This window comes from Electrophorus electricus, chromosome 4 (assembly GCF_041902795.1).
Source record: "Electrophorus electricus isolate QZ-2024a chromosome 4, ASM4190279v1, whole genome shotgun sequence".
In the NCBI taxonomy this organism is placed as follows: domain Eukaryota; kingdom Metazoa; phylum Chordata; class Actinopteri; order Gymnotiformes; family Gymnotidae; genus Electrophorus; species Electrophorus electricus.
Window position 1 is genome coordinate 29,245,001 of NC_137500.1, and position 260,797 is coordinate 29,505,797.

The 260,797-nt window shown below is 44.4% G+C and overlaps 6 protein-coding genes and 2 long non-coding RNA genes across 40 annotated transcripts in view; 3 read left to right on the forward strand and 5 right to left on the reverse strand.

Moving 5' to 3' along the window:
* Positions 1–26,652, forward strand: part of hdac4 (histone deacetylase 4) — a 110,898-nt gene extending 84,246 nt beyond the window's left edge. For 10 of the 13 annotated variants that reach the window (XM_035519886.2, XM_081713141.1, XM_081713139.1 and 7 more), the window contains 10 exons: positions 1,765–1,872; positions 2,817–2,872; positions 3,934–4,021; positions 4,556–4,675; positions 5,558–5,655; positions 12,430–12,548; positions 14,078–14,211; positions 21,920–22,004; positions 22,205–22,346; positions 22,509–26,652. In XM_035519886.2, the coding sequence (XP_035375779.1) occupies positions 1,765–1,872; positions 2,817–2,872; positions 3,934–4,021; positions 4,556–4,675; positions 5,558–5,655; positions 12,430–12,548; positions 14,078–14,211; positions 21,920–22,004; positions 22,205–22,346; positions 22,509–22,548 (990 nt within the window). In that variant the 3' untranslated portion in view covers positions 22,549–26,652. Of the gene's footprint in view, positions 1–1,764; positions 1,873–2,816; positions 2,873–3,933; positions 4,022–4,555; positions 4,676–5,557; positions 5,656–5,764; positions 5,805–12,429; positions 12,551–14,077; positions 14,212–21,919; positions 22,005–22,204; positions 22,347–22,508 lie in introns of those variants that run through there. The other 3 variants (XM_081713145.1, XM_081713143.1, XR_014123360.1) reach the window with 3 other exon arrangements.
* Positions 26,653–36,127: 9,475 nt separating this feature from the next.
* Positions 36,128–39,675, reverse strand: twist2. Its single transcript, XM_027009737.3, has 2 exons — positions 38,945–39,675; positions 36,128–36,701 (listed from the first exon to the last, which is right to left on the reverse strand). The coding sequence occupies exon 1, from the start codon at positions 39,457–39,459 to the stop codon at positions 38,974–38,976; it is 486 nt and encodes a 161-aa protein (XP_026865538.2). The 5' UTR covers positions 39,460–39,675; the 3' UTR covers positions 36,128–36,701; positions 38,945–38,973.
* A 34,123-nt stretch (positions 39,676–73,798) lies between these two features.
* asb1 (ankyrin repeat and SOCS box containing 1) lies at positions 73,799–77,237 on the reverse strand. 2 transcript variants are annotated; one of them, XM_035523201.2, is made up of 5 exons: positions 76,766–77,237; positions 76,412–76,556; positions 75,865–76,167; positions 74,809–75,191; positions 73,799–74,529 (listed from the first exon to the last, which is right to left on the reverse strand). In XM_035523201.2, the coding sequence occupies exons 1-5, from the start codon at positions 76,863–76,865 to the stop codon at positions 74,360–74,362; spliced, it is 1,101 nt and encodes a 366-aa protein (XP_035379094.1). In that variant the 5' UTR covers positions 76,866–77,237; the 3' UTR covers positions 73,799–74,359. The 2 variants fall into 2 exon arrangements, with proteins under 2 accessions (XP_035379094.1, XP_026865529.2); XM_027009728.3 differs by having other exon boundaries at positions 76,412–76,553; positions 76,766–77,234.
* A 1,475-nt stretch (positions 77,238–78,712) lies between these two features.
* Positions 78,713–95,515, reverse strand: traf3ip1 (TNF receptor-associated factor 3 interacting protein 1). Of its 10 annotated transcripts, XM_035523555.2 has the most exons (18): positions 95,267–95,515; positions 94,004–94,072; positions 92,537–92,698; positions 91,998–92,126; positions 91,238–91,618; positions 91,068–91,148; positions 90,726–90,749; positions 90,077–90,100; positions 89,885–89,960; positions 89,673–89,693; positions 88,523–88,607; positions 87,939–88,031; positions 87,456–87,591; positions 87,201–87,237; positions 87,006–87,079; positions 81,366–81,589; positions 80,902–80,934; positions 80,241–80,377 (listed from the first exon to the last, which is right to left on the reverse strand). In XM_035523555.2, exons 1-17 carry the CDS (start codon positions 95,387–95,389, stop codon positions 80,931–80,933), a joined length of 1,743 nt encoding a protein of 580 aa, XP_035379448.2. In that variant the 5' UTR covers positions 95,390–95,515; the 3' UTR covers positions 80,241–80,377; positions 80,902–80,930. The 10 variants fall into 10 exon arrangements, with proteins under 10 accessions (XP_026865531.3, XP_026865530.3, XP_081569274.1 ...); XM_027009730.3 differs by lacking the exon at positions 80,902–80,934 and having other exon boundaries at positions 78,713–80,377; positions 87,939–88,028; XM_027009729.3 differs by lacking the exon at positions 80,902–80,934 and having other exon boundaries at positions 78,713–80,377.
* Positions 95,516–96,786: 1,271 nt separating this feature from the next.
* agr1 (anterior gradient 1) lies at positions 96,787–99,687 on the forward strand. The gene is made up of 8 exons (XM_027009736.3): positions 96,787–96,871; positions 97,514–97,612; positions 97,950–98,013; positions 98,132–98,184; positions 98,288–98,361; positions 98,516–98,579; positions 98,800–98,883; positions 99,362–99,687. The coding sequence occupies exons 2-8, from the start codon at positions 97,519–97,521 to the stop codon at positions 99,409–99,411; spliced, it is 483 nt and encodes a 160-aa protein (XP_026865537.1). The 5' UTR covers positions 96,787–96,871; positions 97,514–97,518; the 3' UTR covers positions 99,412–99,687.
* Positions 99,688–106,874: 7,187 nt separating this feature from the next.
* On the reverse strand, positions 106,875–197,880 carry adarb1b (adenosine deaminase RNA specific B1b). Of its 10 annotated transcripts, none has more exons than XM_035520554.2 (11): positions 197,669–197,880; positions 142,753–142,813; positions 122,501–122,575; positions 118,198–119,123; positions 116,233–116,347; positions 115,887–116,055; positions 115,604–115,755; positions 114,693–114,861; positions 112,331–112,512; positions 111,023–111,201; positions 106,875–110,733 (listed from the first exon to the last, which is right to left on the reverse strand). In XM_035520554.2, exons 3-11 carry the CDS (start codon positions 122,526–122,528, stop codon positions 110,557–110,559), a joined length of 2,097 nt encoding a protein of 698 aa, XP_035376447.1. In that variant the 5' UTR covers positions 122,529–122,575; positions 142,753–142,813; positions 197,669–197,880; the 3' UTR covers positions 106,875–110,556. The 10 variants fall into 10 exon arrangements, 9 of the variants coding, with proteins under 9 accessions (XP_035376447.1, XP_081569278.1, XP_035376457.1 ...); XM_081713152.1 differs by having other exon boundaries at positions 119,631–122,575; XM_035520564.2 differs by lacking the exon at positions 197,669–197,880 and adding an exon at positions 142,949–143,085.
* On the forward strand, positions 143,340–163,623 carry LOC118240377 (uncharacterized). Of its 2 annotated transcripts, XR_004775389.2 has the most exons (3): positions 143,340–148,699; positions 149,038–149,187; positions 163,020–163,623. It is a non-coding gene; the product is annotated as an uncharacterized LOC118240377 (long non-coding RNA). The 2 variants fall into 2 exon arrangements; XR_014123361.1 differs by having other exon boundaries at positions 143,340–149,187.
* Positions 197,881–219,870: 21,990 nt separating the features above from the next.
* On the reverse strand, positions 219,871–221,603 carry LOC145657654 (uncharacterized). The gene is made up of 3 exons (XR_014123529.1): positions 221,531–221,603; positions 221,275–221,388; positions 219,871–221,160 (listed from the first exon to the last, which is right to left on the reverse strand). It is a non-coding gene; the product is annotated as an uncharacterized LOC145657654 (long non-coding RNA).
* Positions 221,604–260,797: the final 39,194 nt, after the last annotated feature.

Consider the following 260,797-nt stretch of genomic DNA (forward strand, 5'->3'; position numbering starts at 1 on the left):
ACATCACACACAGATATTGTTGCCTGTGTTTGCTCAAACTACAGATACAATACACATCCCCCTGGCCTTACTTCAAAACACACACTCTCTCCACTTTTCCTTTCTCTCTTATTTGCTCCCTCAACCCAGTTGTACTTTGCTCAAAGGGTTACAGTCCCTCACTCTTTTATTCATTGTTTTGCACTCTGTCATGCGCTCCCTCTCTCTCTCCCTTTGCTCTGCACTGTGTTTTTTCGTTAGCTGTGAGTGCGCCATAGGCTGCTTATGCAGGGCCGTCGTTCTTGGCCCAACGTGAAAAGGCTGCAGTTAGTTTGTGCGTTTTTACCCTTTGCGCGCTCATGCCGTTCAAACTAAACGTACACCTCTGCAGGCACGTCGGAGCAGTGTGAGGCCAGGGAGCCCCACGTGGCTGGAGCAAGGCCTATCCCTGGCGCTCCCTCCCCTGTGCCCGGCGGGACGACGCGCGGTACCCTGCCCAGGCCTCCGCCCGTGCTCCATCAGCAGTGCTTCTTCCCCGGTCCTGGTTCATATTGAGTTTAAGGTTGGGGGGAGGGGTTTGGCAGTGGCCCGGTTAGGGGAGTTTCTCCAGTGGTCAGCAGTAACAGAGAGTGGTTCTGGGAGCACCTGCAGAACCCCCACCCCCCCCAATCTCAGCCGAGTCCTTCCAGCGAGCTCGTCTCCTGGATTTAACTTCAAATGCACATCAATTGCGGCATGTGAATTATAGACATCTGTGTGCAAGCATGTTGTATTTGCTCTTTTTGTGTGTTGGGTGATGTCTCTCTCCGTCCGTGTGTGTGAGAGACTCTGAGACCCAGCCAGGGCAGGCCGAGTAATTGCAGGCTGCAGGGTAGGCGTGTGTTGGAATAACGAGTAGTGACTGATGAATGACTGTTCTCTGTCTCTGTCTACTCTTATCCATCACACACACATGTTCACACACTCCTCCAGCCAGGCTTCACCCTCCGATGTTTACCCTGCATGTCACTGAATAAGTACCCCCTCTTACCTCCTGTGCCCCCTTGTGCCCTATGAGAGGCCCTTTAGGCCATTATTCAAACTTACCACTTACATTATCAAACCTCTTACACACACCATCATACTCACACACACTGTCAAACCTCTCGCATACACCCACATAGTCTCTCACATACTATCAAACCACTTACAAACACCATCATGCTCTCTCACACACACTGCCACTACTTGTGAGAGTGAGAGCTTGATGGTCACATTTTCTGATTTGGCCTAGACAGTTGTTCTTGTAGTCAAATAGACCCCCCCCCCCCCCCCCCCCCCCCCGCCTGCAGGTAGGAGTGTGTAGACTTTTCTCAGCTTGTCAAAGCCCTCATTTGCGTTGTGATGTTGGGCAACCGCATGCCCATAGAGATCCTGTTGTCTTACCCTGTGAAGCAGACCTGCCTGCTATTGTGTGAGGGAATGTTGTGGTCGCTAGTGTTTACTGTGGCATTAGTGCCAGCAAACATCACACAGTCCCACAGTGTCTCTCCCTCCTTCACTGCCTCTGTCTGTCTTGATCTCTCTCTCTCTCTCTCTCTCTCTCTCTCTCTCTCATTCTCTCTCCATTTCTCTTCCTTTGAGTTTCTGGCTCTCAGAAAGGCATAAGGAAGTCTAGTTTGATAAGGTCACATATCTTAACTATAGAATTTTTGAAACAATGTACTGTGCAGGCTCTGAGTGCATGTGTGTTTCACTCTGTGTGTGTGTGTGTGTGTGTGTGTGTGTGTGTGTGTGTGTTAACAGGTGGACAGTGACACTATTTGGAACGAGGTCCACTCGTCCAGCGCGGCTCGCTTGGCTGTCGGCTCCGTGGTGGAGCTGGTGTTTAAGGTGGCGTCTGGAGAGCTGAAGGTAAGACCATCCTCTTTCTCACCTCACACGCACAGCCTCATAGTAGGGGGACTAGAGGAATCCCCTCCTGGCTCCAGTCTGCACTTAGAGCTGTGTCTCATTCTTTCTTTGCTGTGGGTGGTCTGCACTGAAGGGGTGTAGTCAAGGGTGGAGCTCCTACACCACGCACATACACCACACTGCTACCATACCATGTGCACATGCATGCGCACACACACACATACATACACACACACACACACACACACACACACACACACACACACACACACACACATATCTCTCAGCGTAACATCCTCCTCTCTGCCAGTTGCAGGAGCAGCCTTCCACCAGTCCCAGCCTCACACTCTGAACACACCACAGGGAATCACCAGTTCCGCTCCACACCTCCCTTACACTCCCTCCTCTCTCTTTTTCTTTCTCTCTCTCTCATCTCTCTTTCTTTCCCCCCCCCCCCCCCCCCCCACCCAAAATTATATCCTCTGGAGTGAGATAAGAAAACGGCATAGTGCAGCTGCTCCAACATCATTAGGACTGGGGGTGGGGGGGGGGAGCGCGGGTGGAGGAGCACAGGCGTGGTCTCACACCGCCTTCCAGTCCTCCACATTTCCAGCTATCCCAGGGGCGGTGGTCCGAGCTCAGAGAGGGAGTCCTCTCCGTTACGACGCCAGGACCACAGGCAACGCCTGCCGTGTGGCGCCCCACTGACTGACCCTCTTGCCCAGTGTGGGAAAGCGATCAGCACGGTTCCAGTCACGGGGCGCAGAGTGCATGGAACCACGCAGCCTGGTTTCCTGTCCAGCACATGCGCAAAGACACGTGTGGGAATGCCCACTGTGTGCACGGATGGGCTCGTGGGCTAGCCCCCGGGCTGCATAGGATGGTGCAGCTAACGCAGCTGTGTGTGTGTGTGTGTGTGTGTGTGTGTGTGTGTGTGGTTACAGAATGGCTTTGCCGTGGTGCGACCTCCTGGACACCACGCAGAGGAGAGCACACCCATGTAAGCTCCGCCACACACATCCCCGCTATAGAAAAGCACATTACTATGACACTGTACACTGCTCCACCTCAGCCAAAGTGCTGCAGGGGTCGCTGGGGCACTACAATTCTGAGCTAAACCAGCTAGCTACTAGTTCTTATTATCAGCAGCACTAGTGTTTCTGCCCTAGATTTATTTCAGACCAACTGAAGGTTCAAGCTAAATTTTGCTTTTTAGGTACCCTTCATTCAAACAGTCGTTTTAAACGTGTTGCACTCTCTCTCTCTCTCGCTCTCGCTCTCTCTCGCTCTCTCTCTCACACACTCACACTCACTCACACACACACACACACACACACACCTACCTGCCTTGTAATATAAATGAATCCCAGCTCACAAGTAGATATTCTGGCCAAGTGTACAAGGCTCTCTGGCTCACAAGCCTGCCTACAATAGAGAACTTGAGGAGTGGACCGTAAATTGTCTGAAATCCCATGTTGTTTTCTGACTCACACTTGTTTGGTTTAAAGTGTTTTCTGGCTGGCTGTCTCTCTGTCTGTATCATGACTAAAAGCCATCAAATGTGGGATCATTACATTTGGGGGGGGGGTCACTAATTGCTCAGCGTTTATGCTGTGAATACCTGTGCAGTAAGTGATCCGTGTGGCCGCTTCCCTCTCGTAGAGAATCTGCTCCCTACTAAACCAGCCCCATTATATAAAGGTTAAGTGGAGCAATTGTTCCGCACACGCTGTGGAAAAAGGTTAAACAAGACGGTTGTTGCACCGCTGTGGTGAGTTAATGCCAGGCGCAGCCCAGGCGTGCTCTGTGGTTGTGTGTGTGTGTGGGTGTAGCGACGTCTCTCCCCTGTATGGGCTGCGGGCCAGTCTCAAACACAGTTCTCTACTCTGAAGTGAAGCCAGAGCTCTGTGGGTAAAAGTGTGCCATTAGTGAAATGAGAATCCGTCAGACCAGGGGGTCCACTTAGCGCGCGACCCGCCCGCGATCCGCTTCACGTCGCGGCAGCCGGTGCTCCCTCTGTTCCTGTGCTCTCACGCTTCTCTCCTTTCCACGGAACGACAGGGGATTCTGCTATTTCAACTCGGTGGCCATCGCAGCCAAGCTCCTGCAGCAGCGGCTGAACGTCAGCAAGATCCTGATAGTGGATTGGGTGAGTGCTCTCTCGGAGGCATGGCCTTTGCAGGTTCCCTTTAACCTGGATTAAATGGGATTAAAGTGATGATGGCTATAGATTGCATGACATGGGGATTTGAAGCAAGACCTGTGAACGAGGCAGGAAGTAGCAGCAGGACTGCTGGTCACATATTACTGTTGCAATGCATAAAACATATTAAAAGATGAAACAATATTTTAAAGCATCGTTTCATTACCACATAGTGTGCAGAGCCATAGTCCAGCAGGCATCGTCAATGAGTTGGTGATACACACTCGCATTACCCTGAGCTCGGAATACACAACTTTACACAATTTCATTTCGGACGTCCACGCTAGTGACCCAATGCTTCAACATGTAAATGTTTTCTTATAAAGTAAGAAAAGTAAGTTGGTTGAGGTGCTTCCTCCCGTCAGTAATATCACTGTGAGCTATGGCCGTGTGTGGTCTGTGTGCGTGTGCGTTTCTGATGACTGCTAGACAGCAATGAGATAGTAAATGCTAAATTCTGAAACCACTGGCCTCCTCCAGGATGTTCACCATGGCAACGGAACCCAACAGGCCTTCTACAATGACCCCAATGTGCTGTACCTGTCACTGCATCGCTATGACGATGGGAACTTCTTCCCCGGCAGCGGAGCCCCCGATGAGGTCAGAGTCCAGAGTACTGCACTGAGAGGCAGAGTCATGGCATGTCCTTCTCTCTCTGACGCACCCCCCCTCCACACACACACATACACACACACACACACACACACACAGAGGTCGAGCTGAAACCCCAACCCGTTTAAGGCTCCCCCCCCTGCTGGGAGCGTCTATACAAACAGAACCCCTCAGCAGGGTTCTGGAACCCTGACACTGGTTATAAATCACAGAGAGATTTTGTAGATTTTTAAAATTATACCAATATTCTACAGTATTCTTGGGATTCAAAAAGTTTTACATTTTCTAGGACATTTCAGGTTCAGGCTGGACCTGGTTCATGGAATTTAAGACCAGCCTAGTTAATGAAGGGTCTGTCGAGTCAGTTAATAAACTACTGCAACCTTTTTAACAGCCCTGGGTTTGAGCAGCGTCTGTTGCGCAGCTAAATGCGGCCGCTCTTTAGGAGCCGTGTGAGGTGAGGGGTGACAGATCCCTGCAGGCTCCCTGCTCCTGTCCGCCCCGTGCTGACTTTGTGGATGCTGCCCAGCGGGCATGGCGCTGCATGCAGTACTCGGCAGGTCTGCTTTCACGAGCAACCGTACCTGCTTCTGAGAAGTGCCGCGACCGCAGCCCAGCCTGTTCCTTCTGTCCTGTGATTGATCTCCGCGGTTAACGCCCCGTTTGAACTGGTCCCCGCGGGCCACAGTGTTGAGCCACGTCCGCTTGAGAAGGGATTCGCCTTGCCCTGTTTAATTCTTCCTGTCTTCCCATGATTCATTGCAGCAGTGAAGCCTATCACCTTGCCTTTCAGCGCAGGGAGAGGCATAAAACCTGCGGCGGTGCAACCTTCTCACTGGATGTGTGTCTCTCTGTGTGCTTGTATAATAGGTTGGCTCGGGCCCTGGCCTGGGCTTCAATGTCAACATGGCCTTCACTGGTGGCCTGGATCCCCCCATGGGCGACGCGGAGTATCTGGCTGCCTTCAGGTAACCCGCCACCTTGCTGTTGACTGTTCACTGTGTTGCTCCAGCTGAAGGACAGTGCACCTTGACCTTTAACCCCCGGATGCTTGGTTTCCCCTTTCACTGGGAATAGGCAGGAGGCAGAACATGCGACAGCCTGGTAAAGCTTTGAGGTAGGCCACAGCAGGTCACCACTCTCACTCTCAGAGGCAGGAATGGGGCCCAGGGCGCATGGTAGCACAGGCATTAAAGGCCATGTAGCAACCACGGCCACCCGATAGGCCAAGCGAACGTGGGACCACGCCCACCCAACAATCGAAGAGAACGTGGGACCACGCCCACCCAACAATCGAAGAGAACGTGGGACCACGCCCACCCAACAATCCAAGAGAACATGGGACCACGCCCACCCAACAATCGAAGAGAACGTGGGACCACGCCCACCCAACAATCGAAGAGAACGTGGGACCACGCCCACCCAACAATCGAAGAGAACGTGGGACCACGCCCACCCAACAATCGAAGAGAACGTGGGACCACGCCCACCCAACAATCGAAGAGAACGTGGGACCACGCCCACCCAACAATCGAAGAGAACGTGGGACCACGCCCACCCAACAATCCAAGAGAACGCGGGACCACGCCCACCCAACAATCCAAGAGAACGCGGGACCACGCCCACCCAACAATCCAAGAGAACGCGGGACCACGCCCACCCAACAATCCAAGAGAACATGGGACCACCAACCCCACCTGCCCTCTAGCACAGCCCCTCTAGCACTGCTGTTTTCACCAGAATTTCAAGTATCTTGGAGATGGAGGAAAGAAGAAGAAAGCTTTTAAAACAATGTCTCATAACAGTTTGTCTCAGCACTGCTCATCTGTTGGCCAGCCTCTTTTATCTGCGCTCAGGGTCTGATGGGGGCCTTTGAGGCAGAGCCAGTGGGGCTGAGCCCCATCAGACATGGTGTCTGTGTCGAATAATAAACCCTCCACAACCCCGGGGGTAGCAGGCACGTGGCCCATCTGAGCTACTACCCCCCCACCACCACCCCCACCCCCGAGGGCAGCTTTGAAGGCAGAACTCTAATGTGGCCGCAGCGCACGGGCCGTGGAGGACGACTACCAGGCCACGGTAAACCCGGATGATCCGGGCTCGTCCCTCTCTACTGTCCCGGTCCCTGTGGCCCCTTGCAGGAATCCCCCCACGGCCTCCTTTGGCACCAGACCTAGAGATTCCCCAAGGAACTGGGTGTGCTGCTGACCGTGTTGGAGTGACTCAGTCATTGGCGCTTCAGAATGGAGGTGATGCAGACTGGCACTGCGGTGGGATGGCGGGTGGTGCTCAGTAGCCCAATTGACCGAACTGCTGAATGATGCACTCAGACTAGTATCCTGTAAGAGAGAGCTCCGGGCCCCATCCCCATCACTGCACCTCCTAGCCCTGCTCCTCCACTCTCCTCTTTGCTCTTTCCCTGCCTCTGTATATGCGGCAGGTGGTTTTAATGACTAGTACAGGTTGGCTGAAAGAGGACTCTCTCCCTGTAGGTCAAGCGCAGCCTAGGGCTCATCTGTGCCCGCTGGCCACGCTGACCACTGCAGCAGAGCCTCGTGTCCTGGTCTGTACGGAGCCCAAACCGGCTCCCACTACAGAGTAACAACCTGAAACGAGCCAGTTCTGTAATCCCATTAGAACCTCGAATAAGATCCAGAAGGAGGAGATGGGGGCATTCAGGCAGTACAAATCGGTGGAGGAGAGTTATTAGAACCTCCTGTTGGGCCACAGCACCTCCCTGCTGTAGACGTTCTCCCCTCTCCCTGGTTCAGGGCTTGGCACTGCACTCCCTGCAATGTTTAAGTTCCAACCTAAGGAGAGAACTCTCTATCTCTCTCTCACTCTGACCCATCTCGTCATTCGCAGTGCTGCGGCATTCTCAGAGCCCAGAATTATCTCTCCCCGAAGACTGAGAAGGGAGAGCCCAACAGTTCATATATCTCTTCTTTTCTCTGTCTGTCTCTTCCTGCTCTCTCTTGCTCCATCTCCCTCCGTTTTCATCACTTTTCTTCAGCCCTCTCTCTCTCTCTTTCTGCCTGCTTAGTAAATAATGTAGCATCACTGTAATGATAAAGTCTGAATAGCCAAGCACAGACAGATGAGCGGAGATGATGAACCCCGGTCCGCTGTGGTCGAAACGTCAACCATCTCTGTTCCGTTACTGCTGCGCTTCCCTCCGTTGCTCTGCCCCTCCCCCACGCCATGTTCCATGGGCCGCGCGAGGCGACATGCACCCCCGCGGTCAGCACCTTCTCCTCCAGTGCGGCCGGTGCCACGTTGCATTTGCAGGGGATAAGGCCTGCGACGAGGAAAAACGGAGAAAAAAGATAAGAAAATTGGCTCTAATGAAAACCAGAAGCCCAGGAATTCTCGCCATGAACTTGGAAATGGAGAGGAGAATTGAAGTTAATTCAAACCAGCTCTCCGCAATGCCAGATGACGAGGCTTTGAAGTCTTTCTCTCCCCTTCTTTTCCCTTTCGTTCTTTCTGGACTCTCTTTTCGGAGGGGGGACTGGGGGAGAGATTGGAAAAGCCTTTGAGGCTGACAGATAGCCATGCGTAGCGTTAACCCTTCGTGGGTCCTGTTGGTTGTACAAGCTGGGCCCGCCGTTTCCCCAAACCGCTCTCGGCATGACTCATTTTTGGGATTTGGGTGGAATAGCGGGGATGGATTGTTTTTTGACAGCTTGTGGTCGGTGATGCTACTTCCAGGCCTCGCAATTTGTCTCAGTCCGTTGCAGGGGACTCAGGATAGGCCTTTGCTAATTATCGCTCATAAATCCTGGCCAACTGTCTTCCGTGATGCTGGTGTTTCTCTCACTGGAGCGGCTGCTGTTTGGGTTGTCCACGGCAACCGCAAGGCATCGGCCTTGGCCGGGCCTCTGAGACCGATCGCTGGCCGAGGGCTCAGAGAGCACGTCTCACCGGCCGGAACGGGAGGAGGATCTGCACGCTGCTTTGTAGGTGCTGTGTGGAGACAGAAGAGCTCTGCTCGCAGTGTTTGTGTCTTTGAAAGAGAGGGACAAAATGACCTACGTGTGCCTGCGTGTATCACCTCTGTCTGATGTGCCGTCACTGTATACTTCTGTGTTTTTCAACACACGAGCCTTGCCGAACCTGTGCTCCAGAGCCTCTCCCTGTTCTGCAGAAGCTCTACCCCACCAGTGCCCAGGAGAGGGACAGCTGACGACAGCCTTAACCTCCAAACTCTGGCATGAGGCTTCTTGGGCCCTAGGTGAATCTGGAGCAGGCGGTCCAAACCATCTGGTTCTCTGGTTTCTTCCTTGGTTTCATTGTCCCGTATTTGTGCGTTTAGTACTTGTCATCAAACAACTTTGCATGTTGGCGACTTGGACATGCTCCTTAAAAACGCCTGGAGTATTGAGTCGCAGTTATTTGTTTCCATCAGACTAGGTGATTCATAGTTTCAGAGACTCTCTTTCTTAGAAGTTATGCACTTACCCCAGCAGGGCATTGGTGTAGGGGGTGGTTCGTGATTTACCAAGAAGCCGTTGGGAAACTTTATTGAGAGAGACTCTTACTGCAGTGGTGGGGGGTACATTGGGGTGTCCCATGGTTTTCTTAAAAGCTCTTGAGAAATAGAGAAGAATCCACACACTGTAACTGTGTTCCTCTGGCACTGGGACAGCTGACGCGAGCAGTACGTTCTGTACTCTGGTGCAGGCCAGTATCCCAAACACACAGTGGGATACTAACGGTTAGTATTAATCCTGACTCCCAAGCGAGCTGGATAAAACCTGGAAAGGATGTCCACTCTGTGCCTTATGGTTTTTCCTTCCTAGTAGTTCACAGAGGTTAACTGATATCAAACGTACCAGAGCCTATTGGTCCTCATTTGTGGGGTGCAGTAGCTCTTTAAAAAAAAAAAAAAAAGGGCAATACAGACTTCTGTTTCTCTGCTCTTACTTAACATTCCTGTGTGGCACCACGGATGTAAAGCTCAGTGGTCCCCCAGGTTTGTGGTGTGGGACCCTTTCCTACTGTTGCGGGGGCTTCGGAAGCTCCTGAGAAGGCCCTGGCTGGGTGGCGGGTGGGATGGGGAAGGGGCTGACGAGGTGGTCTGACTGTTCAGGGCTGCTCCCTTTGACTTTACGAGCCAAGCTTTCTCTTTATGACCGGGCTTTTCAAGAGGTGAGCTTGGAAAAGAAGCCAGGTGGATCTGAGCAGATACCGACACCAGTGTGTGTGTGTGTGTAATCACGTGAACTCAAAAGGATTTTTGCTAGGTACTCCCATAAGAGGTCTCTCCTCTCCCGATAGACTGTGTGCGCAGTGATCTCACACTTTTCCCTGCTTACTGGGACAAGGGTGGGACCTGTAGGGTCCCCAGGGGGCCGGGCGCCTGCAAGGTGTGAAAACTGCATGTGCTTCCTGAGGGTCTCGGTGGGCTTTTATCTGTGTGGTCTTTCTGTCAGTTGGATTCACTCAGAGATCAGGAACGACGGTGAGCGTTCGCAGCAGCAGTAAAGCCGAGAGAGGGCAGAGACACCAGTCAGGGCTCGTAATTCTCGCTGTCTATAAGCTAATTAGCTCAGGCTCGTATCGATTTCCCTCGGAAGGGGAAATCGACGACGCGAGTGGTTCTGACAGCTGCGGCCCGCCGAGAGCATCAAAGCGTTGGCGCACGCGGGAATTGGGCAGGAGCAGTTGGGGTGGCCCAATGGCAGCCTGTAGGTTGCACAGCAGTAGGTGCAGCAAAGGTGTGGGGGCGGGGCTTTGCCACGGTCAGCCCCTCCACTGATCTGCTGCTGGCAGATCAGGAGCAAGGCATCACCTTTCTGACCACAGGGAGAGGGAGAGCACGACTCAGCACTTTTAAACCCCCCACACTAATGAACACAGCGTCCTCGTTATTAGAAGCTGCGAGTCACAGGCAGCTGTGAGGGTCTGAATGCTTCAGCATATATATGTATTTTTCCATTCTTCCAGCTCTTTCTTGTGTTTAGCCACATTTCACCAGACCACAACATGTAAAAACACGAGTCACTGTTGATTGAGAAAATGTTATTGATGATTCTCAGCTTGTTTTAAACGCTTCCAACACTGAGTATGTGTTGAGCTGTGGTTACACCTAGCACACTTAATCACAGACACTACTGGTGATGAAACTCACTCTCTCTCTCTCTCTCTCTCTCTCGCCACCCCTACTGTTCCTGTATCTCACCTGTATCTCCTATGTGACCAATACCCCAGTAAAACCTTTGTAAAGCCAATATGTATGCCCAGTATCAGTCTCCCCACTCAACTACATTCCAGACATCACTTTTCAAGGAAAATAAATACCTCCCTGGCACCAGGGGGCTGTAAATTCAGGTGTGCCTCTAAGGAGGCGGGTGATGTTAGGGTGTGAGAGCACGAGACACAGCCTGTTATTATGGCAGTGTGGTGGAAAAGAGGGTGGAAAGAATGAGCCTGACTGGGCATCTGCCATCTCAGGAGCTGGTCCCTGGGCCCTGAGCCCACCCACAGCCTGTCCGCAAGTACCATGCACAGCTGGCATGCAACCGGCAGTGCTAGCCACCGGCACTAACACCACACACACACACACACACACACACACACACACACACACACACACACCTCAGCCGACCAGCTCCTGAATAAATCAAATAAACATCAGCAATGCCTGCCTACACAGCTGAACCCCGAGCAGCAGTGAGGGGTGAGACATCCTCGCACGTGTGACAGCCCTGCCCTCATCTGTGCTTAAAGAGCCCGAGGTCTTTATTACGAGACATGGGCGTGAGGCAGCATCGCAGGTGTAAGGTGCGTCACTCCATCAGAATACGCCGAGCTCCAGACTACGGCTCCACCGATGGAGCTTGGCTGCGAGGGCCCTGTCCACATCTTAAGTGAAGCCACGCAAAGCCGGCCTGTAATCCGCCTACACCTCCACTGCAGTGGGACGCCGTCCGGTAGCCTGCTCCCTGGGGGTCGAGCTCCAGCCGCGGGACCGCCAGGCCCAGTTCCTCCCCAGCTGCAGCCAGGCCAGAGGCGCACAGTTCCTTAATGGATCTTAATATAGCTTCTCAGCTGTTAGTCCTGCATGGAGGGTTTTTAGCCATATAGTCCCCACCCACCCAGGCCAGTGTGTATGGCGCTGATGGACTCCGGTGCTGATGACCTTTGCGCGGCTGGACGAGGTCCGTCGCGCGTAACGGTATCAGCCCTCGCATCTGGCCGTGTGTGTGTGTGTGTGTGTGGCCGTCTGTCTCTGTCTGTATTTTCTGCCGCGTGCCTTTTATGAACTGTTATTAAAGTGGTGAGCTGGGGGAGGGCTGATGGGAGGGGTTTAAACCCCCACCCCCACCATGCCGTCTCCAGGGCAGCGCTGCACATCAGAGGAGGGAGTGTGTGCTCCAGCGCTGGGCTGTGAATCGCAGCCTCACCACAAAATGTGCCGTGAAACCCACAGCGCTCCTATGAAGCACGCGTTGAATCTGGGTATGTTGCATGGAGTCCAAGTTACGCCCCCCCCCCCCCTTCTTGGTTTGACGGTGTGCAGGTTTAACAATGTGTTGTAAACTGGGCTCTCTGGACATGGAGCCTTTGTGTGTCTGTGTGAGCCACGACTCCTGCCTGTAGGTCCCTCCACTGAGTCTCTCTGTTGTGGACGGATGGTTCTTAGGTGTTGCCGCGTGTGTGCCTTGAGAGGTCAGTGACACTGTGTTATGTACTGTTGCATGGGTGGACAGCTGAGCTCCTCTGTGTCTGTGCTGCAGGACGGTGGTGATGCCCATCGCTAACGAGTTTGCCCCTGATGTCGTGCTCGTGTCCTCGGGCTTTGACGCCGTGGAGGGCCACCCATCGCCGCTGGGGGGATACAGACTCACGGCCAAGTGTGAGTGCCCTGCGCCCGGATACACTGCCCACACACACACACACACACACACACCAGGGTTGCAGGGTGACATGACTGAACAACCATTTTTGGAACTTTCTCTCTCTCTCCCAGTCTGTGTCTATCTGTCTTCCCCTGTCTGTCTGTCTCTCTCCTGTGTGCATCACCTCCATCTTTCTGTGGCCCGTCTGTGTGGTCAGAGGCAGAAGAGGGAAATCCCACACAGCTCCACTGTTCGGCTCGGCTGAAGCCCGAGGTTTATTTTTCATGTCTCAAGGCTGTTATTCCAGTTGAGTCTGTAACGTCCCAATGCCACAAAAACAAAGAGCCATGGACATGGTGGACAGCTTGTCCTGGCGCTTCAGCTCAGCACACATCCTCTCGCTCACACACAACTCACTGTTTCCTCTGGTACAGCATTTCACTGCCATTCTGAAACTCCGGTTAGAAATTTGAATCAGGGGCCCAACAGGAGCCCCTGGTCCTCCCAGCTGGCCGTGCACTTGTCTCAAAGGGCCCTTTTGAGATTCCCTCTTAACCACCAGAAGCGTCCCAGTTCATGTGCTTGTCACAGCGCCTGAGTGCATTCTCAGTAAAGCTCGGCGTTGATGGTTCCTGCTTGATGTTGATATCAGTCAGATTGGTCTCTTAGTAGCCCAATGGCCTGTGACAAGACCCTCTTCCTTCCAGAAACATGCTTATCTGGACCTCTGCGGACCAGCGCACGCACGCTTAGCTAGATGTTTACGTTAGTGAACACACATTCATGTAGGCCCTCAAGCACATGTGCATACACACACACACACACACACACTCATACAATTATAGTCTCTAAATCTAAGCACAGGAATGTGTACCCAGGTACATAAACAAAATCTCATAGTGCACTGCAGACACCCATGAAAATACATACACTGAAATATGTGCCTAATCAGTGAGCTCATATAAATCTAGAGAGGTTGGAGTTTAGTGTTCGCTTAGTAAATCTTTTGGTCTGTGAGTGCTGGTCAGAACATGCTGTTCTCTGCTGCCCAAGCCAATCATCGGACAGTGCATCTCTCTCTCTCTCTCTCTCTCTCTCTCTCTCTCTCTCTCTCTGTAAGTCTCTGTCTGTCTTTCTCTTTCTCCGTGTCTCTGCTTCTCCATAGTCTCTCTCTCAACCTCCAGCTAAGTGTGTGAATGCGTCCTGAACGCATTAGGCAAATGCCTTACAGCAGTATTGCCTACCAACTGGCCTGAATGGGCTTTAGCGGGGTGAATGTATTCAGACAGAGGTCAGAAGCAGCCTGCAGCCGAACTGCCAAGCCCATGTTTATTACAGTGAAACCTGTCCTGTCCAGTGTGGCAGGGGTCTCCTAAATCCTGGGGGCCTTCTATGGAAAAGAGAAAGTGATGTAATACCCCCCCCCCCCCCCACACACACACACACACACACACACACACATTGCTATGGCTACGATTCCTTTGATGGAGGGTTGCCCAGGAGAGCTCTAACCCCCTACCCGCTCTGCCTTTCTCCCCCCGTGCAGGTTTTGGCTACCTGACCAAGCAGCTGATGGCCCTTGCCGGCGGCCGCGTGGTGCTCGCTCTGGAGGGGGGTCACGACCTAACAGCCATTTGTGATGCGTCTGAAGCATGTGTTTCTGCTTTGCTGGGAAACGAGGTAAGGATGGATGAGGGTGGGAGGGGTGGAGTAGAGGGCGTGGCTGGCGGGGGGGAGGGTGGAGAGTGTATGCACTTTAGTTCTAAACGCCCCTCGAAAAGTCAAGCTTCCTCGACTGCTCATATGTACACGGCACTTTAAGAGTGCATGTGTCTAATTAACAAAGAAACATTATCAGTTTACTTACCCTCAGTCTGAGTTTGGCCACTCATCCCTGTCCCTTTCCCTACCGAGATTCAAAGGGCCACTTGGAGCTTAAAGAAGAAAAATGATCGCTTCACTCAGCCTGCGCCCAGGGAGCGGGGGTTCGTTAATCTCCCTCAGATACAATAGCAAAGCCCAAAGCAGCAACCTGCTTTTCGCTAGCCTGAACCACAAAGAAATGTATGCACTAATCCTACATCTGACTGCGCTGTCGAGAAACGGTCTGGAACGTTGCACTGTGTGACTTTAAAACAATAATGTTCTTAACATCAACACACTAGTTAATGCCCAGTTCTGCCATGCTAGCCAGGGTTTGCATGCAGTCAAACGCGTCTTGGTGCAAGCGAGACCTGAGCGATTTAAAGCTCGAGTTCAGCTCCTGACTCCACCGTCCAGTAAAGGTCGCTCTGTCTCAGTTTATTGACCTCTCTGTCCATCTCTCTCACTCCTTGTTTTGTCCCCAGTGAGTCTCCTCCCAGTCCTCCTCACTGGTCTAAACCGTCGATGGCTTCCCTCACTCTCTCTGCAACCCCCGCGTCCCCCGCCTGCCCAGAGTGGGAGGAGGATGCTGGCACCTGCCCGTCGCTCGGAGCGAGAGAGCGGGCGAGAGAGAGAGCGAGAGAGGGAGAGATGTTGAGAAATGGGTGGTTAATTGCGGGAGCGCGCTCGCCCGAGCCGCAGCCGAGCGAGCTGTCCTCTGTGATTCATGGCACACGGCAGATACCACACAACAAAACACGGGCCTTGTCTTCCTCTGGAGCTAATGGGCCGGAGCGAGTGTGCTTTTGGCTGTGGTGCAGACGAGTTTGCGTGGGTGTGCCATGGCCGTGCAGCCTTCTTCTCTGCTCCGTCACGTGGAAAAGAAAACACTGTTGCAATACCGAGTTTGGTCCAGGCATTTATTGTGCATTTCTGACTTTTGCATGAAACAAAAGCCAGCTTGGTTTCTCCTGCGCGCTGAAAGAAATTCACTGTGCTCTCACGTAGTGTTTATCCGATTAAAACTCCAGCAACGGTGTCTCATGTTGTGTTGGCACGCCACAGTGGTGGGCGGCAGGCCGAAGTTGTAATGGCGGGACCTGCGGTCTCCCTCTACTAATGGCGTCCTGTCCCCAAACGACCAGGTGCCTGAATGCAGGCCTGCTCTGACCAGCCTCCAGGAGCCGATAGAGGCTCCACTACTTCCTCCCCTGGCGGACGATTGGACAGGCCGTGGTCCAGGCTTTGTCTCCCATCTGGAGGCGAGACCGTAAAGACGCCCCTGGAGCCCTTAAAAAACACGCGCGCTGGCTCCGCGCAGCTGGACATGACAAAATCTAAACAGGACAATAAGGCTCCCTGCTGACTCTGGTAGAGGAGCAGCTTGGAATGATGAGAGTGGGGCGGGGCCGAGCAGAGCAAGCCGGGACAGAGTGGGGCGGGGCAGAGCGTGGGAAGGGTGGGGCGGGGCAACCCAGAGGGGTTGAGGGTGGGCAGCCATGCGGCCAACCCTCACCCCAACCACCCATCTCTGAAGGGAAAGCTCCACTGCTTCCAAGCTGTCAAGCAAAGTAGATCTTAACAGCTCTGAACTGGAACGCTGGCTTTAGAGGGGAACTGCACAAACCTCCAGGCTCGCTGCAGTAACCGTAACGGGTGTACCTGCAGCCGGCTGGGAGCCAGGGGAGGGGCAGGTGGTGGTGGTACCCGGCTGGGCCTTCCCTGCGGAACCCCACTGAGCAGTCTGCTGTTGTAGCGGGGAGAGAGCGAGAGGAGAGGTGAAGACAGATATAAGGGGAAGGTGATGGAGGTGGAAGGAGGGGTGTTGAGTGTAAAGAGTAGCACCACCGCTGACCCCAGAAAGCACCGGCGTGGATCCATTTCAGACGCCTGCAGAGAGACGCCAGCATACACACACGTGGAGGAACTCGGAGGGTTATAAGGTGGAGTTAAAAAGGGACCTGTAACTCATTCACTCACACACTCTCTCACTCTCTCTCTCTAGTAGAAGTGTCCCTGTAGCACATCTGAAAGCCGTTAGGCTCACACTTCATGCAGACGGGGTCAGTAACCGAGAGACAGAGATGAAGTAATCAAAGGAAACTGGGAATCATTTGAAGTGGAGAGGAAGCTATTGTCATAAAGCCGCCCGAGAGTCGGATTTCTCCACGCGGCCTCGTGGAGATCAAACACGCTGCTCTCACGAGCACTCAGGTGCCTCTGACTCTGAGCCAACAGTTGGGTGCGCTGGAACTCCGAGCCACCCACACTCCGCGCTACAACGGCAAGTTCAAGGGCGCGCCTCATTAGCCCCGCACGACTGTTTCTTTGCCACGTAAAATAGCGGCGTGCACTGCTCGCCAAATTCAGACACACTTGATCGGTGGATTAACGCCGGCTTTGTTTTGCTTTTTGTTTTCGTGGCCCGGGAGAACTGGCATCTCAGTATCTGGGCAAGCGCAGGTCAACCATGCGTCTGATGACGCGAAGGGTGAATCACATGGGCCACAGAAACGTTCGATAACGGCTCAAATAGGAGAGACCGGGCCTGTAATCAGAAATGTGTCTTATCATGATCTTTACAAAAGCTCGAGTGTAATGGACTAGGAATGTGAGCCAGTGGTTCGTGATGAGGCAGATAGAACTTGAGTGGGAGTGAGTGGTTTTTGTGTGTGTGTGTGTGTGTGTTGAATACTCTCATGGGAGCACAGCTGCATCAGCTAGCCTGAGCTCCAAATGGACGCATTTTGCTCGTACAGTCTCAAGGCCACATATTTTGATCACTCTGTTAAATTGTTCATGTGAGTAATAGAGTTGCAACTCTATTAAATTGTACACTCTATTAAAAATGAAAATCTTTCATTTTTCTTTATAGACACCCATGCTATTTCTGTGTGCTACACTGGAATGAGGAGAGAGGGAGAGTAGCGGGTGGGAGGGAGGGAGGGAGGGGGAGAGAGAGAGAGAGAGAGAGAAACAGTAGGAGGGAGAGAGAGGGTCTGTAACGGGTAGGAGGGAGGGAGAGTAACGGGTAGGCGAGAGAGAGGGGGAGAGAGGGAGAGAAACGGTAGGAGGGAGAGAAAGAGACAGGGAGAGTAACGGGTAGGAGAGAGAGGGGGGGAGAGTAACGGGTAGGAGGGAGGGAGAGTAACGGGTAGGAGAGAGAGGGGGGGAGAGTAATGGGTAGGAGAGAGAGAGAGAGAGGGAGAGTAATGGGTAGGAGAGAGAGAGAGACAGGGGGAGAGAGAGAAAGGGAGAGTAATGGGTAGGAGGGAGAGAGAGAAAGGGAGAGTAATGGGTAGGAGGGAGAGAGGGAGAGTAATGGGTAGGAGAGAGAGAGAGACAGGGGGAGAGAGAGAAAGGGAGAGTAATGGGTAGGAGGGAGAGAGGGAGAGAGAGAGAGGAAGAGTAACGAGAAGGTGGGCTTCCAGCAGTGCCACCTCCTGTGAGACTGTGGTCATCACCTCCTGCCTGTTGCAGAAATGTAGAAATGAGAAATGTTTGATTTGAAGGTAAAGGCAAGAAGGCTGTCCAACATTATTGAAAGAAGGGCCGTCATACCCAACCTCCACTTTTTTCTTCATTTCAAACCTTTTTTGCCGTTTTTTTATTTTATTTAAATGTTTCTTTTTTTAAACAATGACTAAGGCCCTTTCTGGGTGAATACCTCCTGAGTGATGCATGGGCTCCGTTAGTCAACTCTGAACTCATGGCTAAATGGTGAATGTGCACAAACAGATGTTGCTTTCCAAATTGTGGTTTTTAGCAATTATTTGATAAACAACAACCTAATAGGCTAATTGTTGCCAGTCACTGATGAGGTTATCCCTGTGTTTACCTAGCAGTTACTGTAAACACGCATACTTTCATCTATGTCCTCATCTTTTGCGCTGGAGATTTACGCAAACTGTTGCCAAGGTTGCACACACCGTCATACGAGTTCTCATAGTCAGCTGCCCATGTCTGGCATGTTCACCAGTACTGGGACATGGACCGGCACGATAACGTTCCTGATACGGAGACCCAGACCACAGTGTCCCAAATACCATGAAGCATGTTTCTCCCGAGACTCTGCCATACACAAACTAGGACAGAACCCTTTGTCATGCTGCTGGAGACTCTGAAACCGAGCGGCATGGTTTTATGCATAACTGCAGTTCTGTTGCCAGTATAACGATGGCATTTCTCTCGTCGATAAGGAGCAAGAGCTCACGCAAAGCCCTGGCGGCGCGGATGCCAGGGGAGTGCCCATGTCCTGTATCTAGGGAGCGGCTCTGCACGTGCTGACAAGCCCCATTAAAGTTTAAAGCCACTCGGCGGGGCTGTCCGTCATGTTGAGAGACGGCTGGGGCCCCCCTGGGGCAGTTGCCAGGGGTTATCCTCGCAGCAGCGGTTGAGGGGCCGGGCTGCTGCTGGAGAACAGGGACCCGCAGGACAGGGTTGGGGTTTGCGGGTGGAGGCTAGTTTCGAGAGCTGCTTTGGAGTAAGGAATTTCAGACGGAAATTCAGGAGACATCCAGGCTGATTGGAGGCTGGAACGGAGCCATGGGGAAGCCTCACAGCAGGGAGCTGTGAGTGGATGACCAGCTGGCCGCGCGTGCGCACGCACACACACACACACACACACACACACACACACACACACACACACACACACACACACACACTACTGATCACTCCACCACATGGGACTGTGTGCATAGGCACAAGCCATGCCTAGCTGTGAGCTAACGCTGCTCCATATTTCTATGTCTGTGAGAGCTGATCACATGCAGTGGACATGTGCCATGCATTACTATTCGCCACAGCCCCAGAGTGACCAGTGCCGGCGGTTGGTGCTGCGCGGGCGAAGGACTGCCATCTCCGTGCCGGTGTGGGGGCTCCTACTCCTGCCCACCTGCCTTTCAGCCTTCACACTGCACAAGCTGCTAAAAGTGCATGGCTGCAATGCACATATCAAGCAAAACACACGCCAACACACACACACACACACACACACACACACACACTCTTGTTCCTCTGGTTCTTCCCCAGTCTTCACCCTGTTCAGTGGGTGCTGGGGGGAGCAGTGCGTGGGAACTCTGCGTTCCAGCGGGACAGGATGTCTTTGTCCTTCTAAGGGGGCAGGAGGGGTGGAGGGGCTATAGGTGAGGCAGAAAGCCTGTGTTGGAAAAGAAAAATCTCGCCCCATCATAACTACTGTAAGTTGATTACGGCAGTGTTAATGTAAGACCAGGCAACTAGCAAAGTGCTGTTCAGTATCAGTGGTGATAGGCGGCTGGCATACCTGCAGAAGACGCTGGTGTTTGTATCCTTAAGGTATGACCTGCTGTGGGCAGGAGTTTGGACCGCATATTGACTCTTGACAAGTGTTTGAGTTGTATCATGAGCACTTTATCTTGCATGTTAATCCAAATAAAGTATTTAAATGTATGTATGTGTGTGGGTGTGTGTGTGTGTGTGTGAAGGGATTTGAAGGCTCTGTGACGTTTGCCACTGCAGGGCTGGAATGTGTCTTCAGATCAGTTCCCTCTGTGGCCCTGTACTCCAGCGCCGTCACGTCCTTCTGCTGGGTGCTTGAATTAAACCATAAATGTCCAGAAGGAAAGAACTAGTCAGTCTCTCTCTTTCTCTCTCTCTCTCCCTCCTTTTTCTAATGCAGATGGTCTGTGGACGGCTGACAAAGCATGCATGCCTTTCTTCTTCCTCTTTCGTGTTTTCACATTCTAAAGTTTTTGGCCATAATAAAGTGTGTGTGTGGGGGGGGGGGGGTTGTGTGTGGTGTTGAAACAAAGCAGTATGCAGCCTAAGGGAAGTACACTCATTCCACATTAGGAATGCATTATTTGCTCTGCGCTTTGACCGTGCTGGTCCGGCTGGTGCTTCTGGCCCGGCTGGTGCTTCTGGCCCGGGCATCCGCAAACCGCATGAGCCCATGTGCTTTGTGCCAGAGCCTGTGTATATGAATGGATGGCGCGTCACCATTGACTCACATTGTGAATTTTTGAAGCCGAGATGGCCAAAATGATGGCTCTTCTGCGCTTGCGGGGAGCCAGAGAACGCACAGGAGAGACTGTAGGCTGGATGGCATCTCCAAACCCCAGCCACGTTTGTTAATACACATACGCTTTCTTTATGCCAGGAGCAAACACAACAAAAGAACACGTTCTGCAATACATCTAATACTTCACATGATCCATGGCCACCCCTAATCAGTCCACATGTGCTTTCACTTCCATCAACCACGTTCTGGAATGAAACTTCTTTTCTTCATCACAAAAATATCTTAGCAAAATATCAGGCATTTAATGAAAATGAAATAATTAAACTGAAAATTAATAAATAACCTCACATGAAGCAACTTGAATAAATAACCTCACATCTTGACCATAGCTTTCATATTCAGTTCAAGATGAAATATTTAATTATTCTCTTATTTTTGTCAGCTAATTACAGGATAACATTCACATTATTTAATTTAATGAAATGATTTGAACAATATTTTTTAAATCAACCCGAATTAAAGGTTGATGTGTCTTGCTTCAGTGCCATGCCTAGATAGCTAGCTGGTTTTCTAACATTAGGGAAATTTAGGCAAGCAGCTAGCCAGTTACAGAGACAATGGCAAAGAACTTGCACCTGAGGATCTGTTAGAACAATTTACTTCTGAAAAGGTCATTGCTTTACTTCCAAAATGTCAAAGTGACCAAAGTTATTAACACAGTCAAGCTGTAAGTCAAATTAAACATTGTATTGCAGCCAGCCATTAGAGGGAGTCAGACAAGCTTCCCTTTTCTCCTGCTGCTGTTCAGTCAAAGGAATCAGATTACTGCCATGCCAACCACTCCAGATCACGCTGCCAGCCAACCACCACTGTGCAGCTAATCCTGTAAACTAACCACCAGTGCCAGGCTAATGCTGTCAACTAACCACCAGTGCCAGGCTAACCCTGTAAACTAACCACCAGTGCCAGACTAGTCCTGTCAACTAACCACCTGTGCCCAATTAATCGTGTAAAATATCTACCAGCACTACAGCTAACCCTGCCAGTATTCATCCAGCTACCATTGCCCAGCTAATCCTTCAAGAGTACCATCAGTGGTGCAGTTAATGCAGCCAGCACTCCCAGTTCTGCAGCTAATCCTGGAAGATTAATCCACTTCCCCGGTGCTGCAGATAACCACTGACCATTGACATGGCTGCTAACTCCACTTCACCAGCATTGACACTATTTCTTCTGTACAAACAACAGGCCCTTCTACTGTAAATTTGGCTTTCAGTCAGTCACCCAGTACAGTGGGATATGGACCCTGGGGCCTACGGATGCTTTGGGCATTTATGACGGTTTTGAGGGTTTAAGAGAAGTTTGAAATATCACTGAGGCCATGGGAGCATCTGTATCATTTATGGCGACAAGCCTGCTGACTGTGGCTCAGCCCGAGTAGTCCAATGTTTCCCTTGAGTAGCTTCAGAAAGGCTGATGATAGTTTTACAGTGACTCCATTTTGTTTACTCTCATCCACAGCTGGAGCCGCTTCCTGAGGAGGTTCTGCAGCAAAGACCCAATCTCAACGCTGTGCGCTCCATAGAGAAGGTTCTGGAAGCCCACGGTGCGTATGATGTGACCCTGTCTCCATAGTTTCCTGTTCTCACGTGCATATCACTTCAACGTGCCATCCCTTCAGTCCCACATTCTACCAATCTGGCACTATCTGGTCAAGTTCTAAAGTTCTCCGTCATGTTCAGAGAACATGAGAACGTCTTTGACCTTTTGTGTGTGTGTGTGTGTGTGTGTGTGTGTGTGTTGTAGGTAAGTACTGGCGTTGTCTGCAGCGCAGTGGCTCTACGCTGGGCTACTCTCTGATCGAAGCTCAGAAGTGTGAGAGCGAGGAGGCCGAGACTGTGACTGCCATGGCCTCTCTGTCTGTGGCCGCCAAACACATGGGGAAGAGGTAGGCAGTCCTGCTACAGGGAGGGTGGGGCTCTGTGTGTGGGCGGGTGTCTCCGTGTCTCCCCTAAGATCGGAAAACATTTGTTCATTCATATTCATATGGGCTCATGCAATTGGCATGTCCGGCATTGAAATTATTTATTTGTGTGTGTGTGACCCACAGGTCAGAAGAGGAGCCAATGGAGGAGGAGCCACCATTGTAGAAGCGGTCCAGCCATGACCTCGGTGACCTCCTTGGCCTGCTAGCGTCTGTGTCGGCAGCGCAGACCCTCGCTCTGCCCTCACCGTCCGTTTCATTTTCGGCCTCTCCCTGGTCACCGCCTCCGTCCTTGGCGGGCACGGCATTACAGCGCGGCCCGGGCAGCGAAACGGACCGCAGACACCCTCCGCAATCCTCCAAGCACTCCAGTGAAAGACGCCCCCCCCCACCATGCTACTTGAGTGGGGTGCGTCTTGACCAAGCCTGTGCCCAGCCATCCGTGGAGGCCTCTGCTTTCAGGAGGGACCTGGACCTGCGACCCACGTGCAGATCCCAGAGCTGGTGCTTTCGGAATATCAAACTCTTCTTTTCATGGCCACTAACGTCCGCACGGTTCCAGCTGTGGGCTTTTTGTCTGAAATCCATCATGGCTGGGTACTTTTCTACGTCTAATACTTCTCTCTTTATTCAGTTGTTTGCATCTACTTGTTTCACATTTTCTCGAGGGGGGAGGAAAGGTGAATGACGCTGCATCATTCCGAATTGGGAACATTTTTTTGAAAGTGACTTCTGGATGCTGTAGGGAGGGTGGAGAGGAGGGAGCAGGGCGAGGGGAAGCTGGAGAACTCGGCGGATGCTTTGTGTGGACGATAGCTGGTGAAGCAGCCCTTCTGGAGCCCCTCTGACACACCCCAGAGAGAGTTGCCAAGTGCTTGTGCCTTTTTGCATCTTTTTGTTTAGTTTGGGGGGGGGGGGTTATTTTTTTTGTTGTTGTTTGGTTTTCATTTTTCTTTGAAGAGCTGGTGGATTTAATGATGATTTGAGAAGAACATTGCCTTAAACTTGTCGTATAAAGGGAAGGCCGTCGGGGCCCCCCGACCCTCCTCTGTGTTTCTTTGTCCAGCAGTGGTATGGCTGGAGGCCCCATGGCCATGAAGCCCTGTGCATGTTTACCAGGAACGTCCTGCAGATTTCTGTGCGTCACACACATTAGCATCGTTTTATTGTTCTTTTTTTCCTGCTTCAGTTTCTTTTCCCTCTTTTTCTATACTTGCTTTGGACTCTCCGCACTGTCGGTATCTCGCTTTGAAATGACTCGTAAGGTGGTCGTCGGTCGTGCACGGCCAAACCGTCGGAGCAGTTTTCAGTAGAACTCTGCTTGTGCTTTTTTAGAGAGCAAGTGCAGCCTAATGTAGCTACTTGTTCATAGTCTCTGACCAAATCTCCATTCTCACCTCTAGCATGCACTGTTACTGATCAGCTTACCTTGGACCAGTTTGAATGCTGTAGTTGTAGAAGAAAAAAACACTGAAAGCATGAGATCTAACCAGTAGTTCAGTGGCACTAGCTGCAGGCATATAAAATAGGTTAAGATGTTTTTCTTCTTGCTGAATTTTGTGGTTTATAAGAAAAGTTAAATGAGTATTTGTTTTGTTTTGGTTTTTTTTTCCATGTATTTCTCACAGAACATGTTAAGACTTTTTATAGTTCTGAATGTCATAGTGGTCAGATTAAATCACAGATGAGAGTGCTAGCTAATCAACAGAATATCCTTCTCAGTAGATGGTCAGTCTTTTTTTTATTTTATTGGCACCTTTAAAATTGTAGGACAAGGGCTGCAAACCAATTTTAATATCTACCACTGAGCCTTCGAACGTGCCAGCAGGTGAGATTCAGTGCTGGTGTCCAGTTTCATGGTTCTGCCATCAGGCCTCTGCACTAGCGGCAACGCAGCCGAACGTGCTGTGGTGGGGCAGGGCTGGGCTGAGCTGTGGGTGCGGGTGGGTGCGCTCCACAATCCAGGAAGTAATCGGACAACCAGCCTCCACCCAGACAACCACGGCAAAAACCCTGGAGTCTTCAGGGGCACTCTGGCAGTCTGCGTAAGCATGGCTAGCTAAGCGCGTAGGCCTGGAGCAGCGTACCCTGCGTGCCGGACCGTGTGTGCATCTCAATGTTCTGTGTACGTGTATATACACAAGCATGCTCGCAGGTCGTCCTCCTGACCCGACGTTCCATTCCAGTCGTGGACTGGTTCTGATTGTAGATGCTCTTACATGTTTGAAAACCCCCGACTCATGTTCTGCCTCTTGGCAACTGCCTTTGATATTGTTTCTACGAACATTTGATTTTTTTTTTTTCTTCTGTATATTATTATTATTATAAGGCATGTTGTGCTTTTTCTTATGGTCTTATTGTACCAATGCCCTGTACCACATGACTATTCTACATTGCAAGTTTCTTTGATGTCTGCTTTTCTTTTGTATATTTTTTTTTCTTGTCTCAAACTTCATACTTCTTTTGTTGTACTGTTTTTGATTAGTTAGTTGTTTCCCCCTGTTACACTCTGTACAGTTAATGATGTTGATTTACATGCATTAAGCTCTTAAGCCCATAGCCTTTCCCACACTCTCTGGGCTTTGCTGGTTTTCTTGGGAGGGTGAATTTGGTTTCTACTTTGTATAATATTTCCAACAATTGTGTATTTACTATATGTTCTGTTCATAATAGATTTATATATGACAAAATCTATATATAAATATGCCTATATAATAAATATATATATATAAATATATAAATATATATATATATATATATATATATATATATATATATATATATATATATATATATATTATAAAAGATTACAATCATATTTGGAAAGGTAGGGGACTGCGAGGTGATCTGCTCGGATATCCACTCTGGCTGTGCCTGGACTGTAAACTGTTGTGCTCTCTCCTCACGCCTGCTGCTGTTTTCAGGACACAAAGGTAGCACTACACTGTAAAACTCCACAGTCCCACGGCACCTCCCGGCCCAGGAACAGCGAGACGGGCGCACACCTGCTCCGAGATTTTCCTCACAAGAAGGTTCGTCGCATTAGAACAAATGAAATGGATCTGGACATCGTTCACGCTCCGCTTCCGGCGCCTTGCGTCTCATCCTGACTGCTTACACTCCACTAATCAGGAGGCTCTGATTATATTGCCTGTTCGCTTGCAGGAGTAGTTGTCATTAAGCACTTGTTAGCTTTTTAGATTGGCCCTTCTGTTGAGCTCAGTGCTAACAGTGACTGACTTGCTTAGCAGAACTTGCGGGTCACTTTGCAGTAACGCTCTGAGCAGTGGTAGCCGGTTGTTGTTTGGAGTGTGTTTTCTCTTTCATTTTTCTTTCCACAAAGGGATTTCTCTATCTGGTTTATGCATGCAGCATCCGGATAGTCATTTTGTTTAAAAAAGAAGAGTGAGGAAAAATACAGAAAACATTCCTTTTATTTTGATTTTGTCCGTTTATTTTAACATCCATCATTCCGGCCTTTTGGTGCAGGCCTAACGTTTATTTGAAGGCCTGGGTACGTTTCCGTACCGTTCTCATTGTTCCACCGATGCCGTTTTTTGCATGGCTTGTGTGTCGGCATGCCTGTCTGTCCGTGTAACATATTTGCACAACCGATGAGCACTGGAGGAAGAGACTTTTCCAGCGCCGGAGAGCGCTCGGGACATGACTGTGTTCTCTCCTGTTCTGTGGTCGGGAAGCAGAAGGAACCATGCTCCTTGTGTCCGACAGATGTGCTTTTTACTTGTTTAAAAAAAAAGAAAGAGAGAACTAAAACAGTTTCAAAAATTTCAAAACATTTGAATATTTTACAAAAAAACAAAACAAAAACTATCTAGCACTTGACTACAAATTTTATTGTATTTATATAGAACTTTGTTTTAGGTCATCTACACACTGCATATTAGACTGCCTGTGTGATGTGTTTTTATATATATATATATATATAATTTTTTTTTTTTTTCTCCTCTCCGTTGGATGCAGTTTTGGGTTGAGCAGAGTGGAGAGCATCTGGAGTGATCAAAGGGCTTTTTCCAGATGTGTGACAGGTAGATCATCCTTAGCCTGTCAGCCCCTTTACAGCCAGTAACATATCTATGACCACTGTGGCTCAAGAGGCTCTAGCTTTACACATGTAAGAAATGCAGAATATTTTTATCACTTTGTTTTGATTTTGTTTCCATTGTTACAGTAGAACTTTTCCCGGGACCTTTTGCTCTAACGTTTGTCTTTGACGTCAACTATAAAGTATCTTGTTTTGGAAAACCACAAAGTCTTGTTTTTATTTCACCAACTGTAGTATTCATTATTTGATGAAGAATTTTCTTGGATAAAATGCATTTGCAAACGGAGGGCAGGAAAACTCCTAAGTTCCATGATTTGTGGACAAATTAACAGTTTAGAAATGTAGTTGCGTTCATGTAGGTTTGACAATAAGTTTGCAGCTGCGTTAGACCAGCAGCAAAAGCTCCATGAATAAATACTACTAAGTGACTCGTAACAATGCGACCAGTTTGGTTTGACTCTTAGTGCTTTTAAAATGCAAAACTCAATATCCCACTAACCATAAATGCACATTCGAAATCACCGAACTGAACGAATATTTCCTTTGTGTTTTATGAAAACCATAACCATGGTTTGATCAGGCCTTTCATTTCAAGTGCTCCACTGTTCTTAGCCTTTTATTTAAAAGTAGATGCACACACTTAGCAATGTTGACATCTGTATTTAAGTAACAGTAATACATAAGTGAATAGCAGCAGAAAGGGATTTATTTATGTAAACCTATGCTCTGTCCATTGGTTTCCTCGATCTCTCTGTAAATAATGTATTCTACCACAATCCTCTAATGGTCATGATACATGGAGCAGTCTGAGCTGCTCCGTTTAGTGTTCTGGGGGTTGTTTTATAAAGGGATCCTGTCGTGTATTCTAAAATCCAACTACCCAGAGAGCTGTCACTGTGCACATATACAATCATTAATCATTATTAGAGTTTCATTCAAAAATAACTGATCACTAGTCGTAAGTGCGTAGCCCTGCGTAAGACCCATGCTTCAGTATTTTACTACGGTATTTAACTATTTAAATGTTTTGTTCTATTAGAGGGGGTTTCCTTTAGCAGTGCTACCATTTATGCAATTTCCTCAGCATCACTGGTGTACAGGCAATCTGGAGTCCTGTAGTGTGCATTTCACGGTGTTCCGATGGAAGAGTCCTGGGTTGTGGAACCCAGAAGTTCTTGATCCTGGTCCTGGAACCTGCATGCTCTCATGCGCTGGCCAACCATTACTTCGGCAGGACTGGTGGAGAACTCCAGCTGTAAGCCCTGCCTCTTCATACGTTATGTACGCACATCACCCCCTGTGTCATAACAGCTTATTTCATCACAGTCAGCAGGTTCCTCTCCCTTAGCAGAAGGTTTCAGGACTCATCAGTAAACACTAGGCAGCAACTTGTGCTTGGCTTTTATGTCTAAACTGCCCAGTGTGGCTCCTTTTTCAATGGGGTGCTCGTTACTGGTCGATAGCTTTACCACTGCGTGTAAGAGACTTGTAGGCGAAACCTTTTAGTGAAGCCATGGAACTGTAGCCTGTAACAGGCTGCACTGCCTCCTCTGGCCAGTTGAGGGCAACAGAGAGGACTGGACCTTATTGCACTCCCTCCAGGGATTCCCAGCAGTTCTAGGGAAGATGAGGGTCAGCTATCAATGTAAATAAACAGATACTAGCAATTGCAAAGGTCAATAAGAACACAGCAAACAAAACCAGTACCCAAGCTGCTAAGCTGTATTCAAATAAACAAATGCTAGTGCCACTAATTCTTTGTTTTGCGAGCTTACTTTCTAGCCTAGCTCCCAGAGAACAGTAGGCCCACGAGACAAGCTGAGGTGTTTGAATATTCATAAATCTAGCTGCCTGGCTTCTGTAATGGGGAAAGCCAGTGGAGTCAGGTATGTGGGGAGTATAGGCAGACGAACAGACACACAAGGGACAATATTTACTGTCTTAGCAGTCGTCAAAGGAGCAACTCCAAACAACACCCCACAGACAAAGGTGACCTGAAGCTCGGGAATGCACCCACGTTTTCAGGACCCTCAGTAGCCGGGAGTGGCAGCAGGGGCCAGCGAAACTGCCAGAGAGCTCATCAGTAGTTGACTGTTGACCAGGCTGGCTGACCCATGACCCCTGCCCTGCAGCCTGGGGTTAGATAAACTTAGTGTAGACTGTACTTGATTTAATGCACAGAGCCTTTTCTGTGATCACATGCTCTGTCAAGCATCCCTTCCCACAATAAGATCCTGAAAAAAAAAACAAAAAAAAAAACCTTCCCAGTGAGTTGTTTGCCACAATGACAGTGCCGTCTGCGGTCTCCCCACCCCACCCCCCAAATCACTCAAGCTCTCCCGCTGTATGCTTGCTTGCTTTCTTTCTTCTGTACATCCTCCTCTCTGGGCCGCTCAGCCTGTCATTACTGTCTCCTATATTAGAGAAGGGCCTCCTTTTCCCGCATCATTCGAGGCTTAACGCAGCTTTTTAATTGCCAACTCTGAACGGCGGCAGCCGAAGGCAGCTGCATCCCCGCGCCAAATTACAGATCAGACGTTCACGGCTGTTTTGACGGGACACGATGAGAAAGGACTGACTTGTCGGCGAGAGGGCACGCGCACCTCTCGCCGGCTGACATCTCTCTCCACCGCACGCTGCCGCTTCCCCTGGTGCGGCTGCTTTGGCCTCCGCCTCAGCTCAAGGTGGTCACGTAGCTCCCTGCGTGCCATTGTTTGACTGATACTCAGATGTTCCAGACAGCTGCTTGGTCGTTTATCAGAGACCAGCGGTCCTGTAGGCCGCAGGCTGTCTGTCTGCCCTATCGCGGGGCCTGGGCCTCGTGTGCGCTCTGTTTGGAAAGCTGCGTTGCATTTACTTGTCTTGCTGCGTGTTTAGTCTACGGAGCTGCACCCAGCCTGGAGAGCTGCTCGGAGAGCATTTTTGTGTACTGACCCATCACTGTGTGCTCTCAGGTAAAGACTGCTGGCGGAACCTGGTTAGCACAGAGCGTCATGCACGGGGAAAGATGACAGCAGCTGAAACGCAGCCTCTGGGTTCTTGCCCTTCATGTCCCGAGACACTGAATGGTAAATAATTACCCTTCACACAATGCTTTCCACTGTCTGGTCCCACTGTGTATATTAAGAGGGCTGCCAGACTTTGTGTTAGCCGCGAAACACACACACACACACACAGAGGGAGGTGTCCCTGGAGGGATCTGAGCCATATTTTTCGCATTAACTATCCGTATACCTTTCTGAAAGCAATGTACAAATTTAAACCTGCGCCTATTTCTGCATTATACAGGTCACCTGCCACGTTCCTGCGCCACCCCCTCACAGTGAATTTGATTTCCTGCCCCGCCCCCTCAGTGATTTGAATTCCTGCCCCGCCCACTTCACTGCCTCCACTGCTCCCCCAGGCTGTGCTAGCCTTGTGAAACGGGCTTGCTTGTATCTGCATCAGACTTCACATCAGGAACACATTACTGCACACATCTCCACGCAGTGATCTCCTCTGGGCTACTGCCCTGTCCAAAACAACAAACATGGAATCCCTCCAGTGCATATATAGATTATCCTCCAATCGGACCTTCTGCCCTTTTATGTTGAAGAGCTTGTGTTTCCACTGAATAATATTTGCATTTTCAAGGTTCGGTGTGATGAGCAATGCAATGTGTTTTTGTAATCTTTCCCCTCTTACTTCTGAAGTTAAGTAGATTTTTTTGTTGTTGTTGTTGTTGTTTAATACTCTTGATAACTGTCTCAAAAGAGAATAAACTGTCTCTGGTTTACATTACAAAAATATGAACTCCTAAATATCAGCCTAATACAAAAATTGCTAAAGTTAAAAAACCCTGACTGATGAGGCAAAAATGACTTAGTAAGTTTTAATGAAACTAGCATAAATATCTAGCCATTTAACAAAACTGTAACAAGCTAAACGTACTTAATTGGAATTGTCTAGTTTAAGATCAATGTGGTAAACTAGACACTTCAAATTAAATACATTTGGCTTGTTACAGTTTTCTTGCCATCAGTATCCAGTTAGTTAGCTATCGCACAATAGCTACTACCCGGGGTGATTTTTTATTATTATTCTATGAAGCATCATCTCAAGATGGCTGCAGGGATAAAACAGATGGGATCTGACTAAAAGATGAAACCTTTCATGGCTTCACTACATGGGACACTTACAAGCTTACATCTTACACATCAGGCATACAAATTAAGAAATATAAAGGAGATAAATTTTTAAATCAATCTGTAATATCTATAATCTATAATAGTGTTTTCTTTTTTCTCCAAGTTTTACTTTTCTCATTTGGACACGACTCCACTTGTCTTTGCTGTAAGACAATACAGAAGGGCTACTCAGTAGTGTATAGTATAGCAGGCTCATCTTACAGATGAATATTTACACCGTAGACATTAAGTGCATACTAAAATTAGTTATTTTTGATGGAAGAAAAACAAGACTTTTTTCTGGAACAGGAACTTCTGACTTTTCAAATTTGTCATCTTTTTTTGCAATGTATTCCATATGTTCAGTAAAAGCAGATGGATTCCTCCATTCAGTTGTATTCAGTTCAGTTCAATTCTAAAGGCATGATTCCCATATACACACACACACAAGCAGAGGTAAAATGACTACAGAATGAGGGAGACTGAATGTTCCCTCAGCTAGCACAAAGTGGTGTGCTACTGTTTCAACACTACACTTGTTCATTCAGCAAGTTGAGCAGTTAAGCAGCCTGTCAGTTTTCCAGTTCCTGCAAACATAATTTAATTAGTGCCACTACAATGAAATTGAATTTTTGCGTAAAGACGCTTATTGTTTTCCATTTTTGTGGTTTCTAAAGGTTACTCACAGAAAGAACTGGACCGATATGTCTTTTTGATTTCCCTTCTGATGAGCTATAGGAATTGAATCAGCTGTTTCTATTTTTTAGAATGAATAACACTATTTTGTTTTTTCTGTAACATTTTTCTGAATTCCTTAGAGATTTTCTTTATTGTATTTCATTTCTTAAATCTCATTTTGATGGGTATTGTTTATTACAGTTGCTCGCCAGCAGAAGGGTTTTTTTGGAAATATCCAAGCACACAGGAAACCTACTCTCCAGATGGGAAAACACTTCCATGGAATTCTTTCTGAATTCAATTTTATAATGTTCCCTTGTAACAACTGTGACTGTGTTTGATTAAACAAAACGCTGAGGTATAATTGTGCTATGGGTGCTAGAGTTTACTGACTCTCTGTGTGTGTGTTTACGCTCGCATGAGAGAGTTGGCTCTTCTGGTGGCATGCATGAGGTGACCCTATATGACCCCTCTGCTAATGAATGGGGAAAGTGGTGGTGTGTGTGCATGTGTGTGTACCACAGTGTGAGCTCAATGCCTCTATAGACCAGGTTATTACATACCGAACCAGAAAGTTGAAGACTTTTAGGTAGATGCTACAAATAACTGCAAATTCAAATTTATTTGCATAGTGATTTTTACGATGTGTTGTCGTAAAGCAGCTTTACAGGAATCATATAAAAAAATCTGGGTTCAGGGCCCTAATGAGAAATGAGAGGGCCAAAGTGACTGTGGCAATGAAAACTCCCTGGGAGCATTAGGAAGAAACCTAGAGAGGAACCAAAGCTCAGAAGAGGGTCCCATCCTCCTCTGATCTACAGCAGAAACTAATAGCACATAATGAATAATTGCTTTTTCTTTTAATCCACTATAAAACTTCTAGTTTATAAGCCTACAAAAATGACTACCAAATATTTGCCAGAGGTACTCAGATTATTTGGTGAGAACCAACTCAGAGTTCACGCAGTAAACAACTAAACACAGTCTGTAAGGAGCGCCGATGGCGATGGCTCTTCAGGACAGTCTCCATGGCCCCCAGGAATAGGTTTTGATCTCTATTTAGATTAACCAATCAGGTACTGAAGCTTCAGGCTGACCAACCATACTGCACAATTAGATGGGGAAACAAAACAAAACTGTATATTAAGCACAGGTTTTATGGTTAAATTGATGTAGTCTGATGGCTAAAAGTAATTTCCTCTAACCTTGCTAACTTGATCTTGTTTTTTACGTGCCCTACTCTGCTGAGAGTACTTTGTTATAGGTTTGCTATTCTCTGGGCAGTCATCCTCAGGCTTGGACAGGAGCAGTCTGAGATGAAGGGACCGTGAGGCTGTTGGATATTGCAACACGTTGCAGGCTTGGGAAAGCATTTCAGTGCAGTTGTAATTTCCCCTGGCTGGCCTTGTACATGCACGTCTCCACCCACATTTATAGCCAGCCTTACAAACCACTTTAGTGTTCTTAGCCCATTTTGTTGTGCAGTTTAATTCCACCTTTAAGAGCCGGGAGACTCTCTGACAGGGAGGAGGGATGGAGAGAAGGTGAGAAATGTGGAGCTAGGTCCTGGAAACCTGCTTCCCGGGTCAGAAGCAAAGGTCATGTGACTGGCAGGTCAGACTATGGTTTTTGCAAGGGTCACGGAAGGACACGATTCATACTCCAGCTGCTAGAGGAACAGTATGCATGGCAGATACTCATTATGTTAGCCAGCACTTCAGAGATCTTAGGCAAGCTTAGAAACTTTAAGCGTAATGCCTGCTGATCTGGAACCAGTTCTCTCTTGTCAATACAACTTGATTCATGAGCATATGAAAGGCACAGCTGATGTGAGATGAGCCCTCTAAGTCTGGAATGTTTTATACATATGACCTCTGGTCTTCTTGCTCCCTGGGCAGATCCCTGCAACCCACTACCTCATAATTTACTCCTCTCTCCACCACGAGGCTGAAAGCTGGAGGACCCGCAGGTGGTTTTTTTTCTCTTTCCATTAGACACCCTCCATTGAATTCCAGAGTTGTTTACACACAATGTAAGCATTTCATGTCACACACCTGTTTTCTGAAGCAGATGTGATGGACTGCAGAGAAATGGCTTAAACTGGCATTGTGGGAGACTCCCACCTGCCAACTGATACCCTATCAATGTGGTTTTAAGTGGAGCCTCAAAAGTGTGAAGTTACAACACACAAGGCAGATGTGCATCCTGTGACTCTGCACAGTGGACGATGCTGCACACAGCACTGGTAAATCTTCATCTACTAGTGAAGTGTCCAGATAGCGGTTGCTCAAGATGCTTCATACAGTAGCAACGTCTAAGCAGGCACAAAGATCGTAAGGATGCAAACAGGAAATTTCTAAACAAGGCATTCAGAACAACCCTTCTCTGAGAAATGCATATACACGACCTTCTTTATAAAAATGAATATGTATGAGGACCAGTTAACTGCACACTTCATTTGCAGTACAAAAATGGATGAGAATAACATTTCCTAGATGCTTGTGCCACACGTTAAGTAGCCTGCAGTCTAATGTGCTCTCACACACGTTTTTGTGTCTTTTCGCCATCTCACTCGGTCATCTTTCTGAGCTTTCCAGCCAGCTCGCCAGACTGGGGTAGCACACATGGGGTAGCACACGTGGGACGGGACACGTGGGACGGTACATGCCGAGCCACTCACGTGGCTGCCAGAGCTCTTTCAGACCATGACTGGAGTCAGCTCTGTAACGGATCAAGGAAGGAGAGATACGGAATCAGGGGAGAGGGGAAGTCACATCTACAACACCCAGCCACCTTGGTCCTTGCACACTACAGTTTTGGATTTTTGGATCCTATTAGAATTTGAGAGTCACAGTGCCAGAATTCTGTAGGATACATCAGTTGGGATGAAAAATTGGGGGATTTTCTTTTGTTTGTTTTGGTGCTAGAAGGAAATACTCTACACCTGTTTAAAGGGTCCAAAAGAGAGACTCCATAGATGTCATTGTTTTGTATGAAATTAGACCCAACACTGAGACTGCATTTAAGACCTTACACTCCAGGTTTAAATGCAGTCTCCATTAGTGTTACTGAATAATACTCTTTAAGATTAATATCTGAATATTGGACCAAAGAGACTAAAAGATATGCATCCTGAACCTCCAGAGGAACTGGCTTAGAAGACCCCCACACAACTAGCTCTTCTGAACACAGATCTTTTACTCCTAATACATATTCATATTATTACTTATTTTATATGCAGTAAGGCTGTATGTTTAACTCTGGTCCAAAAATAAATGTTGGAGAGAAGACCGGTAAAATTTCATGTCCTCAGCAATCAGAACTTGTTAGGTTCACTTCTTTTTTCCTACAAAAGGTGTAAGAAATGTTAGCAAGGTGCGTCTGACTCTACTACTGTAGTTTCACTTGAAGAAGAAAAAAAACTGCTTCACGCTACCGCACCCTCACACTATTACGTATTCATCGGGTTACAGCGAACATGAATTTTGTAATGCCAGTTTTTTTGGTTGTTTTTTTTTTGGGGGGGGGGGGGGGGGGGGTTGAGCCGCACACGGTGTGAACCTTTACTTTATTCATTTTACTGCAAATTAAAATTTTGTTGCTTTTTCCGTCTGATTTTACGGGAAACATCTGGGGTCTGCGGCGCGCTGTAACCGTGGCCCGGGGCGCGCTTGGCTCGAGCGCAGTTTCTGATCGCTTGGATAATGAGACGTTATCAAACGCGCTGCCGACGGAGGCGCGCGCCTTTTCTCTTCTACAGCGCAAGCATTACCGTCTTTACGTGCTGGTTGCGCGGGGATATTGATTTTTACAGATTTTCACCACTGTCTGTACTCTGACCTGGAAGAAGTTGTTTTTATTTTTCTTGTTTCTTTCTTTTTGGTAAAAGGCACAATTTTGCAACTGTCACAAATGCAAATCCGAAATAATAATAAGCAAGTAAATAAATGCTTCAAACCTGGACCAGCATAACTGTGTGAAGGCAAACACCTAGCGGTAGCGCGCTGTCGCAGGTGCATGGATTAACGCAATGTCTTGTGTAGCGGACGGAACAGCCACTACTGTAGCTTCTTAGCTTCCAGTTCCAAAACCACAGGATGTAATAGAAAACACTTAGATTTCAGGTGTTTCCTATTAGAGGTCTTGTAATCGAAACGTTTCAAATTTTGATCAGACATCCATCTCATTCACCAATGGTCTGAAAAAGTAGAAGTTCTTGAAATGTTTCTAAATACTTTCCTACCACGGCTAAGAATTAGGTATACACAAACATTTCTGGAGACTTTCATCACATATAGTTCGTGAATGCTAGCCTATATAACAAGCCATTTTACTTCTGCAGATTTTTATCGCACAGTGTCTGAGGAAAATTAGGCGTAAACAATTTCATGCTTTGCAAATGAGTTTAGATTTGATGGTAAAAAATAAAAGGTCTGGTGGGGCCACGGAATTTAACAACTAAAAAAAAATAGTTAGTATCTTTAACCGCTGTTATTCTTGCTCCTTTGCTTGTTAAAGAGTTTTCTTCCAGCTTTAGCGAGTTAAATGAGTACTTATTAAGCCGTATAAGCATTTTACACACTAACTGGCTCGGGCTTTCCCCTGCTAATGAACCTGTGCACTTTTATAACGGTTTTTGGTGACGCTGTCTTTCCACTACAGAAAGAGACCTGATTACTCATCAGTGAAAAAAAAAGTTTGCTTTCGCTTAACCACCTACATGGAGCTAAGTAATAATGGAATAAGATAAATCTCACGTGCAGATTTTACAGTGGTCGTTGAATATTCATTCAATGTGAATGAATCATAGTTCTATGAATCTATGAATCATAGTTCACAGTTCAACTTATTTGTTCAAAATGATGTTTAATAAATAAGCACAATGTAATGGACGGAAACTGAGATTGTTGCTTAGAAAAAAATCAAACTAAGGCAATAATCCATGCAGCGTACTTCAAAAATGTATCGCTCTAAATTGCATTGGTCCCTTTAAAAGATGACGAAACTCACAGGTAGCATTATGTACATTACTTTTCGAGATTTTTCGCGAGCGCACGCACACAGACACACACGCATTTATATATAATATAAAACTCTTCTATTTAGAGATTAAAAAAAAGAAATATAGTTTCATTAAAGATAACAGATGGCTTTCTGGTACTATCACCATAACGACATTTAGGAATAACTTGTGAAAACGATTAAATGTATTGATGGACGCAGGAGACGTCGGCTACTTTTTCTTGATCTAGGTATGGTTGAAAAATGAGTTCCTCTCTTCATGTCGTTCTTGATGCACGATAGTACTTCAAGTCCTCGCGTCCGTTGCTGTGAATTACATAACGTCTCTTGAGGTTAACAGGTTCTTCAATAAATCCTTTGGCGTCTTCAAAATTAGTGGAAGTAAACAGTCTGCAGAAAACAAAATTTATAAAATTGGAATCAGATTCAAGAAAACACGGTAGTATGTTAACTTCATATATTTATAACTAATATGATACCAGATCATTCTCAAATCGTAGATCATTAAATTCCGTGTTGCTGTGCATTTTAAGGTGTAAAGTTCATAGTGTTTTCTTGCAGTTAGCATCAGTCATAAAACATTGTATGGGAAGTCATTAATGAATCAATTACTTGACCTTAAGTGGGACCATATGCCAGTACCGGAAAAGGGTTTGGACTTAAACATGTTGCACAAATCCTGCTGTGTAATTACGTCACTGGAAAATAGCAGTGCTTTTAATATAGTCCTTTTGTTTGGGAAACTATTTTCTACGTCTACCTTTTTCTCCGTCTCATTATGCTTATATAAAAACACGAAAAGACCACATTGAATTCAGTATAAACTAGCAAAAGGTTGTGTCTATAGGGCCTAATTATACTTCTTGCTCTTCTGACGCGTACAAAGTTGGTTTGCAGGGTTTATATCATGTCCAAATGCTTTAAATGTTTTTTTGTTTGTTTGTTTGTTTGTTTGTTTTGTGACGCGGTTTTCATGACAATATATAGACATTTTGTTTTTTACCAAAAGTTTGATTACTATCGGCGAAGTGGGCCAGCTTGTGCTATAAATTTTAATTTTGTACACGTCTCGTTTTTGAAGAAAATTAATAATTATTTCTGTCAAGTTCTAATCAGATTAATTACATTGATGGTTGACGTCATTAATACGGGCCCAATTACTCTTACTAGCCAAGTTTAGTGATTATCCTTTAATTAATAAAGTGTAGTATATAATTAATAACAGTTTAGATTTAGAGTTTTCTTGGGTTTCATAATGTGACACATGGCGGCGTCCATGCTGGTGTGGCGAAGCTCTGGGACTGAAAGGTTTCAGAGAGCGACTCAAATATGTTCTGCAAGTTCTCCTGCCAGAATTTCCCGATATATCATGACCTGAAATTCAGCACCTCAAATTTAAAATAATCTGGGTTTTTTTTGTTGTTTTTTTTCCTCCATGAAACTACATGTATAACAATTATTTGAGACTGCGGTGGTCAAACTTCGTCAGTTTGAAGAGTGCAAAAGTGTACCCTTTATAATTGTGTTTGCATTATTTCAGTTAGTGTTGCGGATATTCTCCGCATCAGTATGTAATACTGTAGTCTGCTTTGACACTGGGGACAGATGGATGCTGAACATGCATCAGCTCTGTTTACCTATACGCCTCAGTACGGGGCTCGTCTTCCTCCTTAGCCACACGAAGAGTTCCTCAAGTCTTGCACAGGGCCATGCTTACAGATTATGTAATGGCATAAGAAGCGTTCTAATCACGATTGACATTTTAATCACAGGCTAAGCAAGAAGACGCTTTATATGGTTAATGAAGTTCTATCTTGGACTCTACACCCGCAGTTCTGTGGTGTACAACTAGACGGAAAACGTTCCATTCTGAATAGAAATTACACTTGAGGGACCGCGCATGGCTGTGGTTTCTTTCTCCCAGGATTTTTGTAAGAATAAGAAACTGAGATTCCGATGGTCAAACCTTCACCGTCTTAAATAATCACATAAATGGGCTCTTTTTGAATTCTCATGAGAGTGGAACATACCGGGGAAGAGCAAATGAGAAATAACGTGGAAAGGAGCCAATGCGATACAACTTTGAGCTGAAAAGATAAGCTCAAAATATCAACTTTATCAAGAGTAACATATATATATATATATATATATATATATATATATATATATATATATATATATATATATATATATATATATATATATAAAATGAATGAATAAATAGCCTAATAACATGTCAGTAAACATTTTATAAATAGCAATGTGTTAAATGCAGCGTATCACTGAAAAAGTTTCGCTCTTGTAAGGCTGACAAAGATGAGCTGTACGATTGTAGCCTCTGAAGCATCATCCTAACTGTCCAAACCATTATAGTCCTAGAAATTCTTGTCAAAGGACGTTATTATTATTATTATTATTATTATTATTATTATTATTATTATTATTATTATTAATAGACACACCACTGCACAGCTGTTAGAACCACTGCAGTCGGGTTATAACAGCTGTTTTAAGATTCTGGTATAAACTAAATAAGCTATATGATCACTGATTCCTTACTTCTGCTTCTACTTAAAACCTGGAAAGCAGTGTGAGGTTCATGGTATGTTGAATATTGTGGTCTCGCTACGCACCCGTTGGCATGGCATGGACGTCTCTGCTGCTAGTGGGACGCAGACATCGACCACGCGCCTTCCATTCTCCACACCGAAAAGGCATAACTGAGTCTTTCGTGCGCAACGTAGCTACAGCTCGACATCTTGCTGTCCATCTCGTCGCTTTGCAGCACCTGATAAAGGAAATCAATGTATCTGGATGCGAGTTTGAGCGTCTGTATCTTGCTGAGTTTATCCGACGGTAGCGTGGGGATAATCTTTCGCAAAGACGCGAAGGCTTCGTTGAGCGATTGAGTCCTTTGCCTCTCCCTGACGTTGGCCAGCACCCTCTGGTTCTGCAGCTCCTCATATGACTGAGTACGGCTTGGGCTCGGTTTTTTGCTCCGTTTAACGGAGCCCGGACTGCTGTCCTCGCTGGACTTTTTACTGTGTCTCCTCTTTCTTCCAAACCGTTTCTGTTGTCTGTCCAACTCCTCCTCGCTGGTCACTAGGCTATCCACTGGGGAGACGGGAGAACTTGAACTCTCTTCCATTTCTTTTTTAAAGAAATGCAAGGGTAGAGAAGAAAAAACGTTCTCCACCTTTGAATCCGTGGTTAGAAAGTATATCCGTGTGGACTGACAGGAAGAAAGATTTAAAGTATTTGTGTTTTATCTCCCTCCTCAAAGCGCGTGCTATTCTCTTGCTGTTTGATCTGAAATGCACTACCTTCAAACTAAAGCTTGGCACGGTTTTCGTCTCGCAGGAAGTTTTTTCCAAATTTTTTGGAAACTTTATCCCAGCCGCTGATGCTAAATAGATGAAGTGGGAGGTAACATTGAAATCTGATTGGCTGACTAATAAACAGGCGGGACCAGTTTTAAGTTACACCATATCTTGCAAGGACGTCAGACAAGCAGTCTTTTATGAATGCAATAGATAAATATTTATCAACCTGTGAGTTATATTAAAGCGTGCGACTGTTAATTTTAGGTGGATGTTAATTTCTGCATTTATTAGAATTATCCTTGCTATACGCAAAATAGCAGTGGAGTTAATAATAATAATAATAATAATAATAATAATAATAATAATAATAATAATAATAGAACAACAGCAAGAGAGATGCCACCTATTCAGTTTATTTTCAAACGTAACGTTTTAAAATTACTAGTACTACGCAGTTAATTACAGTAATTTCAGTATTGCAGTAAATTTTATATGATCTCTGATCATTTAACACTATAGATTTAATACATTTAACACCATATGTTACTTTTAACATTTTCGAAAGGTAATTTTGAAACGTTTCTTTCGTGTTATAGTTATTAAGTATAATAAATGTTGCTGCATGAATCTTCGTGAAGATTAAAATATAGCTCCGTTCCCTGTTGTGATTTTAAGTTAAACAGGAAGAAACCTGTTACTGCATGAGATGTTCTCGTGTTTCTGCAGGCCTCCGGTGGGAGTTCATGCGCGTGCGTTTTGTCATGGAACTACCTTCATGTATGAGGTCATGTTTTCTATACGTTTCACAGTGCACGTGACTTTTATTATCGTCCGAATGATCTGCCACCAGAGCTCTCCGTTGTGTCCGTGAGGGTTCGTTAAATGTATATATAGTTTCCTAGATATTTTTGTAATGTTACTTAGAATCAAAATATACTCTTTTAATAATTTCCTATAAAATATAATATTTTAATCATTTTCCTATTTCCTTACGTAATAAGAAACAATCGTCCTATTGGTAAAAACATTTCCTAAATCTTGATTCGACTTCTAATTCTGACACGCAGGTGTAAGTTTTTACAGGTTAAACTCAGTCTTAAAGTCGTACTGTACTCTACTTTATCTACGTGCTCCTTATTTGAATATCACTGAGCCCAGCCAAACAGCAGTATATATGTAAGGTAACCTGAAGATGTCTGTAAATGTACTTAATTTCATAATTGCGGTGCTATGTTTGTGTGCGTCCCTGATCTTGCAGTAAGAGCGCTTTTTAATAGGTTTCTATAAATCAATCTTTTCAACTACGATGAAAGTCTTCTGCCTATTGTTTTTCAGAAAAATGTCCAGGGTTTCACAATAACCCAAACATATGTTCGAGTCGGCCTGTTGTACGCAGATTTTGGCAAGGCCTCACAAGTTTTCCCACTTACGGCCATTTGAATGTGGAGCCTGGACTGTCTCTTTGAATAAGACAACAATAATGCATGTCAGATTTGTTTTACCAGTGTCCATTGCTCCAAAGCAGTCTTGTTCGATGCTTTATATGTGAGTGAAGATTGGTCAGTTTTGTAAGGTTTCAAGCAGAGAAACGTATCTTCTTTTGTTTCCCATCAAATTATGCATATCAACTACACATGTGAATGACGAATAGAATCTATGTTAGAGTAACAAGTTCTAATTATCTATGCGCTATGTTCTGGACATCAGCAGTACCAGAGTGTCATCTTAGGGCTATCTCAAGGTTAAGATCATATTAAGCATAGGAAAGATGCATATAAAAAATGTTGTTGCTACAACATTTTTTGAAAAATCACCTTTCAGTTCTCTGAAAACTGAAAAATTGTATGTGTATCAGATCTTACATAACATTACCTATGGAGTACAAATGATTTTCCAACAATATGTCTAGATTTCTCTTCATTAAAAAGGTGTGTCAGAGAATCACTCTGTTGGTTTAATGTCAAAATTAGTACTAATCTAAGTGAGGGAACTCACCTAAAAATCATCTGTACTACATAAAACTATGTAATCCAGATCACCTCACTCCATGCTATGTTCCAGGCAGCAGTAATAACCTATTGCGGGCAATCTGACATGAAATAGGATTAAATGTAATGTCTTCTTAACCATCAGGTCCCTACTGGGTCATTTCAGGAACTTCAGCAACTTTACTCGAGGCCTTTTAAGTTGTCATAGACATGGCGTTGTGTGTATCACACACTCTGGCTGACATTCAAACTGAGTTTATTTTAGTATGGCCAGTATTCATCCAAAATTTGATTTATATCTTTATTTTATTCGCAGCAGGTGTGTTGAATTTTTTATGCACATAAACCGAATATTGTGACATGGGTTAATTTTTTGTAATTTAGTGCTAATATCCACCCTGAAACCCATCTGTATTTTATCTCTAACTATATTGATTGAATAGGTACTAATGAATAGCTCCTGTCTTTTAGACAGCACTGCAATGCAGAAAGAATTATGTATCAACTGAAGCTAAGCATAATCTCCTCTTTTATCTCTGGTACGAAGGTGAGAGCGAGCGCGAGCCTGTTTCCTCCCAGCCTGTATTCTCCCATCAGCCCCTTTGTTTCCGATAGGCTCCATATGGTTGTTGCGGCTCCTTTGGAACATGAGCATGTGAGTGCGGGTATAATACCATCCACATTTCCTCACAGGCCGTGGTCGGCGTTCTTCTGGTGCTGACTGAACGGACAGGCGGGCTCTGGAGATGACCCGCATCAGATCAAAGATGTGCAATGTCGTATTTTACTCTGCTAAGATGATGCGTTTATATCTCCCTGACACCTCCAAATCAGCTCCACATGGCCTGGAACTCTTTAATAAGCTGAAATCCATTCTACAGAGCCTTGTCATATGCGCTGGCAGAGGGGTTTGTCGGCCGTTTTTAGTCTGCAATAAATACTAAGGAAGGAGTTGAAAATGGCTGCAGGAAGAAAGAGTGAGTGACTGCGTGGCGCTGGCACCTGGCAGTATTTTAATAGGTGTTTCCCTGAACAATCAAAGTTTCAGCTGAACAGATGGAAGTGGGCACCCCTGGTTATGAACGGCATATGGGCACCCCTGGTTTTAGGAGTGAACATGATGAGCAGTAGGACGTGCTTTATGACCGGTGAGCTTTAACAGCACAGATACCACTATGGCCTGCACCAGGTGATCCTAGCCAGATCGGAAGGTCAGCTGTACGTAGTGCGTGTTTTCGCTCACATGTGTTTCGTAGGTCCACATATTCCTGTCTGTGTGCCTCACTAAGCGTGTGCACGCAATATGTGCCTTATATCAAGATGAGCAAGAGATGCTCTGCAGGGAAATAGATGCAGCTGGTTTTCATTGGCATTATTGCTGCTTTGATTAGTACTAGTGCCGTCAGTTTCAACAAGACTGCAGCTGCTGCTACTGCTTGCTCTGTACCAGGCACCTGTGTCAGTACTAAGAAAGCGTGAAGCGATGGCAATATTCACAATTCTTTAAATGTACGGGGAATGTTTGCGCAGTGGCCCAATGCATTACTGGTCCTGTGTTCAGCACTAATATTGCCAGGACTCCCACCTTTCTAGCAAGTAGCTGAGTGTCCACGATTGCTTTGTGCGACTGTGACAGGCCTCAGTGAACTAACAGTGTAAATGTGTTCCAACAAACACCTCTGTTTGCATACATAATGTCTGCATTTGCACCCTTAGCCTCAACACCTATGAGAAAGGCAGGAGTTGTTTAGTGGCGTTGCCCACCAATAATAAACTTTACATAAGGAAATTGCTTTCTTGTTGAACACTGAAGAAAAGCTGTGACACTAGAACTTTTACTTTTTACTTTTCTTGTTTTTCAGATTTAAATCAGATATAATTTTGTAACTTACGTAATTATGTAAAAACCAAAACAAAAGTTTAGTGTGACTTTACCTAAACACAATAAAGTGAGCAGCATAAAGCTCCAGTATGGTTGCTGCTATGAGCAGAAAATTCTGCTTATTAACTTTTTAACATATGTGATTTTTTTCAGTGTACACCAAATCAGTGGTTACTTTATTACAACTATCTAATTGTTAAAAACAAGACATGGCAATGACAAATATGCTAAGACCTGTAAAGCACATTCATAAAACAATTTTGTTAGAAATTAAATGTGTGATATCAACAAAAACATGTTTATTTACATTCAGTTTTGTTATTTTTAAGATACATTCAAAGGGAAGTCATTTTCTTTCTCTCAAATTTTCTGCATTTTTTTTTTCAACCCGGACGACAAGGTGTTTCTGAAATCGCATTAGGGGCCCTTCATAAATGTTTCATTAGGGAGGGAGTAACAGCTTGAAGTATTTAGGTTTGTTTAATACGATGCAGGCTTCACCCTCTCGGCCTGCTGTCAGGGCTGGATCTCGGGGCTTTAGTGGCCTCTCGCCAGGGTGCCAGGGGCCCCAGAATGCTGCTGCTTGCTTTGATTTTAGCTGAGGTGAAGCAAATGGGCCAGAACGCTTCCATCACACACAACAGACTGGGCTCTGACACGCCGGGCATACCATGCTTTCATTATAATAAAATAAATTTGCAAAAACATTGTTCTGTACCAGTGTTGATCATTTACATTTATTTGCATTATAGAGATGTTAATTTTCCAAAGTGATAAAGTGAAATGGAGTAAAATCATAAAAAGAACAATGTCTGATGTTCGTTTCCAGTTGATTTCCTCCAGGAAATCCTCATTTCAAATGCAGCAGGCTGAACACATTAGACACTGAAGAGCTACTCCTCTCCCTTCTCTCTGCAGACCTTACCCTAGCCATATGCATTCCTATTTAGGCACATAGTTAAGAGTTTAATAATTCATTCAAACATTCAGTCTTTTGATTTACTTATCTTTTTGATTGACAGTTAAAAGACATGATGTTGCTGGAGGAATGACGTACAGTGGAATCAAGAGTGGAATCCTGTGAATTTGTACCTGTAGGTTTTTAAGGTAAATTCTATCTTTCGGGCATACTGTGTGGTGTTTCTCTTCTAAGCCCTATTATACATGCTCAGTGACTATTGGATCTGGTTTATCATGACAACTGACCAGAAACACTGTAGCCTCGGACTCATCCTCTTTTTTCCAACTTCCCAGTGCTACTTTCTGTACCTTCTGCCATCATGTAACATTCATCTTTCATTCCTTCTTAAAATCTAATCAGAATTCCGCTTACATTTGAATGGGGAATTATTAGAGCCGTTGAAGAATTTGCTGCCCGTGTCAGCTGCTGACTGGAGCGAGTGTGCAGGCAGCTCCCCGTCATGTCTCATACTCTTTTCTGTGCAAACGCTGGCGTTTAAAGAGAAGTACACTTGTAGTCCTGGTGCCAAGGTTAGCTCCAGGTCTGCAGGGGTGTGAGGGTCCAGGTGGCCAGCCCTACCACTCTGACCTGGGCAAACACAGCCTGTTTACCCGGCTGATTGAGCAGGCGTGGTAGAATAATGGTGCTGTGATTGGTGTAAACACTAGAATGACATTTACAGTAAAGTGTAAACCCAAAATAAAATTTTGTGCCCTGGCAAAGCTATTCCTGGCTTTATGAACGACAACACAAATTTCTTTGTTCCCTAGTTCTGTTCTGGTATGACAGATTTGAGGAATCTTTGAGGACCCAGAAATACCCAGAAATGGGAGAAATCAGTGTGAATAGTTAAATGCTTGCTTGCTTAAATCAGAATTCCCCATTACCTCTTGAATTCCAAAATACATGTCAACAAAGGAAAAAATGGATGTGTCTGTAAGCGATGCAGGAAGAATGCTATGAAAGAAGAATGAGTCACTGTACGCTGCCACCGTTTTCTTTAATTAAAACAGAACAAAAGCACTGCATATTATCAAGATAATTTAAAGTACTATTACATAAGAAAGCTGTGATTTCAGCTTAAAGAACAATAATTATCCTCATAATACTCTATGAAGTCTATCCACTGTACATAGATAATTGGAAACACTACTTTAAGGAGAAAACCACATTCTTCTGTGACATCTATCGGAATGTAGCAGGGCCTTGTAAGTATAATCAGTAATAAGCAAAATATTGTGGGAAAATGTAATACAATTATTTGACGTATTACACATCTGAGAGACAATTAGCCCCCAGAACTCAGTATACTGCTTGGTATGGAAATATGGAAAAACATTCATCAGTGTTCTGCAGGAATGATATTTGTGTGATCTTTGCTCCTGTATCTGTCTTAAATAAATCCCTGAACATACTGAGTTCTGGTTACAGAAAATGATTACAGGCATACACTGTGATTTCCCATCGAGAGTACTGTGTAGTTAAGGCAGTCGCTAGTCTTTTATTCTCATCTTCAAAAATGGATTTGAATTAGATATTAGTCCTGTCTGTAATGACAGTGTGGGACTATAACCTTGAGTGTTATGACATTCCATCCAGTGAAAGCGCTGTGCTCAAATCAGAGACGTGGTTCTGAAGGGTACACAGTAAAGCCCACGCCCTCTCTTGCTTCAGGAGAACTTCCTGCCACTGCTCTTAGCACATTAGTGATGACTCAGGCTCAGATGACAAACCCTACAACAAATGACCTGGGGCTTGCAGCAAAATGTTGATTATAATCCAGTGATAGTTTCCATCTCATTGATGTACCCTGCTGAACACTGATTGGCACGCTCAGATGCTGTTCAGTGCCATTCCACTAAAATATTGTGAAATATTAATTGGACGGTGTTTTTTCACTTCTTGCACCAGACCTGGCCCTCTTTCACAAAATCAGTGGAGCTTTGAGATCATCTTAAATGAGAGAGAGTGTGTTCCATGTAATACTCACTCTGCCATTTAAATAAGATCTTTGTTTTACAACACTTTTGGGAAACCAAGCCCTGATCTTGATAATTCCTTCCTCTACTGCCTGTGAAAACAAACAAAAAACCCCACACAAAACAGCATGTTCCACTAGAGGGAGACAATAGTAATTATGTACTATGGATCAATTATCACTAATTACTGCAATTACAGACAAGTACTCAATTACATTGCCAGTGAACTGCACATTATAATCTTTATACAACAGTTACCCAGCAAATTTTATGTTACACCTTTTCCTCTCACCTCATGTTATGAAAACATCCCTTGTTCCACACACCAGACGTTCCCCGAGTCCCCAGCGAGGAGCAGAGAGCCGGACCTCCACCGTTACCTTGACAGAGGTGTAAATCACACAGACTGCATGTAACACTGACATGGGAGATTTCTCTTGGGCCGCACAACATGTAAGTGGAGAAGCACTCTGGCTGAGTGGTGTAATTGAAGCCTCTGGTAATGGTAATAGCACATCAGGGCTGGTGCTATGCGGCTGTGGCTGGGACCAGGAGAGCCATCGTGAAGCTTCCAGTGCCCCCCTGAGATGGACAGGGGGTCTTTTTAAGCACATCATCAAGGAACAGGTGTCAGCCAAAAGTCTAAATGAAGTCTGCACCAGTCTCTGAAGACCAGGGCTGAAACACTCCCCCCTCCCCTAAAACGTTTGAGGCGGGATGAAGTTAAACAGAGGTGCATATACAGCGTGTAAAACAGCATGAGGTTTTGTAGTCAAGAAAGTAATATCCAGTCAACAGGTGAAGCCAGACAATCACAAAGCACATGAGGCTTGAGAGGACCACGCCTCTGGGTCCACAGGAGGACTGTCCAAGGATCCTTACCCGTAGATGAACCTGAACGTTTAAGCGAGTTGAAACCTTTCAGGTGGACTACATCTCTAATGACCTTTCCATATGATGCAGGGCTCTTGCTTAATTATATCCTCTGAGGGCTATTAACAGCTGAGAAACTGCACCTGCAGAACAGGACAGAGAGGAGTCGTCTCACACATCTCACCTGAAATCCAGGTGGTTTTTAAAAACTTTCCTTACATGCTTTTCTAGAATGCTTGCCATCACAGGAGGAAGCATAGTCATCATATTCATCACATTTTCCATGAATCTGCATGTGACAGAGAGTCATGGGAAAACTCCTTCTCTAGTTCCCTATGTGGAAGTGAGTAAGTTCCAAGAGGCCCCCTGAGTTAGCCATTACCAAAAGGGAAATGGCTAAAACAAGTGCAGTGTGTGAGTGGGGGACCCAAGCTTAGGAGCCACCGGCTGTGCATGCAATGCTCACTGTTTTTTTGAGGCCATGCACGCGCACACACAACTGTAGCAGATGCACATTCACTGTTGTGGTTAAAGATTTTTTTCCCTGTTAAACTGTTTAGAAATAACCTGCATTTATAAAAGGAAACAATGATAATGAAAACATGCCTGGCTGTTTCTTCCATTTGAATCACCGGAACTGACAAAGGAAATAAATTCAGCTATTATGCTGTGCTTAGTATCACCTTTTAAATGTATTTAACGGAAAATAATGGAAAAACATTGAAATGATTGTAAGAGGAATAGCAATAAAAACAAAAAAAAGCTTCTAAATATGACATTAATTTTAATAAATTATCCAAAGAGAAAATAAAAGCAGAAATATATTAAAACTACAGTCAATATTTGCAAAACAGGCCAAAACAATATTCTAAAATGTGTTCTTTATATGCATCAAATTTCCACCTATAGTTTGCACTCATAGTTTGCACTCATATTGAAATACATCCAAAACACATAAACAAGCATCCCAAGATCCTCAGCAGTTTCCTTTTGTCCTGTAAAGACAAGTGGCATGTCTTTACCTTGATAATTCTTGAACCTGGCTTCATTCACCATTAGCACATGACTGAACTGGCAGAGCAAAACACAGAGCCTCATTCTCTTGGCCGCAACAAATTAGAATATAAAAGGTGTGCAGTGTGCCACGTGCTAGGTTGAGGGGTGCTGCGTCGTGAGAAGTCTGCAGATGTCAGTGTGCCATGGTGCCAATCTGCCACCAAGGCCGGGGAGGAGTGGGGAGACAGGGTCTCTCCCCAGAGCCGAGCTAGGCAGTCCCATGAACTAATCCCACTTTACCCAAGAAAGGCGAGCCGTCAGATCTGGAGTTGAAGAAGACAAAAGCAGGACAAACATGAGCCTTTAGATACATTTTAATGAACGCCGAACGAGTCACAGGTTGAGGGCCAACAGAAGGAGCACAAATAAGCCCCCTTCTTCATTCAACCCCTCCTCTCGATGAGAGGCAGCTCTGCAACACAGTTAAGCAAAATACACAGCACCTTATTGAGGCCAGTGAAAGTACATGTGTGTTAGAGCAAAGGGAGCTTTTGAGTGCCAACCTCAAGGACTAGACAGCTGGGAATAAAACATAAACAAAGAGGACTGTTTAACGCTGTCTGTTTAAGTGACAGAAGCCTCATTTAGAGTCAAATGAGCTCCTATGTATTTGCATATTCCCTCTTGTTAAGAAAATGTAATTATGCTAATCTAGAAAAAGTAGCTCATGTGCGCCATGATTTGTCCTGTGCGTTTTCCTCTAATTAGAGCTTTGTTTCATAAAGTAATACATCTTCAATATAACTGTGAACATTGTATGCACAAGAATACATTTATGTTGTTTCCGCAGCTCTGAGTAAATTTAACACATGATTTGGTCTAGTATGATCAATAGTGTTTACTTGTATCAGTCTTTACAGTGTGCAATCACTTTATGAGGTACATCTATTGTAACTTATATGCTTGTATGCTTATATGCTTGTTCCTACAGGCTAACAGTCTTTTGTCTATCAACTCAATGTACTCAGAAGTTAGTTGACTTATGCTAGGGGTAGCCCTGTAACTAATTGTTTTCTATACAATTGTGCCATGTTCCCAGTGGCCTTTAACATGAATTACCATTTTATTTAAGGAGCAGGCTCTGACTCCCAAACTGGGAGATTGGCTCCAGCAGATCCCAAGAACAACATCCAAGATCTCCATCCAGAAGAGTGCAGTCCTGGGAACAGCTAAGATACTACACAGGATCCTCAAGCTGCCAGGTCTCTTGTAGAAGACCCGAGCTTGAAGGGAAAAGACCACCCGAGGGAGGCAGGTGTAGAACTTTGTGTAGAAATTAGTGAGTGTCTTGTATTTGTTTCAGGGTTCCACTTTTCATCGTATCGCCCTGGTCCCCCAGCATCCAATGCAGACCCAGGCCACATCCGAGCTGGTGTGACTGGTTTTTAACTCCCATTGTTAGTGAGGTAGGTGGGATGCGTTAAGGACTTTGCCTGAGGGACCACACTGGAGATGCCTTGGTTAGGATTCGAACCCCCAAACTCCAATAATAATATATAGATTGGTTTATACTGTATCTATTTACAACAGTAGTTGTACCTAATAAAGTGACCGCTCAATGTTTGATTGGTTTTATTATGTTATTTAACCTACCTCTGCAGTAGGTCACCCCGTTCTTTGTTTATTGTGAAGCTATTCTGTTACCTACAACAAAACCGGAAATTCGATCTAACATTTACAAACTAGCTACATACCTATGTGTAGCTATATAATAAAGTTCGACTGTAAATTGCTCCTGACTTTGAAGTTTAAATACATAATAACTATCCAGTAGATACGAGAAGTATCCAAGTCTCTACATTCGAGTCTAATTAATTTTGTTCCGTATCAGTGTACGTCCAGGCACGGTAACTTCACCCCCGTTATTTATCACCTAGAACAGGCAATACTACGTTTAACAGCAGCGTAGCTACACCAGGCCCCGTTATTAACGTCAACTACTACATATATCGTGCAATGGAATTCATGTGCAATCTCACTTAATTCGGCCAATGAATTCTCATTATTTTCAAAAGGCCAAAAAGGTTACGAAAATTGACATTCATATAATAAAGAAGCCTAACGTATCTAGCAATCTACGGTAGTCTATTTATCACTCACCACTTGTATTCCAAATTGCATTAGTTTGATTTTTGTATCCGTTTTTCATACATTCGTCTACGTATGACTTTGGATCACATCCGGACACAAGAATCTCCCTCAGAAGCGCGATGTAAGCAATAGCTAGTCTTAGGGTATCAATCTTGGAAAGTCGTTTTTCGTACGGAAACGTGGGGACATGACAGCGCAGTTCCTCAAACGCAGAGTTGATACTCAACATTCTTTTCCGCTCTCGGATGTTGGCAGCATGGCGCTGCACCTTGTACGGGTGATGCGCTGCTAGGCGACGCTGGCTACGCCTGCTCATCTCCTGGGGCTCCTCCACCAGGGAGCTGTCCGCTTCAGCACCGGCATCCAGCCGAGGGGACTGGGAGTCTAAGTCGGTGAAGGTCAGTTGCTCATCGGGAAACATAGGCTGGCATCCAAAGGAGGACCATGGTGACAACTGCCCTGACACTGCTGTGCAGTCAAAAAAGATAGAATCCAGTTGTGACTGAAACTGGAAATTAGGATCCATTTGGCCCCAGAAAGCGAAGTCATTTGAAGGATCTTGATCAAAATCAAAAAGCACGTCCTCCATTATTCAAACCGCAGTCTCCCTAATTAATGCCAAAAGCCTGTCGATATAATCTTTGTCAGGATTCAGAGTAAGTTGGTTTGATATATCTTGTTTTTCCACGTGACAGGCCGCTGCTTCTGAAGCTCCGTTCTGGTCTCTCCTGACACTAAGCCAAGCGACACTTGCACTAAGCCCCTCCAGTGGATTAAATAGCTCTCGGGTTAGCAGGGCCCACTGCGGGGTGCTTATGACCATTCAACAGGTTGAAAAAGACCTCATTAGGACCGCCTAATATCTCTGTCATTGCTATTTAAAAACATTCAAAAACCGTCGAAAGGAAAACACGTGCACAATTTAAAAGTTCTCTTAAGTTGTTTCCCATACAGTTCAAAGGGTGTGCTAATATTTACAACAAAACACTCGTATTTGCAATAAACAGCTTTCCAAGGTTCTTTTGAGAAGAAATACTTGCCCAGCAATAGAACTCTGGAGACGGAATTCTACACTTACTGGTGCAAGTATAGAAAATATACGCTGAATGGTTATTGAACCGTTTTCATTGCATATTGGTAAACTGTGTGTTATCATATGTTTCCGTGTTTTTTATGTTATGTTTCTTATTTTCTAGGGATAAGATGAATTTTGTAGCCAGGGTTAAAATAATGGAAGACTCTTTAATTGTATACAGCGTTTAACATCATTTCACAGAATTTCAGAATTTTAACAGTATTTCCGGAATTCATTTTACATTTAAACAACGTTTAACATAATTACACAGTATTTATCGGGTTATCAGCATTAAAACAGCCAGAATAGTCGCTTTGTCAAGCAAAGTTCCCTCACGAACTTTGCCTTTCTAGTTCTAATTAAAATTTATTTTCTGTAAAAGTTGAACGACTCAATACAACAAAAACAACAACAATAACCGATATTAGCTTCGTTACCGTACTCCCACTGATATTTGTCATTATCTTTATGTAGCCATATAAAATACCTTCTTTAGATTAAGCTGCAAATCAACTCCCTTATTTACTAAAACTGCTGACATTTTCTGCCATGTGGTTTTAATTGCGATTGTGGGGTACAGCGCTGAAGAGGGCTTCCCTCTTAGGAGTCAAAGCATGCACCGTGGCTTTCGAGAGGATGGGAACAAGGAGCTGGATTTGACTGCATCTGACAATTACTGTGTCTGGAAGTATTCTAACCTATTTCGCCAAGGCGCTCCAAATTCACCACTGTCCCTCCGTTCCCTTCAAAAGCTGTAACAAATATTTAACGAAGTTTTTCAAAGTTTTGAAAATACTCTCATATACAGCTTTCTCTCATAAAGATCAGTTCGCAAATCGTGAGCGCCATGGCCTAAAGCCAGCTAGTGCCTTTATTGGTAGGTCCATAAGGAAGTTAACCTCCATGTTTGAAGAAAATCAGATCGACCACAGCAGAATCCGGAAAAGAGTTAATAGACTAAAAGAACTCTACAAGAATTAAGACTTCTTTAGAAAAACCTGTTTTAGCACACAGTAATTCCGTATAATTATCAAGTCACCAATTTCTATTTTTTAAAACTTTGTTTCAACAAAGTGTTGGGCCTACGACTGACTTTAGAGAATTAAATTTGATTTATTTAGTGCACCATCTTTCTTTTTCATAGTCGGAGGCCTAAAAACACTTACGTGAAAACTACTAAAAATACCACTCAAATATTGCACGTTTGGGAAACGCTAAGCGTTAGACTGCAAACATTAGTGATAATAGCACTGACTACAAACGATCGCCTTTGCTTTTCAAAATACCGTTTAATATCTGATGTAACAAATAAACAAAAACAAACAAAGTACATCATATCTAACCGCCCAAGACAACAGCATCATGTTGCTGAAGAGAAACCTAAGACATTTATTACAATCATTCTAATCAGGCTTGCTTAGTGATCAAATAAAGGATAAGGAATAAAGGCCCTGGCACTGTTCAGAGCTGAAGTGGACAGAAACGAGAGGCTTGTCAGAACCTTCTGCTGCGCACACAAGGGCAGGTCTGGCACAGCTGACGAAACGATCCTCCGACGTAGAGCACTGCTGCCAAATGCAGAGACAGAGTCATTTGTTCCTTAGGAGCGATGCATTTATTTACACGAAGCGAGTTCATGAAGCCATTAAATCCGACTTGCATCTTTTGTAGGCTAGAGGTGTGACCTGAAATGCGAGCTCTGGTTTTAAAAGACAAATCGAACTCGTAATCAAACGCGAGACTGGACTGGCACCTCTCTGCTACCATGAGGCACGTTCGTGAATTGTGTGAAGCACGAGCACATCTGTTGGCAATTAGTCCCTGTTTTTCGCAGTCGCCTAGAGTTTAGCTTTATTCGGTGGGGGGGAAGAAATGAATATAGAATTAAACGCAGTTCTTCTGCACTTAAGTTCTTTTAAATTCATTTTAACCAATAAATATGCAATTGACACTGTAGTTAATATTTTTCAGTGCTACTGATCTCTACATTTGTCAAATAAACCAGTTAAAAGAAATCCAAAATGCTAATCAAGTATAACATGATTAGAGACAGCACTCGAACTAGACTAGTCAGACTAGAAAATACTAAGACAGTATAAGGCACAACACGTTTTAAGCGTTTTGGACAATTATATTCAACCAACACCATCTTTTCGACTTTATATGACATTTAAATGGGGATGTTAAAAGTCTGAACCACAAAAAGTAGGATATCCTCTATCTTCTTGAACGAGGGCTTCTGTTCATGGTTCATTTAAATGTTCATACACATTATTAGATATTCATTCTATCCGTGTTTTAACAGATATACTTGATTCGACTTTAAACTCTCCAAGCTTCAATCAGACGTTTTACGGTGCTAAAGGGTATTACGTAATAATGGTGGGCGGTTGCTCCGGATGGATTACCACTTTCTCCTTGATTACCATGGAGATTACCACATCCCCTTCATCTGTTTTTTTTATCTCTCTAAAAGAGACTGGATAGCATAAAGCAATGAACCAAAGTCGCAAGTCAAGTGATGAGTCAGGTTGCTATTGCAGTGTTTAAAAATGTGTGGCTGCAGCCATTTGGATGTCATGAGTATGATATCATAGAAAGCATACCCCTAAATACAGAGGAGCGTTTCAGAGATGACTTCCGTGCTGTCAGGAGAGGACTGGAGGAGCTAAGTGCCTTTAGAGGGGCAAAGTGTCTGATGGAGTGTCTCCACCTTCCCTCCTGCTATCATGGCCTGAGCGCGCACCCAGAGGCTAGGGGCTTCCTCTGGGAGGAAAGCCATGACACTCTCAACCACATACTCTTCCTCTCATTAAAAGTATGGGACACTTTCCTTTTTTTCCAGCCCTTTCCATCACGCACCCTGCCTGGAAAAAGCATCATGTGCATAAAATCCGCTTGCACAAACAGTCATCCCACGGGGCAGGGCAGGGACATCACGAAAGAGACAGAAAGGTTTGAACCAGTGCCTTCAGCACTAACATACATTATGATGACTTGTGAGCCAGACACACACACACACTCTCTCTCTCTCTCTCTCTCTCTCTCTCTCTCTCTCTCTCTCTCTCTCTCTCTCTCTCTCTCTCTAAGGAATTGGTGTTAATTTTTCTTCCAGATCCCAAATACTTGAGGCAGAGCTGTTGAATGGCCTCATGGTTCAGGAGGTCAAAGCTCTCACGCTCCTGAGTATGTGTAAGGCGAGAGAGCAGCGAGGCCAGGACTGAGACATCTCACCCCTGGGCTGCAGGGGCTTGAAGAGATCCACCATGACACTGAGCCTGTTGACAGCACATATGAGACCTGTTAGGCTGCTCTCCTCTTATCACCCAATGGGATAAAGAGCAATGGGTTTGCTGCCCATTGCATAGGTGTGAGAAGCATGCAGCTATAGCCCAAGGAGTGGGTAGGCTTTCTGGATCACTGAGCAAAGGAGGAAAAAAGGAAATTCTCATGACTCAGAGCCAATAAAATAAATAAATAAATAAATAAATAAATAGATATATAATATATATACTGGCAGGGATGAAATTAGGAAACTCATGTACACTGCCATGGAATGAATGTTATGATTTAAACATCTACTTTTTCAAATATAAACTACTACTACTACTACTACTAATTCAGAAGCACTTTGCTTTCACAGCTCATGAAGGAACTCTGACTGATCTCTCTGCAAACACACTCTCTCTCTCATATATATATATATATATAAAATCAAAATGTATTTATATATATAGGGCTTTTTACATCAGATGTTGTCCTAGTCCAAGCCCCCAGTGAGCAAGCCAAGGGCAACAGTGGCAAGGTAAAACTCGTAAGAACACGAGGGAGAAACCTTGAGAGGAACCAAGACTCAAGGGGGGCTGACAATGGTCATCACAATATATATATATATATATTCAAAAAAGTACACAGAGCTTACAGAGAAACAGGATGTATATATATTTTATGTCCTTTACAGCATATCTGAAAAAAATTATCAAATGATTGTATAAAAATGATCAGTTCATTATAAGCTCATAAATGCTGCAGGTTCCTGAACCGCTATTCATCATTTAAACAGAGACACACTGACTAAACAACAGCATGAGCCTCAGTTTTGTTGTAATGATCAGTGTGTGAGCCCTGAATGAATAAGACCTGTGAGTCATCCTCCACAACCATTAGTACAGTGAGTCAGAAAAAAAGCAGTGCAAACATGGGGGAATACAACCGTTGTAATCCATCTTTGTCAGGCGTTACCCAAAGTCTAGCAATGGTGAAGCTCAGCCACCCGGCTTTTGGGAATGAGCAGCTCGGGAAACACTCTATGAAAAAGCACCAGGATCTGACACATGGCTCCTTTCCACCTGTTTCTTTTTGACATATTCGACATGTTGTTTTCCTCCATATATTAAGGATAAATGAATGTAATTGTGCAGATACAGAAGCACACAACAGCTGGAGAAATGAAATCTATGACATTGTCAGCTCCAGATACCATACACACACATCCCTGCAACTTTACACAGCTCTAGGCACATGGCCACAACATATATATTCATCCAAAATCTAGAGAGACTCCTAAAGCCTTTTATTAAAGATATTACCACTACATTAATTCCACCTCTGAGAGAGAGAGAAGCTGCACCACTTTTTTTAAACTAAAAGATCACATCTGAAAGCAATTTAAAGGCCTGCATGGTTTCCGTGAAAAGGACAATTTGCTGGGTGATGGGGGTGCCAGGGTTGAGGGGTGACGTCCCGGGAGAGTGCCAACCTGCTTCCCTCTCCATGCCCAGGATACAAGCATGCATTTGCATGTAAGGCAGGGACGCACTGAAGCACAAAAAGAAAACATCAGTATAGGCCATGTGCTGGCGTGTGATATTAGTTTGTCTCCATCCGCACAAAAACCGGCCTTTCCTTATTTACAAACCCTAACGGTCTAAACAGGGTAGAAATCATATATTAGAGAACAAAGTGATACGCTGAATCCAGTATATATTCTGACACTCTCCTTCATCTCAGGGCAGAGATTAAAATGCCTAGACAAAAATGTTATCAAGGTTAGGGCTGGTAATTTTACAAAAACACTCCATGTGTTGTAGCTCCATGTGAAATCCTTAAGTGGTCAATGAGAACAAAGCAGGGGCCTCCACAGAAGCCATGTGACCATAATTGCTAATTGCAGAAACCCTGGAGGCTTGGCGAAAAGGTCACAGTCATTGTGGTATCACTTTAATTTCCCATGGAAAGAGAGGGAGAAAAAAAGGCATACTTTAGGCATTACCAAAGAGAGCTGCTGTTGTGTGGCAAGTAACGATATATTCTTATTGCAGGAGAGGTACAAGATCAAAGAAAGTATATGGAGAGGGCAAGGCACAGATAAACACAGTAAAGACTCAAGTAAATTGGTTTCTTTTAGAATTTGAATAATTAGCAATTGACGGAGAATCCATCAGTCACACATGACAGGCTGTCCTCTGGTCCTGAGTGATCCTGAACTGTACATTGCCAGTCCATCTCGTGCTTAATCCCACAGCCTTTGCCTAAGGTGTGTATGTCCTGTTGCTTTTAACCATTGCCAAATGTATTACACTGTAATCCTCCAATCTTCTATTATTTCCCTAAAAAAGGAAACAGAAAAAGAGTAAAAACAAAAGATTATGAGAAACAGATTGCTAAACATAAACACCAATCAGAGAGACGCAGCAACAGGAAATAGGATAAAAGTGCTTCCATGAAGAAAAACATAGGATCAATGACTCATCAAATTTCACGATACAGCAGGCGCAAGCGAGAGACGCAGGTCCGACCCTCTGAGGCCTCTGCGCTGGCCTTCCTCATGCCTGCGGAAGCCCGGCGTTAGGTCCTAGAGGAAAGGGAGCCACACCCACCTGCAGATCTGGTCCCCAACAGTCAGTGCAGCGGCCGCACTCTGTGCTTTATCCTGGCCTATGCCTCTGGCAACCTGCCACAGTGGCTTGTGCTTGGTGGAGCTGCTGCATGATGAAATACAGGTTCAGATCAGTGAAATGCAATTGTTTCTCAGTTGGTTCATCTGATGAAAGGCTCCATGGCATCCAGAAATCACAGCCTGATCGTTTTTTTTCTTGCATTTTCCTCTGGTTACCCTAACAACTTCTTTAATGTTGACAGTTATACGAAGTCCATAATAATTCAAAGACAACAAGTTCTTCAAAAGAGACCACAAATGCAAAGAATACGGTCAGAATTCCTTTAGTAATTGTTTAGAGTCACATATAACATATGACAGCTTACGTGAACACAAAAAATACCAAATAGGAAATGCTTTTGCTAGGATAACTTTTTTCAATAAGCTTTGCAAAATTCTGTCACGGAAAGCAGTGAGAAGAGCTGCATGTAAACATTGTTTCAGACAGACGGAAAGTCCATTCACGCAGAGTCCTTCCACACTCCGAGTCTTGCACAAGGGGACAAATAGCAGGCCAGACTTAGTGACCCTCATCTCCTGTCCTGTCCACTGCTCAGTGAGAGCAAGGCTGGAGAAGGCTACACTGCTCCACAGGGAGTAGAGGGAGACTTGGCAAGCCAACAGCAGAGAGTGTGGATCAGTGGTACTTGGCAGCGGTCCTCTCTTTCGGGGGCAATGAAAAATAATTTCCTCCTGAAAGAGCAGCATGAGGGAGACGTTTTTGGACTGGACACGATGAGCATGAGACATGTGGGAGGAATGCACGCGCCATCGCGAATGTCCAACTTAAATGTCAAAGACAGACGGCCATCCTCGCACACACATGCCACGCCGGTGTTTACCCAACCTTGATTACCATATGAAGAGACTGCTTCCCTCCAGCTTGGGGATCAAAACACCACCAGGGTTATTTGGGGCGATTTACTAACAGCCGATAGATTCAAAAGGAAAACTGTATTCAAGTAAAGTGTGTTTGTGACTTTCAATTTATCTTCTAAATCCACAGTTAAATATTTTAGAATATGATGTAATGTAAATTTGAAATTGGAACAAACATTGTTAATTTTTGTGCGGCAATTTTTCCATGTGCAGCACACTTTTCTGCAGTCGATGACTAATTAGGATGCTCACAAATTTCCACCACCCCCATGCTGCTAAAGGCATCTGCTCCAGACAGACATTTACCTTTATCCCATTCAACTCCCTGCATGGAGACCTGCCTGTCTGCTGCAGACGTACCTGGCATGCGACCTGGCTCATATTGGTCACATCTGAGCAACACTGCATTTTGCCTGCATATATGAGCTGGATCATAGAACACTGGAAAACACACCACCATGGAAAAGTATTTAATATCACTTATACGTCTTTCACCCATGTTCCATCTAGATGGTTCATCTTTATCCTCTGGAAGAATTAAAAAAAATATTACTGCTGTTAATATAATAGCTTTTACTCTGCTGTTAAAATAATTGCTTTTTTTGTTGTTGCTGGAAGGAGACGCCAATGACCCTTGCCAGATCCTGTGCTGAGTGGTGATGCTGACTGCAGGATATTAACGCCTCTTCGGGGAGACAGGCCGTGTCCATCCCTCGAGGCCGCCAGCGGCTGCGTAGAGCCGGGCTACAGCCAGGTCCTCACCCTGGAGCGCCACTCCACGCCGCCCCCCAGTCGTGCGCCCACGAGGCCCGCATAAGGTCACAGACTTCAAAGGCGACTTGAAAGGTGGAGATATCTCCTCGCTACAGTCCCTGGCAGGCTGGCGAGGAAGCGGGGCAATGTGGTTCTTGTTATTTGATAAGCATCCCATATTTTTGGAGGTATTTTAATAGCCGGGAACGATTCCTTTTTCAAGGATGGAAGGCCGTGGAGGGAGACCCTGCACGGCAAGTCCCGCAGGGGTCAGAGTGTGGTTATTACGCAATGCCGCCACTCCATGGGAGACCTGGTTCACGCTCCGCTTTGCCGTGATGCTTGAGCAGATCACATTTTCACTTTACTCGTCCCGCTGGAACTGATTACTCTGGCTCTTCCCGCCATTCCATGTAGAATGTTCCAGAAATGATTCAGTTTGCATTTCACCACCATGAAAAAAAAGTGTGTGTTAGCTCATGCTATGAAGTGTGGCAGACATCTTGAGCCTTCACTTGCCCTTGGAGCAAATTTGACCTGCACAAAGGGATTCCGTTTGAAGGCTGCTATCAAAGAACATCAGTGTCACTGCCACTCTGTGGGAAACTAAACTAGTGCACAGAGAGGCCCATAGCAATGGACAATAGACTTGAGATGTCAGTTTTACACATGAGACTGCTACTTTTCTGTTTATAGCCATGATGCAGGTCAAAAGACCAGCACACAGTATCACTGTTCGCTTTTGTTCCAAAACACACCGCAAACCAAAGATGTACTAGAGAGCTTTTCACCAAAAAAAAAAAAAAAATGGTTTGGATTACTTACCAACATCAAAGTTTGTTTGCTAGATGAGTTATTGACTTATCCCACTGGTATGTCCTTTGTGGTGATTACAAAGGCTTTGTGTGACTTGTGTGACTCCTTTGACTGCTGAAACTGTCATACATGGACTCTTTTGTGTTTTTGGAAGACTCGGAGTGGCTGCACCAGCACAGGAATTGAACCACGGTGCCAGTTTTTATAGACATGCAACTCGTACAAAGTCAAACAAGGGGCTGAGGTTTAACACTACAGAGAATTTAACTCCTATTCTGCAATATGTATTTCTCACCACCCTAATGTGTTACTGCTGAGTGAAGGGTTTGAGGATTCTTTTCTTTTCAGCGGAAAATTAGTCATAATATGGCTCATGTGGAAAAAAGGGGAAATTCTTTGATCTGTTGTGAAATAAATCTAACAAGCAAAACTGCTTGGTTTTTCATTTCTTCCTTTCTTCTCTGCTTTACTAAGAAAATCTGTTGTGAAATGCATAATGTTACATATTGTAAATTGCCTGTAAAACAACAGCACTTGCAGATTACAAGCATCAAGGAGCAATCATGCTGTAAGAATGCACTGTGTGCTAAGAGCCACTTGAGCCAAGCTTTACCCAGAATCCTTTGCCACTGTCTTGTGCTTATAGGAGGGACAGAGACAAAGCTATCAATGGGAGAAGACATAACCCAGGAGTTGGGTGTATTTAAGAGGAATGTGTGTGTATGAGAGGCTGACTGCTCAGCTGTGGGGTTAAATGAAGCAGGTTAAGCGAGTCCCATGTGCTCAGTGACAGATGAGGAGGAGGCAGCTGTGATGAGAGATGTCTTCACAACTGTGACTAGGCTCTGTAGACCAAATGTTCTGCCCAGGCGCACGGGCCTTGGAGGCATTACTGACTTCCTGGCGGCCTGCGCTTCATAATGGTCAAGTGCTCATGCCAACATCTGTCTATGAGAGTCCTCGTCACAGGCGAAAACAGCGCCCCTCCCCAGACGCTTGATAAATAGGGTTATGCCAAAGGCTTCATGCACACCGTGTGCGTCAGAGGGACGGAGGTGTCTGGACGGTCCTGCCGGAGTGCGGTCCTGACACCGGCGGCTCCACGTGCTTGCCTGTGACCCGGGCCGCGAGATTTGTAGTCTGGATGTGGGATCCCTCCCCACCCCGTACTCCTCTTTTCCTTTTATTTGAAAGACTCTTTGCCCAGAAGGAATGGATTTGCAAGGCTGCTTTGATCCCGTCTTTATGATTCTTTTATTTGTTTTAGCCACATCCTTTTCAGAGCCTCGCACACTGAAAGATGCTTTGAATTAGGGCCAGGGGGAACCAGGGCGTCCCATACTCCCACCGCGCATCAGGAGGTAACGTGGTGGGCCGCAGAGAGACCAGTAACTGCTTAACGCTGACAAAACCCTTCAAGAGCTCTATACTCAGATTTCCTTGTTTGGTGCACATCAACAAATCCTTTTTATCTGTCATATTTAATATACATTTTAATGGCTGGTTTACACAGTCTAAAATTAGCTGTAGGCTAAAGAGCATGGAGATCCCACACACCACATTATTCAGGCCAGGATTGGGCCACTATCTGTGAGCTGTTCCTGATGACTCTGATTTGTACATGAGAGAGAGAGACAGAGACAATGGTCCCATCCACAATTAGCATAAAAATGTATCTGGGTACTCACATTGCAGCAGGATCAAATTTAGCAGAGCTGTGGACAAGCATGTGGCCGTGATACGATTGGATGGGACTCTCCTGTCCCTGGACAGAGCGTGTGCTGCTGATGGCTTCTCACAGAGAATGAGAGGCCACTTGGACATACTGTCTGTAAACAAGTGAGGAGTTTCAATTCAGCAAGACACAACATCTGAACAAACATCTGGTGGCAGCGACTGAACTGCAGCATTTCTGTCTTGATCAAGAATCACCAGATCCCCTTGACGGGATCAGAGGAGACAGATATCATCTCAAGCTGTGGATAAATTCACTACCTCCAAGAAAAGAAAAAAAACCTCATTTAACTCTGATTCTCCAGTTTGTGGCAATTATTTGTTTGCTAAAATAAAATCATAAACAAATGGGCATGACTTTTCTGAATCTGTTGGCAGTGATAATTCCGTGAGCACCATTCAACGTACAAGGTGGAGAATCGAGCTGCTTTGTGCTGAGTTGCACCAGCTAAACTCTGTCGGACACATGTCTCCTTCTTATGTTTCCCAACTACCTCATCTGAGGAAGTGGTCTGCCATCAGAGAGCACCGCGACGCCATGTGTGTGCGTGCGTGTGTTTGGTTGAGGGGGAAAACTGTAAACACTCTTAATTTCTCAATGGAAGTGACCTGCTGACAGACACTACAAGACCTAATGAAGTAAATAAACAAAGCGTGTATATAAATAGCCTAGACAAATAAACCTGACTGAGGAACCACGTTTGTCGTAACATCTGCCCAACGTCCCAGGCTCGGCTCTCAGCAGCTGGGCTGCTGGAAACTATGAGGCCAAAAGCATATTTACCTTCCTGCGGAGAGCAAAGCAGGATTTCAGCTCACCTTCTCTCTCCCATTGTTCGGCGCAGTTAGCGGAGCTTGTTGGGTGAATTAGGGCGCGCGCAGCAGTGGGGCGGCAGGCTCAGGGTCTCCCGGAGGCTGACAAGGCGCGGGCATTCGTCAGGCCGGCCTCTCCCGCTTTCATTACTGTGCTTTACGATGCTGTCGGATGCTAAAAAGCAACATGCTGTCCGGTGGTTGCAATGAAAGAGTATGATTTAGACTCAAATCTTCCAACAAGACCCCTGTATGTAGGCGTAATAATGAAATGTGCGAGTATGGGTGTAAATCAAAGTCTGAGGAAGACATGTAATGGAACCAAACATTCAGGGCTACAGGAGGGTGTCCATAGAGTAAAAGAGCACATGCACACTGGAACTCTAGGGACATTTTCCATAGTTGCCTGCAAACTTATGATTTTCAAAGAAACTAAATTATTTCCAGTCCACAGGTGCTGTGCAAAAGAATTTAATCAGATGCTAAAACTGAGTTGGGCAGACTTTATAAGAAGGGCGATATGCATGATTTCTCAGGGAGAGAGTGCTGATATCTGATCAGCTTTTTCTAAAGAGCAGGAGAGCACCGGACCCATCCAGTGCCGGGCTTCTTCTCCTCATCGCCGCTAATGCGTTCAGCAGTATCTGTGTGCACTGGAACCTGCTGACTGCATGTGAAACCGACTATGCCAGAGCAGCGGCCGCCACAGAGCAGGTGCACGGTCCTGCTGCAGACAACAGAAAAGATGCAACCTGATTACTGGTGTATATTAGCACACTGCTGGGGAGAGTACAGGATGTGGGTGAAGGACCAGACCTGAGCCCCATGTGGGATGCATTTGACAGCATAAACACACACAAGCTCCTTGGCAAGGTTCCCACCCATCAAACACTCAGGGTAGAGTAGCAGTGTGTAGCACCCTGTTTCATGCAAAGCCCCCCCTCCACATTGCCTCCTTCGCCTCCTCACCAAGCCCTTTTTATCAGAGAAATATGGCCACCATTACTGTAGGAAGTGCGTAGCGATAAATACGACGTACACTAAGAGCTGAAATGTTTATGCGCCGTGTTAGAGGAGCGTAATTGGACCAGACCTCCTCCTCCTCCTCCTCCTCCGCGCTCAGACAGAAGAAAATACACAAAAGCAATTACCAGCCACTCTGCCTAGGCCAGACACAGGCACACTCACACACACACACGTCCACGTATAAACACCCACGCGCACACCCTCACCGTATGTTCCTGCCTCCTGTTTATCGGAGCAGGTTTGAAGCAAACTAAAATGGAGCATGTTTACGATAGCGGAGATGATTGCTGAGTGCGCCCCGAGCTGCCCTTGACAGCGTCACTGTCAGCGTGCACCTCGGGGGCCTGTACGAACGCAAGCCTGCTTCTCTGTACGAACGCAAGCCTGCCTCTCTGTACGAACGCAAGCCGGCCTCTCTGTACGAACGCAAGCCGGCCTCTCTGTACGAACGCAAGCCGGCCTCTCTGTACGAACGCAAGCCGGCCTCTCTGTACGAACGCAAGCCGGCCTCTCTGTACGAACGCAAGCCTGCCTCTCTGTACGAACGCAAGCCTGCCTCTCTGTACGAACGCAAGCCGGCCTCTCTGTACGAACGCAAGCCGGCCTCTCTGTACGAACGCAAGCCGGCCTCTCTGTACGAACGCAAGCCGGCCTCTCTGTACGAACGCAAGCCGGCCTCTCTGTACGAACGCAAGCCGGCCTCTCTGTACGAACGCAAGCCTGCCTCTCTGTACGAACGCAAGCCGGCCTCTCTGTACGAACGCAAGCCGGCCTCTCTGTACGAACGCAAGCCTGCCTCTCTGTACGAACGCAAGCCGGCCTCTCTGTACGAACGCAAGCCGGCCTCTCTGTACGAACGCAAGCCTGCCTCTCTGCCTCGAGAGCAGGTTACTGTGACAGGGTTGTAAACTGCTTCTTCCCAGTTTACAAAGTGATATGACAACATGAACACTGACCATGGACATTCTGATTAAAAACATTAAGTGAGGACTCTTTTTGTGCTCAGTATTGCTGGCTGTCTTACAGTGTTGTCTGCTTGCATTTGACAGTTTCAGAGCACCCCCACAATGCCGTGTGTGAGAGGGTACAACTATAAAACATATGGAGATGATGTGTAACTGATTGCTGCTCATGTTAGTCAGCTCGAATTAATCACAAGTGAGCAGTCCAATGCAGGCTGGCCATGATGGGTAACGTCCGCAGCTCAGGAGTTATCTTGGACCTCGGGGACTTCTCCGGGCTCAGATCAGCGTTTATCTGCTTCAGCTTTGCCTCTGTGTCTTGCTTTGCGCAGTATCCCAGGCGCAGTATCCCACGCGCAGTATCCCAGGCGCAGTATCCCAGGCTAAGGGGGAAAAAGGAGCGAGAAACAAATAAGACCTGCACTCATTCTGCACTCCCAGAGGAAACTGATCACAGGACGTACTGTCCACTGAACAAATTTTACTACATCCTCAGATCGTTCTTCTGATGCACCATCACTCATTTAGTCTTCAGTGAAGGATCACCACTCTGTCATATACTAGAGTAGATGTTTTTACCTGACTGAGGCTGCAGAGATGGGGCCACATATCAGGACCGGTACACAGTGCATGGTGCAGTCTGTGGGTCACGTGTGAGGTTGTCAGGATTACGTTTGCTTGCTGGATTCAGGTAAAAACATTCAGAGGCAAAATCTTAATTTATAAACCAACATTGTCTTAGAATGTGTTTTGTAAGAACAAACCTGAACATAGGAACAATGAAGAAAAAGCACCTGAGAGAAAACAGGCGTGAGGTTTTAAAATAACCAGCCTTCTCGTTTCAGTTCTCAAACTAGATTCAGTATGAAGGTGGTCTGATGTGGCTCCTCGGACAAGATGACAGAGTGCAAATGAGTTCAGGTTACGTTTGGAGGACCATGCAGCACTGCAGCGATGCTCTCAAAATGCACGGACTGTTTATCCTGTAGATTAAAGCGCGCGGATGTGGTGTTCATGCATAGCGGCGCTGGTGTGCGGGCGAGAAAATGAGAAGCAAGGCGACCTCGGTAAACGGAGGGTCCTGCCTCCTCGACGAGCAAATTACAGAGGCTGTGTCTACTAATGGGTGGATGTCCTCTCAGCTGGAGGGAGGAAGAAATCAGGGACGAAACAGCGGAGGTTTCGAGCCGCCCCGGCACGATGCCCAGCGGCGTCGGCAGGCTGCACGGGTGAGGCCCTGCGCCCATGCGCCACACGTCTCATGTCATTTAAAACCTTACGCTAAGAGACAGATTACAGAATATGTACCCACACTACTGCTGGAGAAATTAATGACTTCCTCAAAACATCCAACAACAACTTCTAAAGCAAAATATCAAAAGCGTGCCACAAACAGTGCTCCAAATGTTTCATGCAATCTCACTGTGCCTTTCATTTCTATACTCTGCTAAGATCTTTTTTCAGAAAGAACAACCATTTACATTTTCCACATTATTTCTTTGACATTTTGTCTATATCTCATATCCAAATGGTAAATATTTGGGACCACCGAGATGGTGATTTTTGTGGGTGTAACTTGCAAAAAACTATCAGAATAATACACATCTAAACGCACATCTGGTGGTAGTGGCCTTTGGAGCAAAAAGATAATTGTGATTTCAGAGGACACACACTTGCTACTGTGCAAAGAAAAAATAGCTCACTTTGCTCTACAAGTAAAATGGCTCCTTCATATGCACAATAAGAGACAGTTTGCCTTGATATAGAGGAGGGTTGCAGTTTGTCTCAGTGGTGTATCACTGTGAAGAATGACATCTGAGATTATAAATCAACAGGCCTCTCCGAGACTTCAGAAACCATTGGAAACCACAAGAGCAATATACTGCAGGATGGAATTCACCGAGGACAGGATCCTCACTCCACTGTCACGCAACGCTGCTGAGATCCACAGAGACTCTGCAGAGCTGTGCAGTCTCCTGGCCTCCTGGTCACGGCAGCAATCAGGGCTCCAAATAAACACTCCCCGTGGTATGAATACAGAGTATCCATACATCTATTAAACACCAGTGTCACTAAATCTGCACTTTTTAAGTGTTCAATGGCATATTAAATAACCTAGAAGCAACTTAGTCATTCTTTTTCTTCAGTTGTCAGCCTCGCAATGCACAAAAGATTTTAATCTAACTTGCTATGCTGACGATGGCCAAAGTTAATTGGAACGAACCCATGATAAATTCACCTCTGTGATCTTTGCAATAACATTAGGACATCAAGTGCAGTGAAGGGAGTATCATGTCCACACCTGCCTGTCACTGTTAATGTCCGGGGGGGGGTCAAGAGAAGCAGACAGGAAATTCATGATCATGACAGAAAGCTGAAGGGGAAGTGTGGTCAGAAGCCTTCAGAATCAGGACCCACTAAACAGGCATGGCAGAGGAACTGTGCTGTGAGCGAGCAGGCCTGATTTGGGCCTCCTCTCTCCTCCCCTGCACTCTGGGAGTATCGGGTTGTGTGCCACATGAGCTGTGTGAGCCTTCCTTTTCATGTGCTGACTCCTCATATATGAATCCCTGCCATCACAGCAGCCCAGTACACCAACTCGCCCCAAGCACTCAGACTCAGGAGAGAACCACTGCACTTCAGGCTCCTTCCTCCTAAATATGCAGTTCAGGAACAAAAAAAAAAAAAAGAAAACGTTTATCAGCTGTCATGCAGGTGGCTTTGGAATGTAACGCTCTAAGCCACATGGCCAAATGGATCTCATAAAAATATGGTGGAGAAGTCATAAGATGAGACTTTTGTGTATGTATTACAGGATGAGCAGCATGCACTAACAGCAGCGAAAGAGGCTGAAGGACACAGTTTCTCGTATTCCTCACAACGTGAGACCAAGCTCCTAACGTCCTTCGTCTCTGAGGGAGAAATGCGAGATGCTATTGGGGGAAGCTGACAAGCGATCCAGGGCCCCTGCCAGGACCATGAGCCTTCTAAATGTCTCTTCCCCCTTCTCCCCTTCATGAGCGATCACTGAGGCTCACTTGGGTCTTCTTATCAGAGGAGGAAACGGTTGATTTGATGTGGCATTGGGCTGCGGATTCGGAGCTGTTCCCACTCTCGGTCTGAGGGGGCCCTCTAGGGGGGTGCGGGGGGTGGGGGCTCAGGGCGTGGGGAGATGCAGTGGGCCCCGGTCCAAACAGGACACCCTGGTTTGTTGCTCTTCCCCGGGTCTCAATTTCAGTTCCCTTTTCAAGGTCACTTGATCTGTATCACAGAACTGCCATCAGTAGACCTTTCTGGAGTCTGCTAATGTACTCTTTCTTACATAATGGTATGATTCAAAAATAATGATTAAAAACAAACAAAAAAAAAAACTATGGTGAGAGAAACCACGGCAGGTTTGCGATTGGTGTGGCGGTGGTGGAAAGGATGCATTGTGTGACTTCATCCAGCATCACTATGAATCACCAGGCCTGTAGGATTCACAAGCCTTTCGGGTAGGCCCTGTCTCCCGGGACGCAAGCCCCTTCTCTAATTTCCATGCCTGCAGGTTTAAGTGTGGGATACTGGGCTTCAGGAAAACACATTTTACTGCATTCCCACAGTGGTTGTGGAATTCTTTTCTTCCACTCTTCAGGATCCACTGCTGATGTTGTCGGATGGTGGTTTTGTCAGCCGAGTGACAATTCCTGTTTAATTTCAGGAGGGAGCCTATACGCCCTCAGACAAGTCTCCTGATAGCTTTGTTCCCTGGCCAAGTGTACGGTCCAGCTCTCAGCTGCTCCCCAGTACTGAGGCTTCACTGAAGTAATTAACCAAAGGTAATTTGACTTAATGAACACTATCAATTACAGATACTCTGTACTTACAGAACTGGAATGATTCTGAGACTGTGGTATTTCAAAGAAAAAGGGGGGAAAAAAATTACAACTTTTTCTGGAAGGGACATAGCAATCATTATTTTTAGTTCTATGAGAGATAAATGTGGAGAAATAAATTTAAAAAGATACTTTTACTGTACCAAACCTCCAGATCAGATAAACTTTCTCCACATCAACAAATTAGCCTTACAGCTTCTCCAGACTACTGCGTATTTCATACTTATAGCTTAATTACTACTCAGTATTTGTTTATTTCCCTAGGTATACTTTTTTTCTGACTCTGGTTTTGAGTGATAGTGATGTGTGATAGTATATGCTGTAAAGTGTAAGTGGTCAGCTTTTAATTCACAGTGACATGAGTGGAGATTTTGGGACACTAATCTGCGATCCTTTGTTCCTGTGTTTGCCGCAGTTCACAACTACCACTGCCTGTGGAAATAGAAGTCACATTAAGCGCAATTTTGGTTTTCCAATTAAAACCAAGCAACGAATTTATAGGTAAACTTCCTCCATTCCATATTTCCCGTTTTTAACTCCTGCTAATGCATCGCATTTCCTTTATGATAAAAGCGGAATTCTGGCACACACACCCTCTTCCAAATACCACGCAATCGTCTGCTAAAAGCACAAAAAAAGCTCTCCACACACAGACACACACCCTGTTGTAATTGATTCTGCATGCGCATGACACACAAAAAAGAAAAAAAAAATACCATTAATTTGTGAATTGCTGGTGTCGGCTAACCCATCCTGTTATACTGACCTGACGCTGCACCAAACATAAAGGCCTGTTTTACTTGGACCGCATGCTAATAGCGTTGGACTTCTTGACAGTGTCCTTCTAACTGGAGACAATTTAAATACTGTGATCTAAATCACAGGTGATTTACAAATAAGAAAATGGGAACGGGGAAATGGTTTGCCCTGTGTCCAAATCCAAACAATGTTTCAACCAAAAGGGGAAGTTTAAAAGCCGTCTAAAAAAGAAAGAAAACAGATAGAGAGAAAGTGAGATCACCATTAGAAAAATATGTTGTAATTAAGGCAGTGAAATTCTAGTGCACGTAATTCAAGTGTGATTTACTCAGAGAGGCAATGAGAGATTAAAATGAACTCCAAACAACATGCAGCTGTTGCCCAATTTCAGTAAAAGTAAAGTAAGGCATTTTATATGTAACACACACATATATGGTCAAATAAATTCTTCAGATGCAGTCTGCTGCATTTCCTACTTAACATACATCATCTGCAGACCTTCCACCTAAAAACCTGTAAGCTCTAACAAACGCATTTATAGGACATGAGCCGAACTGTCAAACCCTATGTGACAGGGATTTTCATCGTAACTAGCTTGGTTTTTTTGTTTGTTTTGTTTCGTTTTTTTGGTGTTGTTTAGATATCTACACCAGAGTCTACTGTCTTTTAGAAAAGCCAACCACACGTAGTGTAGTCTGCAGATGTGAAACTCTAATCCAGCAGTAACAATATATCATCTATATAGAGTGTGATAGGAGTGGAGCTCCTCTCTTGGGCCAGACTCTTTAGGTTCCTCTCTTTGGGTTCTACACTAAATTAAAGCTGTTTTCTACTATAGGTAGGTAGCATTATCCATTTCTTTTTCCAAATTGTCTTTGCTTCAGTATAGAACACAAATAAGTTAGACTTACATTAAATAAGTTGCAGGCTACATGAATTCTGAATATCTCATATTTACTATATCCAATTCTAAATTATATGTAACTTTAAATTTTAATATACATTTTAATTTTAATATACCAATTATTATTCTAATATTCTAATATACCAATTAATTATTTATAAGAATTTTTTATATCAAAATCAACCTTTCCTTATAACATCAAAAAGTTATTTCCTATATTCTAGAAACAGCAACAAAAAGTTAAAAAGTAAACAGCGAGTAACACATATTTTGTGATCCATAGTGATATCTGTCATATCACACACCGCTAGCTTCTCAACCTGACAGTCCTCTTGTCTGAGCTCTGCGGTGATGTCTGAAGCAGATATTTTACTGTAGAGCTGAGTGGACTCCTGGTGGTGAACCCACCCCTGAAGAAAGAAGGCAGTGTATCCAACCTTGCATGGACTAAACCTGGACTAAACCTGGACTAGCCCCACAATATGAGGTGTGTAGTTTTGTTGTTGCTTTGTTTGCATAAACACTTTTATATATATATATACACACCCCTCTTTTCAGAAGCTTGAACAGCTGATGAAGGAGCGCTGTTAAAAATTCTTAATTCAGCAGCTCTGTCCAAAATTCTTAATTCAGCTAGACTGCCAGTTACCCACATCCCATATCCCATTTCAGATAAAATGCAAAATACATCTTGGCAATAAATTGTACTTAAATCAGACTATAGGCAGGATACTGGAACTTCAAAATGTGAGTTCTGCACTCTCCAAAACTTTATGGCTGTAAAATACTTCTAAAAAGAATCAGTCTCTCTTTCTTCTTACTACTTCAGCATCTATAACTACAGTAACTCAGTAAGTTGCACAGTGACTAAAGAAATGGTTTTCATCATACCACACTTTAACTCCAGTAAGGTAGTAAAACCATATAATTAATCGCAGACATTATTAGAGCACATATTTTTCATATAGATATAATATACTGAGGACTTTAATATTTCCATAATATGACTACCCCCTGATCATGTTTGCCACACAATACCTAGGCAATATAACATGAATAATAACTTAAAAATGGGTACTACCAGAAGATTTTATCATACTGAAAAGTGATAATATAACTGGAGAGCCAATAACACTAGAACACCTCATGAATGCTAATAAGGCTTAAAGGCACCTTGGAGGCATTCACACCTGCGTTTCCATGTGGATAATCTCTATCCGGATACCACACAAGACGCATGTACCGGCCAAGTATAAAGGGGGTCTCAGTCGATTCCCAGTCCTGCCCACCTGCCTTAATTTACAATGACAAACCGTCAGTCATTTATTGATGTTCTGATTATTACAACAGACCTGCAAACTGAGCTTTAAAAATCACCTGTTAGCTGCCCTCTGAACGCAACATCAATTCCAGCTAGATAGCTGACCTAGCTGAGATCAGTTGTAGCCAGTTGCTTGTTGACCAATCAAACCATTATCCAAATAGCTAGGCAGAAGCCAGACTAAAGTTACTAAGTTCACTATTTAGTAAGTACTATTCAATTTCTGTCACTTGGGCCTCAAAGCTACAGTATTTTCACCTGCTAAGGACCTTTGCATGAACGACCGTCACTCAAAGTGGTGCTCCTTCATCCAACCCAAACCAGTTTACTTACAAGAAAATAGATATATAGCTATTCATTCAATCCAAAGTTAATGCTACAACTGACGGTTTGCTACAGTGATTAAACCTTTTGTTTAGTATGCATTTATAAATGTATATAAAAATAAATAAAATAAAAAAAATTATTCAATCAAATGCATGTAATGGCTTAAAAAAGTTAATTGAGAAGAAATAAAATGTATAATGAGCAACAGAGCCCCAGATGCAACTCCTCAGAAAAAGTACCCTTTTTAAAACGAAGTATGGACAAGGTGTACGTATTACACACTTAAAGTCAAAGTTCTAGAAGTACAAATTGTGTAGTTTTCCTCTAATAACATGCCAATGTTCATGACCTGAAAAACTAGTATATGGTGACATGTTAAAGCACTTGTGAAATTGAGAAAGCAACAATAGGATCACATTGTTGTGTGTGTTTGTGTGTGTGGGAGTGTGTGTGTTTGTGTGTGTGTTTGTGTGTGTGGGAGTGTGTGTGTTTGTGTGTGTGGGAGTGTGTGTGTTTGTGTGTGTGTTTGTGTGTGTGTTTGTGTGTGTGTTTGTGTGTGTGTGTGTGTGTGTGTGAGTGTGTGTTTGTGTGTGTGTTTGTGTGTGTGTTTGTGTGTGTGTTTGTGTGTGTGTTTGTGTGTGTGTTTGTGTGTGTGTGTGTGAGTGTGTGTTTGTGTGTGTGTTTGTGTGTGTGTTTGTGTGTGTGTTTGTGTGTGTGTGTGTGTGTGTATGTGTGCCTGTGTGTGTGTGTGAGTGTGTGTGTGTGTGAGTGTGTGTTTGTGTGTGTGTTTGTGTGTGTGTTTGTGTGTGTGTTTGTGTGTTTGTGTGTGTGTGTGTGTGTGTATGTGTGCCTGTGTGTGTGTGTGAGTGTGTGTGTGTGTGAGTGTGTGTGTGTGTGTGTGTTTGTGTGTGTGTTTGTGTGTGTGTTTGTGTGTGTGTTTGTGTGTGTGTTTGTGTGTGTGTTTGTGTGTGTGGGAGGCAGAGAAAACGTCTTGACATGAGAAGAGTGCCATCTTTTGGACAGCACTGAGCCACACAGACAATAGCACGCTAACATTAGAACACCCCACCCTTACCCACAAGACCTATTCAAAAGACACCTGCAGGCTGAAAACGCAGAAAAAACAAGCAGCCATTTTGGAGAGGGACCATCGATACCCCCAGTTACCATAAGTTAATAATCACAATGAAACACTGACATTGTGAATCCTCGAAGTGAATTGGCCCGTGTCAGGGCCACTTGGCACAGGCAGAGTGCTCTGGAAGGGGAGTGGTTGGCTTCAGTGGGAAGCGTGACTCCCAGAGCGCACTCTCGGGGTTTGGGGTTGTCACTGGCACTCCTCCAGTTCCACTATTGAGAAGCCACCGGAAAAAGAACACGATTGCTCCGGTTCAAGCATCTCCAGAGCTGACAGTGGAGACGGTGCCTGCGTCTGGGCTGCTTTGATCCCTCTCCCAGTGAAGGGCCTAACAGCAGTATTAGAGCAGCAGCAGACACAGAGAAGGCTGCGGGGGTGAGGACGAGGACGATGAGGACGACGACGATGATGTCTCGAGATCTGACAGCGCATTTGCCGGAGCGCAATCCCACCTCCCCTTCTCTGGCACGAGGGGCTCACTAGTCCACGGCTCTCGGTGTAATGAGGTCCGTCGGCAATTTGCTGGCAGAGCCCAACATTTCCCACGCTTTGCTTTTTCCAGTTTGTGGTTTTTGACAAGATGTGGTTTCACTGTCACAACACTGACATGAAGTACACTTCAAATAAGCTTGAGGGGGAAAAAAAAACATATACCCAGAGTGTAATTATACCCAGAGAGTGGGAAATTTAGTAGCCTATATGACTGGAAACCTCAGAGGATTCCTATATCATGTCTATTTATGTCAGGGAGATCTCAAGACGATATTAACTGAGACACAGTGGTAGAGTTGTCGGCAATAGCTTGTGAACAGTGAATAGGCTCTATAGTAAGTTTGGATTGCTTGCATTTCCTGTACTTGAATGGTAATTAAGCTTATGGCCAAAACTACTTTCATTAGATGGCTGAAACGGATGTATCCAAAAGCTTAACAACAGCTTCTAGAGTCAAAGAGAACAGAGAAGAGCACACCTAAATGTAAATGCAAACATCCACTGTAGGAAAATACAGACAACGAGGGGCAATACAGTTTATTTCAGGCATCTTAGTTTAAATTAAGGCAAAGGCAAAGTTTAAAAATATGTCTAAGCATAATATAAATTCCATAAATGATCATAAATTAAGCTATGATTATTTCTTTTACCTATCACACCACATTGACCATAACAATGAAGAAATATAAAATTTGTTCTTAAATATAAATTACCCATCTACTCAGACTAATCACAGTTTAAGTGATTATAAAGAGTCAATATGATTCTGCAGTGTGACATTCATTTTATACAATATTTTGCTGCAAAGTACACTTGCGTAAAGAAAGCCTGATGTGCACCAACATGCTTGACTCACAGAATGGCATGCCGTGAAAGTGGTAGTGTGTGTCTTCTGAGAGGGTGCACCGAGCACCTCCCCTCCCCTGGGTAAGGAGCAGTGTCAGGAGCAAGACGAAGGCGTGGCAGCAGCGGCTGGCCTCCACAGCTCTCCGCAGAATCGAGGCACCGGTGCATCTCTGCTCCTCTCAGGGGCTCCTCAGCGCAGGTTGAGATCTTCTGTGCTCGTGGACGGCCGCTACCACCTCAGTCGTGAGTCTGCAGCGCTGGTGTGTCAGGCCCACGGATGTCTCCGTGGAGCAGAAAACTCTTGATGGCGTAGGGCAGGGGGAGGCAGGAGATGTGTCCCAGACGGTGCTTGCCCATCACCCGGCGGATGGTGATGCGGCACAGGTGAGTCAGCCGCCTCGGACACCCTGACAGGGAGGCAAGACAACAGCACTGCTCTTTCACACCACCCTGCACAACGGCAAAGCACAGAACTCAATTTGTTTCAAACTGGCCATCATAAAAGTTTTTTGTACTTATTTATAATTTCATGTCTTGTTATTTATTTTGCACACACACACTTGGCTTTTCACAGACTGGATGGTTTCGGTAGCAAGACCAAGAGTAAATCCATGCCTTGGACTCAATTCATTAGTTTAAGACAAGGCTTATACCAGAAGAAATCCCTTTTGGTAAAGGTAACTTACGCCTGGCCTCTTGGTAGATACGCAAGGCCTCGCTGTTGACCCTCACCCTTCCCATGGTATCCGGGTCAGGCTCCGCCCAGGTCACGAGCTTGGGGTCCGCCCCATGCTCCAGCAGCAACCTAACAAAGGCAGGCTCACAGCCATGCCTGAGGACAGCGTCCAGCAGACAGGAAGCCAGGCCCCGGGCCAGTGCCTCGCGGCTCACGGGGCCCGTGTAGTTGTAGTCGGGGTTGGCCCCAGCCTGCAGGAGAAGCCGGAAGCAGTGCAGGTGATGGTAGGCTGCGCTGATGTACAATGGGCACACAACCAGTGTGGAGAGGGTGCGGGCGCTGAACAGGGGCCTCGGGCCCAGTTGGTGGTCCACGTCCACGTCGGCGTTGAACCTAGAGAGAGACACAAGACCCGCTGCAATTATGAACGCTCCAGTTCAGGTGTGCTATTCCTGCAATGTGCCACTGGCACTGTTAAATAAATTTAAATTTGAATGTTTACATTTTCACCATTTTTCTCACCTTCAAAATTTCAGCCCAAACACAGACAGCACTGACAAAACAGACTGACTGGGTATCACAATGTGCTGCACAGATGAACTTACAATTTTGCTCAAAATATCTTTTTTCAGAATATGGCAGGAAGAAATGTGTCTAGCTGGATTGGTGAATGAAAAACTTGTCAGCCACCCTCCAACTCTTTCTCTGACCACAGGACTGGATATCTGTGTGGCAGACAACTCAACGCGGCAACACTACAGTGCCTGATACACACATATCAGTGCAAGTCCACCATCGTGACCTTTCTGCTTTGTTGAGGAAGGTCTTTCTCCAAATACCATCTGGTTAATGTTGGCTCAGTGATCATAAACTGCCCAGAGCAGAGGGGCGGCAGACAAATTGTGCATTGCAGCAGATAGTCTTTGGTTGTACACCTATAAATGTTCCTATAAGGCAGACGTACCTAAAAACGTGGCCAGTAAGCATAGGTACAAATTAGGTGTTTCTAATAATGTCTTTGGTGATTGTGTACGTATGTTTCTCCAGCACAAGGCTACTAGCACACCTGACCAACTCCTGCAGGATGTCCGTCCTGCCCACCCGGGCCGCGTGGTACAAAGGGGTGCTGCGGTGGTGGCGGCTGCCGTTGGGGTCGGCGCCAGCCTCCAACAGGATCCGAACGCAGTCCAGGTGGCCATTAACCACGGCAACGTACAGAGCCGTCTGCCCCTTCACGTCCACAAGGTCCACTTCAGCCCCCTGTGCGATGAGGAAGTCCACACACTCACCGTGGCCGGCCGTGGCAGCGATGCGCAGGGGTGTGCAGGGCAGCCAGCCACAGCACCACACCGATTTTTCATTGATCCGTCTGTAGGGGCAGGAAATTGAAAGCGATATCACGAGCTCATGCACATGCAATAATGTAATTGATGAATGAGTTCTGAACAAAAAAAAATATATATATATAATTTTTGATTACATTATGCAATACTCCAAGAGGAAAAAACCTTGGAGAAGGGCACTACCTTAAGTATAAAAACAATGCCAGAAAAAGGGGTATGTATTAAAGACATGTCTGGCAGTCACTCTGAGATTGGGGACTGAAGGCTCACTGCTTGAAGCTGTCTTCCTGCAGCAGACTCTTGATGGTGTCCAAGTCTCCCACGTAGGCTGCATTGTGGAGACGCATGTCCTCACACTGCTCAAGAGGCTTGTCACAGAACTGCTCCTGCAGCCATTCCTTCAGATTTCGGCCTACTAGACACAGACTCGATGTTATGAACAAATATAAAGCTAGGACACTTAGCTATTTATACTTAGCTATTTACCTAACAGGCTTTTGAAAGATGTACATATGTACATACATCTTCTAGAAGAGAATCGTTTTGTTAAAATCTAATTATAAATGTTATAGCAGCTGTAGCATGCGATCATAACACCACAGCATTTCCAACGAGGGACGATACCTGCGACGGTGAGGCTGGACAAGTCGGAGACCGTGACCAGGGGATAGCTCATGTTGGGTGGCTCATCCTCCCCTTCCACAGTCTCTCCGCCATCAGCCATCTCTGCTCACTTTATCCGTAGAGCAATAGGTTATGTCGTTTTATCACGAACGGTGATAAAATCACGCACAACTGGAAAAAAAAGGTCTAAGTAATATTAATTCAATGAAAGCTTATGTGAGCATTATTTTTAGCCTCGGCGGCACTAGGGATGTTTTGTCTTGTCTTGTCTGCCGAGGAATCTGATTGGCTGACGGCATACTTCCTGCTTTCAGATCGCCTTAAATTAAGGGGGCTCAGCCACAAAACAAGATAGGGAAGAATTCCTATTTTAACTCGGAGTAGGGTTTAATCCGTATATCACCGAGATTATGCTTTAATCAACACTTCTCTAGTGTCGGGGAAATATTACATATACTCTACAAGGCGGTCGTCGCTCTGTGACCAAGCCTCCCCCCCCACACACACACAAACAGACACACAGAGAGAGAGAGAGAGAGAGAGAGAGAGAGAGAGAGAGAGAGAGAGAGAGAGAGAGAGAGAGAGAGAGAGAGAGAGAGAGAGAGAGAGAGAGAGAGAGGTAAATGTGTATATGTACACAACTGAAGAAGAAAAAAAAAAAAAAAACCTATGTAATTTCAGTTTAGGTCCACGAACATGAACAAGCTTCTGGGTCTGTGCCTATTCCACTGTGATGGCAGCAGTCAGAGGCAACACTGCTCTGTTTATCTGTGGTAGGTGACTTGAGTCTGTCATTGTTGGACGTTTATTTCAGAGAGCCACAGAGGCATGCCTTATTGCTGCCTGACGACAGCTGAACCGTGGACACTGGGCCATGGGCTCTAAAAATAAACAGAGTCGGACGGCCCCATGTGTCACTCAGAAAGACTGGTTCATGAGGAACTAGAACACCCAACTCTCCAAACAGTGCTGCAGTGGAAAGAAAGAATACATCAGTCAGCTACTTTGCTCATTCAGTTTAATGCAGATTTCTCTCACATTCTTTATATTGTCAAGACTTTAGAATTTCACAGCTAATTTGTAGTAAAGCTATTCTCTCTCCACCAATTTAACATACAAGCTATCCAACATTAACAGTACTTTCATATAAAAATAGATATTGATGCATCATTAAGGAAACTCTTTCCTACAGTAAAACTAGCTCGCTTTGCCCACTAAAGATTTGATATGGATGGAGTTTGTCCACTATGATGAGGAAGCAGAGCCATTTCCTCTCCAGCTGTGCCAAAAGCTTTTTCACACACTATAGATGTGTGCAGAGCAGCTTGCACTCTAGTCACAGACACAAAGTAGGACAGCAGAGACAAAGGGTCCCAAAGCACGTGCAGGCAGTCATTTAGCACTAGTCTAAATGTTCGCTTAGAGCCCACAGCAGACTCAGGCAGGTGCCCAGGGTTTCAAGGGCCTCAAAATCCCTGCTTGTATAAAATGACCAGGTCAGCCAATTCTCAGTTGATGTTTAAAGGTCCCTACAGCCTTTGCACGTGCTGGACAGAACGGGAATGTAAAGTGTGTGAGGGATGGGGATGTGTGTGCTAGTCTTGTGCAGCTGAATCAAGGGCTGCCAGAAAAATGAAATAAGGCCTCAAGTTAGCCTCTAATATAGGCTTTTAGAGAATTAAAGTGTTTTTGTTATGTCAGATTGGACTGGCCTTCAAAGGCTGGGTGTAGTCAGGCGTGTGACTGCATAGTGCCAGGCACCACCAGGACTTGGTATTAACTAGTCAAAAACACAAACTCTACACATTCGTCATTTCTCCGTAACAGTCCAAAATAATCATTAAAATGCCATACTAATGTTTACTTCACATCAACCAAACAACAAACTTTCACAACACTGGTGATTTTCACATCTGTTTTCACAAAAATGGGACATGTGCATTTAAGTATTTTACTTAAATGTAACCATTTATTTCACTCCACTACAAAATCTATAGCATTTTGTGAACTATGATACAAATAACATATACATAATATACAGCAAAGATGAATATGCTAAAAATAGCTTACAGTGTAAATGGTCTGCTTTTAAAAAACAAACAGGAAACGCTATGCATTTGATACCTGAACATTACTGCATTTTATTTTTGCAGTTTGATATCCAACTGTTCTTCATGTTGTCCATATTTCTAAATAATACTGATATGAAACATTCGTTAATATGCAATAACCATTATATTCAGGTTGAATTTAAAAACTTTAGGAAACATCCATGTACAGTTTGGGTTTTGAACTATGGAAAAATGTGTCTCGTCAGAATTGAAATGTTATCTAAACGCACATGCAGTAGTTTTCTACAATAGAGTGGAATATACAAAAATCAACTTTTGAACATCTTTGTGCATGACCAGCTAAATCTAGAGGGCACAAAGCGTGGTGAATCAGATAGTGAACCTTATTTAGAATCCACTTACAGCTGGGCTGGGTCTGAAGAGCAGTAATTACAATTTTCAATTTTTGGTTATTTATTTTTTGCTTCTACAATGAAACTGTACAGGTTTTTTGTTTACTGTTTTTTTTTTTTTTTCAAATGAAATGTGGTTATAGTTGAAAGAACAACAGACATTGTAACCTTAAAAATATAACAAAATGAGTTTGTCTAAAAAAAAAAAAAAATGTTTTTATACTGTACCATAACAGGCCTTGTTGGTTCCTCCTCATGCACGTCGACGTACAGGAAAATTCTGTCACAGTCTCATGGATCAAAGTGCAGTGGTGCTTGACTAGTGCATCTCCAGCTTTTGGCATGCATACCCCTTACCTGCTGACATCCTGGGCTGGTTCTCCAGGTAAACCCAGGGCACAGCTGAAAACATGATATAATGGAGCACTCTCGCTGACAGTGTGGTTTAGACCAAGACACAAGCTCTGTCCAGAAAGCAGGGCCCTATTGCTTAAGAAAAGCTTTGGAGAGATACCAAGTGACAGTATACAAAGTAATCTGACATATTGCCTAGGACACAATGTTTGGCTAAGTAATTAATTTAGTAAATCACAAGCAAGCCATCAAATCAAAGCCAATTAATGTAGCCTTTTTTATAGAGAACATGGAGGAGAATCAAGAATTTCTCAAAAAATAGTATGCATCAATATTGGGGTGGCCAATCTCGCTTAAGCACAATGTATGAATCTACTGTTGCAGGGCATCAACACAGTGCATGTCTATTTCTGTCTATTTTTTTTCTCTCAAGGAGAGCAACAATCCTGATTAGCCCAGTTAAAACAGACCAGACTCAAGAACAGAAGGCACCTTAAATTGTGGATTTATCCAACCCCCACTAAAAATGTAAATCAGACAACCATCACCAGAGAGCTTCTGTGAGACTGAGGAAGAGTGCTCTCTCCTGTATTGAGTATTACAGGCTTTATTTTACGTATTGCCTCATTCACGTTTGTGAGGAGAAGTTCATGCTGGACACCATCTTATGGATCTTTTCCTCGTTCTTGATGATGTTTGACTTGACGGCACAAATCTTGTCCTGCTGGTCTTTGATAAGTTGGTCCAGTTCAGCTAGCTCCACCTTCAGAGGCTCCACTGCAGTGTCTGTGATCCTGAGAGACACATCAACATGTAACACCACTGTTTTCACAACAAAGGGCTTTCAAGACAGCGTATTCACATGCAATCAGGGATTTAGGACTGCTGCAGAGCTTTCTAACCTAATCTCCATCTACTGTATCTGTAGCATGTGGCAGATTAAATGAGTAATTTCGACACATTTCCCTGTTCTTAGAAAAAATTAGAAAAAAACATTGACTAGGAAAACATTTAAAATGGAAGCAAAAGGGCCAGTATTGAATTTTTTTTATAAAAGTATGGCATAACTAGCTATATAATGGAAATTCAAAACTACAACCATTAAACTCAACAATAAATGTCTTAGGATAAAACAATAAATGCACTAAAATGTCTTAGCAAAGCTGTTCTTATGTAGTTTTGACCAATTTTTGAACAACACAGTAAAAATCAATTCTGGTTACTTAACCTTTCCCTGAAACTTTGGGGTATTCATGCACAATCAAGCGGAACTGTTTACTTTGAGCTGAATACAAGTAGGCTAGCAGTAATGCATTACCACAAATTTTTCTCTCTGGAAAAGTAGTTTCATCTTTGGGGAAGAAAAAAAACAGAATTATGCAGATTTACAGCTCAATTTACAAATACCTTCAGCTGGAGAATTCATGAAGCCATTTTACCATAATATGTTAGTCAAATGTTTATTGGTGGAATTTACCAACTGTCCTTGGACTTTGATTAAAAGTATTTCAGGTCAGAATGTAACGCTGTTAACGTTTTCTGCACATAATCAAACACCAAGCAATAGTACAGAAATTCTCCTTTTGTACCTTTAGAAAAGGGATTCTGTGTTGAAGCAGCTAATTTTATCTTTAAGTAAGTAAGTAAGTAAGTAAGTAAGTAAATAAATAAATAAAAAGCACCCTTTGTTAATATCACCCCTTTGTCTTTACCCCACCAGCACCAGGCCTCGAGCTTTTCTGTGTGTGTGTGTCTCTCTGTGTGATCGTGGCTCCACACTACCTCTGCTCATGCAGCAGGGCCTGTGCATGCTCTTTGTTCTCCCGCCTCCAGGCATGCAGCTCATTCTGCATGGAGTCCATATCCTCCTGGATGTAGTCCATGATCTTGCCCAGGGGCAGAGCACTACGGCACACTGTCTGAATGGATGCGCGCAGGCGCTCAATCTCCCTGGCCACCAGCTCACGGTCCTTCCTCCGGGCTGCCTCCACCAGCGGAGGCCGATCCTGCAGCAAACACAGCGGCGTTGGGGTTGGGGGTAGCAGGTTACAGGGAAAAGTCAGCATGAAGCCCCTGAACCTGCCTTGCAGGAACACACTAGAGGCACGAAGAGCCTGTCACATTTTTCAGATGCACACCTCACAGAAGGGCGCACTTCAAGTGAATTATACAAACGAGGTTAAGAGAATTCTATACCCAACAGTAATGTATTAAAAAAAGAACCAGGGAGAAGTCTGCATTTAGTGGTTTAGGATTTCAAGGCTACAAATGTTTAAGATTTCAAGGCAGGAATTATACAAACCTAGCAATGTATATAAAGATCAAACCAAAGGGCCAAGGGATCCATAATCTGAGTGGTTAGTGAGGGCCTCCTCTGTACGGTATGTGGTTGGGGGGTCGTGCTCTACCCCAGTCACCCCTCTGACTGGCACACACACCAGCCATATATGTTTACTCAGCTGGAGCCACAAGCTGTGTGTGGCACTAGGCCAAACAAGCCTCACTCTTGCTGCCTTCCCGCCCACGCACGCACGCGCGTACACGCACACACACCTCCTCATATGCATTATGGTCTGTAAGGCATGACTTAGACCTAGTTTATTTTAGTAACAGAGTATAGCAGTGAAGTTATTTTACAACAGTATTCGGTAACAACTACTTCACTTTTAGCTCTTTCAAGTTGAACTCCCAGGCCACTTTCTGTCATCCTGGCCAGAAACTGCAAAAACTACCTTCACGGCACTGAACTGAATCAAAGTCAAGCTACATGACACCACAAATTAACTATCAACTTCCTCAGTTTTAAAAAAGCCCACACAAGTGTGAAATACATTGTTCATTGTGTTACATTGTGTGTGAACACAAAACACAACACTGTAGATACTGTGTGTTGAACATAATACCAAGTACACGTGTTTTTATTAAAGACCTCTAAATCATAAAAGTCTGTATCATATATTACGAAAATAAGTTTACTGTTACAGCCTTTAAAAGTTAATTGCAGACATGCTTCAGAAACTGATTATATTCCTTTCCGTGGGAATTTCATAATGTCTGACAAGAAAGGATCAGTTTCTTTATCTTTTATTTCCAGTCTGCGTGCTAAGACTGAACCGTCTGCTGGCCGTCAGCAAGGTGGGTGGCTCCGCTAGCCCCTAAACACCCCTGCTAGACAAACACCCACCAGCACAGCCGGCCCACTGCTGCTGGAGCACGAAGGGCAGGCCTGATTTGGTCTGGTTGGCGTCCTCTTGCGCCTCCCTCCTTTCACGCAAAATCGTAGAAGAAAAAGAAGAAGTGCTTTCTGTCTCTGTGGACATAAATCAATCGTTTATAGGGGCCCCGTCGGGGTCTACAAGCCCTGCATGCTCTTATTCTCCCCCCTTTCCCCTGGACCCAAGAAAAATATTTGTTTTGAGCGAGGCGGCTGAGGGCAGGTTTTCACATTAGCTCAGGCGGTGACGGAAGCAAGTCGGCAGGACTGGTGCAGGACCGACGCAGGCAGCCTGCTGCAGGTGGATTGCCCAGAAGGCGGGTGGCAGACACACTGGTGCCCTCTGCCTCCCGGCCCGCCTCCACAGCACGGCAGGCCAGCAGCGGCTGCAGCCAGGGCAGGGCTGGCACGAAGCCTCATTACTCTGCTATGTGGATTTAAGCCTCCATTTGCAAGCCTAATTTGCTTAATGAGGAAATGCGTGCAAGCTGCGTGATTTATGGAGTGCTGATGAGGAATGAAGGAAAGAGAGGGGAACAGAGCTCTTCAAAGAGCACTCCGACAAGAAAAATGGCCTGCTTTGCATGAAACCTCTCAAAGGCTTGCAAACCTCACAGGGGTAATAAATGAAGGAAGCATCTGTAATAGTCTTTCTGGATATCACAGTACACTGGATCCAAATCCATTACATCATCTACTATTTCTGCAAGCTATACGATGATGTACGAGTTTGGATAAGGGAGCATCAACAGATTAAAAAGTCATACCTAATTTGTCCTGACTTATTGACCAGAGAGATGTAGCACAATATTTATTCATCTTTTCTTCACACAAATAGCACAGACCAATAACTTACTGGCACTGATCCTGGACACCAATAGTATGCCTACCTACCTAAACTACCTGAGAGCAATCCTGCAAGAGTGTCGCAGGCAGAGCCAGTGGTAAAGGGCCCTGCTCGTGTTGTTTATGTTTCTCTTGCCGGTGAGAGACTCCATGGTGGGTCTGTGGGCTTCTGAGGGAAAAGATTAATTGAGCCCTGCTCAGGGGTTTCCTCCATAAGGGAAACACAGGCCCCATCCAAATATATCATAAAAATAGCAGTGTTGCATTGGGGTGAGAAAAAAGAGAAGACAGGGAGTCCTAAGCACAGGATGCAGAGGGGTCAGTCAGTCCCCGTGGGGGACACTCCTGCCCTCAACCCATCAAGGTGAACCAGGAGAACCTCCACAGTGACAAGCACACAACAAAGCTATTGTCTGTCCGGAGGTCCCTCGAGCACTGGGCCACCCACCTAACAGAATATACAAGAGCTGAGGAACAATCAAACATGCCATTATCAGCCAATACATGCATTACCAGGGAGTGGAGAATTCAGATCAAGATCGACTCCGCGAGCCCCACCACATGCCACTGGTAATTATCATCAGTTATGTGACTAGCGGTTCCTCTCTGTGAAGGGAAACACACTTTGAAGAATGCAAGGTATTCATTTCCTATACCTATACCTATACCCACACACACACACACACACACACACACACACACACACACACACACACACACACACACACACACACACACACACACACACACACACACACACACACACACACACACACACACACACGGTAGGTGTTTATGAAGACGCTGGCCTAAAGAGATGACTATTTATTTTTCTGCCTGTCCTGCAGAGAATACATTGGCCTTTCTCCTGTGAGGCACTCACTCAACAGCCATCCATTTGTGTGCCGCAGGGTTTATTTATACGTTGTGAACCTTCATCAGGCCTAATTTGATGGTGTAAAAAAAAAAAAAAAAAAAAAAGAGGAAAAGGAGAAAAAATGCTTATGAAAACGCAGCTGCTGCGAGGGGCCAATTCTGTCTAAATAAAAAGACGCCCTACATGAAGTATTTTATAATAATATACATGCATTCTGGGGGGGGTCACAGGGGTTCAAACCTAAAATACACAGCACATTCTTCTGCCAGACTGGCAGCGCTGAGAGATAGCATAACTGAGATCAGAAATGAACTTCATTTCAGTGAAGTGATATAACCATGTTAAATGCAAAGAACCAGCAACCCTGCTGAGGTGAAATCTACGTGAAATGAGTACTAAACATATAAATGTGATGATGCTGGTGAACCCGTACAGGAAGCCACCGCTTCATGAGTGCGCACTGTATGAATAAAGGAAAAACTGGTCTTTAGCCCCAAATCTAAGAACAGAATGGGGTTTAAAAATAATGAGATCTATCGTGACAAACCGCACAAGCTTATGCATCAAAGTTTTTGTGGTAGACATCCTCAAAGGTTTCAGGGGGGAATGTAGAATGAGCTATAAGAGCCGTAACTCTATACCATGGTGGGGGTAAGGAAACTCAATATTTACGTTTTTAACCTTCAATGTTACAGCAAGATTACAGGAGAGCACTGGCTTTATTGAGCTGAACCCTCACCCCTTTCAAGTCAGGAAGGAAGTCGTTGCAGGTTGTTTTCTGTGTAGCCGACTATGCGAGGGAAGCACAGTGCACTAGTTAACCTGCAGCCCTGTGTAGAGTGCGCCGTGCCCTGAGGGCTTGCATCCAGCTCACGGCCCACATTAATGGCAGCGCAGTCGGAGAACTGATGAGGCAGCATTAAGTGAATTAGGTGAGCGCTCTGTACTGCGCTCAGATTCCATCCCAGAGCCGCCCTGCGTCTGATGGGGGAAATCTGATTTGATTATTTGAGAATGGAGGGAAATCCAGAGTGATTATTTTGAAATGAAGAACACAGAAAGATGAAGGGGTATGGGCAGTGAGCAGGTCCCAAGCCTTCGCAGCATGCCAGCGGGACCAGCTCGTGCCTCTGTGCGTGTGTGCGTGTGTGTGTGTGTGGTTGGGTTTACGTGGCAGTGCTGGAGAGCTGAACAGGGCAGACAGCTCCGGACATTTCAAACCCTCACTCACACACACTCTCACACACAAAATAGAAAAATGGCATGTGCTCCTGTGTGTCAGAGCACGTGGCTAAGGTCGAGCTAAGGTTTGGAGTCGGGGGCTTTCTGCATGAGTGGCACCACCAAACACGGCGTCCATCAGTCCAACAGGCAGGCTCCGACAGCTGGGAGTGGATAGGCGCTCCAGCAAGGTGGACCACCCAGCACAGCATCAGGCTTCGGTGAGCAGGCTGCAGACAAGAGCCGCTCAAAACTGAATCACTGTCTAAATATTGATTATGGGAGCTGTCCCTGGCTCACAGAAAGCCAACTGCAGCAGGCACGAGGAGGGAGGCTGGACAATGCACAGCATCTGAATGGAAATCACACTCCAGCAGTTCTGAAAAATATATCTACTATAAAACATGGAAACATAGGGCCAGTTTATTGTTGCTACATGGGAATGGAGAAAAGAAAACTACATTTATTGCCCGCTTGTGCCTTGGTGGATGACTGGAACACATGGCCTTGACAGAGTTGGTTTCTGTGGAACTGATCTTTATTGATCTTTGAAAATGAGAAATGCTTGCTTGTTATTGAACTTTGGCCAGTGATACAATGAGAACACACTGGTGCAATTAACTCTAATCTTTTCCCCATTGATAGACATTCACAATGTCACAAGGCCATGAGGGACAGGGGACTGAGCAGATTTAAGATTGGAAATGTTAAATATATCCATACTAAAACAAAAATTCACAAACTTCTTTTTTAGACATGCAAGTTTTGCTCAGACATTCCAAGCCAAGATCCTGAGGTTACACAGTTTATCTAAACAACCCACAACTGTTAAATGCCACACTGGAACATACAAAGGGGTGAAATATGGGGTGAAATATCTTAAAATTGTGATCTGTGTAGTCACAGCCTTTAGTTCCTGTTGCGAAAGCTCCACTGAAAAGCGTTCGAGTGCATTTCATACCACAATTACCCTTCTCCAGTCCATTTGCAAATCTGCTTTCTTTAGTACACGAGTGACTCGCTGGTTAAGGCTTTCAAATTAAAAACAGCGGAAACATGTCCCTGAGGTAATGTATTTACTGAAACAAAGTCTCTCTCTCTCCCTTTCTCAATGAACTGATTTTAAAATGCCATTACTCACAACAATAGAATGTTATTGTGATACACAGGTTCTTGATTTGCTGGTACATTGACACTACACTGCCCTCTAGAGGACATGCATGAAGCTGAAGTGAACAACTCGATTAAACACAAACTGGCATACCTGATCTTTTGAATTTAGAGACAAGGGTGATTCAAAGTTCTTCTTGGTTTCTAGGATTTTTTTTACGAGTCCACCTATGACGAGAGGAAAAACAAGAAGTGTGTGTTAAATCTGAGATAAACTGGGAAAACCCATTATTTTATTCAAACCAGTCAATGTCTAGCCAAAGGCTTACATGTGGTTCTTTCAACTTACCATGCTTCTCATCACCATGTAGGTTGACTGAGGGTTCCTACATGAGGAATATGGTGAAAGCAAATCTTAAGCGAGGGTTTTTTCATTAAACATGCCATGGACCAATATGCATAAAGCATCACAAAATAAGAGTGCTATTTTAAGGGAACTGTTTTAGCCATTATCCTAGACAGGTCATTATTTTTACACTGAGGTTGAGGATTAACCATGGGCCATGTTGCGGCCTTCCTGGAGAGAGAGCGAGCAAGCACTCACCATCTCCAGCTCGGACATGTCAGTTGGAGGTGGGGCGGCCTCCTCCACTACAAACTGCCCGTCTTCGTCTTCCTCATCCTCAGAGAGCTTCTTACCCTCCACTATGACAGCAGAAGGAACTTTGGCACTGCCCAGCCTGGAGAAAGACAAGCATTAGGTAAGCAGTGTGTTTAACAATGTTGATAAAGATACTATTGGGGATAAATAAACATTTCTGTTTGCAACAAATTTCTTGTGGTTAGTTGTTAAGTAACAACAAAAGCTAACACTGTATGCCAAATCATTAAAACAATGTAAACATAAGCAAACAATTAAGTCATTTTAATGTACATATTTTATGCCATTTATTACTGGTCTTCAGATCCAATAATATAATTTCAGGAATAGAACAAGTTTCTTCTTCAGTGACTTTTCACATCTGGCACCAGAGCTGCCACTATGCTGTGGTGTGAGCCCTGAGCGTTGCTTTGAGAAAGTTCTCACCTCTCCCCTGGTCCTCCGTCAGTGTGACTCTCCTGCCTCTTCAGCCGAGGAGGAGCTGGCCTCGCGCTGCTGGGCCGTGCTAGCCTTCTGCTGCTTCAGAAACATCACATTTGTCTTACTCCTTTCAACACCACGACCCACAATGTAATTAGCAATACGGTCTGTTTCCCCAGTGCATGTGTGGCTCGGTGGTTGCCATACAATCAGAGAGATGCTGAGATGTAAATAAATGGCAGGGACTCGTGTGCAGAGTGACAGATACATAGTGTGAAACAAAGAGCAGACATGCTGCTCTGAATTGCACTCTGGCAGTCATTTGCAGTGAAAGTAAAGGATCTACATCAGTGTGTTACACTGCCAAGCATTCAAACAAGGTCATGAGTAATTTGGAACTACCAAGGCAACACTATCCTACACACACAAACACCATCTTATTTTTGTTTTTGCCATTACTGAAGAGTAGCAATCTGAGTTTAAAATTAAAACAGATACGAGTGTGAGAGAGGGAAAACAAAAAGCAAACAAGCAAGAAAAAGGAAGTGGCAATGAGTGGTAAAAGTTAGCAGCCAGCGAGACTGGCTGACCTGTGGGATGCATGGGATGGCCAGATGTCTGAAGCATCTCCATTTTCGAGTTGGACATGCTTATCCACTGAAGGGTTATCAGCAGCTGAAACAAATGAACAACATTCAGTACACTCTACAAAAAAATTTAAACTAATGCGGAATCCAAACTAATACAAACTTTTACTCAGTTTCTACCCATCATTCAAGAATACATTATTCAAAAAGTAGACAAATGACTTTTATAATCCTTTATAATCCTTTTCTAAATTTGAAATATATCTAAATGTCCTGATCACACGCACACACAATTTGAACATTATTTTTAAAAATGATTTGATGGTATATATTTCATGCAAATGGTAACATATATTCTCCCAACACACAATGTAATTTGTTGTCAGATTTTCATGACTAATGCCTAATAATGACTCAATTATTAGTATGTCATCAACATCGCTGCTGTGACTGAAGGGATTTTGTTGAAAAATATTTTCCATCTGTTTGTATCCATATTAAATATACTTAGTGAAGTGGTTCAAGGTGAAATTGGTCTCCTCGGTGCTCAAAAGGTGTAGGGACAGACACTGACTTGCTTATGCCACAGGGAGGCACTATTCACCTTAGGACCATATGAGACATGGGTCCAGCCAGAAGGGAAAGAACACCCAGGTGCAGGGGAAAGGAGTACCATGGAGTAGCAATGTTTTTGTCTGACAGCTCTCTCTCCCTCTCTGTGTTGGTTGGCTCCAGTGCACACAAACTGGATTTTGGTTGTTTTTTTTTCCTTTGATGATGTGCCCATACCACGAGGTATAAAATGACACAAAACCTGCTTGAGCTGGCTGACCACGTTCTCATAGCTTGGGCTGACCCTTTCAGGTGACCGTTTCCCTGGACAGGGATTTGGCCTCTCGGTGTCTTAAATCTGGGGGGCGACATCCGTGCTCAAAGACCCTGGATGGTGCCATTTGGTTTATGAGGTTAGGAGTTGTCTGGTCCCAAACAGGACTGGGCTTTTGGACCTTAGCTAGACCTGAAGCTTGAAAAGGAAAGCTTAAGGGGCCAAATACTACAGAGACAAAGCATGTTTGTAGCAGACACTTTTGAAGCTCAACCTAGCTAGAAAGAGTACTTCAGAAGTACAATATTTTGACAAATTTCTACTCACCTCCATCACTATCTGATTCATCTGGAAAAAAGGAGGCACATAGACAAAGACAGAGGGACTGAATTACAGTGCAAACACTGTAAAAACAACCACCCCACATTACGATACTAATTCAGATGCACTGCCTGTGTCTGTCATTACCACATTACACAGTCTCTAATGAAAATGACTGTGTGGTATGGTTTACATTAAGCGTAAAGCTGGCAGGTTACCTTGGGCTCCTGTTTTGGGCCAACGTCGCTGCCCCTTTGCAGATGAAGGCCTTGGTATTCTGGCAGGACTCTCAGGCTGGACACAGATACACAAGGAGTTATTCACTGAATCAATAATGGAAAAGTTGTGGATTATCTCTCAACTCCAGGTTTTATTTTTTTTGCAATAAATGCTTATTTTGTAGTAATTACCTGGTTCTGTGAAGCATCTGCTGGCTATGTGAAAACAAAATAAGCATTTATTGCAATAGGACTCTCTATGACAAATCTAGCCAAAGTATAAATGGATCCAGTGCACTTGTCATTTCCTCAAAGTTCCTCTAACAACTTGTATGTAAGCAAAAACTGCAGTGGCACACTGGCGTAAGGCTGCTAAACAGAAAAGCAGTGTAACCCAGCAAACAAACCCTACAACATACTGAAACAGAATTCCACTCTAAAGAATGTCCATAGTTGCAAAACATGGTTTAAATACCACATTAGCTTTTGCCTCAGGCAACTGGGAGGACCAGCAAGGCATGTAGTTACATGAACATCATACTTTGTTTCAATTTTTTTTTTTTTACCTCCAATGCCTGCAGCTCATCTTGGTCAATAAACAGAGCACATCAAAGAATAGGCAAACAAAGCAACTCAATTTGATGTGCCTGTCTTCATTCTTTGTGTTCAGTGTGAAAGAGAACTAACAGCAGACCTGCACATCTCTATGCACAAACTATCAAGCATCCACCACCGATGCCATCTATTCACAGCTTGATGAATTCTCGAAAAACAGGAAAAACGGTTCTTAAAAGACATTAAGGCAAGCAAGCAGGTGAACATGGAGCTGGTGCTAATGTACCTCTTCTAGCTCATCTCCTTCAGGCTGGAGGACAAAAGACAGAGACGTGAGGAAAGAACAGGCTGACATTCCAGCACAGAGACATATCTCCTACATGGACACCTAATGTGGATACTGAATCCTGGCTACTGTACCTAGCCTACACAGGAGGAGGCCTACGAAACAGGGTTGGATGACAAATATTGATATCATTGTTTTTATTTAATCTCTCAGTGATTGTACCTGCCTCTCATGCAGCAGCAAATCTTAATAATATTTACATTAATATTGAGAGCCCATGGAAAGCTAGCATATAATGGTATACATGGCCACACTGAGGATGAAGAGAGAGGAGAGGCTCACCTCTGCTGGGTTTGCTTTGTGGTGTTTACTGGACTCCTCTAGATGAGGTCTCAGTCTGCTGACCTCCTCTGTTGCTCGGGCCTACAGAAACACAGCACATGGAGGCTGGATGTGCAGAGCCAAGCGGCATTTGTAGGAAGCATATGTTCAAATTGAAAGAGACGACCGACCTTTCTGTCCGTTTTCTCCTTTGGCTTCTCTGCCGTTTCTTTGTGGCGTTCCCGCTCCCGCTCTTTCCGCCTCTCGCGCTCTCTCTCTTTGTCCAGTTCACGCTCTTTGTCTTTATGCAAATCTCGCTCTTTGGTTTTCTCTCTCTCTTTATCACGCTCTCTCCCTTTGTTCCTGTCTCGCTGTTTGTCCCGGTCTCGCTCCCTGTCTCTGGCCTTGTCTTTGTCCCGCTCTCGGTCCTTGGTCCGGTCTTTCTCTCGTGCCTTCTCTGACCTCTCTCCGTCTCCCTGTTGGCCTTTCTCGATCCTCCTGCCCTCAGGGTCTTTATGATCTGGGCCTTTCTGCTCAGTGCCCATACTACTTTCTTTAACCTCTCTCTTCTCCTGCAGAACACCAGCAGAAACAACAAACCTCTCCACATCTCTCTAGGCATCAGCACAGGACAGCAACAGTACAAAACAGACACCCACTCAGTGTTCCCAGGCTCTTACCATATATAAAAGGTGGGTGGGCAAGAAAGGTGTTAAAATGTGACGCGTTTTAAATCAGTGGTATAAATAGTGTTTTCTTGCACTTGGTCCTTGGTCGCAACTGGCTTGCTGTGTTGCTAAAACTGTCAGCTGAACTTAGACATTTACTTCTAAGAACATGCATGCGTGACATTTGTGCATTTTTCTCTCCAAGACAGGCCTAAAAATATTAGTTCCTTCAGGAGAATATTTCACTCTGTCTTATGGAAGTGCCTCTAGATGCATGTCTTACCTCTCTGTCTGGGAGGCGCTCTCGACTCTCTCTGTTCTCCTTGCCCTGGGACCTGGAGGTGCTCGCCTTCCCCTTCCCATCCACTTTGTCCCCAGCTAAAACCTGCCTCACAGCTTCATCACTAGACACCTGCATTAGGGACAAAACACTCAATATGATTACTGTTTAAAATGATTCAACTTCTTTAATGAATAAAGTTTCTACACAGAAAACGTAAAAAAAATACTAATTTACATTTAGCATTAGGAAGCAACCCAAATTTTATATATAAAATAATTTCTGTTCACACAATCCTCAAGCAAGCTGCCTTGAGAAAGCATCTAGCCCTGATCTAACTTCCCTTGACCTCCTGTAATCTCAAGAGATCAATTAGAGTGAGAAGACAAAGACAAATAAGCCAAAGACTCCAAAGGTAAGAGTCATTCCCTGGTCAATTACTGACAACCCTGCAAAATGTTGTCATATAGTAAGGCTCTACAACAACTGCGAGTGAGTAGTTCTGTCCACTGCAGATACAGAACTTTTCGGACATGGCTGACCTTGTTGAGGCAACACTTGGCGATGGCCTGGAGCATCTCGTTGGTCTTCTCTGGTTCATGGCCAGCCACGATTCGTGCAGGTTTAGCAGTCAGGGGCTCACCACTCACCAGCATCACTACATCTATGGCCTTTTGGAGGAATGCAATCTTTGAGTCTTTATCCTACAGAAAACAGGCAAAGAACATCCACATTTTATTACTGGCCTATCACTTACACTTTCTGACTCTGTCTTCATTATGTTATAGTGACCCATCACACACATTGGCTTTATCATCATCAATATTATAAAACATTAGCCTCAGAGATATCTATACAAATTAACAGAAGCTTTAATTATGAATTGCCTGCACTTATTCTCCTGGGTTGAATTTAAATGATTGGTATTTTATGATGCAGTGCAATTGTCCATGTTGCCATTATGAGCTAATTAAAATTCATCCAGCTGGTAATAACCAACCAGACACACATCACAGACAGTAGATGATATTAATCATGATCCATTATTTTGTACAACAGGCGGCAGAGTTCATAGTTCAATAATATTTGACCTGGTTTAATTATAGGACAGTACCCAAAGCAAAAACATCAATTTGAATGTGCCAAGCAACAAAGCATTCTGTCATAGAAACCTGGCTAGTGCACACACATGCATGTGATTATGGAGAGAGAGAGAGGGAGGGGGGGAGGGGGAAGAGTGTAAGAGCATCCATTATGCATGCTCTAGGCATCAAAGGACTTGACTCCTTCCACACGCCACAGTGTTGGAAAAGGAACTGATGCTTGTTTCAGACCTTGTTACCAGCGCTCCCTTAGGGATCTGTGTTCAGCTGGTTAGTGGCACCTGAAACTGGGAGACTGACTTTTCACACCTCTAGCCTGACTGAGTAATAGGCCCATGGCATGCTTATTACATGGAGGACGTCTAAAGTTACACTTAGACAGTTCATCAGCTACAAGGCTCTAACTGCAGTGTGGGCTGCAGAACTTCTGTTGCTGAAGTATCTGTTTCTCAATCAGAAATCACTCAAAGTAGAAATAAGATGATAACCACACACAGTCTGTTCAAGATCTAATCAGCATTTAAGAAAGCTTAGTAAATATGAACAATGTTTTAGGTCTTATTGTTAACCATGTACTGTTGGCCAACTTTGCAGCTGCAGTAATTCTTGACTTTGGCATTAAAATATTAAATATTTATTCAAGAGTGTGGCCATCTAAAATATTCAAAATGCCTTCATCTGATTTGTATTGTTAAGTAACCTCATATCTCAAATAAGATGGCAAAACATCATGGGCTACTGAACCACATGCAATTTTTTCTGCCATAAAGTACCTGATGCATTTCACCAAGAGTTCCATAATCAGGGTAGCTGATAAGTTGAGCTGAATATGTTAAAGCAGACTGTGTAGTGCATCTGGAGCAGTTTCGCATCGTGATGTTGAATGTTTGACAATAAAACACTCACCTTTACATTTTCTGACTTCATCTCTGCTTCACCATAAAGGCCCTTCATGAAGCCTGTAGTGCGAATTACCTAACAGGAGACAAAATATAAAACAGGTTTACTCCAGTTAACCCCCACTGTCTAACAAGTTTAGGATGGGATCAGTTAAAGCAGAGACAGAACACAAAATAATCAGCCCAGTGTAGTTTATCATGACATTGAAGGCATGCATTAAAATTCCAGCATGTATAATATTCAGATAAAAGGTAACTAATGTTCCAGAGTGTAGACAGAATATAGCAGAGGACACAGATCGCTCACGTTACAGTTACATGGGAGAGGCAGAAAGCCATGGCCAACCTACCACAGCCACGGAGGTACACTCTCACAATGTATCAACTTGTCATAACCACGAAGTATTTCATTTTGAATGCATGCTCACCACAATACCTCTTAACGTCTGAGTAGTCGAGACAAGGTATACAGAAGACATTTTGTCCATGAGGTTATGCACATTTTCACTGCTAATATTTCCAAAAACCGTTGATATCGTTTAATTGTTTTGAAAATCTAATCTACCTTGCTGCCATGTCGTCTGATGGCCACCAGTTCCAGTACAAATCTTGGTTAGAAGTGTAGCTAGATAAACTCAATACTGTACTCTGTAAAGACTCGCATAGCCTCATGAGTTTGTTTGCTTAACGATGCTCGGTGAGCTGCCTAGCAACAGAAAGACGCTAGGTAGCAAGCTAGCTAAGATAGCGGTCCAAGTTCCTCAGTCTCAGCAAATCAAAGGTCCACACGAATGCATGAAATACAAATCCCCAAAATTAACACGGTTTTCTTACTGTGAAAGAAATCTAACGTTGACCAACAGCAAGTAAAGGCACACTAGATAGCTAACCTACTACTATAGCTCGCTACACTCGTTAACCGTCATAGCTTGCTAACGTTATATTTATCTTTAACACAGCGAGTGTTCGCATTAGCTAGCTAACGTACTTTACCCGACATTAATCCAAATTCACTAATCCCAATCCTAATTCACTGTTTATCTGGCTAGTACATTTGCTACCCCTGCTAGGTGAACACTTTGGACAGTTCGAGGCAAGCTAGCTGGCTAGTTAGGTACAAGACGTTCCAACTATAAAGACAACGCAGCTAACGCCTTGCTTAGCGTTATGTAGCTGTTTTTTTAAAGAGGTGGGCTAATGCCATGTTGCGTTTGAACGTAGTTCACGAATACTAACCCTAGCGAACTAAAGCTAGTCAGGAACAACTCACCTCACTCAGTATATCGTGCAGGTATCGGAACGGCGGTTTACTGAGCAGTTTTTCTGTCAGAGGGGGTTTCTTTATTACTTTCCCCAGAGTTTCCTGGGTTTTCTTAGCCACGGATGCGTTCATAACAAAATCTTCTTTAATACTTGTCACAAATATATCTCTCTAGAAATTGTAATGGTTGGTAATAATCCAATATTGGTAAGAGTTGCAGTCACTGAGCTGTTTAGTTTCTTTATCAGTAGCGTTCTATCCCACAATGCTCGACTTCACTGTTGTGCGCTTGCGCAAACCCTGCGTGGTTGTCAAGTGCAGTAAATATCCATGGCAACAACTCACAACTGTGAGTTTGCATACTTATGGTCTACGTGATAGACCTGTGAGTTAGCTAACTAGCTATATAATACTATCCTAGTTATGGGGAATGATATTATTACAATATAAAAAGCGTGTAGTGTTATGTTCGCAAATGCCAGATTGATAAAGGATACATGGATTAACAGAGCAGTAGTCTATTGAAGATTACCGTGCTCGACGGTAGGCCTAGCTAAGGTACAGCTCAAGTCAAGCGCCGTAAATTGTAGTGGTTCATTTCAGAAGAGGAAGAACAGCATTGGGATCTACTTGTGTACTTAAGGATATTATAAATGAAGTGTACAGTCGTGGATGTAATGGTATTTTTTAATATGCTGCTCTATGGCCTCCATTGCAGAGGTGACACCATGGCTTATAGCAAGTAGCCAGAGCAATGCCTTTAGTCCACGTGAATGACAGAGCCGTGACAAATGACAGGACCCCCAAGACACAGTCTTTCTTTATTTCTACAGTGTGTGGCTTTTCAATTATTTCCTGCCTGTAAGCCATAAAATATATATTATGGCTTATAGTCTACACACACAAAAAAGCTGATACCCTTTCAAATGTTCTTTCACTGTTATTAATCCTGCTCACATGAAATGATGCTTCCTCATGTTCTTACATGTCATCTGTATACTCTGTGCTGTGAACTTTACAGTAAACTATATAACACCGAAAGTAATTTTCTGTCATTCTTTGCTCTCTTATTGCACTGATGCTGATGTTCAATTGATGTGGACTTGCCCATGGGCAAGGGCTGTCCAAGGTATACACAATGGGAAACTGCTTTTATTTGATCCTAGCAGGTGGAACAAGCTTGAAAGTTATGACATCACTTTTCATAAAGGCAAAACAACCATGACACACACAGGCAACACTTTTTTATTTGTCTATCTTAGATTCTATCACAATTTTAACACTGGGTATTTTTAACCTCCTTACATTAAAGCTGTCACCATTTTTCCCTGACAAAGCAAGTACTGCTAATTAACTGCTTCCCTAATGCTTTTATTTTTATTATTTTTATTATTATTATTATTATTATTGTTGTTGTTGTTGTTGTTGCCATTAATATTATTATTATTATAGTAGAAAATGAATAGATAACCTGTGAATGGGAGGAGAATCTGTGTAGCCATGTGGTTTACTTTCAGCAGACTTGTTTGGTGAGTTTCATCTCTATAAGAACACCTGTATGACAGTCCTTACTGACACATTGCAGAGAGGGTCAACAAATCTGTTTCACTCTTGGTAAGTTTTATTTTTGAAAGGTTACTTTCATGATAATGTGTAGACAATATGTAGCTGTTATTAAAAGGAAGCTATGATGTGCGTAGATTTAGCTCAGCTATTAAGAAAATATGCAATTAGTTGATTTATGCTTAATAGACAATGAATGTCACTACATTGAAATAGTGAATAAATGGATAAACTGGTATGGTAACCTTACAAATGATCTGTAATCTGCTAAAGAAAATAAAAGTCTGCCAATGAGTGCATACTGAATACATCAGATGTATGAGTATAGTGAGTACATACCTGTTAATGAGTATGAATCCCTTAATTATGTATGTATTATGTAAGTCTTCTCAGTGTGTTATTAAAATTAAAACTACCTGTGTCACAAATGTCATTCAACTATGGCCAAATGTCATTCAACACTGCAGCTATGTCCAGAATAAACCAGTTAGTCATGTCAGGCTGCTTCATCAACCTTGGGCTACTCTGTCATTGAGTAATCCTTGGCAAAGCTAGTTTCACAACTTCAGTTCTCTGTGTGAAAGGACATAGGCCTATCTCAGAAAACATTTAATATTGGTTGTTTGTGTGCAAAAAAATATGTCATTAACACATCAACATGAAACTCTTTCACTTTCTGCCCCCTATGCACAGAAATCATGGCTTACTGGTTTCTGTATGGACTACTTTTCCTGTTATCCTGTGATGCTTCCTTGCAAAGAAAAAAGACACCTGTTCAGTCTCTTGCCAGAGGTATTATCTAAAACATAAGAACAATCAATAAAAATCACTTTTGTGTGGAAATAATTTTATCACTTGTCTTGTAAAGTCTGAAGAATTTTAAATTGCATACATTCTAAACCTACAGAACATGTGTGTATGAATGCCACAATGGCTATGTTTATACAAGTATCATACAAATGTTTTGTCTTTCTTATTTACTGAATGTCTAACCTAACACCACTGGAGTGCTCATTGCTCATTTAATTCATAACATGAAAATTTCTGGTGTGGTTCATTCTTAACAAGTATTGATTTGTTTCAGAGTCTGAGTTTGATTTGTTTCAATCAGACTGTTTCTTTATTTTAGGATGGGGAGATGAAATCAGATGGGTGCAGACATATGAAGAGGGACTGTCAAAAATGGAGGAGAGGTATCTGAGCATTCATAATGAAGTGTGATCAAATGAAGCCTTATTGCTGGCCTTCTGCAATAAATTTGTCAATTTCAAAAGGATGGTAAAGGCTGTGTGTTTCACTTCATCACCACAGTAACAAGCCTCTGATGGTCATTCACCACTTAGAAGACTGTCCCCACAGTCAAGGTTTGTTCATTATGGACATTTTCGAATCTGACCCATTTGAACCATCATTTGCTGCCTAGTTGTTTAATACATACTTTTTCTCTACTTTTATTAATATGCTCAGCACTCAGGAAGGTTTTTGCTGAGAACAAAGATATTCAAAGGCTGACCAAAGAATTCATCATGCTCAATTTAGTGGTAACATGCTACATGTCTATTCTACAACAGTGTATTACTCACTATCAATTAAGCATTTGATATAAAACAGGTCAAATCTGCATGAATTACATTGGATTATTTTATGAGTGGTCATTTCCTAGGTTACCTAACTGAACATAAATATTATTTGTAGCATGAAACAGGTGATGACAATCTGGCTCCTGATGGCTATTACGTTCCTAGAATTCTCTTTATTGGTGAGCATCTTCAAAAATTGTTAACTATAATGATTTGTTTATTGAACATTAAAGCCAAACAGAATTCAGATATGAAAACATTCTTCTTCTTCTTCTTCTTCTTCTTCTTCTTCTTATGATTATTATTATTATTATTAATAATAATAATTCATTGTTTTATTATTAACTGTATTATTTTATTCTGCTATTACTTTCAAATGGTAACATTTCTTCTTCTCAGATCCCTCTAAGACTGTACGTGGTGACATCACTGGCAAGTATGCCAACCACATGTACACCTATGAGCCTACGGATATGGACGTCTGTGAGTATCTAATGAGGCATGCTGAGACACTGCTCCCACTCTGCTGCCTAGCACCCAGCCCACGTGTTACATAGCTGTGCGAACTCCTGCAGCAGTCCAGCTCTACCCAGCTGCTTTTAACATGCCCTGCTCAAACAGAGATCTGTCCTGTCTACACAGCCATGCTGACTACAACCTGTCTACTGTTCATATGCTGATATAACCCTCTGCTCTCCTATAGACAAAACAGCCCTGATTCAGACAAATGCTGTTCTATCTGATCAGCTAAAACAACATCCTAACATAAAATTTCAGAATGAATTATATCATAATGAATCAATGATCATCATAATGAATCATTTTTTACTGACAAAATGGAGCTGGTTTTACATAGGTACTTCAAATTCAAATAAGCAACATGAGGAGGGTCATTTATATCTGATTAATCATGATATATGATGATCTCATTATTCATGTCCTCTTTGGTGTTTGTTCATAGTGATGGAGAACATGATAAAAGCCAAGATACTGCTTCATTCGGAGCTGTAGCAAGAACAGCGCCAGCCTCTGCAGACACTGGTCAGCCACTCACTCACGTGGCCAAAATGTCTCAGGAATGTGCATTGGAACAGTTGGGTAGACAGACACACCACTGATAAATCACATGAAAAAAAGCAAATTTCTTTTGTTTAAATGTACACTTTGTGAATACTTGTGTTTTATATTTAAATAAGAAATGTATCTTTCTATCACCCAGAACTAGTCTGCCAAATAAAGTCTGTTCCAAATATAAAAGGGAAAAAAAGTATCAAAACATACGTCAAATGCGTTGCTCTTTCGGTTTGACATGAATACATGGTGAGTACTAGGTGTGTAATACCCATCTTTCACCAATAGAGGACACTGCAACATGCTCCTAGACTTTGAAAGTTCCTTTTAAAGTTCAACTGCTTACAACAGCCTTTTATTTGAAAAATGCACCGTACAAAATGTCCCAGCATTGCAATGGTAAATCAACAGTTAATTCCAATGAAGGAATTGACCACTGCAATCTTTTTCTTTCAGCTGTTCAAATTTTAGTAGTCGTTACTATAATGAAACTATTCCTTCCATTATCGGTCCATTATCTCCTAGGATGCTGGCTATCCATTCAATTGTAAACTTTTGATCATTGCACTGCCATGGAGAACCTTTTGAGTGACAGCGACACCATTTGCAACATCACATTTCTGTATCTGTAGAATGTGTTTTAAATGACTGCTAGGCCTAATATTTCATGATGGCAGTTTTAAAGGATGTAGAGTTTCAAAAAAGGTTAAAACCTTGGCCTTGGGGCCGTGAGTCAGCAGCTACATTTGCTGAGCGAGAAGACTGGCATGTCAAATGTAAAAGCGTAGGGGGGCTCCCCTAAACCTGTCCCCGTCTTCCGCGAGTCGGACTCGTCCCTTCGCTGGCCGGCGTCAGCGCGTAATGGAGCGAAGCGGCACGGTCATCCCTCCGGCTAAGTGAATTAAAGCTACACGCCCGGTTACGGCGCTGACCGACAGCGGCGCTGTGGTCCCGATATCCTCTCATAGGAGTCCAGTCCTACACAGCCCCAGCCGAGTTGTGAACTAACAGTTCACCATCAATATACACGGCAAAAACACGGGTGATTAGATTTTATTACAATAGGAAAAAAAAGAATATATTAACCGTTTTAGCAGTCTTGTTCCGTTCCTAATAAGCATGATTTAATAGAGCTATACACAAAAAGTACAGAAGGCGTACTGAAAAGCTGTAAAAACGTAGTGACTGTACAAGATTTCCTCGGAGAAGGTGTAGATGGGATGCATATTTACACCCTGTGCTGAAGACACACCGCATGCTGATCAGAAAACGGCTCTAGCGGAATGTGTTTTGGAGTATTAATTTCAAATTCGGTTTGAACGAGATGGCAAGTAGAACATTACATTGTCAGAGGAAATTCGCGAATAAAAGCTGTCCAGTCAGAGCATTTCCTTAATGCACGTTTTCAGAGCAACCTGATCAGCGGCTGTGATGGACTGAGCTCCTCTCCCAGAATGCTTTGGCAAAGCGCTCCACATTTCTTGAAGAATGAGCTGTACTCTTAAATAGCCCACTTTCATGGATACAGTACAGACAGGCATTCAGCAAAGAAGTGCTTTTCAAAAACACGCTCACATCAAAACCGGACCAAGGCAAAAGTCATTTTTATTCACCAGAGACTCAATCTATTACAAACACACACGCATACACACATGCACACAATCCTTTCAGACACAAATTTAAAACCAGGGACACTTCTGTATGCCAGTGACATGAGCATATTTTCTCCCCAAGGACATATCCCATTGTGTTTAAAGTGCATTACACACTAGTCATCTGTTTTGGTTTTACTGAGCGATTTTGTGTCCCTGTAGTAGTTTTGAATATCGCAGGTTCACATCTAAAAGTAGTTCACAGTTGATCTCTTTTCCCCGTCCGCACTAGGCACAGGGACGAGATGGAACAGGGCAAAACGGTTGGAGAACTCTACTGGTCCACAAGGCTAACTGGGCCACTATTAATCAAGGTTTGAAATATCAGCGATATTTTGTAAAGAAAGTACAATATGCTGTCCAGGCTATCCACACGGATACATGTTTTGACAGGTCTTTTGAGTTTCTTTTTAATACGGCTTTTGTGACTGAAAAAGTCGCTGCAGTTATAATCCAGCTCGGAGACAACCGTGAAACGCTCTCATTACCTGCAAGTGAAAGCACTGCTGTTTATAAAGGCAGCTAGCAAAAAATGGCAAGATAATGTATCATGGCGCACAAAATGTGCCATTTCTCACCTGTAGATAAAAGGGGAAAATAACCCGAGGCACTGTGGTGTCAGCCACTCATTTAAGAGTCAGAGTTTCTCTTTTGGTTGGAGAGATCTTTGACAAGGACACAGGCCCATTAGTCGTCACTCCAGCCCCCGCGTAGACAATTTAGATATTCAAATATCCCCCCGCTTGGCGGAAACTGTTTGCACTGAAGAGGGGAATTGGTAATGTGTTATTAATCTCCTCCTCTCTGCATTCGCTTCCCACAATACCTTTACCAGCGCAAACCTGTCCATATACCTCACATTTGGTCTGTGGCCTGCAGGACGAAAAGCAGGTGTGCCTTAGGAACAGCAAGGTCAAAATACAAATTCACTCGGATCCTTCCCCAGTATCCCTCGCTCTTTTGCATGAATAGAAACAGGGTGCCCGTTTTTAATTATTCTGTCATCTTCAAAGAGTCCCCTGTCAAAACTAGTTGGCACCCAGAAGTGCCTGAGCTCCAAGATAAATGGTATTCATTTCTGTGACAATGTCTCTCTTTCTACCCCTCACCCCCCTCCTCTCCAGCCTTACCTCCGTGGCTTACCCAGAGGGGAATTACAAAAGCCCACATCAGTCTGGTAGAAGTGTTGGAAGCAGGGCCAATTAATGTGCCGGGCCTCAGAAATGCATTATAATTAGTGGCTGCCTTAAGCAAGCGCACTTGAATTCAAAATGTGCTGAGCAGGAAGTATGTTTCCTCATACACTTCCATGATGATCCCGGTGCTCTCTATCCCAGAACAGAGCCATCGGGGATCACAAAAAGGAAGGAAAATGTGTTATTTACTTGTTGTCACCACTATTGCACCATTTACACCAACTGTCCTGTTTAAAGCACATTTGCCAGTGATGATCTGGGATAAGTGCAGTGTGCCGGGCTCGCTGCCCTTTCCGATTTCGTGCCGCTCCACTCACCACGGCGGAACACGGCACCAAGGTCACCAGAATTGCGCACTAATAAATAGCGGGGAGAGAGAGGGCACTGCGGTGCGCCGCGGGTCCGCCACGCCACTCGCCACATACATCAACTCCACTGAGCAGAAAATTGAAATGGAAATCAGAGCCTTGAATGAGCGTGGATCCCATTGTGCCCAGGACATGGACCTTCGTGATTGATGATTTCTTTTAGGATCACCATTGCCCACTCGCCACTTCATTTTATACCCTTGCTGGACAGGTGAGTTCAAGTCAAACTTTGAATGGGAGTGTGATTCGAGGTGCCTGGACAGAATATGATGACACAAGAGTTGGACCAAGTGGCCCATAGTCAGCACTGAGGATTAAGAAAAAGAGAAAATCCAATAGCTGTGTGCATGATGAGAACAGTGCAGAGCAGTATAATCTAAAATAATAATAATAACAATGACAAAAGGCAATGGAGAGTAAAGTAGTAGATGCACATTTGCACAGATGTTTAACAAGAATATTTAATTCAGTTCTAAAAGAAAGTGAGACCCTCCTCTCCTGGGAATAATTAGCTGAATCAAATTCCAGATACATTTTAGAATCCAAATTTTAAATTCTAAATTTTCACAATGCATACATTTATGCTATTTTTCAAAGATCCTATGGGGTGATGGTAGCAACATTAAGTGAAACATGGCAAAACAATATTGCAAAATTATTGCGACATTAATGTGCAAATCAATACGGCCCTCTTATTTTTTTGGTATTTATGTTACTAAAGCATCTAACAGCCTGAAGGCCTTATTTTCCAAGAACCTTTTTAAGAACTATAAGCCTATTGGGTGTAACGAGTCCCATAGCTTGGCGCTGTCGGTTAGACTAACCACATGTTTACTTGAGTCAATACCGGGTTACTCCTGGGACTAGCATCGGCTAATGGCAAGGCCCCTTCTAAATGTAATAATTTGTCACTCTGTTTGGCCCAGTTCTCCAAGTTTTTCAAGATGGTGGTTGTTAAACCACCCCGAACCACGTCCTGCGCGCTGTGATCTCCCCAGTCACTATCTTTACCAGCATTTGACTTAACTGGCAATGGTATTTTAAGAGATATCCTCAAAACAGTTTTAAGGACCCCCATCCGAAATGTCCTGTTTCTCTGGAAACTCTGTGTACTTTATCTATCTATCATCTATCTATCTATACATGTGAGAGAGAGGGAGTTGTCTTCTCCTGCCTGTACACTGCCTGGTCTGCAGTGTTATGGAGATTTGAACACACAGCGACTACATTCAGCCCTCTATGAATCCCTAGAAAATTGCGCAGGGAGCAGAAGCTTATTTTCCACATGCCTGTGACTAGTATTGGTATGTATCTGGACATTATCATAGATACCATTCTGCCACTACATACTGCAGGGATGCCTGCAGCTGCACAGTTGGGTTAAGTACATAAGCTGTCTTCATGTCAATTCTGCTTCCACCAAATTGGGAAGTATATTGTATATATCAGAATTATGCCATTACTGTATGCTGCTTGGCTATGCAGTTTCTGATTTCTCATCTCTCTGGCTCTCTTACACACACACGAAATACTATATGAAAAATATAGATAGTGCCCTATTCATTTTTTCATGCCCAACAATAAAAATGAAAAGGGTTGACACCACACTAATATTATAATTAGGGAAGATCAGAGCAGTTTTACAAGGCACTATGTGATTAACGAGCAGCTCAGCTGGTTTATTAAATAACCACACAGGAGTTTGTTAGGTATAGGAAACCCTCATACTTTACTAAGTTATAAACATTGTTAAGCATCATCTTTAAAGTTCATGCATTTAGCACTGCAACACCTTCAGGAACTTTACCTGTGCTAATCACACAAGGGAAGTTTGAATCCAGAGAAAGGCTTGGATGAAGAGTCAGTAAAAAGAGGTCCCCCTTACTGCCAACAGACCCCCTGGGCCTAATCTGCTGACACGAACATAACCAGCACAGCCGAATTCTGCGGATCATCACACGAACATGTCCACGAGGAGCTGATGTGGGCCCAGGCTGGTCTTTTCCCTGTGCCTACGCTGTTTGGCGTTGCTCTTTAGTGCAGCGCAAGGCTGTGGAGGCTCGGCACACAGGAGCCAGCCATGATGGATGAGAAAAGGGGCTGAAAATCCCCAGCTCACAGACTCAAGACTGCCACACTGCCTTTCTGTCCTGAGGGCGGGTGAGAGGAAAGCTGTTCCGTGGTGAGAGAGCATGTGTGTGTGCACACACACACACCTCACCAAGGACAAAAGTAAGAAAAAGTATATTAAGAATCTATGAGAAAATAAAAGAGAAAGATTTATAGTCCTGACTCAACCAATACAAATAAAGCCCAAGTTAGGATCTCTGTTTAGAAGTAGAGGCTCTGGAAGAAATGCCATCTGTGATCCTCTTGAGCATATTTTATAACAGCTACTGAGTCCTGGAAGTGATTATAACCTCCATTCTTTCAGATGTATTCTTAAGATCACTCACTGTCCTAAACTAAGACAGCCTCCAGCCACTAGGCATATCTGACCATGGTGGCTTTTGTACACCTGTCAGAACCCTACACTGCGACACTGACACTCTGAGTGTGTGATGGTCCCCCATCACGAAGCATTGCTATCCTGATCCGCAGCATGCAGGCTGGGCTGCAGTGTGGGGTGGGGGACGGCTGGGAAACGGAAGCCAGGCAGGGTCGGCACTGACGGAAGGGTCTTGCTCCCCCACCATCTGCTGAGGAGCGAGGAGCACAATTCCTCTGCCTCAGCTTCATTAGGCAGCTCGCTGAAGGGAGGCGCCGGCTCACCGCCCTGCAGGCTACAGCGGAGAGATGGCTAACGACCAGCCCACTTCATTAGCACCAGCAGACACAAAACGGGGCCTTTTGTGTAGAAGGTGATCCTACATCGCAGCTTTTCGCCTCCCTCTGTTGGTGCGTTCAGAGTGGCGAAGAAGTGCTTATTGCAGCCTTAACTTGTCATGATTAAACGCATAGTTCTGCAACACAACATAAGACGAGAAAAAAAAAAAAGCAAAACAAGAAAAATCTAAAATATAATCACATTAAAAATATTGGTTGAGTCTGGAGCAGAAAGTAGCGTCTACGAGCAGAGAATTGTTGTAAACGCGGTTCCTAACGCATGCCAGTGCATTAACGATCAGCTTAAAAAAAAAAGACAAAAAGTGGGCAGTATAAAAGGCTTACACGGGGTGCAAGGAAGTGCAGCAGAAAGACTCATCGGTCCTTTGGAGTCATTATCCCTATTCTATCCTTCCTTCCTGGTAAGGGCGGAGGAAAATGGCTGGAGACACTTGAGTGACCCTCCTAAAAGCACTCCGCCAACGGCTGAATAATTCCCTCTTTAGTGCTGAATACGGCAGAGAGGCCGAGGGCTGCGGGGGGCGAGGGAGGCAGATAATGAGTCCCCGATACAAACCGTCCTCTGAAGAGTCAGGAAAGCCGGCTTCCCAGGATGCTCCATGAGGAGGTGTTGCCTCAGTTCTCAGCTACGATCACAATGGCGCACCCAAGGCTGCCTCCGAAGCCGCTCCATGCCCACGGGGAATCGGTTTATCGATACCATCACACCACCGATATTCATTCGACTCGGCAAGGGCGACGTCGAAGGATGGAACCTTCTCGGTTCCGAACAACGGACTCCTGTGAGGATGACGGGAGCGCGGGACAGGAGTGTGACTTACCGCTCATAACCGCATGAACCAGCCGCCTGCAGCGACCCAACGGCAGTTCTAAAAGCAGGACGGCTCTCATCACAGAGTACATGAACAAACAGACGAGGGTACACGCGTCAGCCCTGGGCTCTTACAGAGGGGGGCGACCTGCTGACACAAGACCGCGAGGCCAGCCAAGTGACGCTGGGGTTTTTAGAGTGGAGGTTGGTGTTCTGGAGAGAGCGCCCACCTCAGAGAGCCCACCCACACCTGGACATAGAGAGCAGATTGAGGGTGCCTCTGCACCTGAGTTCTGTCTCCACGGGCAACCAAGGAGCGAGGAAATGTTGATGGCAGCACCATCCTGACCATCTCTGTCAAAAAGAAAGAAAAAAGTAGAAATGCCCTGGACTGTATCGCTGCAACGCAAGTTTTCTTGGGCCAGAGGTTTGTCCTGACATCACTGTGTTAAATCGAAAACCATACACACACAGCTGTTTATTGCACATACCAGAAAACACACACACAAAAGAACGTCATACACAAAGGTAAACTAGTTCTTGTTTATTATTTCTTCATATATATATATATATATATATATATATATATATATATATATATATTTCATATATTCTCCCTACATACAAGTCCTTGTATAGTCATGCTGGGTGCAGCTTCAGTGGTGAGCTCATGCAGGTGGCCCTTGTATGGATATTACAGAGGACACGCAGGAAGGGGCGGGGCAGAGCCAGGCACACTGCGCCAAGCTCTGCCCACACCGCGCTCCACTCTATAGTCACTGAATCACAACACGCTCAGGACAGCGCTGACCAAGACCAGACCACTGGGTCACTGGTCAGAGGTTAGTCCAGTTCCATAGTAAGAAGAAGAATAAAAATTAAAGTTCCATTTCGGTTGGGATTGGGGACTGTAGTCATGACATCATCCATTGACATCTTGGGCAGTTGATAAAGGACAGTAGAAGCAGGCATCAGACGTACAGCTTTGACAATCAGACAGACAGCGTGGAAAAGAATGAGTGGCTCAAGAAAAAAAAAAAAAAGACAAAAAACAAATAAATAAATAAAGTCCCCCCAACATTTCCCCTATAATGCTACCCTTTATCTGTGCACTCCAAACGAAGGATCTCAGAATATTGCTAGCAATCTAGATTAAACTTTTTAAAATACAGTATTTTATTTAAATGCAAAATCTTATTTATTTAATCTAAAATGTTATTTATTTATTTATGGTCATGGTGTGTTCATTAATTTAAGGGGTAAGTGCGAGTGAGGTGAGTCAGGAGAGCAGACCCATGAACAGAGCGGATAGGGCGGACAGGGCTCCCAGCACAGCTCGCCCTCATTAATCATCACAGTCCAGCAGCTCTCTCTCTCTCTCACACATGCGCACGCGCGCACACACACGCGCGGCTCAGCTTTACAAGGTAACGAGTGCTCTCCCTCTCGACTCATCTGTGCATCTTAGCAATCAAGACACCAACACCAAAGGGGAGAAGGGGAGGGGGGGTGAAAAAAAACATAATAATAATAATAATAATAATCCTACAATAAAACATTACTAAAACTCATTACAATTGTGTGAATTAAAGCAGGCTATTTTATGGACACAAATATTTCATTTTCTGTTGTCAATTTGCTTTTGGGTAATTGTGGGATTGTGTCTCATGAACTCCTTTGCCACCAAAATATGCTTGGTGTCCATGGCAACTATGGAGAGGTTTACAATATTTACAGCTCCATAACAGGTCCAGAAACAGAAAGAAAGGAGATGTCATTGCAAAACAAATATTCACTGATACTAACTAAAATATATTAGTAAATGAATATCTAAAATCAGTAATGACTTGTAGTATGCCCAACAACCTTATAACACACTAATAACACACCTTTTTAAAAAATAAAGTTTCCTTTATGTTCACCTTAAAAGAAAACGACAGAAAATGACATCATCTTTGGTGAAAATTCAACAGCAATCTCAAAGTCCTGTTGCCATGACATCTTGACAGAGTGCCGGTTGGACTCAGTAGCAGGTGCACGCGCGTGTGCGCACACATGTACGTTCCCACACACACAGGTGGGTTCTGTCAAACGCCATCTCCATACTGCTGTGGGAGGGAACTGCATTCAGCTGTGAAGGACCACCAAGCAACTCCGTGAAGTACCCGTTCCAGCTGTCACTTGACAGCGTCAACTACCACACACACACCTGCATCCCAGCAGGACGCAAACAGCATTATGAGGCGAAATGCATCTTGACATTTTTCTTTTTTAAGTTAGCATATTTTGAGTGTAAAAACATTTTCTTTTATGTGGCATTGCATTAAATAAAATCATTGCTTAGAAAATAAGGTTTCTAACACTGCATCACTATTACATGCCTCTACTATCATTCCCATCAGACATACTCTCCCACCAATGGTCAGGGTTCCTCACCGGGCCTGGTCCTCTCAGCGCCCACTGGGGAAGGAGGTCCTTCCAGAAATCACGCCCCCAGTTACAAATTCAACATCCTTATTGGTCAAGCATGCTGCGTTTGGTGTAGGCCATCAAAGAGTGTGCAAGCTTAAAAGGTGCAGGAAAAAGGAAAATCACCGAAGAAGGTAACTATGGAGCTGAGCAACACAGACACGGCGGAATTCAGCAGAAACTACCGAGCTGAGCCGCACGGACACAGCGGAATTCAGCAGACACTACAGAGCTGACTTGCACGGATATGGCAGAATTCAGCAGAAACTATGGAGCTGAGCCGCACAGACACGGGGGAATACAGCAGAAACTATGGATCTGACTTGCACAGACATGGTGGAACTCAGCAGAAACTACAGAGCTGACTGGCACGGACATGGCGGAATTCAGCAGAAACTATGGAGCTGAGCCGCACAGACACGTCGGAACTCCGCAGTATCAAGCAGTCTGCGTCACCCACACAAATTTTTGACGGGGGGGAAACTCATCAGAAAAAGGTGGTTGTGTACGGGTGGGGAACGCTACGTCACCCCTGCAAACCATCTACTCTTCCCATGCAGAGAGATGGCTTCAGACAAGAAAACGTGCACCACTCTGATACCCCACCCTTTCTGATTAGGAAGCAGCGCTCCGAGAGCAACATCCACAGCAGCAGCTAGACGGGAGGGTGCTAGAAACCCGAGCACATTCCTGGTGCCAGTGTGTTCTTCATGCTGGTTTAAAAACATCGATACAGGACTTTGTAAAAAAATATGCAAATGCAGAAGTGACTCTTCTAAAATGACCAATAGAAGGCAGCTTCTGAAGTCTACATTTCGCCCAGGAAAAGAAAGGAGGGCAACGTTGTGTCGGCAAGTGCCGCAGCACGCGCCGGGGCACACAATACAAATGTGCATCGGAAATGACCTGGGAAGGAAAAGCACCACGGCACATTGTTGAATGAAAGCAATGCACTTCAGCTCCAGCAGTGACGCAGCAGTAACTACACCAAGGTCACATGTAGAACCGCACGCGTCTACAGACACTTCCTTCCAGGAGAATGGGGAGAACGAAAAAAAGATTACCAGAGAAAACGTAAATTCCCGTTTGAGGTCAAAAAATGTAAAAAAACATACTTAACTGACTCTCAAAGCCCAGTTCACCGAATCTAAACTACTGTAATAGAGGTTGGAAAAAATGCACGGCAAAAAGCAATCAAGATATCTGTGGTCCCTACTCTTAAGATACTGGGGGGTAAAGAAGGTTTTCTCTCATTCTGAGAAGGGGAATAAAATAAGCGAGAAACAAGGAGGTACGTGTGCTCAGTGGGAGGTACAGTTAAAGCTCCCCCTGTGGCCTACATGTGCATCAGGGTGGTACCTGAAGCATTCTCTTTACTTCACAATCTATTTTAGCTTTCACAAAGAGCCAGGGGAATAAAATGACCAACACAATATAAAGCATGACCTCAAAAGGACATTATTTTCCAGTTAGAAATGACAGCATTTGGAATTATGCACTTTGGGCTCATGCTGTGAACTCCGAGACAAACATCTGTTTAAAAAGGTGGACCAGTTCTACATGCATTAAAAAAATAAAAGGGAGATTTTTGTCGTCACACGGTGTGACAGGAACTAAAGGGCTGGAATTTGGCTGGAAATAAACACAGTCAAAGACACGCCCGCACGCGCATCAAGTGAAGGATCCACTGCCGGCTGTTGTCGTGTCTTTCGGATCTTTGCTCTGTGCCTCTTGCACCCCCTTCAGGAGCTGAGAGAGAACTGGTCCTGTTCTATAGGCTTTTTCACCCAGGCCCCCAAGCCTGCTTTCTGGAAGGCCTTGATGAGCGTCTGTTTAGCAGAATGGTACTCCATCGCCGCCTGTTTGGCTTCATGGTATGAAGTGGGTTTGGGCACTTTGATCCGCAGAGTGGAACAGAGCTGTGGAGAGACATCAAAGAGGTGTTGAACTATGATGACGATGAAACCTTCTCACGCTTTCAGACTACAATAGGGGTATTAACAGTGCTACAAATGGTAAAAAATTAAGCTTTGGTCTTTTCAGTGTGGTTCCATCTACTACCCACGGACCAGTAATAAAGGCAGCTCCGACACAGAGCAGTTTACAGCTCTTTACCACTCGAGTCTTGGTTTCAATGAAGCTGTCTCCACAGGGTGGTCTTTTTAGTGTAGAGCTCAGTTTGACCCTATAATGGTATGAACAGTGTACCTTTGAGTGCAGTCGCACCCAGCGACTGTAGAGGGCGTGCTTGCACAGGCGAGAGGGGCGGCCCATGTCGTCCTTGCCCGTGGTGGCATTAATGACCTCCGGGCCCTGGTCTCCCACTGCCCAGTTCACACTGAAGTTTGGAGCTTTTCCTGGCTGCCGTGCCTCTGCATTGCTGATGCCTACACACCCACACACACACACACCCACACACACACACACCCACAAAACCCAGATCAGATGACCTGCCTTAGCGGAATTATTTATTATTTTGTAATCAAAGAGATGAAAAGATTCCCATGCATCAGTCAAAGACATTTCAAAGAGCCGCAGAATAAGTGCAAGAAGCGTTTCTGCAGGATTCGTGTCGGGCTGAAGCTGATCTTTTGAAGTCAATATTCACAGAGAGTATTACAAAAAAATAAAACCAGAATTTCCAGGCGTGTAAAAAAAAAAGAAAAAGAAAATCGTGCCCTGTGGTCCAACTGTCAATAACTGCAGTGGAGGAGAATCGGAGAAGCCCGAAGATGAAATATGAAGCCCACTGACACCAGCAGGACCGGAAATGTCCTTGTTCGCTCTTCAGGATCTACCTGGCTTGGACAGCCACAGTGTTGCATTTGCAACTCCCATAACACCTGTCAGTCAAAGACGTCAGTCAGAAGCTATGAAAACTGTGTCTTGCTGTCCTAAGAAACAGTACACCAGTGTGAAGGTGTTTAGTTATTCAGTAAAATGCTTGGTGACTGAGCAGGTGTTTGGTTACTGAGCAGGTGTTTGGGGATGTCTTATCACATATAAATGAGAATGACCTTAGAACAGTGTAATTAAGGTGATATCAGGTGAGAAACCAGGCAGGCATTCTCAAATGCCATGCAGTCTTTAAACAGAGGAGCCCAGGGGTGTTTAAAGACAGCTTAAAAGTAATGAAATATTGCTTAGTTTAACTGTTAATAAAAAGAAAGAAAAGTGAGTGTATGTTACACACACACACACACACACACACACACACACACACACACACACACACACACACAGACAGACAGACAGACAGAGAGAGAGAGAGAGAGAAAGAGAGAGAGAGAGAGAGAGAGAAAACAAATGAGAGAAATGGATGGATATACTCATCATTTAAGAGTTATACATTTCAAGTTACAATAAACCAGCTTTCAAGGGCAAGCCGGGGATATCCCACTCCTATAAATCTAAAATGCCCGTTTTGTGAAGTGGTCTTGAATTCGGCCCAAGTGCCAAATGCAGTGACTGAGAGAGGAGAGGGGAGCAGTAGTGGGCTGGAGGGGTCTCCCTCACCGCTGAGCAGGGGCCGGTTGAGAGTGAACTGCTGTGGCAGGTGCTCGATGTCGGCGATGCGCTGGTACATGGCGCGGGAGAGGTGATCGGCGTGATACAGGCTACCTAGGATGATGCTCGAGAAGTAGATGGGCTCAGTAAAGTAGGTCATCAGTGAGCCTTGGATCCCTACAACGTTCCACCTGTACCCACACACACACACACACACACACACACACACGCACGCACGCACACACGCACGCACGCAGTGAGAAACAACATCCCCTGTCTTGTATTAAAAGATGTTTCCCTTTTACCTGAAGCATTTTCTATATTGTTCCATCTAATACCCTTATGTTTCATTTCATGGGTTAACTGCTCCATGTGAGTCGCTGTGTAAAGGAGATAACCAGGTTGGAGGACACAACACAATTATGGAAAACACCACATATCACCACTCATCACATCTTATGAAACGGCAGTATTAAAATCTTCACGGGAACGTGGGAACGTTTGAAATTAAAACATGGCCTGGAGATGACGGGCAAAAAAATAAATAAAAAATATGCAAAGCAGAAAACACTCTACTCAGCAGCCTGGGGCTCGATGCTCGTCGCTCACACAGGGTATGAGAGGAACTGATTCATTAGCGTTGGCCTTCCATACCCCCTCAATCATTCCCAGCCTGGCCCAGCGTGGGGCATTCTCCTCCAGCACACAATCACAGGGGTTAATCAAGCCCAGCTCCACTCCCCCAAACACCTGCTGCACATGCCAGCCACGCACACTCGAGCTGATTGGCTGCACCGAACAGAAGGGCTCCAATCAGCCGCCTCAAACGCCGGGCCCACTCTGAGGTTTAACTCCAGCTATTGTTAGCGCGGCGACTTCATTAGTCAAGAGACGGAAGGCATGGCTGACATCAATCGCTCTACTGTTCCACGGCACTGATGGCTGACCATTAAATCAAAAGAAAGCAAAAATGCACAGTGAATTCCAGAAGAATCTGAGCTCAAGCATCACCAATGACTAAAAAGCTAGCAGAACAGTTAATAATTCAGTGAGCAGAGGGGTGGAAGACTTTATTCAGAGAGAGTTTGAAAATAACTAGAAGATGGTACACCAGGGAGCCACTTTGCTGGTTTTTCTTTAAAAGCCACTGCCACAGTCAAGCCTGGAATTTCCAAGGCTCCATGGCAAACCACCCTGCATCTGAGGTCCTGTCAGAATATAGCACATCCAGTCCATGGCTTGTGAACGGCTAGAATGGAGAAAGCACAGCTCCACGGAGCCATTCGCTCCTGGCTGGAGCTGATTGGGATGGAGAGGGAACATCTGAGTTCAATTTACATGGCCCAGCTCAGGAAGGGCATGAACATCTGACTGGTGGAACCATGAACATTTGAGAGTGCTTCAAAAACCGAGGCTATTGGTGGGGAAAAAAGTTTGGCAAGCAAAAAAAAAAAGGGTGTGTTTCAGGAGGCATACATGTCCCGAAGGATCATCCAGGGACAACCTAACAGGTGCATGACAGGGAATCCCTAACAGCCCAGACCTGAAGAGACAGATACAGAACACACATGTTCCGTTCTACTGTTTTTAATCAGTCGATGCGCTGCAGCAGTGGAAAGCAGCCGTGGGAAACCTGCTCTCACAGAAGATGTGTGACGAGTTGGCAAACAGCCCGTACTGACAGGAGGACAACAGCATCCAGGGAAGTGGTGCAAGTGATGAAAAGCCACTGGCTGACAAGCACCCGTCCTTCAAATTTTAATGGATGTCTTCCAGTAGGCCGCGGTTTCATAACGGCGCCTTGGGTCCGCGGGAGGAAAGGAAACCGTCATTACCGATGCCTGCTCTGCTCTTTATGACAGGGGGCGTAATGGGCTAAACGGGAGATAGCGCGGGAACGAGGCGAGGGGAAGAGTGACAGAGGGTGCGTGCGCGAAGGTAAACAGATAAGCGGGACCGAGGGGATCTCTCGTCAGCCGTGACGACTCCTTATCTCCCCGTTCTCAGGTGCGAGCAGCAGGGGCGGACAGGCCCCTCGGCCGCCGTCGCCAACAGCAACAAGCTCCGTCCCCACAGCCCCGTTCCCAGGGGGAGGAGCAGCCCGACTCGTGTTCCGGCATTCAACTGGTGCTCGAAATTCCGAGAAGCTCTGCAGTGCAACACGCTGGCTATAGCAGAGAGAGCTTTCTCTTGGGAAAATGAAGCCCTGACACATTTGAAACGGTTTGCTGGCAAAAAAATTAACTTTACGATTCGTGTTTAAAGTAAGGCGAGTTTAAAGTAAGCCTTTGGTGGGCTGTACAGATGACTAGCATGTGAGGGGTGAGGGGCATGCCTGCGTGAGTGCCCTCTTCCTGGCCATGTGTGCTACCTGGCGATCTTGTCACTGCAGGACATGGTGAGGAGCCGCTCTCCCTGCAGGACTCCGTCCCACGTCTGGATGGTGTTGCTGGAGCGCACTGGGATGGTGCCTTCACCCGACTCGATCTTCGTCCTCAGCTGACCCCGGGCTTTCCTGTTCGGGTGTCTGTCTCCCTGGTCTGCCCACCCAAGGTCGGGGAAGTTGGGGGGGGGGGGGGTGATACTTTATTTATTTTAAAGATCACTGGACACAGTTATGATTTAGGTGAATTCTCATTTACTGGAAGCCACGCAGGAAGTGTGCAGGAAGTAAATGCTGCTTGTCTACAGCATTACTGATGAAGCACATCAGAGCAATTGTGTGTCGCATAATAGCAAGCAATGATTCAGGCATGACACTTGCGGAGCCGAATTAATCAGACATGGAGCGGGAAAAGAGAGACAAAGCCTGCTAATTAAATCCAATGCTGAAATTTGTTTTCAAAACGAGGACAGTTAAATGAAACTCTAATTAAATGACACTGATCGCAAGGGGAAAACATCATAAGCATAAATGAATTCAATTATTATGCTTTGATAATTCATTTCCAAACAGGGAGTTGAATAAATCATTTTAGAAAGCTGTCATCCAGCTAAAGGGAGATGAAAGGGATCAGAGAGAGGTATATTGGCTTCAACCTGTCTAATACAGAGTGACACTTTAGTCATTTTCACAATGAGTGAACACCCATGTTAGATTAGATGCAGTTTATTTGAAACCGCTCCACATAGTGTAGTGTGAACAATGCTACAAAGCCATTCAGGTTACTGAGCAATAAATCCCTTTAATTATTTAGCTCCTCTGCAGAGCATAAACAGAACTGAAGAGTTTAATGCAGTTTTAGGAATGCCGCTGTTGGTGTTGGTTGCAGGGCCCCTCACCCTCCACGCCTGCCTCGTGTGGGGAGAAGATGCGCGCATCTCCGCACGGCGACGTGCTGATGTACAGGTGAAACTGGACGTTGTCCTTCAGCTGGTAGCCTTGCTTCTCACACTGCATGAAGATGGACTTCTCATGCTCCTCTTTGTTGTTGCTAAAAAGCAAACAGAACAAAGCAATAGAGATGTTTGGTTCCCTTCGAAACGGTCGGGTTCACGGGCCGCCTGGCTTCGCAGTCCGAGCGAATCCCGTCACCCTGCCGTGCTCCCCCAGATGCCCTCTTACCTCAGGAAGTGCTCCAGCTGCGCGTAGAGGTAGCGGAGGAGCGAGCGGCGCGCAACGATCTCCGCGTGGCAGTCGTTCAGCGCCAGGCCGCGGTCGCTCATGTACTCGCCGTTAATGCACTTGGTCCCCGTGGAGACGCAGATCACCTGGGCCTCCTTCACATCAGTGCCTGTGGAGGGAATGTCAGGGCGTGGCTGAGGCCTTGAGCTAGAGCCCGGCGGCAGAGCCAAGCTAGACTAGGGCAACCCGGGGGGGTCCACGTGGGTGGGTGTTAGGATGCGAAGGCAGACGCTCGTCTAACTGAAGCGTACTTTCTAGAGCGGACGGGGGTTATACGAAGGCCTACCTGTCGTCATGACAACCCCGGCCAGCACTTTCCGCCGTGCGTGTGGGGACGTGAAGTTGTCGGTTAGCTCGCTGAACTTGTCCACCACAAGACGAGAGACGGCGTCGGCTAGAACCTGGGCAGACATACAACAGGTCAGACCCCAAACTCCGCACTCGTGTACAGGACAGGAACATTAGTCAGTCCAAAGATGATTTTTGTAAACCCAAATCTGGTATATATAGAGATTTATGTTCAACAAGGTGCATATATATACGGTAAATGGAAACCCTCAGTTTCACCCTTACTGGCCTGAGGAATATAATTTCATTTTATGCCACATGAGGCAGGTTTTTCCTCTCTTTGACAGTGTCTTTTGTCTCATATTCTATTCTCCTCTGCTAATATGGTGGAGAGTGATTACGCCAGAGAAAAGTCACTGGTTGAATGGGCACAAATTGGAGACATTAGTCCAACATCGCTTCCCCAGTGCTTCAGAACCATTAAGCAGCTGATGGTTAATGTGAGGTTGAGACGCCAGAGAACAGGGGGATGCGTTTGGCGCTGTGGAAGAAAAAGTCCTTCAAAACGGAGTCCATGCCTTCACCTCAGCCATCAGGATCACGCTTACCACAATTACAAGAGTTTCAATCTTTCCCCCACTGAGCAGCAGGGGGTACCTTCCCTCGAAGGTGCATTAACTAAATATGATTAGACCCCTAATTCACCGGCCAATTCCACACTGCCATGTCACCACAGCAGGCTGAATTAAACAAACTAATGACAGGCGGATAAGGGAGGGACAGCTACACAAAGAGGCCCGAGCGAGACTCACAGGACATATTTTAAAAGGGCGAAAAAACAAACAGCACGTTTCTGGTTGTGACAGACCACCCTTTCATAGGAGAGACCGCCGAAATCATCTGGCCATGTCTGCCTAACGGACTTCATCCTCCTGACAGCCTCCGTCCCAGAGACCTTCCCACCGCCCTAAAACAAATTTACCCACGCTCCCTGGGCTCCCAGCTCACGGAGCTGGGTGGGGTGGGGGCACGGTTCAGAGCACCGGGTTCTCTGATCAGAGCCTGTGAGGCACGCGGGCAGCCGGTAAGGTTTTGTTGGCGGAGACAGACGACAGACGACGTCCCTGACAGCGGTGCGCTCCAGCAGACAGGCAGCCTGTGGCTAAACGCTAGTACTCTGACACGGTTCGGACGGAGATGGTAATTAAGATCAGGCCGAGCTCCGTCCACGGCCTTATCTGAAAGCAGGATTAACAAAAGGCTTAGGTGAGGTGTAAATAGACGCTTTATCCAAAGAAACCCACGACTTTGCCCCATTTAGCCACCTGCCTTTTTATCGTCCATCTGCATTTTCAATTAGGCCTCGGTCTTAATGAAGATGGGTACAAAGTTATGGAAGTGTGTTTAAGAATCAATCACAAAGTCTTTGATAAAGAACTTATCTTTGACAAGTCTTCTCAAACTCAGCACCATTAATCAAAGACTACAGAGAAGTGAGAGATTGAGTCCTTATTTCGTTGGATTAGATAGCTAATCTTAAAATTCCCCAATATGTCTGTATTTTATCTAACAATCTGACCGGAGAGGTAGAAGGGGATATAATACAATTATTCAGAAGGATAGATTTAGTTCAGCAAGCAAGTGAAAAGCCAGATAAAAAGTTAAATTTAACTTAATTTACAATTTTTAAAAAATTAACCATTTTTAAATCATGTTTTCAAGCATATTTCTACCAGCCTATAAATAGGCTCTTCATGGCCATATGTCATACACCACTATGAATAAGTACTGTATCCATCAAAACAAAACTTACTCCCACGACAAAAATCCCATGAAAAAAATCCAGCTAAATCAAGCAGCCTTGTTTTAATAAATCAATAAACTCGCACTAAAGGGCACTGTGGGAGTGGGAAGGGGGTGGGGGATTGTGGGTAGGGCACTGCTCTGCTCAGAAGGCCGGTACCTGCGGCAGGTGCAGCTGCAGACCCTCTCTGGGGATAGGTTGGCGGGACGGCGTCTGGTCCAGCTGCATGTTGAAGAGGGCGGAGAGCGCAGCCTGGGCGGCCCGGGCCTTGGCCAGCTTCTTATTCCTGCCCGAGCCCTCGAAGGTCTGCAAGTCCACCGTCACAGACATGACAAAGTTCTTGGCGTGACTCTCACCGCTCTCCGACACGAACTCGTACTTCAGACCCGGCCGCAGCTCGTTCAGGATCATGACGGGGTTCTTGCCGCCCGAGGATGAGCCGAAGGCGGCGGGCGGAGACAGAGGCGTCTGCGCCAGGCTGTTGGTGCCCGCCGCCGGCACCGGGTACTCTCCCAGCAGGTTCAGGGAGCCGTTGCCGTTGGAGCCCAGGTAGAAAGGGTCCTCGGGTGGCGCGGGGGTCTCAAAGCCGTTGAAGAGCATGTCGGGGAAGTCGGCCTGGTCCGAGGTGAAGTCCGTGTTGACGGTGAGCGTGCGGCCCATGGCCAGGTGAGCCTCCGAGGCGTTGGGGAACTGCACGAAGGAGCGCAGGGCCTTCTCCGCGGCGTTCAGCTTGGCCTTCTTCTTGGTGGGGCCTGAACCCTCGAACAACTGCCCATTCACCTCCACAGTCATGACGAAGACGGGCGCGTGCACAGGCCCCGTCTGCGACTGCAGCTTGTACTGCAGGCCCGGCTTGATCTCGTTCAGCTGCATCAAGGCGTTCTTGGGCAGAACCGGCCCAGGGGTTTTCTTGCGCTTCTTGGGCCTGAACTTGGGGTGCGCGTGACCGTTATTGCCCTCCTCCAGGGGGCGCTTGCGCCCTGCTCCTCCGCTGCCATTAGGGAGCTGCTCGGGAATGCCAGCTCCCTCCTTGGAGGAGACGTTGTCCAGGTTGCGGTTTTCCTTGACGTCGGTGCTGCAGGAACCTGCGATGCCCAGAAAGAGTAACTTACAACGCCCTCGTTGCAGGATCTTGTAAATGTAAAATTTATAGATTCCTTTATCTTTCTTTGTAATTGAACATGTGATGTGTGTTCTTTTATGATGTTTGTTCAGGTAGTATGAGTTTCTTTTTCACTGATTAATCACACAAAACCTAAAAGAATTAAACAGTATCACAGCCACTTGTGTAATGAGAACTTACACAGGCAAAGTTATAAAAGATCACATCTATTAAACCACTGAACTTTAACTAGAAAAGTACATATGCATTTACAGTGTAGGCAGTGTGTTCCACAGATTACGCCACTATTAAAAATATTCTAAACATGAAACTAATGTATGTCTCTCAAACATTCCTGCCAAGTCTTCTGTGCAAGTAATGTATGTTGAGATCAGTAAAATATCAGGAACGATGTTAGTTATTGGTAGTATGTAAACTGAACATGGCCAATGAGAAGAGAGAGAGAGCGCACGAGAGAGAGAACCTGTACTTTATCAGAGGTGTGGGAGTGTGGTGTTGTGCAGAGCAGAATGTGGAACACATCATCATGTCCAATTGACAAAGCTGATGGAACTTTGGCTAAATTTTCATTTATAACATCCTGCAACAAAAGCTCGCTAGGTTACTCCTTTGGTGCTCAGAGGAGAGAGAAGATCTGGTGAAGCAGAGGAAGACAGCAGGGGAAGGGGGTGGTGTTGAGACACTATGGAAGGACTGCAGGAAGGTAGGAGCCAAGTTGTTGAAAAATAAAAGAAAAAGGAGAAAGACAAAAAGAGTACCCAAAACAGCACTATGAAAAACTCTTCCACATTGCTTCAGCAGGCACGCACGCACGCACGCACAAGCACGCCGTGCTCATCTCATCAACCTACACGAGAATCTGCAGAACGCCATGCGCTTCAGTGCGGGAAGCCAAACCTCCTCCCTTCTCAGGACGCACAGGTAGCGGACTACGTCTGCGCTGCGCATCTGTCCCGGTTTCTGTGCGCGAGCCGCTGAGACGACACTAAATCCTCAAGGTCTAATGACTGGAGAGACCGCTCTGAGCGTTTCGAACACTGAGCCGCTCCTTTACAGAAACAAGCAATGTTCACTAAGCGCAGGTATGCCAGTGCATTTTAAACCGGAGAACATGCCGAGAAGCAAGCGAGACACCTTCCCGGAGTCCTCTCTCATTCTCCCTCTCCCTCTCACGCTGACCCTCTCCACCACTCACTCTCTGACCCCAGTCATTCTTCCTGCTGCACCTCCAGTTTCTAAGACAGATCTTTTTCACTGGGAGACTCCTAATCATCAGCCCTCCATTCTGCTGGCAGAAGAGAGAGTCGCGCTGGATCTGGATCAGGCTGGATGCTGTGATGACAGACGCGCTTCTTCTTTCTCTCTCCTACTTACACATGCCATGTGTACACACGCGCGCGCGCACATATAGGTGTAGAGACAGCAGCAGAGCCCCTGTGCTCCTGGTCCATCCATGCTTTTGCTGTGGGAGCAGAACTTTATATCTACACGGGCAAAGCGTAAGGAAAGCACGGCATGCACTTTTTGTTAACATAATCAGATCTTCAGATTTTGGATTAAATTAGCCACTCTGCATGACTTGCAAATAATGACTGGATTAACATATGAAACACAGACTTCTCTTTTTATCCCCCACTTTGATAAAAAAAAAGAAAGACAGAGAGAGAGAGAGAGAGAGAGAGAGAGAGAGAGAGAGAGAGAGAGAGAGAGAGAGAGAGAGAGAAAGTGACTCTAAAGCAATAAAAAAAATGTGAACACAAGTATTGAACACAAATCCTATGAATCCAAAATTCAGAATTTGACAGAGTGAAACTACTACATTGTATATAGAAAATGAATCAGGAGACCATTGTGAAATGCCGGGGAATATCAACTTGCACTTATCACCAGAAGATCTAAATAAGAAACCGGTGCCTGTGCTTTGAGTTGGTAATAATGACCTTGCCACATATTGTAGGGGGCTAGCGTAAATGGTGGGACAATGGAGAGCTCAATCTCTCGTGGGTTAACGGCTCATCAGGGCTGGCCATCTAGTACCGCACGCGCTCCTATTCAAGGCACTGCAGAACATGGACGGCCACCTCACAGGTTGTGAAAGAGCGCAGTCTATACCCCGGGGCCCCGATTCAAATCTTCCCAAATATCAATTAACTGCAATTGTGCCAGGAGGACTCGTGAGAGGACCTGACTGGTGGGCGATATGGCTGGGATGTGCTCCAAGTCTGTGAGATACACGAAGGGCTGAATATTTCATTAATGGGACAATGGAGCCGTACCAACAGCCACCCCACCCCCCACCGGCCCGGCGCTATGAAGCCATTTGAAGCTGTTGTGAAGCCCTTTCCGGACGGCGCCAGCTAGATGATGAAGTGCGTTCAGGAGGAGCCTGGCACTGTCGCCGGGTGCCGTGGTGACTGCACAGTGGGAGTGCTGGATCAGAACACTGGGCAAACTGGATGAGCACACTGGGAAGTGTCTACAGGTGGAGGTGGATGACGGGGTGTGACGTACTGGATGTATAACGTGTGGGGCGTAGTATGGAGCATAAGGGTGGCTATGAGAGCCTGTTCAGGGAATTGTGCAACCAAGTCAAAAACGTGTCATGTGTTTTGGGACTCTATGGGTGTGTATAAGCGCGTGGAGGGGTGCGTTATAGGTGTCATAGTCTGTCAGGCCAGTATTTCTATGTGTATTTATGAGTTTGTGGTAAGTCAAGTATAGATGCATGTATGGGTGTGGTTTTTTGCAGTGTTTTTGGCCGGAGTGTGTAGGCCACACTTACATTGCTTCTACAGTCATTGATCACCGTAAGTTACAGGTTACAGGCTCACAATTACAGACTGTAACCACCTGATGCCATGCTAACTCTGCCATTCACCCTCTACCCCATTCATTACTGTTCATGGCCTCAATACCCCTGCTGATGGGCAGCTGTTCTCAACACAGTAGTGACATTGGCACAGTAGTGGCATGGTAGTGGGTGTTGAACCGGTAAGAGTGGGTTAATAGTGTTGGTGGAGTTTTTACATGCATCACCCAAAAATGCCCTACCAGCAGTCCTGATCAACTAGCCACTGCTGGCCAGGGCGAGCATGACCGACACAAGCTCGGCATGGACTCTACGCCCACACGTTTCTAATAAACGTTTCTAGGTGAGTGCAGGTATTATGTAATTGTAGAGGTGGGTGTATGTGTATTGGAATGTGTGTGGGAATTATGTGCATGTAGACTGTGTATAAGCGTGTGTAATTGTGCCTTTTATGTGCACGTAAGGGTGCGTAAGAGCATGTGAGAGACTGTGTCTGCGCGTGCGCATTCTTGGGGCATACAGGCACTCACTCATGTTCTCCTCCTCATCCACATCCATGGTGAAGAGCTTCTGTTGCTGGCTGGCCTGCCACACACCCGCGCCACCTGAGAGAGAGAGAGAGAGAGAGAGACACAAAGGGAGGGTGAGTGTGTGTTTGTTACAGAGAAGAAGGAAAGAGGGAGAGACAGACAAGTGATAAAGGGGAGAGGAGGAATGCTGGTAGGTGACGTTCCCAGAGGAGACAGAAACATGAAAACATATCACAGATAACAGATGTCGCATAATTGTACCATTTTATGTGCACAGGCACACACACACACACACAAACACGCAAATGGACACGGACGCGTCCACGCGGACAGAAGAGAGAAGGAGAATGCTAGAGCACCATGAACGGGCGGGCATACATGAGGAGAAGAGAGGAGAGGAATGGGCCTACATGCCTGTGCGCGCGCGTGTGTGTGTGTGTGTGTGTGTGTGTGTGTGTGTGTGTGTGTGTGTGGGAGAGGGTGCTACGTCTCCAGTAAGTATATAAATATTCATCAGTGGAAACTAATCTTGGGGAGGAGAGTGCACAGGCTGAGCCTGACAGGTGGTAATAGCAGGAGCAGTCTATTGTGACTTTAATATCCATTCGATTAGACCGCATTTTCAGCTGCCTTGCAGGAAAAAATATAGCTATTGACATCAACAGGCTTTTAGTCGCCCACGATTCCGGTTCAGCACCACCCGCGGCAAACAACAACAACATACAAAATACATAGAGGACAGTCACATTCTCAACCCTTTTCAGGAGAAGACAAAATCATGATTATTGTATGTGCATAATGCCTGTGTGTGCATGTGTGTTACCAGCTGAAATTAGGGGTTATTTGTGTGTTATGTTTGTGACGTTTTCAAGTTTCTGTGTCGTCTGGGAGTATTTTGGCATTAATGGCCATTGGCATTTCTCTGTACGTGACCAAGGCTCTCACTGATGATAAATCCTTACTGGAAAGATTCTTTTCCCCTCGTTAAACAAGGAAAGAGATAAAAATTATATTGGTTGACAGAATAATGGATTTGATGCTGTTCCCCCACCCCAATTTTTGCATCCTGGCAAGAGGAAATAATATTCCTCAGTCCTGGGGCTTTAACGGAAAATGGCCAAGCCCAATGGGAAAAAAATATCCATGTCATTTTTTATAGCTCTTGGATGTAAGAACAAGAACGATGGGATCCAGTGGACATTAAAGGCTGAACGTTAATAGCAGTCTAGCTCAGAGTCAGATCTCTGCCCTGCTGAAGGTCGAGGGCGAACTGCTGCTCCTAACAGGCCAACTAATCATGAGTCAAGGAGAGCTCAACGCTGTTGCCGAGGCTGCGAGGACGGGCGCGGGCACGTGAATGCAGGGGCCGCTCTGGAGAGCGGCGCACTTTGAGAGAGAGCTCAACCTGCAAACCCTCCGCGGCTGAAAGCGGGCGCTGGCGTCTGCGTGGGGAGCGACGCTAGGCGCGTGTTGCGGCGGGCCGTGAAGGGTGGGGTCCGAACGGCAGCGAGCGCGTCGTAGGGTGGCGTGGTGGGCCATCACAGCAGCTGTCTAACGTGGGGTCTTGTCGATGAGCGGTGGGGACGACGGGCGTGGAACAGCGTGACAAACCTCCGGTACATCAGAATGACGACAGAGCGAGTGAGAGAGTGAGAGAGCAGAAACAAAGGAGAAAACTTGGAAGTGAAACAGCCATATCATCGCAATGGAAGACTTTTCAGCAGCTGCTGACTGACATTTCTGACGGGAACTTTTAGTCCTGCGCCACGCTCTGTCGGCAGGGCCGTGTGAAGAGCTGTCGGCCTGAGTACCGAAGGGGCCGAGGCTGACCCGTGCCGCAGAGCCCAGGCTCCTGGCGCTACTCTCGCCATTCCTCATGGCCGACACGCTCTTAAGCTAAACTAAATGGCCTAATTAATCTGGCCTAATGGTGGGTGACAGCAAATATGGTACCACAATTATTACCCTATTAAAGATTAATATTCCACAGCAAAATTGAAAAAGGGTTGAGAGGGGAGGGCTGTTTCAGAATTGGGATGGTTGTTCGTCTGACTGCATGAAGTCAAACTCAAAGCCTCCCTGCTTCTCTCTGCGTCTCTCTGTCTCTCCGTTTCACTGAGCTGTAATGAAGGGGAGGGAGGCATGGTGCCGCGGCTCGCTCTGGGCCTGTCGCCTTTGATTTGGTCTCCTCAGCCGCCCTCGTTCAGCCTATGAATCCATAAGCAGCGGGATCCACTCCAATCTGCGAGCAGGAGACGAGCAGGGCAGAGGAGGGCCGCCGTGCTTTTCATCCGTGCTCACTGGCCGTGGCTCGGAACGGTAGGATGCAACCTCTGCTTCACCGTGCCCGCGTGCCCTCGGCAGATGAACGCCCTCTAGAGGTCGGGAGGGTTACTGACAACCATGAGCTCTACAGCGCCGCCCAATCTGAGTGAGTAAACATGGTCTTTAAGTGTTAGCACAGCTTTGTGGGAGTGGAACTGCTGCTCGCGTACGCACGCACACACACATGCACACACAATTCAGGTGTGGCTACAACCATCCCACGCATGTGTCAAACACATGCCCGGGCAAGCTGTCGACCATCTCAGAGGCCAGCAAACAGCAGATAACATCCCATTCCAATCTCACTGCTTACAGAAGGATTACTGGATCAGACAAAGTGGATTCTGGAATAATCTGGATGAAACAGAAATAAAGGCGAGATGGAAGAAAGACAAAGAGAAAAGCTGAGGATTATAAACGTGCTGATGTGGGAGGAGAGGGAGAGAGAGGGAGAGCAGGGGGAAAGCTCGCTGGGGAAACATGCAATGTTTGATTTGTCTTTCATCTGTCTGGGTTCTGGTGCTGGAGAGATAACAGAGCACCTAGAGGGAAGGCATGAGAGGGAGAGGCTTATTAAGCGCCCACACCAGAGTCCACAACCCAGCTGCTACACAACCGTGCTGACAACACACACCAGAGCCCACAACCCTGAAGACCAAGACAGAGAGACTGAAGAGGAGCTTCTTCCCACAGGCCATTCGGGCCCTGAATCAGGGAAACTGATAAACTGTGGGGACCACCACCACCATGTAACATAACTGTATAATTGTGTATGTATATATATATATATATATATATATATATATATATATATATATATATATATATATATATATATTCAATTACCTTGTAACACAACAACTGTAAATATGTTATTCTACAAAATGGATCTGTACATTCTGTACATTGTGTACATATATACACACAACCATATACATTGTACATTGTGTATATAATCATAATATACATATATTGTACATACTTTGTTAATATATTTTGTACAATATATATATTTCTCTTTGCATATATATATATATATATATATATATATATATATATATATATATATATATATATATATTTCTCTTTGCATATAGATATATATATTTCACATATATAGAATATCTATATTTCTCTATGCACCCCTGTTTTTCTTTTCCTCGGTTTGGACAGAGCACTCTCAACCATTTCACTGCATGTTATACTGTGTATGACTATGTATGTGACGAATAAACCAAACTTGAAACTTGAAATCCAGCACGCTACACAACTGTCCCAACAACACACCAGAGTCCACAACCCAGCAGACTACACAACCCATGCTTCACAACTGTCCCAACAACATACATCAGAGAGCCTGCAGCCCAGAACACTACACACACACACACACCACACTACACAAACAACCCAACAACCCACATCAGAGAGCCCACAACCCATCACACAACATGCTACACATTACATTACACACCAAAAAAAAAAAAAAAAAAGATCGGCGGTTGGGAAGAGTGGCTCAACTACAACATCCATCAACTTGAATCAAGAAAGTCAGTTACTCTGCAGATATAAATGCCTGGCTGAAGTGTTCTATTAAATATCAAAATGCATAAAACTAATTATTGAGTGAAAAATGAGACCTTAAAACAAAGACTGGGGAGGTTCTTAGCTTTTGGTAAAAGAACAAAGCAAAAGTCAAGACTGGCACGTTTGTCTAAGGCTGGCATTTTTACGGCGCTGAACCAGGTGCTCCGAGGCTGATCAAGGATACGGGCGGTGTGCCTCCGACGCTTGAGATGGCACAAGCTCTTCACCGAGGCTTTATTAAAAAAAACATCGCGTTTGAAATATTCAGGGAAACAACAGGTGACGTCAGCCTGAGGGAAAAACAAATTGCACATGTACGTGTGCATGCACACACACGCACACACAAAGAAGCACAAAGACCTGCCAGTGTCTCTTGCAACCCGGTTCTCTTATCTGACATCAATGTGCCTGAGTGTGTGTGTTTGAGAGTGCGGACTGACGTGGGTTTCCAGGAGAAACATCTGCAAGTGGCTCTTTGAGAAGAGATGGGCCAATCTTAATGCAAGAAGACAGACACGACATGTGAGCAGAACTCTCCTCAGACCGGACGTCGACGATGTGTCTGATGATGTTGAGGTTCATTTGCAGACAAACACACACACAGATCCTCACATTCTGTGTTGTGCACACACACACAGCAAAAAACAACCAAAACAGGCATGTATGCAAGAGCACGTCACCCATTTGTGTACACACAAGTGCGCAGACGCTTACAAAACACATGCAAGTGCGTACACATGCCCACAATCTAAGCTCAGAGCTTAGTCCAGGTGCTGAGAGGCCCGAGATATGATTCGTCAAGGTGCAGGCTTTGGCCAGCGCTGCCAGGCGGCTGGGGAGTCTGTAATTGCCAAAGTGGCCTGCTGTTTGAGGTGATGTGCAGATGGAAGGGTGACACAGTCGGGCCACTTTGCTCCTGACATGTGACACTGCTCCAGTATGTCTTTAGCCTAACAGCCACCCTGCTGACTCTCAGGGACCAGGGGAGGGGGGGAAGGAGAAGAAAGACCTCGCTAATGCATTCCATCACGTTTATTTGCACATTTTCAGACAACGCGGCGGTGCCTGGGCTCAGCATGTACATCTGTGAAGCTCCATATCTGCAGGCCCTCAAAGATGTTCATTACTTACACACACACACACACACACACACACACACACACACACAGACAGACACACACACACACACACAGCACAACGGCACCTTTACTGAATCCTCTGCAAAAGGCGCAGAGCATTAACAAAGTCTTAAGCGGCTCAAAACTCCACTTTTACCAGAACCTGCAGAACAACTTCAGATTTAAGCCTTAATATGACAGACATACGCAAAAACTTCGAGGACAAAGTTAGAGAGCGGAAAGCTGTCAAAAAATCCTTACAAACTTTCTACAACAACAAAAAACCCACTATAGGAACAAGCAGTATCTTTATAAAATGGTGGCTTTACATCTTGGCTCCCAACAACATGGAGAACCTCCCTCTCCCCAGGTGGTCACTGGATGTGGAACTATGAAAAAAACAAACAAACAGAGCATCTGCCCCTGGGCCAGAGTGCACTGGATTCTCTAATAAATAACCCACACCATTATGGCCAGAACCAAGGCTACTGCACACTGCCTGTCAGGCCAAACATCGTGTTGCTGTAATAAAGTGCCCAGGCCTGTCTCGCTGGAGGTGCAGTGTCTGTCAGGGTTTGATGGAAGGCAGCGGGACTCTGCCGGGACACTACAGGGAGGCCAGGGCCCTCCAGGGACTTCGCACATTTAGACGCATTTCAGCACCAAGGACAGCGCCAACCCGACCCAGCCACAGCGAGCAACAGGAGGGGGTGTCAAGAGCACTGCGGCAAGAACTCTGTGGATCTCAGTCCTCCTACAGGCCCGTGCTGATTACTAATAGACATTTTGTGATGACTCAGCTCGTAGCTCGGCTTTGACTGGGTGCTAACGCCATTAATCCACATTCCGATCCCTTTGAGGTGGTGCGAAGGGGAGGCTGAGCAGCTGGGCTGGAGAGCCTGAGGCAGTGCCAGACTCTGCAGGAGAAGTGCTGAGCACACCCACTGCCGTTCTTATGCCATCTGAGCTGGGGCTGAGCCGGAGGTGGCGGAGGTGAGGAGCTGTCACCGCGTGGGCGGGCGGAGTGGAGGTTGATGCTTGGCTGTTCATAACCGTGCCGCAGGAGTACAAGCCTGGCCAGCAGAAAGTTAGCGCGGAGTGGACATCAAATTTTTATTTGACAGTTTTGTGTGAGCTTGCTTTTTATAGAGGAAACCATACAAAAAGGAGAGAGGCTAAAGTATCTGTTTGGATTCATGTCCACGCACATACACGTGTAAATAAATGCATGCACTCAAAAAAGTTCAGCATTGCAGACATGTACACTCACATTAAGATATATTAATAAAAATATACCCACTAGCATCTCTCTCTCTCTCTCTCTCTCTCTCTCTCTCTCTCTCTCTCTCTCTCTCACACACACACACTTTTTCCTTCTTTTATTTTCCTGCAGGTGCAGTCATAAATCACCTGCATGCATAGCTATGAAAGTCTGCTCATGGCAATAAATGACCGCTCTCTCAGAGTCCATCATGCCAAGGACAGGTGGCCAGCACACGGACACGTTAGCCATGGGAGACGGCTCACTGCACCTCCCCAGAGACCCCCCCCCCACTACACCACAACACACACAGTCCTTCACATTTGTCCGCCCCAAAAAAAATCCCATTTTGGCTGAGAAATGGCTGCTCCACTCGCTGCCTCTCCGTCGTGCTGAGCTAAGGATTTATGCTCCATTGACTTACCAGTTTCTCGACAACAAAACTCACAAGGAGACTCTGTTCTACTTTTATGGCTGTAGAGTGTGGCTGTATTTGACTGGGGAAACGTTCTTCGCCTCGCTCTAGTGCTCGGTGTAGAGCAAAAGGAGTCACCCACATCCTTCGCGTGTCTCACTTTTTTGATAAACATTCATTCATAACCTTTTCTCTTCTCAGACACACGAGGCCTTGTCTTAGTGCATGTGATGCAACAAAAGGGCAAGTCCATCATATGCCAGTAGCTCCACATGGTCTTTAGGGATTATTTTTCTCCCGAAAACACCAATCTCAGTGTGACAGATTTAGCAGGGTGGTCTAGCCTTTGGTCAAAATCTTTTACCAGTCAGAGCAACAGAAGCCCGCAAAGCAGAAACAGACAAGCAGGCAAAACGTTCGGAGGCTTTCTCGGGAAGGTCCAGGCCGAGGGGCTGGGTCTCTGCGCGACCCATGCCGTCTTCAAGGCTGAGCGCAAAACCTTGCACCCATGACTTAAGACATCACAGATTGTAATGACTCGCCAAGCTAAGATGGTTGACAACATGGTAGGACTCAACTATTCCCTCTGACACAAATTCTTGGCTGATGTCATCAGCCAACACGATTCAATTTGTGATCCATGTGTGATTCGTTGGCAAGTGTGAAGGAGCCTCCTCCGCACCCTGCACACTCAACAAACAAGTCAGGAAGCAAAAAAACAGCATTAACACATTAAAGATTAAACATTTATATACCAGTGGTTGTTTGGTTGCTGTCATTGTTTTATGTTTTGATTTTATTGCAAGATTTTTTATAAGCTTACATTCCCAAGGGTAAAGTTCATATTAATCTCTCTTTGCCAGAGTAACATGAGGTCTAACCCTCTGTTAGTCTGTTGCTCTAAAGAAACAGGCTAATGTGGGAATGAGGAGGAACCTCCGATCTGACCACCCTACAGACCACTGTGACTTTAAACACAGAAGTCTGCCTGGACCGCTGCTTCCGCACTGATGGCAGCTCTCCCGGAACGGCACTTCCATCTGCAGCTCATGTAGCCGCGCCACGAAAAACCTCCAAGGAGCGCAGCCCGGGGTCAGGCGCAGACGGGGCGGGGTGAAGGGCCTTCCTCCACCCGTCGGGAAGTGGCCGGCCCTTCGAAGGGCTTCAGAGGAAACAAGCAGTGATATAAAACCCATTTACAATTAGGCTCCTGCTTCGAAGACCAATTAGGGTGCGTCCAGTAGAGAGGTCCTTGTCCCATTACGCGTCCTGATCAGGACCTCTTCGGGACGACACGGGGAGACGCACCGGCGGAAAATGGGAGCATTAAGGAATGATGGAGTCGTTAGGGTCGGCTATTTGCCCTCCAGAGGGAAATTTACGTGAGGGGGACGTAAATGAGGCGGTCCTACCGAAGCCGGGAGCAGCGAGGTTTAGGACACGCCGCTTTCCAAACCTCAAGCTTTCAGCGTACATTCAACTAACACATTAGAAAATGGAAAATTAATATGTCTCTCTCTGTGCTCGAACATTTCCAAATCAGAGAAGACACTGCATCATACACAATGTTAAAAGCAGCCCAGGTATCATCCATCATTGTTTATATCGGGTCTGAAGCTCCTATTAGGGATTAGACTGGGTTTCTGGCCCAAAAACATCAAAGGGTCATAGCCACAATGCTACAAGGCAGAGCTGTTTAAAGTGGACAGCGTAATCGTGCTGTTTAAAAATAAATCCAGGCTGTGAGAAATAGAACCAGGCATACAGAATTAAAGATGTGGGAGTCGGGTGACGGCGACACCAGTGATGCAGGTTGCCTTGCTTCTGTTGCATGGCTGACCTATTTCATAAGGTAGGATGAGGCAACACAATGGAAATGACATTTTATTTTTCATTTGGAGTGGTTGTATATAAGAGGATAACAGACTGAGGAATGTGGCAGTTGACCCTTCGCTAAGCCCCTCCCTAGGATGGCCACCGTCCAATCCTCCGCAGCTGTAACTAGGCACAGGAGTCCTATCGAGCTTTCTAGGGAACAAGGAAAATTGCCAAAACTGTGCATATGGAATCTGCAAGTCCAACGGCCAATAGACTAAAAGTTTAGAGGTTATTTTGGCTTTTTCAAAGCCAAAAATGCAAGAGGACAGATGTCAAATATAAATTAAACATTGTGGTAGAATCAGTCACACTTTTAACAGAAAAATGAAAGAACCAATGTAACTAAATTTTAGCTTAAATAAAGTATAGCTTGTCCGGCTCTTCTGTGCAAGAACATTGTTGTTCTTGTATACTTTGTTTGCCCAGCATTTTGAATAGTCAATAGCCTGAACTTGTCCCTTGATTTAATGCCCTTTTCATTTACAATACTCTGCCAACAAATTAGACTCTGAATGTATTTCTCAAATGCATAATGACCTCTCTGTGTACTTTTCTCTGATATTTCAGAACCATTACTCCACAATTTTGCCGTTTCCTTTGGTATAACTCTCACTGCTATAACTGGATATGCCGCAGAGAGTTTGATAGGCATAGCAACAGTAACCAAGGGGTGCGTGACTTAGTGAAGTGTCAGTTCACATCTACATCCATAGCCCTGTGGTAGCCACTGGGCTGAGATGAGGGTCTCCCCTCATTAGCAGCAGGTGGAGGTCAGAGGGCAGGGAAAAGTAATCATGGGATAGGTGGGGGGCGGGGCATGTGCGGGAGTGGGAGAGCAGACAGAGACGGATGGCCCGCGCCAACTGGGCTGGCATGGGGGGGTTGCGGAAGCTGCCGGAGCACAACAGCCTGACGCAGACTGTCACAGCCACCCCTCGGAGCCCTAACGCAGATGGATAGGTGCAGCGGTCCGAACCGATTCGGGAAGAAATGAGGAGCCCCTCTTCAAAACAGAGCGCTGCTACCCACTCCTTCTTTTTCCATTTACCTCTCCGAAATGATATTTTGCCCACAGGCGATAGCCTTTCCCAGGCCAAGGGGCAGCTGCGTTTCTCATCTGCCAGAGGTCGGGAGAGCAGACAGCTAGTTTCAGGTTTCATAGCAGAGACGCTAAAGTGATGATTTAAAAAATAAAAATAAAAATCTTATGAAGAAGGGGGAAAAAAAATGCAACTAGCAGAACTCAGAGCTCAAAATCAGATTACCATGCACGCGCACTTAACCAGGCCTACCGTGCTAGCCGAGGGCATCTTTGGGAAAGAGGTGAAAGTGCGTTGCCTGTGTGTGAAGGTGCTTTGCTGCGCTGCAGTGGGGCTCCGCTCCACCCCCACCACCCGGGCCTGCCATCCCGCCACCCCTGAGGCCAACGCAATGATCCTTAATGGGCCACATGTGTGGGGGAACACCACCTGCCTGAGCTCCTAATGGAGAGGGCTCCCAGCAGACAGGGCCAGCTGTCGCTCTGCCAGATTAGAACCGATGGGCCAGGCGTTGGGGGAGATGGGTGCACGCCCTCTCACCCCCCACCGCGCGTCTTGCCAGTCTGCACCATGAATCACCTTCCTTGGTGGGGGTGGTACAGACCCTCTGTCTCCATTTTTCAATTTCTTCACTTTAACGTGTGCTAACAGATTTGAATTAGGCCGCCAACACCGTTTTCACCTCACGGTAAATTGCAGGTTTTTTAGACTTCTAATGCGTTTAGGTATTTCCTCCACATAAAAGGCGGTGACGGAACGCTTTTGGCTAAGTGGTTTGTGCTTTTGGAAGCGCTCGGCGGTGAACGGGCGGCGGGGAGGAGGCGGGAGCAGCGGCCTCCTGCTGCCCGTGCTCCGAAAGAGAGTCAGGAGAGGGCAAGCCCAGCTAATCACAGCACACAGTGGCATGTCTGCCTAATGAATGGTGTGAATGGAGGGGACCATTTAGAGGACTGAAACCAAGGCACAGGACGGCAGTTGGTGAGAGCGCCATTTGCGAACGTGTCCCAAGATGCAAATGGCCTCTTTTCAGAGTATTAAACAAAGAACCCCTGGTGGCAGGCACGTGACCCTCGCCGAACTGAGCGTAGTGCTTAGCGCGGTCTCGCTTATCTGATGGACGACGACGAGCTCTGTGGGAAACTGGCTGGAGATGACGTGCACTGCAGGTGAACATGAAGGACTAGACACTTTAGCTTGGAATATGTGAAAGAATAATTAGCATAAAACAGGCAGAGGTTTGGTGTTTTTGAAACATTTTCCGTTAATGAATAAGAGGAACAATATGTGACTTCTCCCATATGGATTGGGTTCTATCCCCATCTGGGCAAGTGCACTATGCTACACCAATAAGAGTCCCTGAGCAAAATTCCAAACACTAGATTCACCATGTCAGAACGTTGCCCTGGATAAGAGTGTCTGCCCACTGTGTAAATGTCAATAAAGTGCTTAAGGAAAAAGTGACTGAACTGATTACTAACCCTTATATAGGAAGTGCAGAAAATACACAGCCTGTTGTCTTCAAATAATACAAAGAGGGCAAAGCTCTAAATCAATGAATTTAGGAGGGAAAGTTTCATACATCGCGAAGCACGTCCGCAAAACTTTAGCATCAGGATTTGAGAAGAAAGAAGCGATCTTTCTCTGGAAAGTTCAATGCAAAGCGTCTCAAGTCTAAGTGGACATCTAAGGGGAGATATGTAGGGGGCAAGGCTGAGGGGACGTGTATAGGGCGCAGGTGTGTACGGTGATCTACGGAGGAGCAGTTAGAGAGTCGCACTGAGCCAACGGAAGAGAAGAGAACCCATCCACCTCTTTATTCATTCATATAAGAGGAGCAGCATAAGGTGTTCATCCCTTTTGTCTCAGGAGATTCTCTCACATACACACATGGTTTAGGGGCTTACAGTACAAACTCTACAGCTATATCATCCAGAAGAGAAACCAGGTGGCAATCCTCAGCCATGCCATGTGAAGTGAGCTCTCACAGTGCCAAAGAGCAGGCTTGTGCCTTGGCTGCCTGACAAATTACTACAAAGTTTTGTAATGGCATCCACGGTCTCAAGAAACGGTGCTCCTAATTAACTTGGTGAAAGGGTCTGACGTGCGAGAGTGTGTGTTTTTGTGTATATCCAAAATGTGTCTTAAATTTCTGACTTCACAGCAAGCAGGGATTGCTAGGCTCAGCACTCTGTAGCAGTCTCTCTCTCTCTCTCTCTCTCTCTCTCTCTCTCTCTCTCACCATCCCTCTCTCTGTCTGTCTGTCCCTCATCTCCTCCCTCCTTCCCTCCCATTCTCTTCACCTCAGTGCCCCCACTGCTCATAACAGATGACTATCACTGTACTTCACATTCAAGGCCAGGTCAGTTCCTCTAATATCCCTTCACTAGGGGGGAGACGCGTGTGTGTGTGTGTGTGTGTGAGTTGAATTTCACACCCTGTGGCTGGGTTATTAGCAGGTTTGAAGGTAATGTTGATAGACAGGCAGGTGTGTGCATGATCTCAAAGGTCAGAAAGCAATAAGTAGAGCAGCCAGGGAGGACTCAGCCCAACCAGGACAGAGCCTCCAACTGCCTCTCCTCCACCACAAGCACTCACCCACCCATACACACCCCGATACAGCTGCACACCCATGCTAACATAGATCCAACTACACACACAGAAGGACAAAGACAGACACATGAAGTAACCCAACAGTACCATATGCACCTCTGCCAGTCGACCTGTTTAGTGCTGTTACACAAGCCACTCACAGCTAAGTCCACAGACCACAGATAAAAACGTGCTGTCTGTCGTGCTGTCCGTCTGTTGAAGAGTGAAGGTGTGCAAGCAGACTGCAGACGTGCCGTTACCCTGAGGGCGCTTTGTTTGTGTAAGAGTTACTTACCCATAGGACACATTAGAGGCCATTCAAACTACAGTTTGCTTAATGAGGCTGAATGCAACACAATGCATCCTCCTTCAAGGGCAGATCTCGCTCTCTCTCTCATGCAGCACACACACGCACGCACGCACGCACGCACGCATGCAGGCGCGTTCTCTCTCAGGAGTGTTACACTACAACAGCCTCTGCGCCATTCAGCCTCCTTTAATGCAGCATGCTAATCAAGCCTAATTAGGAGGCTTTAATGGCACGCTCGTGTGAGCCAGCTAATTCCCTACTACAACAGAGCACAACAGCATTGTTCAGCCCACGCCCACAAGACAGCTGCAGCACCACAGCCAAGTCGTCTCAATCAACGGAGAGCGTGCAGGCATCGCTTACAGGATGGGACATGACTCTGATGACATCAGCACGACTGGCTTTGTCAAGATGCGCCGAGTGTCACTGGAGAGGATAATGGCCTGTTCAATCAACTATTAAATCAAATCAAATCATTACTAATCTTTAAGATAAGAGAACCGTTAATGGGTACGCATCTGTATTTTTCACAACAAACCCATTATACCTGTTGCACCGTGCGTCCGGGGTGAAAACGCGACCGTACTGCACGTGCTGCTTGCCATTTCTCACTGCTTAAGCCACACAGAGTACAACAAAAAGAAGCAGGTATTCTGAAAATTAATCCCTGGAAGAGACTGAAACAGATTAAGTCTGTTGTAGCAGAGCAAGCAGTGACTGCGACATCAAGGTTACTCATTAGTAACCGTGCTCATTTATTTTAGAACAAATAAATGAATAAAAAATATACTGTCACATCGTGTGACTTAAAAGCACGAAGCTAAGAGCATTTACAGTGTTGAGTTGTTCGCACTTCACAACTTTAGAAAGTGATTTGTGGGCTGCTATAGATGGTGTCGTCAGCGAGTCCTGCGAACGCTGTTAATATCCAGGCCATCTGAAACAGCTCATTTCCACTGTTCTGCTGGCTGGGCAGAAATTGGTCCTCCTATTCATTTCATATGTCATCAGCAGCCCAATGAAGAGGCTTCTAGCTCCTTGACCCCTGTCCAGGGGCAATGAGATGAGCTCCATGCACTGCTTCTCTGCTTGGAATATTCCACCCATCCGCTGTTGCGGGGGGTTTCTTTTTCACACCTTCATTTCAGCTCCGTCATAGCCGAAAAGCGAAAGTGTTTGCTTGACATTAGGAGGTTTTTAGCAGCATTTATCTATTGCTACACTGCTGTCCTACAAACAGAAAATAGGTGTGGGTGACAACAGGTGTGTAAAAACAGGTGTTTATCATACTCCAAATTGTAAACACAAATTAAGGTGGGAAAAGCACTGTATATACCAGTGTAGGTTATGACAATATGCCTAACCAATTTTATAAAGCTCTTTATTGCTAAAGTAATCTGCTTTGACAGATGTTTATCATTCTGCTAGACTAATTAGGGCTTAATCTTATATATGTGCATAGCAGATGACTTGTAAGGAATTGGTGTTGGCGATATGTAAAACTACAGCTGGTTCTTAGACAGTTCTGCTCACTGGTTAGATCTGAGCTGCATGTGGGTTCAAGGCAACACAAGGCTTTTAGCGGCATACAAGCCAATTAGTGTCACACTCCAACAGGGCCGATAATGATAATGATATCATAAAAATGATAGTTCAAATAATAACCACACACCTGAATGTTTTGACCTGAATGTTATCTATGGGAGAGGCAGAGGCCATGTACGGTGGTGTTGGATGGTTTGAAGAAAAAAAAAAAAAAAAGTTTGAAAAATATTACACTGTTACAAGACCAAGTATATTAGTAAGGGATTTATGAGTAGTCTAATGTGAAAAAGAAATGTAATGAAGAATGTAATGAAAAGTAATGAAAAGTAATGAAGTCGAGGGCCACAGATCAAGACCAAATATTATCTTGGTTAACACTGTTGCAAAAAAGCAAAAAAAATTAATGCAACAGTAATGAATACAGAACCAACTCTCAAAGAATTCAGAGAGCATCACTGATCATAACTTTCAGAACACACTGCACTCTGTGTCCCCGAGTGCACTCTCTTTCCAGAACATAATGTCCCTTCTTGAACACAAGATGACTAGTCTTAGAAGGAGCATGGAACACTAGCAGTTTTTGTTTAATGAGATTACCTCTATTATCTAAAGCCAACAAATATTTCGAGTGCTTCACTAACTCATTCAACCGACTAGGTTCCACAGTCTATGTGAATCATTTATCAAGTGATGAAGTGCTGCATCGGTGATCAAAGCTAAACACACTTGTGCGGATAGTCTTTCACCCTGTTGGCCACTTTACTGATGGACAAGTACTATCAACAGACCTTGAGACCAACATTCTAATGTTTACATTTACAGGGACAGACAGATAATGGCACGGGTTACATTTACATCACAATGCTGGTGTTTTCAAGGCTAGGAATTCCACCCGGAGCAACACGAGTCCCAGAACAATGCCAAAGAGACAGAGGACAAGCGAGCGAGCATGAAGCAGGTCACGGTGAGAGTCCTGTCGGGTCTGCACGCAAGGGTGGTATGGAGAGATGTTGTCATAAGAGATGATCAGACTGAAGGAGCAGCCCCATGCCTTTCGATGCCTTGCAGTATCGGGGCTGTGGGACTGGGCCCAGAGCCGTGCCTCAGGAGCCCAGGATCCTGCCCGGCGAGACTGGGGCCAAGCACCTGCCGCAGGCTAATGCCAAGCGCATGCAGGATGATGGAGGGTGGTGGAGAGCAGAGGCAGGAGGTGGAGGGCGATGGAGCATCGGTTAGAGTGGTGGAGTGGAGGGTGGCGGAGTGTGGTGAAAAGGTGATGGAGTAAGGTGGAGGACCAGTGGCTGGGTGCAACACCTCCTGCTTTTACTCCCCGGCTTTCATTCTTAAGCTCCATACACAACCTTCCCATGTGATTTTCATGCCTGTATGAAATCATGATTTCTACAGACAGTCAGGCGCACTCGGAAAGCTGGGTAAAACATCGGGGGTGGCATCTTTTGAAACGCTTACCATAAGAAGTCTCAAGTGGGAAAATATGCTCATATTCTTAATGGTACATTCTTCCAGGTGTTCCTGAGAGGGTGGAGGAGAGTGGTGGTGTTCCTGAGAGGGTGGAGGAGAGTGGTGGTGTTCCTGAGAGGGTGGAGGAGAGTGGTGGTGTTCCTGAGAGGGTGGAGGAGAGTGGTGGTGTTCTTGTGAGAGTGCTGTTGTTAATAATGGAGCACCAAAAACTTGTGCAATAAAATGCACTGACTTTGTCAACTGTTTTCCACATCAGGTATTGTGGGAGCTGGAATTCAAAGACTGCATAGTATGCAAGGCACTGATGTGCAGTAGTTCAGCTACTAACACTGTGGGAGATGCTTTCAGAGCTCCCACAGGAAACAGGGACAAAAGTACAATACATCCGAAAATAATACTAAAACTCACAGGACAAAAGGAATACATACTTAAATTATATTTATATATATATATATATATATATATACAGAGAGAGAGAGAGAGAGAGAGAGAGAGAGAGAGAGAGACAGAGAGGAGAGAGAGAGACAGAGAGCACGCTCGCGAGAGAGCGAGCGCAAGAGCGAGCGCGAGAGAGCATGTAAGTGTGTGCGTAAAAACAATTAGGAGCATGTATATTTTCTATTTTTCATATTTTCTATGCATAACAGAGAAGACAGAGAATGTTTAGATGAGTTTTAGACATAATTATTAATAAATAAAGCAGCCATAGCTCAACACAGCCACAACCTTCACTCAGTTCTTCTACACCAGGATGGCAAAGTTCTATTTTTTTTTTCAAATGCTAAATATGCTTTAATATTCAATAACCAGTAATGTTAAAACCATTCTACAGCTCAGTTTACCAGGAGTCTAGCAGGGTCAGTTCAAGTGCTTCGTTAGAAAACTCTCCAGCCATGCACCCGACCCAGGGAGGTCCAACCGCAGTTTGCAGTGTACATTGTATCCACCAGCAGTAAAGACGCTCGTGCAATGTATGGACCGCATGTGCAGTATACGTATGAACAGCTCTGATTCAACAAGTACACACAGTGCAGCAGTTTAAAGCAGGTTTCTTTAGAGCGACTGCTCCGAGACTTTTCACCCATGAAGAAAAAAAAAAAGCTGCTTTTTTTGTTGTTGTTCAGCTTTAGCAACAAATCAAATCAAGTGACGTGGTGTCACCGTGTTCACACCCAACCTGGCAGGCTCAACGGCAGCCCCGGCAAAGGGGGAGCTGTGATCAGAATGCTCGCCTTTAGGGCAGAACCTTGTGGGCTGTTCCCTCAGCCATCTGACCCTGCGAGCCCTGTGGCTGGCTCAGACAGCCCATGCCCCCTCAGCCAACAGGGGGTTGTCTTTCCAGTACCGCTGGACCCAGACCTTCGGAAAACCCAAATATGCCACTCTAAACCTGCCGTTCTGACCAGACTCACTTCCTGAGCACATAAAAGCAGCTGCAGTATGTCTAGTGCAAGTTTCCTCCATGAGCCATTAAAGTAGCATCTACCACAGCCAGATCTACTGAGCACATCCTAGCAGCATGCAACACCTGCACAAAACACACCGCCTGGGCTCTCTTGCCTCGCTGCGGGCATCGGCACCTGACCTTTGCGTTCGGAGCGTTTCTTGCGCCTCCTCTTCACCCTGGTCCTCATCAGGCAGAAGTAGGCGCCTGCGGCAGGCGCGGCGTCCAGCAGCAGAGCCATGCTAGCCGGGCCCCTGCACGCTGCTGCTCTCCCGGCCGTACTGCTCCTGAGAGGCTCGCCAGAGGTGTGAGCGCCCCGACTCCTGGTGCAGCACGCACGGATGCACGCGGGTCACCAAAGGCTCATACACACACCCACACGCACACGCACACACACACACACACACACGTGGTGTGCTGCTAGCCCTGCTCTCCACTCAGCACTCAGCAAGAGGACGAATCCAGAGAGTCGGAGAGAGAGGGACCGAGGGAGGTAGCGAGAGAGAGAGGGAGGGAACGAGAGACACAGGGAACAGAGCTGCTCAGAGTTTGCCTGGAAAGGCTCAGAGGGGAGGGACAAATGGACCCCCCCTAATATTATACACACACACACACACACACACACACGTTTGTTTGTGTGTGCACTCAATTTTTATTCACCTCTGTAACGGATTCCTATAGTTTCAACAGGATGTCAAGTAATGTCACACTGCCCACATGTCCAAAAAAGCTCACACCCACCCACGCACCCCAACCTCACACCCCCCCCCCCCCGTAACTCTGTTTTCTGTGTGTGTGTGTGTGTGTGCGTGCGTGTGTGTTTGTGCACGAGCGCGCACCTTTTTTTTGGGGGGGGGGGGGGCTCCTATGGCTTCAATAGTACTTCAGGTAATGCAATACTAGCTTTAACACCGTTACCATAATATATTCTCTCAAAATCGTCATGCCCCGAGCACACCCACTCCCACCCGAGACATGTTCTTTGTAAAATCATATAAAACTGCTACCATCTGTTGTGTGTGTGTGTGTGTGTGTGTGTTGAATCCTGATCTGGTCTTTTTCTGGTAGGCAGTGCAGTGTCAGGGCAGCTTCTCTGATGTGCTGAGCTCCACAGAGTCCTGTCAGTTCCAGCAGCCTATTAAATCTCCTGGAGTCACAGAGAACCTCACCTGTCCTGGACCCTTCCCTGTGTATCCCCACAGAGGCTGACAGGAATGCAACACTCCCAGCACAACCCCTGACGTCCAGGTTTCAGCAGGCGTTTTAAACACACTTGGATGCAGCCCGAGGCAAAGCTCTATTTCTGTTCTGTTGATAACAGTGTTGAGCAGAGCATGTTCAGTTCTCACCAGGGTGCCACTCGTTATTTGGTGCATTCTGTTTAAAAGAGAAAATTCCTTAAACAAGCTAGATGTCTACAGCTTTCTCTAATACACACTGCACAAATATAATTTGCATAAACTGGCTGAAGTTGAATCTTACTAAGAAAAACATATCTACACAGTAGCTTCTGAAGGGTTGAAGGAGAGCCCACAAGCTTCTTTCCTTTGATAAAGGCGTATCAGAGCTCTACGCTGCTCGGGCGCATAACAACACTCCATCATAAATAACTGAGCATGTGGGTGCCGCTGCCTATTTGCAGAAAGTTAAAAGTGTAGTGTGCACATATAAGCGCGGAACTGTAATTTCTTTGTAGTTTCTCTCGCCCTAGTTTCTGGTATAGGAAGCAGACGTTTCATTTTACAGTACATTTTAGCCATGCGTGCAAGGTGGTTCTGAACACCATCAAAAACAAAACTACTGATATTATAATTCAAAGCATTTAAAGAATATCATTAATTGTGAGCATGGCCCAAAGTTTCAAGTGTTCCAGGCTCTCTTCCCATAACTTCACTGCTACCATAGTAACAACTAACAATGTCAACAGTGACTATAAATGAAATGTTATTCCCAGTCCTGTTAAAGTGTCTAGCCACTGGAAATGAAAAATAATGTACCAGGGACCCCCTACCACTGCACTTCTGCAGTAGCACATGTGCGCATAGAGTGATGTTTGACAAAGATTGATGACTTATGGCTAGCGATTCTAAATATTTGTATTTAGTGTTTGCATAACAGTATTTACACATTGCACAAACACTACCCTACACTGCACCACAAACACATACAGAGAAAAAACCCACCCAGACATCACCTGCCCTTTTTCAAAATTGGTACTTTTCATGAAAAGGGCACTGGAATCATGGCCCAACTGGACAGAGAACGAGTTACTTAACATATGAGTAAATACAACAGGCTGGAAATGGCCTAGAGGCATAGCCACAGACTGGACACATCTAGAGAACCAACAATCCAGTATACATGTATTTCCCAAGCCAAACTTTGACCATCATCATTCTGTAACACTAAGAGAGCAGGCTCAGTTTTTGATTACATATATCCCAAGGACGGGCCAATAAGGACCCAGGCCTAAACAAAGCAGCAGCGAAGTCCATTTAAAACCTAATCTGACACCATTTTTCAAGAAATATCTTATGCTTGGTTAGTTAATGTTACACTATTCCCCATCATTGCAACGATGCTGCTGGTTCAGAACAAAACTCTGGCGCCATCTTTTGGTCAACTCAAGTTCTGCATCAGGCCAATCTTTAACTGGAACACTAATACAAGAACTCTAACAGATAAAAATGGAGCTTATAAGAAGACAACAGAGCACAACAGAAAGTTATCTATGGCTATTAAAGATTCTGTGCAGGAAAGGGAGGGAACATATAATCATATTAGTCTAGTGCTTATTATTGTTGAATGATTTCAACACAAGAAAAGACTTTAACAGGCAGATTTTTAAGCACATCAGTCACACAGCTAATGCTCAGCTTAACCAGAAGCCTTTAATCTTTAAGTATGGTATCAACTCACATGTGAGTTTGAAATTTGAATAAGGAGCTCTGAACACAGACTACACAGTCAAACACCGTATGACGTAAAAAAGCTATGTTGCCACCTTGTGGACGGTGTCTAAATAAGATGACTGCTCACTGCAAGTTACAACCCGGCTGGCTACCTGTGCTGCCCAAGGACTGAATGTCTAAGTTATGGAGCAAAAGTATCCATAATCAGTTACGGAACTGAGTGTGTGACAGTACTGAGGTCTGATTCATCGTCCTGACAGGGCTGGACAGGTCTGAGAGTACAAGAGACATGACAGAGAAATCTAAGCGGAGGAGGGACAGAGCAGACTGAGGGAGAGGAACCTCGCACCTGGGTCACTCGGAGGAACTCTGACCAGCTGTCAGCACGTTGTCGTTCCTCGATCCCAGACCTGTGCACAGAAAATACAGAGAGAGCACGAGAGAGCAAGAGAAAGAGAGAGAGAGAAAATCAGTGGTCATTTGCATGCTCCGGTATAGCTGGACAAGCTCCAAAAAAGGCATCAGGTTCTTCATGCTGTCTCTACCATGAATGCATGACAGCAACCCACAACGCAGGTTAGGGGACAGTGCAGTCCCGCTCCTGTCCTGTCAGAAAGCCAAAGCACAGGTCTGTGTGTGGAGTGGTGGACGTGCAGGGCCGCACCACCCAGCAGTTCTCTGGGAGTACAACCTCCAGGCCAGACTGCTGGAATTAACAAGCAGACGAGCACAGAACCGCAGGTAGCGGAAACGCCTTCAGTCATCGCAGCCGCGTCCAGGAGAGAAGCGCGCGTCGGGCTGCCCGCGGAAGTCAGACCAGGAGTAACAGAACCCCTCTCCAAAGGCAGAGAGACCAGAGTCATGGGGAAGTGAGAGAGGTGGTGTTGCTGAACAACAGCAGGAAGAGGCAGGGGCCAAAGAGGAAGGAAAACTGTTGGGTTATACGCAGCCTAACACTGCTTCCTTTAGCCTTTAGTGTAGTAGGAAGCAGCATGCCTGCAGTCTCTGACTTTTCATATTCACCATATGCTGCAAGCCTGCAGGGGGTGCACAACCTCAGAAGAGGAGGCATCTCCACCTCTGAATCTCCTGTGTGAGACTCTCTCACAGTTCCTGGGTTATATTTAGGTTTTGATTCAAACTTGGATATGACTTTCTCCCAAAAAAGCATACAAACGTGTAATTAATAAACTTTATCATGGTAGTTTCATATGTACACATATTTGTTCCAGGACAAACTTCCAGAATAATCCGGTAGCCTGTATACACACGTAGCCCTCACACACAAACATACACCCTTAACCAACATTCACTTCCTCCCCCACACCCACACTCAGAAAACCTCACCACCATTGGGGTTATGGATGAGTCACTGAACTAGAACAATGATGGTACTTATAAACAGTTTCTTCTTTGCAGGACTTTATTCTAGGATTACTTACAATGTGCATTCCGAATCTAAATGTAAAACTGCAGTGAAATATCTTTCAGTGTGTTCGAAGTGAGAGCAAATGTATTACTCTATAACTGTATTAACATGTAAACAATTATACAGTAAGTACCAATTAAGAATCAAACTGTTCTGACCAAAAACAGAATCTCCAGATAAATGATTTAAAATGAGTTGAAGCCATGGATCAGGCAGAAAATTAATCAGCCTCTGACGCAGAAATGTCAAATACAGGACTTGACCTGAGGGAGGCGCCATTACTCTATTCTTCAGCAGTGACGCTACTTCCGCAGCAGCGAAGTCAGAGCAGCAAGCGTTTGACTCGTCACATGACAATTAGCCTTCTGCTTATCACACTCCCGTGTGGTTCAGCACTGCAGGGGCAGAATCGCGGCCCATTCAGTCTGCCACTGCGACGGTGTTGAGAAGGCTGTATGGGGGTCATGGTGCAGCTTAGCGTCTGTAAAACCTCCCGAAGCGTGCTTACGGCCTGGCTAGCGCAAATCCCTCAGCGTGGCCGCAGTTATCTGCGCAGGGGGCAGTAGAGTGTGGGCTGAATTACCGCAAGACTAAAAGAATAAAGAAGAATAAAACCCAGGGGGGGGGGGTGAGGGGGGGAGAGAGAGAGGAGGTTTTCCATTACAATATAAGGGCAAGCCAAGAAAGAGAGAGGGAGAGAGAGAGAGATATTGCGAGACAGTGTGAAAGAGAGAAATAGTGTCTGACTTCAAACTGATATTAAGTAGCATCACATAAGTTCAAATCAAACTGCTCCTGAAGGGGATATGGAGGTCATGGAGGTCACGGGGGCCTGGGTGCACGAGCATGGTGTGGTGATGGAGGCCAAGTGCACCGAGGTTTCCTTTACGCTGTTGGAATTAACCACCACCCTTCAGCTGCCTCCGCCCTCACACCTAACAGCACCAGGGGTGGCGTCCCTCCTGGTCGCACGGGTTACATTTGCGCTCAGCGTGGGGTCGAAGTCACACATATGTCTGCACCGTGTCTTGCGTGGCTACACCAGGGCGTGGTGCACAGCTCTGGCAGAGCGGCGCTCTTTTAAGGCCGTCTATGAGAGACAGAGCACAGAGCAGAGCAGAGACTCAACATCTTGGCCATATTCAGTCCGAAGAATGCAAAAGATGAAGTGCAACGATTCAAAAGGGGACTTCATAAATCACACCCCCTAACAGCACAGATGGAGCTCAAGGATAAAAATAAGAAGGACAAATAAGAAAGAATGTGTGCGGGGAAAGACGGAGCAACGGAGGAGAGGGCCACGTTCCCTGCCCACGACCGAGGCCTTCGGCTGACGGACCGGCTCGGCCCGCGGAGCAGAAACAGCCCCGCTAAAGGACGATCTGAAGGAGGCCTTGAGCGGCCAGCTAGTAAAAACACTGAATAAAATGTTCAAAACAAGAAAGCCAGAGAAAGAATGAAAATGTGTGAGAAAGAAAGTGAGAGAAAGAGAGACAGAGAGTCGAGACGAGACGAGAGAGGGAGCGTGTGTATGTGTGAAAGAGACTGCAAAATGATGGCCAAATTAAAAAAATAAATAAAAAATTCTATAAAGGCTTGAAACAGAAAACGAAAAGACATGGCTTGCTCAGTGGCGGCAGGGACAGAATACTAATACTGGAAGTGAAGGTCATTGGTACCTGTTATGATATAAAAACGCCTTTGCTACCATGGTAGGACGACTGAGGTGACGGTCCTCTGGGAGCCATACTGTTAATGTGAAACTTTGGCTTAGCGTAGCTTTAAAAAGAACCCCCCCCCCCCCATCCCACCCCACCCCCCGCACTTCGCTGTGTTCACTGAGCGCAGGGAAGCTGCCGGACATCAGGCCATTAAACAGTGGAAAAGGACACAAGGGGAAAATTACTGCCGTCGCATCGGGTGTGAACTTCCGACAGGAACGGCGATGGGACATTAGATTGAATGGGCCACTGTCTTCCTCGCGGCCTCTGTTCCTCCAGACATCCAACACTTTGCAGTCTCTGCTGGTGCAGATGTTTAAATATGCAAGTCATACGAACACACACACACACACACACACACACACACACACACACACGCGCATGCACACACAGTTCTCTGAAAGCATGCTGTGGTACACCACACACAGATTGGTTCTCATCAATACCAGACAATCCCAAGCCCCTGAGCGAGGTTTACATGCAGACAGCGTCAGTAATGTGCTAGTTTGCGGTGACTGGCTCAGACTAGAAACCGGGAGTTTAGGAGAAACATGAATAGCTTTAAGGCTAAGTGTGTGTGTGTGTGTGTGTGTGTGTGTGTGTGTGTGCGTGCGCGCGCGTGTGTGTGTTGGCACCCACAGCAAGTAGAGCAGGAAATGGTGTTCAATCACAAACACACACACGGCTCGGATGTCCAGTATCAGTACAGGCTCAGGAAGCAGCAGACCATTAGAGTGCGTCATTAACACAAATGTGCAAGTCTAAGAATATGAGGTGTATATGCATACATACATGCACGCACACACACACACGCACGCACAGAGCAACCTCTGCGCTGGGTTTGACATGCACAGCTACTGTAGGGGTATCAGAACAGGAGAGGTGCAGGCCTGGCACTCTGCTTTAGGCTTCTAAGAACGAAGGGAGAATGGAAGAAAGAGTGAACGCAGCAATCGAATCACACTGCCTCCCACTGTGTGTGTGTGCGCGTGCACACAGTACACCAGCTGAGCTGGGTTTGACTGCGCCAGGCAGGACACAATGCCCACTCTGTTTCCCTCTACAGAACAGCAGGCTCTGTTTGCAGGCTGACGGGTGTGACAGGCCCGGCGGCACACCCTGCCAACGGCGCCAGCTTCTGTGCAGCTGGCCGGCGGGGCTCCTCCCTCTCTTGGCCGGCCTGCGGGCACCAGATCCCCGCTGAAGATGCTCACGTCGGGCTCCCGGCAGGTCCGCGTGCCACAAGCGCTAAGCCTCTGGCATCTCTCTTCCACCATCACCTGCACCTGACAGATTGGGGCTGTTCGGTTCGGCTATGCAGCCCCTTGCTCCCCGGGGCCTGTGATCTGGGTCAGATCTCCAGAGACGTGGCCAGCTGGTGAGGTGCCGGGTGGCCCGGATGGCCAGGACAGCTGGAGCTCAAGAGGCCAGGTGAGGGGCGTGGCACGCGGGGCGAAGTTGGGTAGCTGCCCTGTCGCCTGGTCGCTACTGAGGGGGCAGTCGGGTGGGCGATGGGGTGGGGTGTGGGGGTTGTAGAGTTCTACAAAGAGGATGCAGTCCCTAGACATAAGGAAGTACGGTAATGCTCTGAGAGTGTATGTGTGTACGTGCGCGTGTGTGTTTTCATGGTACAATGATTTTCCAAAGCCTGAGGCCAGAGGGCCCAAGCAGCCTCGGACACTGTGCAGTGCTTTCCAAGAATCTCATGTCAAGACGATGGAGAAGAGAGCAGTGCTCTCTAAAACGCTCTATCACACATGCGCACACGCAGAATGAAAGGGTGTGTTCTGAGCATGCCCTCTTCAACTGGCCATAGAGGGGGATTTTCACTCTTTCAGAGGCAACATTAACGAGGGCCAACATCCCCTGGGACCAACCCGACTAGTTTCACACTCGGCAGCAAATCCCTTCCCGAGAACACTCAGGCCTCTTGTCTCCAGCTGCTGAACAATACTAGCACAGCTTTCCCACGCACGGGCCATTCAAGACCTCAGCTCCGGTTACTGCACTCACTTTTTAACTAGGCCAGGAGACAGACAGAGAGAGAGAGACAGAGAGAGAGAGAGAGAGAGAGAGAGAGAGAGAGAGAGAGAGAGAGAGAGAGAGAGAGAGAGAAAAAAAGTGTGCTGGCTGTTTCTCCGAGTGGATCCTCCATGTAGCTGCCAGTGAGGTCAGCTCTTCATCCACCTGGGACAAGCGCGGATCAGCCCTTTGGGCCGAAAGCCTACAACAGCCACCTGGACGAACAGCCACCTGGACGAACAGCCTTTGCCAGGTGGGCACTTTACCTTCCACACGCAGTGTCAGTAAAGACACTGCACAAAGAGTCTGACAGAGCTTAAGCCCTCTGTGCCAAAAGTTCATTCTTAAAGTCCAAAAATATCACAGGAGCAGAGGGAGCGGGAGCTCGATGGTGCAAGCAGGGTTACTTACCAGTGTGTGTGTGTGTGTGTGTGTGTGTGTGTGTGTGTGTGTGTGTGTGTGTGACAAAGAGAAAATATGGCAACTTTCTCTCACTCCTGATACTTCAGTTTTCTTTTTTTAAGTGCTTTTCAAATGAGAAAGTGTCCAGTCTGTCAAATACTTCAAGTGAAGACCAGGGTCTCCTGGTGTCCAGCTCCTGTGGTTGGGAGCCTACAGTCAGGCACGTCCTCCCTCCTCCGTCGGGCCCACTCCACACGTTCCCCTCCCTCTCACCCAAAGGAGGGCCACAGAGAGGTGGGCGTCCTCCGCTCCGCCCGATCCCACCCACACCACACCTGCACCGCTGCTTCAATGTCAACAGCCTGGCTTAGTCCCATTCTCCCCACAAGACAAATCAACTGGGAGAGTCTCGCGTGCGTGTCTGGACGGAAGTCAGGCTGGGGTTCATCCCAGCCTCTGTTTATCATTACCAAGCAATTACACTCGGAGACATCCTCGTTATCCACACCTGCGATGCAGAGTCCTGGAGAGGTCCGGCGCGAGAGGCCGAGGCACAGAATTGCCAGGAATGATCCCAGCAGGGTGCTGCGGCGACGGATCACAGGGCAGCAGCTGGCGGACCCCTCGACATGACCTTCAGCAGTTCTACTGAGCACTGAGCACCGGGACACTTAACAGAACTGATGTGTTCACACTGTGCCAATATTTATTTTCAGCAGGAGGTATTTATTTATTTTTTGCTGCGTGTGTGTGTGTGTGTGTGTGTGTGTGTGTGTGTGTGTGTTTGTTTATGTGTGAGTGTGCACGCATGCACCAAGGCAAAGGTCTCAGCAGCCTGTGAAAAAACTGTGCCGATAGCACTCCCCTGAGATGTTAAAATATACTCATGGATTCATATTCCCATTAAGCATACAAACTCACGCGTTCATATTCAACACACTGCCCTTTCACTGTGTGCGCGCCCCCTCTTCGGCAAACCTTTGAAGGGCTCACACTCTGGAGAAGGCAGAAGGCTTGACTTTCTTATACCGTTTGCTTGTTTTATTCTATTTCCCAACAGCACAAAATTTGCTGCAAAATGCCGGCTGCAGGAGAAGGCTGGATATCTGCTCTGCAGGGTGTGTTCCCTCCCTCTGCTTACAGCAGACACACAAGGCATTTTAATCCCAAGATGGAAACAGGAGGTAGAAGCCAAATGAAGAGAAACCAGGTGGGTTTGATAAAGAGCAAACACCAGCAGACAGTAAAGGACGGCACAGTGACAGCATCTTTCTGATTCATATTATTTTATTTTGAGTATTACAATACCTTACAAGCAATCTTTCTGTACTATTTGAAAGGATAAGAATACAAACACAACATTTTTATGCTCAGTTAAATTGCATTCTGCTCTAGGTTTCTGTTTCTTTTATTATTATTAAAAAATATTTAGTAATAATAATAATAATAATTATTATTATTATTATTATTATTATTATTATTATTATTATTATTATTATTATTATTATTATCATTATTATCATTATTACAATTAAAAAGCACTGCAAGATTTGTCTACAAAATAGATGGACGTTAACAGCTACATTTGCAGGTTAAAAGCTACAGCAACAACAGCTGAAATGTTCGCTCATGTTTTGCATTAATCATTAACCTACTTAATCATCTGAGATTCATGCCAGAGATCAGCACAAACACTGACCCATACCCCCCTCGTCAATTCTCAAACATTTACCTTTGACAGGCTAAGACCCACAGTAAAAGCCTCAAGTGATCCCAGATTTACATACAGTACACAATGCTTGTGTGTCACATTTTACATGCAAGACATTATCAATAGATGGGCAGAACAATCCATTTTAAAGGCTTGTTCCATCATCTCTCTTTAAATACATCATCACCCCTGTTAGGGGCTCTAATCAATTCAGTTGAGTCCTCTCCAGGGGGCCAGCCATGCAGAACAGCAGCAGCTGTGTCAGGGTAATTTGGGCACAAGGTATTCTGGGTATATTCTCAATAGCCTTCAATGACAACCACAGCATACGTGAGGAAGAAATGAGCTCTAGTCTCAGCCGCGACAGTGAATGATCAGAGACTATTTCTAGACATTACACCAGTCATGTTCAAACAAAGAACTCTACTCAGTCAATTAAGGCCCTTTTTAACACTCCACATTCCTGCATGCGACGGCTTTGACACGTCACAATTTTACTCAATGCAGCACTTTCATATTATCAGGGCCTTTTCCAGCATAGCACACAGAACTCCTGCACTGCCATGGTGGGATTTAGTAGCCCACAGGGAGCTGTGAAACGGGGTAGAATCGCGCAGTGTGGAAGGCCTGCCATCAAAGACCTCAAAGACCCCTAAAAGTCCTGCGCTTTCCGTCCCGCCTTCAGTCGCCACACGCCCCTCGGAGTGCAGGACCTCCTTCAGCCCACCGCGGCTGGCTCCTCACGCCTCCTCTCCAGGGGTGGAAATGGAACGGTCACCATCACGCACGCACGGGTGCGCACACAGAGGGGCAGGGAGGAACCATGAACAACTGAAACTAAAACTCACCGTTTACGCATAGCAACAATAGGAATTGCAATGTCCGCAAACGCTTTCGGGATTTGGGGGGGGGTTGTTCAAGGGTGTAGGATTACACGCACGCTGCAGGAACCTCAACGCCCTGCTGAGTGGAGAAGGTTGATTTTTCAAAGCACATATTGGACGACTGTGTTTGCAACACTACAGCAGATATTCGAGCAGCGTGTGGTGTGGTGGAGGAGTTTTCGTTAAGTCCTGCTTGACTCATGTGAGGTCCTCGTATTTTCTGACATTCAGACTACACGTGGTTTTCATTATGAACGCACCCCAGGGGTACAGGCTTGCGCGCTCCTCCCGCTGCACTGGCCGTTGACACTGCCGACGTGACGCTGCCGACATCCCATTACTTTCAATTTGCTTTTGAAAGGATGCAGCAAACTTGATTACTGAAGTAGGGGTGCATGTTCCAGTCAATTTTCTGCTACAGCTGCGTGGAGCGAAGTGAGCACTTGTGCGCCCAATTCAACAGGGGACCGGGGGGCAGCTGCCCGTGCGGCCATCGTCAGATAAGAAGACGACGTCAACATCGGCTCCTCACTGAGACGTGCGCGATTAGCGCTTATAGATGAGCACCTATCGCATCAACCCCCCCCCCGCCGTTTACCTCTCTCTCAGTCCACAGCCAGCGTGCATGTGAACGACTGAAAGCAGTGCATAATCTGGACAGAGCAGGGGAGGCTGGTGCGCACAAGGCTTGGAGACGTGTTCCAGGTATCCTCTCCAGCAAGCCCAGGCCTCGGCGTCATCAATAACCGTGCATAAATGATTAATACGTGTTCATGAAAAATGAAAGCCGTGTGCTTATGAAATACTCCATCGTGAAGGCAAGAGACACAGGCCCCGGGCTTTGTAGCCCCCATCCAGCGGAGACGCTCGCGCAGGCACTGACGGACGAAATCGCTCGTGCACTCCTCCGCCCGCGCAGGACGTCAGAGAGGTGGGCACAGGGGGTAATAGAAAGGGAGAAAAAGATGGAGAGGAGGAAGCAAACGGAAAGATGGTGTACTTGGTAGCGTAGTGCAAACAGCTCCAGCAAAATGAAAAATGTATACTCAAAGAGAACAAGAGAAAAATTGGCTCATGGATGCTCAGCCATGAGAGAGAGAGAGACAGACACAAGGTAGGTGTGTGTGTGAGTGAAGGTGTGGCATGAAGCCTGCTGTACATACACTGACTGCATTAGGGTTCTGTGTGCTCCCTGAGACCACAGACACAATACGAGTTGGAGAGGACAGAGCAGCACCAAGAGAAAAAAGCCTCGACTCTTACTGTTAGAGAAACCACAACCCAGGAAGTGTGTACAGAAGCAGGTCTGTGTCGCTCCCCCGAGCAAGTAAAGCAGCCAACTAGCAGCTCATATTGGCATAAGCATTCAGCTAATCTGTTTATAATGCATTTATATATACATTTGTAGGTGCTTAAACAAATTTAAGAATCTTCTTAGAAGGACTCAAATGATCAGGACTATCACATTACTACAGCTTAACGGAAGCCAGACTGGAGCCTAAGAATAGCCCATCACTCTCAGGCACTCTTCCAAGACAGTACTGGACTTCATATTTCAAAGGCTTTGCCCACCAATGATCACTGCATGACAGTGGACAGAACTCAACGAAATTAACGAGGCCGCTTGATGGCCGAGTCGTGACGCTACACCAAAACACTGAATCAAGTGCAGTTGCAGCTCTGGTTCTGTTCTGTCCAACAACAAAATGACTGGTAAATGGTTGGAGGATATTATCGTGCAATGCGCAGCTGATTTGCTGCAGCAGGAACACCTGCGCTGTCGCGTGCTTGGCGGTGTGAGGTCACGCCCGCTGGTCCGAACCTTTCACCTGCTCCCAAAGAAAATTCCCTTTCCCGCATTCTCATTAAAGATGCCCTTGCTATAGGCCGGGATATTTGCAGTTGGCAGAAACCTCTGTGGAGTGGTAGCAGGGCTTATAAAGAGCGGGTTTACTTTAAGTAGTAAATTAAGTGGTACCAGAAACCCAAGCGCTGCCACTGCATGTCTGGATACATGTTGGCTTATGACATATGAGTTGCATGTATTGCAATCATAAGACCACATTGCTTTATTCCAAACAGTTCAATCAAGCACACATTGTTTGCCGAGTTACAGACAGCAGAAGCAATGAGGACTACCCTAATGGTAAGCAGTTTTATTTAGCCAGTGGCCCCAAGCACACTGATGTAAAATCCCAAACGGCAGAGCCAGGCTAAGCCCATCCCATGTGATACCGTTACTCCTACAGCTTTCTACGCAGTGCGGCTGGTTTAATGGATTGTTACATTTGCTCCGTGTTGCATGTGTGGAAATGACTACAGCATCAGCGTACGCAAGCTCGGAGTGAGAAGAGGAAGAGAGAGAAAGGTGGAATGCGTAAACGCTGGCCTGATGCTGATAAGGTGCCGGAGCTCTGCTGTTAGAGTGGCGTGTATGGAATGTGTTGTTTGCAGGGGAAAAGAGGTTATTTTCAGATGTGTCACACTGCCAGTGCGAACAGGCGGCTAGTCTGCAACTGACTTCCATTTTTCTTTCTTTTTTTAAACACTCTGTCAATTAACGTGTGCCGGTGTGGAGAAGACGAGGCGTGACGAAAGGTGGCTGCCGAAAGCGCTCTAGAAGAGCTCGGGAAAAAAAAAAAGAAAAGAACCCATTCCTGGGACACTCAATTCGCAGGCGGGTGGTGATGCAGCGGGTCAAAGGTTCAAGGGCCCCTCGAGGGTCAACTCCTGCTAGATGAACAGACACTCCGTCCACCTCTCTCGGCGGGCGCCGTCTACTTCTCTCTTGCCCAGAGATATTGCCACCTGGCTTACGAAAGGGGAACCTGCCGCATTGCTCCAGCAGTGTGGATTACTATGTTCGCCGTTAGGAGCAGTGGGTAAAAATGGCACCCCATTTCCAGACAGCGATGCAGCAATTCTTCCATTGGCCTGCAGATAAACCTGACGTGATGTCAAGAGTTCACCCACATTGCAGTTGCCACCAGAAGTGGCCCAGAGGAGCCGTGTCAGTGGGACTTTGCTTCAGAGTTCTTCAGAAGCGGAGTCCACGTCTACAGGGGTGTGACTCATACCGTTTGAGACAACTCCGCAATGCCGGGCGGACGCTGGCGGCAGCGGCCCGCGCGCCTGACCCCAGGGTGCTTACTCAGCAAAAAGCACCCCTCTTTCCTACCTCTCACTGCCTGTCCCATATTCTTCCTCATTTAGCACCGTGCACGCACTCAATGCACCAGATCCAGACAGCACATGCCAGTCCGTCTCCGCTAGGGGACACGTCCCTGCCTGCGCACGTCTAAGCTTCATGGAGGCCTTATGGACTGAGCTGGGGCTCCAGACACACGCCCTGGCCCTGATCTCACGTTTAGCCCCGTGAACGCACCCAGACTGAAAGCAGGTACTATGAAGGAGAAGTGGTTTGGAGTAATCACAGGAACAATAAGGGTGATTTGGTTCCATTGGCCAATTAGAATTGGGTCCGGTGTCTGGATGGAGGGAAACTGTCGATTTGATATGCAATGATCCCCTATTATTTAAAGTCGGCATTTTGTGACATGTTACTCAAAAGGGCGATCACAAGGAGCCGGTTAGAGTTCTGCGTGCAAGAGAACATAACTGGTAGCTCTCATGCATTCCTCTGTCAGCTATTATATCATCAAGCGATACTGTGAGGGAGGGAGCAAGCCCTCGAGCCCCCCCCAGCGCATCGGTCCTGACCCAAGACAAGCGCAGCACGTGGCGCGACTACTGCCTCTCCTGCTGAGAGGGAGATTGTGAAGAAAGCGTTCTTCCCCAGGCTGTACTCTGCTCCTCAGAAAGGAGGAGCGCTTTGTGGGCCTCCGAGCCGGTTACCCCCACGCTCCTCCATGGCCTTGCTGTCACCGAGAGAAGCAACTCACACTCGACAGATCAGCGTTGCTGCTTGTTTAAAAAACATTCATTACAGCCTGTTAACTGAAGCTGCTGTTAGTTCACCCTCACATTCAGGGCCATCGTTTTCATAAGTATGTCAGCGGTTGACATTTTCGAAAGTCACTAAAGCAGCACTCTGACTTTTTTTTTCCCTGCGTCTTCCGCACAATCTGTAAACAGGGCTCCGCTCAATGTAAAGGCCAGCCGGGCAGCAACAGCATGCTGTGTGGGGCTCCCCCAGCAGGCTCCGTGGATCAAAGCGCATACTAACTAAGCTCCGAAGGTCCCACATATTTAAGTGGTTCTTAAACTGAGCACTTTCCAGCAGAGCAAGGAGCTTCGTTTCATTCCTTCACAACAGAAGAATCAAGATAGAATCTACGTGGGGGATTTAGAAATAAATTCATGCCCTCAGGAATGAATAAACAGTTTTTGCAAATTTGTAGAGGGATAAAGGTTAATAAAATTAATAAGATGACAGATGACGATGTGATGCAACTTATTAAATAAATATGTTTGGGTGAACGTTTGGGTGAACAACAAAAAAAAGAATGCAATTAGTAAGTGATTGCTATGCAGGTCATAGGCACGTTCACCTGTTCATTTGATCTGAAAACAAAAGCAGGAAGGAAATTTCATCCGAGCGTGAAGAGTCTCCAAATGTTCCTCATATAATCCCCATCTGTTCCGGAAGAGTACAGCCATGCCGGGCTCCGAACACGGCGAAGGGGGCGTCCACTCCGCATGGGGCTCCGTATGGCGCACAGCTGACCACTGCCTCCGCCCCTCTGCTCGCGTCAGCCGGCCCACTGACCTCCCCGACTCTGCCCGGCAGGGGGGTGGCTCGCGATGGCGTGGTGACCCGCACTCCATGCCGCCTGACCAGAGGAGAACGGGCTTCTCCGCAGGCCTCTGGGAAAATATCCAGCGTTCCTGGGAAGTGCAATGTGGAGTGTCTCAGCAGCAGAGGAGCAAGTCCAGGAGGGCAGGGAAGCAGTGCTCCAGGCCGGTCACGATAGCGCGGCATAACGCGGCATTTCCATATTTGTACTGTGGAAGAGCCGGAGGCCACAGCAGTTGCCCCCGCCAACCCCGTCTGAAGAAAATCTCTCAGCCTTTGAGCAACCACAGCACAGCAGACAACCAATCGCATCTCTGTATTTAAGCACTACTCCAGACGCAAAAGCTTGTTTGGCCAAACTGAAGTGCGAGGGGGATATAGCGCGGCGCAGTTGAGCGGGTCCTGGCTCGCAAGCCTTATTCTGCTTCCATTGGCTTGTCTAAGTAGGTAAGACTGAGTGGTTGTTGATTCAAGGAGATCACTCTGACCGCTTGTGTTGTTTAGTGCATCATGTTTGTTGTTGCTGCTGCTGTTCCATTAAACGTGTGTGCATCTATATCTGGCTCGAAAAACCCATAAAATGCAGCGTTTCTCAGATGAAAGGGATAATTAAGTGTTACCGTATTGAGCTGATGCAAAAAACATTGAGGACTTGAAAGTGGGATGTTTCTGCTATAAAGTCTTTATTAAGACCTTTGCAGGAAAACCAAACACACACCCACACACACACACCCACACACACCCACACCCACCCACACACCCACGCAGTTCTATTATTACTTATACATCAATATTAATAGAGCAAAGTGTCAATGGCTCATCAGATACTGTCATCTGTTAGCTATTAAAATACGCAATACGCTAATGTGTTTTTATCAGGGCACAGTTTCAAAGTACAAGTTGGAAAAAAAGAAAAGAAAAAAAACCCCAAAAAAAACCAAAAAAAAAAAAACCACACACCTGTCTGTCTTACAAATATATTACAGCACAGTCTAGTGAGAACTAAGCGTTTCAATAACTGCAGTGCTCATTACATCACTCAAGAGTCCTACTACTAAAATTCAGGTCTTTAATGACCGTCTTTCACAATAAATAAACCGCGAGCCAAAACCATCATTTCGGTTCGAGTACTTCTAAAGCATGCAGCCATAATGCTTCTTGGCACTGACTCCAGCTCAGCCCATCAGTCACGCCGGCAACCCCTGACCCCGGTGAGCAAGCAAGCCAGCTTTGGTGGTCAAAGCTGCCACCCGTTGCGGCTACTGCCGAACTACAAACACACTCCTCTCATCACTGCCTACAGGAAAAAGGAGGGGAAAAAACCACAACGAAACAGTGGCATTTGAGAACCTTGCTGTGACACGAAACGAGTTGCCAGAAGTCCCCGAGAAGGAAGCAGCCTCTCAGCTCCTCCTGAGCCGTGCTCTCTGTACTGTAGCCTGGCATCTGGCAGAGCGGAGCAGGTGGACACAGCCAGTGCAGGCCAGCTCCCAAAGCCCCACCAGGAGCGCGCCTAGGATGAAACCGTAAGCCAATTCACTGGTTGGATGAACGGATGAGTGGATAAGTGGAAGGATAGCAGTAATGACGGAACGGTATGAAGGCCTCTTATCAAGGGGCATAGCGAGACAAGCACAAGTGAGACAAAGTGCACAAGTCTATGTGAAATAAAAGAAGTCAAGTTTCAAAAGTTCCTCCCAAGAGAATCAACTCGTCCTCACTACCAGAAGTCTGCTGTCTTTACTGGGTCAGTAAAGACAGCAATGTTTGCTCAGTGAGTAAAAGCACAAAAATAAATGTCTTGCTAATTTGGGGAGGCTGAACTTTGCTATCATGAGGTACAAATACATTTTTGTTCCCCTGATCTCTCTTCCTCTACTACAGCTTACTATATCACACACACACACACACACACACACACACACACACACACACACACACACACACACACACACACACACACACACACACACAGAGAGACAGAGAAACTGACAGCAGCCTTCATATTCTGTCATCATAATACAGTATGAGCCTAATGAAATCAAACTGCCTCTATATGTGTAATCCAGATGTCCTTTGGGGGCGTAATTCAGGCCGCCTGGCTACTGTATGATGCATGCCAAATGGGCTTAAGTGTAGTTTGTGTGAGAGATGCAGATGATAAAGCCAGTGGGACCTCTCAACATTACAGGCAGGAAGACGCGGCCAAACCAGAGTCTCTACATACCCACCCAGCTCCGCAACTCAGCTCGGCGAACCTCTCCTGATTCTGCATGGGAGGTGTAGCCTGCTCAGAGGGCAAGCCCAGAAAACCTGTTGGGTCTCGAACCTCCGGATTCCAAACGCTCTGTGCAACATGGACACTAAGCAACAGACTAATAGGCATCTTGCAGCAGAGTTGATGTCATTAGTCACAGTGGCCTAGCACAGCAGGAACAATGTTCTAACGTATTAGGCTTTTGTGTTATGCAGCACAGAGATGGCTCATGCATGGGGGAGTAAGGGGGGTGGGGGGCTGTGTGCCTGTGTAATCGATGTGGCTCATTGAGCAGAGGCACGTGTCTGTAGGCAGCGTTTCACAGTCGCCGCCCCACGGCACAAATCAGAACGGGGAGCGAAGGGTGTAGCAACAGCTGCAGAGACCGTCACTCCACGAAGAGATGAAAAACACGGCCAAGCCACCTGGCTGACAGCCACGAAGGGGCCAGCAGCCAAACCAGATGCGGGAGTTTGAGGGTGCTGTGCAATACTTTTGCTGCTTTCACTGTTCATAGGATTTCACTCCTCTGGACTGAGATTGACGTCATTCAAGGGATCTGTTGGAGCCATTCCTCCATCTTAGGGGTCACAGACTCAGGTGCCCCCATCCTTACTAGGACAACCTTGGTGTTAACCTTCCACATTCTCTCCATTTCTTCTTGTCCTTGGCACTGTTCCAACTTTTCTTTTTCTTCTTGTGGATGACTCTAACACTTGGGACTGCTACATCTATTACCTTCTGTCTTCTGCAACTTATTTGTCATCACAGTGTCTGGTTGGATCGCCACTACTTGATTATCTGTCTGGACCTGGAGGTCCCATAGGAACTTAGAGAGTGGTGGACAAGGCTGTGATTCCACACATTTTGCACTTAGGGGAGTGCAGCTTATATGCCTTGCATATGTTCCTGCCATTTGCATCTGTCTCTTATGTGTTTCTTATGCTTTGCCTGCCAGTATCCTGCATCCCGCTCCTCGGTGCTGGATTGTTTTTGAGGCTCCTTTGCATAGGCCACATCTTGTCTGGCATGATACACACCTACTTCTATTGACCTTGTGCATAGTGCTTTGTCTAGGACAGCAAAGAGGTATCGATCATAGCAGCATATCAGTCCTACCTTTTTGAGATCGTCAGCCACTTCTGCTATCCGCCGGAGAACATGTATGGATGGGGCTTATGCTGCCAGGATACCTCCTCTGCTTCCATGGTGACCATGTACCCCATCCGTCTGAGGCACCTCCTCATTAGCTCATCCTTGGGGGCCATTGCTTGAATATATTTATTGCCATTTTTAGTCTCACCCTTGACAGGGGTTCTTACACTTTGTAGGCCCCTTACACTGAGCGGCATGCCCGGTGCATTAAGAGTGGTTTCCTGGTCTTAGGACCCAGCTCTTCTTTTAGCCAGCTTATTGTGGCTGCTAAGTGTCTGATGATTGGCTATTATTATCTGATCTCACTTCTCCAACTTGAATGACATGCCTAGATCACTTCCATGGATTTTGGTCAGGCAAAGACTTTAAACAAGGCTGAGTATTTGGAATCAGGTCATATGCTTTCTTGTAGTCAATCCAGGCAACACTTACACTGACCCATCTCATTCAAGATGGTGGATGGTATTCCTGACAGGGTTTTCCATGTTGTGGAGAGACAGGTTGGGGTCCTTCATGATCAGTACTTTCCTATGTTGAGTTAGCCAGCCCAGGTGGAAGGCAGCAGTTAGCATTTGTTCTGCTAGTTAGCTATGCAGAGCTGTTAGTTTCTTTAGCCATATTAGACATAGATCACGCCAGGGTCACGTCAGGGTCATGTCACTTCTTAATGGATGTGACCTGCACTTGGACATCTGCTGCTGTAATGCGGACTGATTCCTGCTCTGGGAAATTGTGGTGCTCTGCTTTGTGATCTTGTAGCCACTGAACACTGGTCTTATGTAATGATTTATACTCCCATGTGTTCTTCCATATACATTGAGGGAGAGAAAGAGAGACAGACAAAATTGTAGTGAAGTACACAAGGTTTCCAGAGAAACAGGACATTTCAGACAGAGGTCCATGTTGTACACACACACACACACACACACACACACACACACACACACACACACACACACACACACACACACACACACACACACAGCCTCCAAGTAGTAATCAGCCCCTGCAGATTTTGCAAATTCAACAAGTTGCAAATTATTTAGAGCCTTCAAACTTTGAACAAGTGTACCATTCATTAACAGATGACTAAATATGCTCAATTAAATTATAATACATTTTAAACATAAAAATTAGGGTCAATTATTATTCAACACCTAGGTTTAATATTTTGTGGAATAACCCATGTTGGCAATTACAGGTATGAATCGTTTTTTATAAGACCTGATCAGGCCGGCACAGGTCTCTGAAGTAATCTTGGCCCGCTCCTCCATGCAGATCTTCTCCAAGTTGTCTAGATTCTTTGGGCATTTCTTGTGGACTTTGATCTTGAGCTCCTTCCACAAGTTTTCAATTGCGTTAAGGTCAGGAGACTGACTAGGCCACTGCAACACTTTGACCTTTTCCCTCTTAAACCAGGCCTTGTTTTCTTGGCCGTGTGCGTGGGGTCGTTGTCCTGTTGGAATATGAAATGACGATATATCTTAAGATCCATGATGGAGGAATGGAGGTTTGTGGCCAGAATCTCCAGGTAGGATGTGCTATCCATCTTCTCGTGGATGTGGACCAGATGGCCAGGCCCCTTGGTTGAGAAGCAGCCCCACAGCATGATGTTGCCACCACCATGCTTGACTGTAGGGACGATATTCTTGGGGTCGTTTGCAGTGCCATCCTCTCGCCATCCTCTCGCCAGACCATTGTAGTGAAGTATGTTACTTATTGCTATTTATTGAAACCAATGTCCTCACCACCATGAGATCTTCCCGGAGATCCCTCCTTGTTGTCCTTGGGTCAGCCTTGACCATTTGGACAAGCCTGGCCTCAGCATGGGAGGAAACGGGGCTGTCCAGGCCGTGGAAGGTTAACAGTAGTTCCATAAACCTTCCACTTTTGGATGATGCTCCCAATGGTGGAGACAGGTAGGTCCAACTCCTTGGAAAGGGTTTTGTACCCCTTGTCAGCCTTGTGACCCTCCACAAGTTTGTCTCGGATGGCCTTGGAATGCTCCTTAGTCTTTCCCATGTTGACCATGTATGAGTGCTGTTTGGGGAGGGGCTTTTATAGTCAGAAAAGGCGGGAAACAGAAAATTATTTCAAGCATGTGAAGCTCATTGTTCTTAATACCTGAATTACTTCTTAATACTTGAGGGAACTAAACAGAATTCTGGTGGTTTGAGGGGTTGAATAATAATTGACCCTCTGGTAAACTTTGTCATTTCTCTGCATATTTGTATTTATTTTTTTTGCATTCCTTTTTGCTGCAGTGCATTTCACATGTCCAGGCCCATCCACAGTCCAAATTTCACGATGCTAAGTTAACTCCAAATGTGTAAACCTGCAAACTCTGCAGGGGGTTGAATACTATTTGGAGGTACTGTACACGTACACACGTGTGTGTATACACACACACACACACACACACACACACACACACACACACAGCGAGAGAGAGAGAGAGGGGAACTGGGTGTGGATTCTTGCTTCTCTGATGCCTGTTCCATATCTATTCTCAGTTTTAAAAAAGTCAAAGGTCTAAAGTTAAACCTACCTTGGGAAACTCAAAAAAAAGACAAAGTAATGGATATCTGTGGAGGTTCACGTGAGCAACAGACTGCCTGAGGGGAAAAAAACCCACAACAGCCAAGGGACAACCTTTATGAAAGTGCTTCAGTGTCCCACATACTTGTAAATCTCTCACTCCTGTAAGAAATGTTAAAAGGTGTCCAGTGGGGAGGCAGATACACCACCACACCCTTCCTTCCTAAAAATAAGTTTACAGGCTGACAACCACCGAAGCCTTCATTAGCGTCAACATCTGATATTTTAATAACAGCGTAATTTCTTCCTCGCCTTCATGTTTATGTTGCAATGAAAGTGCTTCTTTTCTTCTTGACTGTAATTATGCAGCTTTGTTGCCATAATACATCTGAACACAGAATCCACATGGCCTTGTGGTTTCAGCTATGAGGTTAATTTAATTCTTCATTTACGCAGTGAAAATGAACTGAGCACGAAGTCTCATTTGTGGTGGCAGTAGACTTCAGACACACACATAAAACACTGAACAACAGTAACACCCTCTCTCACCCCCTCATTACATCAGCTGTGTTAATCAGCTGAAGCGGTAATTACGCTACCCCCCCCCCACCCAATGTGTAATCTGATTACTGAACACAGTGATGAAATCAGCTCACCAGAGCTGCCTGTATGGAAAGAGGTGGTGAAAGCAGGAATTCAGCTTCAGCAAACAAGCTTTTCTGATTACAAACAAACAGGCGTGACACTGTGGCGATGCAATCAGGTCCCGCAGGCCGGCGCAAGGAGCTGGCCTGCAGACAATTCAAGTGAGCGACCGAGCGAAAAAAAAACAAAACAAGGAGAAGTTCAAAGGGTATGAACGGACCAAGAGAAATCTTGTCAAGTGTGTTGTTCCCGGGACAGGGCGGCCAGCCCTTACCAGCCATGCATGGGATGAACGTGTGTCTTGCAGTGCTCCAACACCACTTGAGGGCAAAAGAGTTCTTCAAACAATTTACCCACGTATGGAGACAGTTCTACTGATTTAGCATTTGGGCTTTTAGAGGCTGGACAGAATCTCAGAGGCTTGCTTTAGGTTTTGTGCTGATCAACACTCATCAGGCTTTGGAAAAACTTCAGTGGAGTGAGATACTGACACTCCAGTCTCTTGACAGATTTCTGGAAAATGGCAGCAAGCCTGTGGTCCAATATTTTCTTTTATTTATTTTTTCCAGTCGAGAAACACAAATTAACTTAAATTGCGTGTCAAAACGGGGTTCAAATTGGTTGGTCGAGAAACTCTGCGTGTGGATGGTAGAGGCAGATCATTAGCATTTAACAGAGCCCAGGAAAGCCACTTCATACAGGCAGGGAGGCACAAAGACCGGCCACAGTTGGTGCAACGGGGCCAGCAACTCCAACCCACAACAAGTCAATGTGACACTTGACTGCTAACAGGTTGAAGCCACTCTGCCTTACTGGGAACCACCCATAGGCCAATATGTGCTGACCACGAGCTGTTCACGCATTGACAAAATGTTACCAAAGGTCTCTGGTCTGAATCTCAAATGGCTTCAATGCACACAGTTGAAATCTTTACACCAGAGTTCACAACCATAAAAAAGTACTAATCAAAAAAAACAAAACAAAGAAAATATAAAAATCTATTACACACCTAGTCTCACATCTCAGCACTATTGAATGGCCTGACTTTCTAAATTAAAAATGCACTTCTGACACGCTGTTTGTTTTAAATTTTCAGGTGCATGGGGCAGACAGCAGAACAGGAGCAGGCAATCAGCAAATGCCCAGGGGACAGCAGCCACACCATAGCCACTGCCAGCTGGAAGCCATCATCTGCTGGGGGCCCACGAGGGCCGCGGCACAGCTGGGCCAGCGGGCCCTGATCACATGGCTCATTCCCCAGCAGCACAGAGCATGAGGCGAGACACAGCTTTCCTGACAAGGCTAACTTCACAAGGTCATGCTGCTGAGCTCACAGGCAAATTTTCCAAATGATTTAGCTTGACTGAAAAGACAAATCTGATTGATCTGATCGGGAATTCTTTAGTTTGAGTCCAATTTTAGAATTCTTGTGTAGGACACTAAGGTGAAAACAGCGTGTTGCTATGGAACACATCCATCAAGTGCAGGCAACATGCAAAGACGCAGAGTGTTTTCTCTGGCTATCCAGATCAGGTACATATTGTGTGTGTGTGTGTGTGTCTGTGTGTGTGTGTCTGTGTGTGTGTGTGTGTGTGTCTGTGTGTGTGTGTGTGTCTGTTTGCCTCTGTGTGTACACACACACCTCAGAAAGTAAGTGTTCAAGTCACTGGGAACATCCACATTAAACAGCTAAGATAAGACTCTGTGCTGAACCCCTTTTCTCTGGTAAAACACCACAGTAACAGACAAAGTCTCGCTATTGCAATGTTGGGTCAGATGAGATAATTGTTATTACAGTCGCCAGCTCGAGGGCCTTTTTCCAAAGCACACAAGGTTTTGATATGAAATGCACAGTATTTGAGAGCCTCTGTTTCCTAAGGTTTCATACATTTGACCAAAAATAGAAAAGAAAAACTGCAAAAGATGGGGGGAAAAAAAACAAACAAAAAAAAAAACAAAGCCACTCTTGGATTTCTAAGGCAGTAATCTAGCATAGAGAGCAAAGTCAAGCAGAGTGTGTGCTGGGTTTTCATCTGGCCTGAAGCCAATGCCTACATCACACGCTATCTGCATAATTGGTGGTATCGACCGGGCGCAGAGGCCAACAGTGCCAGGGGGCGAGCCATGTCAGTGCCAGGGGGCGTGTTCCAGCTCCGCGCTGACCCAAACCTCCGGGACTCCAGCCGCTCTCGGCAGGACGGGACGAGACATATAGGCTGCCATTATCGAAGCACGCGTTCACACACACATGCAGGTGAAGGTTGTTCATCCAAAACAAATGGACACACACATAGGCACCACAAACGAGAGGAGATGAAAGGAAAGGGAACAAAGGGGAAATTTGCTACCATTATCATGTTACTTCATATGGAACTAAAAGAAATGCGGGGGGGGGGGGGCAGAATTTGAATTTGTAAATGTGAACTTCAAATGGTAGTACTTCAAAGACAAATGCCAAGAATGCAACTAGATAAATAACTGATTAAGGAACAATAATGATCTTATATTAACATTCATTTCAAAATTATCGGTCCTGATAGCAAACATCCTCATCTGCCTTTGATATATATTTTTACTTGAATTAGTAAATCACAAAAGTGTTTAAAAATTCACCCATAAATAATTTAAAATGTATGAGTCCCACATTCATAATTTCAAATGATATACATTCTCAGTAAATAAATTAAACGAACAAAATTCATACCCATATTGGCACCAAATATGAATAATTCAAAGTCAAATCTTGAATTAGACATCCTTTTTTTTCGTACTTCCACAGCTAGATTCGGTTTGGGACCGTGTTCTTATCCATGTAGAGACCGCTGCAGGACAGCCCTCGGGTGATTACGTCATTGACTGCAGGAAGTGGCTTGCTCGTCCTCCTGACCCTCCTGCTGCATGTCTCTTTAAGGTCATTAACGTGAACGCTGATTAACAGGAGCAGCTCGCTGAGCGCTCACATCTCAAACGCTTTTACGAGAGCGGGTTAGAAAGGGCCTGCACCCTTTTAGCTCTAGCTGGGAACATCTCACAGAACATATGCATTGGAAAATGACTCAGACTCCAAGGTCAGAGGAGACGAAAGCAATTGTGCAAAAAAAAAGTGAAAATGTGGCAATGGTTTCTCTCTCATTCTCCCTTTCTCCATGTTCCATAAAAATGATGGATGAAGAGTGTTTACGTATTTTGCCGTTCTGACATATACAAAGTGCAGGACCTTCTTAAGATTTACTGCTTTGATCCCTGCATGTGGATTAAAAGTAATATTTTAATTTTGCCACAATTTAAATATTTCTCTATGTAAATGTAGGCCACCTCTGAGGAAAGATACAAGTTCCTTGCTTCAAATGTAATTTAAATCTAATCAAAGAAATCTACATTCCAAGCAGTGAAAAGCATCGCAGTCCTCTTGCATTTGTTTATCAGGTAGTGTTTGTCCCAGAGTGAGGGGGCAGCCAGGCCACCTAAACCACCCTTCCAGTCAGCCCCAGGAAGTCTGAGGCCCAGAGAAGGCCAGAGGCAGGTGCTGCAGAAGACCTGTGGTTTAGTCCTTGTAATGGTGCTCAGAGAGAGAGAGGCAGAGACAGAGAGGCAGAGCAAGAGAGAGAGAGGCAGAGCGAGAGAGAGAGAGGCAGAGAGGCAGACAGAGAGGCAGAGAGAGAGGCAGAGCGAGAGAGAGAAAGACAGAGAGGCAGAGCGAGAGAGCAGATGCAGAGAGAAGATGCAGAGAGGCAGAGAGAGAGAGAGAGAGAGAGAGAGAGAGAGAGAGAGAGCGCGAGAGAGAGAGAGAGAGAGAGAGAGAGAGAGAAGATGCAGAGAGAGACAGAGAGGCAGAGACAGAGTTAAGGATCGTGACTAAGGTTCTATTCAAAGTACTGGGTGCAGCCCAACAACAGTAAGGAAGAAAGAGAAGGACCATTTCTTCCAGTAATGAAAAGCTGTTCAGACGCGGCTTAAACAACATTCCGTTATGTGCCCAGAACCCAGACAGAAGCAAAATCGTTATTTCATATAATGTCTAAGCGGGATTCAAAAACAGATCAAATAGAAACCATGGTCAAGGATGCTTTAACTTCCTGTCATCTGGTTTCTCAACTAGGATATAATAAATTCAATAGGTCTAATATTTCAGTCTACTGGCAAATGAATTCTTTGTGGACTCCAGATATCTAGATCAGTAGTGCAGCTCTGTCTTCAGCCAAATATGCAAAACTTTATTACAGTAACAGAGATTGGAAAAGGTGAGAGACACCAGGAGTTCATGCACCTGATCCAGGTGACAAGCACCTGAAAAAGATGCAGAATACCCATAGCGTCCACACACACACACACAGAGAGAGAGAGAGAGAGAGAGAGAGAGAGAGAGAGACTCTGTGTCTCGCTCCCTGAGACTAGAGAGAGAGGAGCAGGTGCAGTCCCTTGCCCCCTACTGTAGCCAGAAGTCTCACTGCTCCCTTAAAGCCGCCATTTTGCGAGGCTGCCCATTCCTCAGTGCAAACGCCCGTAACAGAGGAGGCCAGTGAGAGAGACGCAGCAGAGATGCAGCTTTTCCCCAGAGTTCCACTGGGGATGCTGCGCAGACATGTCCAGCTCCAGAACCGAGCGCTGCTACAGGTCCCCCTCCACTAGCAGCTCCAGCACAGAGAGCACCTTCTCAGGTAGTCCGGGAGCAGATAAAGGGCTAGATTCCCTCAACAGAAACGGATCTCTTTGAAAGATGCATGTACGATACATCCTAAATAAGCTTGCTGTTCTGGATTTAGATGGAGAGCGAGAAATGAAGAAACCACCCCTCCCCAAGCCCACAACACACACACACACACAAACCTTCTTTCATACAGTCTGCTGTCTGCGGAAACCTGACACAGGGGCTATATTAATAACGCCTTTGTTAAATAAATTAACGCAAGCCTTTAATTCTTAAAAGGTCCAGCTCATATCACTATGAAAAATGAGCGTAATTTTTTATGGCTAATATATAATTGCCATCACAGACCCATCTGTTAGGATGGTGAAGCTTTCTCAGAAAGTTTTCCCTCAATAACAGCAAACAATACAAAGGAATATCAGACATTCACTAAAATCACATTTTCACCCATCCCATGTGTTCTCTGGCACACGTGTGAATTTTTCTTCAGAGGCAGCACACAGACGTGTTCCCGCCTTCCAGTGGGTGCTACTGACAGACATATTACTGCCAGCCAGCGAAAACCCTAAAGAGGAAGCACCATCTTAGCCTGCACACTGACGCTAACAGATTAACAAAACCGTTTTAAAATAAACATACAACAAAACAGTGCCAGACTCAAATGTTTCAGCTGGGAGGCATACAAGACATGTCTGATCTGGTTTACATAATCACTACAGCTTGAATAACATTTCTGCCCTCGTTCACATGATGAATGACCTTCGAAATCACAGCATAGAGTGTTTTCCTTTCAAACGGGCCACCCAGGCCTGGTAAGCAACAGCTTGGCCCAGGCCAGGAACACAGGCGCCAGCCTGCAGGGCATGCAGCACAGGGAGTAGCTCCAGACATGCTCCCAACAAGCCCAGCGGGACAGGAACTCAAACGGTCGGGGAGGGAGGGGCGCGCACCTGCAGAAATTCTGTGGCATAATTGTCTGATGGGATAGTTGTCTGATGGTTTTGTGAGGTGCCACAGGAACACACCTTTAGTTAGTTGCTCTTTGGACACAGGCAATCACAGTCATGGTCCAAAAATTGGCCGTTTTAATGCACTGAGCGGCAAGGAGGAGAGTATGTTTTGAAACCTTTACCAGTGGTCATAACAAATATTGCTACCTCCGGGTAACGTTATATGTGGAGTCTATATGGAACCGCTGCACAGAGCAGAGCACAGAAGGCTTTTAAACTTGTGTTGAGAGTGGACAGTGAAAGCAGTAATGCCCATCAGCTTGCCCAGGGCCCACGAGCCAACGGAGCCCACCCATCTGCTGTGATCAGTGGCACAGCTAACCTGGCTGAGCAGAGAAATGGAGTTCACAGTGCACATCTCCATCGCGCTCTCTCCCTCACATATAAAGTCAAGTATTTATACCTTAGCAGGATGTGGGGGTCACACATATGTCTCAACTATATTATATCTGTTTAATAATAGAATTTCTAAGAATTTTAAGACAAATACTAACCTTAACAGTAATCTCAACATCCAAAAAAATGAATGTTTCTCCCTTTTTATTTAAAAAGCACTTGACTTTGTCTGGATCACATTTCTAGTCCTCAAAAGACAGGTTACCATGGTTTTGCACTGATTTCCTAGACATGTAGGCCTAAAAAAATGCGTGAAACACAGATACACGCGTGCACACACAGTAGTAAACAGCCTCCCATGCAAATCATTTTCTATAATTATCAAAGCAACTGCATATTTTATGACTGCAACATCTCTGTCTGATTTTTTTTAATGAAGTTTTATTATTATTATTATTATTATTATTTAAACCTACAGTTTCATTCAGTGCTCTATTGCACAAGGTCATAAGTGAAGTCTGCAGTTGGTCCGTCCCAGTCTGCTGAAGCCAAAGAAAGCGTGTAGATAGAAACAAGTGCTTGGAAATGGCCTTATTTTCTGCTTCCATGCGCCACAGCAAAGCTAAACTTAATGGCTTAATTTTTCATGTCTGTGCCCTCCTGTGGAAACGGCGATAGCGTCGCTTGGCTGAAAGTGGAATGAAAATACTTGTCTGAGACAGAGAAGACGTGTGCTGTGATGGACATACTCTGCCTCCCAGGTGAGCTCAAGACAGGGCGTGTTCAAGTCTTCTGTCTGACTTAATGCTGCTTCACAGAGGCGGCGGGACTCTGCTCCCCAAGACGCTGGCGAGGGGGAGCCAGAGAGCTAGAGAGGGGGCATCCGGTCACTTGAGCATGACCGAGGTTCAATTAGATTAGCGCAACAGCAGCGCCTCAGCCACAGAGCTGAGAGCTTGCTGCAACCAGCCTTCCCATGTGTTTGCCGCTTTTAAGCTTCATTCTTTTCATCTTCTTATCAACAGGCATTTACTTACTATAAAGTACAATAAGTACACATAAAAAAAAAAAAAGGAGAAAAAAAAGCAGGCAAAGGTGCTTCACCAGTGACCCTTCCAGCCTTTCAGAGTGGGACCCCCGGAGCCCACCAGGCGCCCCTCCTGGAGGGGGTGCACTTGCTCCCTGTTCCACCTCGAGGTCATTTTCACCTCTGCAGCAGTTCTCCTGCAAACCACGGCAACTGCCGTACCCATCACACACACACACACACAGTGTCTTTCCTGAAATACACAGCGCCATTCAGAACCAAAAGGGCACGCGTCCGTTAGCTGGACCCAAATGCCACACTCTGCTCGTGAAATGTGCTTTAATAGTTGTAAAGGGGTCACAGCAGGCCCAAGATCCATCACCCAGAACAGAATGAGGGCCATTTACGCATTCAGCATCAGCCAACAAAATGAGTTACCAGTTGATGAAAATGCAGTGGGCAAAAACAGAACTGAGTGCGCCACACACACACACACACACACACACACACACACACACACACACACACACACACACACACACACACACACACACACACACACACACACACACACACGCGCGTATGTGGATGTCCAATGGCCAGGGAAAAGCGATTTTAACACAAAAGGGTCATGTTAACTGCTGCAAACCTCAAAGAGACTGCTTAGAATTCCGCTCATCCCCAAAAACATCTGGAGATGACAAATAGCTCATCAAGTCAAGACGCCGTTGGTCTCCTGGCTGTGTGATACAGGTCGGAGAGTTAAAGTGATTACCATATCTGTGCAGTAGTAGTGGTGTTGGGGTTTTTTTTGTTGTTGTTTTTGGTTTTTTTTTGCAAAGAGGACAAAATGAAGACACGGCAGGCCTAACGAGTGCTGATCTGGGCTCGCAGGAGTGGTGGAGTCAGCAGGAGAACTGCCTGCAGGCATCTGAGACACTCGGGAACTGAAACAGCACGTCTGCAGCCAGGCCCCCTGGGCCCGCACTGCACAAACATGGCAATGAAAGAGCCAAACGGCATAACCGCCTGCAGCCTGTTATCATGCAAATGAAAAAGGAGGGGAAAAACATCCCCATCCCATTCCAGATCCCAGAGAGCTATAAATTAGGCTTGACCTTCCCAAGGTAACTGGAAAAGTGATTGCAGCATTCCGGAGTAACGCTCTGACCATTCTGGAATCAAGAGCTGGAGTCAAATCAGCCACCCCAACACTTGCTGCCTTTCACGTTGACCTTATTAATATCACCCAAACATGATTTATTATTTATTGCCATTCAATGTCTACAAGCAGCCTGATGGATATTTGTGGGATGAAAGACCATTATTTCCGGAGTGTCATATTGAATTCCGAAGAAGTGTACTCAGTTCCACCCCCATCCACCCCACTGCCGCCCACGGATGTGGCCAGGGAAAGGGGGACAGGGAGGCAGGAGTGTGGGCAATTTTCCCAAGATTCCACTCAGTAAAAATGACATTTTAGCCAGACATATTGTGGAATGTTAGCGTGCCAGTAACGGGTTGGGTTGCTCCCTCACCCCCACCCCCACCCCCACCCCTGGATGAGACGCAGAATCGCTCCGAGAGCGACTGCAGAAGGTCCAAAGTCTTTAAGGAGAACAGTGTCTGCTGCTGTGTGCCTGAGCACACACACTAATGAGGAGGACACTGCTTGATTGGTCAAGGTGATCTCCGATGCACAGGCTGTTGCCCTGGCTGCAGCACACCCAGGTCTGCGCGGGACATTTAATTGGGCACGGGCTTGATTAGAATTCATCCCGCTCGCCGCCACATCATTGATGGGAGACTGAAGCAACAGTTCCGTCACCCGTATTACCATTGATGGAAAGTGCTCACCTGTTAGACAGTAGGGAAGCAATAACACGACAGCGGAGAATGCAGGCCTTAGCCGAGATGACACACTCCATATCCAAAGGAATATCAATCCAATTTAATGAGAAGCCATCATAAAAAAGAGCTGGAGAGATTTAGAGCAAAGAAATGAAGCCTTTCATGAGGGTACACCTCCACCAGGCACTTCAGACCCAGCAGCTGCAGTTCAGCCATTTGGATTCCACTCCGGTTCTGTGGCGGAGACTTTGGGCGGGGGGGGGGGGGGGGTTCCCAAACCAGGAGTTGTTTATTTGAGAAATTAGGAAAGCATAAGGGAGGAGCCTCCAGATGGAGCCTAATTAGCTGATTGGCCATGTGGGTGAAAGCCATGCTGCCGACACACAGCTGCTTGAGCTTGTGTTCCTCAGCTCCTGTTTCAGTAACCCTCGCCCCCAGCCTTACCAGTCACATCAAGCCCCTCCCTCGCAGTCACATCAAGCCCCTCCCTCGCAGTTACCTGAGAAACAGTAGCACATGGGTTGGGTGGTTAAAGAATAAAAGACAAAAAGAAATTCACAAAGACTGTCCATCACTTCCAGGTCACGTCCACACAGCAATGCAGCAGAGAAAGGGATTATCCAGCGTCTCATTCAAAGAGAGCTGCTATTTATTTATTTACTTATTTATTTACTCACAGCGAGCCCAACCGGATTTTATCTGCTAAACGGAGCCGTGTGAACGTAAATAGTGGGGCACAGGCCAGACGGACTGCCGGTGTCAACAAGAAAGAACGAAGCACCGAGGCAGAGGGGCGGGTCTGCACGGCTCCCTTTTGCGTGATAACGTGCAATTATGTTAAGCACTGCACTTGCCATGAACCTGAGCAGAGAGCATAGTCAGCCCGGACCCCCGCTCACGTCAGCCCGCGACACGCTGCTGCAGAGCTGTTCGGTTGTGGAAACCTACAAGCGGCCAAGGCACCTGCCCTATCCCGGCCACGGTGCAGGAGCAGCTGGGGGTCACTCGAGCTTCATCCCGCTTTCGGTTCCTCAGACTCCAGATTCTATTGGCATGCAGGAATACCTCACCTGGGATTAGGCCACTGCCTCAGGGACAATTAAATGGGGTGCATTTTTGTCTCCACTTTCAAACAAACAAAATGTCGGCCATCATAATGAGAGCTTTCTTAAAAGGTGTCAGCCCCGGGCAGATACGTGTCACTTCGGTGGGTGAGGAGCTCTTAGAAAGCTGGTCAGTCAGGCTAAGAAACCATGTTGCATGGTTACTGCCAAAACAACAGCGGTGCATTAAAAGGCACCACACCCAGCTTGCCGCTCAGCAAACCTCGCAAACCCCCTTTCAGCTGCGTGAAGTGTTTGTTTAGTTGAGCCGGTGGGTGTGTTATGTTGGGGTGGGGTGAAAACGCCAAAGTGCAGCACAGGAGTGGAAATGAGCTCCAGGTTGCTCGCGCCGTACTCTCACGTGGCCACTGAGGCCATCGGTGGCCAGGATGAGGGTCTGGGCGGCACACAGCACATTGCAGAGTCATCTGTAGTGCTACCAGATGGGAGAGGTTACCATTAGCAATCTGCAGCTCTGTAAAACCTCTCAGTCAAGGGCCTCCCCAAGGCTGCGCCATGATGATGGACACACCTGGATATTCCTTCCGTCTGGATGAGATGTTCTCAAATACCCACCCGACGTTAGCCAGTGAACTGTAAAGTTTGTATCCAGCAATCTCTGCGCTCTCACCAGCCTTATAAAAAAAAACAACAAAACACCGCATTACAGCGCTGACCTGCTTCCAGTGTCTGCTTTTCAGCAGGATTTGGAGGCAAGTGCAGACTAATAGCACCTACACCGCACCTTTCAAACCAACATAATGTGGAAATTTGACAGGGTCTTGAGCTATAAATGGACTTGCTCCATCTTGAAGCAAGAAGGATCTACTCCCCTATAGTTACCTCATTTAGGATCTCCTTACCTTTTCTTCATTAAATGATCTCCTCACCTAGAGTCTCCTCATGTAGGTTCTGCTCACCTACAGTTCTCTTATTTAGGATCTACTTTCCTATATTGTCCTCATATAGTATCTCCTCACCTATGGCCTACACATTTAAAGATCTTATCTATAATTACCTCACTTAGCATCTCCTCACCTGTGGTCTCCTCATTTAGGATCTTCTCACCTACAGTCTTCACTTGGGCTGCATGCTAGCACCCTTGTGGGATGTTCTTTCACACAGAACTCTCACAATGGTTTGTATCTTCAAACTAAACAAACAAACAAAAAAAAATGCTGTTCGCCACAAAGGTGTGATCAAAACAGATATGATATCTCAAAAAGTCAAACTCAGTCGAGCACCAAGGCTGACACCATTGTACAGGTGCACACAGAAGCCCACACACTCTCGGACGCTGTGTGTCTGAGGCAGAGGGCAGGCCACCCCCTGCTCGCTCCACATGTTCTGGGGATAATCCATTCCCCAGCTGGCCCTGTGGGTGTGTCTCGGACTCAATCCATTACACCACCCTACTGTTGAAACCCTAAGACATCCATTTCATTAGTCTCAAGTGTTACATGAAAGAGAACCACTGACAAAGTTAGGACAAAAGAAAACATGTATAAGCCCAAAATAAGGACTCATACTGAAAGCCACTTCCAAATACGCTGGAGCATTTCTAACAAAACTCAGCACTTTGTAGTTTTTAGAGGAGCTACCCAAAAGGAACTCTTCTCCAGGGTCCTCATATACAGAGCAAGGTGTAGGACAGAGGCAGGATGCAGAGAGGAACGTGTGTAAGATGGTGGACATGGACCACATCTAAAACACATGCCAGCAGACATCCCCAGACTCACCCAACAACACACGGTCAAAACACCATGGCCACGCCCAAGAAAAGAAATCCAGGCCAAGTGTGCAAGAGGGAAGCCGCAACATAGAAAGCCATGCGTGTGCAGTGGGCGTGTGATGAATGAAATGTCCCTACAATCGTGGGAGCAAGGCCAATGAAATAATGCTTCAACACATGGCAAGAAGAGCTACAAGGAACGCAGCATCTTGTGCCATTATCCCCTAATAGAGTCAGTGCTGGACACTTTACAGGAGAGGAAAGGATTCCCAGCACTGCAGGGGCCTGAGGCCTAGGCACAGCATAATTAAGCTTTTCAAAAATCCATTACTGACACCTTGTGTGTGTGTGTGTGTGTGTGTGTGTGTGTGTGTGTGTGTGTGTGTGTGTGTGTGTGCACGCGCGCGTCAGTGAGAGTGAGGGAGTAGGTGCAGAGGACATTCTACAAACAACCTTTGACCAACATGGATGACAGAGCTTCATTTCCTTCATTGACTCAGCAAATGAAAGCATCCCAGGTCATTCTGGATGACTGACAACTTAAGAACTGCATGGCCAATATGGCCCAGCCCTCGGCCCAACTCCAAACCGAACCGAACCGAACCAACAAACATGCCACAGCTGCCGCTCACCCCATGAAACAGCTCCACACTGTATCGATCACAATAAAAAAGACGGAATTAAATATTGACCAGCTGCTCCCTTTCAGCATAGCAGCAAAAATGCAGTGCTATTGCTCTCAGAAACCAGGACACAGCACAAAAGATTTGTTCAAAAGGGTTACCCTTTGCACTTAAAGGATTCTTGATTCACAATGGCTGTTTCAAAGAATAAACATTTATTTCTCTAAATAAGTGCAAACTAAGTCACAGATTGAATCCTTTATCTACTCAAAAAGCTTTGAGAATCTCCATGATGAATAAAAGTGTTTCTAAAAGGCTATAGAACACGAGAGCTGTGGCAGACTCGTATAGAAATAGTGCTTTGAGTGCAAGCATTTTCCAATAGGAGTCAATGTACGCCATGGAACACAATTACTTAGGGCTCCTAGAAACATTTCACCTTTTAATACACAACATAAAGCCTCTCCTCAGGACAAAAATGCTTCAGAAAAGACAAGAGCATGAGAAATACGAATCAGTGAGGAGGGCAGACGGGGAGGAGGGAGGAAGCAGGAAAGTAAGAATCTCCATGCAAATCTAACCTTGCTTGTTTGTCCTCTATTTTTTCTCTCTCTGCTCCTCCCCTTTCTCCTTCTCTCCTCTCCCTCCCTCTCCCCCCGTCTCCCCCTCTCCCCCTCTCTCTCTCTCTCCCCTCTCCTCTCTCTCTCTCCCTCTCTCTCTCTCTCCCCTCCCACTCTCTCTCCCCCCACTCTCTCTCTCTCTCCCCCACTCTCTCTCTCTCTCTCTCTCTCTCTCCCCCTCTCTCTCTCTCTCTCGCTCCCCCCTCACTCTCTCTCTCTCTCTCTCTCCCTGTCTCCCCCACTCTCTCTCTCTCCCCCTCTCCTCTCGCCTCCCTCTCTCTCTCTCGCCTCTCTCTCTCTCTCGCTCCCCCTCTCTCTCTCCTCCACTCTCTCTCGCCCCCCCACTCTCTCTCGCTCCCCCTCTCTCTCCCCTCTCTCTCTCTCTCTCTCTCGCTCCCTTCACTCTCTCTCTCTCTCTCTCTCTCTCTCTCCCTGTCTTCCACTCTCTCTCTCTCTCTCTCCCCCTCTCTCCTCGCCTCCCTCTCTCCTCTGCCCTCTCTCCCTCTCTCTCGCTCCCCCTCTCTCTCTCTCTCTCTCCCCCACCTCTCTCGCCTCCCACTCTCTCTCGCTCCCCCTCTCCCTCTCTCTCTCTCTCTCTCCCCCTCTCTCTCTCTCTCTCTCCCCCCCACTTCTCCCCACTCTCTTCTCTCCCACTCTCTCTCCCCCTCTCTCTCCCTCTCTCTCGGCTCCCCACCTCCTCTCTCTCTCTCTCTCTCCCTGTCTCCCCACTCCCTCTCTCTCTCTCCCTCTCTGCTCCCTCTCTCTCGCCCCCTCTCTCTCGCTCCCCCTCTCTCTCTCTCCCCCACTCTCTCTCGCTCCCCCACCTCTCTCGTCTCTCTCTCTCTCTCTCCCCCTCTCTCTCTCTCTCTCTCTCTCTCTGCTCCCCCCACTCTCTCTCTCTCTCTCTCCCGTCTCCACTCTCTCTCTCTCTCTCTCTCTCTCTCTCTCTCTCTCTCTCTCTCTCTCTCTCTCTCCCTCTCTCCCTCCCTGTCTCTCCCTCTCTCCCCCTCTCTCTCCTCTTTTTAATCTCCTAGAGCTGTCTACATTCCATAAAGGGCTCCCCAGCCCACAGCAAGTATCCATTCATCCACATACATTCATTCATGAGCAGCAGAGAGCTTGCAGTGGGTTATTAGATTACCCTCTGCTGGCTGATAATACACCACAGCCAGTGTACTGCAGCCCCGTCCTGCACCCTGAAATGATCGTAACACCTACAGACTGTGCGAGATATCCCAATTGAACCAAGCACACAGCAATAACTGTGCGAGAGTGAAACGTGCGTTTCGACTGGCTCTGTAGAAGGGAGCACAAACCCACCGCAACTGCTATCAGGAGCTCAGATACATTCTCAACTCTGCATGGCTGCTTACACCAAAGGAATTCTGCTGATAAGCAAATAAAACTTTTTGGCAAGGTGAACTGCGGATCAAAAACGACCTGCCTCCATGCGTGCACACACACTAGCTTCACCTTTCAAACCATTATCTGCTTCTTCATCTCAAGCTGCAGGGCAGGAACTACGAACTAAAGCCTGTCCACATTTGTTTTTGCATTTGACTGATCAAAACTCTACCACATCGCGAGATGGAAAATCTTCCTGTCTATTCTTTGCACACGTTCACTGTCTCCTTCTCTCCCTCTCTCTCTTTTAACTTTTGCTGGAGGAAACACAGAAGACAGATGCCACAGTTCCTACAGTACACTGTGCCAACAATTGTTTCATTGTCTTTCTCGGATTGAAAAGGGAGTGCTGTTTGCATGCATGGCATGCTCCATCTCTGCCAGACAGCTGCCCTTCAGCGGTCTGGTGTGGCGCAGAAGCGGCCAGACTCACACCGAATCCAGAGCGCACTGCATGAACAAAGCCCAGAGTGTAAACGACAAGATAATTAAGACCAATTAATATCAACTGTAAAAAAATTGTGGACAAACCACACAAGCAGGAATTGCACTCCGATTCTGAAGAGCATTCCGATCCTAATCCTGGGGATGGTGGGGTGGGGTGGGGTGGGTAAAACCTCCAAGAATCATCATCATCCTCCTCCTCCTCCATGAGGGCTACTAGGGGCATGACACACTGGCTACTTCATTGGGAAAGCAAAGATTCCTAGCAGTAGGCTATTACTGGTAATATGGATACAATATGGATATAAAACAGATATAAAAGAGTAATATACAAACACTGGCTCCACAGTCAGGGACCTGTGCTTTACCTTGGTTCAGTTCTACTATACCTTGATCGAATAAGCTGCACCTAGTGGGGAGACTGGAGGAGCATGGCTCCCTTGCACTCCCTTTGTACACTGCATGTACAAATGCCCCTCGAATTGCTCCATCACCATTCGCTCAGACAGCCACTTTCTCGCCGACGAGGCTAGTCGAAAAGGGCAAGGATATCACGCAAGGACAACACATTGTTCCTGCCAAATAACTGCTGCAGGCACCTCTAAGGACACAGTACAGGATATTAATCAAGCTTGTCAGCCTCTGTAGAAAAAGAAAGAAAGATATGAAGCAGGAGAGAAGATGGATCAAGTCACAGCAAGTGTTATAGGGGCTTAAAACATATGGAGACCAAAAAAAAAAAAAAAAAAAAAGAACTCACTCTATACTCTAAAGTTACCTCGAGATTAAAAATAGCACCTGGCCCACAGGAAACAGAAGCCTCTCCTGTCTCAATCATTCTCAGCTCCGAAATCAAATAGCACAGTGTCACATCCACTGATGGAGGGTGACAAATCACCACCACCAAACTATCAATCACGGCCCATCGCCACGGCGCTGGCGTGTGACAGCAGCCCGGTGTCTGGGAAGGGAGCACTCAAAACAATCCTCAGCCTCCCGCCTCAGCTCGTTGGCTGGCCAACCAAGCGAGGCCTACTTCATCTCTGACACGTTGACGGTGGAGGGAGACGCGATCGTTCAGCCCGGCAGACAGTCGGGCGCTTCCGGAGCAGTGCTGCACAGCTTAGAGTTCCCCCTGCTCCAACATAACAGTTCATTAAGCCATCCTTGAGATAGGCTCAGTTGTGTTAAAGCAAGAAATATACTAAACTGTATAATGCTGAGACACTCGAGGCCCAATTCCTGCAATGCCACATCATATAAATAAAAATGGTTCATAGCGCTAGGGTCTATCTTTATCTTCTAAACCACTTAATCCAGTTCAGGGTCGCAGATGCAAGAGCCAGTTCCAGCAGAACAAGGCGCAGGGCAACCACACAAACACAAGACACAAACCCATACACACTCAGTCGCACTTGGCCACTTTAGAAACACCAGTGGAGGACATCAGAGTGCCTGAGCAGACCCATGGAGGCAGAGGGGGACCATGCAAACTCCAAACAGGCAGCAGCTGGGCCAGGAATCGAACCCAGGTCACCGTGGCTGTGAAGCAGCAGTGCTACCATGTCGACAAGATCTAGAGACTCATTATCAAAACCATATGGTCTCCAAACTGGGCCAAGAGACAAGAGAAACAACAAAAGACCAAGCACATAAGCTACAATAGATCATCAGAGACCCCTCCATCCCCAAGATTTCTGTGCATCAAGGGTTTGGAGACAATGAACTGCAAATGTTTATTTTAATCACCAGATCCATCCAGATGGCAATCATCGTTATCTTCTAATTCCAATCAGCACATAAAAGAGTCGTGCTTGAGCAGCAAGTAGTGTTTCTTCAAGTATTTATTTATTTTTAGCCCTAAACAATATCCCTTGGCTATTCAATCACGTCCCCTATATATGAAATAAAGAGACATACTTATTTTCTCTCTATTACTGCCATACAGTTCATTTACAGCAGCATCAACATAAGCCGATATGCTACCACAACAAAGCCACTCACCAACCTATCAGTCCTGCCACTTCACTCATATCATACCTCTCGCCAAGTGAAAAGACAGTAGACAAACTGGACAGGACAGACAAGAACATGGAACAAATAAACAGAGTTCCTGCAAATCTCCAGGATGGAATGATCTGTAAGGAGGTTAAATCAAAGCTTTATTGCTTTAGTGTTTGTGTGAGGAGAAAAGGTTCTCGACTTGCAAGACAGAGACAGAGACCGGCCCACCATGCTGCAGCCAGGCACCAGGGCTGACATGCAGGAAAATGTGGGTTTTAATCACTGCATTTACAAGCTTATAACTGTCCAAAGAATTAGAGGCAATCTTCCTCTCTTCCTCTGCTGGTGACATTTATAGTTGCTGAAATGTCTTCTATTTACATCCACAATCCCTCACCTGCTGAAGAGGACCATGGTTAACTCTCTCTAAAAGTGAGTGTGTGCTTTGGGTTTATGGTTGGTGGGTGTGTGTGTGCGCGCGCGCATGTGTGTATTGGGTTTATGGTGTGTGTGTATGTATATTGGATTTATGGGGTGTGTGTGTGTGTGGGTGGGTGGGTGTGTATGGAATTTATGGTGTGTTTGTGTGTGGTGTGTGCAAGATTCAAATAAACAGAGAAAAGAGCAAGGGGATGAGCACCTTGGACAGGGGCCTATCTTCCACTACATGACCCTCACATCAATTATGCAAAGAGAACTGAGGCTTGCAAGACACACACACAGGCACACACAGACAGGCGCACCGCCTGTGCAACTAAAATATAATAGAGAGGCACTCTGAAAGGCAATGGCCTTCTTGAATACCACAAAAGCGATGACTGGGTATAGCAGGGTCCTGCCGTAAGCTTTTTTGCCAAGCAGTACTGGTGGTGCCCTTGATATAAAAAATATAGCAGCACACCGAAGCATTTACGGGCACCAACTTAATATGCCCCTTTATTCCCAGTACAGAGAGATGGCAAAGATTTACTCAGACTGTATAAAAAACCGAATCCAATTACACTAATATTATAATTAAGCAACATTCAGCTAAAGCACAAATTTAAGTCGAATATAATTTTGACATTGAACAGTTACTGCGCATGTACACATCCTTTGTATAGTAGCTTTCGTAATGTTTATTTTCTTATATTAATTCAGCCATTACACACCTAGCAGTTTAAGTCTGTTTAATCCGGTTTAATGGCAAATATTTAAATTAAACCAATATTGATCAGCTAATGTTTAGTCATTAAAGCAAGCTAACTACTGTCATAATTAGAGCTGGGGTTACTCAGTGGTTGAGGTACTTGACTTGCAATCGGAAGGTTGCTGGTTCAAGCCTCACCACTATGTTGCCACTGTTGGGTACATGAACAAGGCAATTAACCCTCAATTGCTCAAGTTGTGTAAACGGTAGCTAATTTTATCTTTAGTTAGCCGATCTTGCTAACTAATTTACAGGGAGTACAGCTAGCTACTTTAGCGCTCCGTAATCTAGCACACTACTACTCACATTATTTAGCAGGTATTTAGATGTTATTTGGCAAGGCTAATTTTCTCGTCATGCCCTGTCAAAACAGCAGCATGCGAGTTTTCCACATCCATGCATCGCTGAACATGCTGGTATTCATGCTTGAAGAATAAAGCAGTAGACTACTCGGGTGGAAGTGTCTTGCCCCATGCGTACTCCTAAATTAATATTACATTCGCTTTTTAAAATAAATGTAAAAAAAATTTTAATGTAAAAAAAGGAGGTGTAAATGCGAGTGTTTTATTCCCACTGTAGAACCCTGAAGAGGAGCACTGATGAGCTGTTCTAAGCGACTGGGAAACTACTAGTCTACTGAGGACAAACTTATCCCCACCGCCATGCCTACGTGCACACACATGCCCACATGCACGCAACACAGGAAAAAGCAGTGCCAGTGATGCAGTTTTGTTTTTGTTTTTTTAAATACCATCTTTGGCTCTGCTTGGCAGGCAGTTTTTGCTTTTCTGCCAGCCCTTTTCATTTGCAGTCACTGCAAAGTGCTAGGTCACATTTGTTATGTTCCAAAACAAAAACAACAGGTTTCTCCCTTCTTCTAGTTCCACATGAGGATTACTAATCAAGATGCACCCTCTTCGTGTGATATATTATACCACCAAGCGAAGAGGCAACACTTAGTTTGATTTGAGTCAGCCTGTCATAAAAAAGGTCTGGAGTCATTCTGTAAGCAGTGATGAAGCCATCTTGAGTGGCAGAATGACGCATTGAGTGACCAGGGGCCCGGAGGGTGCGGCCACCTGCGTCTCCGGGGGAGGAACCCAGCCTGCGAGGCAGAGGGACAGGAGCAGAGCGCAGCCCAACTATGTCCCCACCGCACAGACATTAGCCTGTACCCAACACCCTCGCTGACCTTGACGGGGTTCACCATGCCGCTGCACCCAAAAACAGATGGAAGGACAAACTGAAACAACAAACGACCAATAGATGGAGCAGAGGATGAAGAGATGTTTTAATTTTTGCCGTCATGCAGAGCCAGGCAACGTTCTCACCCCAGGCACGGGGGACTTAGATTCCCACCTTTGATGGTGCATGCAGAGTGATTTAATCAGACCCACTATGCCCAAGTGCCAGGGACGGGAAAGGAGAGGTAGCAAATGACCAGGTATCTGCCTGCTTCCGGAGCTATAGAGGCTGAAATGGTTAGCTGGAATTCAGAGGACTGGCTTTCTAGTGCCAAAGCTTCCTGGAGCAAAAACTCACACTGTTTTGTTTGGACACAAAATAAAAACCACCCAGAGGGCATCTGGCTGACTGTCAGCAACTGGCAGCAGGGAAACAAAGACAGACAGAGAGAAAGGAGAGAAAACAGAGAGAAAAGAATGGAGAATGAAGTTAGAGGTAAACAGAGAGATGGTGAGAGCGACTGATGAAGGATTGGTGACCATGAACACAAGAAGAGCCCCTGAAGCGTTCTTCATCAAGGACCGTGTCATCTCAGGGCAGAAGATCTCAGGGCTCCATAAAGAAACAAGGTTCAAAGCAAATGCATTGCATCAAACCCTTGCTGTGATTTATTTCAGCAGGGAACAGAAAATCCATCTCCTTTCTTCAAATGACCACATAACTAGAAGTTGTGGACAAAAAGATCATACTCATTTGACAGTTCTGAGGCAAGTATGTCGTAAAAATCTCACCACTCTCTGACTTCTGGCAGAGGCACAGTGTTGCCATGGAGAAAAACTCTCGTCTAAGAACTGAAACAGTGTGTATGCCATTAAGCAGAGGGTTCTCTCTGGGCTCCTCATGACACATTTACATACAGACGTTACACATAAAACTTACCTAACCACACAAAGCACAATACAAAGAAGTTCAGTCCCCCATCCAGACATGTACAACGCACTATACCAATAAGACTCCCAACGCTACATTTGCCTACATTTTTAAAAGACTGAAAATGAAAGACACTATGAATAAGAGCATCTGCCAAATGAATAACTTTAATGTAAAGGAACATGTTTACAATAACTTTTGACACCAGTAGTGACCACACACAAAGTAATGCAATATACTGAGGGATAAACCACATTTTGGTTTTATCCTCGAGAAGAAAACCCTGGCTACCAATGTCTCCCATGATCTCTGGCAATTCAAAGGAATGGAGATTTTCCACATAGCTTTTCATTTGTAGATAAATGGGCAGTCTTGGAAAGGTCCATTGGTGCAGGCATAATAACGGCTGTGTGGGTTCAGACGTGCGTGTACATGATGAAAGACCTCCTCATGAAACAAATCGGATAAAAATAACTCGTTTCACCAATATTTTCTTTTAATTAGAATTCCAATTCTTTAGTTAATTCTTTACTTTTGTGAGCAGCATTTAGAGAGAAAAGCTTCTGGGCAGACTGTTTAATTAAACCTATTTTTGGACTAAGAGTAAAAGTAATTACAACACTGAAACACACCGATATTATACGTCCTAAAAATGCTCACAACTACGACATCAATAAATAGTGTGTAAAATATATACTATATGAAGTAGGAATGTAATTATGTGTGTACAATTTAAAAAAACATGCAGCACAGAACGGACACAAGCAGCCTCAGGTGCAGTGTGCATAGGAAGCAACCTTGGTGTGGGTTTGACTGGGAAGATACCAGGGGAGGCCTTACTCCCACATGGACAAACATTATTGGTTAGCTGCACCAAGCTGATTGGGTCCTCCACCTGCCTGTCGTAAATAAAGAGGCAGAAACACCAGCAGCAGGTGGCCCGTTCCCTCCATTCAGACCCAGTCACTGTGATCTTTTCAAACAGTGAAATTGTCATTGATTTGTTTGTAAGCAGGACTGCGGAGTCCACTGACTCACACAGCAGGGCTGGTAACTATCTCAGAGAGAGAGAGAGAGAGAGACACAGAGAGAGAGCACACAAGAGGAGAGAGCGGGACACACACACACACACACACACACACACACACACACACACACACACACACACACACACACACACACACTAGCCCAGCTCTCTCCCTCTCCTTCCCCCTCTCTCTCACACACACACACACACACACACACACACACTTTTGAGCAGAGTATTTTATATTACTCCAAATGTTTTTTAGTCCAAAATGAGAAGGGGACAGAGCAAATTTAAAAAAAAAAAAAGAATGAAATGACTGAATAATAAATGTATAAGAGAAAAATAATCTGGAAACAAGAATGCTGGGCTCTGATCTGCCTGGGAGGATAAAGGACTGAGCAGAGGACTCTGGCTGTCTCAGGCCTGGATTAAGAACACAAAGCTCTATTGCCTTGCACAGCTAAAGAACACGCATGTCAGGAGCACAAAAGAGGAAGGAGCTTAGCACGGGGCTAAATCCTGTCCCCCTGGGCCGACCTGCGACCCTCCCAGCCAGACACTGCGAGTGGGATCCAGTGTGCGGGTCATTTAAGGAGGACCACATGGTCTGAGGGAACAGCAAGCACGTCATTTTCATTTAGTCTTTGGATTAATGCGTGACTATGTACAGTGTATATGCATAATACAGAAATATATATATATATATATATATATATATATATATATATATATATATATATATATATATATATATATATATTATATTATATTATACACACACACACACACACACACAACTTCTCTTTATCCAGTTATCAACCACAGCAATATTAACCTGCCTTCAGTGCCTTTCATTGTTTCCATGCTAACACATGCATGGTCAGCCCAGCACATAGTAGGTGAGCTCCAGCTCCAGCGCCTATGAGCCCAGCTCCAGCGCCAGCGCCTGCGAGCCCAGCTCCAGCGCCAGCGCCTGCGAGCCCAGCGCCAGCGCCTGCGCCTGCGAGCCCAGCGCCAGCGCCTGCGAGCCCAGCGCCAGCGCCTGCGAGCCCAGCGCCTGCGCCTGCGAGCCCAGCTCCAGCGCCTGCGCCTGCGAGCCCAGCTCCAGCGCCTGCGCCTGCGAGCCCAGCTCCAGCGCCTGCGCCTGCGAGCCCAGCTCCAGCGCCTGCGCCTGCGAGCCCAGCTCCAGCGCCTGCGCCTGCGAGCCCAGCTCCAGCGCCTGCGCCTGCGAGCCCAGCTCCAGCGCCTGCGCCTGCGAGCCCAGCTCCAGCGCCTGCGCCTGCGAGCCCAGCTCCAGCGCCTGCGAGCCCAGCTCCAGTTCCAGTGCATATGAGCCCAGCTCCAGCTCCAGTGCATATGAGCCCAGTTCCAGCTCCAGCTCCAGTGCATATGAGCCCAGCTCCAGCTCCAGCTCCAGTGCATATGAGCCCAGCTCCAGCTCCAGCTCCAGTGCATATGAGCCCAGCTCCAGCTCCAGCTCCAGCTCCAGTGCATATGAGCCCAGCTCCAGCTCCAGCTCCAGTGCATATGAGCCCAGCTCCAGCTCCAGCTCCAGTGCATATGAGCCCAGCTCCAGCTCCAGCTCCAGTGCATATGAGCCCAGCTCCAGCTCCAGCTCCAGTGCATATGAGCCCAGCTCCAGCTCCAGCTCCAGTGCATATGAGCCCAGCTCCAGCTCAGCCTTTCCTCCAATCCCTTCAGACAGCAGCAGATCCTTCCATGCCTTTCGCAGGCCTCCATCACCTCCTCCTCTGCTCTCGCCTGCTCTGGCTAGTGCAGCAACAGCTCACCCACCAGGCCACGCAACACCCACCCCGCCCCCCCCCCAGGACTCACCGCACAGGTTCAAGCCTCTACACAATCAATTGGTGTATTTATGCTCTCCAGCACTGAATTACTACTCACTGCAGCAGTGATCGCATGCAGGGGCCAGTGCAGGGCAAAGTAAGGTTCGCCCAGGGCCATGGCTCCCCAGGGCCTGGGCCGGGACACATCTCTCAAGGGCCAGGGGCCCAGGTCTGTGCGTGTGGATAGTGCGATCACTCCACATCTATCCTCGAGATCAAAGAGCTGTGTCTTTCACACAGCAGGTCCTCCGAGCTTCCATCACACAGGCATGTAGGATCAGCTGGAAACTGACCCAAAGAGAGGCCTCGAGAGAATATAAAAAACGTTACATAAAAATGCTGGAGATTCCACAGCACATCGGCTGAGGGAGGAAGAGGAATTTGTATTGCATGTTTTTTAGTAAATGACTTCATTCAGTAGCTGCTTTTTAGCCAAAAGAACTAAAAAAAGCAGAACCATAAAAGCAGAACTGTCCAGTCTGAATAAATGAATATGTATGATCCAAGTGAAGGTGTTTTGAGGCAGTGATATTGAAACTATAGCTTCAGGACATCCATCTCAAATGTAAACCGCCTTCTGTTTCATTCCAGCGAACCGCGAGTCATTCAGTGAAAGATCTACAATGACTCTGGACACTTCATTCACAAGCTCAGCTCCCATATGGCACTGCTTGGCTGGCTGATTAATCAGTGGCAGGATCATGCTGGGTGACCTTTATAACAAAGACGGTTTGCCCTCATTCCAAGACCTTATGTGAACTTCTCTCTCCGTCTCTCTCCTTATGTGTAGATTCTTGTGCCTGACAAGGTAAAAATGCCCTGGGATTCATAAAAAAATGTTATGCCCTTTGTAGTATGCATGAATGGGTTAAAATAAAGTTATGCAAACATCAGAAATGCTTCTTATTTATATATGACTGGTGTCTTCTTTCCTCTCGTCCATCCAGTGAGAAGTTGTGGACAGCCTCCAGTCTCTCATAAACAAGGAGGCTTTGTGTTGCTACAGGCTTGCACATTCAGTATACCAATTAAAGCATCATCATTGAGCCTATATTTCCCCATAATTGACAGTTCCAAAACAAGGGAATGTAACACAGGGTCACAGTGTTCCTCATTCCTGCCCACACACTGCTAATTCAGGACACTTTATGCTTAACGAGGTCCAGACAAAACCAAATTAAAGGCTTTGAAAGAGCAGAGCTCCTGCCTGGCTCCTGTCTGGGCATCATTAGGAGAGTCTGAGTGAGCAACGCCTTTAACCTCGCGGGCGAGGGGCCTACGGGAGCACCTAAGGCTACCCTTCAGATAGGCCCCATACTCCTTCTCCAATGCAGTGGTAGGTGTCAGGAGGTGTCCGAACAACCATCCCCACACTCCAGGCCGAGAGACCGGCACTGAAGGACTGACGCAATCCTGGAAAAAATCTGTGCCGAGAGATACAGCGAGAAACAGGAGTTTTTACATCAGTCCTGAAAATGTGGCTTATACAGACATGAGTTATGCTGAGGCCCTGACTGAAATGAAATTTTAACAGATTCTTCAGGCGTGAGCTTATCAGCTCTGCGCTAGGAACGTGTTTAGCATTAACAGAGTCTCGCTGGAAGAAGAGCACACGACCGAGCGCCTGAGGACACGACGACACACAACTCGGGACTGATCAGTTTCTGTTAGACTGCTGCTGGCATCGTCATCGAGGTCAAGCCCACACCAAGCTCCACTTCAAGCCAGCAAGGGCTTTTGGACAATCAGCCCAGGCAACAGGGAGGACGGCGAGCATGACAAGGTCCCTGACATGATACAGCAGAGGGCAGGCAGGCTGGCCACTGCACCTCGCCCAGGATAGAGTTAAGTGGGTGAGAGCCCTGCCACCAAGCCTGCGCAAGCCATCTCCTCTCCACTCTGGAATATCAGGGAACATCTGCAGATGCCAGGCATGAGAGGAGCTGCCCTGTTTACATTTCAGTCGGCAGGCCCTACCCCACATCCAGATGCTGTTAAGATAATGAACAAGTCCTCTTTGTCTCCAAAAGGTCAAAGAGATAAAAACCCAGTGTGGCAGCACTGGGGGGGGGGAACGACACCACAAAAAAAAACAAAAAAAAAAACACATAACTGTGCACACATATGTATGCACAAAAAAAACAAAAAAAGGCAGAGCCACACCCACAAGCAAGTTTATGCACATAACCACCAACACACCCACACAGAGTCCCGCCGTCATGCTTTACCCTTTGATGTTCGGGAGCTGTGAAGGTGATCCTTTTTTTTTTTACTAATTCAACCTCTACATCAGATAGTGAAAACTCAATCCTGAACAATGCGTGGGAGGGTCCTGCCTGAGCTCAGAGTGAGCACGGAGAGAGGGGTACATGTGTGACGTGGTGTCGCCACTCCTTCTCTGTGTTTCTGTGGAGGCGCGCTACTGCTGCTGTCAGAGACCAGTCACATGTCCACAGAGACGCACTGCATTAGAAACACCGTAAGCAGTGTGATGGATTGCAGAGTGTGTGAGAGTGTGATGGACTGAAGGTGTAAACTGGGACAGCGTTGACCATAATGCCATAAATGGAGGGCGCACGTACATCCACGCGCCCTAGAGTACTGTCCAATCGAGCGCTGCACGGGCTGAAAGGCTATGCTCCAGCTCTCTAACTCCTGAATTTGATGATTATGCTCCTTCTTTGTTAAGGAAATCAGGTTGGTGGTTTATGAGGAGCAAACTCCTGCAGAGAACTCTTGGTCCTTTCATAGAGCAGAAAGAAGAGGAGGAGCCCAAAGGAGATGGTGTGGGGGTTAGCCACACCTCCAGAGCCATCAAAGATACCTGCACATGGACACGCCTCCATAACGAATAAGTACTTGAAAACAAAGTGATGGATTATGACTGAAAAAAGAAAACTAAAAAACATATTTAAATGATCCTAATAATTGACCAGCAGTTAACAAAAACTGAACATGAAGAGAACAGATGTTTGCACACACATAGTGATACACACACAAAAACTACTCACACTTCAATATCCAATAACAAATAAATATAAATCTCTAAAAAATAAATAAATAAATAAATAAATAAATAAAAAATTACCACTCAATGTGCAACAGGATCATATTTTGCAAAACAGTTTAGCAAGTCTGGTGTTTATATATAAACACACTCACACTCATCCTTTCACTCTCCCTCTTGCTCTCAAACACACACACACACACAAAAATACAGAGTGCCCATTGTTGTGGATATACTCCTAGTTTAAAGGCTAAACCCAGATGCTATGCTGCTTTGTTCAGCTTTGAGAATAAGCCTCAGTCAGGTGTCTGGGTGAGCAGCATTTGCTGATCCAGGCCAATGCCATGAAACACACCATAAACCCAATACACACGTGCGCGCACACAAACCCCTAGAGGCTTCCAGCGCAGGCAAGCCTCAGCACAACTCTACATCCTCACTTCCTAATCCCCAACACAACAGGCAACCCTTAAACAGAACACGAGACTCCAGGTGGGTGTCAAGAACCAGCTGGCCTCCGAACAGCAGTACCAAGCACCACCTGGATTTGACCCTGACGCCAAGCAAGACTCATTTGCCAAATCAGATTTCACTTCTGAGTGCACCAAGAGGGCAGGGGCAGCGCAGGTCCGTTAGGTGAAGGTTACGATGGTGGCACCATGTCCTCAGCCCCCTGTCCGCCGATCTGTCTGCTGCATGCTGCTTCACACAGTCCAGGGGTTCATCCAGGGGGTGTAGCTACCCGAGCGTCACTGAAACATCACAGCATGAGTCGAGAGGCCCGAGCTCACCTTCGCATATAGAGAGCAAGCAAAGAACTAGCACATCAGAATAAGGCGGGCCGTGTGACGTCTGGGAACAGCGGTTTGATCCGGGCCACAGCTATCCTGGGCCTCTGCGATAAACTGCGATAAAGAAATACAAAAGCAAACCTTTTTAAATAAGAAACTTCTCTCACAGCCCAGTTCTTCAGCTTATATAAGGAGGAGTTTTTATAGGAAGGAGAACCGTGGATGGTTACGGGCCACAGTAAAGAATTGGAGCATCAGTGGTGACAGACGAGGAAGGGCAGACAGGAGAGAATAAATAAACGCCAGCCCACGTCGGCCGGAAGCCTCTAATGAAATACAGATTGCAGCAGCACAGGGTAAGCAGTGCACAGGGGCGTGAGAAGTCACAAGGCTCTCGCCATCCGTCAGGGTCACTTCAGACGCAGGCTTTGGCCAGGTTGCCGTGAGACGTGAAAGCTTCGTGGGGTGTCTGGGAGGGGACCCCGGTGGTGGCATTGGTGCTAACGAAGCTGAGCCCACGGGAGTGCTCTCCAGGGCCCCAGCCAGGTCAGCGAGCAACATCACCCAGCCGAGACAGAGAGATCGTGCCAGGCAGGAGAAGAGTGGCCTGACTGTGGTGCAGCGGGGGCCATGCAGCTTTCATATGCGTTTGACAGTTAGTGCCTGCAAATACAATTTGCAATTCTTTCTACTTTCATTCAAAAATACAAACAGACTGCCAGTGGGCTGCTGATAAAACTGCATGACTGATACTGCCATGATTTTCTCGCTAATTATACCTTAAAAAAATATACGTTTTATAAATTTAGACTTAAGAAACGTATGTTTAAAATATAGATTTCTGTACAAACTGTGCACATATAAAAGTAATATTACACGTGGTAGAATATGCAATGCAGTAAAATAAATTAACTACCAAAAACATGCTGCAACTGACAACCTAGAGAACATTAGGGCATTATATCCTGCCTGCAGAGTACAGAGACAGACAGAGAGAGCGAGAGCAAGAGAGAGAGGAAGAAATATGCAGACAAAACCAAAAGCAGGGGGAAAAACAAACAAAAAAAAAAAAAAACACTGAAGTCATCGACAGGCTGAAAATACATCAACAATCTCCAGGGTCAGCAAGGCAGGTGCCGACACATTAGCAGAGACCTGCTTGTCCACAACACGCCTCATTTTAACTGACAGGCTTTATTATACATCAGTGTACATTACATTATAAGGGAGCACTCCAAAGCTGAAGACTTTCCCTGCAATATGAGAAGGATGAGTGCAAGAGATAGAGAACACTGCCAAACCCTGACAAAGCTACTGAGCACCGGCGAATGAATGAATGGCTGTCAGCAAAAAAATAAAAAATTATGGCTTCTGATTGGAAGGTGTGCTAGAAAGTCAAACATTCTGAAGAGGGAAGAGATGTCTCCTCATCTGAAGGAGAATGTCATATACAGTAACAGAACATGACATGTATGGTGAGAAGGGAGAGGGACACGTGTTCAGATCCGTTACGTAACGCGTCCACAGAAAGTCTCCGGCTCACCTTAACATCAGGAAGCAACAGCCGCAGACAGGTTAAAGAAAGCCGCCGTTCAGCCGCCACTCGCGGACTCCAACCAGCAAGAGCTCAACTAAATGTCAACGGCATTTAGCTTCCGCTCGGATTTAACGCGGCCCTACATACTGCAGGCTGTGAAAACAGTAGAAACACTGTGTGCCGACAAAAGGCTCGACATGGCCTGAAATGAGCGCTCAGGCAAACCAGTCAGCCCTACCCGGAAAAAAAAAGAAAATGAAAGAGAGAGATCAAATTAAAATGTTCCCACTGACTGAACAAAGAGCACGTGTATGCCCCCAAAAAACAGCTTGCACCTGCCAGATTGCAAAGTTAGCACCCTTTTTTCCTGATGTTTTAAGGGTTATTTTTCCTGTTTTTTTTTTTTTTTTAATCCACAGGCTCCAGGTGCACATTACTTGTAGATCTCGTAGCATTATTAATGGGTGTTGGAAAAGAGAGGAGCTCCATGCCATGTGCCCACGCAGGAATGCCAGCAACCCTCCCCCCAGATGGGCCGGCAGGGGGAATCGCGCAACGTCGGGCAACGTATCTGGACCCGGTGCGTTTACAGAGGTGTCACAACACAGATCTTGTCAGTAAAAAAAAAAAAAAAAAACCTCGCTGCTTTAACCATTCAGGCAGACTCTCTCCCCTCCTCTGTCCTACAGGAGGAGTGAAGCATTTAGAGGAAAAAGGTCTCCAATCATCTATCAAATACCAGCCAAAGGAGGACGGGGGAAGGACGAGGCAGTTGGCAGTTGCTGTGGTCAAGGTGGATGGCTCTGCTCTTTAAAGAGCCACAAGAGAATGAAGTAAGAAACATACAGAAGTTATAAAAAAGAAGAAAAAAAAAAAAGATTAAAAACATTATGTATCCGCCTTCATCTTCTTTCGACATCCTCCATATATCAGAAACATGCAAACACATCATATGAAACAGATCCTGCAACTCAATTCCCTATCTGAGCACGTCCTCTACCATACCATAGAAAGCCTGAGGTGATCAGATCTGCATGGGATACAATAATCAATCATCCATTACAATCATTCCTCCGAGCCTAGGGTGAGCCATGTATCTAGAATTGACAATAATTAGGATTTTCATCTATATAGCAACAGAGGGCAACCTACACTGAAACTCATGTTCTGTGATTCTGCTTGATGGTCCAAGGCTCAAATAAACAAACAACTAAACAAACAAGCAGTAAATATTTGCTCACAACCAGAGAATGAGATCAAAAACCAGCATGCTATGCATCTGCTGTACATAACACATCACCCATCCTCTCTGCAAACAGCCCTGTCTACACAGTACACGCATTCCATGACTCACGACAGTCTTCGTCTCAAAAAACCTCAAGCGTGTGCGTGTCTGTGACAAATTCTATGACCTCTCCGTTCAGGCGTGACACAGTGGACCTGCGCCGACCTGTCCACCACGGGGTTAGGGAGCATGACACATCGAACATCCTGATGCCAGACACCCAGGCCTAGAGCTCCGCCTGCAGGCAGCCAGCAGGGGCTGCTCGACGCCACCAAGGGAGAGAGAGGCGTGGCCAGAGAGACGCGGCCTGCTCAGAGCCGCCACCCGGGCTGGCCCACAGCCCCAGAGAGTCAGAGCGTGCCGGAAAACCCACAAACAAGGCAATAGCAGATGGCTGCACTGTCTCCCGCAGATCAGTGGCTGCCAGGAGCCCCTCCACAGGCTGATCGCAGGATGGGAGAAAAAACACACAGATGCTCTTTTCTGCATCCACAATTACTGAAGGACACTAGAGGGAATGAGCAAAGCTGGCAGGCAGCGGGTCAGCACAGTTATTCTTAATCAGCACCGAACCACAGCAGAGTAAACAAACAAAGGGGTCAAAGTACATTATCTAAGAAGGCAATCGAGCACTCGTCACAGGGAACACGGCTGAGCAGAGAGCTAGGGCAGCAGCCTCGGAGTACCAGTCAGGATCTGGGCTTATTACGAAACTAAACAGCAGCGGGGAACTTCTTTAGCCTGCTTTCCTTTACAATCTGCTTTACTTCTGCCTGGGTAAAAAAAAAAAAACAAAAAAAAAAAACAACGTTAACAGACTTCAGCTCAGCTGGACTTACATAACTCTGTCTTCTGAATCTAAAGTATTCCACGAACCATGACATCAGAGCAGATGCTCTTTTCTGTGGCTAGATGAATACTACAGGGGGAAAAAAATTAATCAAGACAAAGTGACATTTATGCAGGAATTGAAAAAAGCCAGGTATTGTAACTTGCATGAGGCTGTGCTGCCCATCAGGAACATCATGTTCTGCTGTGCCATTAACACCAGAGTCTATTAGAAGGACAGCAGAGCTACTGAATGTAAACAGCATGTCTTCAGAACTCCCCGATTATACTTGTATTATGCATGTGTCCTTGCCAAATCAAGTCAATTTGGGCACCAGAGTAAATATACACTCTCTCACACACACACACACACACACACACAAAACTGGATTCCTGTCCCACTCAGTTATCTTAGATACCTAGGGGAACCCAGTGCAATGTGCAGCCCAGGGCTTGAGGAAAGAATGGAGGTGACACTGAGCAAAAGCTTGCACCAGCCGTGCTTAGAGTCACACAACGCGCTTGCATGAGTTGTTATGAATGTGTCTGAACCAGTGACAGATACATTACCCTGACTGAAATAACCCACTTGTTACCAAGTAAAATGTGCATGGGTGTGCACAGATCCCAAAAATGCAGTTTACCTATAAGAAAGGTGTGAGTAGAAGCCAACCATCTGAGGCAGGTGAACCTCAGCTCCTGGTAGTGACTCAGCACCAGGGTCTATCAAGGAGACTGCGAAAAAAACAGTGCAAAGGAAGTGGGTGGGGGGGGGGGGTACCATGAGCTTGCCTGCAGCATCATGGATCAAGCTGTCCATTACGGGACCATGTAATGCTACATTAGGAGGACAAACAGTGCTGCTCAGACCTCGGAGATGGTCCATCTGCAGGTTTATCCATACTCCATACCACCTCCACCCGACCCCACCAACCGCCCCCATCACCACAGAACCAGCGGGCACCGCATGGGTCTCCACTACCTTCTGTTAACTTGTGCCATATAACAAGCCGACATGTCACCCAGTAAGTCTTGGCGCTGGGTAATTATTCGGCGCCGTACACAAGTGCATAGAGAGACAAGGACCTGGTTCTCAAGGACACGCACTGTGCTAAGGACGTGGTCACGCGAGCATCACAGGCATGGGCCCTCATCACAGCTGCTTTGGCAACAAGTCCCGTAACGCACATATATAAGCCCGTTAAGGAATGTCGATGAGGATGGCACACGCGGGTACCGCCGCCAAGTCTAAATGCTGTGGCACTGAGTATGCAATCCCTGAGCACAGACTGCAGGCAAGGAGAGAGGTGGTGTCCACATTCACGGCTGTGCGCAGCTTTCAAAGCTGTTTGGAAGCTTAATAAAGCATGCAGTCCCTGCAAGGTGCAAGATGAGATACATGCCCAGACTTATCCCAGAAGAGGCCAGAGGACAACGACCTCAGCAGTCAAATAGTGAGCAAAGGCAAAGCGAAGCTGACAAATCCCAGATGATCAATACCCAAGGCAACGCTGCTCGCTCAGAGTGAGCAAATTTCCCAACTTCATGACTTCTAATAAATGTGATTTGTAAATTATCCCGTAAAAGCACATGGGAGCAGGACATGGCACAGTTTTTGGTAACATTAAAAAGAAATGAACAAAAAGATTTTTTCAGGGAAACTGCATGAAAATGACAGCAATTATTTATATACCAATAGCCTTAATGGGGAGATTCATGAATATTTAACATGAAATGAGGACCACCAATGCCCGAGGCTCAAACCTGCACAGAAACAGCATCACTGGTCATATTGGGACCCTCCATCCAGTGCAAATAAACTGAGAGGTTACCACCAGTGCTTGATGGATACAGACTGTGTCGAGTGTGTCAAGTGCGTTAAGTGCGTTAGCCCTTTTCTCAGTCCACCAAGGGTTCATCCCTTCCATTACAAAGGTTATGAAACATCTTACAAAATGCAGTTCAGCAGTGCCCTGTCCCACACAGACCACCAGCTGATTGCATCTGCTATGAAATCAACATAAACAAACAAACAAACAAACAAACGGTCTGGGCATGAGAAACAGCCATGACCTGCAGAAGGCAACTCTCTGGGGAGGAAACGAGGCAGCGGTGACGTGTCCTGGCATCGCAGAACAGTCCTGGCATGAGTCGCAGAGGTTTCGTCACTAGGGGAACTGCAGATCCTATTAGCCCCAACACACCCCCCCAGCCTGAAGCTCCACCTTCCTCAGCCATGCTGCAGCACTCAGCCCAAGCAACCACCAGGCCCCTAGCTCCGGCCCCCTCCAGAAACCCACCACAATGCTTCCAGTCCAATAGACCTGCTCTTAAAACCTGCCCACCATTGTTAATTGGGGTTTGAGTCACACTTTCCAAATGTTAACATGGTGCACCACAAAAAGAAAGGTGACGCATGAGAGAGCAAATTCAGTCGCTAGGGCTGAGTTTTACACAGGCCAGAGGAACACTGCCGTGGGGGCCAGACTTCACTTCTACTAATTGCACTGCAATTCATTTAGTGTGAATGGGCAATATCCTATTAATTACAAAAGGCCAGCTCAGCAGAAACGAAAATGTACCGTGTAGTTGCTTCAGTCTTTATTCTTTACCCTTTCTTTAGTTTGTACTCTTAAGTGCTTTAAAATAAAAGACATGCAGCTTAATTCCACTTCTACCATTAGAAAACAATGTTGTCACCACAAGCTGTGCCTTGCTTTTGGACACTAATCATTTGCTACATTATCCAACAAAGCTCTTTCAATCCTAATAAAGCACGGAAATCATAATCAAAGCGCCACCAAGGGTCACTTTACCAACAATTATAGGCCCCATTTCATCAAGCAAATTAGTCATGTTCATAAGTATTTAGCACTTCCTTAGTGCGTCACAGAGAATCATGCGTGATTATGAACATACTCCAAACCTACAGCCCTCTCACTCAGCATCAACATCGCATCTTCAGAGGCCTCCGTTTTCACTGCACCCTGTCCCCTAAGCTCAGCCTGTCAGACTGGAGGCTAATATCTGCAGCAGATTGTTATGGGGAGAGTAAAGCTCATAAGGAAAGGTAGACATGTTCTAATCTGCTGCTTGAATACAGTGCCAAAACTCACAACCCACTTCTATGTGTGTTATTTCTGTGCATCGTACCATAACAACCTATCGTATTTACTGCTGCTACTCATAATTCAGTGGTCCCTGGAGACTTAATGTAGTAATATTAGTGCTTGTAGCTTTCACTGCCTTTGTCAGATATTTACTAAGTTCCTGTTAACCATGAATTTATAAGACAAAATAAGGCTCCCATGCCCTGATACTGAAAATCAGCTAAACAAACAAAAACAAACAAACAAACAAACAAGGACAACGGTAACAGTAACATATGTACTTATAGTGTAAGGAGTATGTATGCTACTTTGGCCACAATTTAAAAGCAGCACAGTCACACAGATACGGGTCAATACTGATGCCTCTAAAAACACATCACTGTTGCTTCAGCCTCTTGCACCATATAGTGGCACCTGTGAATGGCACAAATGGAAAACGCACTGTCAGGGATCAAATCTAATTTGACAGGTTTGGCACAAGCATGCGCTGGCAGGAATGGGCCTAGCTCGGGCTGGACCATTAGCTCCGCCTCTAATGAATAACCCAGCACTCGGAGTGGCGTTGGGAGCATTCAGGCGACGCTGACTGAGCACTGTTATACCCCCACGTCAGCTGGTCACAACTGATTAACCAATAAGCTGTATGTACACACAGGGCTCCAGCCGAAACAAGCCGCTAACAAGCTGTGTGAGATAACTGTCTGCTAGGCCCAAGGCTATGAAGCCATGACAGGCCCTCTAGGGGACCCACGACAAGAGATGAGCCATACCTACACATGTAAACACAATATGGAAAAGTCTGGCTAATGAAAACACCAGCACACAAAACCAGAACCTTACCCAAACAGAAAGTAAGGTTTTAACTGAAGAAGACAATAGCCAGAGTCCAGACAATAAACGCGTTCCATAATCTGGTGTGCACTGCTACAGTCAAATCTGCTTATTCATAATGACAGCTCTCCAATGATGTGCACAGCAGTGGGTTTATGGGAAACTAATATGAACTCACGATGCTTAGCACATGTGTGAATAAGCCTGTGTTTGAAGGCACGAAGTGCAGCTCTGACCGAGATGAACGCGCAGCCTGTCAGCTACCAGTCCCTGGAACCTTAACATGGGGCCTGTGTTATCTCCAGCAATGAGGGAGCACAGGTCTGCCACAGATGTAGGCTGAATGCGCAACTGGAAGGCTGTCTTACTCTTAACAGACAGGTTGGTGAACCTTTGCAGCCCAGCCTCAGAGATGAAATGAATATACTGTGGAAAACGAATAAAGACTGCCGAGATAATAAGCTCTCGGATCAAGGGAAATGGTCACCAGCGATTACAAGGACAAACAGAAATGTCTTTTTAAAAAAGAAATAAAACAATTTAAGTTGATATCAGTTGTATTGCGATTTTAACCCGCTTTAAAAACGACATTCCCTTTAATCTGAGATGGTAGATTAATCGAATAAAATATTACCTGGCAGGAATAAATACAGCAGCATCTACAAAATAAGATGCGTCAAGTGACACGTTTTGACGTTACAAATGTTAAATGGTAGTTTACACACCTCACCAAAAAGCTGGCGTGCGCATGAGGAGAATGTCAACAAAGCGTACGTGGAACAGGTGTAGAACTCCTCATTCTACTGCCTCCACATTCCGACGCTACTGCACAAGAGAGCCCGTCCTCTCCCGAACCGGAGACTTTTCGTCCGTCGATTTCGCCAACTTTCTCGACTCGTCCTAGGATTTAGGAGCGGTTGAACGCTACCGTGTGCAGCACCATGAGCACCGAGCCGTATACATGCCCGACGACAGACCTGAACAGTGATGGTTTTTTAGCATAGCAGAGTTGTACACACGCTAAGCTCCCAGACCCTCGCGCCCGGTGGAACTGCATTATGACAGCCTCGCGCGCCCAGCACAGCGGCAACAATGTATCGCTTTCGTTCGAACGCGCGTGCAAACACTCAGACCTCTAGCGCAGCGCAACGATTCGCAGCAGCTTTCAAAGCAGAAAAGAAGTTACAGGCTACTTGATTCGATGACATGTAAATCGACCGACGTAAACAAGTAGCGCGGTCGAGAAGCTGCGTGTTTAGATTTCTCGAAGGCATTGTGGGATTTGATGAAATATTATATAAAAACAACCGGAACACAAGCAAAATAACCCGACAATGCACGCTACGCAAACGTGAAAATACGTCAGTACTTACTGTTTTGAGGTTGTGCAACACTAAACGACAGGGCTCAAGACGAATATAAGACTCTGTCGTCCTCCATTGAGATAACTTCAAAGAACGCTTCTATCTGCGTCTCGGAGCTCGGTGTTCTGATGTAGGAGAAGCAGTTCAACGTAGACCACAAACCGCATTTGATCAGACAGCGGCCTAAGATACTCTCGCGGGGTCGCTCGTCGAGAGCGAGCAACGTGGTTGGAGAGGCAGATTCTCATTGGCATGACGCAGAAACGGGAACACCCACAACCAGAAAGCCAAAGGGGGCTGAGGATAGGAGGCTGAACTAGTGGGAAACAACACGATTGGCCAAAAACAAAGAGTGAAAAGATTATATACAAACAGCGTAGATGATAATCTTTGCTCACAGTTATATTTATAAACTGCTGAGAAAACACCCTCAGACTTGCATGTTATGTTTATTACATGTGTGTAGTTATGTATTAGTGTAAGAGCGTGCCAAAGGTTTGCCAACTGTGTAACTGTAGAATATCAGATCAGTAACAAACCACACTATTAGATATTAGCTAAAAATAAATCATATTTAAAATTGCCTACTTGTGAATTATACTAGTATAGGCTCTTTCACAATTTGTCTGCACATGAGCCATAAGTATAGGTTGACTTATCAGCCTACAGTATATAGAAAAAGTAACATGCTACCTCTGCCAACAGCTCATGAGGCAAAAAAGAATATACAAACATGACTCATCAAGTAAAGTTCTCTCACTCAAAGATTTTAACATCTGTTTCTTACTGTTATAACCCAGGCCTGTATCTTTTATTGTTTGCTGTCGAGTGGGGAATCCTCTGCCAAACACTAGGGTGGCTGTATACACACACACACACACACACACACACACACACACACACACACACACACACACACACACACACACACACACACACACACACACACACACAAGTGTACATGTGCATGTGTAATAGATAAAGAAAGGTTTTATTTATTGCTTAAGATGAAATGATCAGAAACAGATTCTGTACTTCTCTTTTTCAAGTATCTATAAAAGTACCTTGAAAAAGAGCGAAGTGGCTAAAGAGAACTATAGTCATTAAGTAATTATGTCCAGCATCAACACATTTAATTCCATATAAGATATATGAAAATGGTCCACCGACAGTAAATGGTTCATCTGCTGCTTTTATATACTCACAAGGCTAAACAGAAAAATAACAACAACACAACAAGGCTTTCGGTTTCCCCATTTTTCTTTCTGGCAGCTCTTTACATTTCTTCATTTGTTTTAAACCAAATGAATGAATGAATGCATCAATGATCCCTTCTCACTAGCGGTACTGAAAACGTTATGTGTTCTAACTGTAATTAGACCAATCCATTGAACATTAAGCTCAGATCAATTTGAAAAATGGGAAGGAGAAATCATAAATTCATATATTTTTTTAGAGGAGTAACATTAGTAATCGTTGATTGGGCCGTGCTGATGAATCAGAAGCAGTGATTAAGAACTTGTAAGTGTCAAAGATCAGGTGAAGTGTGAAAAAGCTCTTTCACTTTCTCTCACCTTAAGGATCTGTAGATATTTGGTATACTAAGCTCTTGCTGTCTCGCTGTCACAATCACATTCACTCTTTGCCTCGTCACAGTTCATGTGTCATTCAATTTAAAATGAATATTGTAGTCCAGGCAGAGGCTGCTTTCTTATACCTGTTTTTAGTCATAATATGCTATTGCTCATCAAGGGAAAAAGTGAAAAATTGGCCTCAGATCTGTTCGGTCATCCAGTCACAATAATTCTGCCCCAGCTGTCATGGTTTACAATCACAGCAAAAGAAGACTGGTCAGTCTGGGCAGCAAGATGTAAGAGTGTAGTTTCATAGGAGAAGTGAAAAACAAAGTCAGATAGATGATGGTCCAAAATAAATGGTACTGTTGGAGTACAGTGAGAATTGCAATCATGCAGATGATTCTGAGCACTGGAAAAAGAAGCCAGAGAAGGAGTGATTGGATGATAACAATTCAATGCACTCTGGAGTTCTAGAGCTGTGCAAATTTTAGCATGCCTTTCCGTTCCAGTACCAAAGCAACCAAAGGAAGTGGAAAGAGTTTTTCACTCCCCACTTTACCAGGGAAAGCAGTTGCAGTGTAAACATTTAGCACTGTGGCAGAAACTGTGAGTTTAATAGCATAGGGTTGTTGTTTTTTTTTCAAATAGTTGTAATTGCTCATTATATTGTTTAAAAATCTATGTTTAGTTGACCACATTAGGACTTGCAATGGAGGTGAAAAGAAAAGTTTGTGCAACACAGGACTTTGAGCTAACAGTCCAGACAATTAGTTGTTCAGGATGTTTAGTTGGTGTATAAGACCTTCAGTAAGCTTAAACGCTTGTGTGTTGAGAGAGACATCTCCATTGGCCAGGGTAGATCGTCCAGTCCATCAATACAAAGAAGAGATTGAAAGAGAATAAGGGCTTTGTCTTGTGCTTCATTGAGAAATTTCCTTGTTGCTCCATAGACCCACAGGAGATGCAGAAGTGCAGTGATCTGATTTCTAGGACTGATTCAACTTGTAACACAAAGGGCTTTGGCTTTTTTTCTTCAAATGTATTATTGACTTATGATGGTGAAACAGTGGGCCAAACAGAATAGGATCTTATCAGATGGGAGTGGGCCCACATTTCCTCTCAGTTCCTATTTTAATGAACTGTGTAATCGTTATGAGAACCTGTGTCATGAAGGCTCTGGGCTGCCAAAGGCTCCCCTCTAGGTTTTACTAATCTGGGTCACCTGCTGTCACCCTGGTACCTCCCAATTACCTGCAGTTAATTAATAATTCAATAGGGCACTATATATACTCTCCTTTCACCCATTGTGCTACAAAGCCTTGACCTTCTTAGGTATATTATTAACCTGTTTGTTTGTGTTATTCTAGCCCCTTGTGTGTGTTTGGTTTTTTGATTATTAAATTGCCCAAGGTTACCCTGCTGGTCTCTTTTTGACCCCTCTGCCTGTTTTCATGATGCCCCATCGATTAGTTCAAACAAGTTCTCTCCATGCATGCAGCCTGTTGACTATGCTTCCACTATTCCAACCAATTTAATCCCATTCTGAAAGGTGTAATAAGCATAGACTCATTCCCACCACAGTTTACTGCAGGCATTTAAATGGGATTGCACAGTCAGCAGCTGTGCTTTTTTTAATTTAATTTTTTTTTACAGAAAGTCCAAGTTTCAGCAAGTCCTCTTTCGCACACTGCTTTGACCATCTCCAGGGTATGGTCCTTCGGATGAGACATATATTACACATTTTGATTCTGAAGTAGCCTGCGTGATACATTATGGGAAGAAAATTGGAGGAAGAAATCCTTGTATTGTATCATAGCAATCCAGGAGAGCTAGTTTTAACGGGGTGTTGAGTGATGCAGGTGTTGACAGCTCCTGATAAGACGGGAGTGGTGACAGTAAAAGGTGTCTCTGGAGAGGCGGTAGGTGTTGACAACTGTTGTGAATGTTGGCTGGATAGCTCCCAGGTTGGCCAGTTATATCTCTCACCGCTTGAGCAACTGGTTCTGGGTGGTGACATCTTAGCATAGATATCCATACAGCATCCAGCATGTCCAAGTCTTCTGTAATGATTGCAAGAGGCACCAAGATATAAGTGCTAGAAGACTACTTCAGTTCCAAAAGGCAAAGGCACAATTAGGCAGAGGTCATACAATAGCAACCAACTGGTCATAAAAAGGGTAAGCGCTCACTATGACTCTGAGACGTCCATGTACAAGCAGACTGCAACAATCAGTGATTGATGTTGGTCAGGTGCTAGAAGCTGAAAGCCAGAAAAAACGACAGCTTGATATATTTAAGCTAGATGAGGGAGTTGGTGAAGATGTGAGCACAGTGTGATTTGTTTATTTGAATTTTGGGGTTCACTCTGGGGTTCTTTTGGTGGGTGGGTGGAGGACTCTGTAACCTCAGTAATTTACTTACACCAAAGTTGTTGGTTTTTTGAGGGGGTAAACTATTCCTACACTTTGTCTTTAAATTACTTGGTCACAAATACAGATATAACTTTGAAGATGAATTTTGAAGATTGAAGATTGAAGATGAACAAAGCTTTGACTGAAAATGTCATGATTCTTAAAGTATTAAGAACTTCTGGTCCATAAAAATGTTTCATTGTCAAGGCTACATTTTATTCAAGGCCTGGCAGAGCAAGCCAAAGAGCTGTCTGTGTCACTGTGACAGTCAGGTGGAGATGCCAACTTATAATGCAGAGGTCTACAGTCATTAACCTGGATACATGTACCACACTGGATGGAACACTGTTGCTTTGCAACAATCCATTTAACAAAAAATTTATTGGCTGATAATAAAGCATATATTAATTATTTCTTAATGCGCTTGTTTTTATAGACACTACCAAACAACAATGAGATGCACTTTAAATGGGTGAAAACATCTGGCTGCCTACAGTAAATGCAACATCATGCCTCATAAAGAACCTAATTTAAAACATGTGTACATAATGTAATGTGGTTCAACAAGTACCTCTGCATAAAAATGGATTGTGAATTTTACACTTCAGTGTGAATAAGTTTTGAAGAATTTTCATTCCTGTTTGGATGACTTTTGTCAAGTTTATACTCATTTTTCCATCAGTCAAATAGGCTGGAAATTCCTAATGTTTGCAAGAAACAGATTTCAGAAAGACACTTTATTGTTTAGACATCATATCTGTGAATACTCCTTAAACATGGAATGTCATAAAATCACTTTCTCTGAATAAATATAAAAAGGTATTTTCATGCTCTCCTCTGAACTCCTAAATATAAATGCTGGAGGTTTCTGAGGCTGAAGGTGAAGGTGTGTAAAACATGGAAATGTTTTTGGAAAGAATGCCACCCTATTGCATCATAGATGGAGGACAATGAAGAGGACAGATGCATTTTGCGGTCCCTAGGGAGTGGAAAATAAAAGGACTGTTTAAATGTTCTGATCCCGAGAGCATTCCCCTATACTGGAATTAAACGTTGGCACATGCCCTTGAAAGAACTTACATATTATCCCATCTATTCAACTGCATCAACATGTCATGCCCCCTTTCATCTGTGTTCCGTGTCTTTTTGCTCTTTTGTTATTTATGTTTTCTACAAATACATCCACAAGTTATTTAACACAAAATTAAATAATTTATCATGCTTAAATACAGACAGAATAATCTTCTGCAAATCTAATGTAATCTTCCGAAACAATAACAATTTGGCAGTAATGGAATCCTATCAACAAAAGTCTGGAAATGGGCCATCACCTGAATGCACTAGCCAGCCTAAGGTGTGACAGAGGCAGTGTGCATCCAGCTGGAATAGTGGAACAGTCAAAAAGGAGCAGTCAACACAATAGTTTAAAAACTAACCTTTCTGGCTCAGCACCGCTGACACTTCTGACTTGAGACTGCTCCTCTGGCACTGACATGGACTTAAAAAAGACACACAACAAAAGATAGTAACGGCTGTATCCTAATGTTTACGGCTGTATCCAAATGCTTCAGGAACCAGGTGCCATTCCTGTCACCAATGATGTGAGAAAGGATCTCTGATGAGTCAGTTTCCACAGAGCTGCTGGGTCCCATAGCATTCCTAATGGTGATCTTAATGTGTCTGCCTAGAAGTTGTCCTTTCTTCATCCCAGTCTGCTGGATACCACAAGGGTACCATTACTGCTGCCTTAGAAATTATTGACCACCACTCTGAATTGCCTTCTGCACTTATTATAGAGTGCCTCAAGCAATTTGACATGGTTCACATCAAGTTCAGCTTCCCACTTAGCTTCCATTTAACTTTCAATTAGCTTTGAAGAAGACGACAACCATCTTTCACCACAGTCATATCACGTCATCGTCACTAAACTCAGTGCACCTGTGTTCAGAATGGCACTTGGATGCTAGACTTCTTGATTAGCTGAACTCAGAACTTTCATCCCCAAGTACATCCCCACCAAGCCTGAGCCCCTCAACTCTGTGTGCTCAACCCATCTCCTCTATTGCCTTTCATCAAAAGCTGTACAGTTCTGCATATCAGCTTTGTTTGGGAGAGGGTGTTTTGTTTTGGGGTTTTGTGCCCTCCATTAACTCACCTCTGTGGAGGACCAATAAAACCAATATGTTAGTTTTAATACTGTATATGGCTTATGAATCCATGAGGTGTACTATGAACTATGAATCCCTTAGATGTACTAATACGAAAATCAACAATGACAATAATGAAGGATAAAAAGAAGATATTAATATCAACAATGACAATAATGAAGGATAAAAAGAAGATAAAAGAAAATATTAAAAATAATGATAGTTATAAATCAATAACTGAGTGATAATAAAAGACAAAAACAAAACAAAGGTTTGTTGTTGACACTGCTGCTGAGGAGCTGATATACAGATGAATCAGTGTACAGGGAAGAAACTCTTGCGTGCTGCTATGTGTGCAGTAAACAGATTCTCCCTTAGTGATTCAAAACCAAACAACTGGTTGTTAGTTTAGAAGAAAGCAGACAGACAATGCCACCCTTTACTATGACACATCTTACATTACCAGTTAATCTGCTTCAGGTGCCTATGAACTTGAATCTCAGAGGACTTCACATGGCTCACACACAAAACATCTCCAGTGCAACAACACATCCAGCACAAAAATATTCGACTAACTCATATAAACAGTTTTTTATGCTAAATAAAACAAACACTGAGGGGAACATGACCCCCCCCCCCCCCAACCTGCACCTGGAGTATGTTCACAGGTGCGCCCTCAGTTTCAGAATTCTTTCAGAGCTTATACAGATGTGCTGTAGAAAGCATCTGCTGCAGTGTTAGGGCACTAAACTGGGCATCTCAGACGGCAGCCCTCCAGAGTTCTGGCACTCTCTTGCATCACCTGGCCACCACTCCCAATCATTTCTGACATCTATTAGAAATGGCACAAGAAGAAAGAGGAGAATGTCAATAGGGACCCCACACACCCAGCCCAGACCTCCTCACGCTGCTGCCATCTGGCAGCTGATCCCAGAGCAGTCCAGTACTGCAGAATATGGTCGTGAACTCATAATTAACTGCCCCCTGCAGTGTCACTTCAAAGACATTTTGAACTATCTTCATTGCTTCAACTTGGACCTCAACAAACCTTTTCTTACCTATTGTCAAATCAATTTTAATGTATAGCATGTGTTTGCACTGTTAATGTTTGTCACCTTCAAAATGTTTTTTGCCATTCCATATTGTCTGTTACTACACATGGGCACTGCTGTTGTACACATGTGTAGTTGATATGACAATATCCACATCCACGTGTATTGGTTACGGCAGAGGACGCTACCGTGCTTCCACCTGCAGAGAGGCAATTTCATCACTTCTCCACTGAGTTCTTGTTGTACTTTTTTAATATATAGAAACTGCATGTTTGACCTCATTTTGAGTCAATGAGTCAATAAAGCCTTGAGATGCTTGGTGATACCACTGTGTGTCTAAACAATGAAGCAGTCTGCCTTACAGGAGATGATTTGCATGGATGGGTTGACCATAGAGTCTCTTTATATATCAGAGAACCAGCAGGTCTGGTCTTATGGTCCCTGTTTATTCTCCGGCACTTAAGTACAGCATTTGCTATAGAGAAAGCACACACTCCAGCAGAGCCTCTTAGCTAAGCAATGGTGTCAGGCAGCATAACTGGATGAATGACAAAGACTGAAGAACACCGAGCTTGGTGGCACTTGTAATTGATTCATAATGGATTAGCGCCACAGCAGAGGAGCTCAGATGGGAAATTTTCTCAGAGGGTGTGAGGAGATAGTGAGGACTGTGATGTGACTTAAGAACGAGTACTCCTTCACCAGGTAAACGACCTGAGGCCAGTGGGGCTTTCACTTCTGGGGCTTTTTGTCTGATAGATGTCATCAGAAATCCAGGTGCTTCCTGGAAACTTGGCCAAGGTCGCATGAGGTAAAGGGAGATCAGAACTGATTGTTGCTTTTTAATCAGGCAGAAGAGATGAATATGCCCAGAAACTGTCCTTCTTGTTTTATTTAGATGGAAATGCAGAGATTAATTTCAGAAGTTAAAACAAACATTAAGCTTCATTGTGACTTCAAGCTCAACATACTTTTTATTATGTTGAGTATTAGTATTGACTGTCGAGAGGAGCCCAAGTGTGCTTTGGGATAAAATACTGAATCTCAATAATTAGGACATTGTGGCCTTTAGTTTATCAAATATCTTAATGTGAATGCTGTTCATATCAGATTCCGCTAAGAGTGAAGAGGAAATGACTATTTCCAGATATTTTGCTCTGATATGTCTCATAAATATACACCAGTCAGTCAAGATGAATCTGTGATTGACCCAAACTTATTCTGTAATCCTCTTCATATAGATGAACACTGATCCGAAATCAGGGCGAACATGCGTGCAGCTTTTATAAAACGTATCTCACCTGCTCTTAAGGAAACAGACTGGTACATTAAACAAATCACTCAACATGCAGTACATTAGCTGTAGTATTGAGGTTGATCTCAACACCACATATTAATTATCTCTGTCTTGTGATGCACTCAGGTGAGGTCTCACTCAGCAATGATTCAGTCTTGAATGTGGGAGACTTATAAATGCATCCAAGAATACATACATATAATTTGCAGATGTAGTAATTCATCTGTAATGTGGTAAAATATTATAATGCAGGACCACCTATAAGGTGTCGATTCATGCACATATGTTTGAAACGAGTAACGAGTATCATTGATGTTCATAATTCAACCAATGCATGGCAAAAGAAGCCTTACTCATAAATCCTAGTTCATTAGAAAAAAATGGATAAATCACATGGTTTTATTTTGCCTTCTGTTCTCCCAAGGACCCAGTCAGTCTCACTGGCACTCTCAGATAAATAATGACCATTTAAAAGTCTGTTTAGCCTTAGCAAATGAAAGGGAGTGTCACTTAGACTACATACTGATCCAACTGTCTGAGATAAATAATTCAATAAATAAGTGAATAAACTTTGCCTGTATGGAAGCTTGACAAGCCTACTAAACCTATTGAATTAAGTTTCTTACTGTAACAAATTTAAACACACAAGCTCTTTTAGGTTTTCACTTTGCAATTTCAAGTTTGTCATATTTACCTTGAGAGTCATAAACCACTGCCAGTGCACTCTACCTCCTTTGTGTCCTCCTGTCCCAGGTGACCAGTAAAACATGGCAGGCCTCTTCAGTGACTCTTCACGAGGATGGATTAGTTCTGTTTGTGGAGTCCTGGGGCTTTGCCCACTGTGTAATCGCAGAGAGATGACCACTGCTGTCCTATAAATGAGTTACTCCCTATTCATCAACCCACAGTGCCTCTATATATCAGGTCATGAGTGAATGTTTGTGTGTGTGTGTGTGTGTGTGTGTGTGTGTGTGTGTGTGTGTGTGTGTGTGTGTGTGTGTGTGTGCGTGCACGTGTGTGCAAACGGAGTGCCAGCTATTGTGCAGTTTTCCCTGCTTGCCAGTAGTTACAAGCTGATCGCATTACGAGCTGATCACGTAAGCTGCCACTGCAGGTTATGTGATCAGTTTGTAGCACTGTGCATTAATATTGACAAATAGCCAGATAGATGTTCATATAGCATATTTACTGGGATCCTACAAGACTTACACTGGCTGGTGTACAGGCAAGTGCATAAGTATGCTATTGTGAGCGTGTTTGCCAGAGTCTGTTTCTCTGCGTGTGCATCCGATGACTCACTCTCTTTGTCCCAAGGCATGAGGTGATAAAGAAGACCTGGCAGCTAACAGTTGCTCATAGTTACTAACCAGACCCACTAGAGGGTTGGCATAAGGTGAGAGGATGTGGGAGAACAAAAGGGCCTGCCTGCCCTTCAATTTCATTTGCCTCCCTGGGTTCAAACCTGGTACACACTGTTAGCAGAGAACAACAAATCACCATGCCTTAAACACTTCCTTTAAGCGGGTAAACAAATTGAATGGCTTACATTTGCATAGGAGCTCAGACACACTGTGTTTTGATCGCATCCGCCATGATGCCAAGGAAAAGCGCTAGTAGATGGAACACCACAGAGGGCTTTAGGGAGAGCCAGGCTGAAGAGACAGATGGATGATGGGGCTTTTGGAGCATGGCCCTACGGGACTGTGTCCACCATGGCAGCAAGCGGAGCGCCCCAGCCTGCTTTGGCCAAACACGCCCACAACAACCGAAGTGAAGCCCAAGCGCCATACTTCATGCGATAATTTCATACGAATTTTCCATCCTCTTGAACATACTGTCGCAAGTATCGTGTTAACAAGACAGCTGTAGCAGAAGGGGTGTTTTCAAAGACCAAAGATCATACAAAGATCAAAACAACAGTCAGGCAATGTAATGCTGATTTAGGATTAATTTACGAAGGGTAATGGTGGACTGCAATTTCTCTTTTCGTGGGCAAATCAAAATTAATATGATGGTATTTTCATTTTGAAGAAGTGAGCTCGTAGAAACAAGATGCATGAATGCACTTAGCACAAGGCTGTTTGGATGAACTCTACATACAGATGAACACTGTGTTCTGTTGAGAATTACATTCACTTACACAGGGGCAAATGTGCAGACAAGTGTTTTGTGTAGCTGGGCAATTCACCTATATCTAGCAGCATAAATCACACTTTATGTGAGAACAGCATACTAACTATCGATGTATTAAATATAGACCTATAAATTTAATCACAGAATTCTGAAAAGCTTTGCTGAACAAGCTCAACCAGACCATTATCTGCCTTCTATCAAATTCATTTGTCCGTGATGATGTAAATCATCTTCAGTCAGATCAACTGTGAGTGTGTAGTTATTTTCTACAGCTCAAACCATCCCCTGGGTCTTTTCTTAATTAGATTCCTTGTAGAGGGTTTCTCAAAAAAGTTACAAATCGAAGGCTTTTTTTTTTTTTTTTTTACTTTGAGGAAACCTGCCAGAAGCTGTGTGAACAAATCGTTAACTCCATATGATCTCTGACCAAGGATAATGACAAGGTCGATTATCCTCTGATGCTGTAAGATTGATAAACCGATTTCAAACACATTGCTGCTATTCAGTGCTGTGGCTATTCAGCATTCAGTGCTGGTGGCTAATTGGTACCATCTCCCTGCAACAGCATTACAATAGCATGGAGGGGAGCACAGTGATTTAATCAAAAGCATTCCACTGTACTCTCTCTTGGCCTGGTCCTTCACCCCCCCCAACTTTTGAGAGCTTGCAGATGGTTTTGAATAAACCAGCAAATATGAGTCTGTGTGTTTATGTGTGTGTGTGTGTGTGTGTGTGTGTGTGTGTGTGTGTGTGTGTGTGTGTGTGTGTGTGTGTGTGTGTGTGTGATATAGCTAAGTTTGGAAACACCACTCCATATAGTTCAGGGTTCTCTTTGAATGTGGATTAATACCACAGATGAAATGTGTTGTTTGTTTGTTTGTGATTTTACCTCCGTTAAAGAGTCAGTGTGGATGTTTTTGTTTTACTTTTATGTAGGTGTCGATTCACTAACTAACCCACTACACTCTGTTTATGCAGGCACAGTGTGGCATTGTAAACTCTCCTTTGCAGTGCACTCAGTAATATAGCTATTCGTTTACTGAAGAAAGCAGTAACTTTGGGGGTGTTTGCGTAGTTTTGCCAGATGGAGTTACAAACAGGCTTAACCACTATAGAAGTGGCATGGGAGAGACTATTAGCATCTAAATTCAAGTGTGAACACTAAGTTACTAGATTTTTTGTTTCAGTATCAGTGGTGTCACAGAGACACCTGAGCCTTATCAAAGGATTAAGGAAGAGCAGCTGAACTCAAACGCTTGTGTCTTGGCCTAGCGCTGCTGTGCATTGCTAATTCACCTTTGCTACAATCCTTCTGAATAGCCTGTGTAGAAAGGCTAATATCGGTGTTGTTGCACTGTGGGCTCAGCCACGTGGCCTTATAAGGTCTCTTGTGCTTAACAGCTTACACAACACATCAGACTAGAAGGACCCCACCAGCAGACATGCCTTTCTGCAGGCAAAACTCAGCTAATGGCCGTTCTTGGAAGTCACTTTCTGGGTTTATTTTCTCGGCACAAAAAGGCTGAGACCTCCGTAGAATTTTCATCAGCATTCACTTTAACGCCGCAATGGACACATATAAGAGAGGAGATGCTATCATTACCAGCCCCATGAGCAATTTCACAGTTCATTTAAAGTGTGCTCATACATCTTCCAATTTGTTTGTTCAGTGTGCTGCATCTGTCTTGGTTCCATCATGTAGGAGTATGGGGGAGGAGTGAAGACGTCGTCGGGCTGCAGTATGCTTTAGTGCTTCAGTGATCCTCAAGAAACTGACCTCTGCACTCAGTCAGGGTTTCTATCAGTGGCTACCACAAGTTCTGCGCTAAGAGGCTGGTGAGAGGATGCCTGTGTCATCTGTCAATCATACATCCCACGCAAACTTGCCGGATTTGCATCCTCACTGAAAAAGTCCCAGTTGAGCTGAAAAAGTCAGCGCATCGTTACACAGAAACAGCCCACCGTCTCCAGGGTCTTATCGTTTACACTGAAACATACAGACCAAAATGAACACTTATGCCTGCAAAATTTACAACCCTTACCACACTCATTCCTACACACACACACACACACACACACACACACACACACACACACACACACACACATACACACACACACATACACATACACATACACACACACATACAGACATACAGACACACACACACACACACACACACACACACACATACACACACACACACACACACATACACACACACAGACACACACTCTCAGGTGCGGAAACCATATTCAGGCCTGGCACACATCTTGTGTGGGTTTGGAAATAAGCCCACATTAAAGGTTAACCTCAGGAATGAGAAACATCGTCAAATGAATCCATAACATTGTTGTGTCAATTACTCACTCTTCTGTTCTCGGGAACTAATTACAAAGCAAAATCTTTCTAGAAGTTTCTGTTGAAAATATTCCAAAAGAAATGCAAGCCTCAGACTTGTCGGCATATGACTGCAGGTTGTGTTTGATTGGGGAAATTATCATTATCTCACGCCCTTTATAGGGACAAAGGGGGAAAAGCTCTTTGATCTTTCCAACAGCTATGCATGCAGTCAGTTAAGAGGAATAAAAAAGAAAAACAGAGAAACGTAGACACTGATTTTATGCTTAGAGGTTGGTAGCGTGTCGTATGTAGTATGGTGTCATGATGGTGTTTCCTGGGACACAGATGTAAACTCTTGGAGTGGGGCTTTCCTCACTGTATAGTTGTAGAGAGATGACCACTTCTGTCATATAAATTAGTTTAGTCCTTATTCATCAACCCACAGTGCCACTATACATCAGCTCATGAGTAAATGTGTGTGTGTGTGTGTGTATAAAGGGTTCACGTGAGAAGTGAAATTCACAAACAGAAATACACAGAAAGTATACATAACAAGAAGTGCAAGAAGTAGCAAAAATGATTGAGTGTGTGTGAGATTGTCCAAACCTCATCATCTATTATTCAGTTCTATCTTCGACCACACACAGTTCAATTAAACATGAGAACTGACCAATTAAACATCAGAATTCAGCACATAAGCAATAAGTGACAAAGACATAATACAGGAGTCTTGTGCTTTCTACAAGAACTCATACACTAGTGACTTTATGGCTTTTTTTGGAAACAGTGAACTTGCACACACAGTGGAGATTTACATTATCCAGACAGCATTTGTTTTCATGCCATCCGTTTCCCTAGAGAGGGGAGCAATATCCACTCTGTCAGTGTCAACTACCACTGTTCCAAAGAAAGACTAGAGCAACATGAAGACCTGTAACTGCAACTGCTGGTCTTCCAGAAATCTCCCACAAGAAACAAAATCTAGAAACAGAGAAGTCACAGAAGATAAAACCAGAACCTGATATTGCTTCAGGTGCATCACATATTAACCCTACTCCTGGAGGACGTTTCCGTGGTGGTTTTCATTGAAACTAGGGTTAACTTGAATAAAGAAAATCAACAAACTGTAAAACCTGATGAATTAATTTAATAGAACTGAACCATTTTACCTTAATAAATAAAATTATTTTCACATAAATTATTCCCTGAGCTGAGCATGAGCAACACATGTATGGACTTTTACTGTAAACCTCAGACAATTAAGAGAACTGTACTAATCATCGTGTTAACTAACTCATTACTAAGTATTAAATCACTTTTACTTTTTACAATTAAGGGCATGTTAATCTCAGATATTGTCCAGGGAGGAATCCAGCGCTTAGGCTCCTTGACTAATAGAATGAAGTGAAAGTTTTAAAAATGAAACAAAATCAGAAAAAGATCGCATTTATATTATTTGGCTGATGCTTTTATCCAAAGTGACTTACAATTATGAATGAATAATACTTGAGCAACTGACGGTTAAGAACCTTGCTCAGGGGCTCAACTGTAGCAATCTGGCATAGGTGGGGTTTGAACTGGCAACCTTCTGAGTACTAGTCAAGTACCTTAAAAATCATGAAATGGCCAACAGATTGGTGCCTCAGAGGAGAGGAGAAACTTTCCCCAATCCACCCAATTCCACCCCCATATTCCGCCTCTAGCACCTCCTCTTTTCTTCAATGTGCACATCCATGGCAAGAAATGGTGCATGTCCACTGCACTCTTGCATGCACACTCTCAGCAGAGCTGCCCTGAGATGGGCTGGTTTTGGCAACATGCTCGCGAAGACATGTGCAGGCTTAGTGGAGGGGCTTCAGCAATGAAGGCAAATGCCACATTTTTCCTTGGCCTACAAATCCACCCGTGACATGTGATGTTAGCCTCTTCCAGCAGACTTTCTCCCATATTCCTAATCCTGTTTGCAGCTGCTATCATGAATGCACAGACTCGCCCCCACCACCACCTTAGCACAAGTAACCGGCCAACGCAATGTACAGTACGTGATGGGTGTCATATTTACAGCATTTGTATAGTCAGGTGGACAGATGAACTGTCAATTAAAGGTGAAATCAGAACTGATCTGATTTGTGGATGAAAAGGACAGACATTACACTGTCCACTGTCGTTATTAATATGTTAGTGCAACCCAGCATGGCACAGATTTCAGCATACAGCTGAGATTTCAGATTTACACTCTCTGTATCGTGTTTAATTTGGACATAGTTGAATGGCCACAGTTGAATGGCTGTGTAAAATCTCTTGCTCTCCTTCATTATGTTAGGTGACGGCCTGTCTTCAAAAAAACGTGATAGAGCAACACACTTGATTTTTAATTTTTTTTTAAAAATAGGAGAACAAGAATTAATTTCTGGTCCATAGTGCAATGCCGAACAAATTCATATGTTTACCACCAAACAAAATGCTATTTACTCTTTCAGCTTCAAGTCAAGTTAAAACTAAGCTTTAAGCTTTAACACTAGTGTTTGATTTGGTGTACAGTAAGCAATGAAATATTCCAATTTCTGACATCAGCCAGCAGAGAGGAGCGAGGGATGTGGCGGTGTGCATACAACTGCAAGCAAAATTGTGTTTGTAAAGTGATATGGAAGCTCAGAAGGCTTCTCCTGTTTCCTCTAACAACCAGAGGCCGGCTTTGCCAGACCAGGAGGATTTAGAAACACATAAGACCATTATTGATTAAACTTGCTGCTCGGATGCCCTGGGGATGGTGGCTAAATCTTCCTATCAGTGCTGGAGTGTCAGAGGGGCTATAGTTGCCTGGAGGAGACAGGCCTTTGAAATTGGGGCCAGAATGAGCAGTACTAATCTCCACCTGGCACACCAGACCCCTACAGCACTAGAGCACATCCGGAAGGCATGCCATCTTCACACACACACACACACACACACACACACACACACACACACACACACACACACACATGCAGACACACACACACAGAGACACACACACACACAGACACACAAGAAACCCAAGTATGTGAAAATTGTCCAGTGGCACCATAGTAACCCTGATTACATGTAAGTGAAAAGTACTGAAAAGCCCAGCACAACAAAAAACTGGGAATAGAAGTGTATGATAACAGTAATCTGAAATAAGCAGAAATAAGATGTAAACATCCTGTTCTAACCACTATAACACTTTTTTTTCTTATTGTATGAAATGAATGCATACCATAAATTCTGCTCCTATGCTTCTATGTACTGGAGGTTCTCTTAAATTGGTGCACAAAGTGTGTATGATTGTGTGTTGGTATATGTATGCATGTTGCATGTGTGTGTGTGTGTGTGTGTGTGTGTGTGTGTGTGTGTGTGTGTGTGTGTGTGTGTGTGTGTGTGTGTGTGTGTGACAGAGAGAGAGAGAGAGAGAGAGAGAGAGAGAGAGAGACAGTTAGAACAGGCAGAGACCTTGGCGTAATTGTATAGAATAGAAATGTTGCTTATTACAGGTCAGCTGTGGTATATCATAAAACACATGCATCGAAGTGTAGCTAAATTTGCATCAAAGCACAAAAGCAATACATATTCAGCCAGTCAAATAAAGCAGAACAGTAGTGTAACCTCTGTGACCTTCAGCTGTTCGGTGGTGAGGTGAGCATCAAAGAACTCCGAGGACCATATTCCATATGTCTGGAAATCATTCACTACTCTCCAATTCACCGCTCTCACTGTATCTTTCTAGCTATCTCCCTTTCACACTCACACACCACAAGCAAACACTATCTCACGTCTTTCACACACACTATCTGGCAGCACTCTTCTGTTCTGTCTGACAAACAGGAGTTCTGCAAGATTTATTTTGCTTGTCTCTAGTGTGTTCTTCACACAAACATACACACACATACACACACACACACAGACACACGCACACCCTCTCATGTTTTGTGTGAGTTAGCACAAGACAGCAGTGCAGACATGTTGTACTAAACAGAGGGAGCCAGGCATGCCTGGGTCTCCGCCTCAGGCAGAGGCAGCGGTGCTGCTCCTGGGCTGGGCCACTGCTGGAGCCATCGCTGCAGATCCAGCCCACTCAAGCTTCCATGAGACCAAAATGTAGGATAAAATAATCTTGATTGTAAACAAATGTGTGTGGCTTCTATTGTGAATTCAGGATGCTCCTTTGCATCCTTGGTACTGGCAGTACCTTGTGAACCCACAGGCGACTACCATTATGCATATTTGCACTTGCATATATTATTGATGAGACGTAATGGACTGAAACATATTGTGTGCCCTCCCCTCTGTCAATTCAATTTGGTTTCCTCAAAAAATAATTAGCATATTTTGTGGTGAAGTTTGCAGCAAGCTGTTATAGACAAAGGCTGGGGTGCACACACACACATACGGAAGCATATAGAATCACACACTTCTTCGTTTGCTGGTTGCTGCTGAAAGCTACATCCCTCAGGTCACTCTCAGTGGTTGACATGCCATTACAGCTGGGCCTGCACTAATTAAGTGCGTCATTTAAAGAGCACAGACACTCCTGCTACCTCCCCCCTTCTCTCTGCTGCCAGCTAGCCCAGCTGTTTACTCGTTATGTCTCCCTGGAAACTGGGAGAAATTTAAGTTCATTCAGAGTAGCCGCGGCGGGAGGCGAACAAGCCTGTCTTTTTACAGCCAGAAGAAATATTTGTTGAAGTCACCTGAATTGGTTACTGAATGTTTCTAACGATTTCATTGCTTTTCAATAATTTGTATGGCAATCAACTTCTGACTGTCATTGGTCTCTAATATTGTCATGCAGTAGAAAGCCTGGTCTGGAAGAAGGCAGGACTGCGTGTGCTTCCTCGTAGCCAGGAGAGCGGTGTTCTCACCCCACCACACTGCCCAGGGTCTCAGACTGCCTGGGAGAGTGGGCTACACCAGCCATGCCAGGCATACATTCAGCATTTAGAAATGTAACAAGTGATAATTATCATCAAATGATGATATTGATTCAAAGCAAAAAAAAAAAAACAAATCTAAAGGGCAAGGCCAACACAGTTGCCCAGACACACTGGAGAAGAGCCAAGGAAAAAATACCTAGAGAAGTCCAGCGAATAGCCCATGCTGGCCCAGGAATAGCAGCCAAGCACTAAGTCAAGCCATTAACTTTGCTGGCAGTAATTAATGGAGTGGGTAGTGTATAGGGCCACTGGAAATATCACAACAGCGTATGTTCTGAAAGCTACAAAGCTACAAAAGGCACATGCTCACAGGCAATAATAAGGCACTCCATGGAATCAGGATGGCCTAAGTGAAGTGCAACTTGCTGCAAATAAGGTACAAAGGTTCAAACCTACAGAGGACAAACAAGCATAACCAACCTAAATCAATTTAGAACAAGTTTGAAACTGGGGGGTGAAGACAGCATACCTAACAGCTGAGAAGGGTGGTGGGGGGCTGCTCTATGGAGCCAAGCAATTCCCTGCACTCGCAATCCTTGTTACATGGTACTTGATACATTTGATCCAAACCTTAAGACAAATGCTAGGGAGTGTTTTTACCAGGAAACATTCACCAGAGCAGTGGGGCTGCACTGTAATCGTGACGTGTTCACCTGATCTAGCCATGTTTGTTTAGAGCTGCTAATCTACAGTTTGTCTTGGAGGGCAAGATTCTTAATGGAGAAGCTGAAATGAACTCTCTCTCTCTCAAAAGCCTTTCAAATAAACTGCAATTAGAAAATGTTCAAAGGAGGATGATACTTGTTTTCTCATTCAGTTATAAAAGCCATCACTCAATACAAACTTCTTTGCTTCAGGGAATCTGCAATAATTACGTGGTACTAAGATACGGTGGCGTCTGCTAACAGGCTTAGGATGAAAAATGAGTATGCCCATAATTTTCTGTTTTTGTTATATACTAAGTGAAATTTTTAATTTTAGTTTTTAGTTGTTTCCAGAAGTAATTATTTTTCATTTGCATATTCAGTAATGAAGTGTCTGGTTAATATATGGCATTTAAACACAAGTTTCATGTTAATGTAATATAGTTTAGACACTCCCACAGAATATGGGGCCTAGATACTGCAGAGCAATTAGTCAAGTTGATGATTATGTAGTTTTGGGGCATGAGCTTAAAATACATTTTAAAAAATTCTATCCACCATCTCTCTGTTATAATAATAAGGAGATCAATGAAGAGATATACTGTTTATCAGTAGAACAGAGATACAGCTCCCATAAGAAATCTTTAGCTTTACAGAGGTTTACTGACATTTTCTCTAACTAGTGTGTCAAAGGCTTTGCCCAGTCTATTTATCCATACTGGATAATCCATCATCTTTCTGGATGCTGATGGACAGTGCGTTTTCTTGTGCTTTATGGACATTTGTATTCCATTTATGAGCCATCATTGAAGAGTAATTCTGGAGCAGCCTCAGCGTTATCATCCTTAGTTACGTTGTGAAGGAAAGAAGGACCAGGTAGCAGTACCAGGCCTACACCACCCACATGGAGGAGTGAAAAGGGACGCTTCCCATCCATACAGAAGAATAATGGGAGGGGGGGACACTTCAGTGTTTGCATGTTGAAACCAAATTAATCTCCCCCTGACCTCTGTGCCTTTTATTTTGTGGGGTTGTATGTTTTTTGTTCTCTCCTCCCGCTGGGCTGCCTGTCTGTCAGGTGCATGCTCCTCTACCGGCAAGGTGAGCCCAGCGCACTGTGCGGCACAAGGGTCTGCTCACGGCAGCGTGACGTGCCTGCTAATGAAACCCTCCGATCTCAGAGCAGTGCCTCACTGACTACAGAGACTGTCAGCATCACAACTTCTTAAACTAGGTATGTTCTTTTTTTAACATTCTTAAGAGTATTATTTGGCAGACAGCGGAACAGATCCTTGATCAGTATTTTTTGCCTGAGGTGTTTAGTATATATAGCCCAGTCCACCCCACCCTAGGGCTGGATCCTGTGGGCTGATGGGCAGGTGTCAGTCAGCTCACTCTCTCTCTCTCTCTCTCTCTCTCTCTCAAATTCTATATCTTCAGGAAATTCTGATGGAGGGAGAAAAGGAACAAATTTTCTCTCTTGTATCTTTAAATATAATATTTGCAAAACAAATGATGGAAAATATGTAAATTCTGACAACCCAGCCCTCTCCATCTTATTGTCTCCAGCAAGTTCTAATGTTCCTTTACCTTCTTCAGAAAGAGGTCTCAACATGTAAATAACAGCAAACACTTACTGTGAGATTATTCATGAGGCTTTGAAACAAAGGGGAAAGTGAGACATGTGGGAACCGTGTCAGATGGTGGATAAAAGGGGACGCGTTTGCACTGGCTGAGCTTTGCAGAGGAGGTAGAAGGGGGTCTGGGGAGGGGCGGTCCCCTACAACAGAGTCTTTCTTCTGGGTCAGATGCTTACCATAATAAACACCAGCCCACAAAACAAGTGCGCCGCCTCTGCCAAAGGTCATCTCAGCCCTCTCACGCTGTCATAACACAGCCCCGCCTTCAGTGAGGGGAGAGAGTGTTGACCCATGTTCCCCTGAGGCAGAGTTCAATCACACCACACTGAAAGGTTCTGCAGGGGCTAAGGAGCCATGCTTGCACTATAGAAGCATAAAAAAACAGGTCAGGGAACATGTGGATCTGTGGCAACAACTACTTATTCCATAGGAGCAAACACAAAAGAAAGGTAACCAATAATCTATGTTCAATATGGTAAAAGAACGAAACAAGACATGTTTGCAGTTGCCGTGCCATTTCTTCCTGTGCCAAGAGTTTATGGCTTATGCCAGTTTTAACAAAGAATTATTTATTATTTATTTATTTATTTATTATTTATTACCAGCAGAACAATAAATTCAATAAATTCAATTTCAACAAATTTCAAAATTTGTTCAATTTCAGATAACAAAACATTTCATGCTGTAGTGATTAAGTTAGAGCCTTAATAACACAACGGTGAGGCACAGTATAAGCATAAACAGATAAACTACAATGAACTCTGGGATTTATAGTTCCCTAATCAGAATAGGTATATTCTCAGTATCACAGTTCTATATGATTAGTTACAAAATCTTTTGCATCCATCCATAGGTCTGGACACAATGCGCTTATCTTTCCAGCAAAGGGAAATTTTTTACTTTTTTTTTTTTTTTTACAAATTTTTTACATTTTTTATAGCATCACTGACTTATGAATGAGGCAAGATGGATCAGGTAGTATTCTGAAACACAGCTCACCTCCTTTACACTAGCAAAGATTCAAAAGACAAGAATTTCCCTGAGCTTAAGGGACTTTCTGCAGGCGCTTTTGTTTGCAGTCTGCTTCCAGAACATTCCCTCTCAAATCGTGCATTTCATGCAAGACCAGCAGGGATTCTTGGTACTGAAACGTGCCACAGTCATATCAACATTTCACAGTGACCATTAAATTTTACTATCATATACACAGCGCTGTGCTTTATCCAGACTGAGAATTCCCAGCAGGGAGAGGAATGAAAAACAGGAGATGTGGCTAAGCAGTAATCACCTCCGAGTCTGCACTAAAAATCACACGGAGTGATTCCTTCACTCACGTTCATGTCTTAGACTAGATTATTGGAAGTGTCCTCAGTGGTTAGACTTTGAGAGGTGAAGGCAGGCGAGACATTTCCTAACTACATAATGAGTGTTGGACGGAAGCCTTCAGAATAGATAATCTCCTATAAACAGTTCCGGGAGCTCAGCTGACTGGGTTGTATACCTGGCAGTATCCCAGTATGGGTATCATGTCTGAACACTTCTATCCAGGTGAGTGGCAGAGTTGTACCTTATCTTGTGCCTGTCTTGGCAGATGAGACCGCACAGGTTTAGGGACACAAGAGAAAATGCTCATGAGGCAAACATTAAAAAAAGCGGAGCTTTGGCTCGAAGTTAAAAGTTCTGGGACAAAGGGCTTTGTGAAACCTCTGGGTTTACTTAAGATATGAGAATGCATTCATATTCATGACAAAGAACAATAAAGTCTCCTTTCTCCTATCTCTGTCTCCACAAAGAGGTTGAAATACAATATTATAAAATAGTGATGGATTGAATAAGAGTACTGGGTGGTAATTGACCAAACTAAGTTTATTTATTATAACATTAAAACACAATTCAGAAGTCTAAAGGTATTTTGAATAGATGCATTATAATGGACTTTTACATTCAACTACCTTATATAATAAGCACATCCTTACCTATAGTGTTTTAAATATAAAATGTATAAATTTTGTAATATAAAATGTATTACTTATTTATAAATATGTATTTATAAATTTTTATTAACTATAAAACTTTATTACAAATATAAATATTTAAATGTCTGATTAGATGTTACATTGAAGCACATTTAAGTCAAGAAAACCTATGTCTATGTACATGGCTGGACAATGGCATGTAGACCATACATGCAGAAAAACATTCCAGCGTATAATAAGAACAGAGAATATCTGTTCCCTTACTGCAAGGCACTTCAGCTGCTCTTGGATATCTTGCGGTGTTTAATCATTCTGCTTTGTGCTCGTGTATCCCATCACTTTGATGAGACTTAACGTGAGACAGAACAGTCATCTCACTGAGACCATCTGATTGAGGGAAGCACTGACAAAGACAGGCATAAGGTTCAAAGCCCAATTATCTGCCGAGGAGAGATCAGGCATGTTTGAGGATGACAATTATCACAGGTTTTTGGTTGTACTGCATTCCTGTGGTAATCTCAGTGCTCATGGATGGGGCCGAGTCCTGCTGGAGCTGACGGGGCACATGCGAGGGCTTCTCTATTGGCTTTCACACCCATCTCTGCCTTACATGACAAACAGCTTTGCCTTTCAGCCATTTCCTCCAGACACATCATCACCTCAAGCAGGCACTCGGGTGAAGAAGAGTCTCAGCATGCCAAGCAGAAGGGAAAAAAAACACCAAAAGAATGACAGAGCGCAAGCACACCATACCACATATCTTCCTGGAAATCAATCAAACACTTGAAATTTTGGAGATGTTACCTTTCTAAACTGAAGAAAAAGCATTATGCCCTGAAAATGGAGCTGTTTATCCAATAAGGTCTTTAAATTGAGACCAGTATGTTTTCCACACTGAAACTCACTTGATTGCCATTATGCCATAGGGGCATATCAACTATGACACTCCATATTTTTCAGTGAGGAATTTGTATGTATTATTTTACTGTAGTGATGAATGCATCTTTTTCTCACACATATCATGCTGTTTTGACTGGCTTGGTAGGTCTAAATGCAATGTATAAAACATATGTTGTGATACCTTTTCCTCTTCACAGGCTTCGCAGGCACACTGAAACAGATTTCTCCATGCCATCTGTTTATTCATTTGCCCTGGACCACAAGTGCCTACAATAGCATTCCCTCCTTCTTCCAAAGCTATTCCAGGTTCTTCTCTTGTATTATGTTTGGATCCAATCTTTCAGCGCGCCTTATAATGGAACGTGTCAGTAGTTGTCATGTCAGCCAAGGCCTGGACAGTTGTTTTTCACACCTCAGTTGTTTTCTTACTGATAATTTGATCAAAAATCAAGATGAAAGACCATTAGGATTTGTGGTGTGATTGGGGGGGGGGGGGGCAAAGGGAAGACCAATGCCCTGAAACTGCCACAGTGCATCCTCACTTGATGGATTGCAGCTTTTGTGGAGACACTCACTGGACCAATCACAAGCCACAGAGAGGTGGGGAGAGGGGACAAGCCATGTAATTTACCAGCCTGGGGAAAAACATCAGAAACCTAAAAAGGGGGTCAGAGCTGAGTGTTAAATGGTTAAACGCTTTATGCTACAACCCGAATAACCTTTGGTAAGTGAGGTATGCATGGGCATTTAGGAATTCAATTAGGAAGGCTTTCTGCAGTTTGGGCTGAGGGTAATTACCTGTGAAGTGGAGGTGTAAGGCTTGCTTATGCAGCACCTTGGTGGATGGTTTCACGCCTGGATGAAATAGAGCCTCAGCAGGCAAAGAGCATTTTCACTCTTATCAGAGCATCCGAGCCTACAAACGCCCCATGAGACACACACACATACAGGTTGTGATGGACATGTTGAGAGAACATGAAGAACATACACACCATGCAAGCACTTGTAGTAACCCAAAGAAGTCCAATAGAAACATTGTCTTGACAAGGGCAATCTTTGTTCATGCCTGTGATTAACGCTGAAGCGTGGTAAACCAGCGCATCTCTATCCTGAAGTCAAGTTAGGCACAGCACTGACATGACGATCTTACACCCACAAATAGTCAGGCTGTTTGTATTAGAAACAAAATATTGTATATTCAAGATGATATCCTCATAATAATTTGCAATAAGTGTTGCTCCAGGAAATATTCAAATGTTTTTAAGTTCATTTCTGTGGTTTTAAGTTCAGGTCAACTACAGGTCAGGCGCAGTAGTATCGAGCAGGAGTGAGACTGTTTGTCAGCAGCACGGCATGCTTCAGACTGAGGAAAAGCCGCGTGGTGCCAGCGTGAGGGGAGTCGTGGAGGTGCAGCGGAGCGGCACCGTGGCCTGAAGCCCACGGTGATTTACTGTGCTGCATACCGCATCACCAGGGCCAGCACATGCAACCTGATTTTTACGGTTTTATGGCTTTGTTACACCTCTCCCTCTCCCTCTCTCTCCCTCCTCCTCTCCCAGTCTCCCATTTTCTATCCCTCTCTCCCTTTGTCATCACCTCTCATCAGCCTGGTATTTCCCACTCCGCTTTCCCATCATCTCCCGTCACATGGCCTTTATCACACGTGTACACTCCTCGGCCGTTCTTTAGCAGCTGGATTACAGCACGGTGCACTGGACGGGAAATGTGTCGCAGCTGTAGTCTGCACCAGGGCAGCAGGGCTTCAGGACAGACGACCCCTAACTGCATCTCACTGCCCAGTTTCTGTCGCACTTCTTTAATCATCTCACGCCCCCAGCTCAACCAATGAATGGACCATTCACCCCAGATCTGGCCTACTGAATAATCAGTGCTTTATCATACGTAGTTACATATTCACACTCACGCGTACACACTGAGCACTAAGACATTAAACAGACACAAAAAGAACACACTGTGTGTAGACATCAGAAGGTGGTGACTATTAGAACCTCCAGATCTGTGCCATTTACTTTACTGTATTTCCTGGGATGCTGAGAGAACTGAAATGGAAGGTGGTGGTTGTAGACAGAAGCTTTACTACAGTACCACCACAACATATCACAACAGTAGTGATTAAAGGGGATTTATGAAAATGGAGTCTCTCCAGTGCTTTGGACTAAAAAATAAGTAAAGGTGAACTCTGTGAAATCTGTACTTATTATGATGTCTTGATTAAAGTCATGACAAGATCCCTCCCTGTTTTTACATGAAAATTCAGGCTTTTTCAAAAAATAAATTTTGACTTACCTGACAATTTTATCCAAAGCAACTTACAATTATGACTGAGTACAACTTCGGCAATTGAGAGTCAAGTGGCCTGCTAAGTGGCAACTTGGCAGTGGTGGGGCTTGACCCAGCAACCTTCTGATTACAAGTGAAGTACCTTAACCCCTGAACTACCATGGCATTGCATCATATGATAACGATACAATGCATTACATTAGTTGTACCCTGTTACCCTACTGTAATAGCCTCATGGTCTCAGTCTGCATGCAAGTGCAAAACAAGTGAAGTTAAGACAGTTTTGTAGCAACCTAATGCTAGCTGCGCAAGCTGCTACATACACTTTTAAAACTGCATACTACAGTAATTGTAGTTGATTTGGTTTTATTAAATAATGATTGATTTGGTTTTATGAAATAACTTGTCATATTTGGGATAGAAAGAAGTTAAAAACACTTACTTTAAAGAAGAGTGCTTGTATTAGCATGACTCATGCTTCTGAAGTGTGCTGTTAACTAGCTGTCAGAACCATGGCTCCACCTCTGACCTCCCGCCCACGTTCCAGCTCACGGGCCTTCTAACCTGTAACTTTCCATTCCCCGCCTACCACACCTGCAGTCTATCATCACCCTTTTAAAAGGATTCAGTGCCTCCACTGAAATTGCTGATTCTCTGTGGTTTTCCCTACTTGTAATACCGTCATTCATCACTTGTTTTTTTTCCCCCTTTAGACTTCCCCATTTTTTGATCCCTGGACCATTTACCGTTTTTTGTTGTTTATTACTGTTGCCTATATTGTTCTGTTTTCTTGAGATTGGACCTTTTTTCCCTGCTTACTGTTTTCTGATGTTGGATTGCTGTTATTGTTCTGTTTGCCATGTTTTTGACCTTGGACTGTTTGAGTTCGATATGTGCAATAAAACCTCTCTACTTTTGCATCCTGCCTCAGTGTGAGACATGACACTACTTAATTTACCAAAGTCGATGTTACCCCACTGACTCCTAACTCATACAGCCAAGTTTACTATTACTGTTGATAAACTGTAATATAAATGGTATCAGTTTACAAATATGATTCTTTATGTGACCAATTGGAAGCATATAATCACAGCCACACAGTCAGATATGCCCAGTTATCCAGAACAGATGTCACAATATTCATTTCCCAGGGCTACTTCTGGCAAAGGAGGCAGAGACATGACTTTCAAAGTATGAAAGATTTATTTAACATTTAAATCAATAAAAAAACACCATTACCACAAACTACTTTATTATAGTGTTTCTTGTAAAAAAAATTAAAAGTTATATATATATAAATATAAATATAAATATATATATATATATATATATATATATATATATATATATATATATATATATATATATATATATATGCTAACTGCTTTTAAAAAGGACCTTCAGTGGAACCTGCCAAATGTTCATGGTTTTTACTGCTACTCAGTGGGTTAAAGCCAAGGGGTCTGAAGAGAAGGAACAAAAGGGAGTGAGAAGCCTACACCAAAGCCAAGCCTTTCTATATTACACTTCTCAGTATCACCTATGTGTAATCACTAGATCCTCAAACCACATAGCATTGTTCTAAAAAGCACATGTTAGATTGAAGTTCCGCACTACTTTTGCAAATCTGCCAGGCACCACTGGAGCAATATTTGCTTTTACCACAGTACCAGAAGGTTGCTATGACAAGCCGATATCAGCCAAAATATACAAAATTCAGTAACCAGAATACCAACCAGACACAAGATGAAACCAAAGCAAACGATTCTTAAACCACTCTAAAGAAAACAAGAACTTAAACTCTAAGCAAACTAACCAAATTAATCAAGCACCTATTATTTAATGCCTATTAGACCAAATTATCTAAAACAAACATACTATGCAAAGAATGACACAAAAACAGACACAAGTAAGGCAAAAATAGCTAAAAATAGACACACCTAAAATAAAAGTTCATTAAGTCATTAAGTTATTACATTCTCTCATTACAATGACCTCAAGGTATTTAAGCACTCCAACCACACAGGCATTAAAACTCAGCTTTAATGGAGAGTACAATTGTACCTTCCCCAACACACAATGACTTGTTGTTAGAAATATCCAGTGCGTGGACCACAGAGGAAGTCTTCCCAAACTGGAGGATCAGCAAACTCTTAATACAATAAATAAACTAAAAACATTTTTGAAATATGCAAAAATGAGCTACTTACTCAAAATGCAAACATTACCTCAGGTATCAGTGTGTTTGAACAACTCTTCAGGAGTTACTCCAACCAGAATATTTCAGACAGTCACTCAGAGGGTAATCCAAACTCACATAACAAAGGCAGACATTTCCCTTTTACAGAAAGAGCCTCCTAATTATCCGCCCCAGAGACGAAAGGAAAGTGGAAATAACCATTTTCTAAAACTGCAAAAATGTAAGGGGGGGGGGGGGGGGGCACTGAGGGAAAACACTCCAAGAAAAAAACAAAGATAAAAAAACCTCTCAGTTTCTCAATCTACCACAATCAGAAAAAAAAAATTGTTTCTCTGTCTGCCAGTCTTAGTAACCTAATAACTACAAAAGGACAAAGTATGAACAAATACAGCAACTGTATGATTAGGCTAACTAAAATGAATGCTAACGTAGAAATCCTAATTACATGATGGTAGGTTACTGATTTGAAGTAAAGCAGGGTATAGATATGGGTGAAATAACAACTCCAAATTGTAAAAGCTATAGCTTCCACTCTGGTGTCTGAAAGAAGATTTGACTTCCACATTTATGCAGAGGCCTGTTAATTTACAGTAAATGAAAACCAACAATGGTTGCCAGTTCATCAGATATAAATCCCAACCAATCTATAATTCCCTATCCATTATCTGTTTATGTGCAACACAGCTTTTTGTCATCTAGAAGGCAACTCAGTACAAAGAACCTAACCTTTGGTTATTTGGTGTGTTTTAACGAGTTGGTTTGCTGTCTGCATGTAAATGAGCATGTTAAGTGTTTGAGAAGAAGCTGGTGTCCCTCATAGGAGCTAATCATACCATCCAATGCATGACAAAACATGAGCGCTGTGCTAATAGTAGCCTAATAAAAGTGTAAAGCCTGCATCCCTTACCTTTGTTAGAGGCAATGCACTTCTGTTAGAGGACTTTATTCCATGGGTACTCTGTTTTCTAGCAACATAGGGGACAGACAACATAGAAGGTCTGCTGGTTAAAAACATGTACCCCACTCCATAAGTCAGAGTGAAATGTTTACAGCAAAGTTCATAAAGGCTCATAAGTCTTTCATGAACACAGAGGAATGCTAATAGTATGCATAGTCTGTACATATATATGGTTCATAAATTAGGAGCCAGAACTAGCATTTTCCAATTTTGACTGTTCCATTTTTTTTTCCTCCAGCAGTGGTCGTGCTTGGCTCCCCCAGTCTGCAGAAGACAAATCATTCCACAGTAGATGTGTCACGAAGCAAAGACTAAACAGATGCTCCAAAAAAAAAGGGAGATGTTGTGAGCAGACAGAGGAGGAAATCTGAAGCAAATGAACAGTAAATATACAAGCAACAAAAAGACCAAACACACTCATAATGAGGACTACAGTGGGCATGCAGAGGAACTGTTCTCAGGCAAAGAGATGGTTTATGCTGAGGAAAGTGTTACTTTGTTAGCTTCTGATCTCAGGTACTGTTGAAGGGAATGTGAAGAGGGCATATCCTAGAAACACTGAATTAGAAAGCTGAGTGCAATTCTTGTTTCTAGCTCTTCCAGACAGTAAATGTGAAGTCCTGGCTTTTGGTTACAGAGACATTATCCAAAATGTTAACGTTGTTGTTTAAAAAAATAAAGGTAGTAAACAGTTCAGATTATGCCATTAAGATTATACTAACCTTCATTATTAGTTAACACATTAGAATTTGTGGATGAGGTAATGCTCTTTTTGTGCCTACTGTTCAGCAATTTTGTGTCAGTATTTCATATAAAATAAAAACAGGAAATCTGGGAGCTGGACAGCTGCATCCCACTAATGGGCGCGTTAGGGGAGATGTGTTTTATGGAGTTTCAGCTAGAAGAGCAGTCCCACTCTGAAACTTGAGACATGGGCCACTTTGCCAATTTGCTACTGTACTCGATAAGTACATCTGAGTGGAATTTCCATTAAAATGCTATAAAATCTTATGAAAAATTGTTGATTTATTTAATAATAATTAATCATTAATAAATGATTATTGTTTCACAGCAAGGGGGTGATTGCGGTGATTGCAGGCTGTTCTGAGTGTGTTACAAGCATTGTTGTTAGTCATTTGGCCATCAGTGAGTGAGAAGTCAGGAATTTATGACTTCTAAGCATAGTACCTATATGACACTGATTAAACGCAATGATGAAAGCCAAGGAGAAGTACTGAGACCAGATGGCAGTGGTGTGGGGAAGCACAGAACAGGTGCAGTCGGGGGGTATAAACATATCAACCCAAAGGCTAAATTGCAGTCTGATGTCCGGGAAGAGGAGGTTCTCTGGACTGCATGGCCACTTTTTGTAAACAATGCACTTATCATAATATGAACACCAAATTATTTCTATGAAAATGCACAAAATACTTGAAATCTGAATTGCATAAAATCGATTTATTTATTTATTTGTTGTTGTTGGGTTTTTTTTTTTTTATACTACCAGCTGAAGGTTTGCCACTGAAGAGAGATCTCTTCTCTCTCAGAAAGGCAGCACAATACCTTTTCTCACAAAAATTCAAAAGAGTGTCTTTAATTCATTATTGCGTTTTGTTTCTGGTGAGCCCTGAGACAATGCGTCATAGCACAGACTGTGTCCAGCAAGGAGGACTTCTGCACTGCTCAGCTACAACAGCGTTTACGCAAACACAGTCTATTATCTTTCACTCCACTCTGCCCCCAGTGGCCATTGAAGAAGATTGCAAGCCACTACTTAGCCATACCAGTGGGACATAGAACTATTTTGATAGTTTTGGTTCCAATTTAACAAAAATTTTCTTCAGTTTCCAAAATGATATCTCTTTTGGCAAAGCCTGAGACAATATACAAACAAATGTTAGCGACAAATTGTTTCTCTAAGTGCTTTTCATCTGAGGCTAACCAAACTATTAGACTTTAGAAAAGAGTCTGAAAAGAGTGTTAAAAGTCTGATGTCTGACAACCTCTCACATCTAAAGGCATTGTAGTCACAGGCTATGATTTTTCAGACTGGGGATCTTGTAGGGTCAATATTTGTAAGACTGCAACTAGATTACATGGGAGATTATTTCCCCTCCTGTTATAAATTTACCAGAGAAACTGTTGGAACAGAAACAGAAAAAGCTTTTGAACAATGAACAGAAAGAGAAGCAGCATTTGGCCACAGCTGCTACTGTGTGTGCAGTAGTTTGTTCTGTACAGCAAAAACAAAAAGGCAAGTGGCTTCTGAGGCTTCCCCAGAGTCTCCTCCATGTCTCATATCTCATCTCATCCACCAGAGATGTCCCTGTATCCACTTTGCTGCTTCCTGTTCAGTGCTAGAGGGAGCTCGCCTTGTTAATACATTACTATTTTTACCTAAGACTACACACTCATGATAACATTAAACATGGTTGATGTTATTAGAATGTGAAGATGTGAAAAGGACAGACTTAAGACAGCTATCGTGGACACGTTATGCCATCTGATCAGGATGATGGGATGGTGCAACAACTCTTGCAACTCAAGATTTTAATCCAACACTGGAAATTTGTCTGGGATAGCGAAAACATTGAAAAGTCATTTGCTGTAAGGCCAGCATTACTTAACCTTATCGTGTCATTAAAATGCTTTGATGTTCCAAACACAGAATTCTAGTTACTAAATTCCAGTTATTACAAATAATACATGAAAAACACAACACATTTAATCAACCAATTAGAAAAAAAAAAACAATGCAATTTAAATCCATAGAAATTTAAACCTGAAGGAAATAGATGAAAAATGAAAAAAGAGGCATAACATGTGCTGATGATTCCAGAGAGGTATGCTGTATGATACAGCCAAAATAGTCGTATATATAGTATGAAGACTACATGTAGGGAGAAGAGAATTAAGAGAATTAATTTACCACTTGAGAGGATTGCATGTTGTGGGTTTGCCTGTCACCTTAGAGGAAAGCATCACTGTAAATAAATACAAAGTTAATCTGAATTTAAGATTTATCCTATGATGCCATTTATTTCCAGATTTATATCCTAGGAGTGATCTCTCCAAGCTAACCATACTACCATCCATAAAGCACAAGTGATCAATGGTTTGATGGTGTGAAAATTACCAAATATGAATCCAGTTGAACATCTACAGAAGATTTTGGATTGACAGTTCTAGAGTCTTGACTAGAATCAATGTCAAGGTACACTGAAGATCTTTCTGGATGCTCACGGTGCCCCAACACTTTAACTAGGACACTTTATGTTGGTTTTTACTTTGTCAGCCATGCCAGGTGAGCTCCTTGGTGTCTTTGTTAAAACAGAAGACAACAGTCAAGCATCTGTGTAATTGAGGAAACTGCACCATAGTGCCTCCAAAGATTATTTGTGGTCTTTGGGATTGAGAGCATAGAGCACTGCCAGAGCATCCTGTTTACATTCTCATTTGAGACAACATCAGTTTTCATCACTGTATTCAGATCCATGAATAGTTCAATGACAATTCACACTTAAATGTGCTCCTTTCCCTTATTGGCAAGTTTTACACTGACCTGAAGATTAAAAAATCTTGCCATAATGACTGGATGTACAAAGTCAAACATAAAATAGCAAATAGATTATAAGAAACTCAAAGGTTATCAGTGTCTGCATATCATGCACAGGGAAGAGCATGAAGTTTGTTTGTTTTTTAAACTCTGTTAAAAACCCCTCCTTGAAAAACACTTTGTCAGCCATACTGATTTCTTCTTTTAATATATGAGTACACAAAGAAGTCCATGGAGGAATAAGGTCCTACAGATGGTTTCAGACTGCTAATAAGTCACAGGTTTGTACGTGTTGTATGGCTTAAGGATTTTCATCATAAACCACTTATGTGCCAAGATGGAAAATGTTGAAAGCATAAATACATATAATTCTCTCACACATGGACCATGCTACTTTCCAGCACTCTCCCAGGATCTTGTCTAGGTGATTTTGCTAAGATGTTTGACATTACTCTGAATTTCATTCAACAAATCCATATATCCTTTCTAGGACTAGAAAGGGATTATTTTTTTCCACAAGAGAGCACCATAATAGTATACTATTACCTTGCTTCTCTTTATTTGCATTTAGATATTGTGACAAAAACTTCAACATCTATACAAAAAGGTTATATAAATATAGAAAGGCTGTGGAAGGGAAAAAGTTTTTCAAAAAAAACACGGAAAAGAGTTCATCTTCTTTCCGAAAGATGACAAGAATCAGGGTATGTATAATATGAAATGATGCATATAAGGTTTTCAGCAGAATCTGAGACATTGCAAAGCAACAGGGAAAACATCATACAAAGGCTGTTCTGAGTCAGGGGTCAACAAAAACATGAATAAAAAACACTGAGGAAGACAAAAAATAAAAAAGGCACATCAATAGAAACATGAAAGGGGGCTTTCATGTTACACTCAGCATGGGACCAGACCTGGGCATCACTTCACTACCCTTATGCCACACAGTCAACAGGCATGTGAAGCGCCAGTGCTCATCTTAAACGGCTGGATTTTCTGTTTCTGTTGTCTTTGAATTTCAAACCCAGGACTGGTGTATCTTGTTGTCATTATCAGTTGAAATACTGTCACAGTTCCCCCTATGGTGTTCCGGTTACCATGGCAATGTGCGCCATGTGGTTTTGTTTTTGCTTCCGTCTTTGGCCTCATATTGTGTCTTTTGTTTCTCCACCCTTTATTGGTCGCAGGTGTTTCTAGTTTCTGATTGTTTCTCCTTTGCATTTACACCTTGTATTTTCCTATTTGTCAATCTTTGTAACCACCTGTGTGTTTTGTAACACTCTGTGCTTCGTAACTACCTCCTTGTTTGTCTTTGTCCCATGCTTTTCTTTTTATTTTGAATCATGCATTTTGGTTTTGCTTTGATTTGTTCTGGTTTTCTGACCTGGGATTGTGTTAAAGATTATGAGAATGAATTTGCCCACAATAAACATCGTTCTTCTCTGCAAATGTGCCCTCTCTAGCCGTGCTCATATCACAAATGCCTCCATTTCAGAGTGCTGATTGCTGTCCAGCTGAAATGGGGCTGGTGGTCTACCAAAAAAGTACAAAGAGATAAACAAAGAAACGCATGTTCCAGGATGGTTGTATGACACGTCAGGCGGTGTCTCTTCACATTTAAGTGATTAAAAAAGTTAGGGTTAGCATGAACCCTAAAGAATACTGATTCAAGATCAGGCATTAAACACTCAAACAGTCAAAACATGTTCACAAAACAGTCTTATGGTCAATTTCACACAAGCCTAGTGTCACTGACTCATTATGCTTTCAGATATTTTCTGTTACACACATTCATGTCTGCATTTTTTTTTCAGAATGTGAGAAAGAATGAAAGAAAAACACTTCAAAATGTCATTCTGATGTAAGTAAAAGTAACTTATTGTCTCTTTTGCGGACGTATAATATGTTCGCATGATGTTGGAAAGGAAGAAGAGAGGTCACGATAACATAAACGCTAGACTTTGGTCAATGGTCTCAGTTTACAGTAACCTGGCAATAAGGCTACAGTATAACACTTCACATCCCAATAAACACAGACCATTAGAAAACCAGAACAGGGATTTGAAAAGCTAATATACAATTGAAATCTAAATCAATGAGAAGAAGACCTGGGACTAAGCATATGCAGTGTGAAGCTCTCTGTTTGTGTAGAGGGACAAATCAAAATGATGCTCCAGAACTTTAAGGAATTTGTAAAACGAAGTGTCATGACTGTTCAGGTCTATTTTTGAAGTGATGGCATTACTTTTGTAATAAGCGATATGCAAGTCCATGTAAGTGGATAAGTGAGTGGATGGGTGGACTGGTTTACATTTACATTTATGGCATTTAGCAGATGCTCTTATCCAGAGCGACTTACAAAAGTGCTTTGTCATTTACTCATAGAATACATCCTAGCCAGTACAGTAGGTTAGAGTCCAAGATACCAATGAACTAGAATACTGTTGAAATACAGGGATCAATGCTGATGCCTAGAAGTGCAAAATACATAAGCTCTATCAGTGCAATAAACAATAAGTACTAGAGTTTATTAGTCAACAAAGGAGCAGTCAACATCAGTGCAATAAACAATACCCTACAATAACTATTAGTTTCAGTTAGTTAACAAGGAGCAGGGTCAGTGGTCATTTAAATATTGCATAAATAAATGGGTCTTCAGCCTGCATGGGACTCTGCTGTCTGGACAGCAAGCAGAAGATACAGGAGCCAGGACAGAGAACGATGCTTGTCTTCCATGAGACTTGAAGTATGGTATTTCAAGGAAACTGTGAGGTCGCGGTAAGGGCTGGGGTTGAGCTTCAAGCAGTCGCCTGTCATCCATGACGCAATGTCAGTCAAGCATGCTGAAATACATCTAGAGACCTGTGTATCGGAGGGTGGGAAAGAAAGACATAATTGGGTGTCATCAGCATAGCAGTGGTAGGTGAAACCATTAGAAGATATTACATCACCAAGAGAACGAGTATACAAAGAAAAGGCAAGAGGGCCTAATACTGAGCCCTGGGGGACACCAGTGGAGAGTCTACATCGATTGGATGTGGATCCTCTCCATGTTACCTGATAGGAACGTCCCTCCAGATAGGACTGAAACCATTTCCATGCAGAGCCAGTCACACCTAGGCTGGAGAGAACAGAGAGGAGAACATGCTTTACGGTGTTAAAGGCTGCTGAAAGGTCTGGAAGAATCCAGACAGATGACAGATTGGCAGCTTTAGCAGGATATTAGTATTGGTTGAAGGATGGTAGTATTACATCTATGCCAGAGGCATCCCTTAGTTTCTACGAAATTACATTCATCAGTCAACAGCAAAAAGAAGCATCTTTTACACTGATATTCAGAATAAGGTCTTAGTGAGGGTCGCATTATCAGTCCCCTTCACACAGTGAGTGGTGGGTGTTTTCCTGACCGGACCAGAAACTCAGTGTATGTATGATAGAATGAGGGGCAAGACTTTTTCAATACACTTTCATAGGTGCTGTTACTCTTGGCCATTACCCTGATTTATGGCCTTCAAAATGGATGGCCTCCATACCCCCACACCCATTGTCTACTAAAGAGATTAAATCCAATAAATTCATGAACGCTCTCCCCAAGGTCAGAACATATTATTCTTCTATATCCAGTGAGATGATCCAACTAACATTCCATGTCTGTCGTGGATGTAAGAAATGTTTAACTGAGGTAAATCTACTTTTTCGACTCATTCAGACTTGATTCATTTAAGCAGCTTGGGCATGTTTTTCTTGAAGTGTTTAGCATTTGGGAGCAAGGAAGTGCTAACTGTGCACCAGTGATGTAAGGCTCAGTGAACATGCTTGATTTCAAAGCTCTAGAGGTACAAACAAGCTACCAGAGAGGACACAGTAAAATTACTAGTTTTAAATTATAGGGTTTTTTTAGCTGCTTGAACATTTTTCTTTGAATAACCCTCAGCTTTTCAAAATTCTATATATACACTTCTAAATTGTTTGTTTTAACACACAAATCAAATGAACAGAAACACTGTCCAGCAGTATTGTGGTGCTCTACCAAAATCCTTTTTATGTCAAATGGCAAAGTGATTGAATGAAATGACCCAGATGAACACTCTTACAGACAGGATATACATGGCCAAACTGTCAAACTAGTATTTAATATAAGATCAAATGTGTCACTATATTAACTAGGCTATTAGGTTAGGCTATAATGGATGAGTAAAAAGAATATTTATAGTCATTGAAACATGAGGTCTGATAGTAAACCTAATCTTTTTGATTGACTGTGCTTAAAATGTGAAAATGTATATTTTAAAAAATTCACATTAACTTATACCTCAGTAACAGTTATATATTTCCATATGTCACAGAGGAAGCTCTCTGTATTGTTATTACTTAATAGTGGGTTTTCATACAAAGGTAAAATCCCAAAGTCAAATGTACAGTATTTACTGCTATAGTTCCTCAGTACAATATCCATTAAATATCTTACAGAAGTGAATGTAAACTCTGTAATGTAAGTAAATAAGAAGTACAGTACATTTTATAAGACTGAAGCCCAAACCACAGCATATTTGTAAAATCAAAGGCTCAGACTCCCACTGGACAAACAAGGGTTTGCATATATTAAATACAGTAATCATCATTTATTTATACTGAATACATTATTCATCGTTTATGTGCTTTTTTAAATATTCCTTTCTGATTGCTATTTTCACTCTCCTTATTTAGGTAGAGTGAGATGAGATACTAATTTTCCACCCTGACAAAATATATGTTATTTAGCAATACAGTCATATGAGTGTCATCTGATGTGTGACTAATATGTCCTAACAGAGGCAAATAGAAAACAAATTACAGTTACAAACTGATATTAAACTGAACTGGAATTCTATTTGGAGATGTTGTTACCTAACAAGGACAAACCAAACAGCAAAGGCCTCCAGAAAGCTGTTCACTGGATATTGTAAAATCATAAGTAGAATTACCCAAATCAATTTCAAGCTTCAGGAAAATAAAATGTCAAAGGTACTGAAAATTTTTCTTAAATAAAGTGCAATGAAATATTAAAACCTGACATATTTGACTAAATCTACTTTTTCATAAAAATATTTGTGTGCTCTACTTCATCTTAGCATGAAGCTGGAACATGCCAGGTAGTGTATAATATCTGCTTTACATTTACACAGGGTGCATTTTATTGCTTTAGACTAACAGATCGTGTTCTTGTGCCAAGTAGTGTTTCGCCTGCTTTAAACTTTTCGTCTGCTGTTCAGTCAGATAAAGTGCTCACTTGTGCACCATATGAGTTAGCCAGTGCCAAAATTCCTCCATATTCTCAGATGACCACGAGACAAAATGTTTCATCCTCCCTCAGTGACGCGCATGTTTGGGTAGGGATCATACTCAACTATAGCAAAAACACCTCTAGGCCTGAAGTGTTCTCTGCATGATGGCCCGAAATAAACTGGCTTAGATCAAATCTGTCCCAATCTAAGACCATTTCATGAGGTGTTTTATTGAAGCACCACCCTGCAGGCATTTTAAAACACATCGCTGTCCAGTTAATGTTCCCATGCCTCTGTCTGCCATGTAGAAAACATGTATCAGGTTGGTGTTACTCATAAAACAGTGGCTCAGGCTTGCAGTACGGTATAATTCTTGGTCCAAAGAAGTGGGGCAGCAGGTATGGTGGCACTAAAGTGCAGAATAGGAGACAGGGGCTTCTAAAAACAATCACTGCACTATTATAGCAAACACAATCACCAGATGGGCTGTGAAATTGATGTCTGACTAAAAATGTTCATGAACAAAAACAATTTTTTCCCCATTAACTTAATGTTCAACAACAGAATTTCCTGATAGTGCCTGCCACAGCCATAATCCACTTTTAACGAGAGAAACAAATCTGATACTAACAATGCAGTAAAAATCAATCAGTCAATAAATAAGTAACAACTTTTTTAAACATTCTGAATCCATGAGGCATATGGAACATTTAGGATGTGCACTGAAGTCACTTAATGTGTTTAATGTTCAAAATAAACAGATAATTTTACCGTGTTTCACTAAATCCCCATTTGTTCATTTGAATTTTAGGTATTTGTCTGAGTTTGTGCATTTCAGTGAAGTAACACTGAATGAATGCACTATTGTATTACACACTGAGCATTTATTTTTGATAAATAGAACATTCCAAAATATGGACAATTTGTCCACAGAGGTCCAGCCAACCATAGAACTAAGTATTTTGTAATAGCATCTAAGTGACAATTTTATATTAAATAAAATTCAATAAATCCAAAGCAATCACAAGCAACCTGCTTACATGGATGGCTAAATGCAAGGCTACAAAACAAAATGATATTGTTTTAAGCAATTTTCCATACATTTATGTAATGCAAAGATGATCACTGAGAAAAGGTCATTTTACAAAATATCAGAAAGAGACACGAACAGACAGTAAACAAATAGTCGCTGGCGAAAAAAGTCTCACACAGTGGCAAGTAAAATTATAGTGTCTATGTAACACTGAGATTGAACCTTGACTATGAGAACACTGTAACTGTCATAGGCATGAAACAGCAATGCTGACACTTGAGCTGTAGTCCTAATTTAGTGTGGTTTAAATGTACTTATGTTTCAGAAAGAGGCACACAATCAAATGTGGCTGAGGAAAATCACTTGCCTGAACTGAACAGCAAATTCTTTCAAGCACAAAATCCACAGAGATATTCTAAAAACCAACTTTCCAAAATTACTTGAAATACAGCCTATAACAGATAACGTTAGACTTATCAAAGGTTTCTGAATACCTTTCAAAATATGGTAAGTCCCACTGGCCATTTTCCTAAACTAATATCAAATGTTGAAGCAAATAATACTCTTTTTGTGCATCTTGGACATACTTTGAGAAAATCTGCTGTTTATTTGGGTTTTGGTCTGAGTTAGTTCTCTCTCTCAAAAGCATATCATTATAGTCAGTCAGAATGGGACCATTTCTAGTCCAAACCCTTTCAGGCAGAGCAGGAGCCCACAGAGGCTGTGGAGAACAGAGAAGCTTTAAATTATCGTATATTGGTGAACCACAGTGGTGAGGCAAATTCATGCTGTAGTTGTTTACTGTTTTGGAAAAGCATTCATTGATCATATCACTTGCCACTCATGAAGAGACAGTGGTTCTCTCTATTTCCAGTAAAATATGGAAAAGTTTTTTTTCTTAGATAAAACACATGTATGAATTATAATGCAAAAAAATAAATGAATCAGTGAATGAATCGGATATAAAAAAACGTGATATGAGAGACCATTATAAACCTGAACTCTTTTTTACTGGGGGCGTCTCTTGTATTACAATACCAAATGCATGTGTCTTCTTCCAAACAGTCATTTCTTGGTGTATCTGCAAATGAAAATAAATGGTCTAACTAAATTTAGCAGCAACACTGGTGCCAAATAAGAGTCAGTCAAGCACAGACCTGTTTTTAGACTCTCACTGCACAGTCACTGTATGTGGGTTATATAACAGGATGTCAGCTCTTTCAGAAATAGCCTGCTTTTGCCCACGCTTTCTTCCCACAAAGCACAGAGGAGGATGAGAGCCTTTTCATTCTTGGCCCAACGCGATTTTGCCACCTGCTCCCTGAACCGCAGAAACACTGGCAATGTGAAATGAGCAACTGGGATCTTTAAATCCCTTTAACCTGTGAGATTTACTCTCAGGTCCTTAAGTAACTACTGATACTCTGACTTTCCTCTGCCTGAAGACTTCTCTGCAGTCCCTACAATCTTGCACTCATCTCCTCAAGGTGCGTTTTGCCAGCCACTGCTGGAGGATGGCGGGTGGGTGATAATAGGACAGAGGATGAGGGACTGCTTCCAAAGACAGCAGAAAATACAGAGCACCACATGATGGAATAGATTCATTTAGCTTCTAGATGAGGAAATGCTTCATTATGTAGGAGGGATATTATTTTAACCTTTTGCACCATTTAGTGGTTATAGTTATACATTGTTATACTATAGTGATCCTTGGTGGGGGGGGGGGGTGGGATAGGTTGGATAGGAGAGTAGGGTTGCAGCAAGTCTGGAAAACAGCATCCAGGGCCATATGGGGATGACTCGTGGAGAGGTGGAGAGGGAGCCTAACATAGGACACCATCTGACCTTGCCATCTGTCACCTGATCACGCTTCACAGGCCAGGCAGATGCCACAGGTGAGCTGGACAAGTCCCAACCATGACCAACTGGCACAAAATACAAACAAGCGGGGTCTCTAACAGCAGTGGCATCAGCACTTTGGTGGGGCTCTAAATAAGGATGTGGTAGGATTACAAACGTTAGACATTAAAGCAAAGACTGTGCCACTATAATTACAGACACAAAATTCAGTGGTCTTACAATGGGATAGAATGAGTAGTTGACATGTACTACTTAATGGCGTAGACAGTGATCAGACGTAATACACAGTGGTATATAAAGGTAAATAAGGGCTTTCAGGGAGATATTGTGGTGGACCCTCCTAAAAAGTTTGTGCATACCAGGTGCAAGTTTCAAAGTGCTCCCACAGGCCTATTCAGATGGTGGGCAAACTATCAGAGCACTGCAGCAGCTTTCTATTGCCAGCTCTCATTACAGCCTTAGATGAAACAGCCTGGTAATTAGAGTAGCAAATGCATTCCAATTCATTTCTCATTTTTAATTACAGCCCCTGCTGCTTCCTGAGGGTGTCTGCGTTGTTTTTTTAATCCCACACAGCTCTCCCCTTTGTTCGTCATTTTATTTATCCACCAAGTTGCATCTCCTTTCTTTTTCTTTTTCTTGTCTAATTTTTATTTTTTATTTTTTGGTCTGCAGTCTTTTAATTGCCTGGAGCTGGTGTGTCATAAGCCAGGGTGCTTTGATTTATGGAGTGGGTTATGATAGTGCCCTTGGTCCAGGGAACACATCTGTGTGGGTAGGTGAAGCTGCAGCGTACACGGCATTATGAGGGCACAGAACCGGAGCGTCGCTTCCGTCGCAACCTCGGCAGCCCGAAAATGAGATTCTCAGACGATGGATGTGTCAAAGTCACACTCTCACCTCTGGCAAAGTGCACCTCCTGTATGTGCCTTCCCTATGTCACAGCTGCTATAACAGGCTCGAAATATACATGCAGCATGTATGTCACTGCCGTCAGGGTGTTGATGCCAATTTAAGGAGATGGTGTGATACGTACAGTTGTTCTACACTGAACCCTACACTGTTCATGGAGAGAGATGATCTTCAGCTATCAGATAGTGTTGCCATGCACACACACTGGAACAATGAACAGTTATAAGTATTTTTCATGAACTTAACCAAACAGTAGCAGGATCCTGTAATGTAATTTTTGGCATGGCATAAAACTGGGACATTCCATTTTTGATCACTGCCACTTTTACCTGCCACTTGCTTGACAACAAGTCCTTGATTGAACAAATGACAAATTCCTTACTTCCTTGCTTTTGACATATTGTAAATAGAAGAGTCTTTATTCTCTATTAATCAGGTTTCATGACTCTAGCTACTTTATTATAGTTTTTACCTGGCAGACAAATGTAACAGGTTTATGGCAGCAGTTTTACTGGATTCATACTGCACAGAGATGAATCTCTTTCCCTTTCCCTCTTATTGTTTTCTTATGTATCAGTGTAGCTCTGCATCCAGATCTGCAAAATATGTGGTATATGAGTGTAGGTATTCTACATAACTAATACCATAAAAGTGTCTAATACCAAATGACTGTGTCTTAACCACACAGCATGAAAAACTAAATACAAATGACTAAATGAAAACGAAGAGGAACACTGCCTAAACAGTTTCTAGAACAAATGTAGCATCAGAAAAGCTCTTTGGCCAACACTTAAAGCTCCATCAGTGAGTGTTGTAATGCCTCAGAAATATCACCATGCAGAAGCTTGATGAATGGGTGCACCATAGGGTGAAAAGGAAAAGATGTGTTGACTGAAGGATGATGAACTAGTTCCTGTAAATGAGCCAAGAAACAAAATGAGGATGATAACCCACATGCATGATGCTGTTAAGAGACAAGGTGACAAAGGAAGAATAAACTACAAATGAGGAAGAAACTAGAAAAGCACACTCTTGCGGGACATGTGAAAGGAATGTGATGGTTTGTTTACACAGAGAGGAACTAGGCCACTGGTTGTCCAGGGCTTTGTCAACTTGACTAAAACCAAGGGGTCATAGGTCTGATGCCAACTGATAATGTCCATCCAGTGCCATTCCTCTCTTGTGTAAGTAATTTAACAGTAACCCTAAGATGCCCCTAAAGGATTATATCTGACACAAGCTGACATATGTGCCGTTCACAACAAAAAATAATGTATTGGTCCAATCAGTACCCTTTAAAACTATACATCTCTCGCAACTCTGTTTGTAAGAGAAACTTCCCACTCCCATGACAGCTCTGCTGATTTAGGTATAGGTCTGATTTAGGTATAGGTCTGATTTAGGTATAGGTCTGATTTAGGTATAGGTCTCAGTGTCCAAAACCATCACCTGAAATATATTACAGTAACCCAGTTTTATTTATACTGTGTGTTCCCCAAGCTTTAACTCATGGGGCTTTAATTATGTGGCTGTGATTGGGCATTATACCCACATTTTACTAATTTCATATGGTGCATGTGCATTTACTGCCATTTGTAAATTTGGTGGACAGAAATAAATGCACCTCCTCCCTAGTGGGTGGACCGGCATGACATTTAAAACGGCATGACATTTAAAACGTTACCAGCTGCAACGTTTTAACCCATTTTGTCTTACTACCTCCTCGGACCTGCTCTTAGCGTATTTTCCGCACAGGCACATAAAGCAGGCACAAAAAGATGTGTCCAGCATCTCACAATGCGATGATCTTGACTACGAGCATCTCCTAATAAAAACTAAATACAACTGATTTAATTATAATTTCTTTCGTAAGGAAACTATTGAAAGTGAATCAGACGTGTTATTACGCATGGAAAATTATATAATTAAACTAACTTAAATAGTCATATCACAAGTTTAAATATGACTTTTATTCTAATCATAGTGAACAACATTAATGAAAACATAATAATTAATAGTAACATGTATTATCATTGAGTGCCATGGCGTGGCAATTTTTAATTTTTTGGCACTACTTTTCCTGCATACTTGCTGCCTGTGCACTGTGTCACTGGCTCATATATACTAATATATACTGATACGCACACCTGTTGATCATGTATTCCGTCTAACCCTACCTGTAATTGCGCCGCTCTGTGGCGGATTACTCTCAACTACAGGTTATGTGAGTAACAAACATTTCTACCACGCCCACTCATGCTTGCGACGCAGTCTTATTTCTGCGCTCGGGCTGGGTGTCCAAAAACAGAAACTCCGTCTAAACTCCACAGTAAAACTGAGAAAAAAATATGAGCATCTTGCACAGTATTTCCGACGTCCTTTAAATGGCTTAGATCACGTGCCTTGATCTTGGCCAGCCCTGTAGTGCCGAGTGTGTAGCCCTTCTCCGCTTCAGGGCTCGAGCAATCACGCCTTTAGATCTGTGGAAACGAGCATAATAAATGAACCCATATGACTTCCCTCTTATTCACGTCCCTTTCCGTTCTCAGATGGCGGGGCGTTTTCCTGAGAGATCTCAGCGTCTCATGCTTCCCTTGCCGCTCACAACGCACGCGAATTAAAGCGGCAGTTCGAATTTGGACCCCTTGCTCTGCTCACCCTTCTGAGCACCAGTAATTACTGACTGACAGTCGCAGTAGCAGTCCCACTGAAGTTTCCCAGCTTAGCCAGTATCCGAAACATCAGGAAAAAAAAAACAACTTTCGTTTAACAAATTAAAAAAGGGGTAAATTAAGAAAGCGGTAAGGGAATGACCACTAACAAAATGCAGTGCGCTTTAGTCTGCGTGAAACAATCGGCAAATTGGCTTTTTAGTTTGATCGAAGTTTTTCTGCATTATTTAAACAATAACAGATAAGGAGGCAGTAAAGTACAAGAGGAAAATGGGAAAAAAAAAAGAAAAAATTTTAAAGCCCACAATATCTTGACATTAATGGACACAAGCTGAGAAAGAAATCAAACAGGGTTTAATGGCATGAAATAACTCCTCAAAACATAGACATTTTGCTCTAGGCTATTACTAATTTTTTTTGGAGCTCTCCAGTCTGGTTTCTCTAAGTATCAAGTACTGAAACTACTTTGTTTAAGGTCACTAATAACCTCACATCTGCAGATGTTGGAGCCTTTAGTATTCTTATTGTATTAGATCTGCTTTCAGCACGGCGTGTCATTCTTTCAACTTTCAATAAAAACAGCTCTATTAGTCTTTCACTGGAGAATACAGTAGTCTCCCCTTCCTCCCAAGATAGAAGTCTGGGTGTCATCCTTGACTAAGCTCTCTAATTCCACATCAGTTCTATTGCTAAAACCTCTTTCTTTCATCTCCATAATATAGCCAAAACACCCTTTCACACCATCCCTGCTGCTGTATCTCTCATGTATACCCTGTATTTTTAGTCGCTTGCACTACTGTCATTCTCTTCTTGGAGGTATTAGTTCTTCGTCACGCCACAGGCTCCAGATGGTCCAGAATGCTGCTGCACCTTCGCCCTCACACTCACTATAACAGCCACATTACACCTGTTCTCCGAGATCTCCACTGGCTTCCTGTAAAAGGTTGCGTTCCATTCAAAATCCTTCTGCTCACAAAGCTCTTAATAACCTCACTCCTTCCTGTCTGACCTTCTTATTTACCGCCCCCATCCCCTCCCCCGCACTCTCCACTCATCTTCAGCTGGTCTGCTAACTGCTCCTCCTTCTGACCTTCATAGTTTTGGTGACTGAGCATTCTGCAGATTAGCTTCCCTTCTCCGGAATTCTGTTTCTCCACATGTCCGTCAGACCGATTCTCTTCCCACATTTGAAACAAATGTCAAAACCCATCTTTTTCTCTATCTTATAACTTAACCCCACCTTAATTTTACCCTCTCAGTATAACCCTGTTTCTGTTGTCTCTTTGTGTTTTTTCATTTGTCCTTAAGTGTTCCTTATTCTAGTATTAATATAGCATCTTTGGGAACTCAAAAAGAGTTTAACGTATTATTATTATTATTATTATTATTATTATTATTATTATTATTTGTAAGCTTAGTTTATTGTTTGTTGGCTTAACATGTTAACCAGTGCATCATATACAGTGTTGTTTTCCAAATATATGAAAAATGAATTCTCTCTTTGGTTAATTTTAACATAAATCATTAAATCTTAAAAGAATCTCCTACAAAAATTAGACTATATTTTGCAATATAATTTTGGCATGTTCTAAGGTTTCGGGTTCAATAGTGCATCATCCTAGCTAATGACTCACAGAGATTACCTTCTCTGGTCATTGGAACTAAAATAGAATTATCTGTGAAAGTCCAGTAGATAGCAAGCATAATTGTGTCAAGGGGATCTTGTGGGAGGAAAGACAGAGACAGATAAAGAAATAAAACTCAGAGAGGCAGGCACAAAGAAAGGACCAAAAGAGAGAGCCTGCTATCTGGTGCATAGTTAAATAGCTGCCATTTGCCATTTGGCTGTCTTTAGAGCTGGAATGGGAGAATAACCTCTCCTCCTGCAGGCTGGCGACGTGGGAAACCATGAGTCACATTTGAGGATTCTCAAAGCATTTGCATTCCTTTCTCTTTCCCTTTCAGCAGGATCTGCACTGCACAACCAGGCAGAACCTCCACCGCCCCTGTGTTTCACACTTGCTGGAAGACACAAGCAAAAACACCCTCATCGAAACCTCAGTGACAAACTGTCGCCATTTTGGGCCGACAGAGTGGAGCTGCCTAGGTGGGGGTAGACCTGTTTCTTTGGAAACAATATTATCCAGGTGAAGCAAGACAAGTGTGAAGCTCCTCAGACTCATGAAAATACAACTGCTTTTTCCTTCTTCCCATTTAAGTGACAACTCATTCCCTCAAAGATCACTTGTAGTCCTAGTACAAACAAAACAAGGATCATGATGCTCGTATTTATTCACAGATACCTGTACATATATAAAATAAAATATCTTTATCTTTATTTTGGCAGTGAAAATATTTTCAAACTAATGTTGAGGAGGATATTAATAATATGTGAAAACAAGATATTTTCACTGCACAACAGGTATTCCATGAAAATCTGATACTGTCACAGCAGGTCCACTCCAAAAGCCATCTGACACACTTCTTTGAACTGATTCTGCACAAGGACATTGCTGTCTCCCCGTGGAACATGCGCTGGAAACAGACTGAGGTCTAGAGGCACAAAGTGTGTGCTCTTTGGCATACCAAGCCTGTGGACTGTGCTCTCCTTTCCGACCATTTGCAACCTAATTAGACCTTTGAGATGTGCAGACGCTGGACGAAAGTCATTATCTTTCAATGGCCCTGCATACATCTCTTTTATATTATGCCAGCACTGGCTGACATAGCAGCATATGCTAATCAATTATCAAGTATAGAATTTGGACACAGTGTGTCCTTTGAGGGGGTTCATGTTATGAACTACGTGTTGAGGAAATTCTGACAGGAAAAGTGACTTATCACAGTTGGTGTTGATTTCATCAGCCTCTCTGAAATAAAGTGTGTTCTTTTCTGTATCTAGAGTGTTCTGTTGAGAGTGAAAAAATGTCTGAAATACAGAGTAGAACATAAGGTCTTAAACTGAAATAAAATGTGCAGCTTACATGTGGAGTTGCTTTATAACTATCCCTACAAAAGAATATTTCAATCTCACTGGTGAATTCAGGAGAAATGAAATTCATTTCAGTGGTTATTCACCAAGATAGCATAATATTTAGCTGAAGCACAGGTTAAAAGTGAAGGTCTATATAAAACACATTTTCCATTCGAAAGGAACAATGAACCATTATAACCATTATAATAGCAGTTCTTAAAACAGAAATATTCAGTGGTGCTCTTGGCACCATCATAACAGCAGTGAGATGTTACTCCTATGACTGGATCGCCAGCCTACTAACCACAGCACCTGTTTGGATCTGCTATTCCATAAATACATGCTGTATAGTCTATGGTGTGATTGTGATAAAGATTTTCACAGAGACAGACAAAGAGATAATAATAAACATTTTTAAAACTTAACCATTTAATCAGTGACTCTTGTCAGTCTGCCATGCTTTCAGGGGTTATCAGTCTGGGCACAATGTTTTTATCTTGAGAAGTGTTGGCTTCTCCTGCCACACCCCATAACAGTATCTTGAAAAGGTCAGTTAGCCAGTGCCATCTTAGCCTTAATCCTAGTTCAGAGACACCTTTGTGCACCAGGCCCCAGCTTGAACAAAATGCTTTCCAACACCAGGTGCTTCATGAGCTACTGATTCAGATGCAATTTAAAGCAATAAATTGTGTTGCCCCATGGTAATTGGAACAAATAAAGCCAAGCTGACATGACAGTTTGCACAGTTTAGCTGCTTCCGTTAATGAGACACTGTAGGTCATTGGAAGCAGGTCAGCAGGTCAGAGTGATATACAGCCTTTTTACACACACACACACACACACACACACACACACACACACACACACACACACACAATATACATATATATATATATATATATATATATATATATATATATATATATATAGATAGATAGATAGATAGATAGATAGATAGATAGATAGATAGATAGATAGATAGATAGATAGATAGATAGATATACACACACACACACACAATATATATGCACACACACACACACACACACACACACAATATACATATATATATATATATATATATATATATAGATAGATAGATATACACACACACACACACACACAATATATGCACACACACACACACACACACACACACACACACACACACCGATAAGCAAAATTAAAACAGCTCTGACCCCATCAAATCACAGACTTCACATGACTTTGAAAGTGAAGATCTGACTTATTTTTCCAGCACACCCCACAGATACCCAATTGGACTGAAATCTGAAGAATTTGGAGGTCAAGTTAAAACTCTTTGTCATGTTCCTTAAAACATTCTAACTCATAAGAAATACCATTGCCATGATGGGGTGTACTGAGGGTGCAGCAGTGTTTAGGTAGGTGGTACATGTCAAAGTAACAGCCACATGAATACCAGGACTCAAGGTTTCTCAGAAGAACATTTCCCAGAGCATCTCACTGCTTCCAGCCCCTTGCCTTCTTGTCTTCACAGTGCATCCTGATTCCATCTCTTCCCCAGGTAAATGATGCACATACACCTGGCCATCCACCTAATGTAAATTGCGATTCATCAGACCAGGCCACCTTCTTCCACTGATCCATGGTGCAGTTCTGATGCTCATGAGTACTCTGACTGCTCTTCAAGCGTCAAGCTGCAATGCACTGTGTTCTGATACATTGCTATCATGGTCAGAATGACCCTTTTCAGCAATTTGTGCTACAGTAGCTCATCTGTGTGAACATACCAGATGAACCAATCTTCATTCCCCACAGGCATTAATAAGCCTTGGGAGCCCATCAGTCTGTCACCAGTTCACTGGTTGTCTTTCCTTGGACCATTGCATACTGGGAACACTCTACAAAACCTGCCATTTAGAAGATGCTCTGAACCAGTCATCTAGCCATCACAGTTGGATTCAAATGCTTTACACTTGCACATTTTTCCTGTTTCCAACACATCAACATCAAGAAATGACTGTTCACTTGCCGCCTAATATATCCTATCCCTTGACAGGTACGATTGTTATGAAATAATCTATCTATCTATCTATCTATCTATCTATCTATCTATCTATCTATCTATCTATCTATCTATCTATCTATCTATCTATCTATCTATCTATCTATCTATCTATCTATCTATCTATCTATCTATCTATCTATCTCACTCTCTGTATATATATATATATAGAGAGAGAGAGAGAGAGAGTGAGATAGATAGATAGATAGATAGATAGATAGATAGATAGATAGATAGATAGATAGATAGATAGATAGATAGATAGATAGATAGATAGATAGATAGATAGATAGATAGATAGAAATGAATAAACAATACATTGTGAATCACTAGCACTCTTGTAGAATAGAACCACAGGGAGTCTAGGCCACACAACCAGCAATAATGTCTCTGCATTCCATCATTATAATGCTTGATGGTAAAATTGGACGGTGCTGTGTAATACATCACAGCTCATTTATCCCAGTCAGTCAAAATTCCAAAAGACTAATGAGAACTGGGTAGATTGCTCATTGAGGACTGCTTAGCACTGCATTGTGTCTGTAACTCTGTTTTGTCTACACCCCTTGTAAAAAATCAACACTTTTAATGCTGTTTTTGGATGAAACTCAAAAGCTCATATTAAAAGATCATCTGGATGTTTTAATTACATAGAATCCAATGTCCTCTAATGTTCGAAGTGAATTGCAACCAGCGCACTGCATGAGATCATTTGAATCTGAATCTTTGAAGATTCCGATAGATTTTGCGAAAATTATAGTTCTGCTACCCTAGATGTACATAAAAAGAAATGCCCTCAACTTTTTCACTGTTTCCTCAGAGGTGTTTCTGATAGGATTACTCATGCCAGTGCTTTTTGACCAACTTCAATAATAATCACAAGCCAGTGATGTCACTTGTGTATGAATACTGTGTAGTTTGAGTGACTCGTTAGATGTCTCTCTGTGATGTATATGGCCATACAAGGTAACCTGATATTTCTAAGCATGACATCTACAACCTGATGAAGTCACACATTTTGCTGCACTGCACACTTTCAAGGCCATACAAGGTCTGTGTTCTTGGAGTCTTAGCAGAAACTATGACAGACATACAGCAAGCATGGCACATGTCCACCACTGTGGAGGTGACACATCTACATGTTTTCCATGGAATTCTGGGTTTTGGCAAAACCCTTTGATCCAGAATTACTATCATGTCTTTCCCTGAGTTAACCAAAAATATAAACTTTGAACTATGCCCTCCACTCTGAATAAACTAATGAATAAATATATAAATTAGAACAAAAAACACACAATTAATTGGAATACAACAAACATAAGTTTGCTGGGGGTTTCCTAATTCTACATGGTCTACTGAAAACAACAAACATTGTTTTTGTTTTTGTTTGTTTGGTTGGTTGGTGTTTGTTTTATGTCCTAGATGTTTGTCATAATGCTTAAGAAGAACACTAAAGAAACATGAAGTGAAACACACCAAAATAACATTAAATGTTAAGCATTGGTTAAATGATTTGTGCCTTCTGAGTCAAGTCTTATGTACTCCTAGAAAACATCAATGTTTCATAATTGCTTTATCAGTGAGGAAGACCTTCTGGCTTGTGGGCCTGCTAAGATGACCTAATTTTGGTTCAGAGTGTGTGTAGAGAATTCAGTGCACATCCCTATGCATCAGGGACCTGATAGCTGACAGCTCATTTGGGAACAAAGCGCTATACAGACTACTTACTGCTTTCTAGCTGGTGTGGGTTCTCTAGTTTCCAAGTCTTTTCGACAGTAACACTCTTGATCTGCAAATGTTTTATGAGAGGAAGATATATCAAGACACAAGCACACAAGGACTGAGAAAGATAGAGGTGACATATACACCAGACACACAGTACAGTAGATCACCAGAAGGTGTTAGTCAACAGCAATTCCCTCAAGTGAGACAGAAAAACAATTAATGCACATAATAATACAAACTAAAAAAACCCTGTCATGATTAGAAATTATATCAAACAATACCCAAAGACCAAAAGTCAAAAATGCAGAACTTAAAAATATGTATATAAAGCAAATATAGAGTATACTGTAACTAAAGCTTCAGAGCATCCAAATAACTATCTCCATTCCATTCTTTATTATGAGGTTTACAGCTGTAGACATCCTAGGGAAACTGAAGAAGAAATAATATTACACTACAGCTTGATAAAGGTCATATACTGCATCTTGATGGTAGGTAAGACTATTGCACAATCCTAGGAGGGTAGACCATGTCTGAGGTTATGCAAATAAACTGACTACATATTTAAATATGTACATATTGAAATTCATCTACACTAAGAACACAGATCAATGTCAAAGGTTGACAAATATTTCCTTAATGTTTTAGGAGTCATGACTCTGCAAGTAAAGCTTTTTTCCATTTTTCATGATGAACAACACTAAAAACATCCACTCTTTTTGGTTTCACTATTGGAACCAGATGTCTTTCCAGAACCAGGACCAAAGCATTTAAAACTATGCAGCACATAGCTTAGAACACATTTTCTACTAATTTATGTTGTAGTTAGGTGCTTAAAATGTAAAATATTTCCCAATCCTATATTTTCCATTTCCCTCAACAGAAATCAATCATGTCATATTATCCCATTAAAGCCATAATCAGGAGTTATTACACCTGGCAGGCCACCTGGGAGACAGCAACATTAGAGTACAGCAATATTAGAGTAACATCACTACTGCTGTCAGCACTGCACCCCGAGAGGGGCTTCATTCATCCTGCTGATGGGCATACTTAAGTGATTAATAGACACCAAGCATTGCTCTCTCTCCTAGTAAACTCATGGATAACCATAAGACAGCCATAGCACTGTTTTAGCTTTACCCTCATGATTGCGCATACAGCAATCCTCATTTCAAAGAGTGATTCATGCCGAAATGTTATTGTTGCTAATCATCAGAATGCATTAGTGAGCAGGATTCATTTAGAGTGCTAAGAGGTCCAAAAAGTGATTCTCTTCTACTCTGATTGCCCAAAGTCCTGCAGTCATTGCTTTCTCACCTAAAGTATGATGCACACGGGGTCAATACAAAAAGAATGCATGTAGTTTACAAAATGACAACTAACTGCACTTTTAACTACCACAGTAATCCAAATGGAACCTGTGCAGAATGGTCAATAAATTATAACAAACGGAAATACTTAATTGCACAAAATATAATCAGTGGGCCTAGTGGTGAACTGAACAAAATAGGTAATTGCAATTGCTTATCAAATACTAGTCACTAGTCATTGCAACACCTGAAAAACAAGGACAAATAACAGATCCGTAACGCATTTATGTGATGCCTTTTATCTGGCTGTTATATCCTCGAGATCCTTAATCACCGTTATTTCTCAAACACACTCAAATTGGGTGAAAAGCATTTTTGATGTTGTGAAACCAGCTTTCCTGTGTGTTATACGTGTGCACAACTTACCCAGAGCCCACAATGACTCCCTAAGGAGCCATCCGAGAGCTCTGAAAAGCACACCAACCTGGGCAGGCTCAGATGACACCACTAGAGACAAGAAGCACATTATGCCATCAGCAGTATATCGGTGGAGTGCTCACTGAGTTATGTAAAACACTCATGTTAACTGATACCCACTGTTACATTTCACTCCAATAAGAGGTTACTTTCAAGTGTGCAGAGAAAACGGATGAAACTATGATGAAACAGATGAAACTATGAATGGCGGGATGGTACATTTATACAAAAGCACATACATGCCAATAAGATAGTGATAGGCCATGATTACAGATACATTTAACAACTCTGAGAGACAATGTGCAGTACATCAGACAATGTGATAAGCATCCTAAAGCCCTAAAACTCATAGGTGTTCCACCAACATTGTGTACATATTTCAAGCCGCTAGTAAGCCCACACTTTAACACATCTGCAAATGGATCTACACACTGTCATAATAGTGTAAAACTGTAAAAATATTTTATTGGAAATAACACTGAAAAAATTTCTATTTTGTTCATATACTTATTTGACTGGGGAAGAATTTAGGTCACAGGTAGTGACAGGATATATGAATTTAAGGGCTACAGGTCCTGCAGTTGAAAAGACATATTTTAATATGAACAGTTTATATGTAGCTGTTCCATTGTTTAGGCAGGTCAGGTGGACTGTGATGTGCATGTCCACCTTGCATAAAGACCAGAGGTTGGTAGTAACACTACATTTACTCTGTTACACTTACTCAAATACCTTTTTGAACAAATTGTATTTTTAAGAGTTTTTTAAAGATCTTTTTCAGTTACTTTCTTACTTTTACTTAAGTGTTAATTTAAATAACTACTTTTATTTCTATTTAAGTAATTTTAAGTAACAGCACTTTTAACTGGTTACAGTTTTTGGCTCTGATAAAGACCAAATACACTGAACCAGTTTGCTTGCTTTGCTGTTGCACTCAGAGCGAGCGCTGTTTGGCACAAGCAGGCATGTTTTATATTTTATTCAGTAGTTTAGCCCAAAAACGGTGCATATTTGATCTTTCAGGCGGGAATGCCTTAGAATCATTCTGCAGTAAAACACTAGTCTCCTTTCTTGTCATCTGATTACACTGGAATTTTTGTTAGTTTTTTTTAATCCTTGTATTTTAAACATAAAGGACTCATTTTTTCCTTATCATACTGTCATGAATGATCTTACTTTTCTTGATTTGATAAAGCAAGAACACAATCCCCTATCAAAACCAACCTCAAAACTCACTGGACTATTTATGTAACAGAGAGAAAATGGGTGCCTCCGTTTGCCAGTAGCTCATTTCACTCTGCAGAGATCAAAGCTCAATGTGATAGCAATGGCAAGCAACGGAAGGCAGGTGCAGCCATGCACACATCACATTCCTGTTTCACAGCAGCTGAATGGTAAATCAGTTTCCCCAACAAGAAGATGGGTGTTCTCTTTCCCTTGGAGAGACAACACCCAAAGAAGGAAATTACAGTGTATACCCCTACTGATTTTCCCATTTAAGGGTGCATTCATATCGGGTAGTTCAGTTCCTAGTGACTTAGCTCAAAGCTATTTCATTTTTTACTCCCTAGTATCTATTTTAGTTCACTTTGTCCTTTCTGAAATCCTTTTTTGTCCTTTCTGGAAGTAATGTACCACGAGTGACAAACTACAACAGCATATGCTTATGGAAAAATCACTCATTACCCATTTCATTTTATTTTTAATGTAGTTTGCCAATAAAAGGTACATTATTGGTTTGTGATTTTCATATGTTTGTAATACATATATGATTATATATTTGAAATTGCAAATCACAAAATCCAAGGCCATCCAAATTTTAAGTATCAGACTTAAAATCAGTTGTATCCTATAATCCTATTGAAGATTAATTACCAATTTTAATTAATTACCAATTTTATTTTAAAAAATGTATTCACTAAAAAATCAGGCTCTTACATTTATAAGATTTTCCTTATTCATAGTACTGACTAATGTGAACCAACGTTAACTTTAAGAGAGTGCCATAAGTATCTATTATTATATTCAGGGTTATTGCAATCAGTAACTGGGTCTGTTAAAGAGTAACAGGGGGAGAGGGGGGAGGGTAGAGAGAGAGAGAGAGAGAGATTTGCATTTATCAATTTCTGTATGTCAGTAAGGCACTCATCTTTGCAACTTCACATTAAGGCTTTAAAATATTTGTGTTTTGGTTTTTTTTACTATGAGAGCCAAAAGTGTGGTAATGTTTTACTATTTAAAATCAAAGGACTGTCATTACACTTTTTTACACATTAATGTTACAAATTAATGTTTTTAGTTAAAAATGAATAACAGTGAAATAATTTAATCTTTCCAAACAAGGATCAGTGTACATCAAAAACAAACCTGAGAGTGAGCTGGTGAACTTTCCTGCATATCACCTCCAGAATATCTGCATTTCACTCATGTGTGTGTTCAGCCTCTCAGTGCTTATACATTAGGCTGGTGAATAATAACTACTGAAGCTAAATAGGACATCAAACAACAAAAACATAATACAATGAAGACTACTGCCTTCTTTTTATCTGTGATGCTCAGATATTATTAAACCTTATTCCAAGTCTTTTCAGAACACCTAGTTCATCAATACATCAAGCTGTATGGAGTTTGTGTGCACCTAGCCACTGTGGAACAAGAATTCAATCAGTGCCTGGACAGGCACTTATTGCTCTTCAGGGGACTAAAGGAGATGGTTAAGCACAGGGATTGGGAAGAACTGACTTATGTCGACAGATTTCAATAAAGCTAACTTAAATCCCTCGCGGTGGTCTTTGGAATTAGTACGCCGGGTGAGAAGTCAGAGCAATCCTTCTCCCAGAGTTGTCAGTGGAATGCCTCCTGTGTCTGAATAATGGATGTGCGGCATGGCGTGGCAGAGGGTCATGCAGGCCGTGGTGTGGGAAAAGGAGCACGGCGAGGCCTCGCCCTGCTGCTCGAGTGCTGGCACAGCAGACGTGGGCACGTGGGAGCTTGGCATCCCCTCCAGCCACTTCATGCTGACTGTAGTAATCTCTGAGGGCATGAAATTACCACCCATACAAACAGCAGGTTGATGTAATGTGAATGCTGAGTTTCACTAAGTTCTGAGAGATAGACTGGATAGGGGGAAAGGATCCAAAAGCACTATATTTGTTCTAATAGGATTTGAAATACTTCTGCCCTGGTCTATTCTTTGTTTAAACTATGAGGAAGGCTCCCTGCTACACCAGACTTTTTATACTGCAGTTATCTCATTTTGGTTTTGTGAGTAGTTATCAGATTTTAACATAATCATGACCTTCAGATGGCTTACATGTCCTAGTACATCATCAGCAAATGCTGAGAGCTGTTTAACAGGTGTAGTGGCTAAGCCAGGCCATGCCCTATGACCTTTCAGAGTTCAGAAGTCCTAGATGCAGCCATTCTGTATCAACAACCACCATGCAAACAACACATGTACCAGGGTTTTTCTGCCCTGATCAGACATCCTCTCCACACCCCAATAAGAACTATAGTCAGTGGCCACCCCAGAGAACAGCAGAGATAGCTATAGCCCCCTGTTTTTCTTTCCCTTCCTGGAGCTATTGACAGTGTCTCCCTCATTTTTCATCCCTGTCTTTGATAGGATGTTACACAGAAGTGGCCAACTAACCCCTCCCCCCTCCTACAGAGGGAAAGGTTAAATAGAGGCTTGACTGGGGGTCAAGAGAAGGTATCGTATATATATATCCTCCATCAGCATGCTCTCTAATCAAAGAGGTCATGTATTATAGAAGACATCTATCTGTGAAAATTGACATATAGCTGTCTGCAGCAGCCACACAGTACCTAAATCACAGAGCCTAAAAATAAAGAGAACTGGCCAAACATTTAGGCAGATGCAAGCAACACATGTGTGATGCCAGCGAGGTTTACAAATACTAAACTGATGTTCATGGTAGCAGAAAGATTTCCAAGATGATTAAGAATTTAGTATAGTAAATTCCAAATGGCTGAGTAAAGTGTAGAGTTCCCCAAATACAAAGGTCTCGGTTTCAAGGCCTGTTTGTGGAATGAAAGTCTTCTCTATTATTGTCTACAGGATCAATTTTATTTTGCCCTATACTAACATTAAAATGCAGGGATAGCTCATTTGAGACTATTGGAGTTAAGTGCATTGCTCAAATACATCCTTAGCTCAAAGCTAAGTTCTCTTAGTACTGTGCTACTTGGAATGTGTAGAGGACATGTCTTGATAATGGTGTTTGCTGGCCAGCAGTCAAACCTGCACAAGTTCTGTGTTAGAATTCATTATTCAATGGCATATATTAATCTGTAAAAGCACAAACTCTGTTCCTTTGGAGAATGTTAATCATTTCATTTCAAATCCCACTGTGCCATCCTTGTAAGCACCCAGTGACGAGGTGTAGCCAGTGGTGTGCAATCAGACCCTTCTAACCCTTCAGAGAGGCGTAACACAAAATTGATGGAAAAAATGATACAAACTATTTTCTTGCAAAAAAAAAAGAAAAGAAATTAATACTATTCAAAACTGTACTACTCAAAATTGCTCATTAGTATGGCTGCAGGTGCTGACTGCTGTGTACATGCCTTCATGACTCTTCTAGTGATATTTTGAAGTCTGTTAGCAAGGAAAATCAGGAAATCTGACAAATGAAATTATGATTTTCACTGTGGGAGCTGGACTATAGCACCCTGGCCCTTCTCATCATTCAGACAGGCAGATCACCATGGTCAGCTACAACCTGTGTGAAACAGCAAGGCTTGCGGACTAGCTGCAACTTGCTGTGCTCACTGGTATAAAATGGGTTTAACAACTAGCCTACAGCAATAAACGCCACTTTTGTTTTGTCAACTGTAGTTGCAGTTTGAGGACTGCTGAGCTGTATTTTGGGAATGCAAACAATAATTTAAGGTTGTGTGTAATGGGGGAGGCGGGGCTATGCAGAAGGTGTAAATGCTTTATGCACTGCCCACCACTGGGTTTAACTCACAGTAAACGAGAGGCGTATGTCAAAAGTAGTGGAAGGCGAAGTGCAGAATCAGCACAGGTATGCATGCTTGCCCCTGGGCAGCTGATTCTGCTGTTGATCCTTAACTTGTGGCTCCATAAGCTACACACTCCCACAGTCACTGCCCAGCTTTGAGCTATTTACAGAGCAGCAGCATCAACACATTAGGAAATGCCATAACACTGTGTCTGCCAGGACAAGCAGGCTTGGCAAAGATTTTCTTCTGATATCTGATTTAAGAGAAAAAAAAGATCTTCTTGGTACAGGACCTTACCAGGCTGAAAAAATAACTCCAATGAAGAGTCTGTACTAGCAGCAGAAAATGTAATCCATGACCACGCATAATCTGGCCCTGGAAATGTACCACATGGATTCTTAAAAAGAAATAACATGCGTTATGGATTTAAAACTCTTTTAAAAAAAGAAATTTATCTAATCATCGATCTGAGTGCAGACTCAGACTTATTTATTTATTATTTTGTGGTTATCTCAGGTCTCTGATTGCATTCCTTCTACCCCTGCTGCACCTCACAGTGTTCAAAGACCTGGCAATGGTTAAAGAAGAATTGTGATGTAAATCATTTGATCAAGTCTGTTAGCAGCTGTTGCCTGAGACAAAACATGTTCTCTGCATGACCAGCAGATGAAGGAATAAAGCAAGACAGATTATGCATCCACTCTGACTAGCAATCAGTGGCTGACCACAGGCATTCTGTGCTGAGAGAGAGAGAAGCCTATTCACAGAAAATGAGCAGGGTGTGACGATGTATGCAGGAAAACTTGAACGTCGGGCGAGCAGTTCATTAGAAGCTTCCAATATAAACACACGACATCTAATCCATTCAACTGATCTGCCTTACTTACATTGCTGAATCAATGTGTGTTTCTGGGAACAGGGCGAAATGAATTTACAGAGTGATGTTTCACAGTTGGTGAACATGCAGTCTCAATAAGCATGTAGCATCTCCAAAGATGTCTCTGTCAGAGCCATATTATCAGAAGCAAGAAACAGGCAGAAAACAGGCACAATAGCATTAGGTTTTCCCTGAAACACTTACTGAAAGTACTCTGTTCAGACTGGAGTAGCAAGAAAACCCCTTGTGTGGCTGCGAGGTGAAGAGAACTTTAGTGCCAATTAATATGCTGTGCATAGAGTGAATCCTCCTGGCAGTAATTGAAATGATCCAATTAAAACTCCCTGATAGGAGTTTATCTCCTGGGCAGTAACAAGCACCCGGAGGACATGCAGCAAGAGATGGAACAAAGGACCAGCTTTCCAGCAGCCTACCTGGGTTTAACATACCTGAGTTTCAAAATGTGTAACAGAATGGAATAGTTTTCCTCCCTGGACTGTTAAATAAAGTCACGATTTTGAACTGTCTGACTGCCTGCCTAGCAGTGGGACCGAGGCCTGATGAAATGCTAAATGTTTCCTATTTCTTTCTGTCTGTCTTTCTCACACTTTAACATTCTCTCTCTCTCTCTCTCTCTCTCTCTCTCTCTCTCTCTCTCTCTCTTATTCTTTCTCTCTCTCCTTCTCTCATTCTCTCTCACTTTCTCTCTATTCTTTCTCTCTATCTCTCTTATTCTCTCTCTCTCTTTCTCCCTCTCATTCTCTCTCTCTCTCTTTCTCCCTCTCATTCTCTCTCTTTTATTCTCTCTCTTATTTCTCTCTCTCTTTCACACACACACACACACACACACACACACACACACACACACACACACACACACACACACACACACACATTCTCATTCTCATATCATTCTGCCAAAAGTCAAACTTTTCTGCTTATTGTGTGACCCAGTTTAACTGTTCATTCCAGTGAGTTTATCCATTTTAGTGTGACCCAGTTTAACTGTTCATTCCAGGTGAGTTTATCCATTTTAGTGTGCATCAGCCCCCTCTGTCACCTCCTCCTGAGTGTCATTTTAGTAGTGGCGTTTGCTTGGTCTGTCAGCGATATCAGCTATAGGCTGATACTTGATATGTCGCCGTGCCTGCTGTCCTATAGATCTCGCTTCCCATCTTCACCCTCCCACCAGAGCTCTGATCTCCACAGGCAGCTTTGCCTCCCACCTGGCTGGCATAGGGAAAGCCTTTCTCACTGCTTTACCACAAACACCGCAGCACTGTCGGGCTCTGCAGTGCACCGTCACATCTGTCACATGCTCTTTTCAGGCTTCCTCGCCCACCTACTGCTCTCAGCGTGTTCAAACCAGGTCATTCATGAAAGAGGTCAATGGAGACTTGCACAGGTTCAAGAAAGTCAGTCTGCTACCTTCAGCCAGTTAATGTCTGAATACAACCACAGTCTAAAATAAGTTATTACAACTGATACAATTGGATGGCATCTGGCGGTCTCTTGGGCACCCTGTATGCGTTATAGAGTGAGTAAACGGTTTCTCTGTACTTTGAACACACATGAAAAATCATTTCCTGTAGACAAACCAAAGGCATAAGCAATGCCAAGTACTGCCCATATTCCATCATTTCACCGTTTTTTTCATCCTAGTTGTGCAGCATGTAAGCCATATGAAAACTCTGCTCTAATTAATACCAGCATGTAAATTCAAAAACATACTAAGGTGTGAATCCTGGTGCTAAGAATATTTTTGTGCATTTTACCACCTAGCAGTGTGCAAAACCAAGCACAGTGAAATGCACAAGCTTTCACCCACTCCTCTCTTCAGTCTCTCGAATGCGCACTGATCAGCTCTGATTATCTGATTATAGACACATCTGATAAATGAGGCCTACAGTGTAGGAAGGAGAAGAAAAAAATTGGAAAAGAAGTGAGGATAAACAAGTAAAAGAAAGGAGGAGCAGAGTTGATGAAAGTAGCGAATGTAACAGCATACGTGTTGTGCTATGTGTGGCTCTGACCTCGACCACTCCATTCACATTATGCTCTGTAGAGGGGAGTTCTGCTCCAGCCTTGTGGCTCCAGCGCTGGCACAGTCCATTAAAATGGAAAAACAATCATGGGGCAGTGGGTGATGGGGTGTAGAGCATTTATAGCAGTCTCATTCTTCCCATCTGATGCAAGAGGTTTTCAGGAAAGGGCATGCTGTGGACACAGCTCGGGGGTGAACTCTTGACTGCCGTGAAGGATATGGAGAATCCTTCAGACTGTTTCCCTTTATAAAAATGAATGTCTCAAAAAAATAAATAAATAAAAGAACAATAAATTCAGTACCATGACTCATATAATTACCTATTAAAAGACCAATAAAGTTCAATGGTCATGAAGGTTTAGGGATTAAGCTAGTCCCAAGAACTGTGGTCACCCTGTTCAGTATGCACACCTTAATAGGTTATTTGTCCCAGCCATAAGGTTTAATTTATATAGCACCTTTCTTATACCAAAGGTGATTATACAAGCCAAAACACAGACTACATACCAAACAAAGCCAAAACAAATGTGGTGTGTTGGAACTGTACATTACAAATTACATTATATTCAGGTTTACAATGCTTTACAAGGATATACTACAAGTATTCTTAATGCTAAGCAACAACTTATTGTAGTTATACCTGCAGTTGTTATAGTTCAGTGCATTCTCACATTGAAACACACAGACCATTTCTACATGACAGAAACATCCAGAGCCAAAACAAATATCAACACCAACTTCCATAAGATGTGAACTTAGTGGCAGGGGCACTAATTGGCTGCCTGCATGGAAAATAATTTATAATTAGTGTTCTGTTTGGAAGGAGCTTCAGTAAGCATAAACAGAAAGTATTTGAAACAAACCATTACTCCCCCTGCTAAGTCTGAGCAGTACTCTAGAGCAGTCCCATCCCAGACCAGACAGGATTCTGTAGGGGAGTGAAGAGTCCCTCAAAAGCGCAGCAGTTTTAATGTATCAGTTGGTAGATGCTAAATTGACCCAGTTTGACCAGGTGCTGTAGCACCATCAGACACAGATCAACTAATCAGTTGTGACATGGCGCCGGAGTCAGCAAGCGAGGCGCATCAGTCGGCAACTAAGTGTTTTATTGATTAGCTCTTTCAAGTAGGTTTCTGAACAATGGCTGACACACTCTCCTCATAAACACTCAAACATTTATTTTTGATAAACCCACAAACATTTATTTCTGACCAGGTGCTGCTGGAAAAAATAACCAAGCACTTTTCTTTGCCATCAGATTTCTTAGCATTACATCAAAATAGACAGTCTGCTAACTAGACCATAGGCACAAGGCAACATTATAAGTTCCTGGACAATTTCTGAATATATCATAGTGAATTCCATCTATCCTATGCAATCTAAATCTGTTTATAAAATCTTGTATTGACCACTAAAGGAAGATATAAATATCATCTTATGACATAACAGTGATGGAATAACTCAGAGTATTATTGTATTTCTGGAGTATGACAATAATGCAACACAATGACCCAAGTTGGGAGCAGAAAACACAGAGTGCTGCATGTATTTGTGAGTATGTGAGTGTGAGATACAGCACTAAGAGGTGAGGCTGAATCTGTAGCTATTTATAGCTGTCTTAGTAGCCACAGGGAACAGCCACCATCTGCATAGAGCTCAGTGAGGAGTAGGCAAAGCCAAGCACAGCTTTAGACCAGAAAACTATCACCTCAAATTAGCAAACAGGCACCTACAGCAAGCATAAGTAGCCCAGAAAATTATGCAGACATAAACACAAAGATAGGATTACTTATGTAGAAAACAAAGGCACAATTATTATGGAAATGATAACCATGATTATTTTGCAGATATTTTGAGTACAGTCATCAACTGTGATTAACAGAGATTATACATTTTAATATAAATCACTCCACCAATGATTTATCAAGTAATAGGAAAATCAATAACATCTGTGATTGTTCAGAGCACTGACAGAACACTCAGTGGAAATTTCTGTAGGTTGAGTAGTCAGACAGATTCTGATACCGTGACTATGCTACAACAATAACAGCCACCTTCCTCTGCTGAATAATTGCACGTTTTCAAAAATATAGTTACAAATAATGTATGGTTTATTGTGCATCCTTACAAGAGCACACATGGAGGTAGGTACACACTGAAAGCAGCACAGAACTGCACATTTTTTTTTACAACAAAACCAACCTACATTAAATATCACAACCGTTATTCACAACTAATGATGTATATAGAAAATTCTTCATCCTCCTTTACCGCTCCAGATTTTGCCGCATCAGCATTGCTGAATGAGGTTCCTGCAATGCGCAGATTTCCAACACAATCTACTGCTGGACCCTTCATTTTACGCATGGGCTATTTATACAGCAGCTGCTATTTATAGCGGCATCACCACAGCCCATGGTTCTCCTCGGCTCCCTTAATGCAGACCTGCAGCAGACTCTGTTCAGACACACATGCAAACCACTGCAGAACTCTCTACATAGAAAATGGGAAAGGAGGAAAACATGATGGAGAAAAGAGAAAGAGAGAGCGAGAGATTAATTATGATAAGATGAAATATCATAAGATGAAGTATATATCTATTTTGACTAAATTTGCTTCCACATTTTCTTTAATCTCTTTTAAATTATGAAGGGCATATCAGAGGTCCCACTGAAAGTACTTCATTACCCATAGGCCTCTTCCTGCCTCAGAGCTCAGATGTTATTTCTTTCTGAGCAGCTCACTCAGGCCTTGTCACACTTCTATATTGTCGGTTTTCCCCACTAGACAACGAGGTTATCGCTCTTTGGAAGTGCATCATTTCCGGTCTCAGCAGGAACTGCTGCTTGGGGCCATCTGCACC

Bases quoted from the DNA above. Each gene is read 5' to 3' on its own strand.
- twist2 (XM_027009737.3), bottom strand. From the start codon at position 39,459: ATGGAAGAGAGTTCAAGTTCTCCCGTCTCCCCAGTGGATAGCCTAGTG.
- asb1 (XM_035523201.2), bottom strand. From the start codon at position 76,865: ATGGCTGATGGCGGAGAGACTGTGGAAGGGGAGGATGAGCCACCCAAC. The intron at 76,168-76,411 runs GTGAGCCTTCAG...CTGCCCCTACAG, and splicing joins CAGGAAGACAGCTTCAAGCA to ACGGATCAATGAAAAATCGG. The intron at 74,530-74,808 runs GTAAGTTACCTT...CCTCCCTGTCAG, and splicing joins TATCTACCAAGAGGCCAGGC to GGTGTCCGAGGCGGCTGACT.
- traf3ip1 (XM_027009729.3), bottom strand. From the start codon at position 95,389: ATGAACGCATCCGTGGCTAAGAAAACCCAGGAAACTCTGGGGAAAGTA. The intron at 91,149-91,237 runs GTCGGTCGTCTC...GTGTTTCTGTAG, and splicing joins AGGAGAAAACGGACAGAAAG to GCCCGAGCAACAGAGGAGGT. The intron at 89,961-90,076 runs GTAATTACTACA...ATCTGTGTCCAG, and splicing joins CAGATGCTTCACAGAACCAG to CCTGAGAGTCCTGCCAGAAT.
- agr1 (XM_027009736.3), top strand. From the start codon at position 97,519: ATGGCTTACTGGTTTCTGTATGGACTACTTTTCCTGTTATCCTGTGAT. The intron at 97,613-97,949 runs GTATTATCTAAA...TCTTTATTTTAG, and splicing joins TGTTCAGTCTCTTGCCAGAG to GATGGGGAGATGAAATCAGA. The intron at 98,884-99,361 runs GTGAGTATCTAA...GTTTGTTCATAG, and splicing joins GCCTACGGATATGGACGTCT to TGATGGAGAACATGATAAAA.
- adarb1b (XM_035520549.2), bottom strand. From the start codon at position 139,732: ATGGCTCTGCTGCTGGACGCCGCGCCTGCCGCAGGCGCCTACTTCTGC. The intron at 122,576-139,632 runs GTCAGGTGCCGA...TCTCTCTCTCAG, and splicing joins GAAACGCTCCGAACGCAAAG to GTGGCGCGGGTGTGTGGCAG. The intron at 115,756-115,886 runs GTAAGAGGGCAT...TTTGCTTTTTAG, and splicing joins CAGCTGGAGCACTTCCTGAG to CAACAACAAAGAGGAGCATG.